The following is a 288,358-nucleotide window of genomic DNA, read 5'->3' on the forward strand; positions in this document are numbered from 1 at the left end:
CCAGGGACAAGGGGAGACTAAAGGGGACGAGATATCAAGATCCGATGTCCAGACTTGATCAAGAATATGACCCTTAAAGTGAGTGGGGGTGTGAATGTGTTGAGAAAGGTTCATGCCTTTCAAAAGGTCGGAAAACTCGACCGATAGTTGACTTTCATGAGCATCTGAAGGCCAGTAGTTAAAATCGCCGATCACCACAAGGTTAGCGTGGTCTATAGCTAGTTGGGCGATGGAGTCGCTAAAGAGTTTGGGGAAAAGAGGCATATAGTCAGGCGGTCGATATACAAGAACACAAACGAAAGATGATTTAGAGGAAATAAATTTCAGGACCAGGAGATCTGACTTGGGGATCGAAATTGCCGTAACCTCGGAGAAGGTGTGCGTCGAGCGGATGATAGCCGCCACTCCACCACCAGACTTCCCCGCAGGCCGGTTAGTGTGTATGATATAGTAACCGGAAGGGATAGCTGCCAGAATATCCGGAGCTGAATCTTCAGTGATCCAGGTTTCTGCTAAAAGAAGGATATCTATGTTGCTTTGATGCAGCAATTGGAAAATCTCAAGCTGATGGCGAATGAGGGAGCGGGTATTGAGATAGTAGATCAGCAGAGAGGCAGAAATCTGTGATGGCAAAGGAGAAGAGTCATACACAGAGTCCTGTGCCGAGGGGTCAGAGGAGATGAGTATGCCACATGCTAGGGCCGCTCTGACAGCACGGGCAGGGATAGGACCTGAGGATCGTAATCTCATAAGCTCGGTAGAGGAATAAGAATAGAATTGGGCATTACGGCAGGGCCCTGGGCCTGATCGGCCGCGGACGGGCGCAGACGGGCTTGACTTGTGCGCGACTTCGGCGCGAAGTCGGCGCTCCCGCTGCGCTCGTCCGCTGCGCTTCCTCCACACTGCCATTAAGTACCTGAGGCGAGGGAACACTAGACCGCTAACCTGCAAAGATGGCGTGCAGGGCGGAAGTGGTGTCGCGAGCAGGGAGTAGGAATCCTCGAGCTGACCCTCCGCACAAACGGCACAAAGCCGGGACGGAACGGGGTCACGAGGGAGTGCAAGCAGGTAAGAACAAAGTGCAATACAGTATTTAAAAACGAAGCTTATTTTTAAGCATAATCCTTAAAATCATTCAAGCTGTATGATTCAATAGGCATAGACAGCGTTCGCATCAGCATGCCACACGCAGCCTCAATCGCCGCGTTTGGTCAGTGAACTGAGCTGTTATGAAGATTAAATACCCTTCACGCTCGGCAGCACTAGACCGCTAACCTGCAAAGATGGCGTGCAGGGCGGAAGTGGTGTCGCGAGCAGGGAGTAGGAATCCTCGAGCTGACCCTCCGCACAAACGGCACAAAGCCGGGACGGAACGGGGTCACGAGGGAGTGCAAGCAGGTAAGAACAAAGTGCAATACAGTATTTAAAAACGAAGCTTATTTTTAAGCATAATCCTTAAAATCATTCAAGCTGTATGATTCAATAGGCATAGACAGCGTTCGCATCAGCATGCCACACGCAGCCTCAATCGCCGCGTTTGGTCAGTGAACTGAGCTGTTATGAAGATTAAATACCCTTCACGCTCGGCAGCACTAGACCGCTAACCTGCAAAGATGGCGTGCAGGGTGGAAGTGGTGTCGCGAGCAGGGAGTAGGAATCCTCGAGCTGACCCTCCGCACAAACGGCACAAAGCCGGGACGGAACGGGGTCACGAGGGAGTGCAAGCAGGTAAGAACAAAGTGCAATACAGTATTTAAAAACGAAGCTTATTTTTAAGCATAATCCTTAAAATCATTCAAGCTGTATGATTCAATAGGCATAGACAGCGTTCGCATCAGCATGCCACACGCAGCCTCAATCGCCGCGTTTGGTCCGAGAGGTACACTTTCCACAGCACAAAAAACACTGTGCACTGCTTTGCTTCAAGGCAGTGTTACTCTGCAAGCAGAGACGTTTTAATGCATGGGCAAAGTGGGCTCTGGCCCAGGACCCCAGCCTTTCAGGGGGCCCCATGACAGAGTCAGCTCCATTCTCCAGAGTTTTGCCCTAATGACCTTGAATATTTCTTAAACAGATTGTTTTAAATACTGTTTTCCTTTAATTATTTTTTTTATGTACCTTATTTGTGAGTCTAGTATAGCCATTTTGCAGAGAAATGTTGTTTGTTTCATGCAATATACATTAAAAAGTTTCTTTTAGATCAAAACAAGGCCTTACATATAAGAAATGGGAGGGCGTTACAAAGATTATTTGCAGTAATATTGCTGAGCTGCTGCTGTGTTACAATATTGAAAACACACATAACTATACCTGAATATTGGATGTAAACACATTTAGAGCCTTATTTATGAGAAGTGATGCATGGCTGTGTGAAAACAGGGATGCGTCACTTCTTAGTGCACCCTCCTTGCTACATGATGGATGCGTCATATTTACTGTATGACGCATCATGTCGCATCATGTTACAGATATGTCAGTATTTCTGACGTATCTGTAGGCGCAAAAGTGATGCATTGCTGGGGTGTGTCTGAAAATAGACGCAACTCCAGCAATGTGTCCTTTCACATGGGGCTTGCCTACGTCAGTCTTACGCCTGCTGAGAGGCAGGTGTAAGATATTGACGCAATAGCGTCCTAGAAGTGGCGCACTGAGTTCTCATAGATTTTAATGCTCCACTTCTACAAGGCTTTTTGCGGGGCAACACCCACCCTGCATACATTATACCTGGTGCAGGTATAATGTGGTGCAGGAGTTTCAAAGTGATGCATCAGCCTAGATGTGTCACTTTGCAAATATGGAGCAACATGGCACATTTTTTACGCTGCTGGTGCGTCACAAAAAGTGACGCACTTGCGGCATAAAAGTGAAGCAAGGCCTCATAAATAAGGCCCTTAGAATTTGAACGAGTGTTCCTTTGCACTATCAGGGACCTAATGAAATGAAATAGTGTATTTAATAAAGTGCGCAACTACTCAGACTAGAGTGTCCTGGCGCGTGACAGCAGGAGGAAAACATGCGTAAAAGACCCATCAGTTAGTAAAATCCAGGTTTTTAAGTTCTTCCTGAAAGAGAGTAGGTCTGTGGTTAGTCTCAGAGACTCAGGGAGGCTATATTCCACAATTTTGCGCCTAGAAAGCCGAGGGATCTGCCTCCAGTGCGGGCACAGCATTTTTTAGGCACGAGGGCTAGGTTGGCATTGGAAGATCTTAGGGGTCTAGCTGTTGTATAGCGATTAACGCGCTTATTTAGGTAGACAGCTCCTAAGCCGTGGAAAGCTTTAAAGAAGATGGTCATCGCTTTGAAGTCGATCCGTTCTTTAATGTGGAGCCAGTGTAGAGACTTGAGAATAGGGGTCATACTAGATCTGGGTTTAGGTCTCAGGATGGCTCTGGCCGCCGTGTTTTGTACCACTTGTAGGCGCTGAATAAGGGATTTGGGAAGACCAAGGTACAAGCTGCTGACATAGTCAAGCTTTGATGTCACCAGAGCCTGCATCACGATCTTTCTGCTCTCAAGCAGCAACAGTGGCAGGAATATTTTTTGCATCCGGAGTATGCCAAAGCAAGCGCCAGTTAGATTTTGGATTTGAAAGCGCATGGAGATTGTCTTTTCTATGACAATTCCTAAGTTTTTTACTTTCTCCGTTTCCGCGGGTGGGGATGGCAGATCTTTTGGCCACCAAGAGCTTCAGTCAGAAGTTTCTGGATTACCAAAGAAAACAACTTCACTTTTGTCAGGATTGCTCTTCAGCTGATTGATCTTAAGCCAGTTAAAAACCTTTGTGAGGCAAGACCTAATCATTGCCCCGTCAAAGTTGGTTCCTTTTTCACACGTAAAAATCAGCTGAGTGTCATCAGCATAGGAAACAATTTTGGCGCCCTCTTCCTCTACTAGAAATGCAAGGGGGGATAGATATAGATTAAAAAGGGTAGGACTAAGAATGGAGCCCTGAGGGACACCTACATTCATGGCTGGAACCGGGGATGAGAAAGGGGGAGCCAGATGTGCTGAGATCCATTTGCCAAGAAGGATGACATCCATGTTAAGGCTCCTGGATGTTAGCAAGTCTCTTCAGGAGCCTCTCAATTGGGACCGTATTGAAGGCCGCCGACAGATCGAACAGTATCTGAACAGCCTTGCCTCCCTGGTCTAGCTTACCCTTGAGATATTGAGTCAATTCCAGCAGAGCGGACTCCGTACTGTAGTTAGCCCTAAAACCGGAATGGGACACATGAAGGAGCTTTCCATCTTCAATGTGTTTTTGGAGGGCATTGTTTACATGCTTCTCTAATACTTTGGAGAGGGCCAAAAGAAGGGAGATTGGCCTGTAGTTGGCAGGGTCCGTCGGTTTGGTGTTAGCCTTTTTATCAGTGGAAGAATCTTAGCATTCTTCCATAATTTCGGCATGTTGCCTGAGGAGAGGGTAGCATTAAAGAGCTGGTTTACAGTGGGGTTTATGGTGGAAACTAATAGGTTCAGGATATTCGCTGGACATGGATCGGTAGGAGAGTCAGACTTAATGCTTTGGAGAAGGGTCAGTGACTCTTCAAGCTGAAACTCAGGGAAAGCTAGTAAAGATGGAGGATCCAAGAGGTGAAATTTGCTACTAGAACTAAGGTAGAAGGTCAGTTCTTCCTCTGAGATGTTAGTGAAGGCTTGTTCGATCACGGGGATCTTTTTGTGGAAGAATTGAGCTATTTCCTTAGACCATTTTTGCGTGCATGGCCCTTCCTTTGTGCCAGCTTTCGGGGCGTTAAAGGATTTAACTATGCTAAAGATTACCTTACTCTTATTTTGGGCATTTTCTATCTTGGTTTGAAACAAGTTTTTCTTGGCTGCCTTCACGAGAATCTAATGAGCTTTTAAGTTGTCTTTATACACCTTCCTGTCCACAGGTAGATAGGATTTATGCCATTTACGTTCCATTTTTCTACAATTTCTTTTGCTAGATCTGAGGGAATCGTTAAACCATGGAGCTGGTGGGGGCGAACTCCTTAAGGAGCAGGAAACAACCGGTACAGGTGCATCAATGTTAGTTCGGAGCCATGAATCTATTGAGAGGGAGTCCGAGTCGGGGCAGCCAGACAGCTCCAGTGAGGAACAACCGAGGGCGTCTGCTAACATCGGGATGGATATTTTATGGAACGTCCTGTAATTAGGGACCCTCTTCCCTGCGTTAGCCCGAGGGGCTGTGGCAGAGTTGGGAATGACGAATTTTAATAGGAGGTGGTCAGACCAGATAATGGGAAGAGGTAGGTTTACTGATATGTCAAAGTTGTGAAAGATTTGGCTAGGGTATGGCCCTTCTCATGGGTGGCCGAAGAAATAGATGGAAATGTGTTGCAGGCCTGCAGCGTCTCCAACAAGGAAATTGGTTGAGGGTCTTTTCCATTGTCCATATGTATATTGAAATCTCCCAGAATAAGGCAGTTGTTGTATTTTAAGGCCAGGGAGGTGGTGACTGTATTAAGCGTAGTAATAACATTTCCAATTGCACTGGGTGGTCTGTAAATTAGAAAAACAGCTATGCTATGAGGGGGGAAGAAGGTACAATCGAAGTCTAAGGACTCTGTGCCCTCAATGTTTTCCATTGGGATGGGAGAGCAGTCTAGTAATTGATTAAAATTATGGCGACACCGCCCTCTTCCCACTCGGTCGGTCCCTCCTAAGGATTTTATAACCCGTAGGGATGGCCGAGGTGATAGTAGGGTTGGAGGCTTCAGACAGCCAGGTCTTAGTGAGAAATAAAAGATCAGGCTGTTCGTCTAAAAGTAGACCATAAATGTGTGGTTCATGCTTTTGCATAGAGCGACAATCTAAAAGGGTGGCCTTTAAGTCCTTTGTTTTCTTATTGTTTTTACACTTATTGTTGCATGGGAGGATCTTGGGTGTGGGTTTCCTGGGATGGAGGAGAGACCAGTTGCACTTCTTGCATCGAAAGTCTACCTCCAAGCTCGGATCAGCCGCTGTACACTGACATAATGGTTGCCGCCTAAAGCTAAGCAATGTTTCCCTATTGTAATATAGTGGAAGAAACTCACCGGAGGGGAACTGGGCAGCATGGCCGGTGCCAGACGCCTCCGGGCGCAGACGGGCTTGCCTTTGGTGCGCCTTCGACGCGCCCACTGCGAGCATCCTTTTGCACCAGGAATATATAGACTAATGCCTATGATGCAAACTGGATCGCTAACGCAGCTGAGGAAGTGGAAACTACGTGGGTGGAAGTGAGGAGCCTTATAGTAGCCACAGCCCTCCGCACAATCGGCGAATCAGCCGAGGCGGACCAGGACTGGAGGAAAAACTAGATGCGAATCGTAGTAGCTGAGGAGGTGAGTAGGCAAGCAGAATCAAGTAAAGTGCAAGTGCTCGTAGGTAGGAGAAATTGTTAAAAAGCACAGAGTAATTCAGCCACACATATACATTTTAAAAAGTATTAAAAAAACTACGAGCAGGGCAGGAAACACTAATTCCTACTGCTGTCAGCTACACGCGTTCATTTATATCGGGAATATATAGGCTAATGCCTATGATGCAAACAGGATTGCTAACGCCGCTGAGGAAGCGGAAACTGTGTGGGAAACAGGGGCTCAAATTGGATCATAAATTCAAAGCTGTTCTGAACAGGGGCCCCCAAAATATGTTTGGCCCAGGGCCCCCAAAATCCTTAAGATGTCCCTGTCTGCAAGATCAGTGCAAACGCCATCTTGTTTTGGCACAAAACCTGATTTACCTTAGTATAATACCTACTTTTTTCTTATATTGTTTATTTATTTATTAAGTGAGCCAATCGGTGTTTAAAACACAAATGTACATAGGCCAGCGGGGCATTACAGTTTAGCATCTCAATAAAAGAAAACAATTATTTACTTGAAAAGCAATGGCAAGCCCCCAGCCCAGATATGCACTGGATGTCAATGTCTATCAAGAGCCTTCAGACCACACTGCAGATCTGGGGAGCGAACAGTAAAGTGAGGTGGGGGTATTGCGGAGACAGTCGGGGAGATAAAGGTTTAGTGGAATGAGGAATGGGTAGGTTCTGCTGTGTCAGAATGGATGTCATTCCAAAGGGGCGAGACAATTTTAGAGACGTTGAAGACATCGGAGACCTTGGCGTTGCCTGATCGCTCATCCTACTCCCATTGCAGTGACCAGCGAGTCAGCCTGTGGCTATTTGGGCAGATAAGAAAGGAAGACAATGGGAGCCCCTATACTGATGCGTCATGTAGATTCGAGGAGAGGTCCCCAAACATTGGAGAAGACTGCGAGATTGTTGTTAGGTTTGCATGTGATCTGCTCGTTTTTGACCACTCTGTGGAGCTCAATTAGCCATTCTGAGAAGTTGAGGTTGGAGGCTGTTGCCAGTGTCATAAGATGCAGATTTGTTGCTACTGTAAGTGATGTGGCCTGCCAATGATGCATGTCATGATGCATAAGTCAGTGGTGGTGTGGATGCAACTAGGGAAGGGGTTACCAGAAAGGAGGTAATGCTTGCTTGAAGCTGGTAAAAACAAAGGAAAACATTAATCTCTTAAAATAATGACACACTGCATGGCTGCAGGTCACAGCAGACGAAATGGGTGGGAACCTTCTGAGTTTGTCTATGCCTGTGAATTTGTACAAGAAGGATTTGCGTCCAATATCGATCCAATCAGTGCTTAATTTGAGCCTGTGGTTTCCTCTGCTCAGCACCAGCACTCAATTGTCAACACCTGCACTTATGACAGTCTGCCACATGATGGAGCTGTTTGTCTAATTTAGAGATGAACACAACAGTTGTTTACTAATTAAATATACATAGCAAATTACCAACACCTGCCTCCCAAGCTATTATAGCTTTTTGGGCCTGTAATAGTCTGAATCGTCAGACCTGTAGGAGTGCGATGGTTAGGTGTTGTATTGAAACTGTCATCGGCAGTGCTGGCATGGGCAATAGCTGGTACAAGATGCAGTGGTCACCTGAGGAGGGCCCTGGCAATTATGTTTTTTTTAACACATTAAGCACTGGATCCAATCCTTGACAGCACACACTCACGTCTGCACCATGGTATGGAGCTGTGTATCACACAATGCAGCCTTGTTTGATTGCCAGCACAGGGGATGGATGACACCTTTGAATCTTTTAAATGAAACCGACAATCTATGTAGGTATATTCAAGGTATAAGTGGGCTGGGTCTCCCCGGCAGTTTTTTCAAGGGGGCCTCGAAACTGGTCTCTATCGGGCTCTGTTTCGTGTCCTGGCACAGGCGGTCCGTTTTTTTCAGAACCGCAGTGACAGCAGGCACATCGATGTGCGCATGCTCACACTGCTTACCTCTCACTAGTGGAAAAGTTATGGCATGACATCATGCCAGGTGAGGGTTGTAGGGGAAGGGAAATCCTTTAAGGAGAGTCATGTTCTCTCTGGATTTCCCTTCACTTTTTTAAACTCAGGAGCAGCAACATTGTCGTGGTGTCATTGGGGCTTTAAGTGGAAGCTTTTTCAATGTTATATACAAGCCATAGTTGCAGCTTATTCATCTTATGCAACTAACAACCATTGACAAAGCCAATAGTCTTGACTTGTTGTAGGTATGATGTTACTTGTATCCTATATCTGGACGTAATTACAGAAACAGTAAAATACTAGTTGGGCGGCACACTATGCTAAGCGCAAATTTTTAGCTTATATGTTTCTAAGCTACACCCTTAATTACATTGGCCACGCGCCTTTGAGAGCCCCCCCCCCCCCCCGAGTTTTTTCATCCCACTTAAACACCTGGGTATGTTGCTGCGCTTCGTTCTCTCTACGGCAAAGCAAAACAGCAAATTTAGATGCTGTGATGCACTGCATGAAAATCAAGACAGCTTATCTGGTGTGGGATGCTGGATGCAAAGGCTGCCATAAGTTATAGTTGAGTTTCTTTGGTTGTGAGGACGTAGGGGCTCCATGTACACATTAAAAAGCATTGGAGTGATGATGGTGGAACCAGTGGCGTAAAGAAACTTGAGGTTGCCCCCCTGCAGAGTAAAGGGAGGGGCCCCCTTCATACTCAGTCAAGAGGTCTCAGGCCAGGGTACCCTTCTGAGGGCCCCTCCTGGAGCTCAAACCCCGCGGGGGCTGCGGGGATATTGTTACGCCACTGGGTGGAACATACTTAAGGACGGACGTCACTTAGGCGTCATCAGCGGTGGCATTGGCTGCTACCTGTGTGCTCCCGCTTGCAACCAATGGTCTCCCGTTAGAGCCGAGGCCCAGGGTCTTCTTTATTATTATCTCCTTCAAACATCCTGAACGTTGTACGATTTTGAAGATAATAGTAAGCAAACAGAAAGCGGTAATTCTTTTGTGGCAGGTGGGCTTTTAATTAACGTACCGAACACCGGGCATTCTTTGTACGTAAATGGGAAGCAAACACATAATGGCTCTTGGTTGTTTGCCAGCATTCAGCTGGGACAGTACTGGCACAGTGCACTGAAGTTCAAGACCATGCCACCGTGTTGGGCAAAATAGAATTTAAAGTGCGACTAAGAGTACGTCATCACGTGCAGCCTGCTGCTGAAATGATGTATTTCTTCAGTTAAAATCTCTTCTTGTCCAAAGTGATGTGTGTTGTCTAATAGTTGAATATCTTTTTTGTAAACAGCTTTAAACAGTTAGAAGATTTTTTTCGATGTTTCCCTCTCATCTGTCCCTTAATATTTCTAAAGTAAATTACATTGACATAATTTATAGTTACTCATACAGTTACTACAACCTTTTCCATCTGGGGAAATGTTATGTTTTGCCGCACCAAAAAGCAGGGGACCGAAAACAGGAACGGAAGATTCAAAATGTTAAAGTAATATACTTACAAAAGACCTATTTTAGTGAATTTATATACCCTCTATCTGGGTTAAACGTCTCATTTTAAATGGGGGTCAAGTACAGTTTGCAGAGTGGGCGCACCGCCGTAAACCGCTGGTGCTCTCACCCTTCCAAGCCCACAGCTCCTCGGCTCTGCCATCGGAAAGCGCTGGCCAGAGGGCTCGTCTGCCACGCGGCCTCAAGGTAACACTGACAGTTCCACTCTATTTAAGGCGGAACAATTGACACTAGATTTTGCTGCCAGGTGATCGTCAGGCCTCGCGTGGCAACGCTGGCCCGGGAAGTCGTTCAATGGGCCCTAGAACGGAGAGAAACCTCCCTGTGCGCGTGCGCCAGGGTCAGAGGGGCCACAATGGACATCCATTGAGGGAACAAAGACCTCGCAGTATTGCGGCAGTTTTCTACCAGGAAGGTGGAGGCCATGACCTGACCTGGGGGCCTGTTCGTCATACTATATGGACTAATTTTGTTTATTGAACATTCATAAAACTCGTACAAAACTGTCCCCTACAAGCCGGAGGCTGGTTGGTAGGAAACAATAAACAAGCACTGGCAAGGCCAATAGATCTCTGCAATGACCCAGCTTCCAGCTTTTGGCGTCGTCAATGTCAATGTGTTTTAGCTGTATGTTTCGGAGGATGTGGATGTGTTATCTGTGTTTGTGTTCAAATGTGTGTGTTATTTTGAGGCGTTGCCTGTGGCAGTGTGTCATGTGTGCATGTTTATGTGTGTTTGCACACACACACATGTGGTTGTGTGATATAGCAGTGCTAGTGCACCATTGGGTGTTATTGGGCTGCATGTGCTGTGTGTCTTGTGAGATCCGAGGCTCACTCAGGGATTGGCCACCGGATAGGAACATCCCAGTTTTACATTTTTTTATTTATTGCTTCTATAAAGAATACAATCACAACCACTGTTACAGGGTTAGCCAAGAGTGGATAAATAGTCGTTTACACATTGGTGTCTATATAGCTAGCCCCTATTGTTTGTTTTTTGAGAGTGAAAGAGATGTAAGAGGGAAAGGACAGACAAATTAGTGGTGAAACCGAAGAGGAATAGGACAGACGAGAGAGATACAGTCCCTGTACATCACATTTGTATCAGCTCTATATACTGCATTACAACTGACGGTGGACATTACATTTGCAACAGCTATACATACTGTGTTGTCTCTGACACCCTTTCAAGATGTTTTAAGTCCGCTTGCAGGGCCACAGGTGGAATGTTAGGGAGCAAAGTTTTGGGCGAGGGTCGATATGTTGTTTGTGGATACCAGCTGTTTATGGGGGTTCATACAAGTCAAGGTAAGTGTCTAGAGCTTCCCACATCCCTCTCGAGGACGCTTTCCAGGGTGAGACCTGGAGCGCGATATTGTCTGCTCCTCTGAGATGCGTGACCCAGTTGATCCATCCTTTGTAGCTGGTTTTGCCTGTGTCCTGCCAGATGGTTAGGACCATTTTCATGGCTGCTGTCAGTAAAAGGTCCATTAGATCCTTGTCTTGTTCAGTTCTCAAGTTTGTGCGCATGAATGCTGAGGTGAGGGTAGAGAATTCCGTTGGTAGTTTGCATTTAAACACATCATTAATGAAATCAAATATTTTCCCCCAGAATCCCTAGAGTGCTGGGCATTGGAAGATAAGGTGTGCTAGGTCCACCTTCTCTTTGTTACAGTTCCAGCAGAGTGAGTCTTCCCTGAGACCTAGTGAATGTAGTCTTGCTGGGGTCCAGAATGCCTTATGAAGCAGCCAAAATTTAGTTTGTGCCAGTACTGGGGTAATCTTAGTACACAAGGTCGAGGACCACAGAGTAGTCCATTCCTGTTCGTTGAGAGGTGTGCTAGATTGTTTATCTCAATAGGCTATTGTTTTTCCGTTAAGTTTATTGGTTTTGGGGCGTTAGAGTTTGTAGAGCTGCGAGACTTGATGTCCTAGTTTGTTAATGTTTGAGACATAATGGAAGATTGAGGGTTGGGGGGTATTTAGTTTCCTCTTTGATAAGGCCGCTCTTATTTTCAGAAATGTATAAAGTTCGATGTCTTTAAGGTGGTGTCTTGCTTTGAGGTCTGAGAAGGTAATGGGGTATTCCCCGTTTTTGAGTTGGTGCGGGTAGTAAATACCTTCCTCTATCCATGTATCGAAGGTAAAGCTTTTCCCATTGTATTTAAACTTGCTATTAGCCCAAAGTGATTCTAATCTAGACCCTTTGATGCTAACCTCCATCTTTCTGTCTACTTTTAGAAGCGCCATTTTTGAAGATAGGTTTGGATGAGTGTGGATATGGGTTAGCTGTTAGGAGGGCCAGTGGACACAGATTGTTCAGGATGACCTTCTCTACCTGAAGCCATATTGGTATGTAATCAGTCGCTGGGGAGACCCAGTATGATCCCTGATTCGGGGCTGACCTGGCAGACGGGGCATATGAAATACTTAGGCATATATTTCGGAAGCGACCTAATGAACACTCTACACTACAATGAGAAGACACTAATAGAAAAAATTAAGAAACTTTTGGACTCCTGGTCCCCAAAATTCATAACGTGGTGGGGTAGAGTCCAGACTATCAAAATGATGATCACCCCAATGATTAACTACCTGATAAGCATGCTCCCACTCCTACTCACAGACAATTTCCATCGGAAAGTCGATATCTTGCTCACTAAATTCCTATGGTGCTGAAATAAGGCGAGGATAAGCATTAAGAAACTGAGATTGGAGAAATCCCAAGGAGGGGTAAATCTAGCAGGCTTTAGACTGTTCCAACTTGCCTTTCTATCAAAACAGGGATCATACTGGGTCTCCCCAGCGACTGATTACACCCCAGTTTTTTTAAAGGTATCTGCTACAACCCCAGCTATCTGCTCATGGCTTGCTTTCAACCCTTCCTTTGGCATCTGCTTCATGCTGTGCGCGTTGATAATCAGGAGAAATGAGCAGCATTACTTCTTAATTTGGGATGGAATCTAGAAGCAAGGTACAAGTGCGGAGGCATTGACTGCATGGCCGCTGCAAGCACAAGTGCATCATACACAGGCTCAGCTTTAGGGGATGGGATCAACTACACACACAAACCTGTCTCAAACATCGGGTCGCACATTTGTACATTTATGTTTGGTGAGCTGAAGTCTGCAATTTTGTATAGTTCAAAGGTGAGGTGATTGTTACTACATACAATATATCCGCCCTCTAAGATCCCCTTTTCTCCCCAGTTTATTTCTCTCGTCAGCAGCCCTTAACCGTGCTGGCCTCTGACCCCTTTAACATATTGGCAGGGAGCGTTATGTATGAGAAAAATAGGCAAATTGTGTTCGCATTGCCTCAGAATTAAAACCACAGAGGAAGTTTTACAAGTGCGTTTTTCTGCCTGTTTTCTAGTAGATTCCCACCGTAAAAACGCAAATACAATAAACCCCTTTTCCAGTAGATTCCCACCAAACAAAACGCAAATACAATAAACCCATTTTTGAAGGTTGATATAATAAAACCTCCATAGAATGTCGGGTTTCCCTCCCCTCCCAGCACACACCTGATTACCCCATAAATGCACTAACTGGTTTCCTCTCAAATGGTTCACTTAGGTAAAAGCTTGCAGGAAACTGTCAGCTGTAGAGCACAAGCTCAAATTCTTTCAAGACCAGCTCAACCCTTACATTTTTACGAAGACGGTATAACAGAAGTTTATTTCAAGTGTTTACTGCAACAGCTCTCGACTATTTTGGGAATGTACAAACCATGACACCCAGTATAATTCTTTTTCCTCACATAGTCAAAGTGTGGAAAGCAAGGTCGAAGGAAGGTAAAAATCACAAGGGAGTACAGCTGTGAGAAAAAGTCAGACGTTTGCAAACTTTGAAAGAATAGTATATTTCTGCTTAATTAAATCGCATGCCGTGACCCGCTAGAAAATAGACTTAAAAAAAAAAATTGTATCTACGTGACAGCTGCATGCAGAACACTATTCCGTGGCGTCACATAGGCATTGCTATTTATAAGCTGAAAGGTAATCATTTTAACTGGCCTCGGAATGAGGCAGAGCAAACTCAGCCAGACTGGAAGCAAACCTGTGACCACCAGACTGCATAAGCGTCTGAAACATGTGCATTAACCAACTAATCTATCTTGCACATTAGCGCCATATTCTAACAGGTGAGCAGGGGCTGAAGCAGGCAACGGAAGTGCAGATGCTTGGCAGTACTGAACGGCTGTTGTTTCTTGCGAGGTGACCTTGCAGTGCCCCAAAAGAGGCGCAGCCAGTCCTGGGCGGCTGGTGTCCCGAGATGGGTCCTACGCGAGCTCAGACACGTTCCACCCCTTAAACTCGATGAACGTGTGGGCACACAGTCAGCATGTTAGCACCCTCATTTAATTCTCCAGGGTGCTCTATGAGGAGGGCTTGAATAGGACAAAAGTGGTCAGTGTGCATTTCCATTCCAAGCATGTTTTCCTGCAGAATTATTATCTCTTGGCTATTATAGCGCTTGTATAGTGCCTTGTACCTTTAAGGAGATAGAGCACTCCCAGTCAGTGGGGACGCTGCGCAGCACGTTGAGCTGAGTCGGAAAATGGTGGCGTCTCTTTAAATCGGAAGATGGCGGCAGGTTCTTTAAATCAGGGGCAGTCAGAATGTCCTTACCAGCCACAATAGTGCAGGATCAAAGTGCCTAACCAGGCTTGCACGGCACAGCTGATCCAGTGCCGTGTGGGACGGGACGGTGTCCTAGCCAGGGGAACAGGGGCTGGTGAAAGCCGTGGTCAACACCAGAACAAATCACTGGTTACGGTACAGCATAGCAGTGCAGGTCACAAAGGTGGACCGCAGCAAGCAATGAACGTCGGGCCGGAAGATGCAATGCGTGCCATATAGCGCTCTTACAGAGAAGTCACGTTCGGGCTGGAGATTTCTGCTGCCTCGAGATCTGTTTATAGAGAAGGAGAGCGCTCTTAAAGGAATAAAAAAAGGAGTCCTGAAACAATGCCTTGCAATGGCTACTGTGTATGTATAAAAGTAGTTGGGTGAATCACTTGGGGAGGGCTAAACAGCGGAAGAGGCATGACGTGTGCATGCCCTTGACAAATGGGGAGAACAAAAAAAGGAACGGCGATGGTGCCAGCAAATGGGAAGCCTATGGGTGGGCTGAAGCCCACAATAGTAGGTACAGCATGTCTCGGTTCCAGACAGCGCAAGTGTGCCCTCTAGAGCCGAGCCCTAAAAAAGACACAAGGTAAATCTACCTGCATCACCCACTCCCTCCCCTTTCACTCATCAATACAGAATGCATGTCTGTCCTTTTAACCCCAAACCACTCTCAGATTGATCAGGTTTTACAGCTTGGTACCTTCTTTGTGTTCTTCCCAGCCAGTGCATTAAACCTATGTATAGCTGGCCGAGCCAACAAATTAACAGGGAGAGCTGAGCCATGGGTCTGGCTTGGCTTCTAGAGCCTGTGCATGAGCCGAGCCCTGAAAATATTTGCAATGTAAATTATACAACAAATCACGTAAAAGTTGATAAATTCTCTTCAAAATTAAAAAAAATATATTTCTTTAGCATCTGGAAGCTTTGTCATTAATACATCACATTATAGTACTGCACTGAGAAGTACCTATTAAAAATGATCATCTTTAACCATCCACCATTAGTGAACTAAGAGACAAAAAAGTTGTCATGTAAACGCTGTATGTGGCCCAGATTATTACAGAGCCATATTAGAGTGTATTAAATGAAACACAATTGGTCTAGTATTCTGAGCTGACATATTTGAAAGTGCTTTCATACGTGAAAATGGAGTAAAGGAGTTTTGCTGAAATAAAACATTTGCCTAATATCACACAATTTAAGAAAGTATGCCTCAATTTATCCAGGTATTCTGAATTAACTTTTTAAAAATCAGCAACTAAATGGGTATCGGTTTGTCTTTTTATCTTGACACTTTGTTTTACCTCTATGTACATTTTTCTGCATTTTTAAGTAGTTCGAACTCGATCTGAAGATATTGGAGTGCTTTACGTGAGCACCAGTTACATTAAAGGAGGTCACATGTTTAGGTCTCAGCTAGACAGCACATGCACTGTCTCTTTGAGACATACTGTTTTTAATCAGTAGTCTTATTACCAGCCCGTAGCTTATAATTGGTAAGCTTCAGCGTCACTTTCATTAGCTTTATGTGAGCACCAGTTACATTAAAGGAAGTCATATGTTTTGGTCTCGGCTAGATAGCGCATGCACTGTCTCTTTGAGACATGTATTTCATCGGTGGGCTTATTGCCTGCCCATAGCTTACCATTGGTAAGCTTCAGCGTCGCTCTCATTTGTCACAGCATGCGGTTGTCAAATCCTCTTCTTGTGTTTGTCCCTTCCATACAGCATGCACCAAGTACTTCTCTCCTTCCACCGATCCCTTTTTAGGTTTTGCGTGGCTTTGCAGCACAAAGCGCTGCTCGCCTCGGCGAGATTTATTGTCAACGAGGAGTTTCAGTAGAGGGCTTGAAGCTCCGCCCCTCATTTCCATTGGCTGGCGTCACCATTTATGCTAAAAGGTGGCCTGCCATTGGAAATGAGCTGTTGGAGTTGCCTCCCTTTCGCCTTTTGGTCCAGCCCATCTGGACTGGATCTCCTGCTTCACGGCTGTCGTGAAGCAGTTTCTTATCTCAAGGAGGCGTGTTGTATAAACAGGCCCTGAGATCCAGTCCGGATGGGCCGTCTCAAAAGGAGACAGGGCACCGCATGTTTATTTTTGCATCGCGCTTTCACTTTAAAGTGAAAGCGCGATGCAAAAATAAACAGCGGGAATGGTGAGCGCTTGTCTTGTAATGACTCTAAGCATAGCTCCCCCTCCATCGTTTGACCGGTTAGCTCCGAGGCTAGGGTCTTGCTGCGCCGTTATCAAGAATGTATACGCACATCGAAATACGGCAAATAACTGAAGAGAATGCATGTTGACGATGTCACATGTTGTTCAAGTGTTTCCGTAAAGAACGTTCCTTTTCCCTTAATCTTGTGTTTTGTCATGCTTTCAGCCTGAGCACCGTTCCCTTTCTACTGTGCCTCCTCGTGGAAGGCACTGCTAAGCCTAACTCGCAGTCTCCGGTAAACACACATCACGATTCAGTTACAACCCACAGTGGTTAGCAAGAGCCTATGATGGCGCCGCTCGCCCCTACGTTTTCTCACTCTCTTTTACTTCCAGTTGCGCTCCCTCCCAGCTCTCTCTTTCTGAGAGTAACTTCCGGTTAGCTCGATGTTCTAATTTCTACCACAAAGTACTTCCGGAGCCGGCTGCTCTTTTACCCTGCCTAGTCCAAGTGACTGCACTAATACCAGGCTCGGCGGAAGATTGCCAGCTCTTTGCCGCTTGCAAACTAAGAATGTCGGACTCCTGCGCTCAGGCGGTGGATCAGCAGGAGCTGGCAGCGGTGACGGTTAGGGAGCAGTACTGTCTTGCGAACTAAAGGGGGTTGTGGCAGAAGCTGTTAAGAATCTTCCCCTAACTCTGTTCTTCTCGACCATGTGCATTTCTACCAACCCTGCTATCTGTGTTGCTCTCTCTCGTCTGTGTTCCTCTTTTCCCTCACCAGTGCTTGTGTTGCTCTCTCACCCGTGTGCTTCTCAACCACCCACAGATCTTGTGTGCTTTTTGGACCCAGCTCTCTGTATTCGTCTCTCGCCCATAAGCTTCTCTGCCACCTGCTCTGTGTGTTTTTTTTATTGCCTGTGTGTTTCTCTTCCCACTCCTGTGCTAGTGTTGCTCTCTCTTGTCTGTGTGCTTCTCTTGACCATGTGCTTTTCAAACACCACCTGCGCTTGTGATTCTCTGCCACAGCTCGCCGTGTTCCTCTTCCTTGCCCATGTACATTTCTGCACCCCTCTCTGTATTACTTTCTTGTCTGTGTGCATCTCTCACCTATGTGCTTCTCCCTTTGCTTTGTGTTCTCTTGTGTTGCATCCGCCATCCTCTAACTGACCGGCTCCTCTTTTGAAAGATTTTGAAGTAAAAAGGGTTTGATGTTACACTCCTGTTATTTTTTCCTCAATCCATCTCATATTAGTAAATAAAAAAAGGCACCTGTATCATTTTGTACGCACGCACAAGCATGGTGATGCATGTACATGACTGTCACTGCATTTTTCCCTTTTGCCATGCTGCACAGCATCAGCTATGCTGTATACTATTGCTAAAAAAAAATTGGCAAGGCCAATAGGTATCAAAGGCCAGACGTATTGGCTTTGCTAATGTTTGTTTTGCGACCTTCTTCCAACCTCTGTAAGGCTGAGTTTCTCCATGTGCTGCAGTACTCCCCCCCCCGCCCCCCCCTGTTTCAGGACATAATCTGTCTCTGTGCCACTCTGTCTCCATCTTCCTACTGTCTCCATCCTCCATGTCCCTCAGCAGCCTCATTGAGGAGACCGTCACTCCTGTGCCCATATAACTTCATGAAGGATTTACTTTGTTCATAGGCTGCATTTTCTTTCTTTATCCCTATCACATAATACTTTGTGGAAGACTGCAGTTTAATTTTGCAGTTTCTTCCCGTTCTCGGGTCTTGTTTTTAAAATGTGCTGTAACGTCAACATATAGAAACAGCTTCGGGAAAAAATAGCAACCGCTTTTGTGCTGGTGTGTATGAAGAGTGCCAGAGATTGAGCCCCGTTGGGTGTGCTTGAAGTGTCTCCTCCTTTGTATGTGGCAGAGCATATCTTAGAGATCTAGTGTCACTGCAGCATGATTGTTTTTACCCTTTCTGTGTTTATTGTCCACATAAAGCTGTGTTAGGGCTGGTCATGTTTTTCCCCGATCGTTGTAAATGAGTTTTGCCTTCACTGCTGATAGTCCACCAACCTTCACCCTTGTGTGATGTCCACCTCCCATTTCCTTTTGACCCAGTACTTTAAGAACCCCGGGTTGATAGATGCCAAGTCATGTTCCTGTGAGCGTGTTGTATGGCTAAGTTGTGTGTTTTTGGACATTGCCCCCTCTGTGCAGTTATCGCAATCCCTGAAGCTGACCGTGCTTGTGGACTGATAATGCTGTTCCTATATCGGATGTCCATAATGTAACAGTTTGGTTTCTTGCCCATAGTAACTCTTTAACCAGGGTTTTGGATTAATGTTGTGTTATGGAGTGGCACATTGCTTGTGAAGCTCATGGGTGTTGTGAGCTTGGTAACACCCAACTCTATGGTGCCTCTGACAAGTTGTGAGTGTATATGTATGGGATGCTTGGGTGCTAACGGAAGATGTGTGCAAAGCGACCACCCGCTCATTCTCCCCTCCGCCGTGCTTGTGTGTAACCCCATTCAACCTGCTTTGTTTAATACCAATAATTCTGTTGTGAGCTCATTAATAATCCAAGCCCATGTGGAATATCTGTGCTGTCTTGGGTGGCAGTTATGTTATGTTATGTTATGTTATATGGCTCTTATAGAGCGCTTATCACCACTGGTCTCTAAGCGCTAAACAGGCGCCCCACAAACATCATGCCCCTCCCAACCATCCGCCAATACCCAATTAGGCCGAAGATGTTACCGTGCCAAACAAAAATGTCTTCAATTTTTTTCTGAAGGAAAGAAGGTTGAATTCTTCCTTCAGACTCGGCGGAAGGTCATTCCAGAGTTGAGGAATGAGCACTGAGAAAGCCCTACCTCCTTTGGTTTTTAAATTGAATCTAGGTTGAGCCAAATTTGGGACAGAGCCAGAACGCAGTGACCTACCGGGAACATACTTCCTTAATCGCTGTTTAATATATTCCGGGGCATTACCAAATAGTGCTTTATGAGCCATACAGAGGCCTTTGAAATGGACCCTAAGCTTCACAGGAAGCCAATGCAGTTTGCAAAGGAGAGTGGATGCATGTGTACTTCTAGGGAGAGAAAAGACCAGTCTGGCAGCGTCGTTTTGCACGACTTGCAATTTCCTCATCAGCTTCTGTGACAGGCCCAGATACAGAATGTTGCCGTAATCTAGCCTCGAGATGACGGTAGCGGAGACAACAGTCTGTAGCGTGGAGGCAGAGAGAATGGCAGTAAGTTTACGCAGCTGCCGCATCACGGCCGTGCAGGAGCCTACCACTGCCGACACCTGGGGGGCCATAGAGAGAGCCGCATCGATCTTTAGGCCAAGACTCTTCACTACCGTCCCCGGGCTTGGAGTTTTGCCGAGTTCTGGGGGCCAATACAGATCATCCCAGGGATTGGCCATGTTGGTCACCACCAGAACCTCCGTTTTGTCTGCATTGACTTTAAGGAAGTTGTTAGTCATCCAGTTGACCGTGAATCTCAGAAGATCTCTGACTGCTTCCTGGGCCTCTGATGTGTCACCCAGCTGGACCAGTAACTGTGTGTCGTCTGCGTAGTTAAAGACCTCACAGTTCTTACACGTGAGTTGCTCAATCAGGGGCTGCAGATAGATATTAAAGAGTAGGGGGGAGAGTGCGGATCCTTGAGGGACCCCCCAGGTCACATCACTACTCCCTGATAGCTGGTCCCCCATCTGAACCCTCTGAGTACGACCCGACAGGAAGGACTCCAGCCACTTGTATGCCTGGCCGGCAATCCCCAACTTCGCGATACGGCTCAGCAAGATGGAATGGCTGACCGTATCGAAAGCTGCCGAGAGATCTAACAGAATCAGAGCGCAAGGTTGTTTATTGTCGGCTCTTACTCTTAGCTCGTCGGTGACCGTGGCCATCACCAGTTCCGTACTATGTTGTGGTCGGAATCCCGCCTGCCTGACATGTAGGAGATGGTGTTCCTCTAGGTAGTGGGTGACTACATTCAAGACATGTTTTTCCAAGATCTTGCTTAGGAACGGCAGCTGAGAGATAGGCCTGTAGTTTTTTAGTACTAAAGGGTCAGTACCTGCTTTCTTCAGAAGTGGGGAAACCCTAGCCTCCTTCAGGGATGCTGGGAGGTAGCCCGCATCCAATGAGGCATTGATTAGCTGCAAAAGCTGGGATTGGATACCTGGCAAGGCTAGTTTGAAAATTTTCGGAGGGCAGGGATCACTGGAAGATCCTGATTTTATACGGCTAACCAGTTCTATCAGGTGCTCTCCAATGATGGCGGGAAACCTGACCAAAGATCCTACGGCCTGCAAGCTGTCCATACCAAGTTGTGTTGGCAAACTGTCCGAGAGCCTCGAGATATCCGAGAGGATATCCTGCACCTTTTGGAGGAAGAAACCTTGGAAGGCGTCGCAGTCAGGCTGGGCCAGACTGCTGTTTTTTTCACTCAACTGGGTGAGCTCCCTTAGAATAATAAAGGTTTCCCTTTGCTTATTCGTTGCCTCCCTGATCCGTCCTTCATAAAAGGCGGCTTTCCTAGCCAGGATGGCCCGTTTATAGCTAACCAGCATAGTTTTGTAGGTAAGTGCCTCTGTAGGCCCGTAATCCCGTCTCCAGCTTCGCTCCACCCTCCTGAGAGCCTGCTTCCTTTCCCTAAGGGATGCATCAAACCAAGGAGCTCCTTTCCCTTTTTTCCGGGTGAGCTCTAGTCGTTCCGGGGCTAGTTTATCTAAGGCAGAGCGAATCCAGGTCGTGAAGGTCGATGTCTCTGCATCCAGGTTTCCTAGCGTCCTGTTCGGCGGGAGGGAGGAGAGAAGAGTCGTGACTAAGGAGTCGGCCTCGACCTTTTTCCATGGACGGACCTTCCTCCTAATTTGTGGAGGGGCCGCAGTTAAAGGCTCCCCTGGGACCCAGCCCTTGATCAGATAATGATCCGACCAGATGCAGGGGCTGACCGCAAGGATCTCCATTCGAGGCATGGTAGACCAGACAAGATCTAGGGTATGTCCCTTTACATGGGTGGGCCCGCTAACCAGCTGGTTTAGAGACAAGGTCGCAAGATTGGATCCAAACTCAGCTGCCGAGGGCCCCCTGGGGATCTCGTCCCAATGATAATTGAAGTCTCCCACTACTACTAGGGACTTATATCTGGATGCCAGATCGGTCAACAGCTCAAAAATGGCGTCATTGAATTCCGGCGCACACTGCGGCGGACGATATACTACAATGAGTAGTATACATGAGGATTTTAGTGAGATTTTAATCCCTAGAACTTCTGCCCCAGCACAGCTTTCTGCGGTAATTTGTGTTACCTTAAGATTCCTTCTGAACAAGATGGCCACCCCGCCCCCTCTGCTGTCATTAGGGCGGTTATACCACCGAGCATCGAAGTTGGGAGGTAAGGCCGCTATGATGTCAGGAGTTGAGGAGCTCCCTAGCCAAGTTTCTGAGAGCGCTAAGATGTCTATCTCACCCTCCTCCAGCAGTGTTGCCACCTCTAGATGGTGTTTCTGTAAAGATCGTGTATTGATTGAGGCAATTATCAGGCCCTGTGACTTGATGATGGCTGGTTTGGCCTCTACCTGTAATAGGTCTTCCGACCGAAGACTGGCAAGTGTTCGCTCATCTGGCGTAGTTCTCCCTTGATGAAGAGCTCTAAGGGTTGCAGGGGTGTAAACCCTCGGCCGACCAGGGGGGGAGGCCCTACGGCCCGTCCTGGCCCGGACGGGCACAGACGGGCTTTCCTCTGTGCTGGTGCTGGTTAAGTGTTGTGTTGAATATTTGTGGTGGGGTTGCTTAAAGGGGACGTTTTGTTGGTGCTCTATGTTAGATGCATTAGAACTATTCTGGCTAATGTTTCTTGTTAGATGGAGTAGCTAGAGATGTGTTGATTTTCACTGGATGTCGAATTGTCCTGTGTGCATGTTTCTAGACCGAAAATGGGGGTCAATCCGCTAATTTAGTTGGGAGAATGCACAAGGCAGGGATTCTGATAAATATACTTATGTCAGATGACAAAAAACAGGGGCTATGCGACCCATTAAAGGCGGGGATAGTGTCTACTGCTGAGCTACTCCCACCCACCCCCCCCACACCCAATATCAAGATAACTATTCAAAGACCAATCAAAGTTGGTATCCTGAGCAGAGCCATTGCAACCTTCTAAAAGCCCAGATCTCAATATACTCCTAGATTACATGAAGTGGCATACTCCTGCCCTTTTAACTGTTCCTTCCATACTTTCCACCTTCATTTGGTATAGATTGACACCTCAGTGTTAAAAAGAAACACAGTCAAAGGGCAAGCGGCGATGTTGCAAACTGATTCTTGCCCTGCTTTCATTGGTTCAGATAGGACATCCGCATTGTAGAGATTTGGTAGGTGGCTCGTTTTTCACTCATAATTAAGCTCAAGTCAGAAAGATGTGTACCTCAAGAAAAATCGTCCCGCAGTTGAACCCAGACGCATGTTTTTTTTTCGCAGTCTCCAATTCCCAGACTTCATTAGGGCTCTTCACAATTTTTGTAAGCCACAGAGCCCAGTGTAAAATACTTTGACACCAACTGCTTGACTGCAGCTATAAAGCACACACTAGCCTGGTGAAAGGCTCTTGGCACTATATGACACAAGTTTTAATCGCTGTTAGGAGACAGAAGGGTACATTATATGACCATTGCAGCATCGTAGAAGGGTCATCATGACTCGGTAGCAGTGGCAGCTGGCATCTACCAGGGTGGGAGGAGGGGTCCGCGCGCGCGGGGAAAATATTATTCAAAACAAGCATTAAAAATGCAATAGGTCTCGCCTTTCATTAAGTTAAAGTCATTTGCTTTGCTATAGAATACCATTAGCAAAGCAAATTACTTTAACTTGATCAAAGGCGAGACCTATTGCATTTTCAATGCTTGTTTTTGGAGCTCTTGTTTTATTTGCCTTCACGCACTCCATAGGCGTCCTTGTGTTTTCAGGCCGTCTCCTCCCCTATCCGTGTTGCTGCTCTTCCCTTTCACCCCTCTGCCCCCGCCTGTTTCTTCTCAAATCTGCCACCCCCACCCCCACCCCTGCCCTTGATCGTGTTTATCTTTTCCCCTTCCGTCTGCCTGTTATCACTCTCATTGCTGTGTGATCTTGGTGCTGTTAAGTTGGCACTGCTGCCGTTCCCGCAGTGGCTGTTCTATGCTCCTATTATACTTGCTCTGCCTGAGAGTGAAGCTCGAACTGTGTGGTTGGCGAATGAACGAATATTTTTAAAATGCAACATTTAGCCCGAGGATAGGAAAGATGACTACATTTACCAGCCTGCACCAGAGAGATCCAGTCTAGGCAGCCACTGTGCAACTGCATCTATTCTGAGGCGAGTGACCTTACCTACCTAGCTTGAAAGAGACCGCTGCTAACTCTTTCTTGACTCCAGCCATCCCTCTTCCTTTCTGGTGTTTTTGGCATGCTATCCTTCACTAGGAAAGAGCAAGCTGAGTGTGACCTTCGTATGTGGTGAAAACATCTGCACAGAATTAGTAAAATCCCAAAATCTGAAGGTAGTTCAGAAAATGTGTGCGCATAAAATATATCTCAATTTTCTATAAGGCAGATTTGTACTTTTCCTACGGAACACATTAGAAGGGAACATCCAGTCCAAAATTCCAAAACATGGATCACATATATATCTATCGCCACCAAAAATCAGACAACCAATCAGAAAAAGTTTTGAGGGGTCTGAACGAAAGCTCACAGTTAATCCACCTCTAATACCACATGTATAGTCGATGTAAACCCAGTAGGAATCCCGGGCAGCCTTACATGTCCAAGATGTAAAGGATACTCAAATGATAAACTCGATTAATCTGCACATACCGCATGAAAAAATAAAAACAAATATTAAGAATGTGAATACTTTGAGGCATGTGTACTGGTTAATATAAACACACCTTTCTTCTGACGTAATCTGCAGACCGCAGGTCAAAAAATAACTTCTTAAATGCAAACATATCTGCGACTTCTCTGTGTGTAAATGGCACAGTGTGTACACAGACACGAGTTAGCAGTTGAGTGTTACACAATGCTGGCATAATAAAGCAGGCACCTTGTTCTCTTCTCATAGCGCCTTCATCCCAGCCCAGGCTCACAGTGATAGCGCTCGATGGTGATCTGAAGGACACAGTGTTACCTTAGCACTGCAGTGGTTTTAGCAAGTGTGTCTAATCTCACATTTCACGTGCAGATATATAATGTAGCATGGTACATTTTAAAAAAGATAAAGCGTTTGCTAGATAATTTGCCGGCAGAAATGCAGTAACTCGAGGCGTGAACACGCATGCCTTTGCCTGGTCAGTACTGAGTGTAGCTGCAGAGGAGGAACACATTCCTTGGATGGCCTTCACTGTCCTTCTGCAGCACTGAGGCAGTGGCGCTAAAATGGATGCTGACAATAAGCTGCTCTGCAACAGATCCTCTGGCCAGGGTTCTCCATACAGAAAAATCCCTATATGCAGCTCTCTCATGAGCAGTGACCCATGTCGTGGGCAGCCACAAGAGAAGAGAAGAGGACACACTCAACGTTGCCTCAGAGCACACATTATACTCCAGACATCTGTACATGAGACAAACACAAGCACACCCCCCCCCACAGACATGCAAAGTACAAGCAGTACAGATGCCCATGCAGCACAATTCACAGGGGCTCACACTGCAGACACATTAGCCTGTATTATGTATCACATTCACACTACACACAAGGGCAGCAGGATGACACACAGTGAACACAAGTTAGAAATACATAGAACAGAGACTTGGGAGCATACAGACAGACACAGGCACGTGCGCACTCTATAGATACATGCACAACAAAGATGCAAACACACAATACACAAAAACATACGGTGGCTACAAAGCAAAACAGGTCACACAACACAGAGGTACACATACGAGAAAATTAGCTTGCACCACAGAGACGTGCACACAGACATATACACTATCCAGATTGGATACATAACAAAGATGCTAACACTACAAACACAGCATTGGTGCACATAAAAGGACACATAAACAATGCACAACGTTATACACAACACTGGGCATATCCTATGGCAAACTGTCACAGTGACTCCCTTTGTAGTCCAAGAGGGAGCAGTTGTGATATGTTTAAAATAGCACCTCCTATTTAGGTTCTTTTCGAGTCCAAAAGAAGCCAGTTTAGTCTCCTGGTTTGCTAACGTAGAGAGGGAAGTAAACAGCTATTTCCCATAGGGATTTGTGCTTGATTTCGCAATCGTAGACTAAAGACGTGACAGACCAAATTACTTTTTATTTACCTCAAAATCTACTTTTTCAGGCTAATTTCTTTCCGGAGTGGCAGATGTAGCTTCTTTTTAATCAAACATACATTAGCTCATTGTTTGGCTTTCATGACCATCCAGGTGCTCGAGCTATCTTTGTTTCACTCCAGACTGGTTTGCGACACCAGTTTATTTACAGTTAGTTGATCTATTACATTACTGTTGGCCAAAAGGGTAGTAGCAAAAAGTTGGGGCAGGGGGGCTGTACCTGCAGTAGCCTCCTGGTTCAAGGATATGGTATATTGCAAGGAGTAATTAGATATATATGATGAGGACCTTCCGGTTTCCCCCAGGCCAAAAGATGTTTGGAGCCCGGTAACGTTATATCTGGCGGAGCAACTCGATGTGTTGAAGAAAATTGGTTGTTATGAATATAGATGTGAAATGGGTGGGGATGCACTGGATACACGTGTGGGATGGATATGGAACCTCAGCTGGGTAGCAGACAAGAGTCGGCCTGAATAACATGTACTGTAATACGTGTTAGTGTTATGTACAGTAAAATGTTCTTTTTGAATATGTCACAATGAGATTGTATAAAGAATGCAGATTTTCAATGCAATGATGTAAACCAAAACTCAATAAAAAATATTTTTAAAAGTGTATCACGGTTAAGTAAAATGTAATGTTTTTCAGAAAACTCAAGTTGCGGAGATCCAGTTTGTGTTTACTTTTAGCTCTGTCTATAGTTTTATCCCAGCATTTTTTAGGAGACTCAGGTGTCTGCTTGGCATTATTGGCATCAGATTTGCCTTTAAATTGTGGCTTATTAGGCCTGGTTTCCAAACTATCACGACCTATAGAAGCATAGGTTTCAGAAATTATTTTAGATACCTCACGTTCTTGATCCGCAAGGGGAACTAAAGCAAACTGTTGGTGAATCGCCAAAGGAGCTGCCTCCTCTTTAATAGTACTTACAATTATTGACGATACTGTGGCAAAGTTGCCAGTGAGTTCCATCCCCAAATCTGGGTCAGGGACCCCTCCATATTCAGCTAGAATCTGTTTTAAGGATTTCAGATATATCTACAATAGAAGTAGTACCATAAGTAATGGTGTAAATGACATCAAATACAGCACCCCATGTACTACACTCCTCAACCGGGGGAACTACACCAAGAGGCAAACACATATATTAACTTGAGGTCGCATATGGGGAAACACTGCCTCAAGCTGGTTTGGTTTTTGTGCAATCCAAAACGTAATTTTATCACGTTTGGTAGAGATCTTACCCATAATGGCATTAATGGTAACTGGACTAATTGCAGGCACAACTAACTGCGCCTGTCCAGCTCGAAGAGCCCTTCCTGGGGCAGTAGTTAATGTACACATAATGCATTGCATCAGACGTCGATACAGCCTAACTAAATGGTTTAAGAGAGCAAGCATGTCACTCTGGTTTAATGCATTTGCATGCAAATAAGGAGAATAGCCTGCTAAGTCTGGCCAGGTTGCCCCTTCATTACTGAGAGGGCCCAGTCTTACACTTTGAAGTATTTGTGGGAGGGCGCCTTGAAACCAATTAGGATGTTCCTGGTAAGTTAATAGTATTTCAAAATATTCATAAGGTATAAATGCAGCCAGAACTGCAGCCTCAGTGTATGTGTGAAATGTTTGTGAATTGGCATTGACTCCAGGACAATAAACCCAGGAATAAAAAACTGCACATTTATAAGCTTTGTGTGTCTCAGCCACAGAGGTAACTTCTCCACTGACATTGCAAACCCATATCTTGTTAAATAAATAGTGACAGCTTGCCTGCAATTAACAGAAATACTGGTTATGCCATATTTAATGAATGGAATTCAAAGAAAGGAAACCCTATAGGGGGCAATCATTTAAAAAAATCAAGAACGATCAACCTACAGACATAAATAGGTGCTTCCTATTAAAGCTAAGGAGGATAAATCCTTATCACCATGGACGTCCCCATATAAAGGTGATAAAGGAGCCTTGGGCAAATGCAAAAGACTACTCAGAAGACTCATTAAATAGGCACCAGAACTAGAACCTAGGTGGTGCCATGTTATACGGTTCCTACAAAATTAGAAGGACAGTGAATTAGGTCAACAAGACTTCACAATATAGAGACTGAGTCAGTAAATGTAGGTCTTTGGCTAGTTAACAGTAACGCATCTAAACTCCTAACCTTTCAGAGCTATAGATGCTGTTGGTAAGCTATAACATGATCACTTTGATTCCCAAGAAGTTCGTTGAAACAGAACTAATCCTTTCGTTTGTCACTTTTGCATGCCCAAGGTGTTACAAAGACAAGAAATGATAATGCATTTCCAAATGTTTATTGAAAAGCTCTAATCTTTGTAAATAAAATGGGAACTGCTATTATTAGACAGATAAAACACATCGTTATAAGCATTAGTAGAATGGTGAAAAACACAAACAATTCAACCATGTTAATTGTTCTTAATGTTACTCCTTCCTATCATTGGTACCTTAACACTAACAAGAGCATAGCAAGAGTACCCTTGTGCCAGACCTGTTTGAATGATGTGACCTCATGTCATGGTATAATGTATCTGTAAGCCGGCCTCAGTGCATTAATGAATGCACCAGTCTAAGTGTGCAGGTCTGCACACTTCTCCTGCATGGCTATCTTCCTTTTTAGGATGAAAGTCAGGACCAGCAGGACTGCATCTCAGTCACAGCTCACAGCAGTTTCCATGATAACTTTGGCGTGAAGTGCTCTTGTCGAATACAGCATGGATGCTGTTTCTTTTTTTAACTTTATGTATCATTTTTGTCATACCATATACAGAACAATGTAACCCAGAGCCCGGGGATTGGTATAAATCGTAAAACAGGATTATTCATTACAGGGAAATTTAGAGACATCGAGTGATATGTTAGTGGCAATTAGTTCTGACAAATGGAAGGGGAGTGTATGCATTATTCTAGACATTGAGGCTGATACTGTAGGGTACTGAGAGTGCTTATGCACTGAGGTCCATTGAGCCTTCTAGGAATTTGAAGACACATTTAGAGTCAGGAGTCTAGCTCTGGGGTATTCAAAGTTATCAGATAATTAGTCAGGAGTCTAGCCCCAGGGTATTCAAAGTTAGCAGATAGTCTCTCAGTGGCTACTAAACGTCTTTTAGTCTGGAGATTGGAGGCTGGAGCGTAGAATACATTTCACCGGTCGTATCACAGTGCATGAGATTCTGTAGTCAAGCCTTAGTCATAGGTGAGTTCCAGCCCCCCCAGCGAAGGGCGATCTCGCACTGGGCCAGGAGTAGTGAAGTTGCTGTATATCTATTCACACTTTTAGGTATGTCCTGCACATATCCTAGTAATGCTGGAAGGGATCAGGTTCAAGTGTGAAGTTGATCATCAAGGTTAAGAGACTGAATCATCTCTCCAAAAGGGTGCAACATGACTACATGTCCATGTCACATGGGCAAGGTAAGTCCCTTCTATGTGACATGTTGGGCAGCTAGATGATCCTGTCGGGTTGAGTTGCATCAATGTGTCGCGAGTAACATAAGCTCTGTGTAGAAACTTATAATGTATACTCTTGTGGCGGTGACTGGCGGAGGCAAGGCATGTTTGAGCGTAGCAGGCATACCAAATCTTGTCAGAGAGGGGCCGCCCTAAATCTGTGTCCCAGAGGTCTCTGAGCTTTGCATTGGGCGTCAGCAGAAGGCCTAAGCAGGTGTGGTACAATTTGGAAATGAGTCTCACCCGGGAGAAACAGATCTATGCTAGCAGTAGCCTGATTCTGGCCCTTGTTGTTTCCAGAACGTAATGGTGTTGACAGGGTCATAAAAAAGTAGGTCTTGCGTTTGACGTCCACCCGAAACCAGGCCGGGTATAGCATGTCATAGCGCAGACCCATTTTACGTAGCACTGCCTTGGCATCTTTGAACCTGCAGCAACCCTCCTGGACCGCAATTGTAAAGTTCGGAAAAAGTAGATCATGTTGTGTAAACTTTCTAACATTTTGCTTAATTACACAAAAAGGAAGAGAGAGAGACAGAGACACAGAGAGAGTGTGTGTGTATGTGCACATGCACATATATGTATATATATTTGAGTCCAAATATATTATCAAACTGCAGGGCAAGGGTCCTAAGGGGTTAAACAATGAGGAAGACATGTGGATACACATAGGGTAATTGAGACATCCTTAACTCCTTTATAGATTATCAACCACCTGGCATTGACATATATTGCAAAATCTGAGTGTACATAATGTTGGATTAAACAACTAGGCTGAAGGAATAGCCATTGTCGAATGTGGAAAGGGTAGTGTCCTTGACATGCTGTTTTTAGAAACTGTACATAATATTATTTTTAGGTTGTCGGTGTACATAATCTATGTGTGACGAATTTCTTTTGTTGTAACACCTGCCACTAGAGCCCATACAGGGCAAAATAGGATGCTCCCGTTAAAAAAATGTATAGAATATTATTTGAAGGTGCTCTAGTAGGATATTACATCAATACATAGAATATCAAATGACAGTTGTTGCAACTTGCTACTGCAGCCCATTCAGGGCAGTATCAAAATATGCAGATGAGTTTACGGCAACATCACGTATAATATTGATGTGAAATTTCAGGCAATGGGGAACAGATTTATTGTATATATACTTTGGTTATTTTGGTGCTTTGAGGGTTAAAAGAAAACCAGAAGATTTGCCAGGTTGTTTGAATGTAATGAATATGATTTTGTTGAAAATTTGAAACAGACCAGTACAACTGGTTTGTACTGGCCCAATATGTTTGCCAACTAAAAGATGGCCGCCATAAAAAAATCACAATAATACTGTGATATATCTGGCAGCCAACTCGAGAGTGTACCTGGATATATCGATACAAATTAACTGTTACCATGCTGGACTTTCAAGCACTGAAAATATAAGTAGACTGTGGATTGATTTACAAATGGAGGAATTAATTGACCATTATATAATCACTGTATATATTGTAAATATCACTGCTTGTATTTTCTTTAAATAATGTGGACTTGAAAGCGGTTTTCGTTCATACAGTGCAATGGGACTAAAAACTAAAGATGTCTGCAATAGTTCACCAGTTTACAGCGACACCACTTTGAGTAACCTTTCTATGCCACTGATTTCCGGTTAGCATCCAGATAGTGAAAGCTTTATTGAAAAAGCACACTTCTAAATGTATAATTAACACTGAGGAAGGCGGAAACACCGAAACGCGTGTGTTGTCAGTCCGACATAGGATTAAAATAATTTTCAAAAAGTATTGGCTCCAGAGTGCACTCAATTGTAAAAGCAACCCCAAGGACGGGAGAGGTGCGGTGCAGACATATATATATATATATATTACCGCTCCACCATGCACCAGCCTGGTGCACTCACGGACGGGTGCCGTTCATGCGGGGGTGCTCCCGCATATCCAATACACTCCACACTCATTCGGGCCAAAATCCTCCCAAAGATCACAGCACTCACGGGGGCAGGTTCAAAACTTTAATTATAGAACCTTTGGCACAGACGCGTTTCGGCTAACTGCCTTTGTTGATGTTTGCCGCGAAAAGCCTGCTGTCACCATTTTTAAATATCACACCCGTGTGGCAACATAGTACAAGGACTAATACTTAATACAATTCATCATAGTCTGCCGTAAATATCGTCGCCATATTGGAACATGGGCTGCTCGTGAAACAACGTCCACCACATCACAATTTATAAGCGTTTGACGATAATAAAACAATTATCCATCATCGAATGTGAAAAACTCTCACAATATTCCTGCATCATGCATTTGGTACATATGTAAAATGTATATAAAACATAAAAATATACATAAGACAATTAAGCCCTAGATGGGCACGAATTCACCATTCGGTCAAGCCTAAATAGGCTGGACGCTATTTACTCCCACAGTCCTATGACCAACCCTGATTAAAGGCATAAAGATAGCACTATATAGTTCCACAACAATTAATTATTTTTCCCTTGATCCCATGAACCCTCATGGAAAACATATCAGTTGCCACAAAATCTCAATAAATTCAATAGGTGAAAGGAAGAGCAAAAACTCTCTTACTATGCACTAGGTGCATCAAATACTCTATGTCCTTGGAGCAATTCAATTTCTTCAATTCCAATAATCAAGAAACAGTCAAAGCAAAAGTAGAAGAGATCAAGACCAAGTAAATACATCTTCATTCACAAAATTTACAAAATTTGAAGAGGCGATCACATCCTTTCCATGGGGTAGAGTACAATACAAAAATAATAAATAAAATAACAAACCATACTTCTAATCATAATACTCAAATCCCCTAGAGAAATCCAGCTTCTTCATACATTCATTCCCATATCCTCAGACACGGAAATATCCAGATCACTACCCATATTTAATCTCCTAAATGGATGTCCAGTTCCTCGCTACTATTAAGTCCCAGTGGGGCCTATTCTGGAGATCTATAATATACCATGATTCCAACCGCCTAAGCTTAAGAATCCTATTCCCTCCCCGAGTGTTAGCTGGTATATGGTCAATACAAAAATAGCTCAACAGATCCCTGTTGCGCTGGTGTTCTTCGTTAAAGTGGAGAGCAACTGGGTAGGCCTCATCCCCGTTAGTGATAGCCCTCATATGTGACATCAGGCCACGCCCCCTCCCTGCACCACTGCGCAAACGCACCCCCTGGTGCATTGTAAATTGGGGGATTAAGTCCCCTTGAGTCCTAAGGGTCCCCAGGGGCCAACTAGCCCACCACTTACCTCCAGTAAGTGCCACAGAGCTGCGTTGCAGAGTGGTGTAAAAAGGGGCATGGCCTGGGCCACCTCTCTGCAACGCAGCGCAGTGGCGCTTACTGGAGGTAAGTGGTGGGCTAGTTGGACCGCAGGGACCCTCAGGATTGAAGTGGAATCCTTTTCTTTTATGATTTCCAAACAAATTATGAACACAACTGCCGTTGTTATTTAGCAGTTGTATCTAAACTCTTAAGTAGTCGATCTTGACTTTCAAACAAATTAGCGAATATGGATTTTTTCGATAGACTCCATTTAGTTACAGAGAGGGGCCAAGAAGTTTGGTGTCCCAATTTGAAGCCAGAGAAACGTATAGACGCTCACTTCTCAATCTGAGGTCTCTTTCAGTTTCTTTCAATAGTGCAGTGGTTCCCAAACCTTTTGGCCCCGGGGCTCCCTTGACCCAGTAGCCATTGCCTGTGGGTCCCCACTGTTACTATTTTTGGACGGTGCGGGGGATGTAAGCCAGGCCTCGGGAGTACATGCATTTTTAGGTCTCGCCTGACCCAGCGCATGCGCTGGTCTGGTGACTTATTGAGAGGGCTCCAAAAAGTGCTACCAGGCCAGCCTAGAGCTACAGTGCATGTGCGAAGGCGCGTGCGCCGTGCTTGACCGCAATTACTTTCGCGGCCGCTTTGATGTTTGATCGTGATCGCGATTGCGATCACTTTCACTTTTGCGGCCGCACGGCCGCTTTGCATAGCCAATAGGTCTCGCCTTTGGGACCTTATAAGTATTTAGTTATGCAACTGTTGCATGGTTAAACACTTATAAGGTCCCAAAGGCGAGACCTATTGGCTATGCCAATGCTTGTTCTCCCTGAAAATAATTGGGATGAAGCTGATGGAGGTATTGCAATCTTATGTGCATGTTTCGTGTTACCGAGGTGGTGCCTCGAATAAAATATTTCTAGTTCCACTTCTTTACCCATGGCTTTAGAGTACCCCCTCAAACTTTGTTATCCCACTCACAGTGCTAGAGAGCACCCCTAAGCATGTAGGCTCCATTGTCAAAGTGATTCTGTGGCTTGAAGAACATTTGCATGCACTTCATTTCTACCCATGTCATACGTGCCAACACACCTGTCTCAGCAGGGTAACAAGATTTTTTAAACCACATACAGCGTTAGTTTTGCTGTCTCCTCCCTAAAACTGCCTCCAAATCAATGCAAGTGAAATAAATTCCTTTTTTTTTTTTTTAACTTCCCTCTTTCTTGCTTCCAAATGTTAGCATTATGCCGTATAGCGTGTTTTACTTCCCTGTGCGCAAGAAGAGAGAGGGCCTGTCTGGAAATGTGTGTGTACTGAAAGAAATGTGTACTGGACGTACCCATGATTCAAGTACAAATGTCAATACAGGACAACTGTACTTTCCTGATAACTTGCATTGGTTTAAAATGCATTTGGAAAAAAACGAAACTATTAACAACTATTAACTACGTTTACAGCTTTATGCCTGTCGCTTACAAATCATCGACATCATGTGTTTAAGTCTAATTAGTTTAATGTATTTAATGTGAAGGGGTTGTTGGCTTCAGTTAAAGTGCTTGGTGCACGGCTCCCCTGGCTAGGATTGATGGCTCCCCAGGGAGCCACGGTGCACACTTTGGGAACCACTGCAATAGTGTACGGTCGCATTCATCTCAGTGGTTGTTGTTTACACTATATTTACCAGTACAATAAAGGTGGAAATCTCTGGCAAGTGGTGGTCTTCTTTGGCTACTAATGAGGCTCCCTGGCATTAGGTGGTTATCTACTAGATGTAGGTCTTCCACATAACTCATAGTGTGCATGTGATACACTGGGGTGGGAAGCAGTAGCTATCAATTTTGAGCAATAGTAAACGTGAGCACATGATAAAAAAATATTCAGCTAATATTTTGGGACAAAACTCACATTTACTAAAATGAAAAGCTGGTATTTGTGGGGACAAAAAAGAAGAGTTACGTCCACTAAAAGAGAGGCTGTAGTTTTTGGAGATTGGATTTATTTACTCCAAAAGAAAAACTTATGTTTTGGGAGCGAAATGTGTGTCTTTTCAGAAAACCACAACTGGTGTTTGTGAAAAATTGTTTATTTAGCAAAAGCATAAAGCTAATATTTAACCCCTTCAGTGCCCGCCCCTTTCCCCGCCCAGTGCCGGCCGTTGCATTAGCGGGCGGGGTCTATGACGAGCTGGACTCGTCATGGGCACAGCGCCACCGCGGCCCATGACGAGTCCAGCTCGTCATGGGCACTGAAGGGGTTAAGGCAAAAAGTATGTATTTTCGAGCTCAAAATGTCGTGCTGATATTTGAGGAAAAAGAACTGTATTTTCATAACATATTTAAAATTAGCTAGTTTATGTTATTTGCATGGTGTCAGGGTATATTTGATACAATGGCTATTTTCCCTTCCTGTTGTTTTCAAGTAGATTCTCACGTTATAACATATGTCTGAAAATGTATGTGGAAAGCAGGAGGGAAATGAAGGAAAGCAGAAGGAAGTCATAAAATAAGATACCATAAAAAAATTATAGGTATTGACTGTAAAACATATGGATTTTCAACAGATGTTTTAACTTTTTTGTTATTTTGCGAGATGGCAAATTCCCTCCCCCGATACCAGCACAGAATGGAAGTATTAGAATATTTTGAGAGTGCCTTATCACAACTGCCTGTAAAATGTTGTTTTAGCAAATGTTTTGAAATTTGCCAGTGGTGTAACTTAGTCAGTGAGATTCTGGTGGGGTGTGAAACTCACATTTCCCAACTAAAAAAGCAGTGGGCCACAGAGTAAATGGGTGAGATGACCAAGGTTTGGGATCGCCTGTTCCCATGAGGAGAAGGGTCACAACTGATTTACATTAGATGGGCCTCTGGGGCTGATTTTGAGTTTGGCGTACAGGGTACTTCTTTGCAATGGTGAAAAAGTACTCTGTCCACCAAACTCAAGGTTTGCCTGCTTGGTTTTGAGTTGGACCAACTGCAAGTTTTACGCTGACAGAGTAAAATTTACTCCGTCATGTAAATCTTCCTCTAATAACCCAACGGAATAGGGGCTATGGAGGTAAGCCATCAGACTGACCACCCTTTTTAGAGTGGATGGTGGTATAGCCTTTTTTTTAACTGTCCATATATATCCTGGAGATGAGGGACAAATAAAAAAAGAAAAGAAAAACAAATGACCCCCACACCCTGGGAGATAGATTCCATGGTGTGGGGGTCATTAATTTTCATTTGAATGCTACCTCGAGCGATTGCCAGTGGTTAGACTACTTGCAAGCACTCACCACATCACCTTTTGCATGATTGATTGCTGGTGGTATGCCTGGAAATCTGAGACTAGTGCAGCTCTCCAAGCATACTACTGCCAATATTTGTGAGTTCCAAAAAGTATTATATTTACATCCATTCAAGCAATACTTATATGAGTGCAGACTTACTCTTTTTTGGTAAACCTGTCACTATATCAATCAATCAAATAGCCTTTATTTCAAAAGGGTACATAATCAGTATAAGAACACTTTTCAAAATTCATAATTAATACCATAAAAAAAAGAAAAAATTTACAACTCATTATAAAAATTGGTTAAAACCATCTTATCAAAATCCATTAGTTCCATGAAATTCAATTTGCTACAAGTTAGCATTGAATATCAACTAATTTGCACCGCTTAAGCCACATGGCTAAGAGATATTTGGAAATTGCAAATACTATGGGGGCCGCTGTGTCTGACTTTAGAATTCTATAAGCATGTTGGTATTGCTTAAACCCCAAGTTTATACACAGTGGTACCAGCCAAAATCTCCTGGAATTCTTATATGCAGGGCAGAAAAAAAAGACATGAAGTTCGTCCTCCACGCCACAGATGCAACCCGGGCATGAGATGTCCGGGGATGCTGACCACTTACTAGTGCGGACTTTGAGCGGAAGAGTGCCAAGTCTCCACTGTATGTAGAGTTTCCTGGCAAGAATTGGATATACAGTATCCATAAAATTTTCAAAGGCATAACCATTTTTAAGATCAAGGAAAGAAGTGGTTAGTGAGCCCAGTGTTGCGGCACAGAAAGTGGAACTAAATCTATGGTCCTTGTAAATCCTAGTAAGGTTTTTTCATGAGATCTCACTGCACGCTTTTTCTGGATCTTCCCACATGGCTTCTAGGCCAATTTTTATCAGTTCCTGCTTAATGAATACTAGCCAATGGATCTTTCTTACCCCGTTATAGGTAAGTAATTGTTTTAGTTCCTCCCTATAATTGGATAGTTCAGGCGTTGACCAGAGTCTTTGCCAGAACCTTAGGGGTTTGATCCCTAGTTCATCTTCAATTGGGTTTAATCCCAAGTCCAACCTTAGGGGAAGGGTAGGTGTACTTTGCGGAAGGGACAGCAATTGTCCCATAAATTTAGTTTCAGTTTTGGCAATTGCTGTTATCTTCGTGTGACCCCACAACTACCCGCCATATAGGACTGCTGCTCTTGCTTGCACTTTGTATATCTCAAGGGCGGGACTCACTGGTTTCAGTGGTGAAGTATTTGACACCTTGATTATACCACCCATCAGCTGTGCAAGTTTTAGTTGGGATTTAGCAATTTGGCATGACATATTTTCTTGCAGTAAAACCCCAAGATCGGTGAAGGTAGTTACCCTTTCCAAGTTCCTTCTGCCCAAGGTCGGATTCGAACGTGTGGATGCCGCTGGATTAAATATCATGTATTTAGTTTTATCGACATTAATCTCTAGTCCTCGCAGGCTGCAGAAATCCCGAAAGCCGTCCAATGTCCGTTGAATCCCCATGGGGGACTTGGAGAGCAGGAGGGTATCGTCGGCAAACATGATAGCGGGTACCCTCCTACCCGCCAATAGTGGAGCATCATTATTTGGCACCTCGTTCAGAAACGGGATTAGGTCGTTAACATATAGGCAGAAGAGGGTTGGGGCCAGTACACAGCCCTGCCTCACCCCTCTTCTAACCGGGAACCTAGGGGACAGTGCACCATTCCTCCCACACCTAACCTGGGCAAAATTCTCGTCATGCAGCCTCGTTAGGATGTTCAAAATTTGAGGTGGAACACCCATATCCCGCAGCACAGCCCACAGTTTCCTCCGTGGTACAAGGTCAAAAGCGGACCGAAGGTCCACAAAGACCATATATAAACTGCCTCCCTCCATCTTAACAGTTTTCCAGTATAAAAGGAGCAACCGGAAGATCTGATCCATGGTTGAAGTATTATTTCTGAACCACGCCTGGAAAGGACTCAGGACATCACGGTCCTCCATCCACTCCAGGAGGTGGTTCAGAACAAGTCGAGCAAAGATGTTTTGTGGCACATCGATAAGGCTGATAGGCCTGTACTTGACTGGAAGCAGAGGAGAGCCCTTCTTAAAAATCGGGACTATCTCTGCACCCAGCCAAGTACAGGGAATCTCCATACCGCCCAATATGGCATTAAACAGAACTAGGAAATAGGGACCCCATAGCCCAGGTTGCTGCCTAAAGAGATCACTGGGGAGTTTGTTGAGCCCCGGGGCCTTTCCTGCTGCAAGTTTGCCACTTGCAGTGGTCACCTCACTTAAAGTAAATTCTAGGGCCTCATCCTCACTGGAAATGGCTGCCAGGGGCAGGACAATGTCCATACTCTGCTCGTCCGTATAAAGGCCCTTGAAATGGGCTTCCCACACTGATGGTTCAATATTGGGTTCCACAGCTGATTTCAAATCCCCTATTCCTAAATTAACTAAAGACCAAAATCTTCGTGCATCCCTGGATTCCAGAGCGGCAGTTAGATTGGACCACCTTTCCGTATCACACTCCTTTTTGGCATCGGCCATAACCCCTTTACACTGCGCTCTTAATTCTCTAATTCTCACTCTGTCACTCCCAGATTTTACTGCCATGAGTAGCTCTGCCTTAGCCTTTCTGCACGATGAATTGTACCAGGATGAGGCTGGGGTTATATATTTCCTCCGCCTAGGGATAAGAGGATTAGTAACCTCTGCTAGACTAGACACCAAATCCCGGTGGATGATTCCTAGTTTCCTATTAAAATCATCGTTGGGATACTAAATGATTAGACTTTCAACCTGTAGGAGTCTGGGCAGTACTATATTGTAGAGTTTGGCTATTCCGTCATGGGAATCTATAATTTTGGCCCATTTTACTCTTCGTCTGTTATTAGAGAGCAACAGTCCATCACCCATGTTATCCGACTCAACTGGTAGGGAGCCCTCAGGTCCTGGTAGTAGCATTTCTAGGCAGAGAGCATTATGGTCACTCTCAACTCTAGGAATTACCCTAAAGCGATAACCTTAGACCATAACTTGGTCTCAACCATGATGTAATCTAGGCGAGACTCTTGTTCCCTTTTATTAAAAGTACAGTTTGAAGGAGTGTCGGACGGGGTGCGCCCATTACAGGCTCTCAGGGAATTGTTCAAGGTCAGGGCCAAGATCTGATTTGCCATTGGAGACCATAATTTGGGGGACGGAGATTGGCAAGATGGAATTGCCCAATAGTCGTCTTCGTCCATAAGCGCACCCTCGTTCATTCCCGTGAATGGCTCCAAGTGGCAATTCACGTCACCAGCTATCACAATATTAGAATCACAGGGCATTTCTGTTAGAAAGTGGGATAGCTCCTCTATAGTAGACGATTCACATGCCAACCGTACAGGACGAGAATAGACGTTCACAATTGCCAGTCTAAAGGAACTTGGCCATTCCAAAACTAAGCATTGGAGATCATTGGAATTTGTAGCTACAATCTCTGCCGAACACCCCAGGTTCAGGGCTACCCAAACAGCAAGGCCTCCAGATGGTCGGCCTTTCCCGTCCCATCTTGCTGGTACATAGAAAGTGGCAAACCCCTCTCTAGGATATTCCTCTCTGGCCCACGTTTCTTGGAATATACAGATGTCAATATGGTCCACTAAACAACCCCATTCCGTGCAATTTAATTTGTTAGCTAGGCCTGCAAGGTTCCAAGAGAGTATGGTCATCTGCTTTGAGGTAGTAGCCCCTCTAGGAAGCGAAACACCATCCCTTTTTGCACCACTGGTATCAGGTACGTATAAGAAACTTTCTGAGAGTTCCTTCACTACGCTTACCTCAACATCGTTACCCCTTAGTTGTTTGGGAGCCTTTATCTCAGTGTAGTGTACTGTACTTGCTAATAGGTCCTTCTCTATACTTTCTTGACCTTTACTCCCCTCCGGCTGATAAGGGCTTTTTATCCCACTAAGGGCTACTGGAGTGGGGCAGTAGGAATTGGCACAGGTCGCATTCTTACCACCCTCTAGCACCTTTACAATCCTAGGGTGGGGACAGGACAATTAACTATCATCATCCAACTGCAGTCAATCCACACACTCGATGCCACTGAATCTGTTGTGTGTGGAAAAATATTACTGGGAGACTGTCTGAACATTATAACCCCTCCCCATTCCTCCCCCTGCTGTGGTGTTTCACAAATGACCAATCACTTGCATGGTCCAAACGTTTAACTGGGGGGTAGAAGAATGATAGGGGAAGTGTTTGGATTGTGGACCCATTAAAGTTGTGTTCCCAGTTGCAAATGTAATCTACTGTACATGGGTTCCTAAAATTCACTAGCACACAGTCCCCTTTCAGGGTTTTAGATGTACAACCCACCCAAGAGAGCCTACGCACCATTAGTATCTCACTGGTAATGTGGCTCGGTAAGGGTCTATTGGTATTAAGCCAGTGAGATACTTTATTTTTCAAAGACTGGTACGTGTAACGCCCTGAACGTTTCGGGATCGTTTAACAGACACGATAATGAGGACGCAACCACTTGTGAAGGGTTAGTTATTTTAATGAAGGCAAAAATAATACAAAGAACAAACAAAAGTTATAGTCACTGGAATCCTCCAGGCTAAGTACGTTACCAGCCCACCGCACGGATGGTCCTAACCGTCCTCTGCATATACGCCGATCCCGGCGTATGCCAACAGAGGGCAGAAATGAAATGGCCGACAATGGCAATCGGTAGGCTGTGAGGGGCACGAAGAGTGTTGGGGAGAATCGAGGAGTCAGGGAAACACTCAGCCGGGGTCTCTACCTGAAGGGAGCAGCCGCTCAAGCTCTTCCTCAGACTGCACCGGGACGCGGAGTCACCTCCTGGTGATGCGTCACCGATACCCCAATCAAAAAGCAAGAAGACTGAACCGAGAGCAGCCGCTCGATCGATCCTGTGGACTTCCGAGTCTGTAACGCGGCAAACACCTCCTGGTGTGCGTTACAGCTGGCAGTCCCTGTATCTCTGGTCTGGCTGGGAGTTACGACTCCAACCAGCAAAAGCGCCACTGCGCTTTGACTCAGCCGAGTCAAAAAGCAAAGCTCAATGGTTGACCGGTAGAGCTTCCGGGTCCTTCACAGGTGACGATGGGGCAAGACACGGCCCAGGGAGTAACGACTCGACCTACCTCCGTTCTTGCCTTACTGGAGCACCACTCCGGAACACTGCTCTTCACGAAGCAGGTACGTCGGTGTAAACACAATATCCGACAGCGTTGTACCTCCCGGTTCCTCCCTTTATAGGGCGTGTTTTCCTTGAGTTATGTAACAGCTCTCCTGTTTACATAAGGGCGTGTTTTCCTTGAGTTATGTAACAGCTCTCCTGTTTACATAAGGGCGTGTTTTCCTTGAGTTATGTAACAGCTCTCCTGTTCACATAAGGGCGTGTTTTCCTTGAGTTATGTAACAGCTCTCCTGTTTACATAAGGGCGTGTTTTCCTTGAGTTATGTAACAGCTCTCCTGTTTATATAAGGGCGTGTTTTCCTTGAGTTATGTAACAGCTCTCCTGTTTACCTAACCTCTCAACCGCTAAGCATCCTGGGAGATGTAGTCCGTTTTCGCTGGTTACCGTTTTCTTCCCCTCGCATGACAGGAATTCTTGACAGTACGATTCCTGGGCTGCATTACTAATTTCAGGAATGCCAGTCATAACTACTAAGTACGGGCTAGTTTCCGGTGGAAGATCAATCCTAACTTCCTTCGGCGGGAGCTCGGCCAAGGAGGGCTGAGCGCTGCCTAATAAATGGGGAACTAGGTCAGCCTTCGCCTTGCTCGGGGTGGCCTTGTCTCCAAGAGTGTCAATAGATAAGCTAAGTTGGTGGACATTATTACCCTTTAAACTAGCGGGCCTATAGAGACTGTGATATTTTGATCTGGAATCCCAGTTATGTCACGGTTAGCTTGAGCAGTGGTCTGATTTGACACATGAGGCCTTGCGTTATATAAGTTACCCCCCAAGTACTGCTCAAACCTCAAAAGCTGCTGTTCCATGCGCCCGAGCCTTTCTATTAGCGGTGCTAGCGTGGTTTTTAAAAGAGCATCCATCTTAGTTATTATGGGATCCTCTATCAACCCAATAACATCTCTGTACTGGGCCTTATCAAATTGCCCTCGGTCCATGGTCATTAATTCTGGAGGACAATAACTAGGCGAGTCATTTGGGGTAGTGCACCCCTTAGGATCATTTATAGACACACTACCACTCTGTCCCTTTGCAGATTTAGACTTTCTATTGGTGCCGGAGAGAACTGCACAGTGTTTCTTGGGTTTGGCACCCTCGCGATTTTCTCTGCGGAGGCGAACTTATGATTTTTCTATTGGGTTTGCCTTATTCAGAGCCCGAGCATCAGGGCTTGCCAGAGCGGGTATTATGTGGGGGCTCATTGCAATTGAGGTCTGCACAACCTCCTGAGGTGAGGACAGGATGGATGGGGACACAGTCACATCATTTGTGGTGCTGGGGTCATCACGATTCGGTGTCCGTGCATTGGCCAGGTTGCCCAAAGAAGAACATTTTGCTAAAACCAAGTCTTGTGAAACCCTGCGCTCCATAAGGGTTATCCCTTGGTCAATAACCGAATTTGCCCTTGTGATAAAATTATCTAATGTTCCTGTTAAATGTCCTCTGGACCCCACAACCTTGCTCCTTAGCTCCCTTGTCGCCATGTTCACTTACACGAAGCTACACACAGTTAACACCTACTCGGCTGTAGGGTCCAGTAAGGGGGGGGGACCGGACCGGTCTCTTCCGTTCTCGAACGGGCTCAAAACCCTTAGCCCGGGGCGTTGCGTAAAGTGGGCGTATGAATGTAGGCGTGAGGCAGGAGGCGTGTCCTCGGGAAGAGCCACCAGCTGTTATCATGATCGTGCTGCTGATCCTCGCAGTCCCGGGGTTGTAGTCCGCAAAGAATGAAACAAAGCACCAAAATCAGACTGTACACTGGCAGCACCAATTCGCCAAAGAGGGCCTGAGTTAAAAACCTTAAAGCTGCGAGATTTCCCGCAATCATCCGAAGAGGCTGCACTTTATGGACATAAGTCAGGAGGTGCACCCCTGGGAAGAGGCACCAGCTGTAGTTATGCTGGGGATGCCTCGCAGTCCCAGGGTTGAATCCTTAAGCTGCCAAATTTAAAAAGGCTTTTCAGGCTGTTTATTGGTTGCTATTAGCAGTCAAGCTATGGGTCAATGCTCCAGCAGTCTTTGCTCTGCACAATTCTGCTTTCTGAACCAGTCTCAGCGTGGGCAACAGTCAGCTCAGCTCTCAGTCCCAACAACCAATCACCGATGGAATGCGGCTGGCTGTTATACAAGACAAATAAGACCGATGAAATTGATGAAACTGTTGTATAAAAAAGTGAGGAACTGGGAGATCGATGGAGATCGATGGAGCGAGGGAGGGGGAGGGGGACATATATATATAAAGCATCCTCGATTAAAAACGCTCTCCAAACCAGTTCCATTTTATTGGCAAAACAGCATTTCTTTGTTCGGAGTTCTTTTCCACCTTACGCGTTTCAGGGCAAACAGCCCCTTGTTTTACAAAATTATATGCGGCAGTCCAGCCACGAAAGTGCACCACCCCTCAAGTTCGGGCTTACAGTCACAATACAGTGACCCTGCCGAATCTTCAAATAACTAGGTTATGTAATGGCCCCTACCTATCCAGCAGACGTGCACTGACAGCCACCACGGAGAAACCTGCACCCCCCCAAACCCCATTCTAGGGGGTCGGTCTTTTCTTGTGGTCTGTTTGCTGGAATAAAAAAATCTCAAAAAAGACAAATATTCAGCTATTAAAATCAAGGCATGAGCCAAAAAAGAGCTCTTTTGCCAGCAGGGTTACTGTGTTTGCAGGCGGTTAATTACCAACGGGCACTTCCTTTCTATCCTCGAGGTAATAATATTGAAATGAAGTAAGAAAAACTGACATAAACTCTGCCAGGTTATCTAAGAAAGGGAGGGGTTACAGTCCCCCTCACTGCAGCTTTTGTGGCTACCCACGGCGCACGCAGTGGGCCCTGTAAGAGGGCGGCCCCCTTAGTGCCGCATTAGGCACATCCCTGCGGCCTGTCGCTGGGACCCCCTCTTTGGCAGTTCCTGCTTGGTCCGGCGCCTCTGTAGCATCATTTCTGGTGTGCAGTGGGCTTGGGACAAGTATTTATACCTGCCCCCAACCACTGGCCCTCCTCTTTGTTCCCCGCTGGACACAAGCCATGCCGTGTTCCTGTGTCCAGAGGTACCGCAGGCGTCGTGTTTGTCTTGTGAGTTCGAGCACTTGATAGTGTGATTCAGATGGGGGGGGGGACAATTGAGCAGCACGGTGGGTGGCACAGTGCTCCGCTGGGTACACAGCCCCCCCTACCCCCACCACCACACCACTGGGGTCAGGCGTCCTTGTTTGTGGAGTTCAGGGTCCACAGGTCGACCCGTGGTTTCACGTCTGGTTGTGTTATGTTTTTAGCCAGGAGGCAGCGCCCGTGGGCTACCGCAGTGAGTCTGGGCCCTGTGTGGCCTTATGTCTTGCCCCTGGCGGCATGGGCGTTTGCAGGGGGGCAAGGAGGGGCGCTTGCCCCCCCTGGATCTCTGCTCCGGTGCAGGCCGTATTGGTGCAGCCATCTGAAATGTTGGTTATGTTTGGGCTGGCACTTTACATGATCATATGACGACATTAAGTGTCCTTTGGATGACACAACCTGGGCACTTGATTGCCAGGCTACTCCGCATGATAACCCCGGAGCTCAGGGTGGCACTTCACTGGTATTCTATGCAATTGAACCGATTTATGGTGACTTCCTCCAGGCATATAACGGCACGTGTGCGCTGGTAGTCTGAATTTGAAGGTTATTTTATTGAGGTGCATACAATGGACCACTCTGACGTCACTGCCAAAGATAACTCTTGAGTCGGCCCCATCAGGTAGTTTTCTGAAACGAAGTGGAGGAAGCTCCTGTCGCACGGGCCCTGTTTAGGTTCACTCCCGGCTCGTGTGAATGGAAACATAGTCATCCCTGGCGATTCCTCATTTCCTGAAACAACACAGCCGAATTGTCAGTGAAAAAGAAACTTGTACATTTGAAAAACAAATGTACAGGTGAACTCTGAACGGCTCAAAGTGAGTAGTTTCCGTTTTCATCGTATAGTCTGTTCATTTTTAGAGTGCTAAGAACATTTCTAGAAATTGGCTTGCTCGTTTGTACGTAGTTCGTTTTTTAGGCGAACCTTTCTAGAAAATAGATAGGCTAAGGTGGAAGTGAACAGAGACTAATGGGAACTGAGCTCCATTACTTTAAGTTTTATCTTAAATATTGCCACTAATTTTTACAGCCACTCACACAGCTCCTTCGTGGATTTGCCGTTAAAGCACCCTTCTTCTCTTTCTACAGTCGCACTTGCTACTCGAGGCACCTGTTCGTTTCTCTTGTGCTTACTCAGCCTAACTCTCGCAGCTGACAAATGCGGTGTTTTGGAGTCTGCGAGGTGAAATGTGCCAGGGCGCCTCAACTTTCCTTCCGGGATCTGTAAATTAACGGACATAAAATGTGACATAGTCGCATCTGTTATGTACACCGCTTAGAAACTGCAGAAGTGAAGTATGCAGCACTACATACAAAAAGAAGCGGAGAAGCATCTGAACTGGACTCCGTCTCGACTCCACCGGTAGCACGACCATTAATCTTTTGTTAAACCACTGAAAACATTTTGCGCAGCTAAACAGATTAATAATAACGCAAAGCTTTTATGAATGCAGCTGGGGTAAACAGTACATCAGCTAATCTAGCATCAGCTAATTTACTCGTATTTGTCGCAAGATTTAGGCCAATTGCACTGGGGAATACGCGAGAAGGAGGCCTGCATACCTTGCTAGATTTTCCATTTTGCTAGACTTTCTTGTTGCTAACATGCTTGTCATTTCAGATATTTCGCCCGAGTCTTCCTTGGTTTGAACTTTGTCTGGGAGAAAGCGTCACTCAGTTTCTCGATTACGGACATTTCACCCAGAAAGCATCCGATCTCGGCCGATCTCGGAAGCGAAGCAGGGTCGGGCCTGGTTAGTATTTGGATGGGAGGCCAACTGGGAATCCAGGTGCTGTAGGCATCCTCCCAAGGTTAAGTGTGCTATTCCCGGTGGTGCAGTGCAACCATGTTTAGACAGGCAGTGCCAATTTTTGGGGTGTCCCCCCTTAGTTGTCTTAATTTACACAGGGCAGAATTTTAGGAGCAAAAGAAACAACAACAAAAAAACATCCTGTTTAGGTGGCTTTCAGCACGTTATGGGGTTAAATACTGCCTTTCTCCAGCAGTGCAGGGTCAAGGACATTTTGGGAGGGGAACGATTGTAGAAGGCATGTGCAGGGCACGGGAGCTCGACAGCCCACCCTCCCACCACTGTATTTTCATAGTGGTGGGACGCGTTGGCACCAAATGTACACATGGATTGGGCGTATTAACGTGTCTTCATTTTCAGGCGCTGTGTCATCGATTGGGTCTTCTTCTTCGCGGGGTTTCTGCGACTTCAGTGCCAGCAGCAGTTACTGGGACCAAGGGTCACCAGCGGAGATGCGGGTGGCAAGGGGTTCCAGGACGCAAGCCTCGCCCCGATGTGCATTAAAACTCTCCTTTTTATTCCAGGTCAGAACTGTTTGTTCAGGAAGCAAAGTCGCAGGCGGTCTGACGGCAAGGGATGAACAGCAGGAATTAGGAGCATGTATTGCTCAGGGCTTGCACCTGAGGGTGGGAGCAAGAGAGACAGCACCGGTGGCGAGCGCGTAAGTTTCGCTTATCCCACATCACAGTCCCCGCTAACGTTTTCTTTCTCCCCCCAGCACACCCACGTCATCAGTACACGCAGGGCTTACTTCGAGCAAGCTTTCGGGCGGGTCACGCCCCAGGTCCACTCCCGCTACAGCACAATAAGTAAGTATTGGGAAGGCTGGGGGGCAAGGAGCATCGGGGAAAGCAAGGGGCTTGAGGTGTCGGCCCAATAAAACCTAGCATTATCATGTTTTGATCCCAAAATGTATCTCCTCAGATCAGGGGCCTGTGTGGAGTCGAAGGTCGGCATGGATAGCCAGGGCTCACTCCCCCTTTTCCCGGAGAGATCTCAGGTGGACGACTCGATGCCGGGCAATTCGCAGGACGCACAGTGGGCCAATTTCTTTGAGATGGCCAAGATCAAAGGCCTGGCATGGGCCAATGGCATCCTGAACGCCCCCAATTAGGAGGACTCTGGGATCGTCGGCGATTCTCCTCCTACGGAACAACAGCCCGGTGCAGAGGCAGGCCCATCTAGGCCCAAGCGGGTCCGCAAACCCACGTCCAGGGATTTCCCGGCAGATCCGCTGCCACCACCCAGGAGCAGAGCAGTTCAGGCCCCCAAGGAGGTCGTTTCAGCGCTGGGTGCGCCCACGACCCGGGGCCACTTACCCCATTGGACAGTACCGCGGCCCAAGGTAACTACACCACTAGGGATGAGCTTGCCAAACTCTTGGACACTATGAACAGTTTCATGTCTCAGCTTCAAGCAGGTTCTGTGTCCACCAGCCCCGCACTTTTGTGCCCCAGTGGGGGCACTAAGGAAGGAGCCACATTAGCAGCAACAAGTGTGTGGGCAGGAGGTGTGGGGGAGCCAGTGGGGCAGGTTAGACCTATTTCGGCAGTGGGTTTTCCTCCTACACCTACATCTGGGGTGCTTTCCACAGCGCCAACTCCCGTCTCGCTCCCCACCATAGCGGCCAGGCCGAGTACTATCACAGTCAATACTAGTTTGGGGGCCACAGCTGTTTTGTCTTCCATCATGCCCGCTCCCTTGCCCACCTTGGTACTACAACCTACGACTGCTCTCACAGCCGCTCCCTTGCCCAACTTGGTACAGCTAGTCACGACGGCACCCCTGCTGTCTGGGCATTGTTCTCTAGGCTGGCAAGTGCCCCAGGCAGCCAAAGAAGGAATTTGGAGGAGGGACTTTGTGGACATTTTTACCCTGCTGATGCTGGGACAAGAGGGGCTTGACGCCAGGAAACTGGGGGCGAAGGACGATGATAAAAAAGTGAAGTACCAGCCTTGGCCGGAGAAGAACATAGCTAACTGGCTAGAGGCTTTCTCCATTCTAGCATCTGTCACTATGGAGAAATTCCCGGAACAGGGACCAGGGTTGGTGCAATACTCCAGGACCATACATAACGAGGCTTTGAGGTGGGGCGGAATTGGATGGTTGAACTACGACAGGGAGTTCAGGAGGAAGATGTCCCAATGCCCGGAGATGGGTTGGGACCAAAAAGAGGTCCAGCTTTGTATGGACCATATGGGTTCCCGTTCACATCAAAGTGTAGGCACCCAGGGAAATATGCAGGGGGGACAAGCGTCTACCAAGGGGTCATTTCCAACATACGGAAGGGGCAAACAGTCCTTTTGCGGGGCACGTAGGGGAGGGGGACAGAGGGGAGGTTTCAGTAGGTCCCCCCGGGTACATGCCGCCTTTTTAACAATGGATCTTGCTCCTGGGGTAAGACGTGCAAGTTCCAGCATGCGTGAAGCACGTGTGGCGGGTCCCACACAGCGGTTTCCTGCCATACCAAGCCGGATAAGCAGCCAGCCGACAAAGGCGGGCAACAAAGTTGAGGCAGGAACACAACCGAGTCCAACTTCCCTATGCCCCCCCCTCCCCACTTGTCTTCTCCCCGTAGTCAGTCCAACTTCCCACGGGCTCTTCTCCAAAGGCCCTTCCCCTGTCAGCCTGGCTAACATCACGCCCCTTCTTAGACGATACCCCAACACAACAGATAGCCGCACACTGCTTTTGGGGTTCAATGAAGGTTTTAAAATCCCCTACGTGGGCCCCCTGGGCAGGAGAGAGGCCGATAACCTCAGGTCGGTGAGAGAGCATCCGGAGGTAGTTGGGGCAAAGGTAGAGAAGGAGAGGGTTTTGGGCAGGGTGGCGGGTCCGTTTCTGCAACCCCCGCTCGACAACTTTGTAGTCTCTCCCCTGGGGGTAGTGCCCAAGAAGGACCCAGGGGCTTTTAGACTGATCCACCACCTTTCTTACCCTGAAGGGGCATCAGTTAACCATGGGCTACAGGAGGGCACCTGCTCTGTGTCTTATTGTACTCTGGACGTGGCATTGGACCTAGTCAGGAGGGCAGGCAGAGTGGCCTGGTTAGCAAAGGCGGACATAGAATCTGCATTTCGCTTGCTACCAGTCCACCCGAGCAGCTATCACTTGCTGGGTTTAAGGCTAGACGGCAGGTACTATTTTGACAGATGCATGCTCATGGGCTGCGCGGTGTCATGTGCCTATTTTGAGGCGTTCAGTTGCTTCCGGCAATGGGCCCTCTAGGATACGTACGGGGTGGCAGGGGTGACCCATTATCTAGATGACTTCCTGTTCATTGGGAGTGAGGGCAAGCAGGACTGTAAGCAAGCCCTTGAGGATTTTGAACAGCTGGCCAGGCACTTGGGGGTCCCCCTTGCACCATGTAAAACGGTGGGTCCAGCACAGGTCTTAACCTATTTAGGGATAGAGCTAGACACCATCTCGGGGGAATCCAGATTACCTACAGACAAGGTACGCGACCTCGCACAACACATTCAGTCTGTGGTTGCGCAGGTCAAGGCCACTCTAGAATGCATTCAAGGACTCTTAGGGAAACTGAACTTTGCAGCGAGGGTCATTCCAGCTGGAAGAGTATTTGGCAGAAGGCTGGCCAGGGCCACAGCCAGGGTCTTAAAAAAGCACCACATGGTCAAGCTAAGCAAAGGCATGAGACTTGACCTGGCCATGTGGGCGGATTTTTTGGCCAACTTTAACGGGTCAGTAATTTGGAGGGCTCCCTGGGCAGGCAGCCCGGACCTAGCCTTACACACAGATGCATCAGGCAGGGAAGGATTCTGAGCCATTCTAGACAGGGAATGGTGTGCTGAGAAATGGCCCAGTGCCTGGCACAAGAAAAGGATCACTACCAACATCACAGTGCTGGAGTTATTCCCCATTGTGGTGGCTTTCCATTTATGGCCCACAATTCTGTCTGCCAAAAGGGTGCTTTTCTGGTCTGACAATCTAGCGGTAGTGCAGGCAATCAATTCCCAGTCAGCAAGTTGTCCCCTGGTCCTGTGCCTCTTGAGGGAGTTGGTGCGGGCTTGTCTTTACAACAATGTTGAATGCAGGGCGCGACACATTCAGGGTGTACAGAACACAGCGGCTGATGCTCTCTCTCGTTTTCAGTGGCACCGGTTCCGGTAGGCATGGCCGAGAGCGAGAGAGGAGGGGACACCTTTCCCAGCGCACCTGTGGTTTCTGTTGAAGTGGCGAAACATATGAGGGGCCTGGGCGAGTTATCCCTAGCGCCGGGGACTAACAAGAGATACAAATCCTATATATATCCTGTGTGAATAAATTCTGCTCAGTGACGGGACCATGGGATGGAGGCGTTCTATCTTTAGCAGCCAGAGTGCAGTCCTTCATTTTGTGGGCTAAAGACAATGGGAAGAGTAATTCCTGGATATTGGGCTACCTTGCAGCAATCAGCCACCACGCTAGACTCAAGGGGGAGTCAGACCCAACGAGTTCTTTTGTAATCAGAGCGGCATTGAAAGGGTGGGCCAGGAGCGAACCTAAGGAACCAGACAACAGGTCCCCTATAGACTTTGAGACACTCCAAGGGTTGCTAGATTGGATGCACAAGGCCACCCACTCACAGTTTGAGGCAGCACTGTTTGCTGCCGCGTTCAGCCTGGCTTTCTTTGGGGCACTTCGCATTAGTGAGTTGGTGGCCAGAGCGAGGAATGATAAGTCTGGGGTGGCTCTGAACTGGCAGGATGTGGTTCTCGCTGGGGATTCCCTCAAAGTAACACTACGAAGGTCAAAGACAGATCAGAGCGGCAAGGGCTGGGTGTTCTGGCTGCACAGTTTGGGGGACGGGAGGTTTTGCCCAGTTAGGCTGTTCTCCGTCTATGCGGCCCTACGTCCGGCAGCAGACGCGTATCTTTTCATACATGCAGACTGCTCTCCCCTTACTAAGTACCAGGTGGAACACATCATGCATGCATGTCTGGCGCTATCTGGTAACAAGGACCCTAGCAAACGTTTCTGCAGCCACTCCTTCCGTATAGGGGCAGCAACAACAGCATTTAAGGAAGGCTTGCCAGCAGAGGGCATCAAACAAGTGGGGCGCTGGCAATCCCATTGTTTCAAAAGGTACATACGTCCATGAGCCCACAAACTTTAAGGGCCTTTTTCTGCAGCCCGGTCATGGTATGTGATGGGGGGCTTTGTGTTTTAAATTACTGTTTACAATTTGTATGGCCATGAGCCACATTATTTTGTTTGCCCGCAGGAACCGGTTTTCTGAGTACTGATGGGAGTGTGGTGTTAGTGTATTTTAAATGTTTCATTATGGCGTGCTGTGTTGGTAATAAACGTTTTGCAACATCACATTTCTTTATTTACCAGGAACAAAGGTCTGGGTGATTGGCCATTCTGGCGTCAGCAGATTGGCACAGTGGGCTGCGAGCAGAAAGTGGAGGCATGGCTTTTCAAACACCGAGATAACTTGGCTGGGGTACCAGGGCATGCGATGGAATGGGTTGTTGGACAAACTGCAGCAGAGACTGGGGGGAGTGACGAGTCCCCCAAACGTGCTGGTCATTCACCTGGGGGGCAACGACCTGATGGCACTGGGCAAGAGGACATTGCTTCAGACTATGAAAGCCACTCTTTGCAAATTAAGCAATAAGTTAGGGACATGCAAACTGTGGTGGTCGGAGATCACCCCATGGCTCCTGTGGCAGGGAGCTCGATCTGGGGAAGCAATGGAGGCTGCGCGCAGGAGCGTCAATTGCGCGATGCGTAAATTCTCCGAACAAATGGGGTTCGGATTCATAAGGCATGGTTTGCTTCATGCTAAATCCATAGGGTGTTTCGAGGATGATGGGGAACATCTCTCCAGAATAGGTATGGACTTGTTCCTCCTTGATCTAGGGGAGGCCCTGGAAACAGCGGGATGCAAATAGGAGCGCAGGCCTTGGTGGGGGGCCCTGGCTGCGACGGTCGCCACACCCAGGGCTGTGGCGGAGTTACATGGCGATCCAGAGGTGGAAAGGTACTCAGGGGTACCCTCTTCAGGAGCACAAAGGGTGCTGAGGCCGAATATCCCCAGGAAGTCTGTGCGGTGAACCCTGGGGTGCGACGGCACCCCATCTGTCCTACGGGCGGTTGGAAACCTGTACAACCGGGGGTCGCTTGAACGCTCTGCCCCTCCTAGGGGCGGCGTGAGTTATATGGTGGACCAATGTTTCACCGGAAGGGGGAGGGGCTATTCCCTCACCACAACCGCTAAGCACCGATTGGCTAAGACCACGATGCAAGTTGGCCCATCAGGTGGTAGGCCGCGAGGGGCGGCTTGCCTTTGGATCGCCTGTAAGATAACCCACCATGTTGGCATATTTGGTATGCTAATAAACCTGCAGCAAATTTCTCCACCCAAAAATTGTCTTGTTTCATATTTATGCTACCTGTATGTTGCTGCAAGAGGGCTGGTGAGTGTGGCCGATATTGGCACTATGCGGGCTGACCGACTGTCCCCGCAGGGGACCCTCATAAGAGGGCAGCCCCTTTAGTGCCACAAGATGGCACACTGGGCAGCCTAGTGTTTCACACAGACCCCGTTTGGGGTCCACTGCTCGTCATTTCCGGCCGGTGGGTGGTCAGGGAGAGGTATATAGTCCTCCCCCGCCCCCCTGGCGGCCTCTTTGTTTCCTCGCCCTGACGCCAACTCCCTCCCTACCGCTTACCCGGCGTGTCAGGGTGAGGGGAGGAGGGATGCTCTAATCTCTTTATTTGTGTTGCAGGCAGAGTTACATGGCGATCCAGAGGCGGAAAGGTACTCAGGGTACCCTGTTCAGGAGCACAAAGGGTGCTGAGGCCGAATATACCCAGGCAGTCTGTGTGGTGGACCCTGGGGTGCGACGGCGCCCCATCTGTCCTACGGGCGGTTGGAAACCTGTACAACCGGGGGTCGCTTGAACACTCCGCCCCTCGTAGGGGGGGCGTGAGTTATATGGTGGACCAATGTTTCACCGGAAGGGGGAGGGGCTATGCCCTCACCACAACCGCTAAGCACCAATTGGCTAAGACCACGATGCAAGTTGGCCCATCAGGTGGTAGGCAGCGAGGGGCGGCTTGACTTTGGATCGCCTGTAAGATAACCCACCATGTTGGCATATTTGGTATGCTAATAAACCTGCAGCAAATTTCTCCACCAAAAAATGGTCTTGTCTGCTTATTTATGCTACCTGTATGTTGCTGTAAGAGGGCTGGTGAGTGTGGCCGATATTGGCACTAATGGCTCGTTAGCATATTCAGCCCCCTTCACCGCTTACCATTGCCTCTTTCCTCGCAAGCAACAGGGTTAGGATAAAGCTCCTCCCCTCATTCCTTATCGCGGCACAAACAACAAAAAAAGACCAACAGGCACACGCTTGGGTTCAAGCAGTCACAAACACACACAGGCGCATGCAGTGACAAACATACAAAGACATACAGGCACACACATGATTTCACGCAGTCACAACATAAGCGCATGCAGTCACTAACATACAAAGACGTACAGGCACACGCTTGGGTTCAAGCAGTCACAAACACACACACAGGCGCAAGCAGTCACAAATACATAGAGGCGCACACACACGGGTTCAGGTAGTGACACTCATGTCGATGCTCATACAAAAGCGCACATCCGCGCAAGCAGACACAGATACACACACAACACAGAGGTGCACACAGGCAGACACACCAAAACCCTTGAGAACAAAGGAAGGAGACGGCCTAGTGGCATAGCGAAACTTGAGGGGCCCCTGCAAATTGCACTGAGGGCCCCCCTTGTTCTGGACCAGCCGGCAGCTTTCAGGCCCGCTGCCTGTGCACAGCGAGGGTTATTAAGACACTGAGCCGGCCTCATGTTTAAATTTTGCTGGGCTTTGAACACATCTCCAGTCGGATCCATTTTAGAACGCTTACCTGACTGAGCATAGGCTCACGAATCTTCTATGGTGATCGCCACACACGGACTGCCATGTGAAGGGCCTTAAAGTCTCACACAAAACGCTAGTGCCCCAAGACCCTGCAGACATAGATTCCATTGAGCCTTGTTGTGTACTTAACCGATTTTCCATTAGGCGTCGTATCTGCAGCACCCTTGATTGCACCATTAACTTTCAGTATTTCTACTACTCCTTGCCCCTCCACTCTTCTCTGGTGTCTTCTTCCATCCCGTCCCACCCTTCTCCTACCCTTACTCTTCCGGGGATACGGGTGTACTTAAAAAGAGATTACACCACTTAAAGAGTGATGAATAAATGTTAGAGATTATGCAAATGTCTGTCTCTTGGTTTGAACTACAGTGATAGGCAGTGTTGTGTGGGGCTTTTGGGTGAGCACCTGTATTTACCAATGATTGTTATTTTGTATTGACCTTTTTAGCATGTTTCTGCTGTAAACAAGCTCTGTTGACATTGCCTAACGCAATGGTGCTTACTTTTCTTAGCTCGTAAGGATGGATGGCCGAGTTTGCCCTGTCGGGCTCGAACTTGTGATCTACTTTGTGGGAGACACACAAGCATGCGAGACTTCTCTATACGTCGGTCATATCTCAAGGCAGAGGTTTATACCGCGAGGGTCGGAGCCTCTATTAAAGCTACGACTCTTTTATTGATGAGCTAGGCAATCGCTTATGTTCTACCTGGCCTGTTTATTGCAGGAGGTTAGATTCAGGCCATATTGATGCCGCTTATTGCAGCTGTCCTTTGTACTGGTAGGAAGTGGTAACAAGCTTCATTGTTTTTCTTCTGTTTTAATGGCATTTTTGAAGTTACACATAACGTGCCTGAAGAAGAAATTGTGAGTATATCGTGGAGACCAAATGTATACTGTGAAGAACTTATTTTTATGTATTTATATATGTTTGTAGGAAAAAATATTGTTGCTGAGAATAGTGCCGCTCGAGGATTGTTACCTTGCTGCGGGACTTTGCGGGACTCTGGGGCTCGATTCCCACACCGGACATCGTCACTGTGAAGGACGCCGTGCTGCCTGCTCACATCTGCCATAGGGGAGTGTTTGCCATCTGCCACCAACGCACTCGGGACTGCGAGGACCAGGGAGCTGTGCGCGCTGCACATTGGCTGCACCTGGTCCTCTTCCCGACTCCTCCCCTCCAGTCTCTATTACGACTCGCGGCCCCCGCAACGCGGGTGCCGCTCGAGGATTGTTACCTTGCTGCGGGACTTTGCGGGACTCTGGGGCTCGATTCCCACACCGGACATCGTCACTGTGAAGGACGCCGTGCTGCCTGCTCACATCTGCCATAGGGGAGTGTTTGCCATCTGCCACCAACGCTCTCGGGACTGCGAGGACCAGGGAGCTGTGCGCGCTGCACATTGGCTGCACCTGGTCCTCTTCCCGACACCACCCCTATCTCCGCCCCCTTTCTCTCCCTTATTACCATACCATCGCTCACACGCGCTAGCGGGACGCGTGCGGGACGAAAGCCGGGGCTAAGACCGGGCAAAGAGCGGGCCGTTTGAGGCCGTTCGAGGACAGGAGAGGCAGGGGCAGGGCTTACCCTCTTACGCCCTTATCGCGACTGTATCAATGGCGACTGCGAGAGAAACTCGGAGTAAAACAACTCAGGCTGCTGCCAAGCCCACAGGTACTTTGGACTTATATTTCGCAAAGGCTGGTTCCCTATTGATCGACGACATAACTACCCTAGAGAAGCGCATTTCCCTAGAAATTGATTGGATTAGAAGATCATCTCTAGGCCCCCTCAAACATGCTACCTCCCTGCCACTATTGACAGAACATCTTGACCATGCTACAGGGGGACCGCCTGGACTGCTTGGTTCCTCGACATCACTGAACCCAAGCCATACAATTTCATCTATCACAGACTGTGATATTTCTACCCCAGTTGATTTTATTACACTATCCCTCACCCCCCAAGGCTTTCCACTGCCCTCACTACACGCAAACCAGATATAGCCCCTGAGACACCTACGAACATTAGTACTATCCCTATTTTAGATTCCAACCAGGGGAATTGTGAGGGAGCAATATCCAAGAGGAAGGGAAGGGCTCAAACTGTAGGAGGGCGCAGGCCGAAGAATCTAAAGCATGCTCCTAGGGGAAAAACAAACTCTCCGACAGCGGGACGAAGGGGAGTGGCTGCACCCCTAACTCAGACCAATAGACCTGTGAGTCCAAAAATTGCTATACGGGAGGAGGGCTCCTCATTTGCTGATATAAAATCTCTCATGAGCGAATTGCTCACCCCCCAAATAGATCGCCTTGCAAAATTGGAATCATCTATAAAAAATCTTCATCTTGGAATGGCTCAGTTAGGGGACATACTCAAATCAACCAAAACATCCACAAAGACCATAGACATACCACTACCTAGGGATAGTCCCGGTCCACAACAGCTCCCCAATTCACATCTGCCCAGACTGATTCCTTCTCCAAAACCTGGGCCTATGATCCCTCCACGGAATATTATTCCCAGCCCCCGTGACACTCCACTTCCTTCTCCATCACGGGTGCAGGAACATGATAGCAGACATAGACCAGTTAATTTACCGCCTGAGTCAGCCCCATATACAGTCATCTTAACGGGTATCCCGGAATTAAAACCATCTATCAGCGAACCAGTGGTGGCCTTAAAAAATAAAGTCATACACTGGCTCTCCAAAAACAGGCCTCTACCCGAGGGTACCAACAGCGAGGTTCTCATGGTTAGGAGACTCCCGTGGCTGGGTAACACCAAAAAAACTATTACGGGAGACTGCGTATTGATTAATTTTAGGGATCCCCGAACAGTTTCTCACATATGTAGCTGGCCATCTCCAACTTCGGGATCTCTTATCCAATCGCTTCCACTCTCCTTCTTCTATCCTCCCACAATAACTGCACAAGTTGAGGATGGATGGGACCTAGTACCTAGGAGAAATAGGACAAGGGCTCCATTAGCGGACAGGGAACGCTGGTCGACAGGGTGCCCTAGATACGACCAAGTCCCCACCCATAATCGTTTCTCTATTTTAGATATGGTGGATTGACCGTTTATGTCTATGGGCGGTGGCGCTTTGAATATAATCAAGAATAGACAACCAGTACCTCCCAAGGAGAAGGAACATCCTCCCCGCACTAAAGTTACTGAAGAGGGTAGTTCAGAGGTGGCCCTTCCACTTAGGAGTACCCCACCGCTGAGGGCTACTCAGGAAACTGACTACGGCTCAACCTCCCTCCGGAGGTCGGAGTCGGAAGTGGTTTTATCCCCAAGTATACCCTCTACGGCACCAACTTCCTCCCCCCTTAAAATTCTATCTTGGAATATTGCGGGCCTTTCTAATAAACTTAATAACCCGTCTTGGTGTTCTTTTATTGAGCAGAAAGACATTTGTCTCTTACAAGAGACGTGGGCTAGAGAAAACATCGCTTACAAGGGCTTTGCAACCTTTTCCAAGCACGCAACATGGGGGGGTAGAGGGCGCCCTTCAGGCGGCCTCACAATATGGGTGGCCACCGACTTAGGCTGCAGGGCGGATATATTTCCCACTAATTCAGCAGATATTCTTGCTGTGCTGTTGGAGTGGTCAAATGCCACTAGCCTGTTGCTGATCAACATCTACTCACGGCCTACTAATATCAGCCAGGAGTCATCTACTATAACGGAGCTCGCTCTGGTTCTAAATGACATACCAGAGGGTACCGCCTATCTCATAGGAGGGGATTTCAACTGCCACTACGAGCCCCTCCCTGGCTTTATGGAAGGGCTGGCCACGGAGGAGGATCTCCTTTGGCATATACCTCCCACTCAGGCTCCGGCTCCAAGGACATGGTCCCCCCTGGTTCTGCAAATTAATTCCCTTTCACTGAAATACGGCCTTCGTGCCTGCAATGGCAGGTCCAAGTCTGATATTATGGCAAGATGTACCTTTAATAGAACGGGCAGCGAGTACAGACTGGACTATGTCTTGGTTACTGTGTTTTCTTGGCCCCTTGTCATAGACTTTTGGGTCACATTTAGGAATGATAGCGATCATAACGCCCTCAAACTAAATTATAGTCACCCCGGCTCCCCAGCCAGGGGAATTCAAAGGGGTGAAACTGAGGAATGCCGGGTACTTGAGACTAATAGACGCAGAATAAAGTGGGAGCACATATCTTCCGATCCGGATAAGATACATAATTTATATGCTCAAGCACTGCCCCTATTCGAGAAACTTCAGGTGCTAGCAGAGAAAGATACTAGCGAGGTTACTCATTCCGATTTGGGACAGCTACATGCCGACCTCCTTAAAATAGTTTCTGAATATTTAACGAAACCAATAACTAGGACCAATAGAAAAACTTCTGGTCCATCCTGGTATAACGGCGCTTGCCGTAAAGCGAAAGCCGACCTTCTGGGTGCAATAAAGGAAGGTAGCTGTGCCGTGGACATCAGGGCCAGACGAAGTGTTTACAAGTCCTTGACCTCAAATGCCAAAAGTGAATGGGAACATGACAAATGGATTAAACTCACTAATTTCCTGGCCCGTGCAGACTCGCGCAAATTTTGGCGCTGTGTCAACACTGGTTCCGAGGAATTGACACCTGCCTCAGAACCTAATATTTCAGCTAAGGTATGGCAGGACCATTTCCAGGCTCTTTATAAACTACCTGAGGATGTTGGGGAAAATTCTAACTATCCCCATTGCCCCCTTGAGACCGGTGAACCATTCACTTTTAAGGAGGTACGAGTCGCTCTGACCGGTCTTGCTACAGGAAAGGCACCTGGCTTGGATGGTCTCCCGGGCGACTTGTTTAAGCAGGAGCCAGACGTTTGGACGCCCTACCTCGCGACCCTCTATAATGCCATCTTAGCGGGCATGGCTATTCCGGGTACTTGGCTGGGGGCGGAGATTGTCCCAATTTTTAAAAAGGGTTCGCCTCTGCTCCCAGCCAATTATAGACCCATTAGCCTAATAGATGTACCGCAGAAGATTTTTGGCAGACTCATTTTAAATCGCCTCCATGATTGGATCGAAGAAATGGCGATTATGAGTCCCTACCAAGCAGGATTCCAACGAGGTATCTCCACCACCGACCAAATCTTCCGTTTAAACCTTTTATACTGGAAGACGGTGCTGATTGAGGGCGGCAGTCTTTATACAGTCTTTGTGGACCTCCGTGCCGCCTTCGATCTGGTACCCAGAGATAAGTTATGGTCGGTGCTAACAAAGATGGGGGTACCCGTGGTTATTCTCTCAATTCTGAGAAGGTTGCACCAGGGGAATTATGCCAAAGTAAGATGTGGAAGGGAGGGTACACTGTCCGATGCTTTCCCTGTCGATAGGGGGGTCAGGCAGGGATGTGTCCTCGCCCCGACTCTTTTTTGTCTTTTCGTCAACGGGGTCGTAGATCATCTTTGTACCCTGAATGATATAGATGCCCCTAAGTTGGACGGCAGCAGGGTTCCTGCAATTATGTTTGCGGATGACACCCTGCTGCTTTCCAAATCCCCTATGGGACTCCAACGGGTTTTGGATGGCTTTGTAGGATTCTGTGAGGAACGTGGGTTGGAGATCAATGCCGCTAAAACCAAATTTATGATCTTCAACCCCCCCCCGACCACACGAGCGTCGCCCAGTATAGGGTCCTCCAGGTTGGAGAGGGTCTTTACCTTTGAATATCTGGGTATAGTTATTAACGAGCGCATGACCTGGGAGTCACACAAATTAAGGGCAAATATGAAATTGACCCAGTTGGTGGGAGGCATTGCCAGGATGACAAAAGGCCTCACATACAGGCCCCTAGGCCCACGCATACAAATATATAAGGTCCAGGCCCGGGGGGCCATTATCTATGGTGCAGAAATCTGGGGACATACGTCTGCACAGAAGCTCCAGGTAACGGAGAATACTTTTCTCAGGCAGCTGACAGCGTTACCTGCCAGTACACCTCTTTTGCCACTTAGATTAGATCTGGGCTTAAGACCGCTCTCAGAGGAGTTGGGCTTAAAACCCCTAACCCTTTGGTGTAAAATATGGTCTTCCCCACAACTTTCCAAATACAGAGCAGAGCTGCAAGAGATTTTGCGCCTTCGTAACAACATACAAATACCATGGCTAAGTTACATAAAGCATACTTGTGAGATATTGGGTAGATTTGACTTGTGGCATGATCCTGAGGTTGCTTGTTCCAGGGATTCACGCAAACTTATCACGAAGGCTTTTCGTGAGCATCATTTACAAGATGCCATAAGGAATGCGAGGGAGGGCTCCCACACTGCCCACTTCCTGGCTCTTAAAGACTTCTACCACCTAGAGTCAACTTACAATGATATGGGTCCCACACTCACAAGAAAGCTTTATATGCAATGGCGCTATAACACTCTCCCGCTGAGGGCATATACTGCACTTTGGTCACACTCAGCACACACGGCTCTATGCCCCTTTTGCAAGCAGACACAAGAGACAGACTTGCATGTTTGATTCTTTTGCCCGGTGTACAGCAGAGCAAGGAAGTACTGGCTCTGTCCACTACTCAGAAACATGGGTTTTAAACAATACTCCCCCGCTTTTAGAATACTTAAGTCTGATATCTCGCCCCCAATTGCCTTTGCGGTTGCCAAATTTTTAACGTCTATGTGGTTCACACGTTTACGTCTTCTTAAAACCATATCAAGTAATGATGTTGTATTGAGTTAAAGCTTTTATCACAATTGTGCAATGTTTTTTTTACTGTAATGTCTTTATTGTATTATGACGCACTCTTTTATGGTCTCAATGACCGAAATAAAGATATTTGATGATGATGATGATTAGTTTTAGGGGTTCCTTGGTACGTTTGCTCCCAAAAAGATAATGCTTCCAGTCATTGCTTAAGGTTTGTTTTCCGGATGCATTTAAGAAAACGTTCTCCGGAAAAAAAAATGCAGTGTGTTTTCTAATACATTTAAACTCTATTATACCATAAACAAGATAAGGGTGTTTACCAGTAAATTCACAGTGAACTGGGCATGCCCTTAGAAGTGATCACTGTGTCAACAGTAAGCACTCCTCAGTCGTGAGCACGTGCCAGTCGGGCAAGTATTTGCCAAACGCTTTGCTATATATATGTTAATACCCGTAACACAAGCGCTCGCCATTCCTGCTGTTTATTTTTGCATTGCGCTTTCACTTTAAGTAAAAGCGCGATGCAAAAATAAACACACGGCGCCCTGTCTCCTTTTGGGGCGGCCCATCCGGACTGGATCTCACAGCTTGTTTATATAACAGCCTCATAAAGATAAGAAATTGCTTCACGACAGCTGTGAAGCAGGCGATCCAGTCCGGATGAGCCGGACCAAAAGGCGACCCACCTGCACCCCCCCCGCCCCCCCAAAAAAAACCACCCCTGAATTTTGCATAAGGTGGACCATTGGGCAAGATTATTTTTTTCTTTTCTGGGGGGTGTGGTATCGCGGTGGGTGGGCAGCCTGCCTTACTCAGAGCAAAATGGCTGGGCTGTTTGTGAGCAACCGCTTTCAAGGTTCCTCAGTCGCTAGCGTTTCTGGGAAAGATCTAACGTGTTACAACTCTCAAACCAGGGCATTTTCTTCTTTGACCACACACCCTACAACTTGCTCAAAGCAGCCACGTGTTCCAGTGTCCTGGGAGAAACCTTCAGCCAGTCTGATCTTGTTCCCCAACAGATTTTAAGGCCTTGTTCACAATGCTCAAAGCTATACTACAAGACCCAGAGTGCATCACGCTGCTCCTAAATAGCCACGAGTGGCTGAACTTGTCATATATGACGTGGGAGCCCTTGGTAGATCGAAGCGAATCTGTCTGTTTGTATTGCGCTGTTAATTAGGATAAACCAATCACATAAGAACTCGGTGGTAATTCTGCGAAAAACCGCGGCAGAACTGAACCTGCCGATTCCTCAAATAACTAGTTTATGTAATGGCCCCTCCCTATCCAGCAGACGTGCGCTGACAGCCACCACGGAGAAACCAGCGCCCCCCAACCCCATTCTAGGGGGGTCGGTCTTTTCTTGTGGTCTGTTTGCAGAAATAAAAAAAATCACTAAAAAGACAAATATTCAGCTATTAAAATCAAGCCATGAATCGAAAAAAGAGCTCTTTAGCCGGCAGGGTTACGTGTTTGCAGGCGGTTGTTTACCCAACGGGCACGTCCTTTCTATCCTTGAGGTAATAATATTGAAATGAAATAAGAAGAACTGACATAAACTCTGCCAGGTTACCTAAGAAAAGGAGGGGGTTATATGCCCCCTCGCTGCAGCTTATGAAACCACTGACTGTTGTGTCTTGTTTCACAACAGGAGAGGGCGGGGCTTCGGCTGCTGCCAATGGGAGCCCGCCCCTTAACATCACATGGGTGCAGTTTATGTAATGGAGCATGCAAGGCACACCGAGGAGGGGTGCAGAGGAGCACCTGTGTCTGGGCTTTACAGGGGGTAGAGAGCAGTGGGTGCTGGACACTGATGTGTGAGTGAAATCCGTACAACGGCTGGAACAGGAAGCTCTCCCTGGAGCTTAACTCTCGAGTCTTCCTGCTGGCAGCGGGTCCGAGAGGCAATCTAGGCTCCAGCCTCATTCCTCGAAAGCCAACCGGAGCCCCTCTGTAGACCTTCTTGGTGGGCACGGGGGTCTGTGCCGAGGTAGGAGGGGCGGTGGAAGGATTTCTGACGGAGGCAGAGGAGGGCCTGGGATTGGAGGGAATACGCTGGTGAGGGAATCCCTAACCGGCCACATCAGGCTTGCCTGAGTCTCCGGATCCGGGGTCCCCTGCTCCATCGCCCCTGTCCCACGCCAGACGCCCCACCTTTACCCCGGTGGCGGCTGATCTGTAAATATCCCCTCACCCCTCCCTACCTTTCGCTCACGAAGCAACAACATGAATGATGCCACCTTCTTAGGGTATTCCCCTTGTTAGACCCTGGGGTCTCTAATTCGTCCTTCCAGGTGAGCGCCTAGAGGAGACCGGGTATCCAGCTTGGACCATCTTCGCTGTCACTGGTGTCTAAGGCCGCGTTGAAAGGGCCTGGGGCAGGCACGGCAGATGCCCACAGCGGCCCCTTTGTTCTCTCCTGGACGCATTAGGAGGGAGGGATAACTCGAGTCTGTAAAAAACTGCAAGTGAAGTTGGCGGTAGGATGCATGATTGAGTTAGTGAGTGGAAACAAAGTCGTGGATAGCGCGCCTACAGACTGGGCTTCCTTTTCTAGAGTTTAGTGACCGGACCCAGCCCTCGGAGGGACACGTTGACACAGTAGTAGAGCCCCCTGATGTCACTGGGCAGCGGTGCCTCCCTAGGACAGCTGTGCTCTTCGTTAGGTGACACAGTGCCCTGTGCCTCGACTGACAGCGAGCTCCGATGCCACTGAGGCGGCTCTGACCCTTGTGACGTTCCTCGCGTTGCCAGGGCACGTCCTGCCATGGACCTCCTCCGTTGCCCCTCATGCCGGGGCGTCCTCTGGGACCCAGTGACGCTGTCTTGCGGACACTCCTTCTGCAAAATGTGCCTGGGGCGCTCCGAGGGGCTCTCTCGCTGCCCGTGCTGCCGGGAACGGTTGCGCCATCGGGGCAGCGTGAGGTGCAATGTGTTACTGGGCGGCCTGCTCGACAAGTGCCTAGATGCCGGCTTCAAGGTAGCGCGGCTGAAGGCCGACCTGCGCGAGCTGCTTAAGACCCGGGACTACACAGAGGCGCTGAGAGCTGCACAGAGAGCCGTGGAGATGGGTAAGGCAGCGGACAAGTGTAAAATGCGCGTTACCCCTTAATAAAGAAAAGGAGAAGCGCTATAAGGTGACTGCGCTATTATTGTTTGATTCGTATGTTACTAGTCATTAATTCATGGGAATAATTAAACATGCATACATTCAGGTAAAATGCATGGATACATTGGGTCTGCCTTCAACCTTCTTTTACACTCTCACTGTTGGTGCATGCCTTATTTGATCAATACTTTATCATATGCACTAATGTTCACTCCATTAATGAAGTATACCATTTATTCATTAATTGGCTTATGCGCCTATCTTCTGTAAGCATGATGTCTCCTGGAACTGTAGAACATCTACCGTCCAAGTTATGTACACCGTATACGTCCACTTCATGCTCGTTTTTAGGTCTAGGCTTAGCCCGGTCTGGTTGCGTAAAGATTTCTTGTAGGCATTCTGAAAGCTTCACTGGGAATACATTCCGCACATTGCTTGGCATTGGCTTTGTGGTTTTTAACTCGACTTTTCAGGTTTTCTGTTTGCTGGCTTTATTTGTTTGTCTGTCCAGTCTGTTTTCCTCCCTCCACTAGAGCAATGCTTGTTCACCATCACTTCTTGTATTCTTCCACCAATCCTCGCTTTCTGTAAACATGCTTTTTAATTTTGTTAGCTTGTCAAATTTGCTGTGCTTTCAATAACCAGGGTCAAAAAAGTCAGGCTCTGTCTTCAGAGGGAGATTTGTGTTTACATTTCTTTCTCTGACTTCAAAGAGAGAGGATTTATGTGACAATCTTGCTAGCTATTGGGGAAAATAAGTTAAATATCTGTGAATGCCAAGCGCTGCTGGAGTACAGGGAGGTATAGCAAGTGATGTGTTCTCACTTGCTTTTTATTTTTATTACTGTATTGGATTTTTCCTAGAGCAGTGCATGCCTTTTAATGGTACATCAGGCCGCTCCCTAATTACGAACTGTAGTTTTTAGCAGATTCCTGAGCATGAGCAATTTCTGAGTACGACATAGATCGCCTAGGACTATGGTCCCCTGACAGGCATACAGTGTATGTGATGGAGCGGGGCATGCTGGGATGGCAGAGCCCATTAGGCCTAGGACGTCTCCAAAACATGGATTGGCAATGTGGGAATTACGTAAGGTCTGCTCCTTGAGTTACATCGCCTTGTGTAGGCGACAATAGCAGAGTACTAAGGCGCGCACACTCTGGCTTGGCTCTGCACCCATCATCCTTGAGACCAACTGGTTAATGGTGCTGGATAACACAATTAAGATAGTGTATCTTTCACCAGACCTTATGCTGTATATTAATTGAATGAACAATTCTTTTAATTTTTGGTGAATATCTAAATGTTCTTAAATTGGTGAAAGAATGCCTGTTTCTGTAGGAGAGTAGGATCTGCTTCTTATGGTTACCCCCACTTTTTGCTGATGTATCACTGTTTTTGACTTGGTCTGACTGGGATCCTGCTATTCAGGACCCCAGTCTCTGCTTTCTCCTGTAAATTGATTGCATGTACTGTAGGTACACTCCAGATTGGGTTTTCTGGTACCCTTATCAGTCCCTAATATATGGTACACTATGTACTCAGGGCATGGGTACCCCAGAGGCCTCCCAGGGGCTGAAGCATGTATTGTGCCACCCCTGAGAGGCCATTCAAACTGACACCACAGGTCTGCTACTGCAGCCTGTGTAAGGAGGTGCATGCACCCCTTACTTAGATATTAGCTCCCTATATCTATTCTAAATCTCTACACACATAAACCTATCAGTCACCTCTATGGCAGGCCTTAACAATCCTGAAGGCAGGGTGCTGGGTTTTGTCTGAGAGTGTGCCTCTGCATGAGTAGAGCCCCTCTACAACTTTCGGAACAATTCTCCGGTGTTGTCTGTGATGCAGCCAACGATATATACTTAAGTGCATTATAACCTCGCGGCCAATGCTAACTTTAATACGGCTGCTTAGAAACATGTCATGTTTGGTGTCAAACACCTTGGAATCCTACCTCCCCGCCAGTATAATTCCACCCTCCTAGAGGGAACTATGTGGATCACCCGTCTACCCGGTACCGGCTTTCTCGACCTGGGCATCACAAAATGGATGCTGCCAGCCACAGACACAAGTCTGCCCTCCTGCTGCTGAAACTGTACAAAGGACATGGGTGTAGCCACCCCTCTGTCCTGCCCCTCCGCTAGGAGGGTCCCTGGAGTCAGTCCAACCCCTTCCCTGGGTATAAAGTGGGATACCTGATTACAGGACTTTAGATTTTGCCTGGACTAAACTCTGCAACAGAAACCACATACTTCGACGGTCTAAACTTCGCTGGATGACAGAAGAATCTCCCTTGGAGTAAAGGAGTTACTCCCCTGCAGCAGCAGGCACCTTAGCGCATCTGATCGGTTTGCATCTCCCGAGCTCCTGATGACTCCGAAGATTTCTGCAACACAGGAGGTGGTTTTCCCGAGCGTTCCCGAGGTTGATCTGCTCTCTCAGCAATCCTGAGACCAGCATCCCTCGTGGGGACCGTGCAACCTGAACCCCTGAACACTGTGTACTTTTGCAGCAGCATATGCTTTTTGGCGATCCCTGAGGCTGTGCTTTAGACTACGTGCAGTCCCGACCCCGAGCAGCATTTCCACCTAAGATCTCCGGCCTCCACTCCACGAGTGCTCTCTGGGCTGGTGCTTTGTGAATCCGCTTGAGGTTCCCTCGCGATCCTTGGTCCGTTGGCCTGTGGGTCCTGGCGAGGGTCACTTTGATTTTCCCTGGGCTTCCCTGGTTGCTCTAGATGAGCCCTGACTCCCCATAGCTTGGAGAGTTTCCTGGACCTTACTGGTCCACACCGGAACCTGTTTCTTCTGCCTGTGTGGGTTGCCTTGGCCAAGGCTTGTTGGTGTTCAATCCAGACACTGACCCCTCAGCATTCGACATCCTTCGTGGGACGGCTCACCTCCGAACTTTGGTCGACGTCTCCTGGTCCCCGTGGCTGCAGAGTCAAGCATCCTATCTTCACACCTGAAGCACTCGACATTGGTGGGCATTCGTCTGTCGAGCCCCTGGTCACCCTGAAGTGACCCAGACTCTGTCCCTCTGCTTTCAGGTTCTTCTCACCTCGAATCCAAGCTTGGATTCCACCGGACACTTTTTTCATCTTCTCGGCAGCAGCACTTCTTCGCATCACGCCAGTGAAAACGACAAGGGTTTTCAACACCACTTGACCCCTATGATCCAGGCTCCTCTGGGATAGTTAACATGGGTACCTCGGTACTCACAAGGGTGCTGGCCTTAGAACCTTCTATGTTCCAAAGGCTTTGCTTGAAGTCCTCTCCGAAGTGTCCTTAAACTGTAATTTTCCAACCGCGACTCTCCCATAGTTATAAGGAGCACACTTCTGTGTTCCCACACTGCACCCGTCCTCCGTGGGCTCCCTGTGTCACTCCTTTGGGTGGTTCCTTAGGATCCCAGCGATTCTACGTGCTCTAGGCCCAGTGCCTATTGAAGTTGTTGTTATACCATTTTTTAATATATGGTTCGGTCTTCCCCTTGAGCCCGCTGTGTATTGTGCTATTTACTAAGGTTCTATTGATTAAGTATTGTGTGCTTTATGTTCTAATCTCGTATAGAGATTAGTAGGGAGTGTTTAGTAATAAATACATATTTTTTATAGAAAACTTATGTGGTTCTCCTTTCAGTTGATCACTCGGGAGGTTCTGTTCTGGTAAAACAAGCTGCTTTACATTCCTTTAAGACTTAGCCTGAAGGCTGCTCTCCATAGCTACCACTAGGATAGCTGTCTATAAAGGGTATCTTTGACCTAATCACTATAAGGGTCGCTTGAATTGGTGCAAGGTGCCCACTTTAATTAGCGGACAGCATATACCAGGCCAGCTTCTCACAGTTTCCAGTAGAACTGTAAATGTAATTATTTAGCGTGAAATCTGTGCAGCTTCTGTGCCTTATTAGGTCCGGCGTTAGTCAAAGCCTTTTTATTTTTATTTTACTAAAATCTGTCTGTGTTTGTGTGTGTGTATATATATATATATATATATATATATATATATATATATATATATATATATAGTAATTTTTCAGCTTGGCATAGAAGGCACTATGCTTGAAGAATTTGTTGTAAAAATGGCAAAATACTTTGTCACTTTCTAGCTTGGTGTGGATGGTACTGCTCTAATCCTATGCTTAAAAACTTTGCTAGAAAATCAGACATTTGAGATGAGAAGATTTAGATCGTCGCTGGTGTTGTAGGGTGCTCTGTATAGGAGTTGCTCTCCTCATAAACATGAGGACTACCCTGAGTTCCTTTCTTCCATTATTATTCTTTTGTCATTTATGTGGCATTCTAAGCCTGCAAGAGTATTATTTTGATTTTTGATATACAATATATAAATAACAAAAACAAAGGTCAAAGCTTAGTTAACTCCTTCGCCACGGCGCTAATTCCGCCGCGGCGCTGGGGGGGTGCGGGGTGAGCGGGGCGCCGCCATGCTCGTGACGGAACCACGCCGTCATGAGTCACGGGCGAGCTGTGCTCATGACGGCGTGGTTCCGTCATGACTCCGCCCACTCGTTATTTCGCCCGCACAGGCGGGGAATCAGTGCCGCGTGGGCGCAGCGGCCACAGCATGATGGAACCACGCCGTCATGAGCACACGCCACCCGTGGCTCATGACGGCGTGGTTCCGTCATTCGCATGGAAAGGGTTATAGTTAGGAAAATTTTCCTTTTTTCTTTCTTAATAAACCAAACTTAATCTACATAAAGATTGGAAATTATGAACTTGTAGTAATACCTTCAATTTCTAATTTACGCACCACCTTCGAAGTAGTATAACTTGAGCACATACTTGGTGTTGTCAACTTGCTAACCACACAGTACATGAAATATAACTCATGTCTTCTCCATGTACAGTTTCTACGATTTCACGTTGCATCACTTATACTACGCTAAATCATAACACTCATCACATCTCCAGTTACATATTTTATTAGAACAGTGTGCGTGTTAACAGGGCGAGTTATAGTTCATGTACAGTGTATTTAGCTAGTTGACAACACTGTACGGAGGTTCTCAAGTTATACTAATTTGAAGACGGTGCATGAACTAGAAATCGAAAAGATAACTTTATAGTTTATAATTTTTGTGTAGTTTTAATTTGGTTTCTACAGAAAGAATAAATAACATGTTCCTAAATAGAACTAAACTGTAACCCTTGTTTTTTTTTATTTATTTTTTTAAATTGAATGTGTATGTTTTTTATTTTTAAAAATATTTTGTTGGGCACCAGAAAATACATCCATGATAGTTTTTGTTTTTATGCAGTGGCTTGGAGTTGCATAGAGTACAGTGGTGTACAGTAGAGTGGCGTAGAGTCAAATGGGGTAGAGTGAAGTACGGTACAGTAGAGTGTCTTAGAGTGGAGTAGCGTAGAATGTAGTAGCATACAGTGGAGGAGTGTAGTAGCATACAGTGGAGGAGTGTACAATAGAGTAGTTTACACTGGAGTGACATGTAGTGGCCTAGCGTAGTGCAGAGTGGAGGAGCGTACAGTGGCATACAGTCGAATAGCATGTAGTGGCGTAGAGTAGTGGTGTAGATTGGTGTAGAGTGATGTACAGTGGAATAACGTACAGTGAAGGGCTGTAGAGTAGACTAGCATAGTGTAGTGGCGTATAGTGTAGTTGTGTATATAGTGTCGTGGTGTACAGAGGAGTGGCATAGAGTATACAGTAGAGTGACGTACAGTGGAATAGCATACAGTGAAGTGTTGTCCCGTACAGTAGAATAGCATACAGAGTAGTGCCATAGAGTGGAGAGGAGAGGGCTACAGTGTAATAGCATACAGTGGAGTAGCGTACAGTGGAGGAGAGTACAGTGGAATAGCTTAGCTGTAGCGGCTTTGAGTAGAGTGGTGTACAGTAAAGTGACATAGTGGAGTAGTGTCCAAATGTGTTGTAGAGTGGAGTCGTGTGGAGTGGTGAAGTGTAGTGCTGTAGAGTGAAGGGGACTAGTGTGTTATAGTGTACAGCAGAGCAGCATAGAATGGAGGGACGTACCGTGGAGTGGCATAGAGTGGACTACAGTGGAATAGCCTACTGTAAAGTGGCGTACAGGGGAGTGGGGTAGAATGTAGTAGCATACAGTGGATTAGAACACTGGAACGTTGGAAGCTCCATTGAAAACAATGGAGTGCCCCGGGCTTATAATGGCTGGTATAAGCCCGGAGCTCCAACATTCCAATGTTTCTTTGTTCACAGCTCCGGCTGTGAACAAAGGCTTCAGGGAGCCTGAGCAGATTTCAATCCCCTCGCGCTCCCTGAAGGCTTTGTTTTGTTAGAACATTCTGCCCTCTAGTGGCAGAATGTTCTAATAGCCTTATAGCCCTTCCTAACAGGGCTATACCGGCTTTTAAAGTCCCTCTGCTTTGTTAAAGTCCCTCGCCTTCGGCTCGGGCCTTTAACGGTGCAGCGGGCCTTTAATAGCCGGTATAGCCCGCTACGACGGGCTATAATAGTGTACAATAGAGTACACTGAAATAGCGTAGACTGGAGTGGCGTAGACTGGAATAGCATACAGTAGAGTGGCATACAGTGGAGTTGTATCCAGTGGAGTGGCGTACAGGGGATGGGTTGTGGAGACTCATACAATGGCATAGCGTACAGTGGAGTTGCATAGAGTTGAGTGGCATACAGTGGGATAGGGTACAGTGGACTGGTGTACGGTGGAAAAGCATACAGTAGAATGGAGTGAGGTACAGTGGAGTGGCGTAGATTGGATTAAGGTACAGTGGCATGGTGTAGAATAGAGTAAGGTACAATGTAGTAGCATACAGTGGAGTGGTGTAAAGTGGCGTGCAGTGCAATGGTGTACAGTTACATAGCGTGGAGTAGTGTACAGTGAATACCCTCCTTCAAAATGTATGTTTTTAGGACAGCCACACTATAGACAACCAGAGCACTACACCCAGACAGGACATTGGAGGTATTGAAAACACTGCATGAAGAGGGCAGAAGGAAGATGCCACATGTATCCTGAATCCTACAGAAGTGTTTCGTACAAAAGAGAAGGCGAGGCACTAGAGCTGTATGTCAATATTTGCCAGCCGAGGCACATTCTCAGTTTTTTTTTTGTCCTGCAATTCCTACGAGTTCTCTTACGTGCGTCTTCCAGGTTTGCAATCATTCATGCCTAATTTCTGTGGCCAAGGTGGTAACTGGTCTGAATTGCTCAGAAGGGATTTACATTTGGCACCTACACAAAGAATATATCCATGTTCCCCCTAATTTGGAGCCCAGTAGCAGAGCACAGCGTAAGCAGTATCTGCATGCTGCATAGCGATGGATGTACATTAGTCCTAGCCACCTTTAAACTAAAAACCAAGAGTGAATCAGTCATGCATACAATTTAATGCTGCACCACTGTGAAAATTGACTACTAAGAAAGAATTGTGTACAAATATTTTACCAAACCAGGAAGGGAAGACTAGAGATGCACCTACCTGCCGGAGCATTACTTCAACGGAGCCTTACCGCCAGTGCAGCAAGACTCCGCAAAAGAGTGACGATTGAAGACCACCAGTAGTTGCCATGAAGGTCCCTGAGATAGGTAGAAGAGCTGTGAAATGGCTTTTGTGTGAAACTGCTTAAAACTACAGACCTTGCGTAAGAGAAGGGTCGCAACATTGAAGGAGCTAAAACGAAGCTACAGAGGAAATGCATTTAGATAGCGCTCATCTAACTTGGAGCAATAGTGCTGTGCAGGCTCAGAGTGTGATGGGGGACCCCGGCACAATATTCAGGGGGTTGATAATTTCATGATGTCTAAATGTAGCGTTCTTTGAAGATGCATTTCGAAGTTGTTTTCTGAATTGGAGTAGGTTGTAGTCCCATGTTGACAGGGATGTGGTTCCAGACCCTGGGGGATTAAACACGAAGTCTTGTATGCTCTCTCTTTTTTTGGAACCCTGGCTCGCTATGGGTCTGGTTTAGTCCACCATAAGTGGACACATTTTCAGCTGCATGAGCGGTTGTGCCAGTTCCAATGGTTGGGGTGATGTGACCACATTTCTTCAGATGTTAATTGAGACTGGCTAGAGGCAGTAAGACTTTTCGTGGGGGGCACTGTGTTCTAGGTACTAAAAGCTAAAAACACAGCTGCTACTCCAGACTCTAGACTGTTACCAGACCAGGGCGTTTCAAGGTGACGTTCCTCAGTTTAATGCTGGCGACCTGGTTCCACCTGGTGTTAAACACAAAACAGGTCACCAGCTGGGCGAGAGGCGCAATGTGATGCACTGTGAAGCCACAATTCTTTCTCTGCAAGAAAGCGTGGATCCATATGAATATGGTCTTCTGTCTTGATACGAACCAGCCCAAGCTTTGATGAAAAAACAAAAGTACTGTATCATTTTAAACAGCAGACTGTGCCCTCCAACCGTATGAAGATATTGTATCTGGAATGAAAACAACTTGAAAGGGACCTAGAGGCACCCGATCCTGAAGCTGCCATTATGCAGCAGTAGATGAAGAGCCATGGAGGAGAGAGGGAGACCCTTGGAGAGAAAGAAGACTTCAGTGGCCCCTGGGTCATGTGACGCACCACACGCAAGGCCCTGAAAGAGTGCCAGTGAAGACTTTCATAGTGTTATGTGGAGGCTGGCCTAAGTAACGAAAACAGGCTACTTGAGAAATGATCCTCCCTGGAACCTGTAGGTTTGGGAGGCATTGGGAAAACCTCTCCATTATCGAGAAGGTTCCCTGGGATTTTGTTGTAATTGCATTTATATAGCACTTACTACCCCTTATGAGGCATCAAAGCGCTTTTCGGTGAGCAGCACACTACTCCAGAACCCAAACAGGATTTAGTGGGGAATTTGTATAGGGAAATATGAAATTAATTTGAGCGGCTGACATGTGAGTCTGTTAGTTGGATTGAAGAGGATAATGGAGGGATAGAAGAGGATTTTCTGGAGATAATAGAAGTAGGAGGAGGTTTTGGATGAGTAAAAGGGAGATGTGGGGGGGAAGAGCCTTGGGGAAGGGTTTAGAAAGGCTTGTTTGGGAGATCGAATAGGAAAAGAGGTTTGAGATGATGCTAGGAGGGGTAGAGGAGGGAAGAGTCTAAAAAGGAGGATTATTCTCGGTATTATAGTAGAATGGGGTTTGGGATGAGTCTGGGTGGAGGTAGAGGATATATTGAGAGAGGTATAGGGTGAGACAGGGTAATGCATTGGAGATGCTAAATTAGAAGAAAAGTAATAAACCTAAAGATACATAAGTACTTGGAAGATGTATATCTATAAGGAAGGTATTATATGTAGATTTAAGTTATATTTAATAAACTCACTTTCAAGTGGTGCTATAATTAAATTAATTTATGTGTTTTTATAATTTTTATTATATATATTTTTGTAATTCAATAATGTAACAATTAAAGATAATTATTTATGATATAAATGTACTTATTTTTACAGTGACCTACATACATGTTAAACATAGAATAATATAACATAAGTAATATGTACATTTGTTAACCAAAACTAATGAATATATATTTATAAACCTAATTATTATACACATTTAAACAAAGAATACACATATGTAGGTACACACACATAGTTCAAATAAATGCTTATACACAAAGGGATAGGTTGTATATTTATGTGCGAGTATGGTGGTTATGTGGGAAAGAGCCTACTCTCGAGTAGTCTTCCGAAGATAAGGTAGTTATCCATGGATGTTATGTTTGGGGGTAAAGAGTTCCATAGTTTGCCATCTTTAACAGAGAAGGATATACCACCTATGATTTTTTTTCCTTGTGTGGCCGGATTTTGAGACGAGGTGCCAATCTAGAGCAGAGGTTCCTTTTGAATGTATTTAGTGATTTTATTTCTGATGATGAGTGGTCCTGTTCCATGTATTGCTTTGTGGGTGATACAAAGCAGTGTGAATGTGGGTCTTCTGGCAACCGGTAACCAATATCGGGCCTTCAAGATAGGGAAGTTGTGGGCTTGTGGCTTTTTATGTAAGAGTAGTCTTCCAGCAGAGTTCTGAATCTGTTGTAGTCTTTTCATAGTTGTTTAAGATGATCCGTGGTAGATGCTATTGACTTAATCGGGTTAAGACGGAACAAGAGAGATAATGGCCTGGACCTTGTGTGGAAATCCCAGGTGGGGGGGAAGATGCGTTGTAGAGTTTTTATAGTAATGAAGCTGGATCTTGCTAGATTGTCCACTTGGGTATTCATTGATTGTTTGGAGTTCATGATAATTTTTAAGTTTCTTACTTCCTTAGATACTTTAGAAGGTGTTACCAGATCGTCCGATTTATGAGACAAAATAATACGAAGAACATGGATTTCTTTCTCACAGAGTTTTTCCCATCAAAGAATACTCAAAGCCCAGAAGATGACAATGTGAACGAGATGAACAAAAATGTGGAGTCTTCAGTAGTAAACCAGTGGGTAAAATGAATCGTAGGTTTAAACAACCACTATTAAGACCTATCATTCCATGAATCTACGGCATGGGTAGATCAGCCAATGACATTTCTTTGATCTTACCTCGATCGAACAAATTGTAGCCAAAGTTGAGCATGAATCGCCAATTGCATTACATCTTCATTTGAAATATCTGCTTCAAAGGAAACTTGTACTGTCCAGTCCAGTCTTAGGATCTCGATACTGACAATCCCGAAAAATACAATGCTTTTTGATACATGGCAAAGACGTCAATGCTTTTCCCCCTTAAAATAGCAAAATCTTGTCATTTATCATTAAGTGACTAGACCACAGCAACAGACAGCTCTTTCTGTGATTTCGTACCAGTCTTGGGAGTCCTGGCAGCACCCCACTGGCTTGATTACACCCAGATCAACAATGTCTCGAAACAGCGCTACTAGTAACGCCCTAAGTTCTGAGCCCTTCCCATAGCGACTTTTAGAGAATCAAGTCAATTGTATCTGGTGGTGCACTGTCCCCAGTGCACCATCGCAAAGTCTTCCACTTCTACCATAATTCTAATACCTATACTTATTCCATAGCACAGTGGTTCCTAACTGGTGGTCCGGAGACCCTTTTGGAAGAGGGGCGGGCGTTCTGCAAAGCCTACTCAAGTGGTCTGCGACTGCTATATTAACAGATTAATTAAGTGTATATACATAAAGAAGCAAAATATGAGAGAGACCTTTTTAAAACGTTCTGTAAATGTGAAGATATGTGAAATTGGAGGCTAAAAATTAAGTTAATATTCTCATTGATTTGTGATAGCAAAGCAAATGGATCAAACCGAATGTTGTAGTAAATGAGTGCTCCCAATTGGATTTAGAAAAGATCCAACCTTCCCATTAAATGTATTTTTTTTTTATATCTGTGCATTAAATAAAATATCCAATCATTTTTGTATTTGTTTACTGAATGCTTGTTTCTGTATATTTTGTGTATTAGTTTGCGATTTAAATAATCAAAAATGCTTAGGCTGGGGTCCCCGGGTTCCAGTAATGGCTCAGCGGGCAACCCCGAATTCCAAAAAAGAGTCAGTAGAGGTCCCTGTGTTGAAGTAGTGATTCAGAGTGGGGCCCACAGAAGACCGAAAAGGTTAAGAACCACTGCCATAGTGTGCTTAATGATCTGTGGGGAATTTGGACCAGCGGTATGAGCAAACCGCTCTGAGCAAACCAGTTTTCTTGGAGATCCTCAATGAGCCCTCGGTCATTTGGGGTCTGTTTACCAAAGTAACAGCCCTACATGGATGGGAGCGTTGCCAAATGACCATGTTCACTCGAAGGTCAACCTTCAATCCTAGTTTCAGAAAAAGGCCCCCTTGGCCCAATCGCAGCTGGGAATACTGACGTAACCAGTGCAAGTAACCGTTGCAGTTGTCCCGGTTCTGCATTCCGGGTAGAAGGAAGCTACCTGCATTCCTAACGTTTCCATTTCAAAATGGATGTATTTATTTTCTTTTTGCATGGATGGTTTAGTGTCTGTAGCGCATCATTTCTTAACGGTCTGGATTAGAGATGGCTTTAGCTCCACTCCAGCGTTGTGTATCAAAAATGCATTGAATATATATTACACAGAGAAGGACTTTGAGCTAGCGTCCTGCAGCCACTGGCTTGTTGGAGTTTGTCACAGTGTTGTTCAGTCCACAGGTCCGCATACATAGTGAGCAATAGGTCCGCCATCTTCAACTTTTGGCTTTGCCTTCATTGTCCGTCACAATTTTCCTCGTTACATCTGTGTATGGTTCAGAAGGATCAAGACAAGCAATGTGGCGGACAAGAGTTTCTCTGTCACCACTACCATTTTGCTTCCCATCGATCCAGGGAACACAGTTGTACCTTGTACTGGCAGATGGAGAACTCCCAGCTCATCAACGAGCTGTCGTGTCCTTGCCTGGAACTAATCTGGTCGTGTGGAAGCAGCTTAGGGAACACGCTGGTCGAGTGCTCATTTAATTATTGCCATATCCATGATCACAAATCTGGTCAGATTTATTGAAGCAATATGCTTGTATAACCACTCGGACACAGGGGCTTAGCTTGGCCAGTAAGATTGCGGGGGTGTGAGCTTCAGATTTCCCAACAGTTGCGCTGGCATATCATCGAAAATATATTATCTGAGAAACCGGACATGAGTGGGGCTTAAGGAGCAGTGGAAAGGGAGAGCAGTTTGGATTGTTAGCGATATTTAAAATAACATATTTTCTAAAATAACCAAAAGAATGTAAGGAACTTCAGAACTGAGTGTGTGTGTTAGTTTGTGTGTACATGTAAGAACTCTAGGTTTGATGCTGTGCTGCTGAAAGGACTGCCACTCCCCTAAACTGCTGCTTTGCTAGACTCCTCGTTTGCTGTGCTGCCGTGATGCCTGCTGTTTTTCTGCCCGGGTGAGAAGGACTGGACCTGCATCACTTGAACCCAGAATATCTTCAAGGGTTAGCTGCCTCAGCCTCATGGAGACTTCCAACCACTCTGGATCTGCATCTGGACTCTGCCATCTGTGAGTCTGCCTTGCCAAGTGGTCCCACCCCAGTCCCGGACCCTTGGAAGGGTGCCCTAAGGTGTTTGCCCTAGTAGAACCGCTGCATTGGCGCCACTGCATGGATCAAAACTGCGTAGATTGGCACCTACGCATCACTGCTGCGTCATGGATCGGCACTGACGCATCGCCTTTGGAAAATCCACAGCTTGATGCTCTTCCCGGTGCAAGGTCCTCACATCCCGATCGATGCCAGCTTCGACGATGATGCCAAAACTCCGGATCGCAGCTTTCCCGTTCATCAAATCCGACGCACTGCCTTGGCTTCACAACGCATCCTCGACACTGGCCTTTCCTTCTCAAGCCCCGTTGACAGGATCCTCGACTCATCAGGATCTCGCACTGCAGCCTCGTCGCAGCTTGGAGCCGGCGCGTCGCCTCTGCTGCGCAAGACATCCTCGACCGAACCCATGCAATACTCCACAAACTCTAAATAAGGTACTTTTGTTCAGCGGGCCTAACTTGGGCCCTGTATCGGGCCCACGCTCCATCGCAGTTGGTCTGAACTTTTGACTTTGTCCTGGTCCGGCCCAGCCAGATTTCCCATTTTAGAGCTTTACGCTTCTTAGCGCTATTTGTACTTACACCCTTTGAAAATGAATATCTCCAGTTCTACGTAGTTCGTGTGTGTGTTCGTGTGTGTGTGTATGTGTGTGTGTGTGTGTGTGTGTGTGATCGTGTTCATACCGTCGCCAACCAACATCCCAATTTCTAATATTGACTGTTTTTCTTCCCTTTTCCCACAGCACACCTTAAAACATTTTTATAGTTTTCTTCATGATCTTGTTCTTTCGCATGCCTTTCTCTAGGAGCCGCTCCTTGCATTCTATACATGCCTGTGGTCATGGCTTCCATTTTGCATGCCCTCTGCTAATCATTCTCTTCCCTTGCACTTCCTTTAAACAACTACTGTCTGACTTCTCGCGTGTATCCTCCTCATTGTGAGTCCCAGGAGATTCCGCTGTGATAGTTTCAAACTGCCTTTATTTTTTGACCTTTTGATTCTAAGCATTATATTTCTTAGATCATTACCGTTCTAAGAAACTATATCTTTAGCCTTAAAGCCACATACATGGCCGTTAGACCCTGCATTTTTTGCATGTTGCATTTCTGTTTAGTAGTGTCTGCATTTGTACCATGTCACGATGGTAAACCATCCCCTTTTGTACCTGGGCTACCTCACACCTGGTGCATTGGCCGCTTAACTATTACTTTTACAAATCACATTAGATTCATCTCTAATGTACCATGCATGGATGTCATGTACATATGCTTAGATATTCTGCCAGGGTTGCTCCTGATGCTGGCAGAGTTTGGGATCTTCATGGCACCTTGGGCTGTATTTGACATTCACACATGCACTGGGTGTTTGCCTTGAAGAAGAAGCTCCTTGCCCCATTTGGCGTAGAATGGTTCCTTCTTAAGTAGCTTCTTCTGACCATCCTGATAGGGTTGAAACGTTGATGCCTTTTTTGCAAGCAGATTGCACTATACACCTGAATACCTGTACCTATGTAACTGCCATTGCGTGACATCATTTAGGGCTCTTTTATGTATAGCAGCGGTTCTCGACCTGTTCGTCTGAGGACCAATGTGGGTCAGCGAAGCCTGCTCAAAGGGTCTGTGAATGTTTTACAAAATTAAAATTGATAAGTTAAATTAATAAAGTATCTACAATTAGAGACATGCAATTGAAAATTATTTCTATATTTGACTGTGAATTAAACAAAATATTTCCATCTTTGAGCTTTTGTTTGATGTATACTCGTTTCTATATTTGTGTATTGTTTTGAGGTTCAAGTCACAGAAATTGCTGAGGCTGTGGGACCCCGGATTCCAATTATAGCTCAGTGGGGGTCCCCAGAGTCCGGATTCTGTGGGGGGTGCACAGAAGTCAAAACCCTTATCTTGGGCTGGTCAGTGCATCTTTTTTGTCACAACTCCTCCATCTTAAAACATTGACCAATAAACTAGGCTTTTCTAAATGCATAGATTTCCCGAGCCTCCATGTACTTCATTAAATGATGTACATAGTGATGTTATCCAACATCTGCATTGCAAAAATATGCTTCGAAGAACCAACGAGATTGTGCTATTTCTTGAAATATGCCCATTCATTCAAATAGTAAACCAAGGACACTGATTTCCAGTTATACGCTCATTTGCTAATTTATCACTGCTAACCAATGTTTCATTTGAACCGGTGGTTTCCGGAGCTCAACACCGCCATTTGATTGTCAATACTGGTACTTATTCCAGGCTTTCACAATGCGGCGCTGTTTATCTAATTTACAAATGAGCACGACTACAGTTTATTGCAAAAATTGACTTACTAGCCGCCCAAGCCTTTCTTACAGATTTGGGGGCCTGGGAAAGTCTGAATTGGTGCACGTGTAGGAGTGTGATAGTAATTACTTGTGTTTGTGGTGTCATTGGCAGCGGCAATGTGTGGTACAAACTTCAGTGGCCTTCCTGACGGGGGCACTGTTACTTATTATTTTTTTCAAATTAAGAACTGCTTCTATCCATCCATGCACTTGCTCACCCAGTTATTTGTCCAGGTACTGTCACTATTTCAGCCATGCATGCCCTCACCTATCCATCTATACTTTGATTTATCCAATGTAGGAATCGCTCGCTCATGCATTCCATTCAAGAAGTCATTCACCTATTAATTCGTCTCTCCATTCCATACACTCACTTATCATTCTTCGTCCACACTGTGGCTTGTTGAAGCTAGGGATTTTTTAAGCTCTCGACGGTACTGTTACAGCCCCTTCCTCTGATTGACATTCTGTGCTGTTTTGACCTATCCTTTTGCATGTGTGGGGTGAAGGGTCTGTGGCTAAGTCCTATTTTCACCAGAGCTCGTAGCTGATCGCAAAGCTCAGCAAGTGAAGACTCAATCTAACATGCAGCCATTCGCACACATGCACTTAAAATAGCCCAGACCTATTGGCTTTACTGGTACGTGTTTTCTTTGCATCTTGGCGCTCGTGCTTTTATTGCGTTTAGCTATTCTAAGTCGAGGTCAAGAATTGCAGACAAACAATCCCGGCTGAGCCCTCACTCCTGACGTGCTTTTATTTCATTAGCAACATGGATGGGTGCAAGGATTGTATAGTATTTAAGTTTGTGGCGCACTTGCACACGCATAGTCCTTAACCCTGCAGTACTGTGCCGCCTGTGCACTTCGTTTGATGACCCTGCATTCAATGTCCTGGCCTTGATCGAAAGCTCTACCTTAGATCTCGTTTGTGTTGTTTGCTGGTGGTTCTTTGCCTTTTTTGGATGCATTGGGATTTCAATTGAAGACTTCTATGAAGACGCCCTTAGTAGAAATCCTAATTTGCCCTTTTGCGGAGAAGGTAATGGCTTAGATTAGAATACCCTTCTCCCCTCCCCTCCAGGGCTGCCTTTACATGCCCTGGTTGAGTTCTCACCGTGCAGGTGATGGGCTGCGCGTTCTCGTGTTTTCACAGAGATCCACAGCGTGGGTGGTGAGACTAGTTTGATGGAGTTACTCGGAAACCTCAGACCCGGCCTTTTTTTTTTTTTTTGTAGCTCAAGCCAGGAAGCATGGTATACATGAATGTCTGCGCCTGTCATTCTAAAGTTCGCGGGTTTGCCTTGTGATGGACAGCAATTGAAATTTTAAGATTGAAGCTGTTTCAGATGCAATATGATCCTGGGTCTGACCCATGAGACAGTTTGTTGTGAGTGGGAGGGAAGGAGAGATCTGCCATGTACGACTGTTGCAGGTGTGGCTGCGCCCCTGTTGGGGATGGGGGTTGCATCTGTTTCCGTCTTAGCACTTTATATTTGCATCTGTTTTCATTTCTTGAGGCAAGAGGTGTGCAGGGCCTGTGCTTCTTTCTGACCCGTGGCCCTACTAGGGAGTCTGACCGGTGTTTCTTTGTGAGGTCTTATTTGCCTCCTTGTCGGGGTTCTTACCTGTGGTCTCCTAGGGGGCGGAGGGTGGTAGAGGATTGGGTGAGAGGCAGTCTTCTGTGCTCCTCTCAGGAGTGTCATGTGCTCGTATGAGCTGAGACATTGAGACAGCTCGTCTCTGGTGGTCTCGACTATGCGGCTCACAAGGCGAGTGGGTGGAGCCTGACCAGTGCTCCGCTTGGGTGCAGGTGGTGGTCTGGTCACCTGTGCTACTCTGTGTTGTCGTGGGTGGAGGGGGTTAGGCTGTTCTCCTCCGGGAGGTGGGGTGGAGGCTTCTCTGGGGGCTGGGGGCCCTTCTTGGAATTGAGCGAATATATGGATTCTTGGAAACGACTGTAATGGCGGTGGTGCGTGTTTTCATGTGATTACAGATCATTGCATACTTGTTATACAAGGCCTGCCTGCCTCAGCCTGCTCCTGATTGGTGGCAGCAGGCTGCCCACAGCATTATATAACCAGGCTGCTTCTCTTTATCTTTCTGAGTCACGTATGAACCAGAGCTGCTATCTGTTTACTCGCCTCTATGTACTGTGACATAAATCCGTGTGTGTATGTATGTATAAACGTACTCCCATGGACCTCAGTTGCCATTTCAAGGCCAGTTCACCCGAGTTTGACTTTAATATCTGTATGGCACCAGCTTGCATTCATTAAGTTCCGTGATCCGTTGTCCTTTTGTACCTGGTCTGTGTTACACAGAACCTCATAACATATTGTGCGCCCCTTTAAAACTATATCACATTCATGGAATTTGCACTAGATGAGTTCTATATGTGGGTCTCACGCAAATTTCACGAATCTATCAATCTTGCATTCTCTAAATCGAGGTCGTTGGTGTTGTGTAGTTTAGACAAGAGGATCACAATCGTAGATTAAAATGAAGTGTCGACTACGGGTTCTTCAAACACTCCTCATCCGAGCCTGTGGAGTCCCCTGCACCATACAGGAAAAACCTTCCAGAAACGCCTTTATAGGCTGAAACACCTGTATAATGTAGTCAGTCAGTCCCTTGCAGCTATTCTGAAAATAGGTTTTCATGTATCTGCACAAAAGAATGAAAAAAATAAAGTGGTCTATGGGGACCCGCATGACTCAAGATTGTTGGAATCTGAAGATAACCCTGTGGGCGGGGGCCCTGCTCTCATCTACCCGCGCAGCCATACAAAACAGGCCTGGGGCGGAAAAGTTGTAGGGGCTAATTTACAAGTCCCTTGCGCCACCCTTACGTCACTTTTGCCATGTTAAAAATGACGCAAAAGTGGCGCAAGAGGCTTGTAAATAAGCATAGTATTTACCGCGCTATTTTAATACCTCTGCTTTACGTCACGCATGTATCTCACATTTAGATCATTTACATCGTCTCGGGGAGCTTTTGGAATCTGTGCAGCTGAGTGTTAATCTTTCACTAACCATCTACAGCTTGGAGGTTAGGAATCCTTCAAAATCATGTGACTCTATAAAAGATCCTATGATGAGCACCCCGCGCTATTAGTGCACGAGAAACTGAAGCATGTAACCAGGGGTCCAGTTCCAGCTAGAGCTGACATCATTCCCACTGCCATACAAATGCCAGCCTTTGCCAATTGTGGTCACATTTGCAATAGAAACATCTATGAACTCAGTAAACCGTGATACCCAGTGTCCACACTGTGCAGCCACCTCAGGCCAACATTCACCACCCTACTATAAAGGGGTTTAGAGGTTAGGATATCCTCACACACATATTTGGTCTTTCAAACCACACATGTATTTTTCTTTAATCTGGAATAGGCGTGGGTTAGCATGGATCTTTTTAATTTGTCTAGCGAGTCCTGATTACAGGTATCCCCGCCAGGCTCTTGTGCGGCTTCATTCACTTCAGAAAGAACCTAGTTCGGGTGACGCTTGGACATCAGGATCAGTACTCTGGTGTCCCGGTGTGTGCATCCTCTGAGACATCTCAAACCTTGCTGAGTGGGGCGGGGTGCCCTCTGCTTCCATACCTCAGAGCTCCTGATCCAGGGTGGTCTTCCATCCCCGAGCCTGGCATTTCTAGGTTGTGGCCTATTTGATTTAAAGACTCCTTGATATGTTCTTTTGCCTTTGTTGGCCGACGGAAGGTCGATGAAGGATCTTCGGTGGACAACGGGCATTGTTATACAGCTGGTGTCGATTCCAGTCCTATGTATTAAAAATAAAAAAATAAACATTGGTTGTTGGTGAATAAATGGTTGAATGAGGAACACCGCATGAGCATCAATGGAAGTGGCTGGACGGCACTGGGGAAAAGTGTAAGCACCAAGGAGGCCAGTGCAATGTCCCACGCATAAAACGATCTACGTTCACACCGTTGATTAAGTAATGATCCAAGCCTTCAATCCTTGTAATCCAACCTTTTTGCAAAGTGTTATTTTTCACACTGTAACTCACAGGAGAAGGGATCTGTAAGGCGATCCCTCCTCCACTCGAATGCTGGTACTTGTGTAACTGATTTTTAATGCACAGTTAATGTGTTTCATCTCTGCCTGCATTTGTTTAAGATATTCAACGTTTATTGGCGTTATGTGACATACAGGTGTATACAGAAAATCAAACAATGGCTTATTGCCAGAAGCCGGCCAGTGTTACAGACGCAGCTGTGGCAAGTGTTGACTGTGTACAGTTGATTACAGAAATTAGTATTCATACCCATCATAAGTCGGAAAGAATACAAATATCATCACCCAGTGTTTTGTTCTAAAAAAAAAAAAAAAACAGGGTCTGAGGTTTCCGAGAAAATACATCAAACTAGTCTCACCACCCCCCGCTGTGGATCTCTGTGAAAACACAACAGTAATCGAGTTTTGACCAGTTACTGTCTACTCGAAGTTCAATGACTCTTCTTTTTGTCCCCACAGCACCACAGGATATTTGTCTCAGGTTGACGCGTGCTGAGGTTTACACGTCGTTAACGCAGTATCCGCAGGCTTTGGAGGACTTGGACATGGTGTGCAGAATGGAACCAGACAACCCTGAGGTGATTAATCCGTATTTTAGAGGCACTTGTATCTGGCATGGAGTTTTGACAAATACCTGAGGTCGTGTGCAGCCCAGAGAGCAGCAACAACACACACATGTAAAAAAGTGCAGGGATTTTGTATAGCTCTAGGTATTCTGTCTATGCATCCCTGATATTTAGATCACACGACACAAGGCAGGACCAAGTTCTATGCACTGTGAAGAGGAGACCAACAGTATCGGGTCTGCTGATCTTAATGTTTGGGGTGTGCTTTGAAAACATCCAAGTCTTGCTACTATGTCTAAAGCTTCTGTGTTGGTCATTTGATCTGTGTGTGTGAGTCAGGGGTTCTATGCTCTTGTGTGTTGCACAGTAGGACCTCAGTTTGCTCCTTCTGGTGAAATAGAATTTGATGATGTGTGTCGAAGAGTATATTTTATCTTGAGTTTCTAATGGGACGATGGCATTTTAATGAATAATTGTGGTTTATAGGTCTTATAGCCCAGCATGTGTGGTAGGGGAGGGGATTGTGAGGTGGCTCTCGGTTTCTTACATAGCCACTTAGGTCCTATGTACAGCAGAAACCCTTTAACTATGTCTAATGTGTGTGTCTTCAAGAGTGTAGGCCCATAGAAGGATGTTTTGTTGGAAATATTTTGATGTTATTCTAGGTCTCGAATGTCTGGAAAGATAAAAATTGTGTGCATGATAAATTATGACAGCGGGGAGGTTGGTGTTGTGGTCTAGTGTGACCTGATAATTACCTAGTCTAGGCTGATAAAGAGGTGGTGGTCCTCAGAGTGGGGAGGATCTTCGTGAACTCATGTCACACATGTTCCATATACATTTCAACTTTGTTAGGATCATTTACAGCTGTGTTGTATGATGTCGTACACCAAGACCTTTGGAGCTCAAATGAATCCGGTCAGGGTATTGTGAGTGATAGTGGTCATGGGAGCTGATTGTGTGCACAAATGAAACTGCAAATGTTTGCATTGCAGAATGGCTTTGCCTGGAAGTTCTATACAAGGCATCCAAAGTCTGAAGGGATCTCAAATTAATAATGCACCCCTGTAGTTTGATCACGCACAAACTGGTTTTCTCAGTTGCCCATAGGTGTGGGCCATTTTGTTAAGTCCAGCCAACCTTGAGATTATGTATAACCTGTACCTAGACTCTACATGTGGTTTAATTGCAGTTGTCTGGGAGTTGGTGAACGCTTTGTTATTAGGATTTGTTGGATTTTCTGGTCACCTAGAGGCTTCTTGGTGCTTCCAATACATAAAAAAAGGATTAGGACTGCTAGCATGGTATGGTATAGCAAGGTTTTAAGACCTTCCAAAATTTGAGATGATTGGTTTATTACACAAGTTTATTACTCCGGTTTACTCAGGGCTATTTGTAGGTGTTTTGCCGTTCTTAGCGAGAATTGAAAAATGCTGCACCCCTCCCTTTTACTACCATCACTCTCTCCCCCTGTCATCCAGGCTAGAAGAATTAATGCATTAGATATACTGCCTAACTCGGCTAGTCCCCCTCCTCACTTATTTCTTTAAGTCTTGTGGGCTGCAGAGCACTACAATGAGAAACGAAATGAGACCAACAAGGTGCCTCGGCGGACTAATGCAAAAATAATTATTTGTCACTCCCTCACTAACATCATTTGATCTTGGTCAGACCTAGCCAGGCTCACTCTATAGCAGAGAATAAAAGAAAAATCCCAAAAGGCACATCAGCAGTTGAAAACAATATTCCAGTACACTTCAGTCATGATAGTGGTCATCGACTGCCATAACTGAAGCCAGCTTGGCCTTTGTAATTTACCTTACACAGTTACTCTAGCAATGTAGAATTTTTTTTTTTACTGTTACTTAGCTAATATAGTTACATCGTTTGTGTTGTCATACAGTTACATAGAGTATAATGAGTTGGAGTATAGTGGCATAGTTTTTATCAATATACAGTTAATTATATTGTACATAGACTGTATAGTTACACAGCAATGACCCGTAGTTACCGTAGCTACATCTAGTTACTAATACAATTCCGTAGGTGATGATATACAATTATGTGACATATAGCTAATTAGTATTGTTATACAGTTTCATATGTATTGCATTTCAGGTATTTTCTTAGCTGTGTGTATGCACTAGATCTTTGGTACTCTCTTATAGGTACAAAGCTAGTCTATTAAAATGGTATAATCACCAAGTTACCATTGACCACAAAGTAATTGGGCCAGTGTAGGTTCTTTCTATATTTAATATATTTACAAATATCATAGCTACAGAGTTATGTATGTTGCATAGTTACCATATTAATTATATATGTATACCTGCTATGTATTTTGTCATGTGTTTACTGGCGAGTTTCTAACCTGCTTTGTGTCGTTTTGCAGTTATTTCAGGAGGCTGAAAGTCAGTCACAGTAAATAGTTTCACTGAAAGAAAACGTTTTATAGAGTACATCTTTCTTGAAATAAAATCTGCGCATTTGCCCGTCAGTTGAGACATTAGAGAGTAGTAAAACCAGGAAAACGTGTACAATTACGCATACTTTGACGTCGAATTGTAGAAGGCGCTATAAACTTTTTCCCCCTTTTGCCGCCCCAGCCCTTTTGCCGCCTAGGCATCCACCTAGTCTTGCCTAATGGTAGAAACGGCCCTGGGTTTACTGTTTCTTAGTAGCCCATACAGAAAAAGAATTCCTCCAAAGTCAACTGTCCCGGTAGCTGTAACAGCCAGGCGCATGGTGGTCTAGTCTGGTAAACACAATGTGAAACTGACCCTACTAGGTACTACTCTAAGTGCCTGTAGTTGGATGGAAATAGTGAATCTAGTGTCGGTATTTAGGTCTCCGCTCTAGCCGGCGCATGCACTATTTCGAAAGAGACATGTTGTATGTACTTTGTGGGTTTCAGACCGACCATAGGCTTCCTATTTGCTGGCTCCATCGTCGCTCTCCTAATATTTCTCCCCATCTGTCCATGGCATGCATGGGTCATTCCTCTTCCTGTATTTAGCCCTCCCTGAGATCAGGGACCTATTCCTATCCATCCACTCCTCTCATTCAATGACCATTTTAGGAATTTATTTTTTCTTTGTTTAAGGGCCCAGCTCGGGAGCACCGTGCCGTTTCGGTTAACAGTCCCTTAAATCATTTTCTGATCTTGTTTCTTGTCCCGTCCCCCAGTCTCCCTCCTTCCGCATTCTCCATCCCACGCCCCAGTGTCTGCTTGCCCTGTGCTTCTCCTACTGTCGAGAAATTGCTCTCCCCCCCCCCCCCCTCCGCGTTTTTTCTTATCCTGTCCACAAATCACCCTCCTCCCGCTTGCTCCCTCCCGTGACTTCTTGTCCTGTGTTCCTCTGATTGTAATGGATCAGGCCTATAAATCATGTTATCTTATTTTTCAATTACCAGGAGAGCATTCGCGAGGAGAGAGTGAGAAAGTCAGCAATCCCCTCCATGGTCTCCATTGCCTTACAAGGCCATGTGACTGCTTTGTTTAAGCTGCACTTGAATCACTCATTCTCACTCCCCTCCCCACCCCTGAGATAGTTACAAAAACAAGAACATGTCATAATGGGCTCGCTGGGTACTAATGAAACAGGATGCAGGAAGGTCTTGTTTCAGTTCACTGGATGGTCATTGTAAAGCGCCATATGCCACCAACTGCACTCCTAGGCACTAGAATGCATCTGTATAGTAAGCGTTTTTGTGGTTTATAATGCAGCGCACAGTACATCAGCAATTCCTTCCATGGTCTTCATTGCCTAGCAAGGTCACAGGACCACTTTGTTTCAGCTGCCATTCACTCACTGATTCTCAACCCCCCTCCCCACCCCTTAGATAGTTACTCAAAACGGGAACAAGTCATAACTGGCTCGCTGCTTACTAATAAAACAGGCTGCGGGAAGGGCTTCTTTCAATTCAATGGATGGTCATTGTAAAGCGTCGCATCTCACCAACTTAACTCCTAGGTGCTGTAGTTCATCTGTATAGTAAGCGTTTTTTGGTTTAGAATACAGCGCACAGTACATTAGCAAGCACATGATTTGTTGTATTGCAGGGTAAAAACAAATGATGAGTTAAAGGCTTATTGCAAGATAAAATAAAAAATAATAAAAAGGTCTTTTCAGCAGACAGCACCCCGCCTTTGAGATGTAGGGTCGGTAAATATTGATGCCAGCACCCAGGTAAGTTCACATTACTCAATTTTGAAAACTACAGCCTACTAGGGGCACCAAAGAGGCACTTTGCATATGCACGATCTCTAAGCCCCTTGCGAACCATAATAACAGTGGGAACAAATAATATAATACTGTTACATAAGGCTTTAAGGCTAACATATCGAAGTACTGCAAGAATTTGTTACTGTTCCACAAATTAACAGGATTAACATGATCAACCTCAGAACATCCAAAGTCCGAGATAGTCCTGCCAGGATCCGGCCACGTGAACCAGTGATACCAGTACAGTGGCCTAATAAGCTTGTTTACCGCTTTCTTGCAATGGCGTTGACATCTAGGTGGTCTTTGTAAATCCAATTCACTGACTCGAAGGGAGGTATGGTCAGACTATACCATGTTTATGCCAAACCAGATAGACACAGCAGTGACCCACAAAATCCCATGTAGTAGGAAGAGGGGATAGATTTAATAAAGGATTCCTGAATTTGAATCTACTCATGCAATGATCTCTGCATTTTGATGATTGTTGGCCATGATACTTCTAGCCAGCCGGATAGCTCAGTAGGTTGAGTGCCTGCTGGAGGCATGTGTGTGTAACATGCAAATCACAAGTATGAATTGCACTAAGGGAGACAGTACCTTCTGTTCTTGAGAGGTGAACAAAATAAGTATCCTGATTTTACTAGGTAATTTTGGCAGCACTTATTAAAGGGAATTGAGACAGTTCATATTTTGTTTGGCTCTCTATACAATGGTAAATTTAATTTGGGATGCCTTGTTTATGTCTACCCATAGTTACACAAAGGAGTAATGGGGCATCAGCTGTGGGCGCTTGTGTGCTGCATCTGCCTGGGGAACACTTAGCATCTGGCCATGCAATGCTGAAACATATTGACATTGACAAAGCCAATAGCTCTCGCATTGCTGAGACTGATTGGCTTTGCTAATGCTTGTATTTATTTTTAAAGGGAGGAGAATTCCGTCCAATTACATACACAAGTCAACTATTTAGCAAATAATTCACAGCCCTAAGCGGATCCTCATTCAGAACTCTTGACTTCAATTTCGGAATTCTCTAGTGACTTGTGTGCAGAGCATTCATTTACCATCAAACTAAACTGCTGTTGGTGAAGCTTTGTAAAGGTTAAGCCGCAGACTCCTCTCAGGAGACCGACAGCCCCTATTAAACTGACAAGGTACTTGTGTATCTGTGTCTTCCTAACATGTGGGCCATGTTGTTTGACTTACCCACATACCTGTTGAGTTGCACATAGACCCCCTACAGTGCTACAGATGTTTCAGCCTATCCCAGCCTGCTGTCACTTAATTTGTCCAAAAGCACAACGGCGGACCTTCAAGTCCTGCACCTCAAGCTAGTTCCAATAAGTAAGGTTTCTGCGCAAACACAACCCCAGTGCCAGCCGATGTACGACGCTGCTGTGCTCCAGATCAGACGGATATTTCGTTCAAAGGTGGGGGTGCGTAGATCATAAAGTCCAAAACATAAGGTAGTGAAGTATAAAACGTCTTTATTTTTAAATTTATAAAATTTAGCAAACAGACTTCAGCCAACACGTTTCATTCCCATACCGGCAACTTTATCAGGGCTGAAAGAATAACAGACAACATACATATTACATTAAAATCATGAGACACAGGTCTAGACTTATACAGACAAGCAAAATGATACATATATTGACACATACATAAATATACACATTATCACATGTCATAACAAAGATATAACGACTTTTGTTCTGGATTGATACATATAAACGTTCTTCAATCACAATTGAAAATTGAGTGCCAAAGATGAGCCAAACCAGCAGACGTTAATGTTTTGGTGCATAACCCAAAATATGATTGCCGGTTATATCACAGGACCAGACAGAGCTGCTGTCCCTGAGAAGGGAACTTTAACTTTCAGTGGGCTTTCCTGGTTGCTCCATCGTTTGGGGAGTCCCCAGGACCTTGCTGGCCCCCACGGAAGCATCTTTTCTCTGACCACACTGGTTGCAGTTGCCAAAGCTTGTTGGTCTCCAACCCGGACACTATAACTAGTGGACAGCATATACCAAGCCAACTTCCCACATTGATGTCTTCTTGTAGGAGTTTTGCTTGGATGAGTTGGTCATGCTTGTTAACACGTTGCCAGTGTGTTGCTTTTTTCTTTTCATTTGGCAAGGTTTGTAAATGTTTTTTGATGTATACTCCGTGTTGTGGCGAGGAGGACTGGTTTCCTCTAGGTGTTTTTCTACAGTTTAGGCTCGTACTCCTAATAATAAACGTATTCGTTGTGTAAAATATAGTCCGCTTTGATGCAAGCAAGGTAGGTTCAGTGAAGGACCGTCCCTTTATACTAAACAAAAGCCATCTGTTCCCTCCTAGTACTACAGACTTTGCTTGGCCTTTGGTAGCAGGTGGTATTACCTCTCACAGTGGCTGCTGCAACTGAATGAGGGTGGTGAGGTGGGGGTGTGAATAAATAAATGACACCTCACTCACCTTTGTAAGGCGGCCGACTATCCTCCCTCATCGTAGTCTCTGGCCTTCTCTTCCAGTCTGGAGTCAGGAAGCACACAGGCCCCCCTAAGCCAATCACAATGCTGCAATGCAGCGTTGATTGGTCCGAGTGCCATTGTGAGAAGTTGGCCTGGCATATGCTGGTCACTAGTTATAGTTGCTCCAGTCCAATTCGACTCTTATGGTAGATAGGTTTAAGACAACCTTTTAAAGAAAGCTATCCTAGTGGTAGCTGTGGAGAGCAGTCTTCAGGCTAAGTCTCAGAGGAATGTAAAGCAGCTTGTTTTACCTTATAATCTCTTGAATTACCAAATGAAAGGACACCACACTGGTGTATATATATCAAATATACATGTATTTATTTCTAGACCCACTCTACTAATCTCTTTATGAGATTAGAAGCCAGGAACACATTCAAATATCAACGTTTCACAATAAGTTAAGCACAAATATGGCTGGGGCCCTAGGGGCGTACCAGACCATATACTAAAAAAGAAGTTTAGGAAAGTTGATTCGCAGAGGGACAAGGTCTAGGGCCTGTAGAATCGCTGGGGCTTCACTAATGCAGCAGAAGCAGGTAAGTTAAAGACCCTCGGGAGGTGTGTGCAGTGTGAGAACAGTGGGTTCCCTATTGATTACGATGGGGCAAGTCGCGGTTGGATTTTTAAAGTTTTAGGGTACTTCGGGGAAGTCTACAAGCAAGCCACTTACAAGGTAAGTAATTCGAGGGCCAACACACACTAGGGCACCGGAGTGCACGAGTTACCTCACCCAGGGAAGCCGGGTGCATAGGTGTCTTTTGGTGTCGCGTCGCTGTTTTCTATGGAGACCTAAGAAGATTTGCTGCTTGCGAAGACTAAAAAAGTGTCCAGTGGAATCGAAGGGTGTATTCAGGATGAAGATGACCTGAAAGCAGAAGGGACAGTGTTCAGTCACTTGCCAGTGACCCGGGGCCAGGAAGATGGATGCCCACGGAAGTCGGCTAATTTCAGGTGATCAAGGGTGTTTTGACTCTTCGCCCACGAGGACCTGGAGGCATCGACGATGGCCAGCAGCTGGATTCGGAGTGTCCCACGACATCTGCAGCTTACTATGGTGTCGGCAACCGGATTGGAGCCAACAAGCCTTGGCAACAGCAAGTCTCGTGGAAAGTGAATAAAGTCAGCGGTGTAGACCAGCAAGGTCTGAGGGACTCACCCATCGAGGGTGAGTGAGGGCAGGCCTGGAGCAACCAGGGTAGCCCTTTGGTTCGATCCGAAAGTCTTCGGGGGACCCACAAGCCAACGGGCAAGGGATTGCGAAGACGCCTCGTGAGGAGATGCTTCACAGGAGCCCACAGTCACTCGGGAAGGGGTAGGCCTCTGATTTTTGCTGCAAAACCTGCTTGAGGCTTGGGCCACAAATCGTCCAATGCATAAGTTCGTAGAACGTCGTGAAGGGGTTGCACTCGACAATAGTGCACGGTACCCAGGTATTGCTGTTCCTAGTCACTCGTGGGGTCCACTCGCCTCAGCTCTGCTGGGGACTCACAATGGCTGTCGAAGTCAGGAAAACCACTTCCGAGGCTGCAGGGACTTCGAACTCCGGCAGGAAAATTTGCGACCGTTGATTAGAGTTTTTGGTGCCTGCCAAGCAGGGGAGTCACTCCTTGACTCCAAGGGAGATTCTTCTGTCTTCCAAAGGTAGTGGAACGTCGAAGGACCAGGATTCTTCTTGTAAAACGACGTCCAGGGTTATCTAACTTGCAATGGCAAGGTTTCCCTATCTTATACTGAAGGTAGGGGAGGGACTAGCTCTATGACCACTCCTCTGGGAGGGTCAGGGTAGGGGGTGGTTACACCCACTTCCCTTTGTCCAGTTTCGCGCCAGAGCAGGGACAGGTAGCCCCTGAACTGGTTTGAGCTGGCATATGCACAGAGGAGCCTACTGCTCCCCCAGTGCAGGACTTCAAAGCACTCTAGGAGTGCACCCACCCAGCCCCAATACACTAAATCCTGTCTGGAAGGTGGTGACACCTCCCTGTGACAGGATGCCTATTGTTGGGCCTCCTCCACTGCGAGTTTCAGTCAGCAGCAGGAGGGCAGCCCAGTGTCTGTGCTGGTGGCATCCATTTTGTGATGCCAGGGCTCGTTCAAAATTCTACCGTGTTTCCACAGTGGGTACATGTCGTCCCCTCTAGAAGGGTGGGATCATACTCCCACACCAGTTACTGGTGTGGGGGTATGACTCCAAGTTGTTTGACACCAAACACAACATGTTTTGATGCAGTCATTCCAAAGTTAGCATTTATAGCTAGGTTATAATGCCCTTAAGAGTATATGGTTTAACCACATCCACAAACAGCCACAGAGAATAGACTCTGCCAGCTGGAGAGGGGTCCTGCTCATGCAGAGGCACCCCCTCACATTGTAAACCAAGCACCCTGCCCTCAGTATAGATAGGGCCTGCCATAGGGGTGACTGATAGGTTTATATGTGTGTGTATGGTGAGATATAGGAACCTATACCTTAGTGAGGAGTGCTAACACTACCTCACCCAGGCTGCAGTAGCAGGCCTGTGGTGTCAGATAGTCTGCTTCCCAGGGGTGGCATAATACATGCTTCAGCCCCTGGTAGGCCTGTGAAGTGCCTATGCCCTAGGTACCTAAGGTACCATATACTAGGGGCTCATAAAGTACCACAGTATCCAATCACTAGTGCATCTAATATGCACACCAAGTCGTTTAGAGAGAACAGAGAGACTGGGGCCCTGATTAGCAGGGACCCAGTCAGACTATAGCCAGAAACCAGTGTATACATCAGGAAAAAAAAGTGGGGGCAACATAAGTGCAGATCCTAGTCTCCTACAGCCGTGGTTCGGCACTCAGACGATGACTGGGAGCCTGTGCAAGTTCTTCACCCAGGATGTGTTTTGAAAAACCTGCAAGCGGTGCATAGTTATTGCTTACTAGAAGCAAGCCTGGCAGTAACTGCGCCTCTTTTACTGCCAGCCTGGCTTCTCGTAAGCAATGGCTATAAGTACAAAGTGCTTATTTATGCACCGATTGCAGGTTTTCAAAACACATAAATAAAATGCATTGACATTTACAATGCCAACAGCACAAATTCTGGTGAATGCAAGACCTATTGCATTGCCAATGCTTGTTGTTTAGAGCTAGGGTGTCAGTGGACTATTTACACCGATTGTGAATAAAGGCAGTTTCTCACTAGCCGAATAGTACACGAGTAACTTTAACATTAGTAGGTCTGTCCAAATGTTATAGACCAATGACACTATCTATTCACGCTCCTAACATCATATATTGTGACTTATTTATCTCCACCTTTTCTGCTAAAATTCTAGCACACACACGTTCGACTTAAGTAGTTGTCATTCTTCCATTCCCTGCATCCCAAAAAATCCTCCCGCTCTCTCTCATTACAAACTTCGACTGCTGTCCTCTGCCTCTCACCAGCCCTTCCTTCTCCCGTGGCACTTCTCTTGGATCAGTCCTACGCACTGATACATTTGTTATTCATCACATCAGTTGTTTTTGCATTTCCTTTCCCGCCCCCCAGCCACCGACACGTCCACAGCCCTCCCTGTATAGATCATGCGTACAGACTTTCTTAGCAGCAGCTTCGAATCTCTGCTTGCAGCATGCGCTTTGAAGCAGCCCATGGGAAGGGTATAGCCTTCACTTCTAGCACAACGTAAACAAGCGCGCGGTGGGAGCGTGTGAGCGAGCGGTGGGAGCGTGTGAGGCAGAGAGGAGATGCCATGCGTGTGCACATCGCCTGTCCGTGCGCGCACATGGTTTGTCTCCTTTCGCGCACCAAACCGACAACAATAGTCTCGCCAAGGCGAAGCAGCGCATGCGCTGCGTTCTCTAGGCGGGACCTAAAAAAGGACTTTAACGAAGACAAGGAGGTTTTCGTGCCTTACATGTCTGGCTTTAACATGCAGACGCTGTACTAGCACATTAAACCATGAACAATCTGCTTAGAAAAAGCACGATTCCATTAATGAGCCCTACCACACGTTTCTTGCTGTTGTGCTGTTGACCTGTCAACACAAATGCCCCAGAACGCTTTATGACACTATATAGGCCCATAGAACGAACACAGAATTAGAAAGGTTGTGATATACAGACAGTCCCTGCTAGCTAAGTGTGCTCTGTGCATGTGGTAGGGTAGGTTATGAATTTTTTTTACTGCACAGATATTTTACATTCACAAATATTATTGGTTTGTGTTCAAATCAGTAGCAAGGTTTTGTAAAACTGGCCATAGGACAACAGACTGCTGTACTTTTGCGACAAAACATTTGGCACAGCTATCCAGCAGGTAATGTGAACTGAATCTATGCAACCTTTCAAAACGAAATATGTTGTCTCTTACCAGTAGGTGTGTATTAGTTTATCTTCTGAATCCGATTCATCAGACCTGCTATTCTGCATTCCTTCTTGTTCCGTGGATAGCTTTGCTCTGTGGGTGCAGTTTGAGTCTACAAGGTCTCCTTTTCACACACTTAATTGATTGCAACATAATCTATTCTTATTTAACTTACAGTGCATGATTGCAGTGTGTAGTGATCAGATTGGTAATCTTATTATCTTTTTCATTACTAGTAGGTGCTGACCTTAGTGTCTCGAGTGACTCATAGTGATATTCACTTGAAACTTGCAATAGACCACAGTTTAGACAACATCTTCAAATTGTTTTCTGTCAGAGGTACAAGTGGCATGTCGGGGACTGGAAATAGAACAAACTAGCCTTGGCCTTTGGCAATCGCCTGTACAGATCGAATAAGAATAAATAATACAAAATTCTGCGTTTTCATTTGGTCTTCACTGAAGTTTAAAACAAAAAAAAAGGATTAGGCATCTGCTACATTGCCCTTCAATGTCAGTCAGTTCTGTTGGATAGGTCTGCATCTAGAATCTTTTTGGCTCTTGAACCACGAGGACACCAGTGTCAAGCCTGCACTCATTTTAAGCAGACATTCTTAAAACTGGAGGCAGACGCCCTTTCCATGGTACGGAAGCAGCCAATGTGTCTAGCTCGAGGCTTTGTTTCAGAATCCGTGAAATGCTACCTTGTCACCTGCTCCGGTGCTGAACACTTGGAGATCGAAAGATAACTCTTTCCATAAACTCTTAAATATATCATTTTAAGCAATGAAAGCAGTGGCGGCAGCCACAAACACAAAGTGGTGGGCCAGTGGGGGAGGCGCCGGGAGGGAGGAGCTCGGAGGGGGAGGGAGGGGTTTAATAATAAAACGTACCTAAAGCTGCCGGCCACCTCCCGCGTCGCACCTCTGTGTTCCTCCTTCCTTGTCCCATCAGAGACTGGGACAGCATCACAGACTCCCTGTGCAATCCCAGTGCCGCTCTCATGCTATGAGAGCTGCATAGTGGTTGGCCTGAGTGAGGTTGGAAAAAACCAAAGTGTGCATGTCTTTTTGGGCGGCCGAAGACAGCCGGCCAAACGCACATGTCCACTTAAATGTGCACAAGCAGTCCTCCATTTCCCCCCCCCCCCCCTCCCCCCCCCCCCCCATGGCCCCGGCCCAAACCCTGCCTGCACACACTGGCTCAGAGCCAGCAGGTTAAAATGAAAGCGATGATAGTATGTCGCTTTATTTTCCACCTGCTGACTCTAGCCAGTGGGGTGATGCTCCGCTGCCATTGCAGAGGAGCCACCCCTGAATGCAAGTGAAGACTTTTAGTACTAGTCTCTAGAATTACAAGAAATTGTTCTTCAGATATTTTAAAGCTACCAAGAAATATTAGTCCCACCACTTGTGCCAGGACACCATTAGCTTGTACAACTAGCGAAGGTCACCTGAGAGGATAAAAAAAAAAGAGACCGAAAGCAAACAATTTTTATCTGTGTCCTATTGATGTCAAAGTCGTTGAGGTACAGACCTAATTTGACAAACTTGAAGACTCACAGATGTCGAAGCTGAAGCTGCGACCAGGACGCATGTTGGATTTCAATGCTGAAAAGCCACCATGGGCTTGAAGAGCTGAAAAATGTTACATTGAAAATTTGCAAAAGAAGCAAAAAATAACTTGAAGATGCTTTAAATACTTTACCATCTCCTGTAGTGCAAAATAAGGTGAGACGAAAAAAAAGAATAAAAGAATGAAAGATTTTTCACAGGTACCTGTGACAAAAGCGCCAAAGAGGGAGAAAATATGTCGCTGTAAGTTATCGCCCCATTGACAGAAATGTTTCCATCTGTCTGGAAAGAGTAAGGGCTGACTTCTAAATCAGATATCCTGGATCAAACAAAAAGACCAGGGACCACCACTGCATCTTCTGATGGAGGGAAGATAGCCACTGCTGGCAAAGAGAGCGGGAGACTAATGGCCCCAAGAAACAACTGGTCAAAGAGGTTTCTCCATATATTTTCTTATTCCAAAGAAGATAGTTATTGATAGGCTGATGCTCTTCCTACAACCTCATAATCTCCCTGTCTGTACAAACCATTTCAAGCTGACATTATCCCGCCATCTTCTATCATGAACGATCTAAACATGTTGTTTTGCCATATGATGCAGTGTTTGATAAGGAATAGTATTGACACACCACACTTAAAACTGGTAGGAAGCACGTAACACAAGTGATATGTTTGTTCAATACTGCAGACGATCATCGCACTTTGAAAATGACCAACCCCAACGCGGTTGTTTATCAGGAGCCAGAGACAAGTGACTTCTCTAGAGACTCCGTTCTGAAGTTTTAGCCCTGCTATAGTAATGTATGGATGCTATTCGGGAAGACAAATGGCCTAAAATAAGAAGTTATGCAATGCATAATGGAAAGATTTGTAGCTTGGTGTTTACGATACCACAAGACACCTATCGAAACTCTTATACCTGATACATTATGTATATCATGCACTTGGTAGATGCAAACTAGAGTTACACCTTAGAAAGGGGTGCATTTAGCTGCCTTAATTTCTTATATGCAGTCCTCCGGTATTCCTTTGCCCAGAATACCGGCATTGTATGGCTTTCTAGAGGGCTTCAAGAGACTGGCCCCTCAACGCACAGATGTTTTAAGCCATGGTCAAAGCAGGCATTTGGCCAGGGCCTCCACCTCCCCAAGATCGCCTCTGAAAGTGAACTTTTTCTCAGTTTCACTTCTCTCTATTGCTCTATCTTTGAACTGGGCTAATGTGGACTAATGTATCCACTCAGGGAACCTGTGTTTGACTTCATGGCCGCAGGCTAATTCAAATCCTGATGGGTCCACTCATTTTTATCAACCTCTGAAAGATAAAAAGCTGAGCACCAATGAGTTGGGTAGCAATGAACACCGGTTAGTCAGTGCCAAGATGTCCCAAGGTGTGAACGTGAGCTTTACAAATGCATTCGGTATATTATCTCAACCTTTAATGTACAAGACGACTTTGGCATCACGGGGGCTTGAATTAGTAGGACATTGGTAATGCATTTCAAAGTTGTATGCAACATTTCACTCGAAAGTTTGCTCATTCGATTTATGTCACCAACATTTCTGACTAGTCACGAGTATACCTTTTAAAGCATTTTCATTTAACATGACTTTTTCAGTTGCCATAATAACCATGAAGGATGGTGGAGAGATGCAAACGTTCACCATTAAGGAACCCTTCGTATTAATAGTTACACAGTATAATCTTGGCAACTCATCCTAGGTCTCACCATAGATAATATTTCTCCTCCTTGTTAAACGGTGAAACTCCCCATTTTTTGGAAGTCACTAGTTGAAAGGTATTTTCATGTGCTTATATGGACTTTCATTGCTGACCATCTCTTTATACCTTTGCTTCATCGCATCAGGGTAATACTCTAAAATTGTATGATGGGTTGTTCATTGTCTGCCTACAAGGCCTCAGAAGGCAGAACAAATGTTTTTGATATAAATAAACCTTGGCATTTATAGTGAATACCTGCATTGACAAGGCGTTATTGTGTGATTATTCAGACAGCACAAGGCTGTGGTAGGGTAGACGCACACATACCAGTTTAATATAATGATGTTTACTGATGGCTCAGTTTTATTCCAATCCCGAAGCATACTTTATTCCATTTCAGAATGGAATTCCATTCCACCACGAGAAAAACCAAGCCCTAAAATTCTTTCAGTATCGTTCCAAGAAGCCACCTTTTCAATTCACCGCAAGCCTTCTACTTTCTCTCCACCATCCACTATTTAAGACCAGAGGTTACTGCTATTGAGGCGTTTATACTCGACCAGAACTCCACTCTAAAGACCCAAATAATGCATAGTCAAGAAAATACAAAACACAGAAGAACACATGCCCATCACAAGCTTGCAGAGTAACAAATCCATAGCAGTCAAGCCAGTGGATAATGGTGGGGCTGTTGATGTAAAGGACGTTTCAGAGTACAGGCGGGAGGCACTTTGCCTCTTGGGTGATAGAAAGAACAATAAACCTCTTATTAAAGATCCTGCCCAGTACTACAGAACTCCTAAAAGAGATGGTGGTGCACACTTTCAGCGAAATGGATCAAACGGAAAGAAGCAGACTTTTTGGTAACGGATAATCACCCATAATGACCTTCTATCCTAAATCCTTAAAAGCTTTACTCCGCCACTAGGACATCTCATCTCTCTGGTATTGTGTAATATTGGAATCCTTATCCAGATTTGTAGATTTTTCTCCCCCTGAGGGAATCCGCGGTACAACAAACATTTGACACGAAGGACAGCTCTCATATACTTACTGTTGTGTAACAGCTAGCGTTTGACCTCAGCAGACTGCCAGAACGGTCAATCTCGAAGCTGGGGAACCGGGTTCAAGTCTCGGCAGGGACGCTTAACATCCTGTGATTGTGGGCAAATCACTTACTCTCCCCGTGCCTAACGAACATGAATGTGTCACCCATAAAGCAACTGGTGCTCATGTAAAGCTCTCTGATACCTTCGGGTTGAGTGCATGCTACATAAAACTCCAACCCCACCCCCCACCCCCCCCCTACCTTCCCACGCCCCCCTCCCGAGAAAAAATCCTGGTGTCACTGAACATCAAAAAACTGTACACTAACATCTTCCAGATGGTTACACTGCAAGCTCTAAGAGCATTGGAAATAATGAATGGTTTTATGATACCCAGAGTCGTTTGTACTACAATGTAGTGAATTGTCTTAGGCAGAAAACATTTCTCGTTTGAAGAAAACCATTTTCTTCGGTTTTCTGGAACATCTATGAGGCCAACATTTGCACCAAGTATTACCAGCATATACAATAGTGTGTTTGAAGAAAACCTTGCCTTCCATCCTTTGAACCTGTATAGGTTATCAGACACGGTTCTATGTATTTGGCATTTTTCCCATGACGAATTTCAATAATTTTTGCAGTGGCTAAATGTACAAAGTAGGCAAATGCATCTGGTCCATTAGTTTCTCAGGGTGGCTTTTCTTGATCTGGGTATTTGAACAGTGAGAGTAACATTGATAATGGCAGTACACCAGAAGCTCACTGAAAAACATGTCGTCTTCATTGCAAGTTGCTCCGTTCCCTAGCGCTCCGCGATAGTTTACGTGTGGACTTATTTTTATGGTTCTGCAGAAATTGCAGTGATGGGTCCACATTCACCTCTTACGCCAATGATCCAGAACAACGCCTTCATGATCAAGCTTACAGGTGTTACATTGAGCCTTTAAATGAGCACTCCCTGTATCCGGGACGTAAAGTACGCCGTCATTTCTTTGTTATGTTATGTTAAACAGGGATTTATAGAGCGCACAGCTACTCAAGGGTGTCCCGGCGCTATGACAGTAAAACAGAGGTAAAAGCTATGCACCCAAAACTATTAAAAGAGTGGGGGAGCGGATTAAATTAGTTGTTGGAACATCCAAGTTTTTAATTGTTTTCTAAACTCCAAAAGGGAGGTAGTCTGTCTTAGGGGGAGCGGCAGAGTATTCCAGGCACGAGCCACTTGTACCTGGAAAGACCGTCCTCCACAGCGTGCTCTGCAAAACCTTGGCACTGAGATCAAATATTGTTGGGCTGATCTAAGAGATCTACACGGGGTATAGTAGAGAACTCTTTTATGCAGGTAATGAGCCCCCAACCCTTTGCAACATAAGATCCCCTGGTATCAAGGATTCAGATGATCAACATACCGAACCATCATATGTTTAGATGCAGGAGGTGGTGCCTTCCTACCCCCATGCATTCTTAAAAAAGAAACCGCAGTCTGAGGCATCGACTGGTTCACTCCAGATCTGGAAAGAAACCCCAAAAACAAGCAGACCTTATGAAATGTACCTCCTGCTCGAGGTCATGCTCCGTGTGCCAATTGCAACCTATTCCCTTGGACCAGGGCAAATAAGGAGCTGAAGCTTCGTAACGGAGTGATGCGAAAATAATCCATGATGACTACTTGCAATCCCACTCGTGTAATTTATAGAATGCAACGTAAGTGCCAACTGTATTCTGTATGGATGACTACTTGGAAAATCAAAATACACATTCAGGAACACAAGAATACCACAGGGAATTGGAACCGGGCCATGAAAAAAAGCTACTCCTTTATCTGAACCTGGCCGGGTGGGCTTTGATTTACGTGGACAATATTAGAACACGTGATGATGACCCATGCCAACATATTAAAGAAGGAAACTGAATTAGTTGCCGAATGGCACAATCTGGGCACGGGATGCTGGACACCGAGGTGATTTGGCTAATGCAGCCTTGTAGCTTGTATGTTTTACAGCCCCAGCGAGACCCCCACCACCTCCACCCACCTCCGAGTTTCTATCCCCGTGAAGCTCGGCTTCTTTACATAAGTTTATTAGTAAGTCTCCCACTATAGTTATACAGTATAGCCAAGCTGCATGTAATAGGCATTCGAAAGGAAACCCAAGCATCCTTAATATATGAACAGCACTGAATCTAGCATGATACTGTCACTAGATACCAGAGACACCATGCAGGCAGTTTATTGGAAACTTGTATGTTAATAGGCTCTGGTATTCCACAAATAGTATACCCCATTGTATAAACGTCGGGATTAAACTCTCTCAATATGGCACCCACACTTTACATTGCTTATCTCATTAGTTAGGCGTAATTGTTTTGAATAATCTTCTAGCGGTGCCACATTTTCTGTAGAGCCATTAGCTAAAGTGTCCATCACCGTGCAAGTACTATGGATGTTGCTTATTCAGTAATAGCTAGTCCAGGTGCCAGCAGGTGGGCGGCTCATCCCATCATAACTCGACATATACAATTGACCGAGAGCTGCAGTCTGCAGCAGTAAGTGTCCTAAGAAGCGGACAGGCGGAACTGGAGGCCACCCTATTTCCTACGTTGGAATAGACTGCGTCTCACTTCCACCCCGTAGGGCTGTGAGAAGCGCTCCACGAGGAAAGATCCCGCCGGGGGCTCTCAGACCCCTTTGTCTCTTGTAGTAGGAATTCTATTGTTTTTGTATAACTTGCACATCACAAAGTGACAGGAGACTCCCATGCATTAGGGTGCACTAACCTTGGGCATGACCGATAATTTCTTTAATTATGATTCTGCGCTATTTTTCGATGTGAAATAATCATAATACTAATTAATATCTCTATATTGCTTACAGACCACGTGTTCCCACTGAGATAGCCCCGCCCAAGGGGCGTGTTACGTTCCACCAAATCCACACAATTATTAATTAATCGAAGTGCATGTGTTCATCATTTACAGTACTCTGGTTGCACTTTTTGTGGCAGGTGTAGCAAGTAAATACGGGTAGAGTGGCTCTTAGTGGGCATACACTTCGCACAAGTGCGCTCCAGACATGGTCCTAATGATCCTGCCTAAATACGTTGTAAGGTAGTAAAACCTATTGACTCTGTACTTGAAACACTGCCAATGTGATATGTTGTTGTTTTGTAATCCGTGCTTACTTACACCCAGTATAGGTTACGCTTGGATTTGACACATTTTATACATCCACCACTTTGACCACTGGTTTTTACTTTGGAGGACACATGCGTTCGCATCCAGAATGATCCCTTTGCCAAACACCAAATGTGGGAAAGGGTTGTAGGGCATTCGAGCAGAAATGAGGGCCCAACCAAGGACTTCTAATCTGTGCATAGATAGCTTTCAATAGGCCTACTAGGTCACCCACTGCCAGTCCCAGTGTTGTTCCTGTGTCTACTCACCACAGGAGCACTGACTGCCACAGCGTTGTTCCCTGTGTGTCTACTCACCATGGGAGCACTGACTGCCACAGCGTTCTTCATTGTGTATCTACCCACCTCAGGAGCACTGCCTGCCACACGGTTGTTACCTGTGTTTCTGCCCACCACAGGAGCACTGCCTGCCACAGCGTTGTTACCTGTGTTTCTGCCCACCACAGGAGCACGCCCATGTTGAGAAGCTCTGTTAGGGTGGACATCTTCATGGAGGCAGTTTCTGGGCAGTGACTGTAAAAATTCAAAACAAAGGGTCAAAAACCAGGTCAAGCATTCGGGCAAAAGGTCCTTTTGTTTACAGTCCCATCAGAGAAGGTCAAGCCGTAATATCAAGGAAATGAGACAGCAAGTGCACGTCAAACAGGTTTACGATGGTCTTTGGTTTGTGTGATCCTCTGCAGTACTGGGAAGCATTTGTGGAGAGGTGTGGCTCACTAGTTAGAGGCGGCAGACCCGTAAGCAGAGAATCGGCCAGGGACCAGGGTTCAATTCCCGACGCGGCAGGGTCGTGGACCAGGGTCAAAACGGACTCGATAATTCTCGCCTCGGTACCTACTCTAACCAGGAACACACTCGGCAACTCTGGGCATTAAGCTTGCCTCATCTCTACAACGGCCCCCCACAGACGCCGGGGATGCCTGGTTTCACCTTGGAGATACCAAGAAAGGGACCATCTCACAGTGATAGCCAGGACGGGTTCCCCAGCGGTCTACAGCGCCGGGACGCCCCGTTGCTGGGGTAGCTGTGCGCTTTACAAGTCAACAACATTTAACATTAACCGAGCAGGGCTGGGGTCTTGCAAGATCAGCAAAGCTGCCAGGCGGACATCCGCTCTCCTCTCCGGAGAGTTCCACCACAATGAAAGTGTTTGCAATGTTTTCCACGTGATACCGTACCCAAACCCTCCCCACGGCCTGAGCAGGTGACCACTGAAAGACAAAAATGAAACCAGCATTGGCATAGCCAATAGGTCTCGCCTTTGGGACCTTATAAGTGTTTAGCCATGCAACAGTTGCATAACTAAATACTTATAAGGTCCCAAAAGCGAGACCTATTAGCTATGCCAAGCGGCCGCGAAAGTGAAAGTGATCACGATCAAACGTGCGGTCGCAAAAGTGAAAGTAATCGCAGTGAAGCGCAGCGCGCGCGCCCGCGCACATGCACTGTAGCTCTAGGCTGGCCTGGTAGCACTTTTTAGAGCCCTCTCAATAAGTCTCGCCAGACCAGCGCATGCGCTGGGTCAGGCGAGACCTAAAATACGGCCTCTGTTGCGACTTGATGACCAGTCTGTGCTGTAGGAGACGGGAGACGAGAGGGCCTGCACGCAATGCAGCGCTGCAGTGAGGCGAGTGTAATGAGTGCTGAACTGAGGGATGGCCTCCATGTATTGTTGCGGGTGCACTGCTGCACGGGTTCACTGGCTGCAGCACTCTAGTCAGGGTGTGCATTCATTTTTTGTACAACGGAGGGATGTTCAAGTTAAACTACAAGTCCCAGAGTGAAAGTACGCGTTGAAAAACGTTAGTTGTAGGCATCGCACATGAGTGAGGCTATTTGAGTCCCTTTCCAGGGCATGTTTGGTCACTGTGACTCCTCTTCAGTTCTAGGGCATATAGCTGCAAATCTGTCAGTGTGCAGTACACAAGAAACCGTGGACCATGTTGACATGTTCCCTCAGAGTAGGGTGCACTGTACGAGATCATCTCTGTTACATAATCTAGGGTATAAACTAGAATGCTGGCTGGCTGAGTATAACCACCCCCTGCATAGGTTAGGGGCCTGGCATATGCACTTCATTTGTTTGTTAAATTGGGCAAAAGGGAACATTTCTGAAACCGAGCTCACTGAGTGTACATAATCACTTTGTTCTACTTATAATAAAATGCTACTCAAAATGGCACACCTGAGTTTCTTAACTCATTCTTGCTTTTCTCTTATTCCTAAGAATTTAAGAGCATAATTTGTTAACTGCTGCTGCAAAAAAAAGAATTTGCGCAAGCAGATTGGGGACACGCGGGACAGAAAACTAACTAATGGAGTCACCAGCATTTTCAAAGTTCCAAATTTGCCCCGCCATGAACTATTTTTGGGAGATTAAGCCGCTTAACAGTCTTTAATGATAACGATTATTTTATGTTCATTCAGGGATATAGATTAATCCAAAGTATGAGATATATTTAGAATGCCATTGGAACAGTGGGTTCCCCCAGACAGGAAGGGTTACAATGAACATTGAACAGGGACAAACAGAGGTTTTCCCCTTAGAGTAGCCTGAAAAAATGAAAATGTATTAATGATATCCAGACTAGCAGGTATATCTGTGTCCGGTTTTTCCATAAAGATTAAAATATCATCTGCATAAACGGTCATTTTAAAAACCATAATACCAAATTTCAGTCCAGCAATGTAGGAAGATGTATTCAACATCCCTATCAAGGGGTCAGTGGCCAGTAAAGACGGTGGTGAGAGAGGGCAGCCTAGACTGGTACCTTGTTGTAAGGATACCGGAGATGATGGACCTCCATCGACTCTAATTCTTACAAAAAGGCTTGGCATACAAAGCCATGATCGTTTGTATGCATTATTCCCCATGGGTGTATCTATTTAGGGCTTCCTCCAGAAATGGTCATGACACAACATCTGATAGCTGTGTTGGGGAAGCTTTTGGAAGGGATGATATTTCGATAATATGGCAGTACAGCTGACTATTATTGCTTGCTAATCTTCCTTTGATGAAACTGGTCTGGGTGGGATGGACTAACTTTGCAATCATAGTGGCGAGTCGAGATGCTAGGGTTTTAACATACATTTTGGCCTCCATATTTATTAATGAGATTGATCCAAAGAATTTCAGACTAGAAGGATGCTTCCCCTCTTTTGGGATCACTGCAATAGTGGCCTCTGGTGGTGCCATACACCGCTCATAAGGAGGCAAAGTACAGGCAGGGAATCTCATTAACACCCGGCCCCGGTACCTCCACTACTAGTTGTGGGAGTACGGGCTGTGAATGTCACTCTGAGGGTGGGGGGGAAAACTCGGCAGCGGAAGATCACCACAATCCAACCCCCCCCACCCCCCCCCCCCCCCAGCAGGCCCTGGTAACCAGGCTCGGGGCCACTCCCTGACTCACCCGCTCAAGGTAACGCCTCGTGCAGCTGGCGGGTCAGCGTGTTACCTGGAGCGCTGTCTTGGGTTGCGGTCCGCGTCCGGGAGTCTCTCCTTCCAAGGCACTTCACGGGGGAACTCCCAAGTACCCCTCTCCGGGACTGGAGCAGTTCTGGAGAGGATACTCCTTTCTCCGCGGCCGGTCGATTTGCTGGGTAGGGCACGACTGCGCCGGCTTCCCTTAGTTGCTAGGTGACGCCCCTCCACCTCCGATCACAGCGCAGCTGCCTCCTGTGATGAGCCCCTTGTTGCTACGCAGCGCCTTGCAACTTCTCACCCTCGGCGTGGCTCTCCCTCTCAGCTTGGGGAAAAAGCAGGCACGCAGCACTTTTGTAGATCGGGGGCCGGCGGTGGTGAACTACCAGCCCTCCGTGCTTGTCACGGGCCGGCGGCGGTGACACACACAGCGCTTACGGTTATTTTGAGAGCAGATAGACGTGCAGGCAAGGCGTGCTTCACGGCGGGCACCAGCGGTGTCTTGGAGCACACAACTATACCCAGAGGCAGTATAGGAAGCGGAGCACGGCTCAGGAGGTGCGAGCTTCAGGATCTTGAGAAACTTTGTATCCCTGAGTTTCTTATAACAGGAGGCCAGCTCTTCTCAGGCCCTTGGAGACAGTTTCACTTCAGAGGGACACAGCACCGTTCCTCTTCAAGTAGGGGGACACAGCACACAGCAGAAAGTCACTTAGTCCTCTTCCTTAGCAGAAACAGCAGGTCAGCCCCCAGACACACAGCAATGGCAGCACTTTTCCTCCGTCGTCTTCTTCAGCTGTTCTCTTTGGCAGGGATTCCTTCTTGATCACAAAGTTTCTTAGCCTAAAGTTTAGGGGTTTCAGCTCTGATAGTTATACCCCAAAAGTCTTTGTTATTCATGTGTGAGGGGTCCTGGACCCAGTCCAAACTAGTTCTGGGTGCACTCTGCCAGTGCACATCTTCTTCCTTTGTGAATGTGGGCCAGGTCCATCAGACGCACCGCAGGAGGTGGAGCCAGCATTGTGGAAGGCAGGCACAGCCCTATTCAGGCCCATGTGCTACTCCTCCCACCACTCCAAATGCAGATAGGTCTATTCAGCTTAGTGCTAACTCACCCAGTCTCCTGGAACCACCCCAGCCCCTGTCACTCAAACCAGACCGTCAATTCACAAACCGAGGCACACAAAGGTTGAACGAGAAAATAGCCACTTTCTAAAAGTGCTATTTCCAAACACTGAATTTAAAAAACATCCTCCCTAAAAGATGTGTTATTAAATTCTGAGTTCAGGGATACCAGATTCCAATTTTCTATCTTGCTGCTATGGGAAGATATTCAGGTACACATGTTACACAGCATTCCCCATTCTGTCCTATGGGCAAGATAGCCTTTCAATAGTAACAAGCATTTGCAATGCAATAGGTCTCGCATTTACGAGAGTTTGAGCTATTGACATTGTAAATTACACTGTCTTATTTATGTGTTTTGAAAACCTGCATGCAGTGTGTAAACGTGCACTTTGTACTTGTAGTCCTTGCTTACGAGAAGCAAGGCTGGCAGTAAAACAGGCGCAAATGCGAGATCTATTGCATTGCAAATGCTTGTCCTTATTGCATGTGAGAGCACTTTGAAATATGTGAGGTCTGGTGTGTGCTATTGACGCGCGTTTCTTGTGTCTGACTTAGACTATAATGTTGCTCCATGTAAGCATCTAGGCCACATACAGGGCGCACAACTGACTTGTCTCTTAACTCACTGATGGCATTGTGATCATGGGGGCACGAATATTTTTTGGTTCATGCTTAAAAACTTTTAATACTTGCTTCCCAATGCAGTGATATGATCTGATGTACTAAGATAAAAAAACGCTCACTTTTAAAAATTCAGGTCTTCATTATATTTTTATATGTTGTTGGCTACACAGTTCATGTGCAAACATTTTCATGGCTCGGCTCGTAGACAGACTGTTAGAGCCAAGCCAGTCCCTCAGCTCGGCTCTCCCTAATTTGTTGGCTTGCCCACCTCTTGAATCCAAAGCACCCTATGCTTGACATGTGCGTAGAACTATGGATGATGTGGTTGCATGCAAGTGTACGTGCCCACTGTTAGCATTACCACAGTACCACCCCCTTGCCTCCCCCAGTTTTACCACTCGCCTCCCACCCCTCAATATCCTTGTGGGTGTGTTTCCTCAGCCTGCTGACTTAACTCAATAAAACCGGCAATCGCTTAACTGAAAGCAGTGGCAAAATATCATATGATTCTTTTCCAATGGGTTCTACAAGATAAATCCGAAGAAAATATTTGTAACTGGTGAACTGAAATGTACGTAAGGGGTAAAAACATTGCATAGTTCTTGCGAAGATAATGGTGAACGCCATGAAAGAGACAAATAAAGGCTAACTAACTGTTACAGACAAAAACTAAAGCATTTAGACATTCATATTGAAACGCTATCCTGTGTCTTACATCCTTGGATGAGGAAATAGTGCTGTTTTGAAATATTTGCCGCAGGAGGGAGACATGTTGGGGTAAAGGTATGACAACTGCTGTGGGAGTTAAGCAGTAGTCCCAGAGCACAGTAACAAGAGATTTGCGTATTTTATCCTGTCAATAAAATGTTCTTCACATTTTGCAGTTTCTTCTATGCAAAGTAGCATTTTAAAAGGAAAAGAACACTCGCTGTTTTATGCAAAGTCTGCTTCGCCTTAAGCATATGTTCGATGTAAATCGTCCTAAAAGTCGTGATTTTTAGTGTGCGCATGGCAAAGCGAAAAACTTCACTATTTCGGTGAAATTGTAATTTCTTGGCTTTTAACTTTTAGAAGAAAAAAAAATTGCTCACTTCTATGAGCAACAGCTTTTTCACACTTACTTTTTGTGTGCCTTTAGTTTGTTGAACAGAAAAAGATGCAGTCAATGAGCCTGCTTTAAGCTATAGAAACTACACTTAGCCTGTCTGTGGTGTGGTCGAGTGCACAGTGCTGGCTTCAACTTGTTACAGCTGACTAAGTTTATACAAATGAAATCAGCAGGGGGGGGAGGCAATGGTGATTAGAATAGGAGAGACCTTTTCCTGGAATTCCAGGCTATAATGAGCAGCTATTTAAGGATATTAGATAGAGGCTAGCGTTTCAAGTAATACTTAATGAATATAACAGCAGAAATCCCATACACACATGCATAGAAAGGGGAGGAGTGAGGAGAATGAAAAAGTACCTTTGTCTATGTTAACAGCAAGGCTGGCTGCTTTCAAGAGGTCCTATGCATGGTGCCCCCTCGCCTTGCATGCCTCCTGCTGTGAATGCCCCCAGAGCTGTTATGCTCTAAGTTGCTGCCCCCGCTCTGGGTTCAGCTGCCTCGCGCATCTACATCCTGATGCTACATTAGCATGACAAATGTTTCAGATGAAGTGAGAAGGATCAAATAAAGTAAATAAACCTGCAGCTGCTGTCTGCGCTGGTTAAAAAAAAAAAACAGTTGTGGGAGAGCATGTCCTGTCAGCAACGGCAGGCAGTAGAAGTCATTTAAGAAAATAGTGCCAACAGACTGTAAATAAAACATACTGAGGTACAACATTAGTAAAAGGGCAGTTGGAAGGGTAGGATTGAGGAGAAGGGGCTTGTATCTATGTCGATACAAATGGTACTAATATAAAGATCTTCTGTCCAGCGACACGAGACGTATGAGGTGTAGACTGGCAAGCTAGGGTGGACTCTCCGTGTAGCGGGTCCGGGGCGGGGCTACAGCCTCTTCCACAACAAGCTTCCCGAGGCGTGGCTCAGAGTATGGCTGCCGGGAGCATGCACGCTCAGGGGCGGCAGATAGTAAATACCTCACAGCAAACCGAGTTTTCATTTACGATGCTATTATGGTACTATACAACGAAATTCAAATATGACGCAATACGATGATGCCGATTATATTAAGTCGTTTCTTTAGGAAAGCAGGTATTCAATGTATTTTTCCACGCAAGTGAAGTCGAAGCTTTATCGAACAAGCGCTGGCCACAACGTATTTGCTCGGCTTTTTCTGCCGACGGCCTCGCATGCTAAAAGGTTTCTTGTCTTTATGGGGCCATGTGTTTGGCCCCCATAAAGATAAGAAACCTTTTGCGACCAACGCAAAGCAAGCGAGTCCGTCCAAATGGGACGGCTCGGAGAGCCAAGCAAATATGTCACCGACACCTCTTTTCCAATGGCTGGTCACCGTTTAGCATAAACGGTGACGCCAGTCAATGGAAACGAGGGGCGAGGCTTAAAGCCCCTTACAGAAAATAACTATTAACATTAAATCTCGCCAGCGAGACTGCGTATGCGCGCAGCCTTACGCTAGCGAGACCTAAAAAACAAAATTGGCAGTATTTCAGGACATGTTACCCACACTAGTACATGTCCTACCTTTCACATACACTTCACCCTGCCCAGGGGGTACCTTGGGCCTATCATAGGGGTGTCCTATGTGTAAGAACAATGGAAGGGTCAGGCCTGGCTAGTGTGCACACTGGCCAGGTCAACATGGCAGTTAATAAACTGTGAACAAGCACTGTGGTGGCAGTCCTGAGACCATCTTAAGGCTACTCCTGTGGGTGGCACAATCAGTGCTGCTGGCCCACTAGTAGCATTTGAATCACCAGCCCTGGCACACTCAGTGCACTTTACTAGGGACCTACTGGTAAAACAAACCTGCCAATCGTGGATAACCAATCACAATAACAATTTAACCAGGTAGTACTTGCACTTTGGCACTGATCAGCAGTGGCAAAGTGCCCAAAGTATCTAAACCAGCAAAAATGAATTCCAGCGCAGTGTCAAAAATATAGGAGGTAGAGGCAAAAAGTCTGGGGAAACCACGCCAAGGATGCCTGGTCTAACAGGTATTTTCAAAGGGTCCATAATTGTGGATTCAAAGGTTTTATAAAATGTTATGGGAAGGTGACCTGGGCCCTTCCTGGATTAAATAAGCTTAATCCCCTTCAGTATCTCGGTACCCTCTTGGTTAATTTAGTTTCATATGGTCCTCGGCAAAAAGGGACATTATTGGCCAAGCCTAGAGAAAATCGAGATAAATATTTTTTGTATTGGAAACTGAGGGGAGTAGAAGTGTATAGAATTTCTGAAAAACTTCCAGAATATGGCCCATCTTGGTTTTAGTTGAACCTTGGAGGTCTTTAATGTTGAAGCTTAAGATGGAATTTCTGTAAATTTTAAGTAGGCTGCTAAACATTTTCCTGCTTTGTTTAGCTACAATTATGGGGTTTTTTGTGCTCGAAGCCGTAGGTGAGCGGGATTACTAATTCTTTTGTTGTATTCATATTTAGGTTTTGTTAGTATCGTTGGTGCTGAGGGATGTTTTAATTGTATGAATATTACTTCCTGGGGTTTGATACCAGCTGTCAATTTGTCAACTGCATTTTTGATATCTTCGTTTTTCTTGGACATAGGACGTATCATTTGGCCTCTAAAAAAAACATTTCAATGTGTCCCACTGAGTGACCGGAGAGGAAACCGAGGAGGTGTTGGGCTGTAGAAACTGGAAACTCTTTGCACTATTAGATCATTCTCCAAAACTTCAGTGTTCATGAGCCAAGATGGGTTTTTGGACTGAGGAGGCCAAATCTTAAGAGAATTTAAACGCCAGCATAGTAAGAAATGGTGTTGGGCTCAAAGGGGTACAATAAGGTGTCTTGTAGGAGTGCATGGTCAACTAAATTGAAGCCAATTCTTGAAAAATAACTGTATGTGGGAGAAAAGGTGAAGTCATTACAGAGGGAGGGGGGTTATGTAGCCTCCACACGCCCACAAGGGTATGAGAAGTACTTAGTGATCATATTGGCCTATGAGCTTTAGGCGTTCTATATTTAAAGGCCACGTTTCTATCTAGGATTGTATCCATTAGTAAATTAAATTGGTATATATTTTTTTTTTAAATAATAGTGTTCGCTGGTATCCAATCCAACTTGCCCGACAATTTGGACTAGAATAGAGGGACATCAATGTTGGGTGCTTATATGTTAACTGCAAATAATTCTGTGTCCCCAGATTTGAGTCTGGTTATCAGTCATCTGCCACTGCCATCCTGCTCCGATGCCTCCTTGTACCCTATCTTTGTTAATTGAAGAAACACCAGGTCACCTCTGTGTGTGGTAATAATCGGAGACTTTTTTTGCGCTTCAGTGGGTGGTTAAGCCCTTTAAAATTCAGAGAAATTAATTTCAGTGTAGACCTACTTCAGTCATGCAAGGCTTTAATGTACTGTTTCGAGTAAGGTTTGGTCGAACCTACCTATCGACTGGAAAACTGAGTGCAGCAGAGAGAGATACATGGCTCTGAGGAAGAAAAGAATAAGAGAAGTGATGGAGTGAGAGGGAGGGAGGAGAGAACCAACTTAAATCAAAATTCAGTAATCTGCCTCAAATCCAGAAGTGCCTCAAGGAGGCGAGATAAGGTGATCCGAGCAGTGGAGCTCACATGCAGGGGCCGTGGGAGCCCTCCACACCTATATATGTGGAACAGAGGTAATTAGACAACCAAATGTATGTGAGTACGAGTGAATAATTGGGTTATTGCTTCATGTCCATACCCTGACCTCCTAAGTAAATGAGCATGCTTGACACACACTGCCTGGTGTGCATACAGAAATAAAATAACCCTTTGGTCTCTGAAGGGCAAACACCTTCATACATCAATCAGGGCAGTACACACTTAGCGTAGATTGAACTCCAACCTCAGAACAGTAGGTAGTAGGGGCCAAGAGATCTACCAGTAAACGTTTGAGAAGGGAACGATCGTCCATACTGTCAGGGATCGTACATTCCAGCATACATTCTGCTCGGGTCGGCCTTTGTCACAGGGTAAGGCATGTAGACTGAGGTTAGTTACCATATTAAAACTATAGAACACTAGGCAACTTCCATAGGAAATGGTTAAAATATATAGTGATCTTTGGAGGACCCTATTGATTCAGGAAACCGGTCTAGCTGAGCAAGAATGCACAAATGTAACTCAGTGGTCCCCAATAAAATCCCCCACCTGACAGATACTGTAGAAACTGTCTAACTACCCACAGCAACCCACATTCCAATATAGCATTAACAATATTATTAATGAGATGGAATACAGCGATTGAATGCATCGGCTAGTATATCTCGCTTAACGAACAGTTTCACCTGTGCAATCTGGCCTGCAACAGAAGACATGTTAACAACTTTAGCAGTTAGAACTGATCCCATTTGCCAGCCCCCATGGTCATCTTTGCTTCACAAGGGTTTTAGTTTAGCTGGGCAATTGAGATTACAATATGACAAGACTTTAAAACACTCTGCGGCATGAGAATGTACACTGGGACAGGATAAACGTCGTATTGCCAGGTCTCAAGTCCGAGTTAGAAAATACTAGTGAAGATGTACCTCGTTATCGATGTCAACCAGGCTGATCACTGTCATTCATTTGAACTGTAAGGGCTGGCTAATTAGCCACGACACCCCAAATTCCAATATAACATTAACAAAGTTATTAGAGAGAGAATACAGCAACTGAATGTATTGGGCTAGTATACCTTGCATAACGAACTGTCTCTCCCACACAATCCGGACTGGCATCAAAAGACATGTTAACACTATGTTAGTAGTGAGAACTGGTCTAAATTGCCAAGCCCAATGGATACCTTTGCTTTACAAGGTATTAGTGTAGTTGGGTCATGAAGAGTACTGTAAGTCATGACTTTGAAACATTCTAAGGAATGAGAATGAACCTCAGGACAGATCAATCGTCGTATTGCCAGAGCCCCAAGTCCAAGCTAGAGGATGATGGTGAAGAAGCCCTTTCATCACTATCTCATTATAAATGTCAACCAGGCTCATCATTGCTGTGATGCATGCGAGATTAGAAGGTGTTATCAAGGAAAGTTTTTAGCTCTGTCTCTTACGAGGTGATGTTGGTTGGACCTTTTGAAGATGATCCTGAACTTAGATGAACCAACAAAGGAGTATTGAATCACTCTTTCTGCAAGAGCTTTTCCGAAGTTCCAACAGAATCTCCAGCGAAATCTTGAGAAATAGAGATCCTAGAGCCTCGCCACTGGAAATACTTGATTTTCCTCATGTGCTCTGGGATAAGTTCAGTATGTTCATGTTTAAGTGGTTTGAAGATAAACACTCGAAAGTATGGCATTCTTGGGTTTATGGGTGGGTATCTGGTGTGCACGCTCCAGTTCAAAGTCTTTTTCAAACAAGATGCCGAGGACTGACAGGAGCCAGCTTTCAAGGAAAATAATCACTGAAGAAAGCTTCATCCTTGGAGACCTCAGGGATGCCAAACATTCTCAAGTTGCTCCATCGGTTTCAATCCTTCAATTAGTAAATTTCAAGTTTGAGCTAGTTTATCACAGTATTGGTTTTGGTTAGATATGCGTGTTGTGCAGAGAAGTAGTCTTCAGCAAATCCAAACCTGCCCTCTGCTTTTGACATCCTGAGGCTGAGGTCTTTAAGGTTCTTCCTGATCTCCAAAACTTCAACTTGTAAGGGATAAGTATTTATTTTTGAGCTATACTGTGTACATTGTTTCTTTTTTTTTTAAGAATAGCTTCAAGCGTAATAGAATTGTCCTGCCCTTTCTTTAATTGGGGAGTTGGGAAACGGGGTTCTTGTTTTGATCTTTTAAGATTGCCTTTCTCTTCTTTCCCCTTCTTAGTATCCACCATTTTGATAGCACTCTTAATGTCAGGGTATGGGTTAACACTCCCAACAGGTTGGACCAAAGAAGTTTGAAATCGCAGCTGTCATTTTAAGGCTGTGTGAGCCAATTGCTTTCCAAGAGCTGTGGGATCGGGAACATCGTTATGTAGCAAGCTGATAAGTGTCGCCGACAAGGACCCAAATTGGAGCAAAACCAATCATGGCCTGGATGCACAGATGTCACTAGCCATTATGCAGGTGTGAAAAGCAAGGCTCACAAGCCCAGCAATTGAGCTTAGTTCGGTAGGCGACCAAGACTCTGAGCCTGTACATGTGCAGGCCCACATACCTTGTGCAGGATGATAGTTGGCTTGTAAAGAAGGGTGGGGCGGCTGAGGAGAGACCGGTTGGTACAATGTAAGTCGCTTGGCCTCGGACCCAATGCTCCTAGTGAGCGATGGTAAAGCTCTTCGGAAGCTACAGTGATGGGAAACACGCAAGGGTCCTGGCGGTGATGGTGTGATCCTTCAGCGTGGCCCACTCGGCCTGCCCTCTGGATTCAAAAGCCGAAACAGTGTGAGCACGACACCACCTCATCTCTGGAGGAGCTGTGCATCTCCTGCAAGGAACTAATGCGTCCCTCCAGGCCATCCATCCGCACTTCGATGGCAAACCATGCATCCCTTAAGGTCACATACACAGCTAAGATCTGTTCTGACTCAGCGTGGTGCTGTCATCTTGTCTTCTGCGTTGCACGGTCAGGAGAGCTGCAAGCCAGGGGGCAAAAGCTTGTGCCAGAGGGACACGCTTGCTCATTTGAAGCCATCTCTGGGGTCAGGAAGACCTGCACCACATGCAGCCATGCAATCTGGGGCAGTCAGGTTGTCCTTGGAACAGCGTGGTGTAGAGGGTTTTCAGAATCTCGAGGAGGAGCCACCATCTCTTCCAGATGCTGGGCCACTCGCCATCTGAAAGAGTATTTTACTGTATTTTGCTTGACCTTTGAATCATCCGGTACATGCAGAATCTTTTGTTAACGTGACTGCACATATTCCTTGGCTCATTCAGTCAGGCCAGTGACTTGCTCACCCTCTACATAAATTTTCAGTTTTTTCCCCCCTCACAAAAAAGGCCTGTCACTTACCAAAGAACATACATGCAAGGTGCCAAGCACAGTTGGACTCTTCAGTGCAAAGCAAACACAAGGAGATGATGGTCGGAGCGCTGAAACTTTTCAGACACTCACCCCCAGTCACAGTTCTGGGTTGAATCCATCATCTTTCTTTAGCTCACTATGCCACCTCAGTTCAGACCCAGCTATATGCAAATCAGTCTTGACCCTGGGCTTCATTGGAACAGTCTAGCCCGAACTGCCAAGCTAGGTGTTCCCTGAACTGGAAACCAGCATCCTGGCACCGGTTTCTGGGTAACACCCTTCATTAGCCAGGCTATCTTGAATCCAGTGGCAAAGTGAGCATTTGTCACCCCGAGTTGGACGGGTATGCACAGATGTTGGTCCTGTGCTTTCCATGCCATTGAAGTCAAGCTATCCTGGCTGGTAAGGGGTAAAACCCCGAAACTGGTCCTATGATGCTTGTTTCCAGTCCAGGGAGGACCTGGCCTAGCAGTTCGGGCTGGACTGTTCCCATGAGGCACAGGGTGAAGACTGATTTGCATATGGCTGGGTCCAAACTGGAATGGGCTGGTGAGAAAAAAACGATGGATTTAGGCCCAGATCTCTATACTGAGGTGAATGTAAGACATTGTTCTGCATTCTGTCCATCGTTTGTTCTTTTTGGACTCTCGTGCAACCTGACCTCGCTGCTCCGATTTAACAAGAGGTGCGTGCTGCCGCCATCAACAGGTTCTCGCCGCAATAGATTTTCTGCAGCTTGCCATCCGAGATAAGCAGCCCGACAAAAGAAACATGGCACTGCAGTTTTCACATTGTGCTGCTATCTTTCTAAGTATCCCAAGCTAGCTTAAGTTACTAAATACTTCTTCAAAATAACGGACAATCACCATGCAAAATGCACTAAATAACAGACCACTGACTGCCACCCAAAATTACAGACTGTCCATGTAAATAGCAGACAGGTGGTCACCCTAAGCCTGGGGCATACTTATTCTCTAACTGTGCTCTCTTCAGTGCCCCTGTGAGATGTTGCTCTAATTATCCTGTTGAAGTCCACACTCCTAGGCAGCAATCAACAAACAGACCAGCCATACCCTTGATGGACGCAGTGTGCACCCCTCATTCTGTCACTGAGACCTACAGAGGCCACTAACCAGCCAGGACCCTGATTTTTTTTCAAAGTAGGTTTGGTGAAGGTGGCCCTGGATGATTCCATCATACCTTTTTTTTTTTTTTTTTTTTTTTTTTTTTTTTTTTTTTTAATAACAACTGGTGGAAAAGAAACCAGTTACTTACATGTAACACTAGTTCTGCAGCTGGCTCCAGTTATAGTCATATCCACCCCACCCTACCTCTAAGTTCAGGCAAAATACAGTCTCAAGATGGCATTCATGGTGAGGGGAATTGCGAGTTTCTCATTGACACCGTGAGCCATTCGAGACACCTTGATGTCACTTGACACTTTTGAGCACACCCAGTAGGTGGCTGAATTCTTCACTGCATGCCAATCTATTGAAAAATTACGTTGCAAAACTACTCTTAAAGCGAACTAACTTGTTTTTTCATGTTAGTCCCTTGTGATTTGCTTTGTGCTTGCAGGTGGGGCTAGGGCCTAGCTCTAATAGGACTGTTGCTCACCTCTTGTTTCTCAAAGCTGATATCCCCGGTTTTCTCCTCTTTCTTTAATCAATCAGTTTGCCATTTGGTGAGATGTATTTCTGAGTTCTAATTTATGATCTCCCCTTTTGCCACTCCGGAGTTTCTACCTGTTTGTGGGCTTGCCTTTCCTGGTAGCATTTGGAGTATTTAGTGCTCTGCCAGGCTCCAATGTGAATGGTTCTTTTTGCTTGTAACTTCAACCTACCCTACTTGATGGTCCCTTCTGTCTCTTACTAGTGTGTTAACTGGCCTCTCATCCTGCAAGACGGTGCCCTGCCAATCTGAGCACGACTGCTTGTGGTGGTGAATTATCATGCCATGTTCAAACGCACCCTCCCTACACCATTCTGCCCAACCTGTCTGCACTAAATATGATGGGAAACCCCCTGACTGCACTTTTCCAGACATGATTGTGACCCAATGACAGGCTGAGTCGTTGAATAGACCAGGACACTGAAGGGAACACATGAGCATATGACTTTGGCAGACATGGACGCAAGGAAACATTGGAGAGACCTGAACGGGGGAGGCACTGCAGCTACACAGACATGGATGGTACTGTTAACTTGTGGGTGTGTCTTTGCTTCCCAATGACGTTGACTCGTATGCTTTGTACTTTCCAGGGTTTCTGCAAGAAAGGCGAGGTCCTGGGTCTGATGGGGCAGAGGATGGAAGCCCTGCGCTATTTCCAGCACAGTTTGACGCTCAACCCCGACTTTGTTGATGCTCAGAAAGAAGTCAAGAAGGTAACATTTTCCAGGCATAAGCACAGGGTAACATTCTCCTGGGATCAACACAGTGAAAGGTGTTTGAAGCATCCCTATACTTGTTTCCTAATTAAGTTCCCTTCTCACTTGTCGGATTCTTGAGGCTTTCTTCATATGATTTCCACAGTTTTTGTGCCCCACTTAAACCTCCCCATTACATTTCAGATTCCCCTTGCCTCGTCGCTTTTGCTCATCACCCACCATTATGCCACTCTCTTGTTTTGATGCGTAAAAATTGGCTTTCTTTGTCTTTCACTGGCGCAATTTTTGTATTTTATTTCCCCTGCCTTTTCCCTTTGATTTCTCATGCCTTGTCCCACATGTTCAGAACTTCCCTTTTCACTCCCCCCCCCCCCCCCCCCCCAACTATGTCTCACGTCCGCTTTGCCCAGTTTTTCAGAATTCTCCCAGGTCAGTGTTTCATTTCACCTGACCCATTTGCATCTCGAAGATGCCATTCCTATGTTCTTCTGTCTTCCCCTTGTCTCATTTTTATTGATAATGTTATCTGCACTTGTGAATTGTGGGGTTATTTTCTACCTCGTCTTGCATGTTTGATTGTCGCAGCCAAAATCCTGGTTTTGCATTTCATCTCCCCTGTTCGTGTCATCATTTCCTATCCTTTGTCTGTTTTCTTTCTTTTTTCCCCCCCACATTCACTCCCCGTCCCATGTGTGTGATTTCCTCAGGGCTGTGTCATATTTGCCTGCTCATCTTATCCCATTTCTATTCTATATCCACAATTTACCACCATATCTGTCACACATCTGTGGGTTTTCTCCTGCGTCATTTATGTGACTTGGTTTATCTTGGCCCTGTTTTCTAAATTCTGCTCCCTCACACTAAACTATTTCTCCTCATTTGTCCTCTGTATCTGATGAAGGCATCTCCATGTCACGGATTTCTTCAAAGCTTCCCTTACTCCACACTAGTAACTGTGCTCGCTGTTCCTCTTTGCACCACGTTCTCCCTACACCCCTGCCTGTGATCATGTATCGCCACCAGATCCTTTATTGGAGCTGAGGGTTGTGGTGACCTGTACTGATAAGAGGCTTGAGGAATCTGAAGTGTAACACATGTTCTTATTTATACAGCAATACTGCCTGCAAGATGAATGAATGAAGCAATTTATAAAACGCACAGCTACTCCAAGGGTGTCCTGGCGTTGTTCTGAGTCAGCCGGCAGAAACCTATAGGCTTAACCTAAAGAGATGTGTTTTAATTCCCTACTGAGCTGTCTCTCACAGTTCAAGGCTCTCAGATAGTGCAGAACTTTATTCCTTTCCTACTTTATTCCTTCCCTGCCCGCTAGAACGGAGAAGGAGTGAACACGAACGAGATTTGGGAATCTGAACAAGTGAAGATGAAGCAGACCTCAAAACTCTTGAAAGGGTATAGTGGGAAATTTGCTTTATCAAGTAGGAACAGCCGCCATGCATGATAAAAACATTGAATAATATCCTTTTTTTAAAATGTTTTTTTTTTTACAGTAGCCAGTGCAGTTCACGCAGCACTGCAGAGGCGGAGACCCTTCTCGACAGGCCTTTTCTAATTCAGGTGGCTGTATTTTGAACAGTTTGCACTTTTTGAGTCTAATAGTCTGGCACACCAATGTAAAGTGAGTTAGAATAGTCCAACCTGGAAGGAATTCAAAGCGTGGACCCCAGTCAACCATGTTTCGACTGGGAGGAAGTCCAAGAATTTCCTTATGGATTGCAAGAGACCATAAAAGATAAACTGAAGTGTGGGAGAAACAAGTGCCGGGTGGTCCACGACATCGGTAACATTGCTTGTGTCTGGCATGTGTTGGATATTTCAGTCTGGAACTGTGTGCATAAGACCTATTTTGCAGGTGGATTATAAATAAGTGCTGTTAGACTGCAGCTTTATCTCTGAAGTTGGGGGGCGTGGCTTGGACTCCACCGAGCATGGCCGCGTGAGCTCTGTGTCGGCCGTGCGAGTTATCCTGATCTACATCTTCCTGGCGGCATCGAAGTCTCAGAGGGGGTCCTCCCTGACGGAGAGGTGCCTGCCGGTGGATTGAGCTTCGCGCCGAGGCCCGGGGTGCCGCCCTGTTCGGCAACTGCTGTGGATCTGCTTGGAGGGGCCCGGCCATCTTGCCTGCGGCCTGTGGAGGGCCTACCATCCCCGGTGTTGCGTGCATAGAGGCCCCGCCGGAGGTGGGCGGTGACCCGGCTGGGGCGGAACATCGGCAGCGCTGCGGCCCTCTGGCCCGGAGGTGAGCGGTGTCTGCCCGGGTGGGGCATGGAGGACTTCAGACGGCTGGCGGCACTGGCGGAGCCTGCAAAGACCGGGGAGGTGCAGTTGTAGCTGCTGCGCCGGTAGTGGTTGGAGCCGAGCTGGGCCTGGCATCGATGCCCCGGGGAGCGGTTAGGAGGGCGGACTGAGGCCCGCGGCAGGAGCGGCGGAGGAGAAGCTGTGCGGGCGCTGCGGGGATTTTGCAGCGCTGGACACCCCCTGTAGCGCTGTCGCGCTCCCGCCCCCGCGTCTTGGAGTGGGAGAGCGCCAGCCCCCGGGAGGACTAGAGGGGACCGCGACCTTTGTGGTTTCAATGAACAGTGGAATTGCAGGTGACATGGCACCTTCTTCGTGGGCTCCTGCTGCAGTTGGAGCTGTATGGGGAAATTAAAGAGACTGGTGCACCCCGTAGCTTGAGTCCCTTGGGCCTTTCCGGCGACAGCAGAGACCCCCTGCCAGTGTTGGCGCCATGCCAGACGAGCCCGCACAGTCTAAGCCGACAAGGGAGCCATCGACCCACAACAACGGTCGCGTGCATCACTGTCTCACAGTGGGCTGAGTCAGGAGCTGTACCAGAATCGACAGCACATGACATAATCACGGAGCAGCCACAGTCACAACATACGAGCACGCTCCCATCGATACACGGCTTTGAAGCCCTGTGGCCTGGGCTTGCTGAAGGGGCTGGGTCTTGGAGGGCAACTCGGTGTGCCGGGGCTGGTGGAGGCACGGATCCGCTGGCGCCTTGGGGCCGGCTGCTCCCCCCGTTGCTGCTGAGCCGTTATCCTGCAGATTGCACAGGCCTGGACGTGTTGGAGTGGTTGGCTTCCTATGGCGGCAGCGGGCGACCCTGATGAATAGGTCACGGAGCGCTTGATTAAGTAGCTGGGGATATTGTAGCTACACCTGCGAATCCCTCGCCCTGGTTGCGATGAAGGGCGATTGGGGTGGACAGCTTGCTGGCGGAACAGGGTGCGGTTCCCCTTCCTGGTGGGCCGGGCGGGAGGCTCGGTTGGAGCGATGCCCCCCTGACTTGCGGTGGTCGATGCTTTTCCCCCTTGAGCTGTGTCTGACGGATTGGGGGAGACCTCTGTGGATATACAGGCCACCTGGAACTATTGCTGCTGAGCGGGGAGATCGGTGCGCATTTCTCGCTTTCTGGAGATCACTGTGCGGGCTCATCGTCCTTTGAGCTGGGTTGCTGTGGTCGAGGTCCGGCCATGGGGAAACCGCGGCGCGGTCCGGGGGCGACACAGGCTGAGCACATGGAGGACCCGCCTGACTCTCAGGTTCAGGACCCGGCTGGAGCCCTGGTGGCAGGACTACGGCAGCAGCAGCTGGATCAAATCCTCAAGGCCATATCGGACACGAGGGAGGCACTGTGCCGCGACATAGCGCAGGTGTCCACGAGCCTTGGATTTTTGCGTGCTGATCATGGCAAACTCGTTGACCGCGTCAAAAGCATGGAACTCAAGCTTGAGACGCTGGAACCTGCCCAGAAGGCGACGGAGGCATCAATGGGTGACTTATTGCGTAGAGTGCAGCTGCTGGAGAAGAGGGCCGAAGAGGCGGAAGGGCGCAACAGGCGCAATAATGTGCGGGTGGTAGGCCTGCCCGAGGGAATTGAAGGGGAAAATATGGTTGGTTATCTGGAGCAGTGGCTGCGAGAGGTGGTGGCACCGGAAGGATTATCGCAGTTCTACACCCTTGAGAGGGCCCACCGAGTGCCACCTCGCCTGCTGGCTTTGGGCCGTCCCCCTAGGCCGGTGGCGGAACGCCTGCTGCATTTCAGGGACCGCGACCTTATACTGCGGAATGCCCGGACATCTGGCCCGTACAGAGTGGATAATGCCTCGGTCTCCCTCTACCCTGATTACTCACAGGAGGTCCAGCGGAGCCGCTTTTCCTTTATGGCAATTAAGAAGGCCCTTCGGGCGGAGGGGGTCCAGTACGCTCTGTTCCTTCCGGCACGTCTGAAGGTGATGGTGGACGGGGCTTCTACATTCTTTGACGCGCCAGACGACGCATGGCACTGGCTGGAGCAGTATCGCGCAGGTGGGGGCGGCACTGGACAGCGAGAACCGGCGGTTGGGGCCCAGCCAAGGCCTCGTCAGGGCCGCCGCCATAGGAAACGTGTGGCGAATGGACAGTCGCGGTCGGCCTCTCAGACGGAGCTGGAGAGGCAAGCGGCTCTGCAGGCAGTTTCCGTCATTTCTGGAGCGGCAGCTGTGGCTTCGCTGGCGGATTCAGGATCTCGACGGACATCTGAAGGGGTGGAGTCAGAGGGGTCTGAGAGTTCTGGGGAGGACGTCGAACGCCTGCCAGAGGTTACACCAGGCACTGCCGATGGCCTGTTGGACGAGTGTCGATGCCTGTCTTCTATTGGCCTGCAATAGGGGGAGATGCGCCAGGGGCTGCTTTGTGGCTCAGTGGGGAGTGGATATGGTTCTGCTGAAAATAGTGGGAGACCTGGTTCCTGGCTCGGACGGGGGGGGGGGGGGCGAGTTGGGAGCAGGGGGGTCTCTTAACCGGGGGGGCCACCGGAGACAGGACGCTGCCAGGAAGAGGGGAATATGACGATTGAGGCCTGACACGCAGGCTGGGCTGGTGGGATCGCTGTCCGGCTTGTGTTGGTGCTGGGTCACCCCCTCTACCTCACATCTACTGTGAGACTCTGGTAGCTACCAGGGTATTTTCCTTCGTTGGGTCTGTGTTTGGATGGGTAACTATGGTTTAGAGCCTGTTCTGGGGAAGGGAGGGACGGGGGTTTGTTGGGGCTGTTTTGCAAAGGAGGGGTTTGTCAGTGTGCCCGCTAGGCCGTATTGGATTGTGCTCTGTTGTATCCTTCTATATGGCGACCCGACTTGAATTAAGATGTGTCACTTGGAATGTGCGAGGGCTGAACTCCATGAGAAAACGTTATAAAGTGCATGCATATTTGGTCCGTAGGGGATCCAGGTGGCCTTCTTGCAGGAAACCCACGTTGATCAGGCGGAGGGGCGGGCGTTGCAGAGGAGATGGAGGGGACAGTTGTTTTAAACTACCTTTTCAGCCTTTGCTAGAGGGACTTTAATTTGGGTGAGGGCCGGGGTTCCTTTCCAACCTTTGAACACACTAGGAGATCCGGAGGGGAGGTTTTGTGTTGGTGTTTAGCCGCTTAGACGGCAGAGATGTGACATTCTGCAGTGTATATGCCCCGAACTCCGACCACGCCTCATTCTTTGCGTGGCTTTCTGGGAAGCTGGCGCCGTATTTCGCTGGCACGGTGTTCCTCGGGGGGGGGGGGGGAGGGGGGGGACTTTAATTCTGTTACTGATGTGGAGTTGGACTGTTCTCACCCCCTGCTGGCTCAGTCAGCGGTACGTAGAGTGGCCAAGGTGAGAAGGGACTGGCAGGAAGATTGGGGCCTTATGGATGCCTGGCGGGTACAGCATCCGTTAGACAGGGACTACTCTTTTTACTCAGTGCCGCATGACTTACATGTCCGGCTTGATTGCTTTTTGTGTACCCCGGGAGCCCTGGAGCTTATGCGCCATAGTGAGTACCTGGCAAGGACACTCTCGGACCACAACCCCTGCTTGATAACGCTACTCTGGTCGCAGCAGCGGCAAGCGATCCTGACGTGGCGTTTGCATCCGATGACGCTGGAGGATCCCGTGTTTAATGCAGAGTTAGGGGAGGGCGTGGAGCGCTACTTTCTAGACCACTCGGGGACGGCGATGAGTAGAGCTCAGGAATGGGACGCGCTTAAAGCGGTGGTGAGTGGGATTTGCATCTCGTTCGTCACCGGGACACGCAAGGTGCTGCTGCGAGATATTCACCGGGCTGAGGCGCGGCTGCGACAGGCAGAACTAGATGGCCACGCGACTGGGGGCGCTCGGGAGGAGGTGTTGGCGGCGCAAGAGGAGCTGGCCTCTCAGGCTGAGCGGCTTCGCTGCTATGACTATAAAGAATACATGGTGCGGGCGCATGCTAAACGGGACAAAGTGGGGTCGCTATTGGCCTGGCTGGCTAATCCGGCTGTTCGGGGATCCCCTATGGTGTCGCTGGCTACGCCGGCGGGGCACCTGGTTCACTTGCAAAAGGAGATCAATGACCAGTTCCTGGGTTATTACTCGTTGCTGTATCAGAGTAGGATGAGGGACCTGCCCGACGGTCTGGACGCTTATTTAGAGGCTGCGGGGTTGCCCCACTTGGATCCGGAACAGGGCTCTGCATTGGGAGTAGCTATCTCCCTGGGAGAAATCAGGGCAGCGGTTAAACTTATGACCCGGAGAAAGACTCCAGGGGCTGATGGCCTCCCGGTGGAGTTCTATGCAGCGTATTTGGATATTCTGGCACCGCAGTTAGTCGGTATATAGAGGGGCGTGGGATCTGGGCAGGCTGGCGCTCACTATGAGAGAGGCGATCATAGTGCCGTTGCTGAAGAAGGGCGGGTCCCCACCTCCAAGACGGCATACCGGCCGCTCTCCATGCTCTCGGTTGACTATAAGATCCTTAGCAAGATCTTGGCCACGCGACTCTTGGGTCACATGCGCTCCCTGGTACACCCGGATCAATCGGGTTTCATTCCCACTAGGAATACTGCGACGTGTATTCGGCGGTTGGTGCGGATCCTGGGGGAGAGATGGGGAGGTACGTCGGAGGCCGTGGTGCTGTCCGTGGACATCGAAAAGGCATTCAACAGTGTGGAGTGGCCGTATCTGTTCCGGGTGCTGAAGGAGTTTGGCCTGGGCGATGATTTTGTTCGTTGGACCAGTCTGTTATATAGCTCCGCCACAGCTAGGGTTCGTACGGGACGTACCATCTCAGCGGCTTGCCAGGTGGAGAGAGGCACTCGTCAGGGTTGTTCTCTATCCCCACTTTTGTTTGCGCTGGCAATTGAACCTCTTGCGGCTCATGCCCGGCAAGGGCGGTACTACGAGGGCGTTCGGCTGCGTGGGGAGCTCCATCACATATCGCTGTATGTGGATGACCTCCTGTTGTATCTGGCTGATGCGGGGGGTTCCTTACGGGGCACCAAAACCCTGCTCAGGGAGTTTGGTCGCTTGTCGGGGTTGCAGGCGAATTGGACTAAGACCTGCCTGTTTCCTTTGTCCCCTGGAGTTCAGATGCCCTCGGAGTTTGCAGACCTGAGGTGGGAGCCTACTTGCTTACCGTATCTGGGCGTCCGCATATTTCACACCCCCACTGACCTTTTTGAGGGGAATGTGGGTGGCGCGCTGAGGGGGCTCAAGGGTAGTATGGTGTTCTGGCGCACTCTTCCTCTCTCGGTAGCGGGGCGGGTAGCGCTGCTGAAGATGATAGCGTTGCCACGGCTGCTCTACTTTTTCCGTACCTTGCCGATATGGATCCCGGTCACCTTTTTTAAGACGCTTCGGACATTGATGACCGGGTTTATTTGGGGAGCTGGAAGACGGCGGGTGGCACTGTCCACTCTGATGAGGCCAAGGGAGGAGGGGGGGGGCTGGCGGCCCCGGATTTTGAATGGTACTACTTGGCGCCACAGCTGCAGTGGCTGACACAGGCCGTGGCGCGTGTGTTTCGAGGCCCTGAGTGCCCGCAGGGTAGGGTTATCCCGCGCCACGTGTTGTCATTCATTGTGCTTCGGCAGAGGCTCAGGCTGGACCAGCTTACCCTCGGAGCGCACACTCCGGCTATGCTGGATTCGTAGTCAGAAACGGGCAGGCTTCGTGGTCCCATATGCCCCGGAAATTCCTTTGGGCATGTGCACGGCCCTCCCACATGGCGGGGATTGGTCGGCGTTGGCTGGCTGGGAAGAGTGCGGGGTCCACATGATTGGGGACTTGTACAGAGATGGCGTTTTGTTGTCATTCCAGGATTTGCAGGGGGCGTATGATCTGCCGAGGGGGGGGGGGGGGAGAGATTATCTTTTGCACGCCGCCTTGGTGTCAGGGATTCAGAAACCGTGGAAGATGGGGCTGTCGGAACCCCCGACTTCTTTGAGGTGTCAATACGTCACTATGGTGGCGGGTACTTTCAGGGCCATCACTTGTCTCTATAGGCGGCTGTCCACGGAGAGGTTGCCACCTATGGATGCCTTGCGGGGTAAATGGGAGGGAGATCTTGGTAGGCCCATTCCTGAGACGACGTGGTCGCAGCGGATACGGCGGGCCTGGAAGGGCACGTGCAACGCTAGTTTTCAATTGGTCCAATTTTATACTCTCCACAGGGCTTACTTAACTCCGGTCAAAATTTTGCGGTACTTCGGAGGCTCCCAATCGCCATGCCCCCGGTGCAGAGTGGAAGGTGCTGATTTTGATCATATGTTTTGGTCCTGCCTGGAACTGGGCTCTTATTGGGCGGATGTGGTGGCGTGTCTGAATCAAGTGACTGAGCGCGAGCTGGAGGTGGAGATGGGGACTTGCCTTTTGTTATGGTTTCCGCACACCCCCAGTACCAAAATTACGAGCAAGTTTTACGATTTGGGGTCTGATAATGGCCAAGAGGGAGCTCACTATGCATTGGGAGGCACGGGCCGGTCCGAGCTTTCGGAGATGGAAGGCGAGTTTCTTGTCCTGGGCGGGGAGCGAAGGGACGCTTCGTCTACAGCTGGCCAGGCGAGCATCTAATGACAAGGCGCTGGACGCTGCACGGGCGTGGGGGGGCTCTGGTAGAGGGGCTTCGTTCTTTGGAGGAGTTGAATGAGGGGAATAGGGATCCTGTAGACATGGACCGGAGTGTGGAGCCTGGGGTGGGGCCCTCTGAGGCTACTGGGGAGACCGCGCAGGACGGGGCCACTTAGGTACACTCAGGGAGGAACCAGCGTCTGCACTCTATATTGAGAGCTGTCGGGTAGTCACGGTGGGAGCGTGGGGCGCAGTTGGGTGGCAATGCGGGGCCTCCTGTGTCTGGAGAACAATGAAAGTGTTCTTTTGATTGTTTTTGAGTTAGGATTTCTTGGACCACGGGGTTCTAAATGCAGACGTTGAAGAGGGGTTGACGCGGGCACACTGACAGGGGGGGGGGGGGTGGGGGTAGAGAGGGTGATGGGTGGAGGAACTAGGGAGACCACTTGGAAGAACCGGTTTCTCCTGACATGTACATCGATGGTTGGGTCTTATATAAGATGCTATTGCATGTAGTATTGGTTTTGGTGCACTGATTTGAAAACTCAATAAAATTCTTTAAAAAAAAAAATTTAAAAAAGCTTTATCTCTGAAGTTGCACAGATGTTTTAATATTGCAAGTTCACAACACACTTTAGGCAGTCTTTTTTTTATATATATTTGTTTTTATCACAATATTACAGAAATGTGTAGTTTGTTCCACACTGTGGAATAAAAGTATTCCAGTTGCATAAACCATCAATAAAGTTGCTAGGCGTTCTATCGACTACAATTAAGTGCAATTTAAACAAATGAACTTTTTTGAGTCTATTAGAATGATCTAGAAACCACACAGAGTTATTTATTTGTGAATTATATTTAGCATTGGCCAGACCCGAAGGTATCTGAGTGCTTTACATGAGGTTCCACATTGTTACAAAGTTACATCAGTTACAAGTTAGAATCATTGCTAGAAAACATTTAAAGAGCATGGAATACAAGATAAAATGAGCAAAGAAGGGCAAGGAAAAAGGGCAGCGGGAGAAACTGCAGAGAGACGAAGGAATGTTTGCCCAAAGTCTGGCTGGGCAGGCGACGGCCGAGGGGGTGAAAGTCCACAGCCCACCTTCTCTATAGCTATCAAGGTAGCTCCACCGGGCATTGGCCAAAATGTAAGGTCTCAACGGTCAGGTGGCAAGAACACATAATCTTTGTTTTGATGAGTGAGCCAGATGAGGGATAAATTCAAGGTCTGGTCGAAGTCCAATTTTAGACCAAGAGTAGTAGCTCATCGAGGAGAAAATAAATGGGGAAAAGTCTTCACAGGGAGGAAACAACAGCGGAGAAAAAGCGACGAGGCTTATGTCCAAGGTCTGGTTGGGTAGGTGACAGCCAAAGCGTTGTGCCAGAGCCAATCTCCCCTATAGATGTTGATGCAGCTCCACCCGAAATCGGCCATCTTACTCGAGCTCCGCCAGATTATAATGAAGATCCTGATGTAATCGAAGGTCTCTGGACCAGAAACTGGGAGATGGAGGTGACTAGGAAGGTAGTATGGGATAGGAGATGCAGCTTATCGGCCATCTTAAAGTCAGGCAAGTTGAGTCTGTGGATCTCAGACTTTACGGAGGGTCAGGCCTCTAGTACTGCGGTTCTGTTACTCTGTTAAGCCTTATATCATCAACTAAAGGGAACATCCTCCCTCTTCAGTGGTATTACCCTGGGGGGGCGCCATTTTCGGGACCGGCTTGTCGAATCCGTAATAGCAGAGTTTTTATGAAGGTATGATTCAGGCGCCATGCGATCATGTAAACTCCCATTGGGGTCGCCGGAGGATATTCTCCACTCCCCCACTGACCGCCTATTAAGCGCATCAGATGTGGCATGCGGGACCCACGCGCCACCATGGCAGTCTCCCTCGGACTCCCGAGAAGCTCGTTAGAGCGGTTGCCATCTTAAGGTCAGGCAGGGTTTGGGAGCTGGATCGAGCTTCTAAACAAATAGGGCTCACCGAGACCGGGATTAATGAGTCACCGCGCACCTCTCCTGATACCCGCTACCTTGAGAGAGCGTCGACCGTCCGGGGCCCGGAAGGCAGAGAGAAGATCAGGAGGGGAGGCTCCCACTAGGTCCGCTCTGGTCGGGGAGATCCCCCAAGATGGCAGCACACGATCTTCCGTGCCGCAGGACCCCCAGCAGATCAAGGGGAGATTTTCAGACGCCACTCTGCTATGCATATAGCGATCGTCACAAGTGGCAATATGGTTGAGAGGATACTGGCACCTCCGGTAGCCACGGAGAAGAAGTCCCTGCTCGCGGTCTGCTCGGACTCAGAGCACCGCAAGATGGTGGCTCATGAGAGCGACTCCGGTCCCTGCTACTCGGATCACAGCCACCAAACCTCAGTGAAACCGCTCCAAAGAGGCTGGAAGTTCCGGAGCACTCCAGGAGTAAAGGTCCCCTCCGGTGAACTGCAGAAGAATCCCCGGTGCCGCGGAAAAAGCTTCGAAAGGCAGCGGTCCACCGGAGCTCCCAAAGCAAGCGTCTCACTCGAGAGGCCACGGCTCCAATCACCAAGGTAGTAAGTTCATCGTAAATATTTCAAGGTTGATACTATGGTTATGTTACACTTTATACAGAGCTGCTGTTAAGCAGGTTTTGCTGATTGAGACCTTGTACAGTAAAGCCCATGAAAACTTTAATGTTGGTCACATACCAAAGAAAATGGAGCTATTGTCGATCAGTTCGAACCACTCTGATGCCTTCTGCTCAATACCCAATTCGCTACAAATATGCCACCGAAGTCTGGGACACCATCTCCACCCTCCTCCCCAACATGATCTTCATTAGAGAGTTGGCTCAACCCATCCTCCGCCCTAGACCTCTCCACCGCAACTCCCAACGGCTACAAGATGACCTACCTGGACCGCACCAACAAACATAGAGTAGGATTCACCATCCGCCACAAAGCAACAATCCGCTGCACCACCACTTAAGATTACACCACACTGATAATGGAACACCTCAACTTCCAACTCCACATGGACAACAGAACGACCGTCGGAGTAACGCTTGACTTCAGACCCTCGGGACCACAACACCGGCTTCTGCGACACCTTCACTAACTTCATCCCCCCCCCCCCCCCCCCCACCCCTAGCTACTGAGACCAAGCACTAAATCTTCCTCGGAGACCTCAACGTCCACTTGGATGACCCCACATACACAAACTCCACCAAATTCCAGGAGCGATGGGGCAAAATCGGCCTCACCCAGCTGGTCACTGACCCCACACACAGAGCAGAACACACACTGGACCCGATTCTCACAGCCGGCAACAAAGTCTAATACAGCCACCATGCCACAGAACTGACCTGAAACCGACCACTCCATCCACTTCACCATCACAGGATCACCGTGCACCGCCATCAGCCCCACCAACGCCTCCTTCTGCATCTGGAACAAAGTGACACAGGCTCAGTAAATGGAGGCCCTCAACATCACGCAGCCCTAAATACAACCAACCTGGAACAAGCAGTCCAGAACTTCTCCACCTTGATCATTAATCCTGACGACCTAGTCACCCCCATCAAACCAGCCAAGACCCGCAGATCCACCAAACAAGCCAGCAGGTACACACCAGAACTCAGGACAATGAAACACAGCTGCAAACAACTGGAGAGAAGATGGCACACCAGCAGAGAGACCCCAGACCGACCAGCCTTCAAGTCAGCTCTCATCAAATACAACTAACGACTAGTGGTAAAAAAGATGCTTTAGTAAACCGCTTCGAAGCAAGCGCCAACTGCACCATGAAACTCTTCAGCATCGTCAGATAGTTCTCCTGCCCAATGGGTACTGAGTGCATGTTCCCTTCCGAACAGGAACTCAGCGCCGCTCTAGCCAACCATTTCCATAACAAGATATCCACCATCTGCAGGAACTTCAGGCCCCAACCCACCAATCTCCACTGTCTTCCCCGACCAGCCCCTCACTGCATGGGAACAGCTCACCACACCACATAGGACACCACAGCTATCATTAATTCCGGTCATGAACTCCATCCACTCTAGAGCACCCACAGACCAATGCCCCCACTTCCTCTTCCACCTAGGAAGCAAGGATATCCGCCACCAACTTACGACCATCCTCAATGCATTAATCTTCATAGCCACCTTTACCGGTGCATGGAAACACGCAGAAGTCAGAAGTCTCCTCTAGGAACCCTCCGCTGACCCCCAGCGAAGTCTATATCTCCCGCCCCATCTATCTGCTCCCTTTACCCGTCAAAGTCCTTGAGAAGGCCATCAACCAGTAGCTCACCAAACAACTGGAAGGAAAAACCTTCTTGACGCCTCCCAATACGGTTTCTGCACCAACCACGGCACCAAGAATGCCTGATCGCCACCACTGACTACATCTGCACCCTCCTCGACAGGGAAGAATCTGCGGCCCTGATCCTCCTCAACCTCTCTGCGGTGTTCAACACCGTATCTCACCATGCACTCATCAAGAGACTGCACCACATCGGGATCCAGGGAAACTCCTTCAGATAGATCACATTGTTCCTCACGTGATAACCTCTGAGAATCCACCTAGCTCCCTTCGCCTTGGAACCCAAGAGTACCATCTGCGTCATCACTTGGCCCCACCCTCTTAAACACCTACATGACGGCTCTAGCCGACATCGTCAGAACCCACAATCTCAAACTCATATCCTACGCCGACGACACCAAACTCATCCTCTCAGCAGACCCCACCACCACGAAGACCAACTTTCAAAACCACATGAAGAATGTCGCTGATTGGATGACTGCCAACTGTCTGAAGCTCAACACTGACCAGACTGAAGCGCTGATCTTCGGTAACAATACCTCCCCTTGAAAGGACACCTGCTGGTCTGCCAAACTCGAACCCACTCCCGCACCGACCGAGCCAGCCAGCAGCCTCAGCGTCATCCTGGACAGTAAACTCGCCATGAAACGACAGATCAATGCAGTCTCCTCCTCCTGCTTCCACTCTCTCTCCGAATGCTCTGAAAAATCTTTAAATGGCTCCCCATCTGCAAGAGAAAAACCGTCACACAAGCCCTTATCACAAACCAGATGGACTACGGCTACAAACTGTATGCAGGAACCACCACTGAACTCATGAGGAGACTTAAGACGATACAGAACTCAGCGGCCAGTCTCATCCTAACCAGCCCAAATGGACCCTGGGAGAAGTTGGCCTGGCATATGCTGTCCACTAGTTATAGGGGACACCTTGCACCAGTCCAATTCGACTCTTATGGTGATAGGTTAAAAGACAACCTTTAAAGAAAGCTATCCTAGTGGTAGCTGTGGAGAGCAGCCTTCAGGCTAAGTCTTGAAGGAGTGTTAAGGTTATTGTTTTACCATAGATAACCTCTTGAATAACCATATGAAAGAGTAGTCCACACAGGTGTGTGTATATATATATATATATATATAAAATATATGTATTTATTCTAAGAATAATCCCACTAGTCTCTTTATGAGGCTGGAGGTAAAGATACAATTCAAACAAGCATTGATAGTTACAATAAATAGCACTGGAATCATAGGGTCCCGGGGGGGGGGGACCAAACCATATATCAAAAAAGTGGTATAAGAACCACGACAATTCTACAGACAATGCCTAGGGCATTTAGAGTCGCTGGCCCCTTGTGAGACCATCCAAGGTAGTGAGGAAGGGAACCCACGGGAGACGCTTGCAGTGGTATAAGTTACTGTCGGGATCTCTATTAAAGCCTATGGAGAATGTCGCGGTTGAATTTTACAAGATTAAAAACACTTCTAGCAGGAGTTCAAGTTCAAGAGTTTAGAGCTAAGCTTTTGAAGGGCCCACACCCACGAGAGTACCGAGGTACCACTGTTACCTGCCCCAGGGAAGCTGGGTGCATAGGTCGTTTTCGATGTCGGGTCGCGGGCTGATTTTCAATGGCAAAACGTGAAGAACTGCTGCTAGCAAGAAGCGTCGTCTATGTCATGAAGATTGAAGATGTAGATCTTGAATTGAAGGACCTGAAAGCAGAGGGGACCGAGTCTGGGTCACGGCACAGTGACCAGGGGCTCAGGAGAAAGAGCCCTTCAATGTCGGGTGCTTCCAGGTGGAAGATGGGTAGCTTGGATCGTCAGCCACGGGGTCGAGAAGGCTTCAAGGAAGGCCAGCTTCTGGAGGGCGACTGTCCCACGAAGGATGATGGTCGCTGCGGTGTTAGTGTCCGGATTGGATCCACTAAGCCTCGGCAACCGCAACCCACGCAAGAATCACAAAACAGCTACTGGTGCAGACCCACAAGGTCTGAGCGAGGTCTCCAGCGAGGAGACTGAAGAGCAGCCCTGGAGCAACCAGGGGAACTCTTGGAAGTGAAGATTGACCTCCGCCAGGGCCCACCAGTCGAGAGACAAGGGACCGCGGGAGGCAGCAATTTGGCGTGCGTAAAGATACGCCCACGGGTCGCCGGAGCGGGCTAGGGCGTCGATCTTTGGTACAGATGATGCTGAGAGGTTGGCTCAATAATGGGCCAAAGCACAACTGCAAGAGGTGGCCGGTGTCCTGGGGTATTGGGTATCTCGGCACCCACGGGGTCCACGGTGCTGAGCTTTGCTGTGCACACTCACTGGCCTCTGCGATGCTTGGAAACTCACCTCAAGGTAGGTAAGAGTCGTCTATGTTCGTAGGAGCAGAGAAGTTCCAACCGGGTCACTTGCAGTGTTTCAGGTGCCTGCCAAGCAGGGGGGGGTAACTCCTTTACCCCAAGGGAGATTTCTTCATTCAGCTGTGCGGCAGCAAATCGAAGTTCAAGTCTGCAAAGTCCAAGAATAATCTGAGGCTCTGGGAACCCTGTATTCACCTTTATCCACGGATTAGTGGAGTGTCCAGATCAGAGCCCACCAATGAGAGTTCAGGCAGGAAAGGGTGGCTACACCCTCTCCCCTTTGTGTGTTTTCCCACCTGGGCAGGGGACAGGATGCCCCTGAACCGGTTTGAGGCGATGTATGCAGAAGTAGGCACTGGAGAAGCCTACGTGCAAGTCTGAAAGACATCCTATGGTGCACCCTCCCAGTTCCAATCCACATAGTCTGTCTGGGGAGGTGGGAGCACCTCCCTGCAACAAGATCCCTATTGTCCAGCTGCCGTGGCTGGAGTTCTGCCCAGCAACAGGCAGCCAGAGTTGTGTGGGTGGCATCCATTTTGTACTACTTGTGCACTTTTAAATTGGTGTCTAAAATCTGCGCTTTTACCCTATCGCCCCTCTAGCAGGGGGAATCATGCCCTGACTCCCATGGTTGGATTGGGGGTATGATTCCTACTTGTTTGACACCAAACACAACATGGTTCTGTGCAGCCACTCAAGTTATCACGCTATCGCGATTACTTATAATGCGGTTAAGAGTATATGGTATGGCTGCACTACAAACAACCCAGCAATAGTTTTACGAAGGTTGCAGAGGGGCCCTACCTAGGTAGGGGTTCCCCCTCCCACATATCTCAGCACCCTGCCTTGTAGGATTAGCAAGGCCTGCCTTAGGGGTGATCTATGAGGATATGTGTTGTATTAAGTGGAATACAGGATACCTATATCCCTATAAGGGGTGCAAGCACCACCTTACCCAGACTACAGTAGTGGTCTGGTGGTGTCAGTTTGTATGGCTGTCCCAGGGGTGGCACAATAAGGGCTGCAGCCCCTGGTAGGCCTCTGAGGGACCCATGCCCTGGGTACCTAAGGTACCATCTACAAGGGGCTGACAGGGTGTCCTCAGTATCCAATTGGGATGTACCTAGGGTACTCACATCAGTTTAGAGAGGAAGCAGATAGACTGGGGTCCTGGATAGCAGTATCCCAGCCAGACTAGTCAAAAACCATTCAAATACCAGGCAAAAAGTTGGGGACAACCATATAGTCCGATTCCACCTTCCTACAGACTCGCATCATCCCACACCTTAGGAACCTCCACTGGCTCCCTATCCAGAAAAGATGTCAATTGAAGATACTGACACACGCCTACAAAGTCCTCCACAACCTAGGACCAGCTTACATTAACCACCATCTGACCCTCCACCAATCATCCAGAGACCTTCACTCCTCCACCCTCACACGGACAGCACACATCCACCGAAGCCACCGCAGAGGCCAGTCCTTCTCCTACCTTGCTGCCAAGTCCTGGAACAGCCTTCCCCTCCACCTCCAGACATCACCCTCGCTGGAGGAATTCAGGAAAACACTCCAGACTTTCAATTGAACCCAGCACCTGGATACACCTGGGTGATTAGCAGCGCTTTAAAAATACCAATGGATTGATTTATTGACCCTCCACAGTGTGCATATCTGCTGGCTAAGCCCAGTTACATTGATGTTACAAGTAGACCTAGAATTTAAGTAGCAGTTTACGTGCCTTTGTAGGTCTTACTTGGGTTCTAGTGGTGGAAAGGAGGAGATGCTGCACTTTGGAACCAATCCAGATTCGTTTGCACCATCTATTGTGGGTTTGAGAACCGGAATCGGTGTGAATGGTATGTGTTTGCAGGTTGAATTCATATGCATAAGAGCTGGTTTAAGTGTACTGAGTAGGTCCCTTTGACATAAGTGAGGACTGGTGTTGCATAGCTTTTCACTGTTGCTGACCAAGACCGTGGACATTCAGTTGCTTCGGCATGAGTACGGTTGTCTGAACTATGCACCTTGTTGTTTTTCTCTGAATCTCAGCTTCTCCACCCTGATGTGTCACCGCTTCCGGAAGCTGCTGAAGCTCTTCTACTGTTGCTCACACAGTACCTTGACCATTGGAGTCCAGAGACAAAAGCATTGATTGTGCCATTAAGTGCTACTTCGGTGGAAGAGGCAGGGGGTCCTCTGGACGGCAAGGTACTGTAGCTGTGTCAGCATGTCTTGCATTTTGCTGCAGCACACCATGTGTGGCATATCTTTGAATCTTTCACTGCCTGATTGTGTGTCTGATTGCCAATGTTGTGTGTGTTTGTTTTGTAGCTAAATCTGTAATTGGAATATATCTAATTTCATATTTTCAATGTGTCACTGCAGTCCATCTGACAACATTCATTGTCAACTGTTTGCATTTGTGTGTGTGTGTGTGTGTGTGTGTGTCTGTGTGTCTCAGAGGCTTGTTTCGATATTACGTTTATATCAGCTGTGTGTATGTATTTGTACGCACACCAGTGAAGTGTGCCTTGCAAGTGTGTGGGTGGGTGGGTGCATCAGCAGTCTTGGCGCTGGTCAGCCATGTCGATGCGCAGTTTGGTTCGTGGTTGTATGCTGACAGTGCTGGTGTCTGGGGAGACACATTGGTTTCAACCATGTTGGTAGGTGTCCGCCATTTGTGCGATTGTTTGTTCTTTTGGCTGTGTTGTCCTGTCTAGCACAATTAACGTGGGCAGTTCGGTAGCTCTGTATCTTAACATGTGGCTCAAGCTGTTGAGCGTGACAGTAAAGAGTGTGTGTAGTGATGTCTAGGTTCTGCTCTTGTTCTGCCAGCCTGATCAACGACTGCAAGGAGCTCTGAGTGGTGAGCCTACTAAACACAAGGAGCGTGAACGCAGCGAAGACCCTGGGGAACAAAGAATAAGTAAGCATTTTAAGACTGAAGGTTAGTAATGACACTCATCGTGAAGCATTTTGTAAATGGGTACACTGCAAATTGTGTTTAAGGAGTTAGCCCATGACCAACATACTCATTTATGAAACTGATTTTAGATAGCAGAACTTTACCCAAGCTATAGAATAGAAAGTGATTGGTAGTGTACAGGGCAGAAGCAGTATTCAGAAATCGGTGGACCTTCCTCACTTGCATCACTAGGGCACTTCATATCCTTCAAGACACAACATACAAGAGATGTGAGTGACCAAAGCAAGTAAAATCCCCTCGGCTTGCTCTTGATTTCACTGACAAAATCCAGGAAGACAGACACGCCTTTGCACTTCCTGAGGGTGTATCACTAATCGTGTCTGGATGGAGTGGGAGGCGGGGAAACCTAATCACTGCCACTAAAGGGAGGTGGAGCCTGGTACGATCAATTTACAGAGCAATTCTGAATCGGTGAAAAGTGAAATACTTATATAAAAAATAACTTTGCGACATTAATATCACAAATGTAAGTTCAGAGATGCATGAGATTTTTAGCACAGAGTAGAATGCTGTGCATTAAAAAGTTTTAGCTCGTCCTTAGGCTACGATAGGTGCTGAACTTGCATGATCTGCAACACATACCAGGCAACGAAGAGCTGTGATTGCCTCTTCATGTTTGAGCTGTACTATCTACTGCTAGTACAGTACACTAACTCAACATTTTCGTTAACGGATGCTCTAAAAGCAGCACAGTTTTATCAAAACCAGAGCATGGCACTATTTGCATTGTGCATGGCCACTGAAGATGCTTGTTATGACTCCTGATCCTTTTGTACGAAGGATGCAGCTCCCACGGTCCTGCTTTTCAGATCATGAGTGTAAACCTAAGGCGAGGAGGGCTGGGAGTGGTGTTTTAAGCGAGGGCGTTAATTCTGAAGACCTCTATATGCAATGATCTTTGTTGCCACATTCCTGATACCTTAGCTTTCAGAAAGTGGGCTGCCTCCCTCTGTGATTTGAGAGAAATGGCATCATGAAGGTGCAGTTTGCCTTGCACTGTGAAACTGCTCAGAGTTCAGCTGCGAACTTGCTGGCTTCTATTGGGGAACATGCAACGAACAGTGAGCTGAAGTCATATGAGCTGAGCTATGCCCCCAAAATGCGAGTAGAACTAGGTCCTGGTGGTCAAGTGGATTCACAAATGGCTGTAAGGGCATATTAAGTGTCTTACCATGGTCTGAGTCGGACACAGAGGGGCTATCCATCACAGAAAAGTGCTTTGTGGCACTGGAGGATTATAGAGCAGTTTGTGGCAAAAAGTTTTATACCCTTCGATGGACATTTATTGATTACAATTGTTTTAAAATAAAAACTGGAAACCCTAATAATGATTACGATTGCTTGATCAATGTTGTACACAATAAACTTATTTGGCATCCACCTGTGAGCGGATTATGTGGTTAAAGATCATTTTTAATGAACTCATGCCATTAACTTCAATCGGGGATTTAGTGCAGATAGTAGTGAATTAAAGGTAACTGGTTGAGGTGTAGAGGCTAAGTGGCCTGAGTACAGAATTTACAAGAGTCACAAATGAGACGAAGCAATCCGAGCCTTTCACTTTAAAGAATTGCAAAAAATACAGAAATCCCAGACGTAATGGAAAGTATAGTATTCTCTATCTTACCCCCCAAAGGTCTACCTGCAAGTTCAAGGCCTAGTTTTCAACCTTGTGTTGCCGTCAGCACACCAACGCCACCTTTATTCAGCACTATTAAGCTTCAGAATACAAGTGCTTGCAACATAAAAAGTAACATAGGCTCTCCTGAAGTCCTCTTAGGCTAACTGTAACCATACAATCCTGGCACACATTTTAACTTCCTCTCTCCTAAAGCCAAGTTCATGCTATAAAAAATGTCCCATATAAAATTACAAGAAATTATAGACCCAAGACTAATCCCACAAACCCAAAGTGCTGTAGAAACACCACATTCATCTACCTGCGGAGGAAGTGAAAATGCTGGTAGACTAAGAGGAATTAAAGTAGAACCGAGGGAAGAAATGAGACCGCTAATATACCTACTGGATGGTTCCTCATTCCAAAGAAAGGGTTGTCTAATGCCAGTATCAGACTGCAGCCAATTGAATACATGGGTATGAATGCAGAAGTGCAGGAGGCTCTCAATGCAGTTTTCAGTACCACTGAACCATGGGTGTGTAGCAATAATGGACTGAAGGATGCTTATGCCCCATCACAACTCCTCTTGTGCACAAGAAGTAGTGCTGGGTTCTCAAAGACCTTGAAGAAATACTCCTTACACAGAGCGTAGAATGAATTTCCTGGGGTGACGTTAGATCCCAAACTATGTGCACCCTGGATGAAAGGGTACAATCATGAATGTAAGTTGAAAGATCAAATTCTTAGTTAGAAAACCTACACTTTTTAAGGAAAAAGCTTGTAATCCGAAAACAGTTAGAAATTGTCAAACAACAAAATCAAACCGATTAAACTTGAGTTTATCACAAAACGTTGTTACTATTTTTTTTTTTAACAACTTAGATCTGTCCTTAAGATTGTCATGTTGTCAAAGCAGAAGTGTTTAAAAAAAATAAGCCGGTCTCAGCCAGTTTAAACGCTAGAGCCAAGTTATTGAATGTTAAGCTGTATCGATCAGATGTTCATCAAATATTTTCTAAACTATAATTTTCAAACTAACTGCATGTCATACTAAATGTTTCAAGCTCTCTCCCTAAACACAAGTGTTCGAGAAAATACTCTTCCCAACACACAGATTTGTGCAGGCTTCGAAGGCTGTGCATTAAGATATCCTGCAGTTGGTGCAAAACGTTTTGGGCAACTCTGTAATAATAAACTTATGCTCAATTGAAGGATCGTTGGGAAACTCAAAATATCCAACTTCCAAGGTTCCTGTAATCGCACATAGATGGCAACTCGCATAGTGGGCCTGACCACGTAAATGAAGTGAAACCAGGCCCATTGGTACTTGTACATCAATGCGTTTGAGTTCGGGTACTGATGGTAACTCTATCTTCATTGGAGACGGGGTAGTTTGCATCATTACACAACACATCCACATTCCTCTCTTGTGAAATGAGGAAACCTCAGAATTCAGTGATCTGGCACAGTGATGAGGGAGCTGGGTTTTACAAAGCGTTTTATCCTTCGGAGAAGAACTCGTCCCAGTTACCAGATGCCTTTACTTTCTATCTAAAGCAAACCTTTGAGCTGACGGCATTATTTGAAGAGTCGCAGTCCTCCGCACAATGACGTCTGCACGCGTTACGTGCAAGGAGCGTGTTTGTGCTACATTGCCATTGTGGCAGTTCGGTCAGTCTCCCAGCAGAGTGTCTTTACAGACCTGCCCAGAACTGACAAGACTATCTTTTCTAATTAAAGCCTATATTATTTGTTTCTGGATCAAACTACTCTGTGGCCTGATAATGCACAGACGTTGAACCTTTTACAGACCCCAAACCTCCAAACTATTGTCACAAATATTTAATATCGACATGTACCACGCAGCGGTCAGCCTATTGCGATAAGTCTCGAGGGGCCTTTGCCATTTTAAGCTGGAACGATGCTTTAATAAAATGTTAATTACAAGGTTTCTGTAATGTGGCGTGAATGGGAGGACACTGCTATGTGGCAACAGAGCGCAAAGTGATCACTAATGCACCCATGATGTCGTCACTCCCTCCTGGTGCTACTTTCCCCAATGTTACAACCTCGGTAATCATAATGCAATTACCCCAGATCTATCTGCTGGAGAGAGTTCCTTCACAATTTCAGAATGAATAGAATGTTCTGCTGATCAGGCATCTCTTAACAATAATGCCTAGAGGATATTCCTATTGCCCTGCTCAATTTCGTGTTCATAGCCTCCCCCTCTTCCTTTTAAGCTAATCGAAGCACCATAGCCTATTCGAGAAACTAATAATTTCCTATCAAGTGCCTCAAAGTCTGGAAGAGATGGGAAACAGTCACATATTGGACTACTTGCTGAACTTTTCTGAGCCCAGCTGTACTTTTAGCGTCTCTCGTCCAGATGCCTGTGGCTGAAAAGCGGACTCCTCTTTTTAGATGCACAGGGCCCGATCGAGACCTTAAACTGGCCGAATATCGGTCCACCCATACAGTTCCTTGACCTCCTTCTCGAAGGCGACAGCAGCTGAAAACCTGTCCTCCACCAGGCAGTGGAAGCTTTTCACTAATGTGGCCGAATCCACCATCACCAGAATCATTTGGAGGCACAGATCTGTTGTAAAATCTGCTAATGCTGGTCTCTGCAAATTTGCTGAAGAAAAGTCTTCCAGCAAAGGGTTAATGTAACCGTAGAAGGGGAGTACATTGTCATCGCTCACATATCTAATTGACTTATTGTGCTAGGGTAGTGTTCATACCCTGCAAATTAACGGCACTATATTTTCCTTACCATAAAAGTCTGCATCATTTAAATTGCGGCCTTCAGCAAGATACCTCCAGCACATATGGTCGCGCCGCAGCCCCTGTAGATCAAGCAGCTGATCCACCACACTCTGGGGCGGATTTACCTCCAAAGCAGACCTGGCGATTTGTTATAGTAATTCAACAGTTATTCACAGACAGGTTGCAACCACACCACCTCCCTTTTCAGCAAACTAACCATTACTTCCTCCCTGTAAATCCCCTATATAGACCTTAATGTGAGGCCCTTGAGGACTTTACCCAATCCATTCTAGCTTTTTATGTTTTATAAGCACCATTCTGGATCCCCAATAAGTGACTGACTCAATGCTGCAGTTGTAGTAGGCTTTTAGGGTTCCCTGTGTGAATGCTGGACCTGTGACTAGTTGTACCCCGGCTGGATGGTTCTTTCAAAGGCACCTTCCTTTTGTCAAGTCTCTCCGTTCATCTTTCAGAACAGGAATTCAAAGTCTCTCCCAGTGTGAGGATAGTATGAATCAAAAGTGCAGCGGCGCGTGCATAGACCAAGACACCACCCTGCGGAGTGATGATTATGAAGCTGCATGAGGGGGAGGGTTTGTCGTTGCTAAGCTGCATCCTCACGCTTTCTCTGGAACTCTCTGCCCTTAGATACCCATCAGGAAGAACTTGTGGGATCCACCAACCTCAGCCACGTGGTCCTCCGAGACCTGCTGTCCTCTGCGGATTTTGAATGCTCTCTGTGTGTGAGGTGAGCTGGGAAGGAGGAGCTGGTGGGGTACAAAGCGACAACTGTGTATAGGGATTCTGATCTCCCAGAAGCTAGAAGGGAACACAGGATAGTAGTTAGGTTGCATGATGAGGGCCTGTGGCCACAGATCATTGGCAGACCTAATGAAGCCACTAGCGTTATCTTGTGAAATTTGTTCAACAAGCATTGGAAAGCTGAGGTGATAGGAAGGGGGGGGGAGATGACCCAAACTCTGCAGTATGAATGACTTGATGGTATTCTTTGAATTAAACTGCAGTTTTTGGCCTGGCAACTGTTCCAAAGATATTGTAACCGGCTCCCTTCGGCACTTGACTCGAAGTGCTGTCTGAATTCAAACATAGCCACTCAGTTCAGCCTCCTTTCAGATTTCCTTTTCTGAATTGCTGTTCAGTCTGAAGCATACGTCATTTTCATAGCACATCCCAAAGCTTTCTTCCAGATACATGTTTCTTCCTAATGTCACAATGGCCGCACTGGGGCTGAAGATACTGAAGTTGCTGGCACCCTGGTTGAAGCTCACCACAGATTGGTGTCAAGATGTGCAGTTGCCTTTTGCCACTGATGACTGGTTATATGAAACTTTGTAATTGGAATCTTTCCAATGTTTTGGTGTGACTTGGAGAATAAATGTTTTTGGAGGCTGACCGCTCGGAAGTCTGTAACCTCTGCATGAAAAGTCTTGCCAAGAGTTCCTTCTTAAAGCCGCCAGCCTCCAATCAAAGGGTAGAAGTGGGATAACTCTTTCGCAAGGGGTTTGCTAATTGTGTCCAGGGGCAAGGATGATGTTGAAACAAGTGATTACTTCAGGAGCGACTTTTATATTAAACTTGACTCTTTCCAAAGAGCCATAAAAGAAGACTGCCACTTCGTGGTTGGAGCACAGCACTTTACCATGGCGTCACAATGCACTTAACTGCAGAGTTATCTCCAAAGCTCAATATTCCAGACCGCGCCATCCATACCCTTCCTCTAGAGCCGCTTCTTAGGACCGAAACCTTTAATGTCTTTGATGCTGAAAACCTCTTGTTTGCGCATAAAGCCTCTGGATAAATGGTAGATGCCAACCGATTCCAAAGGTGGCGTCATGGCTCGATGCAGAAAGCTGTACTGGCCGAAGGGCAACCACCATTCGTGCTGAAAACTCGGTAAACATACAAGACACCTTTATTGAAACTGTCATCTACTTCAAAGGCAGCCTTTACATGGAAACAGCCTGTGCCAGTCATACAAATATTGACACTCTGAGAAGAGCCTGCAGCCTCGTCCCTATTGGTATAGCCTTGTTTGCAGTGGAAGATGTTGCGCACACTTCAGGATGTGAACACAAACCAGTAGAACTAAATGTGGTAATGTTAACATGGCCCTGACATGGACAGTTTTGATTCCTCCTTGTATGTAGTAAGAGTAGAGGGAATGTAAGCTGAACCTTACCCCCTCACCCTCTCCCTTCAAAGGTGGTATTTCAGCATGTTACACCCTTCAGAAAGTGGCTGCCACATGAATATTTACTGTTACCAGTGCTTATGCGACATGCAGGTTTTCACTGTGTTGCATTTAGTTACATTCTATATCTGGTGTATTTTCTTTGTTTTCGTCTCCTTGTGTGTTTACACTGCTGAATTTCTGCACAGGAAAATGTGCAGGGTATTTCCTTCAACTGGATAAAGTGGCTTACAAGTCACGTGCTCGGACAGAGAATTTGAAATTGTATTTTAATTGCATTTATATATCGCTTACTACCCCAGATGAGGCGTGAAAGCACTTTTTCAGTGAGTAGCAATCTTACTTCAGAACCCATAAAGGATTAGTGATGAATTAGTATAGTGAAATAAGAAATTAATTTGAGCTGTGGATATGTTAGGCTGTTATTTGGATTGAGAAGGATAGTGGAAGGAAAGGATTTGCATTTATATAGCGCTTGCTACCACTGATGAGGTTTTAAGTGAGTAGCACGCTACTCCGGAACCCCCAAAAAATGAGTGATGAATTAGTCTGGGGAAATATTAAATGAATTTGATCCATGGACATGTTGGTCTGATAGTTGGATTGAAAAGGATAGTGGAGGGATAGAAGAGAGAAGGGTCTAGAAAGGTTTTTTTTCATTTTTCTTTACATCTAACCACACCTTTACTACTTTAACAAAATTTACTGATAATGAATGCTGCATTGAAATCTGGGCTTGACCCCCATCAGTGTCATACCCCTGGGGATAGCCTTCTTTCCATCTCGCTATCAGAACAACCCCCACATCAGTACTCTCGTGGGAGTTTTGGAAACTGAGGTTTTTAATCCTGGTCTCTGAATGGGACTAAGTTGTGTAATCTTAGACATTCATTTTCTGTCTTTGGTTATCTCTGACAAGATTGGACAAATTTAGAATTTGGCTTCGAGTTTGTATAAGTGTGTGATAATAAAACTGGATTGGATGCGCATTGGATATTATGTCTTTGAAGACTGAACCCAGTCTTTTGGTTCACTCATCAAAATGTAGTGGGAAAGCTAAGATCCGAGGAACAAGTAACAATTGTATTTTTGTTCTTCAGCTTCACCAAACTGTCTGATGTGCAGATACGAAGCAAGCTTCATATAAAGATGTTAGTTTGATGAATTGGTGTGGATCTCCTTATTGAGTCGTATGCACCATTTATTGACTGTGTATTTTGCAGATGTCTAACACTCCTCTCTGATAAGCCTAGGGCTGCTTGACTACACTACACCCTGAGGAAGCACCTTAGGGGGAGAACGCGCTGTAGGAGAACCCAGAGTAATATTAAAATATACATGAAACAGTCTTTTTGGAAGTCTGTACACTCCGTATTAAATTTAAACATAAACATTTTCTCTAGAACACTGCCAAGGTGTGGAGAGAAACAAAACCAAGAGGGAAAAGAACACAAACAGATCATGAAAACGAGCACTAACTTATACGGTATACTATGACCTTCAAGGCCATGGCTGTGCATAAGTAAAGACATTGCAAAGATTAATTTAAGTAAGGCTCACCATCCAAATCAACAGGATCTTCCACCTCTCCTGTGTAGTTTACTTCTGTTCGCTCATAAAAGGCATCTCTTTAACTTTAACCTACACCAGTTATCACTGAACGCCGAACATGAAGCGAATAACCACATTGAGTCTGCCATGTCTGCACTCTCACCCCTATGACCAACCCTTGCATACTTCATGGAGACAACCAAGGATCTGTTCTTCACGCTTGCTTCAGAAAAGCCAGCGACCGCAAAGTCGGAGTTAAATTATGATGCGCCTCGTGACCGTCACAGCTGCAGACCTCTTTTACAGATGTACCGATTCAGCGTGTCACCTTGTCTAGGACATAATCTGATATGAAAATGGAGTACCTATGGAGGAAAATCTAGATCTCCCTCTCTATCTCACTCCGCGTGCTCGATGCAATGATTCTGTAGTCCCTTTACAGACAGAGCAACAGGTCAGATTAGAAAAATGCAGTTTCCCCCCAAAAAAAATAAAGCCGTAGAGGCAACGTCGTCACAAACAGAGAGGTGTCATAAGATAACTCCCAGGAGATGTTTAATTGTGAAGTTGCCGCCCTTGCAAGGGGTTTCAGTGGATGACCCAAAAATAATGTGGTTTTGGGCATGGCTCTTGATTTTCTTTTGCCGCATACCTTACTGATGTGCAGCATTCTGTTAAAAAATAATACATTTAGCCTGTATTAATAGGGGATTGAATGTCTGTGACTTTTGCTATGAGATAACTGCAGACAAAAGATTTCCATTGCCACCATACCCTGTTACAAGTGTTTAGGGTTCAGGCCGCCCTAATGTTCACTTCCTATGCAGAACATGCCTTTCCCTGGAGCACCTTGTTTGGCCCCCATGAGCACAAGTCTCTGGAAACAGTCCACACAGTGTGGGGTGGAGCAGCTCCTAATGTTTGTCCAGGCTCCCAGTATTCCTGCACAGAGAGAAGGCAGGCTGCTCAAAAAGAGCAGTACAAGGGGTATCCCAAAGTCCGTACACTTCGGGCAATTTGACCTTCGCAGAGTGGACTTTTCTGTGGGACCGCAGGCAAATGTAAAAGAGCGAACTGTTGTGATGGGTGGAGTGCCACAAACGTCTGACCAAACTCATGAACCCAAGCCTTCCAACCATGACCTCTCAGCCAGGGAAGGTTGTGCGTTTTTCCTTACTAGTGGTATGCTATTGCTGTAAAGAGCTGGATTAAGTAACTAGCAGTTGTAACCAATCCAAGCTGTGAAATGCAACCCTCCAAGTGCAGAAGGATGCATCTTGAATTCATATCTGTCCTGCAAGAAAAGGTTACAGTCTGGAAGAGGGGGCTGTATAACCTGTACCTTAGCACAAGATGGAGAACAACCCTATGACCTGTGCTTCCTGCTGCTAAATCCGAACAGCACAATTAGGCTTATCTCAAATCTATGACCGCTAAACAAGGCGAAAAAGAGGACAACGCTTAGTGGTAACATTGAAAAAATATTAGTACATGTTTAAGAAAGTCCTTATTGATGTAGTCCTTTTCCCGGATCTAGTCCATCATTTCTCCTGACTTTCAAAGCACTTCCTGTATCGGCACTTTAATATTGCTTCGCACATTAACGATTCAGTGAACTGCAATCTGCCTTCAGAGGGGCTTTATTTCCAGACCTCTGGTGGTAGTAATGGCCACCTTGTAGAGACAGAGTGTGCAACACTTGTTCCTAGTTCTCTGCGTGATGAAACCATACACACTAAAACCCTGTGTGCAGGTGCCTACACCACACTCGCAGCCCAGCCTCAGATTCGCAGTCCATTGAAATGATAACAGGATACCTTCTAACCAGTCTGACCGGTATCTACTGGAATGAAGGAGGAGTTGTGGCGTGTTCACAGCAAGAAATGAAAGCAAAAGGAATGGGGATCTGTTTAGATAGTTCAGCTGCCCCTGATCATTTTGTCTGGATCAGCAGTTTTTAGCCTTTTGACTTCTGTGGACCCCCACTTAATTATTACTGGAACCCGGGGACCCCCGCTAAGTCTTTAATGGAAGGCGGGAACCCAGGGTGAGCTTTTTCGATGATTTGAACCGCAAAACAATACCGAAAAAATGAAGGAACAAGCAATCATCAAACAAATAAACAAATTATGCAATACTTGATTTAATTCACAAATAAATATATTTAAAAAAACTACATTTTATTGGGAATGTTGGAGCTTTTCTAATGTAATTACATTACGTTTATAGCCTTCTGAGATTGATTTGTGGCAGCAGCGTCCATACTACATGCTATTTGATGCGTGTGCGCTGCTGCCACAAATCAATCTCAGAAGGCTATAAACGTAATTTTTGCCTTTGATTTCAAATTCCTTCACATTTGAAAAAGTTTTGAAATGTTTAATTTGACATTTTGCTTGCTTATTTAAATACACTTTATTAATCTGTTGATACTATTTAATTTTTTAAGCAGCCGTGTATCCCAGGGAGAAGGCCCTCCGGGGTCTCCGGAACGCAGTTTTTTTTTTTAACAGAGTTTTATAAAGCACGAACTTGACCCGAATCGGGTATCTGAGTGCTTTACATAGCACCAGTTGCGTTACAGAGGGGCACATTCATTTATTTCTGTTAGGCACAGGGAGATTAAGTGATTTGCCCAGAATCACAGGATGTTCAGCGTCATTGCCGAGACTCGAACCCAGTTCCCCAGGTTCGAGGTCGAGCGCCCTAGCCGTTAGGCCAACTCCTCTCTCTAAGAACCACTGGTCAATATCATTTGATACATACAGTCTGCACTTTATTCTGTTGCTGGATGCTCCTCAGGGCCGATTGCCTGGTGTCCCAATGCTTTTGAATGTCGAGTTGGCTTGCTGGGGGCTCGTGCAAATACCTCTTAATGGAATGTTAGATCACCGGCTACACGTTAATTGTTGCCTTTCTTTGCCAGGATGTTTTTTGAGCCAGTCACCACACCCTGCGGCCACACTTTCTGCAAAGAGTGCTTGGAACGATGTCTGGACCACAGGCCCTGCTGCCCCCTGTGCAAGCAGAGCTTACGAGAGGTAAGAGGGCTCATTTCATTGTATCATGTCACATGGCCTAACCCTATCCTTGCTGTTCTGAAGGGCTCCATGAAATATCCCAGGGTTTCTTGGTGTGCTAAGCCAGGCCAGGCCTTTCATGTGTGCACCTTCACCTCTCCACGCATAGCTTCTCAGTCCTACAGAATGCCCAAGAGTCTTACTTTGAAGTGGCAGGATCCGCCAGGGAATGTTACACAGCTCATGGGACCTTCAGCCACTAGTAAGGGAGAGTGTCTTGGGTTAGACAGATCGTACAGACTTATAAACCAGAGGATTCACACTGGGTACAGGCAATACAAGTCCAGACAATGTGCTCATGCCCTAGTTGACAGTCTTACAGGCTCAGGAATCGCACAGCTTTAGGGATTATAATGATTTTAAAAACTATCCTTTTTGGTATCCAATTGGCTACACAAGTCTGAGAGAGACAGTAGTAACCTATAGGCACCAAGGGGAACCTATCCACAAGTGTTCCCAAGGCAGCTTGAATTATCACTCGTAGTCTAGCTTTGAAGGAGTTTTGGAAATTCGCTTTTTGTGCCACTAATGTAAGCCTATCAGTCCCCGAGACTGTACACATTTTTCCAGCAAAGGCATTTTTAAATTCTTATGATACACAGCCTTGCATACTCATTTATGTAAGTAATTTTATGTTCCTGGTATATGTGGCAGTAAATACACATGCTCTGCATACTACTGCCATCTAGTGTTGGGCTATGGTGTTTGCAAGTTGTTTTTCCTTCATAGAAGCCTTCTATCACAAGATGTACAGTGTCTCCTAAACTACCGTAGTAGGCCCGAAATTGTCTTTTTGTACCACCGTCAGAAATAGTTTGCGCAAATGTGTATTTGGTTATGATTTTGTGTAATACGGTATTTAAGGTTTTAAACACTTTGAATAGTATAAAATAGAATTATTTTATTCATTTTTTTTTTGAATGAAGGATGTAATGCACAAATAGAAGTACTGTATTAGTGTTGCACTGTAAAACATTACCACTACTTGTTTTTTTGTATTTAATAAGTTTCTTTAGTACTGCGTTATAATGTTTAATTGATTGAATTGCGCATTTGCACTCTTTTGTCCATGGGGCATATTTTAACTAACCCTGGGCGTAGTTCGCGAAGTAGCGCTACGCAAAGTGCTCTTCGCACTACGCGAGCTACGCGTAGCACATCGCAAATGGCGTAGTACCCTGTTCGCACTGTGCAAGATGCCGTTTTCAATGATTGCACAGTGCGGACAAGCATACGGCACTGTGCAATCATTGAAAACGGCATCTTGCACAGTGCGAGCTGTAGTTTTCTGCCACTCGAGTAGATTTTTACTCGCGCAGCAGCTTTCTCAACGCGGACTGGTAGTTTCTCATCGCGAGCATACGCGACCACTCGTAATGAGAAACCTGACCTCCCCGCGTTGAGAATCTCGCCGGGAGGTTTATTTTCCACACTCGAGCGATCGCCAACTTGATGTTGCTCATCGCGAACGAGGAAAAAGTCTCGCCGGGATGTCATTTTGCTTGCTCGCGGTCGTCAACTTGATGTTGAGGACCGCGAGCAAACAAGTTAGAAAGAGACTGCAAGCTGGGATTGGGGGACCAGTCTGGGGGAACCCATGCCCCCACCTACCACAGGGGTCTTGACCCTTGAGATGCTTGGGCACATAGGGACACTGTTGGTCCACTTCGGGTGCAGTTGTGTCTTTAAGCATCCGGTTCGGTGATGGAGTCTCTCACGTTTGGAGGAGGCCTCCAGAAAGAGGCTACTGGTGTCCAGTCTGATGACCCAAGGATGGGCTCGGCTCTTGTGGGTCTCAGTACACAGCGGGCACCATTACCTTCCTCCAACTTGGGCTTTGGGGCGCGGGTGCAGAGACACTTTGAGGTGTCTGGTGGCGGTGATCGGGGACTCACTCTTTGTCTTTGGGTTTGCAGAAGGGGGGCAAACAGGACAGCTGGACCATTCCTCATGTGGGTCTCACTGCCCCTGAAGTCCCTCAACGTGCAGGTTGCTTTTCCTCAGCATTAGTGTCTGGACTGGACACAACAAGCCTTGGATGCAGCAAGGGGTCCGGATTCCCAGGTGTTGGTACTGCGCAGCTCCAGTCAGTCCTGGCTTCCCCACACTTTGAGGGAGGACGGATCTGACCTGTAGGAGCACAGTGATCTCTTCCTGGGTAGCTTCAGAGTTGGTAGTCCAGGTAGGTGGCAGGATGGTAAACCGGACCCTGCTTCTTTGCTGCCTGCGGCTGCAGGGGAGTAGTTCCTTTACTATAAGGAATTTTCTTTGGCAATTGGCGTAGCACTGGCAGCCCTCTGGCTTTCTAGGAGTCTGCACAGTGGAAGGATGAGTTGGTTGCTCCCCAAGTGAGGGGGTGCAGCAGACAGGCAGGCTGGCATGCTTGAAACCAAGTTAGTTTTGACCCTTGTCAGCAGTCTTCTTGGTCCACTCCTTCTTTGTGCCTATCGAAATCTGAGGTTCTGGTATCAGGGGGTCCCCTAAATACTCAATTCAGGGGTGTTAAGGGGAGAGAGGGTAAGTAGCCAGCGGGGTCCTTATCCCTGGGCCCCCTAGATGGCCATTTCCTTTGGGGAGTGGGCATCACTCTGTCCCAGAATTCCTCATTCCACCACACACAAGATTGTGGAATTCCTAACTTCGTGTTCACTTCAGGCTGTTCACCCTAGAGGTGTGTCCAGCCTGGCAGTGCAACACGCCTCCTGCATAGGTAATTTTCTTGCCTGTCCTGTTGCCCGATGTGACCAGGGCAGGGGGTGGCATTTTACCTGTCTGGGGAAGCCTTGGGTCACATATCAAAGGTGGCCGAGGCCTTTGAAGCCTCCTGACTTGATATTCAGATCACCACTCATCCTGCTTGGAGGAGGTGTAAACACCTCCTGAGAGCAGGCATTGTTTCTGTCCTCCGAGAGTGGGGCTCTCACCTCCTAGGGGGTCAGAAACTAGTCTGTGGCAACAGTCTGAACTGTACCAGTCAGCCAGCACACTAGAGGACTGGTTTGGTTCAGATAATATCTCTTAAGCTACCCTCTGGATGTCTGTATTAATAAATCCATAACTGGAATCAGCGTAGGTTTATTAATGAGGTGCTTGATACCAAACTCCATAGGCTTCAGTAACGCCATAATGTAGCAGGGAACTCGTTTTAACCAGTGGCCTGTACATACCTTTAAGATGGCTTCCCTGTTCACTTGTCCTGTCAGTAATTGAACTGGCCAGCACAGAGGCATATCTGCTAATTCAGATATGTCCTCACATGTGATATAATGCACCATGCCTTAAGGCTGTAAGCCCTGCTGTAAGGGGGACTTACACATATTGCATGCCGTGTTAGGGGGAATAGCACACAGGGTGTGTGCTGTCGTTTTATCACTTTTTACAGCACCTTGTCATGCAGCCTTCAGTGACAGTCTGCATGGGTGTGGTGCTGGGTCCCTTAGAGTTCCACAATATATGCTGCAGCTCTCAGGGACCCTCTTTAGTACCTATGCCCTTGGTACCACAGGTACCCCTACTAGGGACATGCAGAGGTGCTAAAGGCCGGGCCAATTAGGGATCAATTGACCAGTTATCTTGTTTTGGGAAAAGAGCACCAGGGACCTGGTTAGAAGGAACCAGGTGCACTCCAGTCAAAGTCGCAAGAAATAACAGGCAAAAGGTGTGGGGACCACTGCAACAAAGGCCCAGTTTCCTATACAAATGTCCAAACTCCATACTAGATGGTAAGAGTATGCAAAGCATAAGAATCAACAGTACTACACGCTATGTACAGATGCTAACGGGGTAAGTAATGTTTTCCTTCCAGAAGAAACGCTTCTCATTGCCTGAAAAAGAACATTGTCTCACTAAATACTTGCTTTTCATGACCAACTAATACAATAATCTGGTTCCCCATTTGTATGTATAATATTCTTAGGATTTCCAGAAACATCCCAGGGATGGGTAGCACTATTTCAGAGATAGCAACCAGTATGCAGGAGATGCCAAACATTATGCCAGGATGGCTACTGTTATACCAGGGAGGGCTTGACATATGCCTGAAGAGACCACAAATATTGAAAGATTACTTAACATTTTTTTTATTTATTTTTATTGATGAACAAATCGGGGTATATCATTAGCATTACAGTACGTTTGCTTTGAAGGGACAGCCTCCAAAGACGAGGAGTTATAGAGCACAACAATCCGTATTTTCATATTAAACCCACCTCTGTTGATCATTGACCATTTAATTCCTAGCGGGGGTTGGGAGTTAAATATTGGTGGCGCACATATGTTTCCTCTAAAAGAGTTCCATTTACCCCATATTTGTGCCCACCTTCTCGGGCAGCCCCTGCTTTCATATGTTGTCTTTTCTGATATCATACACCAGACCATATCTTCCTTCCATGTGTTTCGGGGGGCCCCCATAGTTTTGCAATGCTCCGTTTGGCAATTGTCATTTCCAAAGTAACCCCTGACTTTTCTTTATTATTCAAGTCCGTGGCTCCCCATAAATTTAGGAAACTCCAGTTGGGCTTAGGCTCCAGTCTAGTCCCCTGTGTCTCGCCCATGCAGCGTATAACTAATTCCCAGTATTTCTTATGTAGATGCAATCCCAGATTAGATAGTAGAAAGACTACTTTTAGAATCACTAGTTTTTTTTTTTTGATGTATTGGAACAAAAATGTTTAAAAAAGGTTGCTTGCACGATTGTGCTATTTCAAAAGATTCATTTCATATTGGTCAAGGAGAGGGTGCTGCTTTGGGAATTTTAAATTTGCACTCTACATTAAAATTCTAAAAGATATTTTTACTCGCACAATCTCACTCTGCAGTGGACTATTCATGAATGAATGAATGAATGAAGAAAGTATTTGATTAAGCGCACTGTGGCCAAGCGGCTTCCTGGCGCTGGTGTTGAGACCAACTATCACTGAGGCATCCCGAAGGGATTAGCAAGAGTACGCCTGGGAGAACAGAAAAGTTTTCAAGGCTATACGAAAATGGGAGTAAATGGGGATGGATCGCATGGAAAGGGGAAGACTATTCCAGAAGCGGGGGGCCAGAACTGAAAAGCGTGTGCCTCCAGTTCTGGATTTACGGAAGCGGGGGACGTTGAGAAGGGCCAAAGTAGAGGAGCGGAGAGTGCGGGCAGGAATATGAGAAGAAATGAGGGAACATATGAAAGCAGGGGCTGAACGGGCAAGAGCCAAAAAAACAAGACAACCCATTTTAAAGAGAGAACGCTGAAAAACAGGGAGCCAGTGAAGAGACTTGAGCACGGGAGTGATGTGATGAGTTTTCATGTAATATGTGTTTGGTTCATACAACCGTCTGCAGACCGAAAGGGCAAGTTTAACCACATTGCCTCATGGTATTTTTTCCCAGTAATATGGCGCATTCCCAGTTCCTGCTAGGTAAAGGGACTGTGCATGGATGAACGCTGTGGCTCATAATGGTGCATCCGCAGGTGCAAGGTGTGGTCCGACGCGGTCTCATAAGTACATGAATACATCAGCCGTGTACTTTCATTAAAACAACAAATCAGTGTGCGATACAAAACACAACATTGCACTGTATATTGTGCTGTGGGCTGCTGATTGTGAATTTGTTTTTGCTTTGTAGATGACCATGATGACCAATGTAGATGGCTATTTGTCTTTTATTGTGAACCTGTTTGGTAACTTTACTACTGCTAAATCGAATATTTACAAAATGAAATGTCAATTTTAGTTCACAAGTTAATTTAACATATGTTTTACCATCATAGAGCTGCCAACCTAGAAAACGTATTCACTCTGTGAGAGGAGCAGGACCTGAAGAGGGGTGGGGGATATTTAACTTGTAACTGCCTAAAGAGCCCTGAAACAGCATTGGTGCCTTTCCTGTCCTCTTTGTAAAAATAAAAAAAAAGTCTTCCGAAACCTGTCTCCTGTATCCACTGGAGGATGCCAAAGCCATAATAGACTTCGAATGTGCAGAGCCTCCAACTTACAAGCTGGAAAACAACCAGCTCACGAGGGGATATCGGCTTGCACCACGTGAAATGCGGATATTTGAAACACAATGGCACCACATGATATGGCAGGCCTGCCATTATTAATGGAATTGAAGCACAGCCAAAAGTTCAGGTAGCTTGATGCCTCGATCTTGAGATAATACCTGGGAGGATAGGGAAGTAGTGAGGGGTGACAGAGGAGAAGGGCTGGAAGCTGAGAACGTCTCTTAAGTCTGCTTCTTGAATGCTTGGGGAAAAGGCGAGAAGCGTGCTCTAAGAAATTGGCAAATGCTGCCTTGAAATGTTTAAAACTGTGAACTACTTGACAACTTGAAAATAATTACACATGTAAGCTCAAGAAATGCCAGAGCTACATGACAAATTTGGCTTTTAGAACCTCTGAGGGAAAGGAAGTTCATTCCTAACTGTGATGCTACAGTTGTGTTATGTCAAAGACCTACAAATATAGTAGTGCCTTCTGAAAATGCGCATACTGTGCACATCCTGCAGTCTTTTATAAAAGTGCACCTATTTTTCTAAAACTTCTCCGTCCATTATTTAGTCCATTGGATTTGTTAGGATTGCTGTGACTTTACCTGTGCTCCACAATGCCATATGTGTCGCACCATCCGGTTTGGCTGCAGTGAAGAAACCAACCGATTATTTACACTGAAAAACAGAAGTCGCTACCGTATGTTTCACAATGCAGACTGCTTGTTTCAGTGTCCTAAGTTTTCATTGTCCTTCTACGTGGCAGTCTCATCTGTTCATTGTGAGACATTACAGTGCCTCATTTGTGACACTGCGTTTACGTAGAGTATATAGAATTAAAGATGGGTATTGGTGAATTGGGGATGTTTTCACCGAGGGTTTTCTGAGTGACCTCAAATAGACAAACCCCGAAGTGAAAAACGTCCCAGTAATTCACTTTTTATCCATCTATAATTTTATATTATGCATGGCCCTCAAAATCTGCCTCGGCTTTCAACTGCTATGAAGAGGCAGAGGGGTAAAGGGGAGCCATACAACACATGACCTCCTGTTAAGTGTCCCTGTACCAAAGGTACAAAAAATCCTTACCCGCCGTCCTTGATGAATGCCCACCACCTTACCTTTCCCCCCCCCCTCCCCCCGCAGCTGTGCTTACTGCTTCCCATGAAAGCAGACGAGCAAAGCTGCCCTGACAGCCTGGCCTGAAAGGCCTTTATGACCCAGCAACAGTGGGTAATAAGTTTTGATATCAACTGTTGCAATGTCACAGCAGTGAGTTATAATGTTTGGAAAGTGAAATAAACGATAGAGGCTCTCTGAGAGTCGTACATAAGGATGCAGTTCCATGTAATGAGATAAATATCAGAATCTTTCCATTGTGTGCAATGTTATAGTCTAGAAGCAGTGTTGTGACGTCACTTTATACTGTGCAGTCTCTCCCTGAGGTGTGATCTCGCACTATATTGTGCGATATTTTTGTTTTGTTATAAATGGGTGCTGCAGAGGAGCTTCTTGACTTGTTCAGAGAACATTCCCTTCTTGTGATCGCACTCTACCCTGTAGTTTTTGATACAGTTTTGGAAAGCAGTCTCTCTTTGAGCTGTAAATCATCTTAGTCGATGTCGAAGAGCCTCTCGGGTGTATGACGGAACAACTAACACTTGAACAACTACAGTCTAAACAACTACTCCTTAACCACTACTTAGTCTAAACCACTACAGTGTTAACAATTTTTTTTACAGCTACTATGCCTTTACCACGATTGCCGTTACCCATTAATATATCTATTTTACAGGGAAGTATAAACCTATATATATGTGTATATATAATATGCATGTATGTATGTGCAACTGCACGTAACTCAGTCTGCTCATGTGGGCCTCTGAAGAAAGGGAAAGACTTCTCTGAAACGCGTCAAGCCGGGGGGACAATATGAAGGAAAGGGAAGCTGGCTGTGTCTTTAACAAAATGGGTTGTAACTCACCTGTGACGGAGTGCGGCTGTGTATGTGTGTGTGTGGGGGTGTGTGTGTGTCTGGGTGTGGGGGTGTGTGTGTCTGGGTGTGTACGTACAGGACGTCCGGGAACTGACTTACTTTCACCCGAGGTATCGGATCTGCACAGCCCGCCTGCCTGCCTGTGTTCTTCAAGTAGCTGTTGGCGGTCTGAGATTCCTCGGAGAGGCGCATGCACTTTTACTGCACCTCCAGTCTTGGAGACTCAGGGCAAGGAGGCTGGGAAGTAGGGGACCCAAGGACATTTGTTCCCAGTATTTTCGCAAGACTTTTCCCACTGCAGCGCATTGAATACCAGCAAGGTGCATGATGGAATCAGCAGTCCGTGGCAGTGGCTGCTGAGGAATCAGCACTATAATGAGCTGCAGCTGGGCCTTTCACCACTGTGTAGGAGGAGCCCTATATAGACCGGATGGGAAAATCTTGGGCGAACTGTGGCATTTGAAGAAGGCTTAACGCCGAAACCGGTCATGCCGATCGCTTTTCAAATAAATGTCTTGACGAGCCCCGCTGTGTCCCTCTCTTCTTTTTGATGGAAGGAAGTTCTGTGGCATATATATATATATATATATATATATATATATATATATATATATATATATATATATATATATATATCTTGAGCCCAGTTCCTTTAGCGTGATTATTTATTCAGAAATAGCAAACATACACCTGACGCGTTTCGGTGCCACTGCACCTTGGTCACGGGTAATCAGCAGTTTGTGCAAAGTGCTACATATAGTGTTTGAACAAAACATAAACATAAAGGTAGGACTACCTGTCCCAACTCAACAAAAAAGACTTTCAAATTTGGCATCCATTTTGTAATGGTCACATCGTCACAAGTTACTGTTCCAAACATTTTGTAATTGCCACTGATTACAATGTTTTATAGAAGCAACATAAACATAATTGCGCAAATTGGATGCGTGGTAATTTCAAAACAAAAGTAGTGATAAATCCAGCTCAAGTGAGCATACTACTACAAACAAATGATTTTATCAATCACCACGCGGTTAACCAATCTCATTGTGTGCTACATTTGATTAACGGCCAAGTGGGCTGTCTCGTGAGTTTGATTTCTATTCTTTTCAAATACTGCCCCAGTGGGCCCAAAATCATCAGTCGCTTTTAAATTTCATTATCTCACTTTGTGCGAACCAAATCATAATTTCATACTGCCTTTGAAAGTTGATCTTCTTAATGGTATGCTGACAGTTTGGTCTCCTACAAAACATAAACAAATTTTTGCAATCACTATACTAATATAGATAATTAAAAACAAACTTATGGCTTCATATTTACATCTGTAATATCTTTTGATTAAAGTGTCAAATGTACAGCACGTTGATGTTAACCCAAATGAACCGACATCTCTTCATCTTTGTTCAAACCTGATGGGTGTACGGTGTCATATTTAATAATCATTTTAGACTCCAGTTTCCGTAGCTCTCTCACTCTGTCACCTCCCCTTTCCGATTTTGGAATTCTATCTAGGGCACAGAATTGTAGGACGTTGATGTTTTTTCCATGTATTTCTTTAAAATGTCTAGCAATGGGATATTGCTTGTCTTCATTTATAATGGCCCTCGTATGTTCCAAGATTCTTTTTTTCACCTGGTGAATGGTGCTCCCAATGTATACTAGAGGGCAGGGACAACACAAAGCATACACACAAAAGTCCGATTTGCATGTTAAATGTTTTTGAATTGTGTATGGTTTTTGGTTTTTTGATAAAATTAGTTCTTTCCGATTTACACTATTTTTACACGCCTTGCATGAATTACATGTGTAGAATCCCTTTATCTCTCTCCATTTTTGCTCTTTAATATTCACAGTGCTACTGCACAGAAGATCTTTAAGAGCTGGACATTTCCTGAATGTGACTTTTGGCTGACTTCCCACTGCTTTTTTCAACTCAGGATCAATGTTTAAGATATGCCAGAATTTTTTCAGACATTTTCTGACCTGCCACGACTGGCTAGAGTATGCAGTTATGAACCTTATTGGCTCGTCTTGGTCATCTTTGGGGATTTTTGAGTTTAAAAGGTCATCCCTCAAAACTGTTCTAACTTTAGCACATGCTTGTTTGATTATTTTGTTTGAGTATCCTCTTTCCCCAAATCTCTCTTTCATGTTTGTCATCTCAGATTCAAAGTCTGATTGTGTGCTGCAATTTCTTTTGGCCCTTAAAAGTTCCCCATATGGGATACTTCGAATCAGATTCTTTGGGTGGCAGCTGTCCGCATGTAGCAGGCTGTTGCCTGCTGTTGGCTTTCGGAACAGCTTGCTTTCCATTTTGCCATTTCTGACATTGACAATCACATCAAGAAATTCGATGGTTTCTTTTTCTATTGTACACGTGAATGTCAAATTGCTCTCATTTGCATTTAAGCTGGCCACAAATTCCAAAGCACTATCTTTTTCTCCCTTCCAGAGACAAAATACGTCATCTATATATCTTGCCCAGAGGCAGACGTTCTGGGTAAAGGCTAAGATCTTACTGGCCACCTGCTCCTCCCACCAGCCCAGGTAAAGACCCGCGTAGCTGGGGGCGAAGCAGGTTCCCATCGCCGTACCCCGGGCCTGGCAATAGATCACGTGGTCAAACAGAAAAAAGTTATTTGAAAGACATCTTTGCATCATACAAACTAGCATTTCAGTGTGTAAAAGGTACTTGATGTCTCTCTGCTTCAAAAAAAGCAAGGAAATTCTCGGATCGTGAATTTCGGAACACATGAGAAATGAATTTAGCAAACAGGGAGGCTTCACGACGGGAAGCGGCAGAATCGCTGTTTATCCCTTTAAACATGGAAAGATCGGATTTGAGTGGATCGGGCAATGGTACAGCGCGAGACCCTAAAAATAAGAAAGAACTGTGGGACAAACTCTGGAAATGCGCAAAGATGGAACAAGTTAAGTGGTGGGAAGCCACCACTCTGCAAAAATATGTTGATTGTGAATGCGTGCCACGCGGTCTGCGCATTTTCCTGACCCCAACATTCAGTGACCCAGACCCCGAACTGATTGAGTAATGGGTACATAACAACCATCAATGTTCAACGACAATGCTGAAACTGCTGATTAAATATGCACTAAAGGACACTGAAAGATTGGCAAGAGAAATTGATCAAATTACATCTCAACTGAAAAGCCAATATTCCGAAAATGAATTTGAGATAGAAATGAAAAAACTCACCTCAAGGTTGGAAAAGGCTGAGGAAGAAATTAAAATGAAAAAACAAAGCAAATTTTATCGCGATCAACTAGACTATGAAAGGGGCCAAATTTTCACGTTTGGCAAAAAATTTGACTATTTGAGAGAACTTAACCAAAAAGTATTGGGAACCTCAGATAGAGATCAAATCAACCCAATTGTGGAAATACCTGAAACAAGTGGAACCAGCAGATCGCATGATACAACTGTCAACTCAGTAAGGTTGGATGAACCAACTGGAAAGCAACCAAACAGTGAGGGAGTAAAATCCAACATTTTGAAGGAATTCTCGCTTTTGGCACAAGGCCGACAAGGGATGGGAAGCCCAGGGCCACAAGAATCGCCAAGTCGAGGTCGCGGTCGAGGCGCCAGAGGAGGAAGCAGAAGAGGCGCAAAGAAACAAGGAGTATTGGATGCCTACGTGGGAATGACGACAAGAGGCAAGACGGACAGAAAATGAAAGATAACCGCACTGTGGTAAATTTATCGAACTTCCAGTTAACATGTGATCAGATTGAAGTATTGTCATTAGGTCTTACATTTTGTCCCACAAGTAATTTTAATTATACAGAGGGAAGAATAGATCTTTTTCATTTTGTAAGAAAGCTAAAATTACGTAAATGGTTTCAAAATAGGAAATTGTCTACCATCAGTAATTCGGTAGAACCTACCATTTTAACCATTGCTGATATAGATTTACTACAGACAATGAAGGGGCTAGAAATTGATGATGACAATCTTGTAGATGCGCGAACTTGTTTAACTGAGGAAAATGTAATTTTTGATTGCAGTAGCGACAGTAACTTTAAACCAAAATCCAGATTTTTGCCTCAAATCCACAATGAGATTATTGATGTGTTTGACAAAGGTGTAACTCAAGAATTTAAAAAATTGAGCAAATCCAGTAAATTGAAATATACCAATTTGAGTAACAAACAAACCACAGCAATCAGAGAATTACAGAACAACAAAGAGGTTGTAATTAAAAAATCAGATAAGGGTGGTAATGTTGTGGTATGGCCTTCCGAGATGTATTTGAATGAAGGTAGACGACAACTGGATGATGTTAACAGCTACACAATCAGTAATAGGAGTTGTTACGAAAATAGTAACATTGAATACCAACTGCAATTAGTTGAGTGGAAACGTCAAAAATTGATATCAGACGAGGAGTACAGATTTCTCAAATGTGATCATCCCAAACTACCGGCACTCTATTTACTGCCAAAATTACATAAAGATAGGGTCAATCCTCCAGGACGACCCATTGTGTCCTCCATAGGTAGCACCTATGAAAACACCTCCAAATACATTGACCATTTTTTACGCCCCTATGTCCAAAAACTCCCCTCTTACCTACAGGACACTCGAGATTTTTTAAAAGTTATTGAAAAGGTCCAGTGGGAAGATGACATGTGGCTAATGACACTTGATGTCAATAGCTTATATACGTGTATACCACACGATTTGGGAGTACAAGCCAATCAGCATTTTTTGAAGCAGAGAGACATCAAGTACCTTTTACACACTGAAATGCTAGTTTGTATGATGCAAAGATGTCTTTCAAATAACTTTTTTCTGTTTGACCACGTGATCTATTGCCAGGCCCGGGGTACGGCGATGGGAACCTGCTTCGCCCCCAGCTACGCGGGTCTTTACCTGGGCTGGTGGGAGGAGCAGGTGGCCAGTAAGATCTTAGCCTTTACCCAGAACGTCTGCCTCTGGGCAAGATATATAGATGACGTATTTTGTCTCTGGAAGGGAGAAAAAGATAGTGCTTTGGAATTTGTGGCCAGCTTAAATGCAAATGAGAGCAATTTGACATTCACGTGTACAATAGAAAAAGAAACCATCGAATTTCTTGATGTGATTGTCAATGTCAGAAATGGCAAAATGGAAAGCAAGCTGTTCCGAAAGCCAACAGCAGGCAACAGCCTGCTACATGCGGACAGCTGCCACCCAAAGAATCTGATTCGAAGTATCCCATATGGGGAACTTTTAAGGGCCAAAAGAAATTGCAGCACACAATCAGACTTTGAATCTGAGATGACAAACATGAAAGAGAGATTTGGGGAAAGAGGATACTCAAACAAAATAATCAAACAAGCATGTGCTAAAGTTAGAACAGTTTTGAGGGATGACCTTTTAAACTCAAAAATCCCCAAAGATGACCAAGACGAGCCAATAAGGTTCATAACTGCATACTCTAGCCAGTCGTGGCAGGTCAGAAAATGTCTGAAAAAATTCTGGCATATCTTAAACATTGATCCTGAGTTGAAAAAAGCAGTGGGAAGTCAGCCAAAAGTCACATTCAGGAAATGTCCAGCTCTTAAAGATCTTCTGTGCAGTAGCACTGTGAATATTAAAGAGCAAAAATGGAGAGAGATAAAGGGATTCTACACATGTAATTCATGCAAGGCGTGTAAAAATAGTGTAAATCGGAAAGAACTAATTTTATCAAAAAACCAAAAACCATACACAATTCAAAAACATTTAACATGCAAATCGGACTTTTGTGTGTATGCTTTGTGTTGTCCCTGCCCTCTAGTATACATTGGGAGCACCATTCACCAGGTGAAAAAAAGAATCTTGGAACATACGAGGGCCATTATAAATGAAGACAAGCAATATCCCATTGCTAGACATTTTAAAGAAATACATGGAAAAAACATCAACGTCCTACAATTCTGTGCCCTAGATAGAATTTCAAAATCGGAAAGGGGAGGTGACAGAGTGAGAGAGCTACGGAAACTGGAGTCTAAAATGATTATTAAATATGACACCGTACACCCATCAGGTTTGAACAAAGATGAAGAGATGTCGGTTCATTTGGGTTAACATCAACGTGCTGTACATTTGACACTTTAATCAAAAGATATTACAGATGTAAATATGAAGCCATAAGTTTGTTTTTAATTATCTATATTAGTATAGTGATTGCAAAAATGTGTTTGTTTTGTAGGAGACCAAACTGTCAGCATACCATTAAGAAGATCAACTTTCAAAGGCAGTATGAAATTATGATTTGGTTCGCACAAAGTGAGATAATGAAATTTAAAAGCGACTGATGATTTTGGGCCCACTGGGGCAGTATTTGAAAAGAATAGAAATCAAACTCACGAGACAGCCCACTTGGGCGTTAATCAAATGTAGCACACAATGAGATTGGTTAACCGCGTGGTGATTGATAAAATCATTTGTTTGTAGTAGTATGCTCACTTGAGCTGGATTTATCACTACTTTTGTTTTGAAATTACCACGCATCCAATTTGCGCAATTATGTTTATGTTGCTTCTATAAAACATTGTAATCAGTGGCAATTACAAAATGTTTGGAACAGTAACTTGTGACGATGTGACCATTACAAAATGGATGCCAAATTTGAAAGTCTTTTTTGTTGAGTTGGGACAGGTAGTCCTACCTTTATGTTTATGTTTTGTTCAAACACTATATGTAGCACTTTGCACAAACTGCTGATTACCCGTGACCAAGGTGCAGTGGCACCGAAACGCGTCGGGTGTTTGTTTGCTATTTCTGAATATATATATATATATATTCCACGATCCCAATAAAGCTGAAGGCTGTCTGGTAGGGCGGTCCGTGCAGGGGTAATCGGCAGCCCCTAAATAGAACACAGCAAACGATTTCCAATATGAAATCACACGGACACCCAGGAGATTTGCAGTTCAGAATGATTTATTGACTGCAAACACAACGCGTTTCGGCTTTCGCCTTGTTCACGCTCATGGCGAAATGTTTGCATAAAGTTAAATACACTTCAAAGTATGTAAACACAAACAACAGACTGCTGACTTCAGCAGTATTGAAACTTATTGTCAAAGTGGCGGCCATTTTAACAGTGTAAAGCTAATAAATGACCCAACTAAATGAAAATATTTACGATGTCATTCCATTATTAGTCAACAAAAAATGTTCTTGACATAATATAAATATAAAGCTAAAGCAAATAGAAGGTTTTAAGACTTAAGTTACATTATAAATCATTTGTTGATGGTACCATACTCATTTTAGGAATTGTGGTATGTTCTAAGGTGATTTAACCATGTGAAAAAGCCTTCTGCTGGGATATCCTGAATGAGAGAAAAATATTTTCTCATGCTTTTCCCACAGAGTTTTGGAAGGTGATCTATAAGCTAAACTGAGAGCTTATTTTCTGTAAATTCACATTATCTTTCTCAGTCATGTGAGAATGAAGTCTGACATTCTCAGTAAAACATGTACATCCAACAAGGGCAGAGACTGTCATTTGATTCCTATGTGTTCTACTGCAGCTTCCCAGAGTGTTCCAAAGAACAACTAGAGCGCTAACAGTCCTACTTATGATAAACGTATGGCACACCTGAAGCCATCTTGCTTGGATTAAAGTGGTAACTCTTAAAACATTTAATTTAAAAAGGAACAAAATGAGGGGGTTCATTTTTCCATAAAAAGTATGATTAGTGCTGCAGAAAGAAAAATTAGGGCACATTTTGAGTGACTTCACAAATCCTCTTCTATTTCATTAAAAAATTCTGACATGCAGACTGAAACATGCACTTTCAATACCAGCAGCAGTTTTCCCTGGTGAGCAGTAGCTTTACTACAGTGATCTAATGCAAAAAGAGTGCTAACATTCTGAATTTTAGGCAAATGTGTGACACATCTGAATGCCTTCTTGATGGAATCAAAGTAAAAAACTGAAAGTATTTCCTACTGAGGAGACTGCAGTAAATGAGGAAATTAGGAAACTTCATAACAAATAAGTCTCCCAAGATTGCCACCAGAGACAAAAGAGCCCAAATGTAGCCCAAATATCACCCAGATGTAGCCCAAGTATAGCCCAATGACAGAATGTCCCAGAGTGTTCTTAAAAACAACTAGAGCGCTTACTGTCTTCATTATGACAAAAGTATGGCACACCTGAAGCCATCTTGATTGGAATAAACTGGTAACACTTAAAACATTTAATTTAAAAAGGAACACAATGAGGGGGTTCATTTTGCCATAGAAATTATGATTAATGCTGAAGAAAGAAAATGAGGGCACATTTTGAGTGACTTCTCAAATCCTATTCTATTTCATTAAAAAATTCTGACATGCAGACTGAAACATGCACTTTTAATACCAGGAGCAGACTTCCATGGTGAACAATAGTTTTACTACAGTGATCTAATGAGCAACTAGAGTGCTAACATTCAGAATTTATGGCAAATGTGTGACATATCTGAATACCTTCATGATGGAATCAAAGTAAAAAACTGAAAGCATTTCCTACTGAGGAGACTGCAGTACATGAGGAAATTAGGAAACTTCATAACAAATAAATCTCCCAAGATGGCCACCGGAGACAAAAGAGCCCAAATGTAGCCCAAAAGTAGCCCAAAATCACCCAGATATAGCCCAAATATAGCCCAATGACAGAAGTGCGCAAAACACTTATTATTTTGTGTTTTTGCAGTGTTATATAGTGCAGACTTGTCAGGTATTGGAGTGCTTTACATGAGCATTGGTTACATCACACAAGAGCAAATTCATTTTGGTTGCAGACATGGGGAGACTAAGTGATTTGACCAGAATCACAGAATGTCGAGCTGAAGCAGAAACTCCAACCTGGTTCCCCAGTTGCAAAGTCTGCAGTTCTGGAAGTAACACCACATCCTCTCCCCCAAGTGCAACATTTAATCAAGTGGTCAACTGGATAAAAAAACATAAAGATAACAAAGCATTTAAAAGTGCTTTGTCGCTATTTGAAAACTCAGAAAATATGTCCTTATTTTAGTCTTTTAGAGCAGTAACCATAATTTTGATGCCAATAAGACCCTCTCATATATGTAATTTCTAAAGGAAATGCTCTAGGTATTACAGTTTTGATTACATCAAGATGATGTCAGGCGTTCCACACTTTTGTAATAAATATAGAATGTTAGCAATCTAGTTGTTCATTAGGATACTGTTGAGAGGCAGAGGCCAGGGGCACGGACTCTGAAAATTGAAGGCAGGTAGGAGGGTGCAAAGGCAACAATTTAACCACACTGAGCAGGCAGGAAGGGCCGTGGCAGCACAACAGACTATGGAGGGCAGTGGAAAGGGGGGCAGGGGCAACAAACCAACAATACAGGACTTGCAAGAGAGGCTGTGGCAATGTAATAGACCATTGTGGGCAGAAAGAAGAGGCAATGGTAGTACAACAATTCATGCCAACAGACCCGATTAAGCCAGGAAACGTCCAATGTTTTTAAGCTCAAATGGGCTTTATTTGATCTGTCTCCTGTCTACAATCTCCTCTTTTTCAATGTAACTCAAAGGGGAAAATCAATACCCCAGTTTTTTTTCAAAATCTCCCTCTTACCAAGTTCAAAATGTTCGCAAGTATGGTACATTGGATCATGGAAGGAAATGGGGTAGGGACATGGACTTGGATAACAGAGGACAGGAAGGACATGGAGAGGTGCACCAAACTGACCCTGCAGGGCAGGCATCAGGGTTTGCAGCAGCACAATACACCACACAGGGCATGCGGGACGGGAGTGCAGCACAACAATCCATAGAAAGCAAGAGGGAGGGGACAGGACCATGCACATGGACAACAGAGAACAGAGGGGCAAGAGGCAATGGTAGCTAGCTGACCATAATGGACAGACAGGAGAGAAAGCTGCAGCGTAACAGACCATAAAGGGCAGGAGGGACGGATCAGGGGGCATTACAATGGAACAGACAAGCCAGGAGGGAGGGAGTAGGGGTCTGCACATGTAAACAGAGGACTGGGGGCAAGGGGGCAGGGCAGGAGCAGCAAGATAGCCATGGAGGTCAGGCAGGATGGGCACTAGAAGCAAGACACACCATGAAGAGCAACACTGAGACTGTGATGGCATAGACACAGACCATGGAGGGAAGGTGGGAGGGGGTCAGGGGCAGCTAACTGACCACACAGGGAAGGTGGGAGGGGCCATGGCAGCACAGAAGAACATGCATGGCAAGTGGGAGGGTTAGTGGCAGCACAATGGCTATGATGGGCAAGAAGGAGGGTGCAGGGGCATGCACAAAGGACGATGGAGGATAGAAGGGAGGGTCAGGACCTGTGCACAGACAAAGTTCAGGAGAAGGGGCCTCACAACAGACCGCATGGGGCAGGCAGGAGGAGCAGTTGCAGCACAACAGACCAGGGAAGGCAGAAGGGTGTGGCAGTACAATGGACCATGTAGGACAGGAGGAAGAGGATAGGGGCATGGCATGTGGACAGGCAGGGTGGAGGTGGCAGGGACAGGTTACAGTCATCTGACAATGCTAGGCAGGTGGGAGGGGAGTGGCAGCTCAACAGAACACTGAGTAGATAGGAGTGGCAGGTCCATGGAACATGGTGGGCAAAAAGGATGGAGCAGGGGCATGCACAAAGACATCGGAGGGCAGGGGGAAGGAGAATAGGGGCAGCAAGCTAAGCACAGAGTTTAAGCAGGAGGTCAATGATGGGGCATATAATTGGGCAATGGAGGGCAGGAGGAGTGGACTGGTACATCATACTAAATTGAGGGCAGTGGCAGCACAGTCAGACCATGCATGGCAGGAGGGAGGAGGCTAGTCCATGGATTCACACAACAGAGGATAGGGAGGAGGGGGATGGGGCAGCAAGCTAACTGTTCAGAGAAGGCGGGTATTAGGAACTTTATTGTTTTTAAAACGTGTGTCTGCGAACTACTTAAAATATGAACATGTATGCAGCATAATCTCACTTTTATTCAGGAAGAAGAGGACGTTTGTGACTGTGACTCCGGGCTCACTTGGCAGAAACACCCCCTGACCCTCCACCCCCTATCGCAAAATGTAATGCCTGTGAAAAGGGTAGGTGAACACCGTGTTATATAGAACATAGTCCTGAGAGCACGATTGAAAATGAAAACTAGATATAGTGTATGGTATAAACTATGCACCAAAAAGTGTGATACAAGATGAACCGGGTGTGAAATATAATATGCAATACATTGTGCGCAATTACAGATTCATTGGAGAGCGCGAGATAGCACAGGCACTAGCGCGTGCTATGCGTTATGCGCCTTGGAGTGTAATATGCACAGGGCAGTGTTGTGTAACGTAACTAGTCTCTAAAGTTGTAATATAAAATATGTGCTGGGGAGTGTAACGTTGCATATGCACTGTGACAAAGATATGGATCCCAGATTGTAATATGTATGGCATAGCACTGTGCGTTATAACATAGGCATCGAGGAAGGCACGTTAGATGGGGCAATATAACCCGTGCGAAGACAAGTGTGGCATGACATATTCACGGGGTGGTGTTACAGTGCACATGGGCTAGAGAGTGTCATAGCATATGCACTAGCTAGTGGAATACAACACAGAGGTGTGTGGCACTCAGCAGGCAATGGTGGGTGTAGCACAGCATTGGGCTCTGCCAGGAGCGCGCTGTGACTCTCAAGTGATGTTCGTCCCCTTTCCAGAGAGTAAAATAAAAAGTATTACACATCCGGCAGTGGATGTGTGTTTTATTAACCGTGAGGGGGGTTTCTTGCATAGTTTTGGTCTAATTTTTGTCGAATCCCCTTTGAATGGCTTGGTGTGCATGTGTATTAAATGTGCCCGTCAATAGCTACCCATGTTTGTATAAATAAACTACAAGGGTGTCTACCGGGATTAGGCACGGTCGGGCATCGGACATGTCAGAGCTTCACTAGTGGTGTAAATACATTCCACGTGGATTCTTTGTATGCATAGTCGCCTTTTAATGAATATCACGCAAATCGTCATGGTGATAGGTACGTACGGTTTGTCCAGCATGTCCTAGGTGTGTCTATAAATATATATTTTTTAAAAATAATAAAAAACAGTGGCCGGCCCTGGGGATTGGGGTCAAAAAAATATAATTAGGAGACAGGCCCTGGGGGATGGGGTCATCAGGGCCAATAAATTAGAATGAGAAGGGGAACCACACAGCCCCCCTTCTTAAAAAATTAAAATAAATAAAAGACTGGCATCGTGCCGGAGGCCACGCCCCCTCCTTGCAGCACTCTGCAAACGCGCCCCCTGGCGAATTGTAAGTTGGGGAATTAATTCCTCTTCAATACTGAGGGTCCCTGAGGGCCAACTAGCCCAACAGGCATCTCCAGTATGCGCCAGGGAGCTGCACTGCAGACAGGTGTTCTGAGGCCAAGCCCCTTTTTACACCTCTCTGCAACGCAGCTCTGTGGCGCTTACTGGAGGTACCTAGTGGTCTAGTTTGACCCTAGGGACCCTTAGGATTCAAGGGGACTTAATCTCTCAACTTAGAACAGCCACAGGGCGCGTTTACACAGTGGTGAAGGGAGGGGACGGGGCCTGAGGTGACGTGTGCAAACACGCACTATGGCACGTTTTAAATTGGGGATATAATTTCCCTTCAATACTGAGGGCCCCTGGGGTTTAACTAGCCCAACAAGTGCTTCCAGTAAGCGCCATTGAGCTGCATTGCAGAGAGGTGGTCCAGGCCGTGCCACTTTTTACACCTCTCTGCAACACAGCTCTGTGACACTTACTGGAGGTACCTAGGGGGCTAGTTGGACCCTAGGGACCCTCAGGATTCAAATGAACTTAATCTCCCAACTAAAAACGGACACAGGGCGTGTTTACACAGTGGTGAAGGGAGGGGACGGGGCCTGAGTTAACGTGTGCAAAAATGCCCTGTGGCCTGTTTTAAGAGGTAGTTTTAATCCCCCTGCCCTATTATATACTAGGGGCTTACAGAGGAGGTCATGCTAATCACAGGGGGACCCCAACGCATAATGTTCCCTAGTGTATGTAGGTGTTTTCACTGTATTCTAAGTGTCTTTTAACATAGCACTGGCTCTAGGACTGGTTAGTCAGACTCAGTTACCACCAGTATCCGTCTGAAAAAGTTGAGGGTACAGGATGATTTTGCAACAAGGCTTCTTTCTGCTCATCTTATTGTTCTTTCTGCACGTTATCCTTCTTCCTGCACTTTTCTTCGTCTTTGAGGACTTCTGTTGCTTCTTTCTGCACTTCTTTTTTTTTCTTTCTGTGCATTTTTTCTTCTTTCTTCACATGTTCTATCTCTGTAGGCATAGTTAGAAATTAGCATTTAAAAAACCTTTGAAATTCATAGAAAAAACCATAGGTTTCAGGCACGTTATAGTTAGGAATTAGCATTTAAAAAACCTCAGAAATTCACAGAAAAAAACATAGGTTTCAGGGGTGTTATAGTTAGCTGGACTTTTCACTTGTACAAAACCATTGAAATTCCCCCGTTATAGTTAGGTCAGCTAACTATAACTCGCGCGCCCGCAATGCACTGCTGATGACGTCACATATTACATCACTCATGACATGGTCAGTGACAATCACTCATGACATCACTGATGACATCTCAAATGACATCACTGATGACATCATCCTTGTGATAGAGTGGCAGACCTCCTCTCACCCTAATATAACCTTTGATACACACATTCAAAAATAGACTAAAATTTTCAAAACAATGGACATACCAATACCAGTTTCCTCAACCTCTTCAGTAATTCTAAGATCCACATACACATCCACTCATTCACCAACAGTCCTATACAGTCACTCATATATGTACTCACTCATCATATGTACTCGTACACCTATACATCCTGTTACACAATGCCACTCATCCATAGAGTTACTCACACACACAGTCACTCATGCTAATAAAGAATCAAACATACATTTACTTGCATATACAGTTATACACACACCACCACACTTACTTCTACGGAAACTTACACATACTTAGTCTTTTAAACAATCACTTATAGAAACACATACTTATTCATACAGGAACTCTTTCAATCTCTCACGCTCACATATGCTCACTTATATACACCAATAGTCACATATACTAGTTTAAAACATATGTAGTTACTCATAAAGACACTATTGAGTCAGTCATTCACTCACTAACACACCCATACACACACTCATCCACCCATACAGTCCTGCACACATGCTGTCTTTAACACATACAAACAGTGAGTCACTCATTCATGCACCTATGCACTACGTAATACCCCCCACCGAACCATGCAGACACTCAGACTGATACTCAAAAAACCAACTAATAACCTATATAGACACCCATGTAGCTACTCACCAACCCATGCAGCCACTTATACACAAAGTGAGAGACTGATACAGATATTTACATATTTAAACATTACTCACGAAGCCATGTATTCACTATGATACACTTAATCAGTCAGTTACACAATCAATTTTTCAAAAACAAATCATCCATTTAGACACTTATATACCCATTTATTCTTCCATCGACCTTGAGATATACATATATAAAACATATTTAATTTTCAGAAAAACACACATTCACTGGATGATGTCATCAGTGATGTCATCAGTGATGTCATTTGAGATGTCATCAGTGATGTCATGAGTGATGTCACTGACCATGTCATGAGTGATGTAATATGTGACGTCATTAGCAGTGCATTGCGGGCGTGCGAGTTATAGTTAGCTGAACTAACTATAACGGGGGAATTTCAATTGTTTTGTACAAGTGAAAAGTCCAGCTAACTATAACACCCCTGAAACCTATGGTTTTTTCAGTGAATTTCTGAGGTTTTTTAAATGCTAATTCCTAACTATAACGTGCCTGAAACCTATGTTTTTTTCTGTGAATATATATATATATTATCTACTAGCGGTCGCCAGTAGATAGTTATAGTTAGGACCGTGTTTCCATAGGAAATCTCAAAATTCTATTTTGAATAACTTTGGCGCCGGTTGACGAATCCTCGCGAAATTTTCAAAACTAATGGGGCGCTCCGTTCAGCTCCTACCCTGAAAGTCTCGGGGTGATTCGTCAAGCGGGGGCCGAGAAAAAAGGGGGGTCCCAAAACGCGTTTTCCCCATGCATTTTTCCATAGGACCTTTAGACGCAGCTACAGCCCGAATGGCTGAACAGAATTACTTGAAATTTGGCAGAGAGGTAGCCATAAGGTCAAGGAAGTGCCTTTTGCAGGTCTGGTGTAAATCTGTTCAGTATTTCCTGAGGAAATAGCATTTAAAAGCATATCAATATCTATACGCGCGCAGGGTGCGCGCACCGTGCGAGCACCTTAACGTGCACGAGCGTAATTCTGATTGGTGGTTACATGTTAGTCAACGTTCGAATCGGTTGAAATCAGGAAGTGTCGTCCGCCATTTTGTTTGTTTTCAGTGCGAGAGTGAAAAAGGAAGGTGGCGAACGTGAAAAGGGGGCAGGGTAGAGAGTTCCTGACCCCCTAGCCTTTGTCAGGGGGTCCCTGAAGGACCCCGAAGGCAGAAAAAAAATGTCTTTTGTTCGAGGCATATGAGCTGCAGATTATACACTTAGCATAGATCGCCATCTGGTGTTGGGCCCGGATGTTTGCAGTTTGTTTTTGTTCTTTGGACAGTCTTTGGAAGTCACGAGTTCGGTGACTCCTCCTTCGGTCCGTACTGCGCATGGGCTTCGGCTCCATCCTCAGATTGTTTTTTTCCGCCATCGGGCTCGGATGTGATACTTCGTGCTCCGGCTTCGAACTTCTATGGTTCCAGCCTCGACGGAAAATCCTCGTTCTTCGAGTTTCTTCATCATATCTTCATCTCTCGAAGCGGCACTTTTCTCCATTCCGTACATCGGCACCGGCCTTCGGGCCCTCCTCGACTCCGGTCCCGGCCGATGGAAAGGACTCCGTTCAAAAAGTGCCCAAAATGTGGGTCTAAATTTCCCCACACCGACCTCCATCAGGTGTGTAACCTTTGCCTCTCTCCAGAACACGAGGCCAGAGACTGCCCCGCCTGTAAGTCTTTTCGATCAAAAAAGACCATCCGGGATCGAAGAGCTCGACGCACCATGGCGCACTCATCGACCGCAGCTCCACCGGACATCTTCGGAGACGACGCTGAAGCTTCGGGGCAACTACACACCGAGCAGGAGGACGACGTCGTCAGCGCTTCCGAGGCCGACGACTCCGACGTGGAGGACATCACACCGGCGCAGCGGGTCGTGAGTACTGTACCCCCTCCCACCCCCGCGCCCAAAACCAAAGAGACTCAGGTTACACCCTCGCCTGCAGGCCTGGGTAAAACCAAGCACACAGCTTCTATCATCCCACCTTCGGGCCCGGTGTCGAAGCCTCAAAAGTCTCACGGCAGCTCGGGCTCGAGCCAGCCGACGCTTGGTGCCGAAAAACACCATCCGGCACCGAATAAAGTGATACCCAGCTCGACTCCGAAGCCACCGGTGCCGAAGCCTGGACTCTCGGTGCCGACCAAACACAAACACAAATCTGTCGGCACCGACGCTCCGGCGCCGAAAACTCCTTCGACGCCGAAAAAACCGGAGGTTCCAAAAAAGCATGGCGCACAGAAACCATCGAAGCCCTCGGCTCCGAAACCATCGGCGCCAGCGGACGATTCGGCGCCACTGGATCTGTCTACACCAGACCCTTTGCAAAAGACCCTATTTAAAGATCCAAAGACTGGGCTATTGACTTTAGTTATCAAAAAAAGACGTCTTGACACTCCGGCTCCTCCTCCACCACCCAAGCGGAAGGACTCTGCTACTTCTCCTCTCAGAGTGCCTTCTCCTCCGCCTCCTCCACCTCCTCCACCCCCTCCCCCTCCCAGGTCTCCGCCACCCTTACCCCATCACTCCCCGACCCCGTCCCCAGATCCGGATTACGGGGATCCAGATTATGACCCAGCGGACGCCCCAATGGACCCCACTCCACCGGGGACCCCAGACCCATGGGAAGACTACCAAAACCCTGACATACCGGATGTGCCTCAGGACGACCTATACCCATCCAGGCCGTCTCCTCCAGAGGACTCCTTAGGGTTTCACCACTTAGTGCAGAGAGCAGCACACTACCATGGGGTGGAAATGCATAGTGAACCAGTGGAAGACGACTTCCTACTGGATACATTTGACATTCAGGACAAGTCCACATCTATCTTGCCCATGCTTAAAGGTGTCACCAAGCATGCTGCAGAGGTGTTCAAAGACCCTGTCAGGGCCAGGGTATTGAACCCTAGAATAGAAAAAAAGTACAAGGCGGCACCCACAGACCCTGCATACATTAAGGGCCCTGCTCCCTTAGATTCCCTAGTTGTGTCCACAGCTAGAAAGCGGGCTAACTCCCAGTCCTCAGGAGAAGCCCCACCGCCAGATAAAGAATCCAAACTTCTAGACGCGTCTGGCAAACGCACCGCCTCCCAAGCTGCAAACATGTGGCGCATTGCAAATACACAAGCGCTACTTGCGCGCTATGACAGAGCACACTACGACGAGCTTGAGGCTCTTATGCAGCACCTCGCCGAAAAACACAAACGCAAAGCTCATGAACTAATACAGGAGGGTAAACTAATTACTAACACCTCCATTAAGTGTGCCCTCGATGCAGCTGACACTGCTTCTAGAGCCATAAATACTAGTGTCCTGCTTCGTCGTCATGCCTGGCTCAGGATCTCAGGGTTCAAGCCTGAAGTCCAGGCGTCCATACTAAATCACCCCTTTGACCAACAAACTCTCTTTGGGCCAAAGGTGGACGAAGCGTTAGAAAAGATGAAAAAGGACACAGACACAGCAAAGTCTATGGGGGCACTACAATCACAGGCCCCTAAACGCTCCTTTCGACGCTCATCCTTTCGTAGCACAGGCAGAGGCTACTCCACCGATAGCTCCTCTACCTCCTACAAGTCCCCTCCTCAAAATACCTTTTCAAAGGGCTACCAAAGGGGTGGTTAAGAGGCAACAACAATGAGGGCAGGGGCAAAACTAACACCACCCGTTCTGCCACCCCGCCCGCACAATGACTCCCCTTCCCTCCCCCCAGACCATCCCACTCCGGTCGGGGGCAGACTGCAAAACTTTATCCACGCATGGGAGTCCATAACATCGGACAAATGGGTGACCCAAATTATTCAGTCAGGGTACTGTCTCGAGCTAACATCTACCCCACCCAATATCCCACCAAGGCACCGTCCAATGTCTCAAGAACATTCCACACTACTCAAACAGGAGGTGCTCTCCCTCCTCCAAAAACACGCTATAGAGCAGGTCCCCGTCAATCAGCAAAATCTAGGGGTCTACTCTCTGTATTTCTTAATACCAAAGAAAGACGGGACCCTGAGGCCTATTCTAGACCTCCGGCCTCTAAATGCCTACATACATTCAGACCACTTTCACATGGTCACCCTACAAAAAGTCCTCCCGCTCCTCTTGTCAGGGAGACTTTCTCACTACCTTGGATCTGAAAGACGCATACTTTCACATTCCAATACACCCTTCTCACAGGAAGTACCTCAGGTTCGTGGTGGACGGTCAGCATTACCAATTCACGGTTCTCCCCTTCGGGGTCACCACCGCACCACGGGTGTTTACCAAATGCCTAGCGGTAGTAGCAGCACACCTCAGACGTCAGATTCACGTCTTCCCCTACTTAGACGACTGGCTCATAAAAGCCGCGTCCTACCACCAATGTGTGCAACATACAAACAGCACCATCCAACTGCTCCACCAGCTAGGCTTCACGGTGAACTACCAAAAGTCCCACCTCATACCATCTCACACAAAGCAATATCTCGGGGCCACTATAGACACCTCCAAAGGTATTGCCTATCCAAACTCAGCCAGAATCGCAAGCATACAAGCCTTGCGCAAAACATTCCTTCCTCAACACTCTCTTCCAGCAAGAGTGTTTATGAAGCTCATAGGAATGATGGCGTCTTGCATTTTCATAGTGCCCCATGCAAGACTCCACATGCGTCCACTTCAAGAGTGCCTAGCACAACAGTGGAACCAGGCCCAGGGTCAGCTGATGGATCTGGTGTTGGTGGACGGCCGCACCCATCACTCTCTGCAGTGGTGGAACACCACAAACCTTTCCAAAGGGCGGCCGTTCCTGAACCCGGTTCCTCAGGTGATTCTAACAGCGGACGCATCGCTCTCCGGCTGGGGGGCGCACCTCTTACACCTCACAATGCAAGGTCTATGGACGCCACAGCAAAAGTCGCTCCACATCAACCATCTGGAGCTCTTGGCGATCTTTCTAGCCCTAAAATCTTTTCAAAAACAGATTTCGGGCAAAGCAGTCCTCATTCGCACAGACAACATGACTGCAATGTATTATATCCAAAAACAGGGGGGGACACACTCTCCCCAGCTCTCCCGCTTAGCCCAGAGCATATGGAGATGGGCAATTCCCCAAAACATCTTTCTCCTGGCACAGCACATTCCAGGCGTACAAAACACCATGGAAGATCTGCTCAGCAGACAAACACAACAACTACACGAATGGGAACTGCATCCACAAGTTCTTCACCCATTCTTCCAAAAGTGGGGGCATCCTCAGATAGACCTCTTCGCCACCCACGAAAACAAAAAATGCCCAAGCTTCGCCGCCAGATACCCACACCCATTGTCCAAGGGCAATGCGATATGGATGAACTGGTCAGGCAGATTTGCATACGCCTTGCCACCTCTCCCACTAATTCCGTTAGTGGTAAGGAAGCTACAACAGCACTCCCTCACACTCATTCTGGTAGCCCCAACATGGGCCAGGTAGCCGTGGTACACCACACTACTACAGCTATCGGTGGTACCACATCAAAAACTGCACCTGTCCCCATGCCTCCTAACCCAGAACCATGGAGAAATCAGGCACCCGGACCCAGCTCAGCTCAACCTTGCGATCTGGCTCCTGAAATCTTAGAATTTGGATACCTTAACCTTCCCCCTGATTGCATGAACATTATCATGGAAGCCAGACGTCCTACCACTAGAGCATGCTATGCCGCAAAGTGGAAAAGATTTGTAATTTACTGCCGTAACAATACAATCAACCCTTTAGATGCTTCCATACAGCACATCATATGCTATCTGCTCCATCTTCACAGGTGTAACCTGGCATATTCATCCATACGTCTACACCTAGCAGCGATTGCTGCTTATCTACAAAACAGACAGCATTTATCACTGTTCAGAGTTCCCACTATTAAAGCCTTTATGGAAGGCCTTAAACGAGTAATTCCTCCCAGGGCACCACCTTCCCCTGTGTGGAATCTAAATGTAGTTCTTACACGGCTAATGGGTCCACCCTTCGAACCAATGCATAAATCTGAGCTACAGTTCCTCACCTGGAAAACCGCTTTCCTCGTAGCTATCACTTCCCTTAGAAGGGTTGGTGAAATACAAGCGTTCACTATACAGGAACCCTTCCTACAAATACATCACAGCAAGGTCATACTTCGTACAAATACGAAGTTTCTGCCCAAGGTCATTTCCCCCTTCCATCTCAATCAATCGGTGGAATTACCTGTCTTTTTCTCGCAACCTCAATCTGTTGCGGCAAGGGCCTTACACACACTGGATGTTAAGAGGGCTTTGCTGTACTACATACAAAGAACGCAACCTTTCAGGAAGACTAAACAATTGTTCGTTTCCTTCTCTCCACCACATAAAGGCAACCCCATCTCTAAATCAGGGTTAGCTAGGTGGATTGTAAAGTGCATACAAATTTGCTATCAAAAGGCAAAAAGAACATTCTCTGTTCCACCTAAAGCCCACTCTACTAGAAAGTTAGGGGCTTCTATGGCTTTTCTAGGGAACATACCCTTAGATGACATCTGCAAAGCAGCCACATGGTCAACACCGCACACCTTCACAAAACATTACTGTGTAGATGTGCATTCCAAGCAGCAAGCTAGTGTGGGCCAGGCTGTACTAAAGACACTTTTTCAAACCGCTGCAACGGATACCGGTGGTCGCCGCTAAGGTTGGCTACTGCTATATAATCTATGCTAAGTGTACAATCTGCAGCTCATATGCCTCGAACGGAATATGCTACTTACCAGTATGCATCTGTTCTTGGCATGTAGAGCTGCAGAGTTGTACACGCTCACCCGCCTCCCCGGCTACCTGTATCCGTTCCAGTCCATCTTATTTAGATACAACACACATGGGTTTCTCACTGTTATTACTACGCTCCATCATTTCCCTGTTGGCGAAAAACAATCTGAGGATGGAGCCGAAGCCCATGCGCAGTACGGACCGAAGGAGGAGTCACCGAACTCGTGACTTCCAAAGACTGTCCAAAGAACAAAAACAAACTGCAAACATCCGGGCCCAACACCAGATGGCGATCTATGCTAAGTGTACAACTCTGCAGCTCTACATGCCAAGAACAGATGCATACTGGTAAGTAGCATATTCCTTTTTTTAAATCGCGGGGGTGCGCGAACGGTGAAAACCAAAAAAAATGTTAATACGTAGTTTATTGTAAAATAAATATATAAAAAAATAATACATAAATAAATTAGAATTTAAAAAACCGTACAAATTCACTGAAAAAACCATAGGTTTCACACACGTTATAGTTAGGAATTAGCATTTAAAAAACCTTGCAAATTCACTTAAAAAACCATAGGTTTCACACATGTTATAGTTAGGTGGATATTTCACTCGTAAAAAACCAATGAAATTCCCCCGTTATAGTTAGTTCAGATAACTATAACTCGCGCGACCGCCACTCTATCACATGGATGATGTTATCAGTGATGTCATGAGTGATGCCACTGACAATGTCATGAGTGATTTAATATGTGACGTCATGAGCAGTGGATTGCGGGCGCGCGAGTTATAGTTATCTGAACTAACTATAATGGGGAATTTCATTGGTTTTTTACGAGTGAAATATCCACCTAACTATAACATGTGTGAAACCTATGGTTTTTTAAGTGAAAAAAAAAAAAAAAAAAATATATATATATATATATATATATATATATATATACACACACACAACCCTATACTCACTATTAATGTTATAAAATCCCTTTCCACCTAAAACTCCCACACCCACCCTAAGAATACCCTTGCAATCCCAAAAACCCATACCAACCCTAAAATTACCCTTGCCACCCTAAAATTACCCTTGCCACCCAAAAACCCATACCCACCCTAAATCCTAAAATTACCCTTGCCACCCAAAAACCATACCCACCTTAAACCCTAAAAATACCCTTGCCACCCAAAACCCATATCCACCCAAATCCCTAAAATTACCCTTGCCACCCAAAAATGCATACTCACCCTAAACCCTTGAAAATACACTTGCAAAAAAAAAATATAAATATATATATATAATGTTACACACAATACTTGCTTGCCAACATATTTACATATTAAAGTACTTTTTTTATTACTGCGAGTATGCCTTTACCATTAATGCATTTACAACAAGATTCAAACACGTTTTCACATAATAAACACTATTTTCCTAAACTTATTTTGTTAAAAAAAAAGTCCACTCTACAAACTCATATAAAATACGCCCATCCACCGTTTATCAATAGTAATATATCTGTCATATACAATCCAAGAGTGCCATCTACTGGCCAGAGGTAGTTGTAAGTGCATTACTGGTTAAACGACTCGTGATTCAGGTTGAGATCGTTGTTAAGGAGTCGTGGTTCAGGTCCTTCGTTGTCAATGAGTCGTTGTAAAGCCTGTTTCCTGTCCTGGAGAACAGTTCTCCTTGTGATCGCACTGTAGCTGGTCAGCCTTTGAGTCCTTTCTAGGGAGAAGTTGCTCCTCAAGCTGAATGTAATCTATGGACTGTTCTAGGCATTAGTCATTGGCGGCATCACTAGATGTTGCATTCGCTGCTGACTTTTTGGCTTTTCCAATGTTTTTTGTGTGTGGATTGATTTTGTCAGCAGGCACACATTGTATGAAAGCGGTACAAAAGGGTGTGAGTGTTTGATTGGTTCTGATGCTCCGTCCATCACCACCCCCTTTTGTACCGCTTTGTTCGCCATAAGTTGGCAGGGTATGCTCAGACGTGAGTCCCTTGCTCACTTTGCCACTGGATTCAAGCAAGCCTGGCTGAAGACAGCTGAAATGCCAGAAGCCGGTCCTAGGAAGCTTGTTTCCGGTCCAGGGAAGGCATGGCTTGGCAGTTCGGGCTGGACTGTTCCCATGAGGCACGGGGTCAGACTGATTTGCATATGGCCATGTCTGAACTGGGGTGGCAAAGTGGGCTAAAGAACGGTGATGGATCAAACCCAGATCTGTTGACTGGGTGTGAGTGTTTGATTGGTTCTGATGCTCCGTCCATCACCACCCTGTTTTGTAACACATTGTATGAAAACCAGACCTGCCTAAAAGCCAATATTTATATTTATATGTAAAAAACATTTTGCACAAGTGGTCCCAGGCACTGAATGGTCCTACTTATTGTGCAGATGTGCACATTGTACCAGAGCAGAATGCTGTCAATCACAGTCAGGTAAGCCTATGGCAGAGGTAGACAGACCCTGTGCTGTGCCCCATTTGGTATCGCAAAAAATCACAGGGGATGGTGGCCTGCTGTGTTCAGCAGACCACCAGGTCAGAACTTCAACACCTGGATCATCAACGCCGCAAGCTGAGTCGCACCCACCAAACCATCCAAAACTCAGACCCACCAAACAAGCCAGCTGGTACACCCTGGAAGTCAGCACGTCGAAGCTCTGGTACAAACAACTGGAAAGAAGATGGCGCACCAGCAGGAATCAAATCGACAAAGCCACCTACAAATCAGTCCTCAACAACTACCACCGTTGGCTCAAAGCTGCAAAAAAAGGAGGCCTGATCCACTGGATCGAAACCAGCGACAACAAACCAAGGAACTCTTCACCATCCTCAGAGTTTACCTGCCTGTCACCACCGAGAACTCAATCCCCTCCTCACAAGAACTCTGTAATGCCCTAGCTGACCACTTCCACAACAAGATAGCAATCATCTACAAAAATTTCAATCCCCAACCCTCTTCAGCAACCCATCAACCTCCACCACCTCCGCCGACTACCCGCTTACGCATAGGAACAACTCAGTACACCAAACACAGCCACTCTTATGAAATCAATCCACTTGCGAGCAACCAATGACCCATGCCACCACCAACTCTTCAGCCTCGAAAGAGATGAGATCAGCCACCAGCTCACCACCATCCTCAATGACTCCATAACCACAGCTACCTTCCCCGATGCATGGAAACATGCAGAGATCAGACCCTTCCTCAAGAAACCTTCGGCAGGTCCCAGCGAGCTCAAGAACTACCGTCCCATCTCCCTACTCCCATTTCCTGCCAAAGTCCTGGAGGCGGCCAACAACCTCCAACTCACTGAACCCCTGCAGAGAAACAACCTACTGGACCCTTCCCAATTAGGCTTCAGAACCAACCACAGCACTGAGACAGTTCTGATCGCTGCAACAGATGACATCCGCACCATACCCGCCAGAGGAGAATCTGCCACCCTTATCCTCCTGGACCTCTCTATAGCCTGCGACACGGTCTCCAACCACACACTCATCAATCAAATCAACTATGCTGTACGGGAATCGCAGACGATGCGCTCATACAGATGGCATTCTTTCTCATAGGGCGCACCTAGAAAGTCTGCCCCCCCCCTTCACCTTGCAACCCAACACTCCATCTGTGGTGTACCCCAAGGATCATCACTCAGTTCAACCTTCTTCAACATCTTCAGGACCCCACTTGCAGACCTCACCAGATAACATAACATCATCTCCTATGCCGACGATACCCAGCTTGTCCTTTCACTCGGAGGACCCCACCTCGACAAAGACCAACTTCCACAACTATATGAAGAATGTCACCGCCTGGATGATGGACAACTGCTTGAAGCTCAACACGGACAAAACAAGTTCTGATCTTCGGCAGTCCCACCACTCTCTTGAACGACTCCTGGTGACCGGCAGAGCTATGACCTACTCCCATACCAACAGACCACTCCTGCAACCTTGGCATCACCTTGGACAGCAAATTCTCCATGAGATGTCAGGTCTCGCCGTGTCCTCGGCTTGCTTCCACACACTCTACATGCTCTTTAAAGTCTTCAGATGGCTCCCCATCAGCAACAGGAAAACTGACACCGGCCCTCATCACCAGCCAACTAGACTACGGCAATGCACTCTGTGCAGAGGCTCCAGACGTTGCAGAACGCAGCTGCTAGACTGATCCTCAACCTGCTCAATAGGACACACATCACCCAGCACCTGAAGGGCCTTCACTTGCTCCCTGTCCAGAAGAGATGCTAGCTAAAGCTTCTGACCCACGCCTACAAAGCACTACATGACCAAGGACCCGCATAAATGAACCACCGGCTGCACTTCCACTGACCGACCAGGAATCTCGAATCCACCCACCTCGCCCTCGCGCAGATAGCACGCTCCAGAGAACAATCCTTCTCCCACCTTGCAGGCAAAGCCTGGAACGCCCTCCCCCTTTACCTCCGCACCGCGTTCTCGCTGACGCTCTTCAGGAAGGGACTCAAGATCTGCCTCTTTGACGGATTCCTGCAGCACAGTACCTGGATACCTTTTAGGGTGATGAGCAGTGCTGTAGAAGTACTACTTGATTGAAAGAAAATTGAAAAGGTTTCTCTTCATTTTATTTTTTAAGAGTAGGAAGTGGTCTGTGGGACCACTGCCTGCTCCTAAAAAATGCTTTTACAAACATGGGGACCCCTTCCTGTTTACAAACGAGTTATCACCTACTTTAAGTAGGTGGTAATATGCAAATGTTTTTGCAACCAGTTACAAAACATTCATATGCTGCGAGTTTCTATTAGGAAGGGAGGCCCTTAACAAGGCTCTTCCTAATATCGACTCGCAAACCCATTTTGCGTTTTAGTAACAGGTTACCGAATCCCAAAATAGGGCTTTGCACATAGAAAAATATTTTTTTCGGTCGCAAACGTTCAACCTAAAAAAAGCGTTAAACATCCAGCCCCTAGTAGACATGTGCTAATACGAACGGTTGTTTATACCTGTGTTTCCCTTCCCTTCGATCGTGTGTTCCTGTGTTATAGGTAGGTTGCACAAATTTTGACCTAGAGGGTCACTAGTTTACATGTCCTAATATCTTCCGGTATCCTTTATATTTTTGCATTTGTGCCATTTGAGAACAAAGATGTCTTTATGGATTTCTGAGATCTGTACCATCCTGCAATTCCAAGGTTCTCAGAAAGCTGAGTTCCTCACTCCCGTCTGACCCCCGTCAGCTCGACACTTTAGACGCCCTTTTTAACAGCTAGACTTTGATGTCGTTTTAGTGAGGGCGATTACTGCCCTCTCTGCCCTGACATGTGCCTTCTGGCTCTCCCATATAAAAAGTCCATTTAGTCCCCCGTAACTAGATGCTTAACCAATGTCATGTGTATGAAATGTATGAAGAATGCATGTTGTATGTCGGGGTGTGTTTAACAAGAGGACTGGTGGGTGCAGGGGTTCATTGGTCCCCATATGTTTGTGCTGCATGACATAGCGATTGCTTTTGTGTCAGAATGGTGATGTAAATCTTGGACATCCCAGCACTGATTGTACACACTCTCGGACCCCCTCCCGAACCTGGTATACTCTGCGACTGGGTAAGGTAGTGAGTGAGTTCCCCAAGTATTTCGTGTAGTTGGTCTCTGCTTGACTGATACCCACCCTTTGTCATTTCTTGTGTTGCGGCCAGTGCTCTCAAGATCATACCTGACCAGCTAAAATGGCCTCCGTTTGGCTCTGTACGGAGCCCTCAAACTAGAGGCAAATGCTCCCCAGGACTGGAGCAGCTTTGTAACCCTTCTTTTTGGTTGTGGATTGCCACCTTGGCTACCCAAGCCATTATTTGACCCGTTTTTGTTTCATCTTCAATGGCCGGACATTGAGAAGACTTACACACCTGTATAAGGAATGAAGTGGACACTGGTCTATTTTGGTCTCTGGTAGCCTCACCTGAATGTCGAGGGGAGATCGAGGGACAGCGAGACATCCCATATTAGGATGCCATATAGCTGTGCCCAGAACACATCAGCTTCCTTTCTTACTTTGTTAGTTTGTCGGCCTTGCTGGACTGTTGGGTCCAGCCCTGAGCAGCAGCCAGGCATGCTGAGCTACCATCGCCTTTGTCAGACTGTTCAGACAAAGTGAGATTTTCATTGACTGTGAAGAGTTGAGTCTTTTGAGGTTATTAGGAGTTATACCCCAAAGACTTGTAAGGGGTGGGTATGTCCTCAATGAATAACAGCTAATAGAAGTGCTAGGTGCTTAGAGTTTTTGTTTCGGCTCTATTTTACTGGCTTCTGTTATATGTTTAATTATTCCTTTTCAGTCAACATTGCTGACCATACATGTATCTTTTAGTGTGGCTGTTATGGTCAATCTCAAACCTAAACAGTAGCCTTGATCTACGTGGAGGAAAATGCTCTCACAAGCCACCCTCGCCACAGAAGCTAATAGCATGTGTTGGGTTAAATCAGAAAGGTGTGGATTTAAAAAAAACTTTATTTAGATTTTCAGTAAGAAAAACTAACTGAACGCCTCACTGTGACAATAGATAAAAACAAATAGCAAAGCAAAGAAGCGCTCATGAAGCATTGATAACCACAGAGGGCACTGTCCATTCACTTTGGGTAAGATGCAATTACCAAGAAGTACAGTTTATGGTGCTTTCACTAGTATTGGGCTTTATATGCAAAATGTAAGTTTGTGTATCCAAGAAAAAGATTCTGTAACATATTAGTCTGATGCTTAGGAAGCAAAAGGTTGTCATAACAGTGGCATATCACAGATTTTTTAAAAAAATATCTTTTATTGGCATTTATGATATTGTCTTTGATACAATTCATGTAAGTTCAAAACCACAGTAGTAATACAATTCCTAAAAAAACATGTCATATGTCAGTCTCTGGTATATAGTACACAAGTACAAATTAAACAGTAGTGATTTCAACATCATGTTTCCCTGTGGTTCTCTCCAATGTGGTTAGTTATCCTCCAGGTTTATACTAATGCGTATTCATTCCCTGCTGTAGCTGGGTGCACTGTATGGAGTAACTAAGTCTGCTGTCAGTTTTTATTGTTCCGTATTCACATGCTCTGAACAATGTTTGTATAACTGCCTTACAATAACTCAATAAAAATTGGAAAGAAAAGGAAGAAAAAACAAACTCCGTGCATCTAAAGTACAATTTAGACACTCCACTAAAACTTCTGTAAATCCACCAGGGGTCCTCTGTCAATCGGTATGTCTGAAACTGCTCGACTGATTATTTTATCAGGCCGGGGGCCCCAATGGGGGAGAGAAGAGGGGGGGGGGGGAAACAATGAGGGCCCACACAGAATCCTGGGGCAAGGACCAGTACCAAATAAACCGAAGAAAATGACGGGTGTCATCCAGGTGTTGTGGCTCCTGGGGGCTAAGCTTACCCTCCTCCCAGGATCCCAGAGTGTCACAAGGGTTCTGCAATAACCGTTATGTATTTAGTGGGCAGGTGTCTCTTCTATTCCCTCAGACTTCGATGAGCTCCACTGTGAGCCTCGGTCGGGTATATCACATGTGTCCCAAGCCCTCAATATGTTAGCCCTTGGTTCCGCCAGGGGTTTGTTCATTTTGGTGATCTTATCCTCCTGGATCAGAGCTTTTTCCCCTGCCCTGGCCCAACCTGAAACCTAATTTTCCCAGTCTACTATTAAAGGGTTCGTGTTTGCCTTCCATCTGAGCGCTATTCACCTTTTAGCCAGGAGGAAAGACAGGTCTACAAACCCATGACCCATTCTTTTGGATTTAGGTCTCGGGAAAAGGCCCAGCAGGCACAGCTCCGGGGAGCATGTCAGTTTTCGAGCCAAAACCTCATTTACGGTATCGACAATTTTGGTCCAGTAATTTCAGAGCCCCTGACAAGCCCATATCATGTGATCAAAGTCAGTGTCTAGTTGCGAGCATCTGGCGCAGGCGTGGTCTTCTCTACCGTATACTCAGTGGCATATCACAGATGAGTTGCATTTTCCCCGGACATAAAAAAACTATGACATTGTCCCCCACGTGTCACTAGGTCTTGAGGTATGTGGGAGGAGAATTAAATGGGTATTAGTCTTGTTGCAGGAAACCAGATCTCTTCCTCATTCCACATTGGCCCCTTCTCCCAGCTCAAAGCTAACCTTCTATTACCCTGAAGTATACAAGAAAGTAATAAATAGAATTCATTGAATTAATCTCAGCCAGGGTAATCCCAGTCCATCGTTATTTTGCACATTTTGCCACCCAGGTTTGGGCCTGGACCTGTGCAAGTCAGTCTTGACCCTGCTTCAATAGGAACAGTCCAGCCCAAACTGCCAGACCAACCTCCTATTAGCCATCATTAATTATACTGCTGCCACCTTATGTGCAGAAGATTGCACCTCCTTGACATAGCGGATTAATGTCAGTAAAGGGGAGAGAAGATGGTGGTATCCAAACATAAGGACTGTTCTTTAAAATGACTTTATCAGTACATTTCCAGAGTCGGACACCGGCGTAGCTAGCATACCTCATGAACCTCCAAGCATTGATGCTTCTTAAATATGGAGTCTACATCAAGACCACTTGATCGCTTTCCCACTGGCATATAATATACCCTGTGGGGAATGTTATAAGTGAGTAGCATGTGCTTACTGTTTACAAACATTTCTTTTAGTTGTCCCCACCGTACATCAGATAATGTAGTATATCGGCCGCTATGCTAGTGCTTTCTAGCCTGGTGGTCGTCCACCACTGCTCTGGCAACCATTGTGTTATTGTACATCTGGGACGCTAAGCGATGTGGGTCAGGGTTGCTAGTAGTAGTGCCCGAGGTGGGCTCTACACTCTGATGTTGCCATTTAGAAATCTCCGCCCTGCAGACTTCTCATCAGCTGGTTCATGTTCGTTGTTCTTTTATAATGCAAACAGAGCCCGAATGGATATTGTCAGGGTCTGCAAGCCAGCACCAGAGCAAGCCAGCACCAGAGCTTGTTTTTTTCCCAGTGTTGCTGATGAATCACATTTTCTCTTTGCTCTTCCAGTATCTGAAAGATGGGAAGTACACACCCACTGCAGTGCTGCAGGACATTATGGCCACCACCTTCCCCGTTGAACTATCTGAAAGAAAACAAGTTCATGACCTGGAAATGGTGGAGTTGTCTAAGTAAGTATTGAACCTGCATGGGGGCAGTCAATATTTATGTAGCTGTTTGTTTATTAAGTAGTTTTATAAAGTGTTGCATGCTGCCTTTTATGTGCAAGTGCTCCATGGTTGAACCATAAAATCCCATTTTGGGAGCAGAAAAAAGAGTCCATTTGGTGAACATGACTTCCCACTCTGATATGTTTCAATCGCTACCTTGTTCTGGTTGTAGATCAATTATTTGGAAGCCAGAACAGACATTGTGAGTGTGGTTTGGAGTAGACTTGGATTAATGGTATTCCACAGCCTAGGACCTAGGACACCCAAGAGTCTGTGGATGATCAGGTGTGCGTTTTTTTCAATGTAGTGTCCCGCTTAGTTTATTGTTGGGGTGATAGCCTTTCAGGTGTCCAGAGCTCAACAGACTTTGTGCATAGTACAAATAATCCTGAACTTGAGCCTTGCATTTACAGTGAGTAAGTGGATTCGTTTCAGGGCTGGTTTTGCATGGTCTTCTTCCTGCAGAATCAGCCTGATTATGAAGCCTGGTATTGGAGCCTTTGCATCATATCCATGATTTTTCTCCACAGCAGTTTAGACGGAGTTCCTGTAGTCCAAACATGCTCCAGCTAGAGCTTTCCTTAACTTACTCTAGTGGTTAGTTTGGAAGAGTGGTAACATATTTTGTGGATCAGAGAAAGCTGTATTTTGATGCCCTTGACCATGGCATTCACTTGAGAAACAGAAGAGTTCAGAGTCAAACAGTGTTGCAAAGTCATCCTGTGCCCTGGCCAACCCCCAACTTTTTGCTGAATGGTACTGGTGGTAACTGACTCTGAGTGACCCTGGGCTCTGCCTAACCAGGCCCAGTGCTATGCTGAAAGACACATTTAGAATACAGTGGAAACACCTACATATACTAGGGTAAACTAAGGGATGGGCTACCCCTGTGGTTGGCATGACCTACCCTATCAGCTCCTATTAAATATTAGGGTAGGGGGGATTAAAACTACCTAGATGTCCCTAGCCCGCAATAGGGCATGGCAGTTTGGAGGCCAGCAGCTTTTCTGCATTTGCAGGTGTGTACTGCTGAAGCCTGAGGTCAGTTTTAAAAGTAGCCCTGGGTGGCAGGACTGCTTTTAAAAAGTAAATTGTGCTCAAACTCGACTTTGAGGTTTGGGGCACTTAAAAATGGATAACCTACACTGTTTTGGCATATTAGGAACCCCCAAGGTCTCCCCTAGGTGTCCCAGGAGTGGGGGGTCAGGTATTTATAAGGTAGACCCTTATAAAATGGGTTTTATATGCCCTGGGTAAGTGAAATTTTACTTTTCACACACCACATTGTGATAAAGTGCTGCCCAAATTCGACTTTGATGCTAGGAGCCCCATGGAGGGAGGATCTGCAATATTTAGACAGATTCAGAACCCCTAAAGTCTCCCCTAGTTGTCCCATTGGGTGGGGGTTCTGTAGATATAAGCTAAGTACTTATAAAATATGTTTTTGTAAGTCCAGGTGCTGGAAAAATGACCCAAGTAATTTTTCCCATTGCAAATCCCCTGCCACATAGGTTAACATAGCAGGAAGTTTTTAACTAATAATTCTTGATAGGAGATGGCTAGAAGTGCCATTCAAAGACTTCCCCGAATGGTATTAATAAACCCAACAATATGATATAGTTGAATTTCTCCTAAAGTGTACCCACAAGAAGTTATAAGACTTTTTTGTTTGTAAGTCCAGTTTCAGCCTTCTAGTGGTCTGTCCTGATTGGTCAGAGTTAAGTGGATTAGCCAGGCTGTCTTGATGAGGTGATAAAGAGCCCCTGGGGTTAACTTGCTCTGCTGGGAGGGCAGTGTGCTGCTACACAGGAATGCCAGAGCAGGGGGAGGGGTCGTAAACCATGGTCTTCAAAGAGAAGAGGAGGCCTTAGTGTCATTTACAACTCTAAACTTTTCACCTCAGCCAGAGCTAGGCTTATGGAAGGAATGCACAGATGCAAGGGGAAATGTTTATGGGAAGTAAGCCATCATAGGGGTGTGTTTAGCCAGCTCTTAGCTCCCTGCTGGAAAATCAACCATTATGAATTTAGAGGATTTGGCGCACTCTGGGACAAAATAATGCCACACTCTACAGGATGTGGTCATATTCTTGGGGAGTTGCCCTGCTCCCATTGGTCCGCAGTGACCTCCTGCTAGACCCAGGGAACTTGGAATAAGTATCTGAGAGGGGCAGGGCCTCTCGGGTCTGCTGCTTGAAAGTTAAGAAAGCAAGACGTTGCCATGCTGAGAAGTTGGGGTGCAAAATTCTAAGGGCTGCCCTCTGAAGACTGCAGCAGCTGAAACTACAGCACTGTGGATTACCTTGCTGCAAAAGAACCGAAGAGTGGACTCCCTGCAAGCTACAGGTTAGCAGAGCTCACCTGGGCCATCACCACCAAGGATCCTCAACCTAGAGAACACCAGTGGATTTGTAAGGGTTTTGTCCAAGTGGATTGTGGGAACTGAAGTCCTCAACTTTCAAGGACCATCTTGTAGCTTCCAGACCCTTGGAGTGAGTTTGAGACTCTTTGGGACCCCTCGAGGAACTTCAGGAAGAAGTACAAGAAGTTTGGAGAACTTTGGAACAACTTTGGTAAAAAGCTCTATAGAGGGACCGACTCAACCTGGCCAGCCAAGCCGCCTGCCTTCATCCGCAAGCCGGCCAAGCAATCCAGGTTCGTTCCTCTAAAAGCTTCGTAGGTCCCACTTCCAGAGTTTGACCGGGAGTAGAAGAAATGCGAGGCCGGCGAACCCTCACCGAATCCGGCCTGGTGAAGAGCATAGAGGGACCCAGCGAGAAAAAGCTCTGTAAAGTTTCTAAGTCCGAACAAAGAAAAGGTGACTGGGAGCAACCGCGGAAGCCAAGCCGCCTGCCTTCAACCGTGTGTCGGCCTGGCTCCTGGGTTTGCCCCGCTGGAATGCTTCGGATGTCAGAATTCCATAAGTTTGACCAGGACCTCATCGCAAGGCAATCTGGCGAACCCTCATCGAATCCGGACTCGCTGAGAGCTTTGAGGGACCCTGGGAAGAAAAGCTCCAGAACAGTTTCTAAGTCTGAAGGTAAAAATTGTGACTGGGACCTACCGCGAGTGGTAGCCGCTTAGGGCTCCATCGCGGTCGGCCTGCAACTTTGACTTTGAGCCGGTCAATCACGACCAGATATCCCAATAAGGCGCTATATGGTTCGAAGTGCTATATAATGCTAAATCTATGAAAATTCATATCTCCGATTCCCTACATTGGATTTGTGTTGTTTTGATGTCATTTTAAAGATAAAAATATTTCCTATATTTATACATTGGTGTTGGATTTTTATTATGTTTTATGTCTTAATTATTTACTGAATTGGTGTTTTTAAATTCTGTACATACCTGTCTTTTGAAGTTAAGTCTGTCTGCTTGCAGCCACGTTACCAAGGGTTGAGCATGGGAATAATTTTCTAAGACCTATGCTGAATCCTATCATGTGTTAGTGGCCTTGTTGCCAGTGGCAAACCTACATTTGCCCCTACCAATAACCCACTTTCCAACAAAAAGAATTTGCAAACTCTTTACTTTTACGTATAGTAGAAGGATGTGAGCCTACCTTGGGAGGCATGTGGGAGGGTAAAGGGTCACATTATAATCTTCCTAGTGCCATGATCTCAATCCTGGCTCTGTTGATTAATGGGTGAACAAATACACTGGAAACACAAGGTTCAGTCATCTGGTAATAGTACCCGTTCTGTGGGAGGGAGAGAAGTAGTGCATAATGTTTTACATCACTGCCTGCCGAATAACTTATGATTATCTTCTAATGTAACATCAGCGATCTTGGCCTATGGCTGTTTGTCTTGAGAATCATTGCGTAACCCTGAATTACTAAATATCCAAGTAACTGGGCTCTACTTTGGGGTTTTATTAGAAAATAAAGTGTAGGACGCCCATCTGAAAAACATATCCAACTGCATCCAATATGTTGCACGTAATCTCTACATTTGTGTGTTCATTTTAGATGTCAGCAGACCCAATGCAATGAATTGCATAGCTGCTTCTGAGCTGTTCGAATTATTTTAATAAAGGTTGACTATATAAAACGAACCAAAAGCTCAATGGCCTCCGGGTGTGTAAATCACAGGTGTCCTTTGACTCTTATGGTGTCGTCACCCTAGTGTTGAGGAACCATTAAGGGCAACACTATCCATGAGAACAGGGATACATCTTTTTGGGATGAGGAGAGTCTTCTTACCTGTTTCTGGATCTAGGCCTTGTGACATGCAACTCCTTCAACCAGTTAATAATTCTCTACAATTTTCATTTCTTCATAACTTTCAAATCGCAATAAATATGTTGTGAATGATTTGCAGTTACAGTTGCCTGATAGCTGCTCTTCACCTCTGTGCACTCGTACTTTTGCTGACCCTGGTGTGCATCTGAAAGTTACTTTTTTTTAGTTGTGGTTTCTAAGCCTAGCTTCTGCTTGGCTTCTTTCAAAGTAGTGCAGATAGTGATGCCCATTAGTGACTCCTGCTTATCTTTGTGCACTGCTGTGCGAGTTAATTGTATAGCTATGTAACTTGAGTTGTTCTATAAATTGTCCCCTTTTGGGTTTTGGGTACAGTTGTTGAACAGAGACATGTGACTGGTTCTTTTTTTATTTTTATGAAGGAATGGAATGGTGCACCCGAAAATGTTGTAGTCCACGTTTCCAAAATGAAAACGAGTATCCCTTCTGGAACCGGAATGGTTCTTTCAAGAACAAAGGGAAGGGGGGGTAGGGGTTTTCTCTTGAGTAGACACGACACCAAGAGTTCCTACGTCAACCTATAGCCAACCCGCTATTGTGGGTGGGAAGGGAAAGAGACCCTTTTCTTAATATAGCCCTCACTCACTCTAATAGTGACATGCTTCATCATCGGGCTCACCCCAACTTCTAAAGGTCTGGTTGGGCTCAACCATGTTTCAGGGAGCACTTGTGAGAAAAAGGTGTATGGGGTCGTATCGTTACAGGAGTGGGGGAGGAATTTTACCTTTAACGTTACGACCCCATTCACCTTTTTCTCACCAGTGTTCCCTGAAACATGGTTGAGCCCAACCAGACCTTTAGAAGTTGGGGTGAGCCCGATGATGAAGCATGTCACTATTAGAGTGAGTGAGGGCTATATTAACAAAATGGTCTCTTTCCCTTCCCTCCCACAATAGTGGATTGGTTATAGGCTGACGTAGGAACTCTTGGTGTTGTCTACTCAAGAGAAACACCCCCCCCCCCCCCCTCTTCCTTTTGTTCTAGAAGGAACCATTCCGGTTCCAGAAGGGATACTTACTTTCATTTTGGATATACTGAACAGGGAGGATGTGTCCCTTCCTACCTCTTTTGTGATGACCTCTCTACCCTTCCAGGGCCCTTTTGTGGTCCCTAACCTTATGAAACAGTAGTCCACAAATCCTCAGTTGTTACAAAATATTTTTTATTCTTCCTTCAATTCATACTTCTATAATTTTTATATAAATGGACATCCAGTCACCTTGTTTCATACGGAGATTACTGGAAGCAATCCACAAAATGATTAGATCAGATGAAAACTATAATCGAAAAGTCCGCCAAAAACATATTCCACTGATCCGATAATATGTGGGGTAATGCTGTCACCCGTATGATATCTGTATCTGCATTGCACTTCACCCTCCATGCATGTTACTGGAGCGATTGTCCGGGGTCTTGGCGCCCTTCTATTCAAATACTTTTTTGTGGATTGCTTCCAGTAATCGCCATACCAAAGTATAAAGGATATTAATATATTTAAGCCCTGACGAAGTTCAAAATAATTTTTGAACAAAACTTGTTGGCTGGATGTCCATTTATATGCAAATGTTATGAATATGAATTGAAGGAAGAATAAAAAATATTTTTAACACAACTGAGGCTATGTGGACTACTAAATTTTCGGGTGCACCATTCCATTCTTTCATAAATTCAATTTATGCTTGGCAGTGGTACCTAACGACCGCAGGTACCAAAAAGAAGTGCACCGATTCATGATTGGCTGGAACTTTAGTGAGGTGCGGTTATTCGAGTCGACGTTGGTGTTTGGTTGTTCAAACTTTTGGTTCTTCTTTTATGTAGTGTCTAGTACAATGGGCTGGCGGCTTGAGGTCCCGGTTGGCTGTGCTGCTGGACCACTGGATGATTTAAGTACCCATCCGTATGAGAAATATCTATGGCACTTCCTTCAAGATATAGATTGCAACATAAACTCCATGAATTGGCAAATTATATTATTCAAATGAAGGGCTCCAGTTGATGATGAAGCCTATTCACCCACAATGTGACCCCCTTTCAGCTTGGGATGTAGATCTTGGGTGGGTGGCAATTGCCTCATGATAATGCACCCAAGAATGCTTATAAACACTATATTATCACCCATAATCGTGATCATTTCCCTCCTCATAGTCCTCAAGAAGACTCTGTGCATACTTGGGAAAATAACAAAACTGAAGCCCTACATGATGACATTTAGTCATGTATTACGAATTTCCTCCCTTAAGATTATTTGGGGTCTTGTAATCTGCTGATGTAAGGTATATTGAAAATGCAGTGTGTTTAGCTATGCTTTCCAGTGGGGACTTTTCCAATATTGTTAAGACTCTTTCCAATATTGTTGAGACTCTTTCCAGCACTCATACATACTGAAAGAATCTTAAGGAAGAGAAGGCAATTTTTTCCTTATCCTTATTCTGTTTGTTGAATCACTTAAAGAGCAGAAGTGAAATGCAAGTCTGGGCCACAGACCTCTGTGTTCTTCATTGTACCCCCTGAGCCAGGTCTGGTAATTGCCATGCGAGCTATGAAAAAGACCAGTCCATCTCACTACTACAACTGGCTCACTGCCTCATATTCACAATAAGCAGTTGGACGTTATTGGAGCAGAATATTGACATTCCAGGCCCCTTTTTGAGGATTTCTAACTCAATTCTATATAAACGGGGCCATCAGCAGGGAGACAACATGGAAGATTTTTTTCATTATCTTCTTGATTAGCATAAGTAAAATAAATCCTGTAAGTACAAATTGTGGCTAATATCTGCATTAAAGCTTGGCTAAAGGCCCCAGAAACAGCATGTTGGGGATTAGCAACCACGTCTTACACTTTGTCATTCTTGGTTATGTGTCTTTGGAGTCAGTCTACATGATCAAACTCGGTTGTCTATTGTGGCATTTGATAGGGCTCATCTTCAGACATGGAACGGACCATGATTTCGAGAGGAACAAGATGGACACAAGTATCCTTTTGGGCAACCCAAGACCCAGAGGGTCACAACCCTGGAGGCAGCGAGGAAGGGGTTTTGGAAGGGTAAACAGTGTTCATTCATATAAACCCTCTGATGCGCACACTCTTGTCTTTTTCATATGTTGGGGAAACTAAGTTCAGAGAAGTGGTTGCTGCAAACAAATGGTCATTGTTACTTCTAAAGGCATCAAGGAATTCTAAGACTAAACAAAACTCATGCAGAAGGGTTTCAGTACTTGGAAAGGAGGCATTTGAAGAAGCACCACAAATGTAGAAATTGCAGACTCTATTTTCCACATGTTTACTAATTAAAAAGAAAGACAGTACTTTATGCCACATATGAGACTTGGAGAACTGAATTGTTGCTTATGGACTACATGTTTGCCAGTGCCATCTATGTTACAGAAAGGGTGGCCCATCTGCGATAGCATAGAGACCCAAGAAGTGGGCGTAAGTGTTCATTGTGCCTCTCTGCACTGTCATAATATGACCCCATAAGTGTATTAGAGTTTCTCATGATGAAAAAGGCTCTGACATATCTCTAGATTGATATTGACCCACCCAATCTATTCTTGATGTGAAACAAATGAAGTACTACTGCCTCACTCAGTCAAGATGTTGAAGGTACACATAGAATCAGGACACAGTCCACAGAGTGAGATATTGTGGCATTCAGGGTAGTATCCTAATGATTCATTGTAAGAAGCACCTTTGCTCAACTCTATTTATACCAGAACAAGACTCCATTCCAAGGACAAAATCTGGATAGTGAAATGTGCACACTTGTGTATCTATAATAAATAAAAATCCTTAACTTATGTAAGTAAATCTTTTCTGACGTAACTAAATAAGCATGTTAACTGGTTCTGATTTTTCCAGTGGATTCTGGCTGGTGCAGGAAACGTTGGATGGGCAAATATACCTACTTGCCAATGGCAGTTTTAATGCATTTATGCTCTTTAAATGCCAGCACTGCTTTCTCTTTGGATGTGCCAAATCGCTTGTGCTCATCTGTAGACTCTGGTTGTGTCTGGATGCTGGGACAGGTTTGTTGCTGGCAATGCCTCTCATATGCTTCAGATCTCTAGGTGCTGCTTTTACTGGTTGCTTTACAGATATGTAGCTTGATGTGCATGTTGGATGGTTCTAGGCCTTTTGCATTGATCCTTCCTTGATCACAAACTCCCTCTGGCCCTTCATTCTTGACCCAAACAGCCTTACCACAGATGTCCCAATTTTCGTCTGCACCTTGGCCTACCCTGGAATAGCGTGCCCTCTGCACATCTTTGAGCCCCGCTATCGACTGATGATGCGTCGCTGTCAGGAGACTGGCACCAAACGGTTCGGTATGTGCATCTACGAACGTGGAAAAAGGTGAGTGGTCTCCATTTTCCCACCTTTCTCTTCTAGCCTGCTCCCGCCCTTGGCTTTCATCTTTGTGTATACAGTCTTTGTGCCCTGTTCATGGTATTTTCAGGAGTTGAGACATTCTCCCTGTCATGACCAAATGTATCCAACCGCTTCACCTTCGCAAAAAAGACACTCTATGTGGCTGCTGTCCTGATCCAGTACCCTCCTTTGTTGCAAAAAATGTCTTCTCTGAGCTAATTGAACAGCTTTTTTAAAATCAAGTTTGGGTATCTATTTTCATTCATCGTCTTTAAATCTTCCTGTCTTTCTCCAAACTCTTTCCTCGTCTAGTCTATTCTACACTTCTTTATCTCAGCACCACTTTGTCAGCATCTTCCTGGGCCTTTCCATCTATTGTTGGCTTTTGTTGTTGTTTTTTCAAGGTTTTTCTTTTGTTTCTTGCTAGATCTGTTCTTTTATTTGTGAAATGCGATGTCCTTTGCCTATGTCCCCTCACTCTTTTCCTCACTCCTTTTATGTTTGTACAAAGTCATTTATTTGAGACCTGAGATGTAAACTGATATTTGCCAGTATATTTGGTGGGTTAGGTATTTTGCTGCGAGTATCCAAGGGCCCTGGTGCCCTCCATTAAGATAAGCTGTATTACTGCCTTGGGGCATTTATCTGAGCAAGCGCTATGACATTAAACAATCGAGGTTTGCTGTAGGATCTGGTAATGGGTTAGAAATTCAGAACTAGTTTGGCACAGCAAATAAACCACAGTAAACTCAAGAGCCAGTAATCTCTATCACATTTTAGAATAGAAGCTATTTATTTACGTGCGATAAACATAGAAGACCAGCAGGTACTACCACTTTCAGAGACTGAGCTAACAGCCCATGTTCTTTAACAATGTTTATGCACAAGACATTCGATTTATGTAATCTGATGTATTATGACCAAATTTATTTTTTCCACAGATACCTTTGAGTAAATCTAATTTTATTGTAGTGCATGTCCAGCCAGTCAATGGGGCAGAGGTGACTTGGAAAAGAATTATATTGTATTACTTGGTCAGTTTCTCTGCTTTCTAGGCATCCCTTAGCACAACAAAGTGTAATGGGGCCATAGTGGACTTAGGAAGATGTACATCTATCCATTGCTAACTCCACAGGACACCTACCGTTATAGGGCAGGTATTCATGAATGAAGGACTTGCGGTCATCCACAGTATGAAGGTAATTGCTAAGGAAGTATCATGTTATGCCGGCCAATAGACATTGTCTTATATGGGCAACATTTACTCTGCACATGGGCTCCTGGTTTTATACTGAAAATACATGCAACACCACACATTGTAAACCACACATTGTCCAGGTACTGCTAAGCCCATGCTTTTGGAGGCATAGCCAAATGTGACTCAATAAGCAACAGTAGGCATGCTCCCCTGCAAAGGTGCAGGTACAATGGACTGGACACCTATCATTCAGCTACCATCAACTGATGGTCATCTCATAGCCTGGCACAAGGGGCATATGCCACCCTCCACTTTGAATGCAGTAGACTTTGTCTAGGCTTTACTATCAAACGTCAAGGAGTACCTCCAGTGGAGCTGTACACTGTCAAGTCCACTGGGGATAGATATAAAGCAGCACAACTTTTCATGGAAGCACCAGGAGTACTCTTGAGTACCCACACACCTTCCCTTATTTATCAGCCCCTTTAAGGTTTGATTTTTTTTCTCTATTTGATGCTCCATCGGTACTCTTTACTCTTTGTCACAGTTTTTCAATCCCCTGATAATTCCTCCATACCACCCATAGCCGTTTCTTTAGTCTCTCTCTTCATTTTTCCTCTCCTGACCCTCTCCTCATTATATCCCAGCCTTGTCAGCCATGTCTCACTATTCCATACTCATTCCGATCTCTACTTCCTTTACTCCCAACCACTCCCCACCGCCCTCTTTTCTAACACTCAAGCCCTTCCTATTATTAACTTTACCTACTCTGTATTTCTTGCTTCCACTTCACTATTACTTAGTCCCTTCCCCTATTTTTACTCTTATTTCTCACTCCTATATCTCCTGCCCACCTCTGTATTCCTTAATTCTTTCTTACCTCCTCTCTAACCCTCGCTCAACTCCTCACTTGGTCAGTCTCCTTCTCTCTAAACCTTGAACCCCGCCAATTCCGCCACAATTGAGGTCCTCCCTTTTTCTCCTCTTCTCATCTCTTCTTCGGTTATCCTCATTTCCCTTCCTCCTCCCTCCCTTTCTCTCCCCTCCCTCCCTTTCTCTCCCCTCCCTCCCTTTCTCTCCCCTCCCTCCCTTCCTCTCCCCTCCCTCCCTTCCTCTCCCCTCCCTCCCTTCCTCTCTCATCCTTTCCTCCCTAATCCTCATTAGGTTCCTCTCTAATCCTTTCCCCTTCCCCAGTATTCTCCATTCAACTTTTTTTTATTTTATTTTTTTATTCATTTTTCTTTACCCCTCATTCTCCCGTTGCTCCCTTATTCTTACACCCCATCTCATTAATTTCAAGTCGTCTTCTTTCTATTCCCCTTTTCTTTAATGCTCTGCTTTCTGCCCTGTAGCCTTGGTTTCCCTGCCCCTGCTCTTACATCACTATTTGTTGGTTATCACCCACCTACTCTCAATCCATATTCGCCATCTGCTCCATTCTTCACCTACTTCTTCTTTCCACTACTCGCTTGACTTGTGCTACCAGCTTTCTTTGCTTTCTCGCGCTTATCTCCTTCTCAATCTTTTCCAGTCCTCCTCTTTTCTCAGAACCATCTTGTGCTCCTGAGTCCCCTCCCTGCTTCTTTCTCTCTTTCTCAGTTCCCCCCCTCTCTTTATTCCACCAGTTTTGCAGACTTTGGCTGTATGTTGGAGATTCTTCGGTTGGAGTATTTGGCCGATGGTCGTTCCCTCGTTGATACGGTGGGAAAGCGACGTTTTAGAGTGCTGAAACGAGGACAGCGAGATGGGTACCATACGGCGGATGTCGAATACTTGGAGGATAAAAAGGTCTGAACTGCTGTTTTTATTATCATATGGGGAAAAGGCACCATGGAAAATACATCAGAAGGAAACATTTCCACTGGGAAAATGGGTCTAGCCTTGCCCAGTGACTAGTTTAAATTGGAGGAGGTGGGGGCTAAGGGACAGCCTTTAAAGTAGTAAATAAAAAAATAAAGTAATTTGGAGGTAGGATGCTTTCCTCAGTAGTCTGGCTCTCTGACTGTTGTAATATTGATGTTTTCTATCCGTGTCTTCACTATGGTGCCTCACAGCCTTACACAGAAATGGAGCACAGATTTCTGTTAAGTAGAAATTACCTGGTTAAATTGCTGCATTAATTTATAATTTGCCTTCTTCCTCACTTCACTCGATTTATTTTTTCTCTGTTTCACTGTTCCCTCTCCTTTCTCTTTGACTGAGCTGCCCCTGCCACTTCCTCCAGGTAGTTCGCTGGTCTTTGGCACTGTTCGCTTTCTGACAGTGCAATGTTGACATCCATTCTGTTAATTCTGAACTCTTTTCTCTGTTATGGTTGCCGTCCTAATTCTCTCCCACTTTAGTGCTATGCTACTAATTTCCCTCTTTTAACTTCCTGGATTTTTCATTTTTTTTTTTTTTTTAACCTTTCCCGACTACACCCTCCAACCCTACCCCCATGTTATTATCCACCATCGGTTTTACCTGTATACTAATTTCTCTGTCTTCTGCCCCGCTTCTCTCTTCTTCAACTGGCTGTTACTTTATTTGCACTTTTGTATTTTCATCTATTCTCTAAAACTAATACCAATTTCATTCCCACTCTCACTTTCTTTATCTTCCTTTGTTCCTTGATGTCTCACCTTTTTCCCCAAGACTACCACCTTCTGGCTGATGCACCTGTTTTTTCATTCATTTATCCACTGTGTCCTGAACTCTCCCTTTCCACACTTTTACCCCTTTAGGTACAAGGGGATGAACTGGTGGAGCTGCAGAGGTTACATGACCTGACCTACCAGCAGGTGGAAAGCTGGATATCTGAGGACCGTGCCGACCTATCCAGGCCAAGCTTTCTGCAGAGTGGACCTCTGCCCAAGAAGGAGGATGATATCCAGGTACACGCTTGAAACTTTTTTGTTTTTGTAAAAAGATGCTTGTGTGTGTTTGTTTCCCCACTTCCTCCAGTAGTTATTAGAAGCAGTCAGATTGGCAGAAAGTAAGCAATCCTTTTTGATAATGCGGGGAAAGGAGTTTCCTTCAGATATACACTGGGGGTCTCTAGTAGGCAGAGGTAGGTACCTGTGTCCAAATAGGGACCTTTGCTTCTAGTCCGGGCAAGGGAGCTACACGCTTTAGATAACCCCTGCTCAGCCCCTGGGTAGCTTGGCATGATCAGACAGACTTATCCCAAAGGCAGTGTGTAAACTGTTTGTATTCCAAACACGCAGTAATACAGTGATAACACCACAAATGGACACCACACCAGTTTAGAAAAATAATGTATCTTTACCTAACCTCAATAAGACCAAAATGACAAAAATCCAACATACATGTAATAAGAATAGGACTTTTAAAAGGTTACAAGCAACTGTGTCGATAGAAAACTATGGATGCATGATTCTGCACTAAGTACCTGTAAATCCGTCTAAATTCACAAGGCCAAACGGCTGCAGAGAAGGGAAGCATCAAGGAACAGAGATGCGTCCGATTCTGAGTCCTCGGGGAGGCGATGCAACAGTTCTGCTGCATGCAGTAGAAGTGATGCGTCTAATTCGGACTGTCGGGGGAAGGGATGCGTCGACTCCAAGACAGTTCTGGTCTGCTGGTGATGCATTTAGAACTTGCCGCACAGGTGCGATGCGTGGAAATCGAAGCACCGGCAAGCGGCGCTGCGTCTGTAAGCTGCCATCCCATGATGCGTCCGTTCCTCCAGATGCGACAGCAGCGACTGACGCTTTGTTGTCTCTGGCGCGGTGGTGCGTGGAGATTCTTCTCGCACGGCGGTGCTGCATCTGGAAAATAGCCGCAAGACGGACGATGCGTCGATTTCTTCAGTTCGTCGGGTTTCTTCCACCTCGCAACAGCAGGAACAACCTCCAGAGACCCAGAACTGGAACAGGAACCTCCTGGCAGGTCTGAACTCTAAGCATCAGAGTTGAGGGGAGCTGAGGGTGAAGTCTTTGTGTCCCTGAGACTTCAGAACAGGAGGCCAGCACACACAGGCCCTTGGAGACTCTGCTTCAAGTAGGTTCACAGCCAAGTTCCAGTCTTTGTCCTTTCCTTGGCAGAAACAGCAACTGCAGGCCAACCCCACACAGCAAAGGGGCAGTACTCCGCCTCCCAGCACTCCTCCTTGGCCAAGGTTACTCTTCGATCCAGAAGTGATCGAAAGTTCTGGGGATTAAGGACCTCTACGTATACCCCATTTTGTCTGTTTTCTCTGTAAGAGTCCCCGAGCCCAGTCTAAACCAGTTCTGTCCTCACTGGTGCAGTATGACCACAGGGGGTGGAGACGGCATTGTGCAAGGGAGACGGGCCCTATTTAGGTGCAAGGAAATCTCCTCCCACTACTCTAAATGCGGCCAAGTCCCATTCCGCTCGGCTCTGCAGCTCTGAGTCATCCAGGAAGGGTCAGGCACACCGTAAACCCCCCCCCCCCCCCCCTCTCCCTCCCCCCCGGTGGCTGTCTACAGTGAATGCTGACACTCAAAAACCAGACAGTCAATCCGCGCACAAGCAGGGTCCCACAGAATGGTTAAGCAAGAAAATGCCTACTTTCTAGAAGGGGCATTTTCAAACACATACTTAAAAAAAACATTGCTACTAAAAGATGTTATTAAATTCTGAGTTCAGAGAGTTATACTTGTAAGATGTTACAGGGTATTTCCTATTCTATCCTACGGGACAGATAGCCGTTCAATAGTGAACAATGTAATTGGCAGTATTTCACTATCATGGCATGTCTCACACACACACATACACCAGGTCATGTCCTGCCTTTTACAGACACTGAACCCTGCCTGTGGGGTACCTTGGGCCCACCAAAGGAGTGCCTTACATGTAAGAAAAGGTAAGGTTAGGGCCTGACAGTTTAACACATCGCACAGAGACTGCAGTGGTAGATCTGGGATATCTTTTCAGGGCTACTGGCACGATCAGTGCTGCAGACCCACTAGTAGCATTTGATTTACAGGCCCTGGCACGCTTAGTGCACTTAGTGCACTTTACTTGGGACTTATCAGTAAATCAAATATGCCAATCAGGGAGAACCAATTGTAATACCAGTTTACAAATGGAGCACTTTGACACTGAACAGCAGTGGTTAAGTGCCCAAATCATCTAAGCCAGCAAAAACGAAATCCCGCACAGCATCAAAAATACAGGAGGTAGAGACAAAAAGTCAGGGGAAACCACGCCAAAGAGGCCAAGTCTAAGACCGGGCAAGTGGTGGCAGATGACTGCTAGCTCAGCAGTATGAACTAAGTTGCTACCCTAAATGAGCCATATAACATGGAAGTAAAGACACAAGCCAAGTCTTTCACCCTCTGTTACTAGGTGGCACCCTCGGTGGAATGTTGGGTGCTGGTCCCTTTTGGGTCAATGACAATTGTTAGTGGTCTGCAATGGAAGTATTGTGCTCTGCCAGTTCCAAATCCCCTCCAGTGTGCTGTGACCCTTGGGGAGGGATGTGAGAGCTGTAGTGGTCTTTTGAAAGATCAGTTGAAAAAGAATGTCTCTATTCTTCCTTGGCAGTCCCTCGGCCTCTGCTGAAGCAGCTTGTCAGCCATCGGGAAATAGACAAATCATTAATGAAAGGATGCAGTGAGGATGTCCCACTAGAAGGCACACAACCTATATTTCTTATGCCAAAAAAGGGACATGTGATGCTTTCTAGACCCTAGGACACTAAATTGCTTTATGTTTGGCCCAAATTTCAAGAATTCAAGACCGTATTTACTGTGCCCGACAACAATACCGGATATTTTTTTTCCTTGGTCATTTGAAGAGGAGTGATGTCTGGCAGGTTGCAATTAAAAGAGTTGTTAAATTTCTTGAGGCCTGGAAAGGAAGAGGGGGAAATTCCATCACATTCGGTAGTCTGTGTACTGATGATAAAGTTCCAGCAGGCATCATTAATGCTGCTCTGCTCCCTGATCAGAGAGCTGCAGACCCAGTAAACAGTCAATTGTTCCGTATTTTTCTAACAGCAGCAAGTAGGCAACACTTTTGTGAGCTGAGCTGCGGTTTCATACCAAGTGAGTCTTGGCACAGCTTGGCCTAAGAATAACTCCCCATTCTGCTGCTAGAATGTGTCCAACTACCAGCCAGACTCACAACTGGATCCAGCATCTGGGGGAAGAAGGTAACGTTGAGAGGCTGTCAGGATACTATCCTGTGACAAAGAAGCAGGCAGACAATCGAGGGCCCGAGGGATCTCGCCCCACTGGTTGTTAAAAAGGCTCTAGCACAAAGGGCATTTTCAGGTGCTTCAGGGGCTGTTTGAGACTCTGGGTCCATTGTAGAAGCACCGCTACCCTTTGGAGGGCTAACTCCCTTCCAGTGATGGGAATGGATGTACATTGCCGTGAGTTACGTCAGTGAACATACTGTGAAGATGCAATCTCTTTTGAATGCATCATTCAGCCTTAGTCTTTTTGTTGTTTTATTTTGGTCAAGCCTATGGGCATTGCACATGCACTGCTCACTCTGCGAGGCATGCTGCATTGGAGTATGCTCTTGAAGGCCTCACTCACTCTTCACCCATATTTGTCATTGGCTTATGCCATTGCCCTGCGCAAATACTGGCTTCTGATTCGTACATAGGCGTGTTAGTCCCTCCTTAGTACAGCCTTGTCTTCACTTGTAATCTCCAACGAGGACTGGCCCTTTTACTTTGGTTGTTACACGTCTGTTTTATAAATTGGTGAGCACCATTTTCTTAAATGCTCTTCCTCTATTCCACCCACGGCATCGTAGCACCCGTTTTGGTTTAAATAGTAATATATTTTTATTCAAATTACAACGCAGTCCGCTTTGTAGCAGCCGGGCTTATTTAATATACAGCGCGGTTTGCATTCACTTTAGCAGCTGCGCCTATTTAATTACCAGCGTGTGACGCTTTCACTTTAGTGGCCGCACTACAGAGCTTTTGAAATTACTTTCTTTTTTATTTTTTTTAAACTATGGGTGAAAGCACCATATGCGCGTTCACTATAATGGTTGCCACACCCCTTTGTTTAGACACTGCTCACGGTAACCTGAATATGCGAGCAGCGTCTAAAAATGGGGCGTGGCCACCATTATAGTGGTCTCTGCATCGTCATTTTCAGTGCAAATAGCTGAAAAGGTCACAAATGCGAGACCTATTGCAATTAAAAATGCTCGTTTCCTTTTATTGCAGTTTGACCACAGTTGGCAGTCAGTGGTCCTCAAGCACTACAGACACTTTGTTGTGCTAATTACACAGCATAACTTCCTGTCTGTGGGGCGCCTATGGCCCATGAACCTCACCCTTAGCGCAGTGGTGTATGTCTTGGCTCATGTCACGTCAGTGGTGTGGATTTGCTTTGCTTTGCCTGGGCTCCTTCACAGTCCTATACTGTACAGGTACACTCATAAAAAGTAGTGTGCACTTGGTGTGATCCTCTGACCACAGAACCCTGTTCTGGGTCTCGCATCATATCACGCAAAGCACACATGCATGATTGTTGTGTGGGCTGAGGTGGGGGCCAAAAAAAGCTACCGCTTGCTATAGGGAATTTAAAGCACCGGAACGTGCTCTCGAGTTCCATGCAGAGGACCTAGTCAAAGATCTTGGATGTGAGTGATAGGATAGGATGCCAACCCTTTTGAAATTAGACTCCTTGAAAATGATCAGAAACGTTGTCTTGGGTTGACTATACAGCACAAGTTGAATGTCTTGGTTAAATGACATAGAGACTAGAAAACTGATGCATGAAACTTGATGCATGAAGTTAATGAAAAAATAAAGGAAAAATGTTCTTCTATGCCCCAAAAACACTCAGTCTTTTGTAAACCGATTTCAAAATATTGCAACTGGAATTTATCCCAGTGATTGCTCAAATGTTGTCTATTGCCTGATCACGCAAGAAAAAAAAACAGTTTCGTAGCTGCTGCTGTCAACTTTGGATGTGCAAAGCCGAACAGGACAGCGGCCCAGGGTAGAACTGGCCCAGTGGCAAGTATGGAGATTGCTTTATTTTAATGGTCTCTGAGGGTTCGGACGGACAGCTGTGGAATAGTGAATGATGTCACAAGTGACTGCCTAAGATCTGTGTATGGCTGGAATGATGTAAGGCCGTACCTCAATGTAAGGCCGTATCGCCTTCATCTCAGTTCACTTCTAAATTGCTGCAGTCATAGAAGATCCTCTTTTTGTTGATGGTTAGAAGGACCTTCCTGGCTTAAAGTTCTGTTTTGAAATCTCGTTGTCTCCAACCCAAGTGCCTTCTGGTAAGTGCGGTAACTTCTGTTGCCACACATCAGAAATCTGAGTTTTGTGGTTAAATCTGAACCCTCGCAATTTTCCCCACGTAAATTTCGGCTCGTCAAACCGGCTGATACTAAAGTAAAATGGTGGGTACATTTCTTAGACATGCAGATTTTGATGTGATAAGCACCGAAATGGCATGTTCTGCCCTATATTTCGTGCAAAACTCCGAGTCGGAAATAATTATCGCACCTAAACGCCTCAGTGTTGCATTTTATTGTGTGTGGTAAACTGGCAGCGGGACACTGGTAATGGAGGCCATATAAAGCCATGTACGTGGCTGATCCCGGTGTGTGCAAAAAGTATTACCTCAGTAGTTTGAAACTAACAGCTCTAAAAATGACTTCTAAATTATTCCTTCCAAAAATAGCTGCTTCAAATGCGAAATGCTGCTTGAAGTGATGGCCTTTTGCGCATGAAGCATATTAGGATAGCGTACATGTATTTAATTAACAAGTTGTCAAATAAAAAGGAACAGTATGGCTGTGGAAAATTTGATTAGAAATGGTGTATGGTTTAGTAATATTTACGTTGCTCTTAATGAAATATACACCTGCGTTTTTTCTGTGAAGTTATTTACTGTGAGTCTATTTTTCACAGCACTTTTTTTAACCACTACGGGGGTTAATGAAGAGTTTGGCAAAGCAGTAGAACCCCATTAAACTGGGGGGCTCCCACCATGCCAGTCTCCCTGTTCCTCTACCCTTTTTAGAGGTGGGAAGGTGCTGAGTGTATTGACCTCTGTGGGCTTGAAGTCTCATTTGCCATAAACCCTTAACTGGAAAGCCCCTCCACCTTAGTTCATCAGTTCATTGTGATGTACCCTGCTTCTTTAGGGCAGGGTAGCTTTTTCTTGTTTTCTGTTTCCAGGAATCTGTGAGGCATGGTGAACCCGGGATGTAAAGACGCATAATGTCCCCATTACGGAGGGAGAAAACTTCCCTTCAAATCTGGCTATTGTTTTTTGTTTTCTGAAAACAAACTCCCACTTTAGGCTTTTGTCTTGAGAAAACAAACAACTTTGCTGCGAGTGGAAATCAAACATGGTGCCCATTCGGCACAGCTTCAGTGCGCTCAATGGAGATTCTGCAGCAGCAGGTCTGCTGACTGCGCACATGCAAGGAACTCTAAATATGGCAGGCTGCTGTCCGCCTGGAGGGCGGAGGCCAGAGCCTCACTGATCTGATTGGCCAATGGGAAGCCGGCCATACTCGAAATCAAAAATATATACTATAACATACCTCTCCAGTGTTTTAAATGTAATATCTGCACCCTGGTATTTTTAGGTGGAGCCTGGGCAGCAGCTCTGTGGCATGATGTATTGGAGTATGGAATAGAAGCCCTGCCCACTCTCCGCCCCTATTTTTCATTTGCTTGTGTCCTTGCCCTTTGTGAATACTGGCTTCTGATTCGATGTTAGGCTTGCTAGTCCCTCCTTAGTACCGCCTTGTCTTCATTTGTAACCTCCCATGAGGACTGACCCTTTTACTTCGGTTGTTTTACAGTACCTCTTTTTTTTAGTCTGTAAGCACTATTTTCTATAATGAGTTTCTTATACTTAAGGCACGACATGCTTTCCTGCAAATTCAGCGCGCCATACGTGCTTTCACTTTCCGAGCAGCCTGGGATTATGGCGGCTGCTTCTTTGAATCGGTCTCACATTTACAAGAGTTTGAGATATTGGCATTGTAAATGACCATGCTTTTTATTTGTGTTAATTAGCAAAACAAATAAATAAAAGGCATTGTCATCTGCACTGCTAATAGCTTAAACTTTCGCAAATGCGAGACCATTTGCATTGCAAATGCTTGTTTGTGTATATCTTCAGATAGTACTTTATTAGGAGGGTACATTTTAATTGTAACTGTCATTCAGGGATGCTGTCACAAACTGCGCAGCACATTAACCAATATGTTTTTCTCTCTTTTATTGAAAACAAATGTTCGAGGCATATGAGCTGCAGATTACACACTTGTGCATAGATCGCCATCTGGTGTTGGGCCCGGATGTTTGCAGTTTGTTTTTCCTCTTGGAAAGTCTTTGGAAGTCATGAGTTCGGTGACTCCTCCCTTGGATCGTATTGCGCATGGGCTTCGGCTCCATCCTCATATTGTTTTTTTACGCCATCGGGCTCGGATGTAATCTTCGCGCTCCGCTTCCGAACAGCTTCCAGTTCGACGATCGACGCGCAATCCTCACCCCAATTCGCGGTATTGTTTTCGATCACGATCTCCCCACTCGACGCGCCTCTCATCGGCAAGACCTTCGGTTCCAGTCGTCGACGGCGGCCTTCGGGTCTACCCAAGCTCCGGTCCTGGCTAATGGAAAGGACTCCATTTAAAAAGTGTCCTCGATGTGGGTCAAAATTCCCCCACACCGATCTCCATGAGGTGTGCAACCTCTGCCTCTCCCCTGAACACGAGGCTCGAGACTGTCCGGCGTGTAAATCCTTCCGGTCCAACAAAACTATTCGGGACCGAAGAGCCAGAAGAACCATGGCACACTCTTCGACGGCGATCCCGGACGACATCTTCGGGGAAGGCGTCGACGCTCCAGAAGAAGACCACACCGACGAGGGACTCGTCAGTGCCTCTGATGCTGACGATTCAGATGTGGAGGACATCACTCCGGCACAGAGGGTCGCAAGTACTACTCTACCCCCCCCCCCCCAACACCCTCGCCGGCACTGAAAAAGGCTTCAGTCACGCCTTCGCCTTCGGGCCTAAGCAAGACCAAAGACACTGCTTCCCACACCGCACCTTCGGGGCCGGTAAAGAAGCCAATTAAGCCTTCAGGCGGCTCGGGCTCGAGCCAGCCCACCGTCGGAGCCGATAAACACCCTTCGGCACTGAAAAAGAAACCGGCCTCCATCTCTACACCGAGCCCCACGCCGAAACACTCTGGTTCGAGACCCAGCTCCTCGGCACCGACCCCATCCTCGGTACCGACAAAAGCCCGCAAGACCACCGGCACTGACATTTCGAAGCCGAAATCCATCTCGGCGCCTACGAAAGAACCGGAGCTTCCCAAGCATGGTTCCAAACAACGAACCAGCACCGACCAGCCTAAAAAATCAACGGCGCCGACGGACCAACCAACCTCTCCAGAACTATTTACACCGGATCCCTTACAAAAAAACATTAACTAAGGATCCCAAAACTGGACATTTAATGCTCTTGATCAAAAAGAGCCAGTTGGACAAACCTGCTCCGCCTCCACCTCCAAAAAGGAAGGACTCGGCTACCTCCCCTTTCAGACTACCTTCCCCACCTCCACCACCTCCTCCACCTTCCCCTCCTCCACCTTCGCCACCCCCACCTCATCATTCCCTCACTCCATTCCCGGATGATGATGATCAAGGGGATCCATACGACGACATAGGGGATGTACCCCAAGATATACCTACAGGGGACCCCACTCCCACAGGATCCCCAGACCCATGGGACGATTAGAATATCCCTGATGTCCCCAACGTCCCACAAGACGATCTTTACCCTTCCAGACCTTCTCCACCAGAAGACTCCTTGAGGTTTAATCATTTATTGCAAAGGGCGGCACACTACCACGGGGTAGATTTACATACCGACCCAGTGGAGGAGGTTTTCCTCCTAGATACATTTGACACCACACATAGGACCACCTCCATATTGCCTATGCTAAAAGGTGTTATAAAACATGTGCCAGAGGTCTTTAAGGACCCAGTCAGGGCCAGGGTCATTAACCCGCGCATTGAGAAAAAATATAAAGCTGCCCCAACAGACCCCTCCTACATCAGAGGGCCAGCTCCACTAGATTCCTTGGGGGTATCCACAGCACGAAAAAGGGCCAACTCCCAGGGGTCAGGTGACGCACCACCACCTGACAAAGAGTCTAAACTCTTGGACGCATCAGGCAAACGTACTGCGTCTCAAGCGGCCGATATATGGCGTATCGCCAATACACAAGCACTGCTAGCAAGGTATGACAGGGCCCATTATGACGAGCTAGAAGCCATAATGCACCATCTCCCTGATAAATACAACGCGAGGGCCAATGAGCTAATTCTGGAGGGCAAAACAATTACCAATACCTCCTTACGTTGTGCCTTAGATGCAGCAGACACAGCCTCTAGGGCTATCAATACTAGTGTCCTCCTCCGTCGCCATGCCTGGCTAAGGATATCGGGTTTTAAACTGGAGGTACAAGCATCCATCCTCAACCATCCCTTTGACCAGGAACATCGGTTTGGCCCCAAAGTGGATGACGCCCTAGAGAAAATGAAAAAGGACACTGACTCGGCAAAATCCATGGGAGCCTTACAATCTCACCCTCCCAGACGCTCCTTTCGCCGTTCTTCCTTTCGGAGCACATCCAGAGGCTACTCCTCAGACACCGCTTCCACTGCATACAAATCCCCTACTCAGTCCACCTTTACAAGGGGTTACCAAAGAGGCAGCTACAGGGGCAACAATAACAATAACAAAGGCAGAGGCAAAACAAACACCGCTCGCTCTGCCAACGCGCCTCCCCAATGACTCCCCTCCACTTCCCCCAGACCATCACACTCCGGTCGGGGACAGACTCCAACATTTTCTTCCTGTCTGGACTACCATCACCTCAGACAAATGGGTAACACAAATAATTTGGTCAGGCTACTGCCTAGAACTAACATCTACCCCCCCCCCCCCCCCCACATTCCACCCAGATAACGCCCGATGTCACCAGAACATCGGCGGCTACTCAAGCAGGAGGTAATCTCCCTCCTAGACAAAGAGGCAATAGAACACGTTCCAACCAACCAACAAAATATAGGGGTCTACTCCCTGTATTTTCTCCTACCAAAAAGGGATGAGACTCTACGGCCCAGCCTAGACCTTCGGCCCCTAAACACATACATACACTCAGACCATTTTCATATGGTGACGCTTCAGCAGGTACTTCCGCTACTTTCCCAAAACGACTTCCTCACCACTTTGGACCTAAAAGACGCTTACTTTCACATTCCAGTGCACAAGCCCACAGGAAGTACCTCAGATTTGTAGTGGATGGCCAACTACAACCAATTCAAAGTGCTCCCGTTCAGTGTCACAACCGCACCACGAGTATTCACCAAGTGCCTAGCAGTGGTGGCAGCACATCTGCGAAGACAACACATTCATGTCTTCCCATACCTAGACGACTGGTTGATAAAAGCCAGTTCATACAATCAGTGTGTACAACACACACACACACACACACACCACCATCCTGCTACTTAATCAGCTGGGCTTCACGGTAAACCACGGAAAGTCCCATCTCCAACCATCCCACGTAAAACAATATCTAGGTGTCACTATAGACACCTCAAAAGCGCTCGCCTACCCCAATCCTGCCAGGATTGCAAGCATTCAGGCTCTACGCGCAAAATTCATAGCACAACACTTCCTTCCAGCTCGGGTGTTCATGCAACTAATAGGGATGATGGCCTCTTGCATCTTCATAGTACCTCACGCAAGACTCTAGATGCGTCCTCTCCAAGAGTGCTTACTGCACCAATGGAACCAGGCCCAGGGTCAATTAACAGATCTGGTGTTGGTAGACGGTCATACCCATCGCTCTCTGCAGTGGTGGACCACCACAAACCTTTCCAAAGGTCGACCGTTCCTGGACCCGGTTCCACAGATAGTACTAACAACAGACGAATTGCTCTCCGGCTGGGGAGCTCATCTATTACATCTCACCATGCAAGGCAAATGGACACCTCAACAGAAGCTACTCCATATCAACCATCTGGAGTTACTAGCGATCTTCCTAGCCCTAAAATCCTTTCAGACACAAATTTTGGGCAAAGCAGTCCTGATCCGCACAGACAACATGACAGCCATGTATTATATTCAAAAAAAGGCGGCACACACTCTCCACAGCTCTCTCAATTAGCACAGAGCATATTGAGATGGGCCATACCCCGGAAAATCTTTCTCCTAGCCCAACATGTCCCAGGAGTACAAAACACTATACCAGATCTACTCAGCAGACAAACACAACAACTCCACGAGTGGGGAACTTCACCCGCAAGTTCTTCACCCATACTTTCAATTGTGGGGGCATCCACAGATAGACCTCTTCGCCACCCATGAAAACAAAACATGCCCAAGCTTCGCCGCCAGATACCCACACCCATTGTCCAAAGGCAATGCGATATGGATGAACTGGTCATGCAGATTTGCGTACGCTTTTCCGCCTCTCCCACTCATTCCACTAGTAGTGTGCAAACTCAAACAGCACTCCCTCATACTAATATTAGTAGCGCCAACTTGGGCCAGACAACCGTGGTACACCACACTGCTGGAACTATCGGTAGTACCGCATCAAAAATTACACCTCTCTCCACACCTCTTAACCCAGAACCATGGAGAGATCAGACACCCGGACCCAGCTCAGCTCAACCTTGCGATCTGGCTCCTGAAATCCTAGAATTCGGGTACCTAAATCTTCCCCCTGACTGTATGAACGTCATCAAAGAAGCTAGGCGCCCTACCACTAGAGCGTGCTACGCCGCCAAGTGGAAACTTTTTGTTATCTACTGTCATAACACAATCAATCCACTAGATGTGTCCATTCAACACATCATAGGCTACTTACTCCACCTACAAAGGTGCAACCTAGCCTATACGTCCATTCGACTACACCTAGCAGCCATAGCAGCTTATCTACAAAACAGGCAAAATCTATCACTTTTTAGAGTACCTGCCATTAAAGCCTTCATGGAAGGCCTTAAAAGGATAATTCCCCCCAGAGTGCCACCCTCTCCTGTGTGGAACCTAAATATCATTCTCACCAGACTAATGGGACCTCCTTTTGAACCCCACACAAATGTGAACTTCAATTCTTAACATGGAAAACCGCTTTTCTTGTAGCCATCACTTCCCTCAGAAGGGTCAGTGAGATACAAGCATTTACTATTCAAGAACCTTTTCTACAAATGCACCATAATAAGGTGGTTCTCCGTACCAACCCAAAATACCTCCCCAAAGTCATTTCTCCTAAACCAATCTGTAGAACTACCAGTATTCTTCTCGCAATCACAGACCGTTGCAGAAAGAGCTCTTCACACACTAGATGTCAAACGAGCCTTACTCTACTACATCGAGAGAACACAAACTTTCCGTAAGACCAAACAACTGTTCGTCTCTTTCTCTCCACCACACAAGGGCAACCCCATCTCCAAGTCGGGGATAGCTAGGTGGATTGTTAAATGTATTCAAATTTGCTACCATAAAGCAAAACAAATGCTATCCGTTCCCCCTAAAGCCCATTCTACACGTAAAATAGGGGCTTCAATGGCTTTTCTAGGGAACATCCCATTAGATGATATCTGCAAAGCAGCTACGTGGTCAACACCGCACACTTTCACCAAACACTATTGTGTAGATGTGGAAACTAAGCAACAAGCTAGTGTGGGCCAGGCTGTACTCAAAACATTATTTCAAACCACTGCAACAGATACCGGTGGTCGCCGCTAACGGTGGGTACTGCTATATAATCTATGCACAAGTGTGTAATCTGCAGCTCATATGCCTCGAACGGAATATGCTACTTACCAGTATGCATCTGTTCTTGGCATGTAGAGCTGCAGATGTACACACGCCCACCCGCCTCCCTGGCTACCTGTATCTGTTCCAGCTTATCTTGGTTAGATAACACACACATGGGCATCTTCACTGTTATTACTACGCTCCATCTTTCCCTGCTGGCGAAAAACAATCTGAGGATGGAGCCGAAGCCCATGTGCAATACGATCCAAGTGAGGAGTCTCCGAACTCGTGACTTCCAAAGACTTTCCAAGAGGAAAAACAAACTGCAAACATCCGGGCCCAACACCAGATGGCGATCTATGCACAAGTGTGTAGATCTGCAGCTCTACATGCCAAGAACAGATGCATACTGGTAAGTAGCATATTCCGTTCAAAGCATATTAATCTTATTCCTTTGAGTGGACACATTTTGAGTGATGCACTTCAGTGTAACTTTCCATGTAGTGCATTTCAACACACCACTCCACACCCTTGATTTCACACTAGTAAAAGTGTTTAAACTGAAGAGATGTTGGGGTCCGTCTGCGCATGTGCACAGGCTGCACCAGTGAATAAAGTCTGCACATTTTAAACCTCACACGTGCCACACTCTGGGCTGACGCTCTTATTGCTTCAGTACTGAAAGTCTCTCCCCTGCTGCCAGAACAGCTCTTCTCCTGACCTCCAGGATCCTTAAATCTCCACAAAAGGATCCATGAAGATCTCTGGAGATGCACCTCAGTCTTGACTTGCAGCACCCCTATTATTTCACTGTTTCCACATACAGTTCTGCCAGTCACCTACTTGTTGGAAGGAACCACCTCTTGCTGCTGATGCAGTCAGCCTGTTTTGCAGCATCCATTGCTCTTTGTGCCCTGAGACCCACAGACTGCTTTGCCTGTATGCGCCTGTGTGTGCTCTGTTATTGCTTCTTTCTCTGTCTTGTAATGTAAAGCTGCTGTTCCTCTCTTCCAGGCTTCCCCTGATGGACCTGCCTGGTGTTGGTGGTTGCTCGCCATCCTTCCACTTGATCCCACATATCAGATGATGATTCTTTCAATGACTTCCTTGAAGGACCGGCTGACGCACATGAAGCACATCCTGTCTGTCTTTACCCAGAGCCAGACCTAGGCTTCAGCAGCTCCTAACTCCGCCTGGAAGGGATTCAAGGCCTAAGCACTGCTACCTGGAACCTCATCAGCTGAAGCCTTGCATTTACTTTTGTTTGTTTATCAATGTGATTCTCTAATTCATGAATGTCAGGCCATTGACCTTAAAGGCCTCGGGATGCACAGTAGAGGTGATGGAGATGTTGTACCGTCCAGCCTGTTGTTATGGGGAGAGCCAAGTCAAAGCTCTCTTGGGCACTGAACATAAGCTCCCCTATGGATTTGAATCTAAAGCCACTTTTGAAATCTCAATGAAAATCATAGGCGGGTGGGAAGAGAAAGGAAAAAGCATCACTGCACAGGAAGTGAGGAGGCTGCATAAGGCAATGATGCAGCACCACACAGGAAGTGAGGTGGTACCTAGCAGTGAATGAAACACTGCTATGGAGGAAGTGAGGGGGCGTCACATGGCATGTGGTCCAGTACCACACAAGAAGTACATTGTGAGAGCTGGCAAAAATAGAAAACCAAGATGTCTTAAAATCTGGCAGACTGGAACGCTTACTAATCTGCTTTTTTTTCATTTTATTTTCTCTCTGAATGGGCTCTGTTTGTACGCCCATTTTCACAGTTTGAGTACAGAAGCGTGCCCTTCCTGCCCCTCCACGTTCAAAGAAGGCAGTGTTGCCAGTCTGAGATTAGTGCAATGGACTGATGGTCACTGGTGTATAAAAAAGGGAATATTGACGTACCCTCACTCTGGGCAATGACTGCTGCCAGTACTCTCGATTCTTGGGTGTACTTGAGGGATGTTTGTTTATTTCGGATAATGAAAGTTCCGCGTTCGTTGGCACTTTGAGGGGTGAGTGGCTTTAGGACTACCCACAAAAAATAAATCATGTGCCAAAGTGCTTGCACCTCAAGCTTTCTGCTGGGATTTGGGTAACTGTCTTTGATTTATTAAAATATTGTTGACCTCCACTCTGACTTTTGTGAGAAAATATTCCTCCCGCAAACATGGATTGGTTTTCTGTTGCAGGATTACTGTGATGCTGACCAAGATCCCAGGCCTGGCAGGAAGGGCTCCTCTGTGCACCCAGAAGCAATATTTCTATAGTATAAATTAGAAAAACAAACCGATGATTTCTAATTTGGTGCTAACCTGATCCATGTGAGTTGCATTTCTAATGATACAGCTTCATAATCGGAGAGAATTTTTACTGTTCAATTTCTAAAAGCAAAATTTAAATTCTGTGTGAAATTTACTCGAATTACTACCCTCTTACTTCAAGTTGATCCCTGAGCTTTTGAATTGTCACCTGCTTCAGTAGGCGGGAGATTTCAACCAAATGGTGCTTGTAATTTGTTTCCATTATGGGTTTAAGGCTGCATTTACTAGAATGCAAAGTGAGGTCTGCCAATAAGCGCGGATTACCAAACCACCTCACGCTTGGCACATTGATGCGCGAGCTCAGCTCAAGCACCCCTCCCCTCCCGGTGCTCTAGCACCACTCACTAAGAAATTGTATCTTCATTCACATGTGGAGGTTACAACTACATCCTTACCTGGGTTTGGCAAGTACGAAGACTTCCCTTGTATAGAGACTTCTGGAGGAGACACACCACACCTTCTGAATTAAAATAATTTTTTGTTTCATAGAATTAGTTGTTTTTTTAATTTATTTAAAGTAAAACAAACAAGTATGTAATGCTGGTCTTGAATGTTATGTTGGGTTCATGGACTCACTCTAGTGAGTACCTCTCTAAATGGTGGCTTAACCAGAGAAACCTATGTCTGCATCCGAGATTCTGCTGCCTGCATTACTCTGAGGCCCCGAGTCAGGAGCAAAGTAAGCGTTTGGAGACACATTGATAAGAGGACACATGAGCCAATTAATCTGGGGCCTTTCAAAGGACGTGCAGACTCCGAAGTGCCCTCGGATAAAAAAAACAAGCAAACAAAACATTCATGGTACATTACAATGGAGGTATGTTGTAACAATTTCATTAAATAGAATAAAGGTAAAAGCCCTCAAAGTAGATGTTTTTTTGTAGAAGGGAGATGAATCTGTAATATCGTTTTAGAAAACCTGGTTTCCGGAGCCAGGATACTGGAGATCAATGAATTTAGGAGCCTGATAAGCCGTTGCTGGAGATGACCATTTGCAGATCAATAACCGTACCGTGGAGGTGATCATATGCTTGCGGTCTCATTCGCACTGTTGCAGTGTGCTGAGGGCACCTCTACAACATTGAAGCACTCCACTGTGAAATGCAGCATTTGTGATTGGCTGAGTTGTTTGGTGTTGGAGGTAGTGACCTGTCAGTTGTTTTCTGGGAGTTAATGTTTTGTGTTGCTTGTTAGAAACGTGGAAGATGGAAGCTTCCCAATTCACTTCTCTTGAAACCTGCAGAATGTGACTGCATGGTAAGTGGGCTACTTTGAAAATTGTAGCTAGCCATCTGCAGGTAAATTACAAGTGGCAGCAGCCAGAACCCCAGATTAGCATGCTATTCGTTATCTCCAACAAGTTGGGTTTGGAAATATTATTGGAAAAAAATATTACAAGTTTTACTTTTTTTTCTTCGACCACAAACAGTCAGTAAGTGACTTTTATCTCAGAATCTTTTTTTCTGCTGATAAGTTTTGAAAGTGAGTAAAAGACCTGCTGATATTCTTTTCCAGAATGTTTTTTTTTTTTTTGCTGGAGATTTCATTAATGCTTTGGAAGTGTAATCTAGCTGGACGGCGACAGACTGCATTGACAGAAAGGTGTTTTTCCACAATGTCATAAACCATATGAGGTCCAGGTCTGAAAAGGACTTTTTATAGTAGTTTTTTCTCTGTATTTTTCTTTACCCTTCCCTTCTAAATTTTGATAGTGGAGGAAACCATGTAGCCTAAACTGAGAGAAATCCCATTTGGCCAACAGTTTCCAGCTCTGTGTGTGTCTTGGAGATATGCAGACTACCGCTCAACATCTATTTGTTGTCACTCAAGATAAGAAAGCAAGGGTGGGCGATGGAGCTTTTTCCTACCTAGGACCTCGTTTGTAGATTGACCTCTCAATGCGTATTAGGGTTTCTGTAGAGCTTTGACGACCTAGTGCCAAGATGCCTTTGGGTGAATGATGTGCTTAAAGTTCTTATCTTATGGAAATCTGCATAAAACAAAAAGCAATTGATATGTTATTTAAGATGTCCAGGAGGCAGACGTGTGTGGTCCGCATTTTAAATTGAAACAGAGTACCCTGGGCTCACAGCACAATGAGGTAAAGATCCAGCTCCAGCATGGAGGGAACCATGTGGGAGGGCTCAGGCAGGAAACCTGTGTGGCTCAGGGTACGTGGAAAGAAACAAATATTTCAGACCAACATAATTTAGGCCCCAATGAATGTGGACAGTTCAACAAAGTAGTGCATGCATCTTTGGAAAGAATGATGAAAGATGACCAAACTGCATGACCCATGTGCACATTTCAAAGCAAAGTTTCATACCCTAGGGAAGCGTGCTTTTTGGGGAATTATGCTATAATGTATCCACTTAATACCTCATGCATGTTTCGCATGAGGCCAGTTTAGGGGTGACTTACAAATAAGTGGTCACAACATTCAGGAAGTGGAAGTATGTTGTGGTTGACACCAAGAAAGTGGAGATCTCGAAAATGGTGGATGGAACATGGTAAGGGGAAGGACATTCACACAATCCGTTGCCATTGTAACAATACAATTGGAAAGGTGTGGAGGTGCATGTGCATAGCGTGGAAGCAATAGGTCATTGGGGGACAGGCTGATCTCCCTACCATTCCTGCCATGGTCTTAGAGAAAATCATGAACAGGTAACTCACTTAATACCTCCATGACCACCAACTCCTGTACACCATTCAGTCTGGTTGCAAACCCAACCACAGCACAGAAACTGCCCTTATCCCTGCCAGGGATGATAACTGCATGGTTCTGAATGGAGGGTATATCTATGGTAGCCCTTACCCTCCTGGACCTTTCTGCAGCATTTGACACGGTCTCTCACCCCATTGTCATCCAATTACTACGCGACATTGGATTCCATGGACACACACTGATGGATCTCTTCCTTCCTGGATGGAAGGACCCAGTTAGTGAGCCTGTCACCGTACACCTTGGACACCCATGACCTAATCTTAGGAGTACCCCCAAGGGTCCACCTTGAGCCTGACTCTTCAAGGCATACATGATCCTCTAGCCAGCATCAGCAGCACTCATCATAGGCTTCTCCTACGCCACACAACTCACTTGCCCTCCCTCATGGACAAGACGCCCAGTAGCTGGATCAAGTTCAGGGCCTGCATGACTGAAATCGCCCAGTGGATGAAGACTCACTGTCTGAAGCCGATCACAGAAAATACCAAAATTTTTATATTTGGGAGGAGCATTTCATTATGGGAATCCACCTAGTGGCCAACAGAGCTAGGATCAATAACCACCACCCATGCCAAGAAACTCCGTATAGTCATCTACAGCAAACTCTACATGTACTGCTAAGTCAACACCATCACCATCACCGCCTCATGCTTCCGTATCCTGAAGATACTGAGGAAGGTTTTCAAATGGCTCTCAATCAGCACCCAGAAAACCATCATGTATGCGTTCGTCACAAGCAACCTGGACTACGGGAATACCCTCAATGCTAGAATTAAAAAAAACTCACCAGAAGGCTGCAGACCATTCAGAACTCAGTGGCCAGAATCGCTCTCAATCTCACACACCGCACTCGCATAACATCACACCTGAAGGAGCTTCACTGGCTCCCCATACACAAATGAGCACAATTCAAACTCCTCATCCACACTTTCTAGAAACTACATAACTCTGGTCCAGCACACCCCAGCAATCACATCTACTTTCATAAACCTTCCAGGCACCTGCTTGTCTGGTCTACTTGCACACATTCCACACATACAGAAAACCGGGTGCAGTGGTCGAGCCTTCTCCTACATCACTCCTAAAGTGTCAACTGGCCTGCCACTTCACACGAGCCGTCTCCTCACTGCTTGAATTCCACAAGAAGCTGAAGACCTGGCTTTTCAAGTAGGCCCCCTAGGCCCTGGGTTTGACTTGACTCTCGCCTGCTCAGCGCCAGGATGCCCTCCTGGGTGAAGGTGCGCTGTACACATCTGCATAACAACAATTAGCACTTTTCAATGACAGATGCTGGCACCTCTGGTACAGGCAGAAATGAACAATACTGCAAGTGTTTAACTCAACAAGGTGGAGATCGCCTTATTCTCTATCAAAATTGGAAAAGGAGATTTGAGCAATTCCAGTCTAGGCTCATTTGTTTGGACTTCATTGGCAAAGGAATCAAAAGCATTAAAACTGGAATAAGCAGACTGTCATGAGTTTTCTCACGAGTGAGAACTAGCTCAGGACGTTGTAAAACATCTGTAATGTGGAGAATGCACAATATAGACTTACTCTCATCAAGTGTAAATGCAAACTGTAAAAACGTTGCGTCAAGGGAATGCACTGTTCCTGAATTGGTATGTGGCAGGGGCTTGGTTTACCCCATCCCCCCCATACCCCTCATTCCTCTGTTATCCACGACTGCATAACATCATGCATGACCTTAGTTCTAACAGCACTACGGTGGGTAAGACCGTTGTAGTACTCGCATGTAATATGTTGCGATAGAGGCAGTGATAGATTTCAACATTCCCATGCTTGCCAACTATGCAGAGGACCAGCAGCCAGAGAACAACTGCCTGCGGCCACTTATTCTTAATTCATTCAATTTGGACATTTAAATATACATTTAAATGTACAGATAAATGACTTGTGATTTTAAAAGAAGCAAAAAGACCTGCAACATGGCTGTTATGTGACAGAATGGAAAATATTTGTATGATGGTCCAGCCTCCTCACTGGCAGACTTCAGAAAGAGACTCAAAACCTGGCTCTTCGATGGAGAAACAGCGCCCAGATACCCCCAGGGTGACACTGATGCGCTTTACAAATGCTGATTGATTGTTTGGTTGATTGGTGGTGCCATTGTAGAAGCTGTCGCACACAAGACTCAGAAGAGGGAAGGATTGTCACATACCGAATGCATTTCCTAGAACTTACTAAAACTTCACTTAAGGTACATTTATCAACTAATTTAGCGTAGTTCAAGGTACCTAATGGTAAATACACAATGTATCCCAGTGATACAATCATTCATTCAAGGAACAAATGCTACTTATTTTCCCACACCAACTAACTACTCCATCATGTACCCTAAATTCAGACACACACAAACATCCCCCCCCCCTCCCTTAAAATGCAAGATGAATTGCATCGATAATGAAGGTATGTTACATTTTGGCAAGCAAACCATAAATTATGAGGTTTGAAGCACACAAAATAAGAAAGCTTTCATTGGAGATGTGTTAGTTAATGACATTTGCATAGCTGCAATATAAAGTAAGGTATACAAATTTATAAACCATTCTTGTGAGCCTTTTCAAGCTAGAATTGGAGTTCGGGGCTGTATTACAGCATTTTTTCTACTTCTCAGCATTCTCTCCCTTCACATTAAAGGGGATATGCTGCTATACAGTTCATGCACAGCATGTGAATATAAAATCTGTTAAGGCGGCAAAAAATGTTCATTACTTCAAACCATAGTTTTGCCGATTGAAACTGTTCTGAATTTCCATATGACCATCCCGCCTCCCTTGTTGCAGGGGACGAGTGCATGTTAGACAAAGGAAACTGAAAATGGAAACTGTGCAATGTAAACTTACGAGGGGAAAAAGGAATGGTTAGGGTTACCCTCTGTAATTCAACCTTGTGACCTGCATGTCATACCAGATATCAGAAAAGAGCACTCGGCTTGGTGACCCATCTTGATATCTATCAACAGAGCGAGCTCCATCTTGGAAGGGTGTGAGTGGCTCATTGTAATACTGATCCAAGATGGATGACTGATTGCTTATAAATGAGGCAGCCCTCTTGCTACAGTGAAACAAAGAATTATGGTGAATACCATTCTAAGGTGGCCACACAGTGTACAATTAGTGGTCATGTGGAATGTATCACTCTCCAGATGAAAGATATTGTAAACAAACCGCTCAGAAGCAACGTCTTAGAGCGGCTGTGAGAAAGAAGAAATAAAAGAGGACCTAGAAAATGGGAAACTAAACAACTGGCCTGCCACCTCTGGCACGAAAGGACACTTAACTTCAGGTGGATGTTCACATGTGAGTAGACAAACTGTTGTCACTCACGGAGCCAGTGGTTAAACTGGGCTGCCCTACGTTGTATGCTGACGTTGACAAAAACCGAATGTGCGCGACACATGAACAGGCTTATGGGGGATGACGTAAATCAAGCTCCTCCATGTTTGTAAATGTGTCTATACATTTTTAAGTTTTCTTTATTACAAGAGCCTGCTTGACAGAAAAGGCTGAGAAGCCTTTTTGAAAAAGTATTTTAGTACAAAACACTGCGTAAAATTACAAATATGCCCAGATTTATAGTTGACGAAACATTGCACGACCCCTACTAATAGGCCAGCTAGTATTATCACAGAGCGTATCCTCTACCTGCATGGTTTGCCAGAGTGGGCATTCATGTCCAAGACCGTTTCCTAGAACAGTAATATTGAGATTCCATGTAATAAAATATTTGTCTACATAATGTAGTAACAATTCACCCATAAAACTATATTGACATTAAAAAAAGTTTCTCTCTGTAAGTCAGACAAATGGCCTTTGACATCATGTTTCATAATAACCGTGTTGTAATTAACCAATGAGACATAATGGGGCCCCTTTGCATCACTCTTCCACCTCTCAACATGGTGCAAGAGCAACGCAACTTGAAAATAACATTAATGAAGCCATGCGAGGCCACCTTACATGGTCCGGAGTGGCTCCATAAATCTCGAGTAATGCAACTCAGTGCAAATCACTGCGTTGCATTACTCTCTGCCTGGGAGGTGTTCCCACGGGCGTTGCGTAGGTGTTCCCACGCAATATCCATGGATTTTGACGCATTCCCAGATGTACCAAAAGTGGTAGACCTGGGAATGGGCCAATAACCTACGCCTCAGGTGACGCATAACAAGGAGAAATATTTTTATTCCTCATTGTTTTCTTCTTTCTATGTGTGCAGCACACATAGAAAGAGGAGAAGCCTCAGGGGATTGTTTCTGTGCAGGAAGGTGCCCCTTACAATGCTGGCACCCCTGCACCATGGTGCAAAGGTGCATGCGTTGCCAGTGCAGAGGAAAAAAGTAGGAAAGCGCCCTATTGACTTAAATATGGCACATTCCTGTCCTTTATCTGTCGCACAGTAGAGCTCAGCCAGGTGACTCACTGCGTGGCTTGGCCATACATGTGGCCTAAAGTCTTTTTGAGTCATGACCCCGCCCAACGCTCAACAATGGTATTAAACACATTGTATACACTTCACAGCTGCATATACATACATTTATTAAATAGCAGGGATGCCAGGAGCCATCCCTATGGGCTCCTGTTGAGAGGTGATGCCATGCTGAGCTGTCCTATAAAGCCGTATATGGTGGAGAAGAGGTCTTGGATTAGACCTCGGAGTGGAAGTTAAAGTAGCAGTAATGATTAGTCTGCAGAGGGTACAGTATCTCTTCCTACTGTTTTGTGACTGGGCGATGAACAATGAAGGCCTGGTTAGTAGTGGGGGTTGAAAAGAGGGGCTTGAATACCCACTTTTACAGTTTTAATACATTTTCTTCGTCCAGCCACCTTAGTACCTTTTTCTGAATTATCTCAGAAGTTTTCCGCTTCTCTGTCGAATTTGTACAGCTTATGTAACCGGCTATTCCTTGGGCGTTCGCTAGGTGTCACCAAAGCACCACTTCTGGAAGATGTTCTGTGACCTTTATTTTTCATCGTGCCACTCGGATGTGCTTGGCTGTATTTATTTCGTAAGTATCTCGAGCAGAAATTCTGTCCATAGGTGAGAACAGTCGGTGCACCAAGACGTAAAAGGGCAGACCGCTACAGGAATCATTAAGTGGGAGTGCATGGAAAGGCACGGTACATAAAAAATATTCATGTTTAGATACGTGGCCATTGCCAGGTTTGAATGAGACTTGTCTCTCTATGAGCGGCTTCCGGAGAGTAAGAAAGGCGGTGGATGTTTTAGAGCTCAGGGAGATGCAGGCTTACAGGCGGCACTTCTCTTCCAAATTAATATATGCTAATTGAGTTTTGACTTCTGCACATTACTGTCAGAGAAGCTGTGCAGAGGCAACTAAAAATGTTACATATGAGCTCGTGCAGATGGCGCAGCGCACACACACACACACACACACACTATGGTTGGGAGGGGGGGGGGGACTGGAATAGCTTGTATGGAGAGCGGTAGCACGATCCGCCGCTGTTTCTTCCTCTGTGCCAGGGCGCGCGCTGATTAATGCCTCCGTCGGGCTGGCTTCAATGCACTGTTGTGTACATTTTGGAGGTCTCCCAGTAAGGTGAGGTGTCTTTGGAAGAAGGCCAACCAGCGGGGTAGATGAATTCATGCTTAGAGGAGCGGTGCCACGGGGGCACGCGCATTCCACAGGAAGTGAAGTAAGGTGGTTTGAAGGAGGAGAGGTGGCAAAGGTAGGGTGACCAGACGTCCCGAATTTCCCCGACACTCCAGGTTTTAAGAGGACTGTCCCAGTGTCCAGACACTTTTCCTAATTTTAGGTAAATGTTCTGTTTTTTGGACTCCGGTCATTCTGCAAAGCATATATGTGCTTCATTAATAGGCGCTTCTAAAGACTAAAATGTGTAGGTAATCTGTCTAGTTTTGTCAGGCAGCATAGGAGTGGGACCAGTGCTTTAAATGGGGAAAAATAAGTGCAGGTACTCACTAAAATAGAGGTGTGGCAAGTGGGCGGGGCTAAGGGCAAAATAGGATCATACATAATTACTTCTGTACCAGATGCAGCACATATTAAAACACATGAGAAATGTGTTTCTTTCAAAAAAACAGTTTAACTCATTACACAAAACGAAAGTCATGATGGCACTTTCACCCGAATGGTTGCTGCGCACCTGATTGACAGTGCAGGGTCTGTCTAGAGACCCTGTCCTGTTAATCAAAGCTGACACAAGCCCTCTCACCCCCCTGCAGTTTGGGGACATTCAAATGGGCGCTGCTTGAATCTTTGCCACCAAATCTCCAAAGGCTGCTTCTGCCGAGTTAATTACTGCCCTGCACTGGAGGAGAAAACTAACCTGAGCCTGCCATGCCGCCGATCAGGGTACCGGTACTCTCCCTGGCTACAGAGAAGAGCCGGTACTGACGTTAAAATAATTCGCAAGTGCCGGTACTCCGTACCGGCGAGTACCGGCCCATATAAAGCACTGAGTGGGACGGCTGCCTACTCCCAGCAGAGAGAGACAGAGGGGCATATTCTCAAGAAAGTGTGATAACTACGGCAAAATTATATTAATGCAACTCTTCACATCACAGTCCATTGCGGGAAAATAATGCTGTGTTAACGTGGTATTCCCAACATGGCGGTACCATGCGATAGTCTCACGATAACGCATCAAATAAACGCATTAAAATCAACGCGACGCCGCAAAAAAGCGAAACACAAGCGCGAAAATAGTAGCGATTAATCCAATTGCGATACAAACATCAGCAAAAACCAGCCACAGGCCTGCCATTCCCACGCGTCATGCTGGAAAATGCACTATGAAAGTAGAAAAAAAACACAAACAACAGCCAAACAACAGCGAAGCACAATGGAGGTAGCAGGAGCAAGTACAGAGGACAACCCGAACCCCACAAGCCCCCCGGAGGACCAGTCTGGGACCTCGGGGTCAGGGAGGGGCAAGGACAAGAAGAGTAGGAAGAAGCAGTTCAATCCGCAGGAAAACAGGATCCTGATAACGGAGGTGGTAGAACACCATCAACTACTGTTCGTCACCTCAACCTAGCCACTGGCAACTAAAAATGGAATATGGCAGACCATCGTGGACAAGGTGAATGCAGTCGGAGTGCTGAAGAGGACAATGGAAGAGGTCAAGAGGCGCTGGAATGATGTGAAGCGCAAAACCAAGCAGAAACTCGCAAACAACCGGAAGGCAGCAATGCAGACCAGCGCCACAGGAGGAGCTGGACAAGATGGAGGAAATGGTGACCACAGTCATCAGTGGGGAGACAGTGGCAGGAGTTGGGGACCCGAACACTGCTCAACATGACCGGACGCAACAACAACAACAGGGTGAGTAACGACCAGGGACTGGGGGGGGGGGCGGGCGGGGAGACATGGGCACAATGTCACACATGCACAATTAAGCATAACACATCTGTGGACAAACCATGCTCCAGACCCCCAACTCCCACCAAGAGACCAATGCACCCAAGTATGCAACATCTCAACACTGTATAAGCACAGAAGTCAGAGGCACACCGCATGTGTAAGGGATAAGGGGCAGCTAAATCAGAGCTGCAGGGGCAACTCCTCCCAAAATGCTGCACACACACATTACATGCAGGGCACATCAACATTGACAACGATGTGGTATAAACCACAACGCGTCCACAACAGAACAGAGGACACAACTGGTGCCGCTTGTGTAGAAACTGGCCGATCACATTTGGCATTGCAGGGAAATGTGAGTTGACAATGTACAGGTACAAACACACATCCGTGAAGTTGTTAGAATGTCCACTGTCCCTCATCAAATAGGCAGCTCCCCCCAAACAGTCACAAGGTACACTGTCATGCAGTCTGAATGTAAACATGTACAATGCGTCAACATACATGTGAGCACAATGTTAAACTGCATCTCCCCTTCACATTGCAGGGGGAAATCCAACACCTCCTGCAGAGCAGGCCGACCCTCTCTTCTCTAATGATGAAGAGGACCACCACACCTTCGACTCTGACACCCTCCAACAGCTCGTGGAGAGCCTCTGCAGCCCACTTCCAGGAGCAAAGGCAGCCCAGCTGCTACGAGGAGAATCCACCCCCTGCACAGAACAAACCGCAGGCAGCACCCACCACCACGGCTGCCTCCCATGACCCCCCCAACGAACACATGGCCTTCCAACGCCGTGTGTTGGGGTGCCAGGAGAAGCTGGCTGAATAGGTGCAGGTGGGGTTTGACTGCATGGCAGCCAAACTAGACGCCATACGTTGATGTCTAAGTCCCATCAGGGACCACTCACAGTCCCTAACGAACACCCACAGTCCACTCCATGCTCTCCAACTAACCATGTCTGACATCACTAGAGTCCTGACTCTGAGACAAGAATGACTGTCTAGTCAGAGTGGCTCCAGCGTTCTCGCCCGGAGTTAGGACACATGTGGAGGATCATGGAGAACATGGAGCAGATGCAGGCGGAAAGAGCGGCTGCCACGGCTGCACACCAGCGAGAGGTAGCTGGGTCCCTCAATGCCCTTAAAACCAGCCCAGCCCACTCCGCTTACAGGGGGGGCGACAACGCTACTTGTCCCAGGTCTTCCCTGTAGGGATCTGCTGCTCACAGGTCTAGTTGTCAGCATGCCACAGCCACTCCCTCATGGCTGGTTTACACCCACACCACACCACACCCATCCAGCACAGCCGTCACAGGACATGTGACCCTGCCAATAAAAAGGGCCTGGCGCACTTGCTGGACACCATTTCCACTCTCTAACTGGGTGTCTCCGTGTGGTTAGCATTTATGCATGAGGGCCTAGGGCCCTGCCACCTCATATTGCCCAGTGTCGGGGGTGACATGATGAAGACACAAAAACAGGAGTAGGCCCATTTTCCCAGGTGAGACCGGGCAATAGTTTGTAACAAACAACGTCTCAGCTGGAAGTCATTTAAAATATGGCAATTTCAGAATTAGTGATATAAATCACACAGGGAGGGGGAAGAAAGGGGAGACCACCAGGGAAAGGGGGGAAAAATTGTATTGTAAGTAGTTATTACAGCACTACAGTACAAGTCAAGGTACAAGTAACCATAACACTCAAGTGAACGCTGGACGTGCTAGTGGTCGTGAACTGCGCAGTGACACAAGGGTGAAGAACAGCGTGAACGGCGACAAATGATAAGGTAACAATGTGGTCAAAGGAAACAAAACATTATATACAGTGTGGTTTGGAAACAATAATTAAATTGACCACAGCAATGCCAAAGTTCTTTGCTGGGACGGGTCAACAGCGTTTCAGCCTGATTGATTCCAGGTCATCATCAGGACAATGGTCACAATTTAAAAGGAGTGCTGAGCAATATGCAACGTAGGAAGCCCAGTGGATGAAGTCAATGGTTATAAATGGAGGAGGGGGGGGGGAGGGGGGAGGGGGGAGGGGGGAGGGAGAGAGAAGAGAGGTCGGACCATCGGACTGTTGAAAACTAAAACAGCGATATGATTAAGCATTCACTAAAGACATGAATTCTCTCTAGTTGAAACATGTTTCTTGTCTTATGTTGACTAAATGTCCGGACTCCATTTTGTATTGTCGTGTCTCCACGTGCTCAGCACGCGAAGAGTCCTACCTCTTTGCTAGTTGTTCTTGTAATCTGCCTAGTAACAGTCTATAAATAGCTCCTTTGTCCGTCTGGCGCATGCCCAGACTTGACCACATCTGTAATCAGTTAGTCCTTGCTTGAACATGTTTTCGCGGGCTCAGGAAATTAGTTACTCCGCCCACATATTGATTCTGTATCGAAAATGCCCATAAAAGGTAATGAATTTCGCTTCATGTTGTATCCACCCACTTATGAACCCCTCTTTTGTGTATAAAAGGGGACCATGTACGCAAGTTCTTTGTGCTACCCTATGCAATACTGAAGAGTGTTGTATAGGTTGTAGGACCACCCTTAAGGGTTAATAAACTCTGTCTTTGTACTTTGCAGTTTCCGTGCCAACTTCCTTCCAGTTTTTGTTACAGGAGAGCGAACCCTTGTACTCTGCGGGCCAAGCTGGGGCCTGTATTCATCAATTGGTGCCCGTCACGTGGGGCTCAACGGCGACTCGGATGCTCGAAGGACTGGTCGTGACGAAGTTGAGGAATTTGGCCGGGGATGTGATCACTGCCAGTGGCGTCTTTTAGCCCTGGCATCCCGAGGTTTTCTTCCTCTCCTTCCGAACTGACCTTCTGGGTGGCGCCGGTCCTCGACTGAGACCTCTTCTGTCGGTTTTGCCGTGACAGCCGTTTGGGCGAATTTTGGAGCTTGGCAGTTGGAATCTGGATACTCTTGATTGGTAAGAACCGTTGTACGGTACTTGCTCCGAGTTTTGAAGCCTGGGTTGGCTATTTGAGTTTGGTTTTGTGATGACCGGTCATGCTTTGTATTGATTACTGTGAGAATATATGCGTTGCAACACATATAGGCAGGTAATGTGGAGATATTTCTCCGGAGCTGTGTAAATTTGAACGGCGCAACGTTTAAGTGCCATTTTTGATAATACTGCATATTTTGCATTATTTTTGAGCATGCCTGCTTTTGGCGCACTCCGTAAGTGGTGCTGCTGTTTTGGAAACCGGTTAAACCTCGAGGGATCTGCTCCAGCCCCCCCAGAGGGGACTCCTAATAGGGATATGTATGTGAAGCATGGTCTTTCTTCTATAATGTACAGCACACTATGGAGGAAATACACCAAAAAGGATCCTGAGTTGCGCGGGCCTTTGTATGGATCGTTTGATATGCGTAAGATTGAGTATGTGGAACAGTGTATGTGTAAACGGCGTGCTCGGCAAGACATGTTTGAATGTGTACGGTTATGGGTGAAGGAAGTGCGTGAGCGAGAGAAACGTGAGAAAGCGCTGTTTGATAAAGAGCAACGGAAGAATGATCATGTGCGAGCACAGGAAGCGAAGCGTCGGGAGGAAAGAGAACTGGCGGAGAGGCAAGAGAAAGAGCGTAGGTTGCAAGTTTCGGGTCAATATGCTGTCTGCCAGCCACTTTATCCTGTCCTTACTAATCTTGAAGATGATTTTTCTTTATTAGATCGTTCTCCGCCCCCTTATGTTGGCGCGTCCGCCCCGAGATCGCAGGAGTCTGGATTGGTTTCGGATAAGGCAAACATGCGATCTATGTTGTCAGTCGAGCGTATGAGTGAGCTTCGCAAAATTTCTCTCCGTGCACTTAAGGGCAAGTTATCCCTCACTGAATTGTTGGACTCTTGGGAAAAGTGGCAGGATAGAGAGAAGTTGTATTTTTTGGGACACTTTTCTGATGAAGTGATTTCTGCCTTTCGGAAATATTCAGAAGTTTTTGAGCCTGATGATGTGGTATTAGATGCTAAAGCATTGCGTAACGGTGTTTTTTCTCCCTCTAAGGCACCTGAGGCGGTTCGACGGCTGTTTGCATTACGGGACGCGGCGAGTGACCTTAAGGAGAGAGCGCGCCAAAGGGCAGGGGAACAGGAGCAGTCGAATCCATGTGTCGGCGACGACCAGTCATCTACCTCCCACTCAGATAAGAGCGAACTAGTGCATGCTAAACCGATGCGAGAGGCAGCACCTTTGTATGTTCCTCCTAAAGGAGCGGGAACTAGTTCGGATATTACTTCCGCTGATGCTAAGGGATATTTTGTGTATAATTGGGTCTATACTCCCTGGCATAGGGCTGATGTTATGGCATTGAAGAATGCTTTACCTGACCCCCGCAAAAACCCAGCGGCCTTTTATGAAGAGGTCGAAGGGGCCTTGAATTCTTGTACTATGACTTTAGCAGATATAGATTTGTTCTTTGGGCTCATATTACCACCGGATATGTGGAGATCTGTGCGGAAGGTGGATGATGTTCCCGCTTTTAAGGCTAAGTGGTCTGAAATTGAGGATGAGGATAGGGAAAGAAAACCCGTGCAAAAACCACCGCAGATTATTTTAGATCTTCCCGTTGCTATCTTGACTAAGTTGAAAACGATTATTCCCCCTAAAAAGATTGACTGGAATATGTTAGCATCGTGTAAACAGAAGGTTGATGAATCAGTCTCAGATTTCTTTACGCGTTTTGAGGAGACATTTCACAATTTTAGTGGTCAGTCACTTACGGATGATACGGGTAGACATCTTTTTGTGGATAAATATGTGGCGAATTTATTACCGGGAATAGCAGTTCGTTTAAAAGCGAGTGAAAGTTCCTGGTCCACTTCGTCTCCGGCATCCCTCCTGACTATGGCTCTGTATTATGAGCGTCAGGAACAAGAAGCGAAGGGGCAGGAGGAGAAGAAATCGAAAGATTTGAAAACAAAGGTGATGTTAGCGCAAGTGTATGGTCCGCCTCGTCGGGGTGTCGATAGAGGTAGGGGAGGATTCTATGGTCCCCCTTCGGGTCGGTCAGATGTAAATAGAAATCAATGTGCGTATTGTAAACAGTCGGGTCATTGGGCCAGAGATTGTCCGGTGTTGTATGCATCTCGTCCGGGACGTGGTCCGGGACCGCCGAGAGGAAGAGGGGGCTTTTCGAATTATAGAGGGAACTCTAATGATCGTGCTCGCTTTGAACCTAACGCGCAGCAGCGAGATAGACCCAATGTATTTGATCGACAACACCAGTACCAAATGTCAGGGATTGACAGCTCTGGGTACCATGATTCGCGGCATGCATAGGAATGCGTTGGATGGGGGTTGGAATCAGTTGAAGTGCCGGTTGATCAGAAGGGTCCTTATGTTTCAGCAAAGGTTTTGGGTTCTACTGATCGGTTCCTAGTTGATACAGGGGCGACCCGCAGTGCGCTATCCAAACAATTGGTTCCGAGGGCTCCCCCATCTGGCTTAATGGTTACATCGGTAGGGTTTGATGGTACACTCTCTCGAAGCCCTCTTTCCCGACCCCTTGCATTCCATGTTGATCCCTTTTCTGCACCCTGTCCATTCCTGCTTGCCCCGAACACGCCTGATAACATTATGGGTCTTGATATGCTCAAGCACTTCAGAGCTACGATCCGCTGCTCCCCCGCTGGAGTACGTGTGATATTAAATGATAATCACCCGATGACAGACCGGATGTGTGTGGTTGCGGAGGAGACTGCATTAGCTTCCGTCCCTCGTTCTTTGTGGGCCACTTCGGATACTGATGTGGGACAGATGGTGATTCCGCCTGTCCACATTAGTGTCCAGGAGGGTGCGGTGCTACCACGCCTCCCTCAGTATCGTATTTCCCAGGAGGGGGAGGAGGCACTCATACAGATTGTGCAGGATTTGATTAAGGCGGGAGTAGTGGAAGAAGTTCCCTATAATGTTTGTAACAGTCCTATCCTACCCATTTTGAAGAAAGATACGGATACCAGGGTTTATCGGTTTATCATTGATTTAAGGGAAGTGAACAAGATTGTGATACCTCAGTATCCAGTGGTTTCTGACATCACGACGTTACTCACTTTGGTCCCGCCAACGGCGACCACGTTTTCAGTTATTGATTTGAAAAATGCCTTCTTTTCGATCCCTATTCACCCTGATAGCCGATACCTTTTCGGTTTTACTCTGAATAATAGGTCTTATAGATTTTGTAGAGTCCCTCAGGGCTATACAGAAAGCCCTAGTATTTACAGTCTAGCATTGAAAAGGCAATTGGATTCCTTCGTTCTGCCCGAGGGTGTCGCCCTTATACAATATGTCGATGACATCTTGTTGGCGGCTGACACTCCTGAGCTGTGTGAGAAGAGTACGTTATCCTTGCTTTCCTTTTTGGCATCTCACAATCACAAGGTGTCGAAGAAGAAATTGCAATTCTGTAGACCAAAGGTGACTTATTTGGGTCACCTTTTGTCTAAGGAGGGGCGTGCACTTACGTCAGATCGTATTCAAGCAATTTTGGACACGCCAGTGCCTTCCACACAGAAGGACGTGCGTGCATTTTTGGGTCTTGTTTCTTTTTGTAGGCAATGGATATTGGGGTTTTCACACATAGCTAAACCATTGTTAGCCCTTTTGACAAAGGACACACCAATTCCTCTTCCCTGGTCGAACGAGTGTGAAATTGCATTTCAGAAATTGCGACAGGCCCTTTGTTCAGCACCAGTGTTAGGGACCCCTGACTATACGAAGCCCTTTTCACTGTATGTGCATGAGAAAGATGGATGTGCATTATCAGTTTTAGTGCAGATGCACGGCGACAAGCAGCGCCCTTGTGCATATTTTTCAGCCGTACTTGATCCTGTTGCCCGAGCATTGCCTGGTTGTTTTCGCTCGGTTGCGGCGACAGCTGTGTCAATACGTCAAAGTGAGGGAATTGTGTTATCTCACAAACTGTTGGTATTAGTCCCCCATGCTGTTGATGCCCTGCTTAATCAGACAAAGACGCAGCATTTGACAAGTGCCCGTTTAACGGGATATGAGTTGACGCTTTTGGCTCCTCATATTACGTTAAAGAGGTGTGTAACGTTAAACCCGGCCACATTGTTGCCGTTCCCGGAAACTCAGTCTGAAGCACGGAAGGCACACGACTGTATTCTTGTGACTGAGGAACAAACAAAGGGTCGTATTGATCTCCAGGATACGCCCTTTACAGATGTAGATGGAGAACTGTGGGTGGACGGATCATGCCTGAAGCTACCAGATGGTACGACTTCAGCAGCGTATGCAATCACCACACTGCAAACAATAGTGGAGACAGCACGCATACCACAGAAATCAGCTCAAGCAGCGGAACTGATAGCATTAACACGAGCATGTGAGCTCAGTGCAGGATTGTGTGTGAATGTTTATACAGATAGCCGCTATGCCTTTGGAGTAGCGCACGATTTCGGCCTACTCTGGAAGGAGAGAGGGTTTCTAACGTCACATGGAGCACAGATAATGTACGGGGAGTTAGTCCACAACCTCTTGACTGCATTAACATATCCAAAGAAGATTGCTATAATTAAATGTAGTGCCCATAAGAAAGTGGTTGATAAAATTGGAGAAGGGAATGCTTTGGCAGCCGGGTGGCACGAGAGACTGCGATGCAGCCTGGTGCTACTGCAATGTATGTTGTGAAGTCACAGGCAGAAAGATGGCACGATGCTAGGAGAGAGGTGCTGGAAATACAGAGGACCGCTTCCGATAAGGAACGGGAGCAATGGTCCAATGATGGAGAATTAGATGACGAAGGATGTTGGAGAAATAAGCAGATGGATAAATGGAAGTTACCCACAGCCTTCGTACAACCTATGGTTCAGATGGCACATGGACTAGCGCATGTCGGAGCTTCCGCAATTGTTAAACTACTCACACGAGTTTGGGAGCATCCGGAGATCGCTAGTACGGCAAAGAGGGTAGTGCAGACTTGCATGATTTGCCTGAGGTATAACCCAGGAAAGGGTACACGAACTCCAGCAGGAGGATTTGCAACACCTACTGCGCCCTTTGAGGTTTTACAGATGGATTACATTCAGCTTGAGCGCTGTAACAATCTGAAGTATGTTCTAGTAGTGGTTTGTGCCTTCAGCAAATGGGTTGAGGCATACCCTACGAAAGACAATACTGCAATGACTACAGCCAAAATGCTATTGAAGGAGTTCTTCCCTCGGTACGGTGTTTGCAGATTGCTATGGAGTGATAACGGACCTCATTTTATAGCATATGTTATAAAGTATATCCTGAAGGGTCTAGGCATTACCCAGAAGTTCCATGCAGTATTTCACCCTCAGTCTGCGGGATTGGTAGAGAAATATAACGGTACTCTGAAGCTTAAGATCGCTAAGATCCAAGCTTCGACTTCTTTGACTTGGCCAGATGCTTTACCGCTGGCATTATTGTCAATTAGATCGATACCGCATTCTCGGACCGGTCTCACACCTTATGAGATCGTCTTTGGACGCCCAATGAATATTTGGGGTCCACCAAAACCTAAGTCACTGCATGATGTACCTTGTGTAATGATGAATGATTATCTGGCACAGTTAACGGATAATTTGGTTTCTATTCATCAACAGGTTCGAGAAGCGCTCCCTGATCGGTCCACAGGTGAAGGTCATAATCTCCGACCTGGGGACCAGGTGATGCTGAAGGTTTTCGAAAGGTCGAACAGTCTGGAGCCGAGATGGGTTGGTCCTGAGCAAGTCTTGCTCGCAACGAGGACAGCTGTGCGAGTTTCCAATCGAAAGAACTGGATCCATTCCTTGCACTGTCGCAAAGTGCCGCCCGGATTGGTGGAGCCTGTTGTATTGACCGACCATCGAGAAATTCTGACTGCGGAGAAAGGCCGTGCTGTGGAACCGAACGACACTGAGGAGCTCTTTCCGGACCAAGCGATTCCTGGAGGAAGAAGATATCACCTCAGACCGAGGAAGTGACTGCTGTATCCAAAGTTGTCAGAACGGCCCTTAGGTTAGTGAAACGGAGAGCCAATGTGGCAAGGGGGGGGGGATCAGCCCTGAATTAGTGTAGCGACACCCGTCTTGGCCCGCTGGTGAAGAAATCAACCGCTGCCTAAGGGGAAGAGTTCTGACAACCTTTTTAGTTTCAGGAAGATATTGACTTTTTACTCTAAGATGGAGAAGAAGAAGATTCTTTGCGCAACAGGTTTTATCATTACAGTAGCTATTGTTGGTATAACCACATGGTTTGTTGAGGATGTGACTCCTGCCCGGGAGTTGCTTGTTTTGACTACTCCAGTGCCTGAGGAGCACTACTTTTATACACTTCCGTATCAAGAACTGAAGCATCGTCAGTCTTATTTGAATAACACTTTCATCCAGATGTTGCATCATACCCACGTTGCCTCGAATGCTACGAACTGTTGGATATGTGGTATGATGCCAGCTCATCAGAAGAAAGGAGGAACGCCATTCATACCTCTTCCTTTTTCTGATAATGGCTCCTGTAGAGCATGGTACACTTTGCTGTTTGCCACACGGAAACCTACAGTGGGACGATTACTTTTTAGACTTAATAGGGAGTGTCATCAAGATAAGGATGGTTATCCACAAGCGAATGGGACAAAATGGGAAGAGTATCGACCGGACAATGAATCAATTCCCTACATCTTCACGAACACCAGAGACACTACAGGACAAGAGCGCTTTGTGATTCAAGTGGCACAAGCTCAAGCGGACCTGTGTGTCCAGAGTGTGGGTTATATTCCTGTTGGTGTTAGTGACTGTATCATTATCCTGAACATTGACGGGTTAAATAACAGTACTTTCTTAGCTTCCCATAACACATACTTCGTATGTGGGAATAAGGGTTACTATCGTTTACCGGCCGGTTGGTCCGGAGTATGCTATGTAGCATTCTTATTACCTCCCGTATTCTTAGCACCTGCATCTTATCATAAAGATTTGAAGTTGTTGAATAATGTGACTGTAAATAGGTATAAACGTACTCTATCTATTGATGACGTTGACCAAACTGATACTAGCTTACAGCAGTATATTGATTTTAATTTAGGATTGTTTTTCTTTGTTGGAGCTGCCCTAAATAGTAGGAAGGTTCGAAGATTAACGAGTTGTAGAGGCTGTGACAAATCAGACCGCTGCTGCTCTTGGGAATCTTACGGAAGAATTGCAAATTACTAGAATTGTTGCATTACAGAATCGTATAGTATTAGATGTTATGTTAGCTGTCCGAGGTGGAGCGTGTAAAATTATCGGAAGTAGTTGTTGTGTGTTTATTCCTGACCATACGCCATCAGTTTATAATGCTATCAATAGGTTACATAAGATTGCAGCTGAAATCCATACAGAAAATGGCACTTGGACGTTGTCTGGATGGTTTTGGGCAATGATCACCACATGGGGTGGAAGGTTTTGACTGGTCTTTGTATTATTGTAGCAATTCTGTTTTCTTGTTGCATTTGTGTCCAATGTGGTCCTTTACTTTGTTCCCTATGTGTATCATTCTGTATTCCTGATAAGAAAGCTATCGCCAATGTCACCTATCAGAAACATTTAACTAAAGAGGTAGAAGAGATGATGAAAATTGACATATATGATGATTATCCTAATAAGCCGAATGTCTTCAGTAAATGCTGAAAGGGTCGTCTGTTGAAAACTAAAACAGCGATATGATTAAGCATTCACTAAAGACATGAATTCTCTCTAGTTGAAACATGTTTCTTGTCGAATGTTGACTAAATGTCCGGACTCCATTTTGTATTGTCGTGTCTCCACGTGCTCAGCACGAGAAGAGTCCTACCTCTTTGCTAGTTGTTCTTGTAATCTGCCTAGTAACAGTCTATAAATATCTCCTTTGTCCGTCTGGCGCATGCCCAGACTTGACCACATCTGTAATCAGTTAGTCCTTGCTTGAACATGTTTTCGCGGGCTCAGGAAATTAGTTACTCCGCCCACATATTGATTCTGTATCGAAAATGCCCATAAAAGGTAATGAATTTCGCTTCATGTTGTATCCACCCACTTATGAACCCCTCTTTTGTGTATAAAAGGGGACCATGTACGCAAGTTCTTTGTGCTACCCTATGCAATACTGAAGAGTGTTGTATAGGTTGTAGGACCACCCTTAAGGGTTAATAAACTCTGTCTTTGTACTTTGCAGTTTCCGTGCCAACTTCCTTCCAGTTTTTGTTACAGGAGAGCGAACCCTTGTACTCTGCGAGCCTAGCTGGGGCCTGTATTCATCAGGACGTCAAGTGAGACCTGGTGACCCGCGGTGCGGGGCTGCATGATGTGGAGGGTGCTGTTAGAAATGGGATTTCTGGTTGGCTAGGGCTTGCGCCAAAGCCAGGCAGAAACCACCACTCTATCAGGGCTGGGGAGTTACACGCCAGAGATAACCCCTGCTCACCCCCTTGGTAGCTTGGCACGAGCAGTCAGGCTTATCCCGGAGGCGATGTGTAAAGCGTTTGCGCGCGCACCCAGCAACAACACCCAAGGACCACCACAAAGGAAACTCCACACAAGGTATTATATAAAAATAGCCTTTGTATTACCAAAACACATTAGATAAAAACACACACTTTACAATGTGCCAACAGGCACGGGCAGAGTTTACAAGGGATTATATGTACAGGGGACAGGGCCACATGGACCACTGTCAGGAATTAGCACTTTGTAGAAATTAGCACTTAGAACATAGGAATAATACTTTAGAACCTAGCACATACAATCACTGTAGCACTAAATAACACCTGTAGCACACGACCAGTAACTACTGGTAACAGGTAAGTACCACCTACGCAACCCTAACCACCTTAGGAAAATGTCACACAGGGAATCAGGACGTCGCTAGCACCACCTGTACTAGGAGAAAACAACCACCTAAGTATCACAATACCTGTAGGGGTAAACGCACATTACACATGATGCATCACATTCAGAGGTGTAGGGAAGGAAAACACATGATGCATAAAATACATTCAGCGGTGTAAAACAAGGCACATGATGCATCAACACACATTCAGAGGTGCAGGAAAGGAAAACACATGATGCATAAAAGCACATTCAGCGGTGTAAGAACAAGGCACATGACGCATAAAAATACATTCAGAGGTGCAGGAAAGGAACAATAGCGCAAAACTCACATTAGCCACTACCTGTGGCAGTCCCTAGGCCAACTGGCCTTGTCGGGGGCTAGGACACCCTATGTCAAAATGTTAGGGCAAGGCTGCGCAAGCCCAAAGTGTGGAGGGGCACAACCTACACGGTGCAGCTGCCCACTAAGTGCTGGGCAGCTGGGGAAATGAGCGTGGGCACCACTGTGCCTCCCAAAACAATATCCAGCCCTGGAGCCACCTAGGCTCTAAAAGAAGGATGCCCCCAAAACAGCGTGGGACCCTCATGGGCTCTAAAACACAATTTTGCCCAGCGTAAGTTTGGAGCCTCTCAGGGGCTCGAGAAATAATGCCCCCAGACGTTGGAGCCTCGATGGGCTCTTGCACAAATGTGGGGGTAACGTTGGAGCGGCCCGCTGCCTTCTGGGGCCGCTCTCACCAGCAAAACAAATGCCCCCTTAATTACAGTGGCCCGCTACGGCAGCGCCACTGCCAACACTGGCCCCCTCATTGGAGTGCCACGCGCTCTTAGGAACCTACTAGGTCCCCCACACCGCTGCCGCTGCACACTGTCAGGCGGGGCAGCGGGAAAGAGAAATGAGCACTGCCCCCGCAGTGCTCGGGACGCGGTAAGGGGCGGGCACCGAAGCTGTGCCCCGACACTCCCCCCACCACCACAACACAGAGCCCCACTCACCGGGACTCCGGCGGCGCTTCCTCCTCTCGGTGTGGGCTTCACACTTCTTGGGGACCTGCAGGGTTCCCTCCACACAAGGGAGCCCTGCGCGAGTAGCCGCCGCCATCCTACTCTCCCGATCTTCTTCCTCTGTGCAGGAGCGCGGGGTAGGCTCCCGTCCGCTTCCCGCTTCCTGGGTCAGGCTCCGCCCACGTCGGCCAGGAACGGGGCAAATGCCGGGTGGGCACCAGCTTTCAGAATTAAAGCGCTCCGAGCGCTAAAGGAAAATAAAAGCGCTTCCAGGCGCTTAGGGATGCCAATAAACACCAAGTCCAGCAAAGGTCTCCCCTGCACACAGCAAGGCAGGGGTGGGGGGCAAGGCTGGACCCAGAGCCAGCTCACTGGGCCTCCAGGCAGGGAGGTAGTCCAAGTGGCGGTCCTCTGGTCCAGCAGCAGCAGCAGCCCCCCTCAGGTAGGATCCTGGAAGAGAACAGATTCTGTGGGGACACAGCCCCATTTTTATACATAGCTTTCCTTTGTCTCAAGGTGCAGGGAAGGGGCAAACCAGTTACAACTGGTTCCTGAGCACTTTTTTTGCTCAGCCCCTCTCCCTATTCAGAGTGCAGGCCAGGGTCATCAGTCGCACCACAGGGGGCGGAGCCAGCATTGTGTGGGGAAAACCCAGCCCTAGTCAGGACCCAGGTGTACTCCTCCCACCCATCTAGCTGCTGATCTCCCTATTCACCACTGGGTGACTCCTCCTGACTCTGGGGATTCCCTAGCCCGTCACATGACCTCAGCCAGCCAATCACACGACAGCCAGTCACTGCACATTTTACACTAATATGCCAACTCCTAGAAGTGGCACTTCCGCACATGACATAATCACGCATTATACATCATTGCGAAGCATTCGATCACACGAGTCCGCACATACCAAACTCGAGCCTGCACACCCCACGCATCAGGAACTACCAGGGACACATACATTCCCCATGCATTCCTATGGGAGGGCAGGCCTATCTCACCACATGCACTCAGAGTGCGCACGCACTTTTCTCTGGGACACAGGGAAAGTGCGCAGAAACCAAAAATCACTATCACCAAGCCACCAATAAAAGCAAAACGTTTAGGGGTGAACCTGCCAGAAGGGCCAAGTCCAACAGGTGCCATGGTCAATGGCCCCAGGCTTGGAGCTCCCACCGGCACATGGTGGGCCCTCTTAGAGACACGCCGGTGGTGGAAGGTGAGCAGTGAGGCCTGGTTGTACAGGGGCTGGCAATCACCGCTGGGTGGCCGGAGGGGCTGGGGTGCAGCAGCCTGTGTGCACAGGGGCGGGCAAGCGATGATGGCGTGTGCAACTGTATGGACTCTGCCATTCAGGTCTCTGGAAACTGTTTCAGATAAGGGACCTGTGGGACTGCAGTGTAAACCGGCACGTGGTTGGAGACACACCGGTGGCAGCAGGTGAGCAGTGAGGCCTGGGTCAGCTGTGTTGGCACTCTCTCTCCCTCTCTCCCTTTCGCTCTCGCTCTTTCTCTCTCTCTCTCTCCCTCTCTTTCTCTCTCCCTCTCTCTCTTTCTCTCTTTCTCTCTTTCTCTCTTTCTCTCTCCCTCTCTTTATCTCTATCTCTCTCTCTCTCTCTCTCTTTCGCTCTCTCTCTCTATACTTTGATGAGCGCATGACACACCTTCTTATCTAGATTTTTGTCTAGCAGGCTGTGACTTACAGAATGTCCTGAGAAGACCTGCCATGACTCTTCAGAATAGTTGTTTTGGGTTTATTCTGTAATAAACAAATGATTTGGATATTCTGAGATGAATGTATGATTTCCCTTTTTCTGACCACACATGTATGTTAGGTGTTGTGATTGTGCGACTTCAGGCAAATTATTTTGCTCATGATTTCGTAGAGTTGATGTGCAATATCTTTGTCCAAGGGAAGGGGGGTGTTTGAGAGGGTCTTGGGGGTGGTGGCGGTGGGTGTTGTTGCCCTATTGGGGCTCCGGGCTGCATGATCAGTTGCTCCAGGGTATCTGTTGTTCTTCATGTGTGGCTATGGGCTGTGCTCCCTTGTCTGGTGCCGGTTGTCGTCTGACTTTGCACCAGGTAAGAGCAGGTGTTAAAATCCTGCTGCTAACGCGCCTTATCGCATGTTTTGTGATCTTACCGCCGATGTGGCTGGTCGTTGAGAATGTTGTGGAGTGGTGTTGTCGCTGCTTTTTGCATGGGAACGCCTACTCTGCATATCATTAGCGTTAGTTGCTGGGGTCATCTGTGGCGATGTTTTTTACGACTGCTATTGCAGGTAAACTGGTGATATGCGCTGTTAGCACCAGTTTATGAATGGGGTGATGAATTTATCGCGACTTTGGCTGTGATAATGTGCCGATAAATCCTTGAGAATATGCCCCAGAGTGTGGAGGAGCTCAGGATGGAGGGGTCTTGATATATATCTCAGGAAACACACTGTTTCAAGCCTAGTGTGTGTGATATATTTGATAGATATATATGAGCTATATGCAGAAGAGAGAAACTGTAACTATGATGTTCATATATATCTATGAAATATATCACATGGCCACCTTTCCTGTGAACTTAAGCATGACCTGTAAATTCACCAAAATGTCCAAATGTCCGAAGATAGCTCCATAGCAACGTCAAGAAACACTCCTGTATGTTCTGCACATGTGACGAAAGGAAACATGTACTCGCGCTCCCCAAAGCCAAGGTTAAGGTATACCTTGAAAAAATCAGTATAATATCTCTAGTAGTGCTCAAGATCTAATATGAGAATCCAGTAAATTTTGGAAAAAGCCTGGGTGGCTGGAAGGGCAGGGCCCCTTGCAGTGTCTATTAGGGCACTTCACTGTACAACCCACTCTCCCAGGGAGCTGTCGTTTACACATCCCCACACACATCACTCACAGATATCACCAGTCAGGCAACCCTGCTAATAAAAGGGAGCTCTGTGCATGACCCCTTATTCCAGTTTACAGCCCTACACATGTCTGTGTTGTTTTTCTGTGTACTGAAGCCTGCGCTGCATGGGACACAATATTAGCGATGAACGTTGAAGGCACCAGAGTCTGTGGCCTTGGCCTTGAGAGAGCCTGGATGCTCCACAATTGTAGTGACTGACTCATCGGTTGGAATATTAACACGCTGTCCACCCTAAAGATGGTACAGCACATGTTCTCCATGTTTTGGTGGGCAGAGCATGTGGTGCCTGCGGGCCTGTGGCTGAAATGCCATTTCATAGGGTGTTGCCCAATATCCCTATCAAAGCTACCAATGCTCTGCCCTGGTCTCGGACATTGTGCCTACCTACTAAAGGCATCTACCTGACTCCACCCCAATGTGGACAGTTAATGCATTGTGATATAGTGTTTTTGAAGAGGTGAGTCTTACGTTCTTTCCAAAAATGGAGCAGCATTGTGGTGGTGCTGATGGATATGAGGATGTTGTTCGAGATCCTGGATGTATAGATGCAAATGGCGTGTTGGCTTGTTTTTTTTTACACACTTCTTATGTGTCTTGGCTGCAGGTCTGGCAAGAACCACCAGAGATGGTGAGCTTGTGTGCAAGATAAGAAGAGGTGCATTGCTGCCAGCATCCTGCCTGATTCCAGCGCCAGGGGCTAGCTCATGCGGATGGGATGCACGATTCCCACAGAGCTGGGAGGTCTGTGATAGTACAGATGGGCGGCTGTGCTGTCCAATCTAAACTTACCTTTAAATAGCTGGCCTGCCAATGTTATTCCATAATATTTTGCGAAATGTAAGTTAGCCATCACTCTATTGAAGTCTATAACCTTTTCCCAATCTAAAATGGACTCTTAAGTATTTCCTGTTATTTTGGTTTAGAGAAGGAAAATTGGTTCATTGCAATGCAATAGCTTAAACTCTCGAAAATGCGAGACCTATTGCATTGCAAATATTTGTTGTTTTTTTTACTAGCGCCCATGCGGCACTTTGTAATTGTAACTGGAATTTCTAAATCACGACTATCACTCCGAAGGAGAATCTTGGAGCTGTGGAGAACTAGTTGAAGACAGGTACCAGGTTGTCGGAGTTGCTTTGAGAAGACTGATAGTGTTAAATGAGAGAAAAGCATAGAGGATCAGGGACTCCGAAAATCCAAGTTTTTAAGGATTTCCTGAAGCAGGTTTCAGATTTGATGAGACGAAGGTGGCTGGGGAGAAGGGCGTATCCTACAGTGAAGTGAAACCGCAGAATGGGGGTTTTCACAAAAAAAAGCATCTGTTTGTCAAGTTAATAAACAGATTTTTTTGGGGTAAAAGCACCCAAACTGCGCTTTCACTCTGTCGGCCGTGTACCTTTCTTTAGATACGGTTTGTGTAAAGAAAGGGGCGCGACCTCTATGAATGTGTAAGCGCCGCATGGGTGTCAGTAAAAAAAAATAATAATAACTGCAGCCGCTAAATATGGACCGCGCTGCTAAAATAAATAAGTAAGTAAGCGCGGCCGCCAAATGCGGACCGCACTGCTTAAATAAATGTTGGACTTGGCCCTTTTTGCAGTGTCATCCCTGAACTTTTTGCCTTTCTCCTTGTCTTTTTTTCTGACCTGGTGTTGGTGGTTTTAGGACTCTGGGCACTTTAGCACTGCTGTCCAGTGTAAAGTGCGTGTGCTCTCTGTGGTAAACATGGTAAGATTGATCTACACCTGTTTGGCGTATTTAATATACCTGTCAGTCCCTTGTAAAGTGGTAGCTCAGATACCCAGGGCCGATAAATTAAATGCTACTGGTGGGCTTGCAGCCCTGCTTGCGCCACCCACCAAAGTAGCCTTTCAACCTGTCTCAGGCCTCTGCCATTGCAGGGCGTGTGGGCGCAGTTTACTGCCGCTGTGATGTGGCAAATAAAGTGGGTGCCACGTCTGTGACTCCCCTTGTACTACATGTCAGTCACCCCTAAGGTAGGCCCTAGCTAGCCCTATGGGCAGGGTGCATTGTAGGTAAAAGGTAGGACACGTGCCTTAACTGTATGGCATGTCCTGGTAGTGACAAACAGCCATTTTGGTTTCTCACTGCTGTGAGGCTGCCCTCTCATAGGAATGCATTGGGGATTCCCTGATAAGTATTTCAGTGGTAATTCCTGATATGAGAGGGGCAGCGTAATCAAGTTTGGTATGTTTGGAAGAGTTTGGTATGCTGTGTTATGGTGTGCGCAGACTTATGGTCACTATTTTTTAAATGCCCCTTTTAGAAGTTGGAAGTTCTGTGTGCTATGTGTCTTTGTGCCTGCCCGATGTGTGTTGCATGTCTGGCTCTGGAGTGACAGGGACTGGGGACGTGCCGTGGCTCCAGAGGGGCTGGGTGAGTCAGCGCTAGGCTGAATAGGCAGATCTGCATTTGGAGTAGTGGGAGGAGTAGCCCCTGACCCTGAATAGGTCTGTGCCTACCCTGTACAATGCTGCCTCCGCCCCCCCTATGGTGTGTCTGGGGCCAGCACCTGCAATGTCAAAGGGCACTGTGCTGCACTGTCAATAAAATATTGAGTGCCCCCCAGAACTGGTTTTGACCGGATCCCCAAGCCCTGTGCCAGGACAGAACAAAGACATGGCTAGTATAAATATTGGGGCTGTGACCCCATGAAAAGTGTACCTGCTTGGGACTGTGTGACTGGAAGGCCTGCTGGGCAAGGAGGAACCACCGTGGGACCCAGCTGCTGCTTCCTGGGGGTCCCTACGTGCTGTCCTGCCCCTCTGCTTTTGGGACCTCGGGTGCTGCAGGAGTCCTGAGGTACTGAGCCCCTGGCGTGAGCTTGACTCGCAGCAGCGTGTGGTGAGTGCTGTGCTCGGTGCACCACCCTGGAGCACGAGGAGCAACTTCCCCTTACTGTGCCCCTAGCGCTGTGCCTGTGTACCAGGAGCATGTGGTGGGCATTCTTGGAGCGAATTGCTTGAGCCCAGGAAGAGGGCTTGTGGGGCATGATTGCACAACAGCCGCAGAACAAGAAGTCACGCTGGTCCGAAGGTCGAGGGACTCCTTGCTCCGTGATTCCCTGCAAGAGCCGGCAGTCAGGCGAAGTCAGGAACAGCCTGACCGTAGGCAAGCCGAGGGGAGAAGACAATCATGCACAATGCAGCCGGAAGTCAGGCAAACTGGTGCCTGAAGGAAGGCGGGGCTCCCGTAGATGTCGGTGAGAGCCCTGCATGCTGCCTACGTGGAAACAGGAGACCGAGCAAGGTCAGAAGAGGTCCTGTGAGCGGGGCCTGCAGGGCACACTATTGGTGCCTGATGCCTGCCACCATTTCGAGATGGTTGCCAGAAGGAAGAGAGACCCCGGAGAGTGAGGCCTGTACAGAGCACTGTGGGGGCAGAGATCTGCTGCCAGCTAAACCGCCAGGTGCCATGCGGGTAGCTGTCACAAAGGAGAAGCCCTAGTCAGCGGGGTTTCCCCAAAACACCCTGTTGGTGCCTGCTGGTACCTGTTAGTTGCCCCCGGAAGAGCCCCGGTGAGTGGGGCTCACAAGGTATTGTTGGTGCCTAGTATTGTGCACATAGCTGTACTGCGAGGTTGCGGGCAGCTGCAACGACTGGGGCATTCCTTTTTGGCCTAAGAGAAACAAGGGTGAGTTGCACCCTCGCCCCCATTAGAACCCTGACTTTTGACAGACATGGGGCACTGCAGGGAAGTCCCAGATGGGCCTCCGAGGAAGGCCAGTTGGCCTGTGAGCACCTGGTGTGCTGGTAGGGTGCAAGGCCCTAATGTGATAATGCATAATGTGGTTTATGCCCAATGTGATGATGCATAATGTGTTTAGGCCCAGTGTTTATGCATAATGTGTTTACGCTGAGTACAGTATTCTACCAGTAGTTACTGGTTGGTTTATCTTTTACTACTGGTTGTAATGGTTCTGACAGTGGCCCGATTGGCCCTGTCATGTATATAATCCCCTGTATAGTATTGCCTAGTGCCAGGTGGCATAGTGTACATTTGTGATTATGCTTTAATGTGTTTCTGAGTAATACAAAGGCTATTTTTACATAACCTAGTGTAGAGTTTCTTTTGTGGTGTGCCTAGTGTGTTGCTGCTGTGTGTGTGTTTTGCGCAAACGCTTTACACATTGCCTCTGGGATAAGCCTGACTGCTCGTACCAAGCTACCAAGGGGGTGAGCAGGGGTTATCCTTGGCGTGTAACTCCCTTGCCTTGACTAGAGTGGTGGTTTCTGCCTGGCTTAGGCGCTTGCCCTAGCCAACCATTAATGCCATTTCTAACTATAAATAAATAAGCAAGGCCGTTATATTTAAAGTGGACCGCCATTAGTAAACATTCAAATAAAAGCGGGCGGTGTACTGCAAGGTAGTGGGTGGAACAGAGTAAGAGCATTAAATAAAATAGTGCTCGCCAACTTATAAAGCAGACCATATAACAACACCAGTAAAAGGTGCAGTAGTTATGGGAGGTAACAAATGCAGACAAGATGGTACCAAGGAGGGACTAACAAGCCTAATAACGACTCGAAAGCCAGCGTTTACGAAGGACAATGACACAAGCCAATAACAAATATGGGCGGAGAGTGGGCAGGGCTTTTATTCCGTATTCAACTACTGCATGTGCTGCCTAGGCTCGACCTAAAAGAGGATCTCCCACATGCTGCAGCCTCTGAAATACGGGTGCCATCAGACCTAATGCGAACAAAGAAAACGAGCCCTCATACATCTTTTGTAAAATAAGAGAGTCATAATTGTGATGCAGTGGGCCATTCACACTTTTGTGCCACAGCACTTCCTTCACTAATGGGAACGTGTCCTTTTACTGGACTTATTAAATTGTTTGCACTAGGTACAGTCTGATTACCCATTACTAAATTCATTCTTTGAAAGTAGAGTTTCAAGACTTCTGCCATAAACGGAGCTGCAGAGCTGCTCAAGGCTGCCAGGTTTCTGAAACCGGTGCACCAGTCCCTCACACTTTTTCATCTTGCACTCTGCTAAATGCTGTGTCCCTTAACATGACGATCGCACCTCGGTGGCCCCCTCACCCACGCACGACATGGGAACACTTCCCACACAGGATCACAACAAAGACAAGACCCTTCTAACCACACACCACAGATGGTGTAGTGTGCTACTCATGATGTTGGCAAGTGCTTCGGAACCCCAAATGCGGGTAGTTAGCACTATATAAATATTGCGATACAATACACATATGTACAGTGCAAGACATGAGCACCACAAGGAAATAACCCGTCAGAAGGATGGAGACAGTCGGCTGTTGGAGTCTAGGCACTGAGACGGCGCTAGCCGCAACACACTTTCAGGTGAAACAGTGATAAATAACACAAGTAAGCAGACGGATAAGTGCAGCAGGCCTCTGGTGGTTTCTGCTGGCCCCTCCACTACTGCTCCCTAGAGCCGCCTCCTGTGACCCCACTCTCCTCCCCATGCCTACTCGATTCTAGCTACCTTCAAGAAGTAACCAGGCCCAACCTGCTCCGATGCACCCCATCTGGAGCCTCAGCCTGTGGCAGGAGGTTGCTGGGAGCAATGAGAGATCAGGCAGAGCCCGCCTCCACAGCCCGAAGCCTGCCCCCACACCCCCAGCCCGGGACATGCCCTCCCAGCCCGGGGCACACCCAGAGGAGCCCGCCTCGCAGAAGAAGGAGCCGGGCCGCCTGCTGGACCGCCCCGCTCCTTCTTGTACGGCATCCGCCTACAGGCCTGGAAACCGGAGATGCTCGTACTCTGTGCACAGACTGTTTACAGTACTGTGCGGTCGAACTTGGAACAAAACATTATCTAATGTTTGTTTGTGGAATACTGTCACGCATACGCCTATCCCCTCCTGTTCACTTGTTTCGTGACTCAGTAGTATGTTGTCACACTTCGAAGTTTGCGCCCGGTTGGATTTACTGCACAAACATTTTGTGTACCAGGCCCTATGTCCTGGTTGTATGCTGCCGGCGGGGCTTCTTGGCACTGCACACGCCCTCCCCTGTCTGTGCTCGCTTAGCTGAACACAAGCATTTACAATGCAATAGGGCTCGCATTTATGCGAGACGTATTGCATTACAAACGCGAGTGCGGGCGGGCGAGAAGGCACGAAGAACGGGAGTGCGGGGGCGAGAAGGCACAGACTGCGGGAGGGGGGAGGCACGGGAAGAAAGTAGTGCTCACAATCTAAAAAAACATACTGTGCAACACTCGAAGTAAAGGGGCCAGTAACCATGACAATATGGCTGTCATAAGGAGGGACTAACAAGCCTAAAACCAATCGGAAGGCATGATTTAAGACACAGGCCAATGAAGAAGATGGGTGGAGAGTGGGCCAAGCTTCCACGGATCTTCTACTCCATACTGAATACTGCATGCCTCGCAAAGCGAGCAGCGCATGCGCGCTGCCGCTATAGGCTCAACCTAAAAAGGGTGTTTAGGCCTGGCAAAAGGTTTATTTTTCCAGACCAAAATGGTAGTTTTAAACTGCCCACACAGGCTGCAATGGCAGGCCTTAGACGTGCTTAAAAGGGCGACTTAAGTGGGAGGCACAATCAGTATTGCAGGCCCATTAGCAGGATTTAATTTACAGTCCCTGGGTACATGTAGTGCCACTTTACTATGTACTTACAAGGAAATTTAATATATCAATTGTGTCTATGCCAATTTTACTATGTTTAACGGAGAGAGCACATGCACTTTAGCACTGGTTAGCAGTATTAAAGTGCAGAGAGCCCTAAGGTCAACAAAAACAAGATCAGCAAAAATGGAGGAGTAAGAAGAAAAGTTTACGGGTTACCCCCCTAAGTCTGACAGGTCTAACACATACTTTATATGTAAGCTATAAATATGTCAAAAATATCATGGGACAGGATATCATCAAAACAATTTACTTCATCAAAACTTTAACATATATATTTAGGGACACGGTGGCGTGTGCCTCTTATGCCAGCTACTAGAAGGCTGAGGCCGTGGGATCTCTTGAGTCACTTAAAAGTAAAAAATTACTGACCTACATAACCAAAACATATACGCAACCTATGTAACTTGATTTAAATATTAACATTAATGAATACTGTCACATATATATATACATACACACCTATATATAATGTAAACAGTTTAAAAAAGTACCTTACTATTCTTAACAAATGTACAACTTCAAGGGAGTCAGAATTAGTAATCTAATTTGAGCTTATTTCGGAAAAATGCTGGAGTTTGTAGGGGTTACGTTAACAAATCCCTTTCAAATGTAAACAAAGCATTGGACTTTTTAAGGATTAGATTTACTATTCCAACTCCAATGAAAGCAACAGTAGTGAAAGTTTTGGTTTTTAAAGGGGTTTGATTTATTATTCCCACGCCAAACTAAACAAGGTTTGACTTTTGTGGGGTTACCTTTACTATTCCCAGTCCAATTTAAGCAAAATAAAGGAAAAGTTGGACTTTGGAAGGTTTAGATTTACTATTGACACTCCAACCTAAACAATAGTAGGAAAAGCCAGGAACTTTGGAGAGGTTAGATTTACTATCCTCACTCCAATGTAAGCACCAATATGAAAGTGTTGGCCTTTGGAGGCGTTATATTTACTATTCCCACTCCAACCTAAATAAGAGTGGGGAAAATGTTGGACTTTCGAGGGGTTCGATTTACTATTCCTACTCCAAATGTACATGAACTCAGTGAAAGTGTTGGACTTCAGCGGGGTTAGATTTACCATTCCCACTCTAATCTAAACAATAGTAGGGACTGTGCTGGTCTTTGGAGGGCTTAGATTTCCTATTCCGACTCTAATCTAGGCAAAATTAGGGAAAGTGTTGAACTTTGCAGGGGATACATTTACTATTGTCACTGTAATGTAAGTGGAAACATGAAAAGTGTTATAATCATTTTGAAACAAACATTTAAGGGACAAATTATGAGTCTGACGGTCTTTGACTGCCAGTCTCGCGGTGGCGGTCCTGTGGTTGCCGTATTCTGATGCGGCCATTCACACCGCCAACACTATACCGGCTGCGCGGTGGCACAGTGGACAGGGTTATGCAATATGCACGGCTGGACCGCTGCGGTCTGCCAAGCATATTTTGAGTTTCCCTACCGCCAGCTTTTTCATGGTAGTGAGCCTGCCATGAAATGGCTGGCGGTAGGAAAAAAAGGGGGGCCCTACAGGGCCTAGTTTCCGCCGCCATGGGGATGCTTTCAAGGGGGCACAACATCCTCCCCCCCGTTTGCATGTATCCCAAGTTCAAGCACAGCATGGACTTCACAGTCCATGCTGTGCTAGAACTGCTTTTGTGTTCCCATTGCGATGCCTGTTTTTTAGGCAACGCCATAGGAACTGCAAAAGAAAAGCCTGCCAGACACGAGTTAAACTCGTAATTTGGCAGGCTGACCATGCACGGCTTTGGCGGAGCTGTACCGGCACAAAGCTGGCTCAGCACCTCCAAAGTCGTAATCAGGCCCTAAATACTTAAAACATGCAATTATTAAAACATATTTAAAAATATGCAGTATATAAATAAATAAAATAAAATGTAAAAATATTAGAAATACAAAAGTTATTTTACAAAATAAAACATGTTTAAATGAATGCAGTTCCCTCTCTAGTTCCAAAACCAAACAATTCCCAGAAATAAATGATAATAAATTCTAAACAGAACAAGAAAAACATTAAAATAATAATTAAGTAAAACAAATAAAAAGAAAACCAATAGTAAATATAAAAGAAATTCTATTTAGTATACTTATTAAACAATTAACAATTTATTTAAAAACACAAAACATTTGTGACAAATAATTAAAATGTTCATCATTGCCATTCAAATATTTATTTAACATAAGAATATATTGAATTAAAAAACATAATTTAAATAACTCCACATCCTACTCCCCTACAAACCCAACAACCTTGACTAAAATATAAATTACTAAACTATAAATGTACGAAAATAAAATATGCATTAAGAATCACGAACTAACCTTAAAAAATTAAAATAACACTTAATCACTGAATTAATTTACTAAATTAGTCCCCAATTTAATGTTTAATTAGCATAATTAACTGGAAATAAAAAACAATGTATCATTTAAATAACTTTCCACTCTAACCCCCAACATCCCCTACTACATGCTACTAAATTATAAATTACTAATAAAATGGACGAAAATTATAATTACACATGAAAAATTACAAAATGCTTCATTTTTTTTTAGCAACTACACTCATAACACCTTTAACTAATAGACTAACTAATATACAGCACATTGATTAAACAACAATGTTTAATACAACGACATGAACGTAAGCAATTCATACAACAATACTTTTAAAAACGCTATTATATTCATAAAAACAATATTCATACCTTCTATATTCTGCCCCTCAATAGTTTTGTAGTGACAATATTTTTGAACCGATGGTCGTCACACATCTCGCACAGTACTCCCAGTGTGTGTGGGTGGTCCGTTCCTCTTCCCATCCTGAATGGGACATACTCCAGCCCTTTGTAGAGCAAATCTCCAACTATTTCCAGAATAGGAAAGGATCGGAGAGCAGGTTGTAACTGTCCACAAATTCAGGGGTTGAAGGGCTCAGCTTGCATTTGCGTGCATTAGTTGACATGGGGTTTCAGAAATGCATTGCAGGCGAAGAGGAGGGTGTTGACACCAGATGTAGGGGGAAACACCAGACTGCCATGTAGGTAGACAGGTTGCGCCATCGTTCTTGCAAACCGGGAAAGAGATTCTGGGGCTCTCCTAGTTCTGTGGAATGCTTTTCTAGTGCAGTCCCTCACACCCACAGCAACACCTTACTTAGCACTTTCTAGTGTATTTTGTATCTGGCATAGGGTTCAGGCAATACAGTATGGAATATATACCTTATGAGTCGGGAGAGGCATTAACCAATTACCACCACCACTTTAGAGAAACGCATTAGAGCATTTGGATTGATACTTTTGACGTAGATCACAATGACATGTTTGTGTTTACTTATGAATGAAGCACTTAACCCAGAAACGTCGAATATAATAACGTTGTAGCACATTAGATCAGTGGCGGCGAGATTGAGGGCGCATACAGTCACTGTGTATTGCAAGTACTTACAACCTAATGCACATGAAGCCAAAGTCACTGTCACAAATTGAGGTTAAATGCTGGAATGTAAGTGCGGAAACAGGGATTAGAATCCGAAGTGCCACAGTTAGCGGCTAGACCATATCTCCAGGCGGGATTACCAACGGTGAGCTATGGTGAGGGAAGTATTTAGCATATCCATGCACAAAACGTATAAATTCTGATAACTCTAGTGCATTGTTCCAGGAACAATGAGTCACAGGCCAGAGTGGGCAGAAGTGAGGCGAAGCCGGGCAGGAAGGAGTGCGTATAACACACAGTATTACTGTAGGCAGCATTTGTCTAAGGTGTCAACTTCGTAGTTTTACCGTAGGAATTCTACTACATAATAAGAAGGTGCACCGCATTTCTGTAGAAAAACGTGACTCTTGTGTGTATCATGCGGATCCGTAGCAGTAGAGCTCAGTGCCACACCGATAACAATACCACAAGAAAACGGAAGTAGAATGTACCAGATACTCATTCTGTAACAGTAAGACTGCTCTACAATGTGCAAGTCATTTATGTTGTCATGGAAACACTCACAGCATCACTACAGGAGCACAGCACGCGAAATCCACAATGTTCCAACAAGGATGCTGCACTGGTGTGCCAGGGCCACAGGCGCGCACCAGGAACACTCCTGGCTAATTCCCAAAGCAGTGCATGATGGGACCAGGCCGCGGCTCCGTTGCTCGCCCCCGAGCCCGCCCGAACCCCAGCCTGTTCCTTGACACCGCGCAAAAAATACCAGAATGTTAAAAGGCGGCAGATCCTTTGTGGTCAATTAGCGAGCTCGTTTTGCATTAAGTGGAGCATGTTATATCGTACAAGCCGCGCAGCGAGTGGAAAAGTCGCTCCGCCAGGGGAAAAGCAAAGCCTGAATCTCATTAAAGATGGATTGCTGCTTGTTTATTCTTTCGCTTATGTACAGGGCACTGGCTTTCACCGGAGCTGCGCCATGCTTCCTGGCAGCGCGGGCCTGCCAAGCCAGTGCAGGACTGCGGGCAAGAGAGGTCTGTGTGCAAATGCCAGGGGTGCTGGGTGCGTGTGCCAGTGCCGCGCTCGAGCCAGTACTTCAATTAACTTGTGAGAGAGCAGCTCGTCCAATTCTAGGGGGGCTAAATGCTGTGGACTAGACTCTTGCAATACCCCCATACATTTCACGCGCGAGTGAGAAATGAAAAAAAGACTGCATCCAAGAACACCCGGTAATCACGGAGATTATCTTTCCCAAATACAAACCCGAATCTACAAACTGGCATGCAGCATTCAAGCAAAGAGGCAAACGCCAAACTCACGCAAGGACCACACGAGCATCGCTAGAAGACCGCGCGCCCCAGTCCAGTCAATGGCGGCAATGCCAGAGCCCCAAGCACAATCTAAAGAATAACTTACAGACCTGATCGCAACTGCGGGGCTCGATATAGCGGCATTGCCGTACACACAAGACTATTACCAGTCATATAAAGGCACTGCAACAAGCATCAAACTACAAAACGCGGTGCTCAGGCAAACACACAGGTATATACCGTGCACTGAAAGCAATGTGACCAAATTAATACTCCTCCAGCAATGCGACACTCACCCAAGTCACGGTCTCTGCAGCCATGCTTACTTCAGGAATCCCACCAAACAGGAAACGAATTGGAAGCCACGTCATACACATTGCTGAGACATTGAGGCTAAGATGGGTTTAATTTCACACGGCATGCACAGTGCTACACATTCAAGAAGCATGCACCAACCAACAACAGGAAAAGCATGCACAGCATGGTTGGAGGCCAAGGCAGGAAGACTGGACACAAATCACTAAGTGCTACACGAGGGAGGCATCAGCCACGAGGATACACACATATCATGGTGCACATCACAACACCCACACATCCCTCTTTATGGGATGTCCACCATGTGTCTTGTTACAAACTACCATTTACCTGCTGATCATCGTACTGTGCTGTGGGCTACAAGATGACACCCCTGCTAACAACGTCAGCCATGCTCCTCAGCCATACACCTTGAAGACTGTAGAACCTAACACTGAGGCACACATCAAGGGCTACACCGAGGGAAGGCAAGGGCTACTGAACCCCTCGACCCCTGTACTGAGACAACACTTACTCAGGAGGTGTGTGGACTACAACAGGAGAAGGACCCATTTGTACACAACATTAACAGCTTTCCCCTACATAATTCTATTGCCACACAAGCCTGCACCCACAAATCAGCCAGAACCAGTACCATCCGCATTTACGCAACCGGGTAAGTTCCAATAAGGCAGGATACCATCATTGCCACCCATGAAAGCACAATCCACCAGGAAGATAAGTTACTCCTGCATGGATGCCATGGATAGCTAATAGAAGCTCTCTGAGAAAATCAAAACACACAGGAAAGGCTCGCCTTCAGAGAGATCAGTGATTCCAGTAGACAGCCAGCAGCCAAGACATCTTTGGCCTCTATATCCTGAAAGCAGTGCTCAATTTGTAAAATAGGAAGTCCAGGTGCTCACATTTTTAGAGGAAGCCACACCCACTTACCCTGGCTCCACCCACCTCCTTCACTGGCTCCACCCAATTACTCTATTGGTTCCACGCACATCCTCAACTTGCACGGCTGAAAGCCACATTTGATCTGAATTCCTACCTTGGTAATATGATGGTTGACTTGATAGGATATCTTAATAAAATCAAGGCAAAACTGCAATAGAAACTGGATGACATGACTTTTGGAAACGAAAATAATGAACTTTTTCTGACCATTAAAGGCCTGACTCCAAACTAATTCTGATATGACTATCTACTTATGTTGTAGTTTGTTACTCCCCAGGCTTGACCCTAAACTGCCCCAGACCAGTCTATTACTATAAGACAGTAGGATATATGACAAAATATAGCTCAGAGGTACAAGCCCGCTATGAAGGCATCTATCACATGAAGAATATATTGGACTCTGCTACAGGCACAATATGCACCTCCCTGGCACATGCACAACCTTTAACTGATTTATGCACATCATTCGCTCCTGCAATGAATAGGTTTTTCTTTGTGTAGAAAATTTCATCCATCTTTGCCTTATCATTTTTCACTTTTCTGACCATAAGGTGTGACCGTCAGCGATGGTCTGGGTTCAGGTAAAGTGGCCTCGTCCCTTGTATACTCTGGGTAAAATGTAAACTTACCTCCTGTCATGTTACATATTGCAACTACATTTCTTGCCATATTTCGTGAAATTTATTAGGGTCAAAGGTAGTGCATTAACATTAAGGCATATGGGGAAATTTAGAGGTTGACGTCTCTTAAGACCGAGGATACAACTCTGAAATGATTCGCTGTTGGTGAGTTAGTGCATTTTAAAAAGCAAAACCTTCAAAACAGCTCTTTCTTCTGATAATCTCATAACTCAGTGCTGCGCATACCGAATTCCCACGAGCATGGCTGCTTCACTTCTCCAAAAAGCTGCGTTTTATCTCAAAGAATAATGGTGTTTTTGTTGGTATTTCCTTCTTAAAAACGACGCTTGTTTCCTTTGGCAACTGTAGCGATACATTGCAGCTTTCTTGTGAGGTCTTCCTGGGCAAATTTCTCCTGGACAACATGCATGTCCACCTAATGAGTCATCAGGCTGAGAAATAACTTTCTGCCTTAGTAAATAGCATAGTTCGTTAACAAGGAGTCAGCACCGTGCATCATTTGCCCTGCAGTTAGCAAGGTAGGAAAGAACTGATTAATGTAAATGTCTTTTGTTCTATGGCGCGAGCTCGACCCGAATGTATTGGAGCGCTTTACATGAGCTCCAGCTACGTTACACAAGGTTAGGCACGGGAGGACTTAGAGGTTTGCCCCGAATCATGGTGTTGAGCCGACGCCGCGACTCAAACCTGGTTCCCCAACTAGAAGTCGATTATCGGTATCTCTAGCCGTGACGCCACATCTTCTCCCCGTTCGCACGATAGGAGAGCAGAAGCTTCATAATACAATTTTGGAAACATTTGCCAGTAGTTGACTTTGTGTACCTGAGAAACAAAGGTATAAAGCAACAAAAGGAACATAAACAAATGGTTTGTGTGTCCGTTTCTTTTAATGTTTCCTGCTGCACCAACCTTTTATGTAGCAAACAACCATTTTTTCAACTGCAAAAGCAAAACACACATCCTTGGTTTTGCCAGGCTCCAGCCTATTCATGATAGCACGAGTGTAAGATGGGTACGTAACTGCAGCTGGACTATAGACACACATGTGGTGGGAAACAATAACGGGTGCTTTCTGGGCTTCTATTGTGCGTGCAGTACTCTTTCCTCCCTCTTTATCAGAACACTCTCGTCCAGTCACAATGTAGTACCGGGCCTTCCACATATATACATCCAGGGCAGCAGTAATTTGAAAGGAATAACAACTCAACCTGCACCAACAATGACAAATTACTTAAACGTAAGGATGTGGGGAACGCAGACAAAGAGTTGTGTAAAGGCAGCACTGCAGCTCTGCTCGTTTAACTTTGTTACGACTTGCCGGTTCGTTCCTGGTAGGCCGGTCGGCCGGAGCACACAGACTGCACTGCCTTGCTTCGTCTATTAACGGACTAGGCCTGTCCTGCCAGCCTGCCTGCCTCACCTGGTGCTGTTGCCTGTACTGGCGCTACTGCTGCCAGTCCTCACGTCGTCGGATGGTCGGGTGAGGCTGGCACAGGCACTTAGACCTTGAACGGCCGTTAGGGACTCGGTGGTGGGGACGGGTGCTGCTGTGCGGGTATGCTGGGGTGTGGCCGCATGGCAATGCGCAATCTGAAAAAAATCTGCGCATGCTGCCTTCCGCCACACAGCCCCAACCCCGAAAAACCAAAATACAACCCAAAATCAGTGTCCCGCCTACTGGGACTGAAGTTTAACCAAGGGACGTGGCCTCCACGCCATCAACAAGACTGAGATTGAGATTGGCTCAGCTAGGCTCATCACAGCTTCACTGGGAGTGGGACTGAGTCACTCGGGACTCGGGAGACGGACGAGCAGACAGACAGAACTGTGGACGAGAAGATGTTGAAGTTGCACAACACTCTGTGCCGCTGCCAAGTCCAGCAGTGAGGTAAATAATTAATATCAATAATAGACCCAGCCCTGATAATTCAGTGCCGGTGCTAAGCACCGGAAGGCACCGGCACAAATTAAGCACTGCCTGAAAGGTGCATCTTGGTGCCTCCCTGCGCACAGTGGTGTAGCAAGGTGAGGTGGTACCCGGTACAGAAAATTACTTGTCACCCCCGGCTTGACAAAATGGCAAAAATATGTGTTAAAAACACATATTTTTGCCATTTTGTCACCCCCCTCAGTGATGCCCCTTGGGTTGGCCCGCACCTACCGCACCCCCTTCCTACGCCACTACCAGTGCAGTCGATTCTGGAAGATATCTGCCACAGTGCGTTAAGGATTTCAACTGGTGGTCATGACTGTCACCGACAACACCACCAGTGAATTCTGCTGCATAAAGGATTGACCATTAACTCAATGCTCCAGTGAGGAATATACGTGCGGGATAGGTTGCACCGGGCAGGAAACCCACATGGAAATACTCATCCTGCCAGAGGAGTTACATCTCCGTTTGAGACTGTTCTACCGTTCAAGCCAATAGTAAAGGGCCCCCCAGAAACCCCATGGGAATGATCAGCAGGCAATTCTGTGCTACAGTGACACAGCCAAAGATCAAATGCCACGCCATGAGAATCCCTGCCGTGGCGCATCCAGCACAGACACCTGATCACAGGCTGGAGCTTCACCACAAGTGAACAGCGATGAGACAGAATGGGAAGAAGTGTTGGCTTCCATATTCACATGGAAGCACTCTGGAGGAAACATTATGCTTCTCATAGACCAACCGTGCAACTTGTACAAATATCTTCCTTTACAAGATGGGAGTTGAGGTAAAAGGGGAAAGGCACCACGGATGGGGGAGTCTCCACGGACAGGGCACATCATAGTTTACGGCAGCAGAGAAGTAAATGAAGAACCATTGTAAGAGGAAGAATGGCACGACTAGACATGAACTGCATTTCAAGGTGAGTTCAGTAGCTGGAGGCAGGGGTTGCAGGTTCTACAGGTATGAGGCCCTATGCAGGTTGCACATTTATGGTAGTTGCAGCCTCCAGGCCATTGTTGGGTTCTCTGAGGCTTATTAGTGCTTCACACGGTTCCCTGGTTTTGAGGGGGTTACTTTCCAGAATCCATTTATTTTTTGGCTGTAGTTCAGACACAGCCTTTGAGCAGGGTGATGGTTCTTACAACAGGTGGTGATGAAGCTGGCTCCAAGCAAGAGCTTTTAAAACATGGACACAATGTAGTGCAAAGAGTCTGTACCAGGGGGGCATCAGCCTTCCTGAAGTAGCAATTAGGGAACGACAAAAGGGCAGGCCCTGCCTAGAAGCCTCCTCGCCCGTAACAACATAATCACCCCCACTCCCTGCATAAAAACCTCCATACTTTTAACAACAGAATCACCCCTTCTCCCTACCACCCACCATTTCAAATCAGGGGCTATCCAAATTGATCGCGCTGCTCCCAGCAATTATTTTCTCACTACAACATGGAGCCTTGCTACTCTACTTAGCCCACGTACAAACATTCAACACACACACACGCAGGATGTTAGTGCATGTTCTTGGTATCACATATAAGCAGACGTTTTCACAATTGGGGCTGTTTGCACTGGACTTCTGACTCGTATGATTAATCAACAAAGAAAGGTATACTGTCACTACCACTTCATGTCAAAAACCCAGGACATGGACATTAGTTCGATGTCAACACTCCATATCAAAGCACAGATTCTTTAGTGTTCAGCCACATCAGAATTGATGTCATCTGCATAAGGCACAGAAGAGAAACTACAAGAACAAATAAGTTTGGCGAGAAGGAAGATATAAACATTAAAAAGAGTAGGACTAAGTGATGGGCCCTCAGGAACACCCTACTGGACCACTCTGAAGGCAGAGTGAAAAAGTGGAAGATGGATGCCCTGGTAGCAGTCTTCGGGAGACCCAGCAGTCCAGGTTAAGTCTTTGTCTAGGACTCTGGCTTGCTACAGACACAAAAGCAATATGTGTCCTACAAAGTCAAATAAAATCAGGGCTGCGGAACCCCCTTGGTCTAGTGCTAAGCAGAGGTCATGAAGGACAGGGATGACAGCAGTTCACGTGCTATGCAATGGATAGAAGCCGGATCAGTAAAATCAGGCATGTAGTTGGATTCCAAAAAGTGGACAGCTGAGAATTGATTTCTTGTTTTGGAATTTTAATTGAAAAAGGTTAGTAGAGGTATGGGTCCGGAATTACTTGGGATGGCTAGGCCTGCAGAAGGTTCTTTGAAGAGTGGAATGACAAGAACTTGGGGGCATATCATCAAGGGAGATAACTCCGCTTTTTCGGCACATAGCGCCGAAAAAGCGGTGATTTATTTATCGCATAATCATCAAGGCGGCGCTAACATGCATTAGCGCATGTTAGCTGCTGTTTCCATGATGCTTTGCATCTTAGCGATATACATCGCTAATTAGATGCAAAGTAGGCGTTCCTGCCATGAAACAACAAACACAACATCGCAGTATTTACAAGGCATTCCCGGAACCGCGCTACGATTTAAAAGTCCGCGCTAACCGCGGTTATCGCCGGATTCTTACGCCTGCTTGAAAGTTGACTTAGCCATATTTTCTATGGGAGGTGGATCATCTGGTTACGTCCACACTACCCTATTATCAATCTTTTCATTAGCGTGTGAAATCATCGCTGGATTTCACACTCTAATGAGGATTATCGCCGGTTTGTACACCACCTGTTGGCAGAGTGTTGTTAATACGCCACTAACATGGCGATGTAAACCTGCGATAGACGGCGATAATCAAATTTGCGCTGAGCGCGACATGCGATATTTACCGCTAACCGTTGATGATATGCCCCTTGTTTGCAAGCGAAGAACTACAGATGAGAGAGATTGCAGTCATAAGTGAAAACAGGTCTGACTGAAGTAGGGAAAAAATGAAATGTGTGGGCTGGGGACTTGTTTGGCGGCGAGACAGACTTGATTGCAAGCTTGAGCTGGTCGATCTCATTAGGAGAGCAGGGAGAAACGGACAATAGGCAGGGAGGAAAAGCTGTGCGAACAACAGAGGATTTAGGAGAGGAGTATACCACGCCCAGTCGAGGTGGAGGATGAGAGATCACTGCAGATCTAGATGACTTTCTTGTGAAAAGAGGCTGAAAGCGAGTTATTGAGGTCTTAAGATGGTTGAATAGGAGTGTTGCAGCAAGGTGAAACAGTTAAGGTGGAGATGACTTTAAAGATAACTTCAGTAGAATTGGCAACTTTTGCTACCTAGTCTGTGAAGTATTTTGTGAAGCCACGATGGATATATTTTGTGTAACTGTGTACCACTTCTGGACAGTTACTGCCTGCCTCAGAGGGAAAGTTATAATGCTGTGATTTTTATGCATTTTTAAGTAGTAATTTTTCCATTTTACGGTCTTGGGGGAACCAGAGGGCAGGAGGGAGGCAACAGTGCTTCGGAAGCTTTTCACTGGAGTGTTATGGTCAAGTTGGCGGAGAATTCAAGAATTAATATTCCCAACAGCATTAGAAGGAGGCAGAAGAAGCCGGGTGTGTCAGTGGTAAGAATGGAGCTAGGGCTTAACGTGAATAGTGTTTGCTCTGCGTGTTTAGGAGAGGCAATGGGTGTTAAAGGCTTCTAAGAGCTAAGAGGTATAGGCAGTAATCAAATAAACAGACCAGCTGAAGGGGCAGTCCACAAAAGTGGATAAAGCTGTGCGCACTATACCCAATACTTAATGTGAGCTAGTGGTTGCAGGTGGAGCCCACCCCGGTATTCATTTTTGGAAACCGGAACTTGTTTTTTCTTTCCAGGCTTTGATCCAGAGCAAGAAGGAGAAAAACACACAAAGGTGAAAAGGAAAAGAAAAACGGAAAAACCATGACAAAGGGAGAAAGCAGGGTTTATAAAGAATCTGCAATAAAGTGATAATGGGGTACAGAGGGGCATATTCACAAAGAAATGGTGTAGCATGCCGATGCAAGCAATTTAGCAGTGTCGCTTCATTTCAAAAGCGCAGGGATGCGCCATATTCACAAGAATACTGTGCACCACTGTGTTTTCCCTTGTGATTGTTTATGCGCAGGATGGGACACCTTCCTGAATACAAACAATCATTAAAGGAGGTGTGCTCCTTCTACGTGTGCTGCAGAGAGACAAAACGAGGAGAAATACATGTATTTCTCCTTATTGCACCAATCTAACGCCTGCTTTTCAGTGGAGTAAATTTTTGGCGCTGCCTCAGATTTACACATCCTTGTAAATCTGGGGCAGCGTCAAATAGCAATGGGTGATGCAGTGGAATGCCCACAGCAGCACCCATTGCACACCCCTTTCACGCAGATACCTGCATGTAAGGGTAGATATTTACAAAACGGCATTAAGCCACACAAAGTGGCTTAACACCACTTTGTAAATATGGAGCAGGGCATTGTGCCACTGGAGCGTCCTAAAAAGTGACGCTCCAGTGGTGCAATGCTATTGTAAATATTCCTCAGAGTTTCTGGTAGTGGATTAAAGAGTCCAGAGGTGGAATCAAGACCTTGATATTCGGCACACTGACATTCAACAGCACTGGCTGTGGGCCTCTAGGCAAACCTTTAGGCCCTGGAACTAATTCTTTTACAAATAAAAGTACTGATTATATCCAGTCTGGAAAGGCACACAATAGATCTAAAGTGTGACAGTTCTGATGTGTAGGGTAATTCCAAGGTTGTGCAAGAGTCAACCAAGCAGGAAGATTCTGTGCAGACAGAGGTTTGCCCAGATGTTAAAACCCCTTGGGAGAAGGCCGCTGGATGCGCCAGTTAGGAAATGCGAAAGAAACTTCTCTTAGGTGAATACTGACTTTTCAAGTAGAATCTGGAAGATGAAAAATACAGTTCAGCAAGCATGTGGATGAAATGATATCTTTAAGGCCAATCGCCTCGAAATTCATAAGTGACATTAGTGAGTCTTTAAAAATGGCGACTAGACAGCAACCCATTTTGTCATGGCAGGGAAGGTGCATTGCTTTATAGCCTGGTGGAGAGGCAAAGGCACGGTGAGGTGGGGAAGTGTCTTGAGTACAGGCATTAGTAATAAATAGGAGAGCCAGGCTTGCATGCTGGATAACATTATGAATGTCCAAGCTATGCTTATGGTGGGATCATGCCTTGACTAAAGTCAGCTGAGAGGGGTTAGAGGAGCAGGAGGGACCAGGGCTTGGTTTTAGCATGAGCGTATCCTCAAAGTGAAAGCCGGGGTGTCTGGCAGAGACAAGTATGGATTTAAAGCCATGAGCTTTGCACTGAAGTAGGAAAGGCGAGGGCGGCTTACTGTATTACATGGAGAAAACACAACAGCCTTGCTAGCTCTGGGAGTGGAGGCAGGTGGGCAGAGCCGGCCGCATTAAGGCAGGAAAACCATAGAATGGCAAAACAGGTTTGTCCAACAGAAAGAGCAAACTGGATGAACACTCCCTTGAACCTACTAGTATGATATTGCAGCATTTTTCTATCACTTGCTTCCCTGTGAGGGGCACGGAAGCGCTTGCTTAGATGGATAGCAGGCTATGCCATTTAGGGTGTGTGGTTCGGAGGTTGTTAACTTTTGAACCTATGTGGGAAGTGTTTCTGTGTTGTGCATAATGACCACCGAGTGTGGTTATTGTGCTTTGGGTCACAGCTCTTAGCAGTGTGGTGGATGAGAGAGAGAAAGAAAGAGAGGCACACAGTTTGTGATTTTCAGTAAGCTGGTAACTTTGAGAATCCTGCAAGTCCCTTTATATTTCTTATGATTGTATCTTCTTAGCTGGTTATTGCACTGGGTTCTCCAAGCTGATATTTTTTTTAAGTTTTGGGTGCTTAGCAAGCTTAGTTGGACTCGGCAGTGGTGGGGGGAACTACTGGGCTAGGCTTTGCTACTATTATCCCATGTCTAAATGTCACTGTGAGATGTAAAGAAGCGTCATGTAGCTAGTTGGGACATGCAGTGACAAATTAGATGAAAGTCCTCCTGTTTTCCAGCAGTATGTGACAGTTCTCCAAAGTTTTTTCATGCCTGTTCAGTTGGTGATGACTGATTTTGTAGCTGGTGCAGTACTGGGTAACTGACAAGATCTATAGCAGCTATGTTTTATGAAAGTGTAAAAGGATTAAGCTATAGTTAACTGCTGCCAACGAGAGGTATGTTGTTAGCAGATGGGTAATATATGAATTGATATTACTATATAATACCCAGGCTAACCATAGGCCAGTGGTTCTTAGATTACCTGCATACAGAAAGCAGTGTGCTGTTTGGGCTGTTCGATATCTGTGGATTATAAAATACAGATTGAATTTGAAGGTGAGATTATCTTTCTCACTTCTATTCCAGGTGCTGGGATGGAAAAGTCTTCTGCATGGTAAAAGACGTGTACCCCTGCCCTGAGAGCCCAACTGCACTGTTGTCTGGATCCCTAATGCTGATTTATTTTGTCACAGGCAAACATGCATCATGCGTGTGCTCCATTCCATAGGCCATCTCAGGGATTGTGGTCTTGTTGGACCAGAAAGAGGCACCCAAAGTGCTACCTTCATAGTGATGGAAGGCTTCTGCCTTCACCAAAAGTTACGCAGCATACCATGCGGTGATCAGTAGTGGTGAACAGCACCTTTTTACCCTGTGTCACTAGAGTGAGGCCTGCACACACACTCACAATTTTTAAATGTTCCACTGCTGTGTGCTTAACTCACACTTGGCCTACATCAGTTAGACAGGGAGTGCTTTGCAGGAGGAGTGACTGCACTGGATGTATGTGGGCCTCAGAAAGGTACAGTAAAGGGATAGAACAGTGATAGAGCAGTGCTGTGCAGTACATGTATGGTTAGTGCATGCACTTAGTGTATGTATGCCTGCGAAGAACATATTACGTGAGAGATGTAGTACTGTGCAGTGAGTGCGCAGTGAAAAACATGTGATGGGTGTATGTGTGCTTGCGAGAAGTACAATACATGAAAGGTACATAGGGAGTGTGTATGCTGGCAGTATGTCTGTTTGCAAATAGCACACAGTGGTAGTCCTGAACAGTGCAAGCAGATTGAATGTTTGTACTGAATGTATATGTGTCTGTGGTGGCACAAATCATGGAGGTGACAATACTGGACAGTAGATGTGCTGTACATGTACACTGAGTGCAAATGGGCCTGCAATAGTGAACTACATAATGGACCTTGATTCCATTTTTGGGAAGCCCAGACCTGCCTGGTGAAGACATGAGGAATACAGGATTCCCCCCCCCCCCCCCGACAGATTTGTGTATTGCTGCATTCCTGTGAGCTGGGTGGAACACACTGGAGGAAGGGAGGAAGAGACTCCTCATTTACACTTCTAAAGGGTGCTCTTTGATTCAGTGAGAAATCACAAGGAAGGGGCCTGGACACATCCCAGGACACAGATGGGACTGATAGTGAATAATAAAGAGTAGGGCTGGGAGCCCAGGATTAAACTTTTAATGCACATATCACTGTGGCCGACAACCAGGTGTGAACTCCAGTCATGCACATGACCTGTGTTGTAGGCCTATAAGCTTCGAAGTCTCTCCTACTGTGATAGACAGCCTTTCAAGAGGAAAGAAGAGAGAGAAAAGTGTACACTTCAAAAGAAGCAGAACCCCAACATAAAACTTCAAAGACTCAGACCTTATATCAAACTTGGCGGTCTATTAGGATGGCGGTCAGAAAAGCACCCCGACTGCCATGGAAGCAGAAAACAACCGCCCGCCGGTACCGTGGGAAAACTGGCAGCCAAATTAGGATCAACCGCCAAAAAACACCGATCGTGGCGGAACGGGGCCAAGAAAAAACACCCGTAGCGGGCGGAGATGGTCAAAATCCGTCCGCGGCGGTCGGCGTCACGGCGGAAATACACCAACCCGCCGCAAGTATAGCGGAGACACCGCACGGGAAATTAGGACATCCCCGACGGTCCCGCGGTACGTACCGCTGTCTCTGACCTCCGCGGTCGCACAATAGGATGAATGGGAGAGCCAGCGGAAGAGCTGAAGCACAGCCACCGCTGCGGACGATCCATGAATAATATGGCGGACGAAGCAAAAAACCCACAAAAAGGCCAACAAGCATTAGCATAGCCAATAGGTCTCGCCTTTGGGACCTTATAAGTGTTTAGCCATGCAACAGTTGCATAACTAAATACTTATTAGGTCCCAAAAGCGAGACCTATTGGCTATGCAAAGCGAAAAGTGAAAGTGATTGTGATCACAATCAAACATCAAAGCGGCTGCGAAAGTGAAAGTAATCGCGGTAAAGCGCGACGCGCGCGCCCGCGCACATGCACTGTAGCTTTAGGCTGGCCTGGTAGCACTTTTTGGAGCCCTCTCAATAAGTCTCGCCAGACCAGCGCATGCGCTGGGTCAGGCGAGACCTAAAAAGTTCACGCAGAAAACTAGCCATGCCCCCCAAATACACAAAAGACACCCCAATGACACAACCACATGGTAAAAAGAAACCTACAAATCCCAGAACAACACACCTGACAGCAATACCCCAATTGGACACACCCACATAGCTGAGTATAAAAGCAGCCCCTTCCCTGACCACAAACCTTTGCAATACTCCATGAGAGAAGGGACACACACCCCAGCTGACAGGAGAGGCAAAGGACACAACATCACCAGCCACAGCGCACACAGCACCACCACCATTTCCACACCTGCACAACTAACCCCCCTGCACAACACACACCATACACATCACAACCACCACTCACACTCCTGCACCCACAACCACTTTGCACACCACACACCATGGCCACACAGAAAATGCCCAAATTCACAGAGAGTGAGTTGACAGTCATGGTAGATGAGATAGTCAGAGTGGAACCACATCTTTTTGGTAGCCTGGTCCAACAGACACCATCAGCCACAAGAACACAAATGTGGGCAAGAATAGTCCAAAGGGTTAATGCAGTAGGGACCACCCCAAGATCAAAAAAGGAGATCATGAAGCGGTGGCATGATCTGAAGAGGGTGGTCAAGGAGAGGAGGAGCAAAACTTTGAGCTGGCTCAGAGGACTGGCGGTGGCCCTCCCATTCCACAAAAACCATTCACACCATGGGAGGAGAAGGAGAGTCTCACTGAAGTAGCCGGGGGAGTGGAGGCTGGTAAGTACAAACAAATGACTATCACCACTCTGCTATGTACTGTCTTGCACAACTACAAAGCTACACCACCTAGGACAAATTCCATCCATCTGCACCACACACTCACAAAAACATGGCTCACAGATTCAACATTCACCCACTCCCATTCACCCCAAACGTAGCTACCAACATTACCATGGGGGCATGTGTACAGGCAGACAGCACTAGAGCAACCACCAGGCCCCCTTGTCCCACTGCATCAGCAAGATGGAACCCTCCACCCACCCTACCCAGAAGCATGTGTTAGCCATTACACAACCCACATCAAACTTACAGGTAGGTAGCCATCTTCCCTGGGAGGGTGTTTGTGGGTGGGAGGCCTGCACCACTACTCCTACCATGCCCCCTGGCCCACAGCCTAGCAAGATGGATCCCTCCCCCCACCCCACCCAGAAGCATGTGTCAGCCATTACACAACCCACATCAAACTTACAGGTAGGTAGCCATCTTCCCTGGGAGGGTGTTTGTGGGAGGGAGGCCTGCACCACTACTCCCACCATGCACCCTGCTCCCCCTCAGCAGGATGGAGCCCTCCCCCCACCTCACCCAGAGGCAGTTGGAAGCCTTTACATCATCCTCATCAAACTAACGGGTAGGTAGCCATCTTCACAGTGAGGGTGTCTGGGAGGCCTGCTCTACTACTCCCAACATTCCCTATGTCCCACACCTGGGCAGGATGGAGCCCTCCCCCCATCCCCAGAAGCAGTTGGAAGCCATTGCAGTACACCAAACAAACTTACAGGTAGGTAGACATCTTCCCTGGGAGGGTGTCTGGGGTTGGGAGGCCTGCACTACTACTCCCACCAGGCCCCCTGTCCCACAGCCTAGCAAGATGGATCCCTCCCCCACCCCACCCAGAAGCATGTATCAGCCATTACACAACCCACATCAACCTTACAGGTAGGTGGCCATCTTCCCTGGAAGGGTGTTTGTGGGTGGGAGGCCTGCACTACTACTCCCACCATTCCCTCTGTCCCACACCTGAGCAGGATGGAGCACTCCCCCACCCAGAAGCAGTTGGAAGCCATTGCAGTACACCAAACAAACTTACAGGTAGGTAGCCATCTTCACAGTGAGGGGGTTTGGGGATGGGAGGCCTGCACTACCACTCCCACCATGCCCCCTGCCCCCCACCCCAGCAGGATGGAACCCTCCCCCCACCCCACCCAGAAGCAGTTGGAAGCCATTACATCACCCTCATCAAACTAACAGGTAGGTAGCCATTGCCACAGGGAGGGTGTCTGTGTCAAACAAGTACCTGACCCTCCACAGGAGCTGAACGGCTGAAGTCTACTCTTGCAGAATATTTCCCAACTCCCCTGCAATCCTAGAACCAGAAGACTCTCTGACTCCAGAATCACGGGGGAAAGGGGAATGGGAATAATAGAGAGACTGCCACACTGGTGTCGCCACAGGAAGGCCTGCACCTGTAAAAATAAGCAAATGGTTATAACAGTTCTGAAACCTTCTAAGTCTAAATGTACTCTCCCTGAATTACCCTATTTACCTTCATGTGTGTGTGGAATTTGCCTCTCTCTAGCTGACCTTGTAGGGTTAATAATTCTTTCCTTTCTTTTCTTTTGTTGCAGGAAGGAAACGCTCGACTGTTAGGAGTACCAACTTGAATCTGACACCCCCAACAGAAATGAGGATGCTGCTGGTAAAGATGGTAAGTAAAAATATATATATATATTAGTATTTACTTGAAGGAATTATTGCAGGTTTATGCTGGTCTGAATAATGGGCTGAGGGCGTAAAGAGAAGGCTTGTAATTGTTGATTGAAGAACCTGGTAGATAGGGTCAGAAGCGTCTAGTTATAAGTTCCAAGTCAAGCGCCTCTGAAGAAGGAGTTAGAGTCTGTGCGCTTCAAAAGAGGGAGTTCATAGTCAAGCGCTTTAAAAAACACTGCTGACTGGATGCAGGACATGTAAATAACTATGCGACAATGCGAGAGTTACTTCTGCCTCTTGCTGCTGGAACTAACTGGAATCAAAAATAAGCAAAGACTGTACCTGAATGGCAGCAATAGCGAGTAATATTCTCACGCAATTAAAACCTGAAGATAGCGAGTGAGAGGACACTCGCTAACCAAAACGCTGGAATTGCTTGAAGCGCTGAGGAGAAAGTCAACTCTTCTCAGGAAAATGACAGTTGAAGTGCGCGAAGCACACAGTGCGCGCGCGTGATACTCCAGAACACAACACTACAGAAAACTGAGAGAAACACTAGAACGCTGACCTGAAATCAGCGTACGCCATGTAGAAGTATCTTTCTGGGGAAAAGCGGGCAAGCTCACGCCTGAGCGTAAGCAGCAAACCCCTTAGCAACCCTGTGACTCCAATAAAGGGGTGAATACCAAAAGGTGTAACCCTGCCTAATTTTGAAGGTGGGGACTGTGTGTCTTGTAATAGAATCAGTGAGGCCTATCCTGACAGTCTGGGTGTGGGAGGCCTGCACTACTACTACCAATATTCCCTCTGTCCCACACCTGAGCAGGATGGAACCCTCCCCCCACCCCCCCAGAAGCAGATGGAAGCCATTGCAGTACACCAAACAAACTTACAGGTAGGTAGACATATGATTCTGGACCGTGACCCCACTGAGCAGAATGTAAGCCACCACCACGCACACACACATGTGTGACATAAACCCAAATGTGAGCACATTACAGGTAAGTAGCCAGGACGTGCACCCACCCATTCGTCACAAATTAAATGGTGCCATATGTCAACACTAGCCCTTTCATTGCACAAAGAGGCATACCTACCCCATTGCCAATCACAGTGTGCACACAGGTAAGCTAAGGAAACTGTCACAGCTACTAAAGTGTGACACACCAATGCACAAGTAGAAGAAAGTCAGGGCACAATCATGCACATCACCTATTTACATGTGCATCGCCGTGGGGCAAGTGCAACAAGGACCATTCGAAAAATAGGAAAGTGTGTGTGGTGGTACAAATCAAGATAGACACATGACAGGACAAAGGTATGCAGGAGATGACAATGGCCAGTCCATGGCCAGATGTGACGTCTGCCAGGTCAGAAAAATCAACAATGAGTTCTCAATTGAACACATGTTGTGCCAGGCCCTAGATGGCAACAAGTCCCTGTAATCCTTAATTGTACACGGGTCGTATGGTATGCCTTGACACCTCACACCATGGACAAGTAATGCCTGTACCACTGTATCATGTCAGGGAGCACAGTAGTGCACATAGTAAAAAATGTGATGATCTGTTAATTGTGCAGTGTACAAAAAGTGAATGACACACAGCTAACACAAAGCTTGCCGGGTGCACTACAATGACCTTATGGTGTCAGTGTTTTATAATTGTTGCTTAAGATAAGATAAGATAAGATGACCATTTCCCATCTGACCCACAGGTGATCAAGAACTCACTGCAGAGAACAATACCAGCAACCTGCAAAGCCAGTCTCCTCCCCATTTACATGGACTCTCGGATGTTGGCTCCCAGGATTCCATGGACGATGAGCTTGAAACCGGCCCATCTGGTGTGCCAGGGAGCAACAGGTCCCAGGACCCCATCGTCCCCCCCACCACATTTGCGCCAACAACAACTTCACAGCAGACCCCTGCTGTCACGGCCTGTGCGGCCACCGCCACCACCATCACCAGTGCTGCCTGCAACACCCTCCCTGTCCCAGAGGATGACCAGCACACACCACTGACGTAGGAGGGCAGGGAGAGGATACAGGTGCCCACAGTGGTGAGGCAACAGGTCTGTGGCAGCAGGGCAGGTGGTAGAGGCAGGGTCACCCACGGACACCAGGAGGCGGCGACCCAATCCCTGGAACACATCACCAGAGTCCTGGGCGCATACGAACAGGCCCAGGGATGAACGGGCCGGTCGGACGAACTGTTGCACAAGCTCATTCTGCTGATGAGGTCCATCGACACCCACATGGGACAAATCGTGGACCTCTTGGGCCAGCAAGTGGCGGTACTGAGGGACAGGCATGCACCACAGACATCACCTCCACCTCCCTCTGGTGGGCCGCAGGATGACAGTTCACCATCGTCCCCTGCGCCCACAGAGAGGGGTGAGTCCTCAGACCCCACTGGCACTGCAGCAGGGCCCCCCTGCCAAACGACGAAGGGGCCGGCCCAAGAAGACCCTGGGAGTATCTGGAGGCAAAGCACCTGCCAGACGCCAGTCACGGAGCCAGCCATGATGGCAACCCTCTCCACCACTGCATTGACTTTTTGGACTGTCCTTCACCACACTGCCTTGTGAATGGCATCTGTCTGTTGGACTGGGTCACCACATCAATGTGGTGACTACTCGATTATCTCATCTACCACAACTGTCAACTCACTGCTCCACCCCACCCACCAATGGAAATGTACACCCCCCCTCGCATCTCACCATTGCAAATTAAATATCCTTACACACATGTTGTCGTGTCTGCTCCGTCTTTATTGCAGGATGTAAAGTCTTCAACATGATCACAATGTACCAGGAGCGTGGGCTGTATGTAGGCAAGGAGAAGTCGAAGGCACCCAGGGAAACACAACAGAACTACTTTCACTGGTCTGGGTGTGGCATCACAGACATCACACAACCCCTACCATCAGGATAACCCAACATGCACATGTCACAATGGGCAACAAGTGTCAACATAAACGTCCGGTAGATGTTCCCAAATGACCTGTCCCAGAAACATTGCCAAACACCGCTGAGTCTACAACTGGCTGCTGCTACAATTCTCACATGCCCCTTCACGACAACAGCAATATCAGCAGATAAAGGGTATGTTGCACATTGACACCCACCTTCAAGTGAAGTAGCGGGTGATGAGCTGTTCACGCAGGTCAACACCTTCCTCCTCTCCACTGTCCTCATCACTGGACACGGGTTGGTTTGTAGGCTGGGGCCTTGGGTCCTCACCATCATCCAGGAGCAGGGGAATGTCCTTGCAAATGGCCAGGTTGTAGAACATGCAGCATGCCACAACAATCTAACACACCTTCCCGGGCAAGTATGCAAGTGCACCTCCGGTCTTGTCCAGGCAGCAGAAACGTGACTTGAGCAGACCAAAAGTACGCTCCACCACTCGTCGTGTCCTCCCATGGGCCTCATTGTAGCGGACTTCGGCCGGGCTCCTGGGATTCCGCAGTGGGCTCAGCAACCAGGGACGGATGGGATATGCAGAGTCACCTAGGTATGAGAAACACAAATAGACATTACAATGTCGCAGAGGCTGAGGGCAGCAGGTCACACACCCAGCACGCCACACGACTAGGCATACTCACCCACAATCCATGCACCCTCGGGAAGCAGATTAGCCATCAGCTGGGGCACAATGCTGTTCCGCAGGATGTAGGAGTCATGGGCCGAGCCTGGGAATTTGGCGCACACGTGGGAGATGGTCATATCAGCCAGGCACACCACCTGCACATTGATGGAGTGGTAATGCTTTTGATTGCGGTAAATGTGCTCACTTGCCTGTGGTGGTACAAGCCCGACATGGGTGCAATCAATGGCACCAACCACATTAGGGATGTGTCCAAGGGGATAGAAGTCTCCCTTCACAGCTGGCAATTCAGCACCCCCGGGGAATTGGATGTATCTGTCCTTGTAAAGCATCATGGCGGACAGTACATCACGCAGCACCATGTCACCAGTGCTGGCCACTGTCTCTTGGAACGATCCAGTGGCAAAATAATGCAGGACTGCCATCACCTTATAAGTAAGGGTGAAAGCTGTTGGATATGTCCTGCGAGGCTTCAGGTGGTGCTCCAACAGATCACAAAGGGTTTTCAGGGTGGCTCTGTCCAGGCGGCATTTCTGTATGATTGCAACATCCTCCATGTCCTCCAGCACCGTCAAGTGACAAATCAAATTTGACCTCCTCCTATTGGAGATGATAGTGAACACATGTCAATGCAATACATCATGAGATGTGCACAGCACATCACATTCTGGATGACACAACGATAACAATGACTGACATCAATCTTGACTAACAGATCAGCTCACATGTAGGGACACCTTCATGTACACAAAGGTCACACTTGTCAACTTACACAAGACAAGTACCTCAAACACCACCTTGGTCAATGTGAATGCACATAGGGATACGGCCACATTTCAAATGGGCACGCCTGGGAGTGTAGCATCCAGCATATGTGTAACCAATCAAACCCATTGTCTCATACCTAGCTGCTGTACCTGTCACACCTCAATGCGTCATTACAACCTGACACACATCCACCACACAATGACCACAGTCGGTGCTGGAATGACGAATGTGTGCATGAGCAGACATGAGAGGCAATGCAACATAGCACATCATTCATTGAGACGAGCATCGCTGTGATGGTCACTGCACCTCAACACATTGACATGTGTACACATTGTAGAGTCCAGAACAACACTGTCCTGCCTACACCAACATCAAATCCATAAGTGACATGTGAGTGGGTACAGGCCAATCTATGAAACACACACACCAACATGGTATGTGTAGCCATCAGTGGAGTAAATGGAACAATGGCATCATGTGCACTATGATATTCCATTGACCATGTTGGCACTGTGCCCTTTTGATGTTTGACAGATGGCCATTGCGATTGTATGGCACCCAAATTGCGGTAGCTACCGCTTGGCCCCGGTGGTGTGTCACCAGCACCCCCTTCACACAAGTGCGGTACTGATAGGCATGGAGACATGTGGAAATGGCAGTTGGCATGCTCCGCCGCATGAATGGCGGAGCCTCGTGTCAATGTATGACACCCAAATCGCGGTAGCTACCGCCTGGCCCCGGCAGTGTGTCACCAGCATCCCCATTCACACAAGTGCGGTACTGATAGGCATGGAGACGTGGAAATGGCGGTTGGCATGCTCCGCCGCATGAATGGCGGAGCCTCGTGTTAATGTATGGCACCCAAATTGTGGTAGCTACTGCCTGGCCCCGGCGGTGTGTCACCAGCACCCCCATTCATACAAGTGCGGTACTGATAGGCATGGAAACATGTAGAAATGGCAGTTGGCATGCTCCGCCGCAAGAATGGCGGAGCCTCGTGTCAATGTATAACACCCAATTCTCGGTAGCTACCGCCTGGCCCAGGCGGTGTGTCACCAGCACCCCCATTCACACAAGTGCGGTACTGATGGGCATGGAGACATGTGGAAATGGCAGTTGGCATGCTCCGCCGCATGAATGGCGGAGCCTCGTGTCAATGTATGGCACCCAAATCGTGGCAGCTATCGCCTGGCTCCGGCGGTGTGTCACCAGCACCCCCATTCACACAAGTGCGGTACTGATAGGCATGGAGACATGTGGAAATGGCAGTTGGCATGCTCCGCCGCATGAATGGCGGAGCCTCGAGTCAATGTATGGCACCCAAATCGCGGTAGCTACCGTGTCACCAGCACCCCCATTCACACAAGTACGGTACTGATAGGCATGGAGGCATATGGAAATGGCGGATGGCATGCTCCGCCGCTAAAATCGCGGTAGCGCACACCGGGCCCCTGCGGTGTGTCACCGCCATGGAGCTTGCCCTAGAGCCAATGCAAAGTTCGATAGCAGTGGCATGATGCAATTTTGAAGATCGTGATAGGCGTGCTCCGCCACCGCGGAGGCGGACATTGGCTGCATTTGAAAGATGCACCATCGCGGTAGTGCACCCCAGGCCCCAGCGTTGTGTCACCGCCATGGAGCATGCCCTTACAGCCAATGGGAGCCATGATTGCGGTGGCATGATGCAATTTTGAAGACCGCGGTGGGCATGATCCACCACCGCGGAGGCGGTCATTGGATGCATTTGAAAGAAGCAGACCTGGGCCACCAATTGCTGCAGCTTGGCACCTTCGAAACGACCCCAGGGGGCTATATATGTGTGGGAGTGAGCCTCACATTTCCACTGCTCCCAGAACCTGCTGCCAGAGACCCCTCACCTGCTGCTGCCTCCAGGGACTGCTGCCTGAGACCCCTCACCTGCTTCTGCCTCCAGGGACTGCTGCCAGAGACCCCTCAACTGCTTCTGCCTCCAGGGACTGCTGCCAGAGACCCCTCAACTGCTTCTGCCTCCAGGGACTGCTGCCAGAGACCCCTCAACTGCTGCTGCCTCCAGGGACTGCTGCCAGAGACCCCTCACCTGCTTCTGCCTCCAGGGACTGCTGCCTGAGACCCCTCACCTGCTGCTGCCTGCAGGGACTGCTGCCAGAGACCCCTCACCTGCGGCTGCTTCCAGGGACTGCTGCCAGAGACCCCTCACCTGCTGCTGCCTCCAGGGACTGCTGCAAGAGACCCCTCACCTACTGCTGCCTCCAGGGACTGCTGCCTGAGACCCCTCACCTGCTGCTGGCTGCCGGTGACCCCTCACCACCCAATTCCGCCGCTGTTGTCTCATGTCCACAGTGATGGCAAGGACAGAGAAGATCCGTGCCAGTCCCTTCACGAGCGAGGAGCTGTAGGTCCTGGTGGACGAGGTGCTCACACAGTACCCAAGGCTATATGGTGCCCCAAATGTTGTGGTAAGTCTTCAACAGTGGTGGGGTAGGGCAGGGGGGGGTCACACATGTAGTTGGACTGATGCTGTATGTGCCTGGGAGTATGGGGTAGTGTCATGCACTGCCTGACATGCTGTCTCCAGTGGGAGGGTGTGTGTACCCAATGCCACAGCTTTCCCTCCCTGCACATATATGTATGAGTGACCTGTGTTGTGTTGTCAGCCATACAGTGACACAGGAGGTTGTTCATGCTGTAGTCAGGACAGTGATTGCTTGGCTGGATGGCTGTGTGTGCTCCTGTAGTCCATCTCAGTGTGAGCCCAGCTGGCCTGCAAAGACCCGGCCCACAGAGACAAGGACACATCACTTCACTTACAGAGTATTACATCAGTCTTTTCAAATTGCACTCCAGCTATGGGCCATCTCAGCACTGTATTTTGCACACAACTGCCCTTGTGAATGGCATTTTGTATTTGTGAGTTCATGTCCCTCAATGTGACCATCATGACAAATTAATCTATTCACAGGACAGGGACATTGATGGCTGCGCAGTCTTGGACACGGTGAGTCCACCCCCAAACACAGGTTGACATGTGATGTATGCGTTACTCAAGCCAACAATGGACTGGAGATGTGGGCAGGCTACATAGTTTTTTTAGTGCTGGCATCCTGCATGTGCATGAGATGTGCAGGGACTGTGTTCCCCCTCACACCTGCATGCTTTAACATCAGCTTTTCCCATGCAGGTGTCCCATGTGAGCTGTACTCTAGTCTCTGATTGACATATCGTTGGATATGTGATGATTTTGTATCTTGCTGCTATACTGATAGATGTCGGTACATGACACTGTGTCACTGATCATTTCCCCCCTCTTGTCTCCCATGACTGCAGCTCAAGGAACACCAGCGTAAGGCCATGTGGAGGGCCATTGCAGCGAAGGTGCGAGCTCTGGGGGTCTCAAACCGACGGCGCACCCACTGCCACAAGAGATGGGACAACATCAGCCGGCTGGCAAAGAATGTGGTGGAGATGACCTTGGGGCTGCTTCCTCGCACTGGGCGTTTGGCACGGCGCATCATGACATAACTAATGGGCCACATCTTGGCGGTGACACAGCCTGAGCTGGATGCACATTTGAAGAAGCATCAGCAGCAAGCCAGGGGTGAGCATTTGGGGAGTCTGACTTTGGCTGGGAGTGACTGCATGTGTACAGAGCCTGTGCCAACTCTGGTCTATGTGATGTTGGTAGTGTGATGCTGTGGCATGTAAGTGGCTGCTGGCCTGGGTGCCGGTGGCATGCATTTGCCCTACCTGTACTTACAAAGGTGAATTGGATGCTGTGCCTTCACATTACATTCTGAGTTGTGCTCTTGAGGTTTCTTCTCCATTGGGGTAGTCTTGGGAATCCCATGGGAGGGAACGGCAGTGTGCCCGATCTGACTGTGCGTTCATCAATGCGTCCATTGCATGCACCCAGATTGGGGAGGCCTACACATCTGACAACAATGTGAACCATTCTATTGTCCCCAAGGTACGACATGATGGGTGGCATGGGCTAATGTCCGTTGTGGACTGTCATGTTGTAGTCAGGGTCTGTGTTGTCCGCTCCGATCTATCCAGATCTGTCATTGGCAACAAGTAGTGTGCCCCCATCATGTCCCTAGGTGTGCTCAGAGCGAGTTCTGTGTCTGTTTGAACAGAGCCACAAGCAGGGTGTTGTGCTGTGTGGTCATCACATGGCTCACTCATGCCTGAGTTTCCAGTTTCCATGCACTGCTTGAGTCAATATAGTGAGTTGGCACAATGTGATTGCACAGGGTGGTGTGCAACATGTAGATTTGGTCATCCTTTGTGATGCATTGCTTCCATTTGTTTGTTCTGTTGCTGTCACTGATCTGACCCTACATCTCTCTCTCTCATGCAGGACATGCATCCATGTTGGAGGGCACAGGGAACAGGGACTCTGCTTCGACTTCCACCACACAGCGGCCAGTGCCCACCCTCCCAGCCACTTCCTCTGGTGCTGCCCGTGTCTGCCTCAGTAAGAGGGGAAGAGTGTCCTTCACCCCTGACACCACTGCCCCTGCCCCTGTCCCCCTGCTGCCATCAGTGCTGAGTCTGTGGACCTTTTGCACCAGCTGTGTGTAGGCCAGACAGCTCTCCTCAATGCCTTCTTTGACCACGACAAGAAATTGGCCCAGGTGGTTGCTTTCATGGAGGGCATACATTCAGACGTGTGTGGGCTGCACCGGACTGTCCAGGCTTTGTCATCAACAGTGACGGTGACGTCTACCCTGCAACAGACACATACTCACAGTCCAGCTCCGGTCCCTTTGTCCACCCCCCTGGCAGTGGCCACGTCTGACGATAGTGACCACGGTCCACACACGTCAAAGTCACGATACAGCACATGAACCACACAGCAGCAGCAACCCAAGCGGTCCCAGGCGCAGACACCATCCCCACAGAAGACCAAAGCCACCCCAGAGCGCAGGGAGAAAAGCCCGTCAGGCAACACCAGTGGACAAAAAGCAAAGCAGCAGACCTCAGGCACACATGCCTCAGTGGCATCCCCATCCAAGGACTCTCCTGCCCCTAAAGCATCGCGCAAAGAGAAGCCTACAGTGTCTGTGCCAACCAAGGAGGTGGTGCATGCCAAGAGTACACCTAGGAAGGGCTCCAAGGCAGATTCACCCACCACCTCAACTCCCATTCCAAGCCCAGTGAAGCAGGGGAAGGAGGGCACTGTAGGGGTAACACCTAGTAAACAGGAGAAGGGGGGGCAGAGGCAAAGCCAGGCAAATCGTTCCACTGGGTCCAGCACATCTCCAGAGGGGCTGCCAGCGCCTGCTGCAGCTGTGGTGGTGAGTGTGCCTGTTGTGCCCACACCACTTCCCATTGATCCAGAGTCAGTCAAGCCATTTAGGATCCCCAAGAAGTGGAAGGGCACGCCTCCACAATCTCCCAGCCACACCGTGTCTCCCATCTGCATGACTTCACCTCCACACCACCTGGTCCAAGCAGCCCTCCAGCTTGCCAAGCCACTGATAGCTCTACCTCAGCTGTTCTGCTCTCTCCCCGGTCAAGTGCCCCGACAGTCCCCGAGACACAGCCAGCTCCCAGTCCGCCTGACAGCCAAGTCTGAGTGGTAGTCACCCTCACACACCTGTCTCTCACACAGGTGGGCCTGTGCTGCACATTGTTGCCCCATGACTGTGTTGCTGACCATGGAATGGTACAGTCGCACACATTCCCTGTGCAGCTTCTCATGGACTCACTCTGCACTTTGTCCTGCCCACTGGCCTTGTCGTTCACTGCTGTGTGCCCCCTGCCTGTGCAGCTAATCATGGACTCACTGTGCACCTCGGACTGGCCACTGGCCTTGCTGTTTTGCCCCTGCCTGTGCAGCTTCTCATGCACTCACTCTGCACTTTGTCCTGCCCACTGGCCTTGTCGTTCACTGATGTGTGCCCCCTACCTGTGCAGCTTCTCATGGACTCACTGTGCCCCTCGGACTGGCCTCTGGCCTTGCTGTTTTGCCACTGCCTGTACAGCTTCACATGGACTCACTCTGCACTTTGTCCTGCCCACTGGCCTTGTCGTTCACTGCTGTGTGCCCCATGTCTGTGCAGCTTCTCATGGACATGCTCTGCATCTTGTGCCTTGCTCTTCTCTTCTCATGGTACCTATCTGTGCAATATGTGAATAAAGACAGTTGCTCCTGTTGTCTATTTTGTAAGTGTCCTTACTGAATGAAGTTCTTTTGCTGTGTGTAAATGGTTTATTGTGCCACATGGTTTGTGTGCCACTTCAACATAGTCAATTTGTGGGCTCACTTACTCTCTTTTGTTTTAGGGGTGACAGGGTCTTCAGTTCTTCTTAACCCAGATACTTGTGTGGGCAATGGTGTCAATTTACAATGGATAGCAGTAGTCATTTACTTAATTAGTTCATGTTGGCTATATTGTACACATGTCAGGTTGGGGGGCACTGCCAGCACAGAGTGGGTTTCTGCACACAGTATTGCAGGCAGGCTGTCCAGGCTCATCATGTATGTGTGTTCTTCCTTTATGTGTGCCCAGTGGTGTATGTGTGTGGTCATCTTGTGATGGCCAGTCATCCTAGTCCCATGGCTTACTTTCCATTTGTGCTCTTGGATGGCCAGGTAGTGTGCAGTGTGAAGGGGGTGAGTTTGTGGGGAGTGTTGAGGTGTACATGCCTCTGCACTGTCAAATGCACACGTATCACCCAGGAGTTGTGTGTCTATAGGTTTGATTGTTCATCCCTGTGGATGTGGAAGTATGCCCATGTGTGAGTTGTATGTTGTGTACTGTGCAGTGCGTTGGTGTGTCCTTGCAGTTCTGTCTGACTCCTACTTGTTGTTTTTGTCACTTGTGAGTATGCAGAGAGTGTTACTGGCAAGTCAGTGTTGTGTTTTGTTGCACATCCATGTGTCTTGTTGCTGTTTGTGGAGACTGTGCAGACCTGCTGCTCCACACTGCCATTGTGGTTGTGTTTTCTCATGCATTGCTGTCACATGGTGCCTTCTTGCCTCCAGTGTGGCATGTTGTGTGTGTTGTCATTCCATCCCCTAGCTGTGCTTCAGCTGCCTACCCATTGTGGGTCTGCACAACCTCTCTTTGTGTATGATACACTCCTGCCATGTCCCCTACTGACATGCAGTACACTTCACTTTGGTGTCAGCTGTCTCCTTGGTTTATATGTGTGTGTGCCTCCCCATGACCATTTGTGACACTGTGCTTTGTGGTGCAATTCTTTGGCCAGGGTCAATGTGTCACTCAGGGCATTTCCCCAATGGGTCATGTGTGATGTTCTGGTGCTGTTTGTCAGTCGTGGTTGCTCCTATGCAGTTCATCTGTGTGTGCTGCCCAGTCCTCTCGTCAAGTTGGTTCGACCTTTGTGTCCCAGACTTGTGCATCTGTTGGGTGTTGTGTTGGATGTATGTGTGTTGGCTGTGTTATTGCTTCACTTCCTGGGTGTGCTGTTGTCTTTGTGCTGTGCTGTATGGTGTTGTGTGGGTTGCTGATCTGTCACTGATGTCTGTGTAAGGCTGGTATGCTTGCTGTGCACACACAGCTTGTTGTGCATGCAGTGCTGTGTGTGTATGTTACCTTGCGATTGACTGGTGTGCATCCCCTGATGTCCTGCTGTGTTTGCTATGTGATTATTCTGCCCGTGCATCTGTTGTTTGTTTGCTGTGGCTGTATTGTTCTGTGATGGTGCACTTCTTGTGTGTGTTGTGGTATGTTGTCTGTGCATTGTTCCTGAGTGTGCACTCCTGTTGTGTCTGTGCTCGCATTGCCTTTCCCCAGTTTAGCTGCACAGGGCATGTCTGTTGTTGTTGTGGCTCTGTGTGTGTTTCTGTTGGGTTATGTGTTTGTCTGTTGTATTTGGTTCCACATTTGTGGTGGCTTTCCTGAGTGTGTGTGTGATGTTTGTGGCTGACCCCAGGGTGTGTGGTTGTTTATGTGTGTATTGACTGGCATGTATTGCCAGCCTTCAGTGTGTTTGGCACTGGTGTTGTGTGCTGCTGGTGTGAGGGGGGTATGTGTGTAGATTCCTACTCGTGTTTGTCAGTCCTGAGGTGTGTAGATGGGCCCTGTGTGTAGTGCTGCTGGTGTACTCCTGTGAAGTAGTTGTATGGATGTGTGGCTGTTCACAGTTTGACTTCAGGGCCTTCCTTTCATCCTTGTGCCTATACGTGGTTTGCCTTGCTGTTTCCCTGTGTTGTTGCACTGAACTGTCTGTGGTTTGAGTTCACTCACTGTGCCAGCCATGTGTGCTTTGATGGTGTGAGGGTGTTGTTCTCCGTTCCTTGTGTTGATGTGATTTACACATGCTTGTTGTCTCCATGGCCTTCCATTTGTGTGTATCCCCCTTTATTTATTTATGTATACAATTTGTAAAGCGTGCAAATACCCGTGGATGTCTCGGCGCTAAGGACAGCGAGCAAGAACCGGAGACTGTAGACTATTGTCTGAATAGCCATGTTTTTGTCATTTTTCTGAAGGCAAGAACGGTCGGGCTAGATTTGATGTGGATTGGAAGAGAGCTTCATAGGTTGGCTGTGGCAACAGTGAATCGTTTGTCACCCCATGAGGCTGTCTTTGTGCGGGGAACCCTTAGCAAGTTTGCTGTGGATGACCGTAGAGACCTGTTAGGGATGTAAGCACCCAGGGCCTCCTTCAGGAACAACGGTCCAGAATTGCGCGATGCTTTATAAGCAATGCAGAGGGCCTTGATGCGTTTTTTTATCGGGAGCCAGTGATACTGTCTGAGTATGTTTGCGATGGATTTATACTTGCGGGTTCCTGATAAGATTCTGGCTGCTGAATTCTGGACCAGCTGAAATTTATTGATAATTTTGCTCTGTTCCTTTAATGAAGAGACCATTACAGTAGTCGATGGTAGACATGACCAAAGTACTCACTAGGGTCTTTCCAGCACTGAGTGGGAGGAAAGGTAAGAGCTTTTTTATCATTCTAAGTTTGTGGAATGAGGATGAGACCACAGAGTTGACATGGGGTACGAAGGACAGCTTGTCGTCAAATATGACACCCAGATTCCTGACCTTAGAAACCGGGAGTGGAGGGGGTCCCAAATTGGAAGGCCACCAGGAGGGGGACCAGCCTGGCCGCAATTTGCCAAAGATCATTACCTCTGTTTTTTCAGAGTTAAGTTTTAAGCAATTATTGGCCATCCATGTGCTGATAGCCAACATGCCTTCCTGGAAATTGGCTGCTACTGCCCCTCCATCATTGTGCACCGCAAGCACCAATTGTGTGTCATCAGCGTAAGAGGTAAGGCACATCCCGTGTGCTTTGATGACTCTGGCCAGGTCCGACACAGAGATATTAAATAGTGTCCGACTCAGTGAGGATCCTTGTGGCACGCCACACGGGAGGGCGAGTTGTGGGGAGTTGAAAGTGCCAAGACTCACTGATTGGGTGCGGTTGGTGAGGAAGGAGGTCAGGAGGGCTCTGGCTCTGTGTCTTATACCTATGTTTGTGACATGGTCGATCAGGGTGACATGGTCGACAGTGTCAAATGCCGCTGAGAGGTCCAATAGTATAAGGACCGTGGCACCTCCTTGATCCAGTATCGTCCTGATCTCCTCTGATGCCTTAATAAGTGCTATTTCGGTTTCATGGCCCTTGTGGAAACCAAATTGCGTATCATCTAGGAGGTTATTATCTTCAATTTATGTGGATAGTTGAGAATTCATGACCTTTTCGAAAAATTTTGCTGGGAACGGAAGGCTAGCTATGGGTCTGTAATTCTTTGTATCGGTAGGGTCAAGATTATGTTTTTTTAGCAAAGGCTTGATAATGGCTTTTTTCCATATCTCCGGGTAGATGCCTGTTTTAAACATCGTGTTACAGATGTCTGAGAGGCTAGGAGCTATGAGATCAGAGATCGGTTTTAGAATAGCAGGTGGGCAGGGGTCAGTGGCGGATCCTGATTTAACAATGGAGATTAGGTTTGCGATCTGGTCTGGTGAGATGCTATGAAATTCTGAGAAGGAGGGGGAGGATCAGAAATGCCATGATTTGGAAGCTGATCATCTGTCTTAGGTTGAGAGGAAAAGTTGGAATAAATGTTGACCTTTTCAAAGAAGGAGCTAGCAAGTGATTCGCATAGAGCTTGTGAAGGAGCTATGGTGGGATTTGATGTTTGCCCTGATAGTTTGGCTACTACCTGATATAATTGTTGTTGGAATCTTGAGCAGTTTGTATCTGTCCAATGTAGTATTTACTTTTCTCCTACACAATAAGCAGTTTATATTTAATGAGTGCCTTTGTAGAGGATTTTTTCATTATTACCTTAGTTTTTCCGCCAGTGTCTCTCAAGGTTTCTACATAGTTTTTCATTAGTCTGAGAGCCTCTGAGGAGCAGAAGGGGTGAGTCGGTTTTTGGAAGCTTTTTTCAGTGGGACCAGGGTATTCAATGCATTGTGAAGCCAATCGGAGTAATTCGATGATGCGAGATTAGGGTCCGATGTAGGGTCTGGTTGCGTGGAAAGCAAGTGTGACTTAAGGAGCTGCGGATCTAAGCTGTTCCAAGCCTTAGAGTGTGGGTGGTGTAATATTTACGTTGGCTTTTCTAATAAGTTGGATATTAAATAGGACCGCACAATGGTCGGTCCAAACCAAAGGTAGGATGTTCTTCAAGGAGATGCATTGATTGCTGGAAAACAGGCCATCTAGTGTGTGGCCAGCTGAGTGCGTGGGTCTAGTAGTCACCAGTTGTGTGAGGCATACTGCCTCTAGTTCTGGGATCAGCGAGTTGGTGTCGTTATCTGAGTGGTTTTCTAGGTGAAAGTTAAAGTCACCTAGAATAGTGAAAGTAGGTTTGCCTGCTAAGGGCTCTAACATGTTGCCCAAAGTGGTGAGAAAGTCTGCCCGGGGGCCCGTTATGGGCGGTAAATCAGAATGCCCTTAAAGGGTTGGGAGTGGGTAAGCATAATGGAAGGGCTTCACAGGCCAGAGAAGGAATGGTCTCTTCTCTATCCTAGCTATGTATTTATTGCGATAGATTATCGCTAATCCACCTCCTCTTTTGATGGGTTGGTCTTGTCTGTGGGCTAAGTAACCGTTAGGGGTAGCAGAGCTAAGGTCGGGTCCGGACTAGCAGTCAGTCAAGGTTTCCTTGATGAAAAGTATATCGAGGTCGTGGTCTGTTAGGAGATCTGATATTTCATATTTATGCTTAGCTAGTGATCTTGCGTTTATGAGCACTTTCCTATTTGTTGTGCTCCATTGCTGTTGGCATGTGGGGTGTGTATGTGTCTGTGTGTCAGTCTGTGGTATGTATGTGTGACTGTGCAGGCTGTGTGTCCATTTGGATGTTAATTCCTTGTATGTGTTCATTTGGTGCTTGTCCTCATTTTTATTTCCCTGAGTGTGGTGTTGTGGTGGTCTGTGTGTTTCGCTGGCCATGTGCTAATGTGCTGTGTGTTGTGTGTTCCTGTGCAGCCACTCCTGCAGTGTCTGTCTCCATGATTGTTTGTTGTGTGGTGCAGGGTGTGTATTGACCTGGCATGTTGTTGTGCATGGGGTGCACAGGAGGGGCACATGGCATGTGCCTTCAAGGGGTGTGCTAGTGTGTGGTGGGTGGAGGTGTGGCCCTGTGGTCTTTGTGCCCTGCCCATGCCTGGCGCTGGCCCTACGTTCTGCATTGTGTGCATGTATTCCCTTGTGTTCGCTGCTGCGGTGACGTGACCGGGACATTGCTTTATGGTGGCGGTAATTGTGTGTCCAGGATGCAGAGGGGTGACTTTGTGGCAGGTAGGTGATGTGTGGGTGCCCTTGTGGATGTGTCCCTGCCCCCCCTAGGGTGTCTGATGTGGATTTGGACCCTGTGTCTGCACGTGTGTTGTGTGTTGTGTTTGTGTTGTTGCGTACCTGCGGGGGCGTCCGCAGCGGTCCATGAGTTCCTGGTGATGTAGCAGGTACAGCACCGGAAAGACGTGTAGAGCTGGGTCCATGGCGGTCATGACCGGTACTCTGGTTTCGTGCTCCGCTGTTGAGCTTCCGCTGTCACTGGTTGGGCGGTATCTCCGCTGTGGTGCGTCTGCTTGTTTGAGTCATCCTAATTTGTGGAGCGGGGCGGACATCATTCTGCACGGCGGTGAGTCTCCATTGGCACCCACCGCCGCGGTGGCGGGCACACCTTGATGGCGGTGCGCATCGCACCACGGCGGTCGGGAAATGGGCTATGTTTGGCCACACTAATATGGCGGACGTGAGGGCCGCTGCTCGCGGGCGGAAATAGCTTTTTTCACACCGCCAGCACCGCAGTGGTGCCACCGCCCGACATCCTAATGGACCCCTTGGTGTCTGGAAATGGACCATATCAAAGTGAGGTTGAGACCCCAAATTTGTCATCTGCCAAGCAGCCAGACAGTCTGTGTGAGGAGAGGAAGCTCAGCAAGAGTTCTGCTCATGACAAGGAATGTGGGCAAGGCCTGCTAGCCTCCCTGCCTGGTGAGGTGACATCACCCAAGGAAACCAAGTCCACCCGCCCTGCAGCACCAGCGCCTGCCTGCTTGCCAAGACCAGTGTACCCTGTTAGGAAGAGGAGAGCGCTGAAGGGAGCGAGGTCCAGAGGGGAGCTCTACCGAGAGGACTCCCTGTGCGAGGTGTAAAGATACTGCTGTGCACCAATCGGGTCATTGCCCGTATGCAGAATTGTTTGGACAACACCCATTTGCCAGGAGAGAGCTGCCATGGACTGAGCTGTGCATCGAGTGCCGTGCAGGGAGCGCCATACCCGTACTGCCTCGTTGCGGTGAACTCGTATGCAATAGGGGGCCAACAATGAAGTGATAGTGCGACAAGCATGCCAAAGACCTGTGAGCACTTTAGCGGCGACACCAGTATACTGGGAGGGTCCGCCGTAGTGTGGGTGATTGCTCCAGAGGAGTCTGTGCCATGTCCTTAAATGCCACACAACCCTGTATGCCAGGAGGGACTACTGGTAGTAACATTGCCAAGAGTTCAGGCCGTTGCCCAGGTAAAGATGGAGGCTGCAACCAGTGGGTCGAGCCTGTGCTTTCATCTGCCCCTTACTAACCCCCAAGGACTGTGGAGGATGCCAAGGAAGTAGGAGTTTGCGGTGAACTCTGATACTCCATGCTCCGCTACTCCGCCAACCGTTGGCAAAGCAGAGTTTACCGGCACTTGCGTTGCTCACCCCACAAAACCGCAAAGCAATGACCAACGTAAAATGTTCAAACGTGATCACATGCTCACAAAGCTAAGCATGGAATGAGTGGGACAGTTAGGCAAATGAGACAATTGTGTGTTCAATATAATTTTACTATCCATTTTCAGAACCATTACAGCTGCCACAGCCTCGTATGACTTCAGTGAGTATCGTCGGAATAGTTATAGGTGAAAGTACCAGTGACGTCCACACAGGCCGAATATCAATGTAAAGTAGTGTGTGACACCCAGTGGAGCATTTACTGGTAGGAGGGAGCATTACTCGATGTGTCTGTACCAAGGAGTTGGCTGAATGCATGTAAAATACAGCATTAAACATGTTTACTTTGGTGCTCCAGCTAATCAGCTTTGTGGAATGATGACTCACGCTCAAAATGGGCTTATTATTATACCAGCCATAATTTAAAATTCATCAGTAAAATGCACATGTGGGTGGTTATTTTACAGAGAGATAAAAATATTCCTGCTCTTGAACAAGTATTTCGCTGTACACGTGTGCTATAAACAAACCAGTTTTAAAGGCTATTTCTACTACCAGAAGCATTACCTGCTTATCAGCAAACCTACATTTCCACATATAAAAGTGAAGTGCACTCGATTTATTTCATCTAGCAGCTTGGCGCCCAGTGCCGGTACATTTAATGAAGAGGTTCGCTATGTTGAACTGTGTAATGTCAAAAACCACAAATCAAGGCAGGGCCTGAAGCCAGGGAGAGGTTTGGAATGCAAACTAAGCTCCCAGACACGTGTGAGAATAGCTGCCGCGCTCTGTGGTACTTGCAGACGTGTGCTGTCTTTGCGTAATTTTCATCCTTGTGTTTTGGGTGAGCGCGGTGCTTTGGGATACATGGACACCCTCGCCCCATCTGCTGATGTGATTTCCAAGTGGAGGGGTCGTCGACGGGTATTCCATGACAGGGACGGCTGCCCCAATTAGAAAGATGACATGAAGTGGAGGGCAACTGCCTGAGGTAAGGACCATTTCTGTCATTAGGGGTGGCCGAGCAAAACTCAATTCCTTGGAATTCGGCAGAGTTCTTAGGCAATTCCGTGGAGTACAGCAGAGTGAAACTGCGTGAGCTCTGCCCAGACATACAAGGAAGACATTGCACCATTGTTGGACTCTGGTTGGGAGCTGGAAGACAGAATTCCACCCCCCCCTTATGGGGACGAATAACTTACTGTGCCTTTGCCAGGTTAGGAGCATCTCACATCACTAGGAATAACTGGCAGCATGGCTCGGGAGATACCCTGTACTTGCCTGGTGCTGCCACGTGTAACACAAGAAGCCTGACTTCTCCGAACAGGACAGCTCGCGATTGCCTGTGGTCAGGGCACCTGCTGAAATGCTGAATGCTTCCATACTGCAGAAGTGGGTATGACCAGTGCTTAATTTGTAAAATATGAAGTGCAGGTGCTCAAATGTTTGTCGGAGACCACACCTACTTATCTCTGGCTCCACCCACTTCTCCTACTGGCTCCACCCACTTACTGTATTACCTCTACCAACTTCCTCAACTGGCACTGCTAAAAGTCAGATGTAAGCATGATGAAAGCATGGAAGTGTCACACATAAGCGCCAGGTACGCAACGCCCATTGGGCTCAACGGGCTTCAGCCCCCCCCCATTGTGTGTGTCAGCCAGGGCTGAGACAGCTTTCCGGGCACACACACAGACAGTTGTTGAGCTGCCAGCCACACCAGAGTACTTCACAGGTCTTTAAAAGACCATTCACTTGCTAACAAGGCTTTGTTGTTTTTTCACCCCTTCTTAGAACCCATGCATCTCCACTGAGGCCCCCCACCCGAAATTTTCATCAGTCCCATCCCCTGAAATTTAGCTCTAGATGCGCCTCTGATAAGCACCCAGGCTAGAAAGCATGGACATCTCACACTGTGCTAAGACCAGGAAGTATGGAAATGTCACACAAAGGACCCACGCCAGAAAACATGGAAACGTCACACAAAAGCACCCAGGTCAGAAATCATGGAAATGTCACACAGAGGCACCCAGGCCAGAAAGCATGAAAACGTCACACAAAGGCACCCAGGTCAGAAATCATGGAAATGTCACACAGAGGCACCCAGGCCAGAAAGCATGAAAACGTCACACAAAGGCACCTAGGCCAGAAAGCATGAAAATGTTACACAAAGGGACCCATCGAGAAAGCTTGGAAATCTCACACTGTGCTCAGTCCAGGAAGCATGGAAACATCACACGAAGGCACCCAGGACAAAGCATGGAAATGTCACACAAAGGCACCGAAGCCAGTGGCGCTGGCCCAAGTTTCAGAGTGTTGGTGCTGCCCTCAATGTTACATCACTGAAGAAGTTATAAGATTGTGAAAAATCCAAATATCACACTAAGGACAAACATAGTAAACACGTGATCAGCAATATAAACACGGTGTGTGAAACGGTCATGTATAATACGTGTGCTCTTTAAAAACTGAATTTTGCTCCTATTCAATTTATGAACTTAAAACTGAAAGTAATTCGGAAAACTGTTAACTGGAATATTACAGCAATACATTATGGTTTAAGTTGGCTCGAGTTAGGATAACTTGTTGGTAATGTAAGCTACTCGACCGTTCCTTAATATACTTTGAGAGCCACCAAAATGTGCTCTGTACTGAGCAAACACTGCTTGAGTGACAAGATAATTTTTTGGGAATCGCCAGGGATCCCAGGCAGCAGTCCTTAATCCTGCCCCATGACAGCTAATCCTAAATCACCGTGTGTCACAACTACATGAAAGGCAAACTGTGCAGCACCTTTTGCGCCCCATCTCATAGTCTGCAATGCAATGCGATTCACATACTTTAGGTCATGGTCGGTGGGGCTCCATGCACCACAGGGGCTGCAGAGCCAGAGGTTTCCATCGTGCCCCTGTAACACAGATCACACTGCAATAAAGCAGCATACTGTAGCACAATAAAACAGTAGCCATCATCAGCACAACAAATATGCAACATATTATACACACTGCGTCCAGAATCTTGTTTCCATAAGAAGGTGGTAAAAGATGTGCACATGCACTAAACGCAGCCCCAGTAATCATGCAGTATCACGCAGTTATAGCAGTGCATCCCAATCCTGCCCTACAGCAAAGGGAGCACTGCCAGTCCTGGGGCATTGAAAAGCACTGCCAGTGCACCTCAGTTCTGTTCTAGAGCAGCAACGCCTCTGCCATTTCTTTAGTGGGACCCACATGCTGCCGTGCAGTTACTTTCTAATACAAGCCTGTCCCAGTCCTTCGACACCCACTGACCCACACATCTCTACACGTGCACCCCTGGCCTGCAAGAGCTTAGAACTCCACACGGACAGGCTAACATTTTCTTTTTCATCCACACCGCCTTTCATTATTTGACGAATGTAAACCCAGGCATGGCTCTGCTAATGTACCGCCGTCACAACCTGTAACTGTGCTGTTCTGACCCTAGACAGGCCACTCTGCTCCATCTGGCTTCTCAAACTACAGCCCATCTTCTGCGTCACATTCATGATTGAGTCACTGAGAAACGTGTGTCCGCCCTGCTCCAGAACCATCTAAATAAGGCCCTTTCAGGCTGATTCTGTGCTTAAGTGTCAAGGAGACTTTTGGGCAGGGCTGGCTTTAGCGCCAATCTGCCCAAAATCAACAAATATTTCTCAGATATGGGAGACTTATGGACTCCTCATCCCATTCTGTGGGGGAAAGTGGGGACATTATTTTGAGTTATGCACTGGCATGGGATACTTGTGCGCACCCTCATGAGCAGTAGGAAACAGAATGCCAAAGGTAAAGATTCACAATCCTCCTTTTGGCCGGGGCCCAGGATGTGCGTGATGCATGCGCCCATCTCCCTGGCCTTCCAGCGGTTTGTGGAGTGAATGGGTGGAAGTCCCAGTTCGCCAAGTTCAGCCCTGGTGATGGAGTTTTACTGAAGTAGTGCAAGGATAAAAAAAATTGGAATACGGTCCCCATGACAGGCAGCTAATCCTAAATCACCGCGTAACAAAACTTTATGAAAGGCAAACTGCGCAGCACCTAAAAGATGTGCGCACCAAACACGAAACACAGCCTCCGTAATCATGAAGTACATGAAATAGCACCAGCAAATAATCTTAGTGCACCGAGCCGCAGTCAAAAAAATTGTAATTTAATTTAAACACAGACACTGGTGCAGTGTCACACCAAAGAGCCTCGTTTGGCGGCCCAAGCAAGCTACGCCACAGGCTGGGGAGCGGCGGGCGGACAGTAATGATCAGTTTATGGCTACCGCCATTAAGCACTTACTTGCGGTCAGTAACTTGCGTCGCTGGGCACACTCTGCCTTCATTAACATCTACCCCCGATATAATTAAACTCCTGATGCTGCTGCCATCCCTCAACGTCGTCGTCTGGCTGCCTTGCGGGACTGCGGGTCAAGGTGTTCCGGTGCGTGACAATATGAATTAAATGTGCACACGCTCCCACTCAGCCCCTTCCCCGCAGAAGCAAATCCAGCCGAATGATCGGTATACCGCCCGCCCACCCCACTGGCAATACTGGACTTAGGACCGCCAAAGGAACCAATGCCACAATATCTAAATCTTCAGTCTCTCTTGGCTCAGGCTCTCACAGCCAGCGGCAACAGTCTGCAAGAGACGTTGAGAACACACTCTGCGCCGTCAGTTTGACGTATATTATGAGAATTAAATAATCATAATGTGACGCGGAGCAGCAGACAAGTAGACCCGGCCCTGATAAATAAGTGCCGGTGCTAAGCACCGGAAACCACCGGCACAAATTAAGCACTGGGTATGACTGGAATCAGACTTGAATCTGGCATGTGGGGCCCCGGGGTACTCGCTGCTGAAGGTGCTGCGGCACCATAGACACTTTTGACTAATTCCGAGAGTCACAGGGGAGCTCTTGAGTATGGCATACTAGTGAGCATTCCCTGGATGAGGCCACAAGTGAATGGGGAATAACCCCGACCACATTGC

The 288,358-nt window shown here is 46.6% G+C and overlaps 1 protein-coding gene and 1 pseudogene across 4 annotated transcripts; both read left to right on the plus strand.

Moving 5' to 3' along the window:
• The first annotated feature begins 45,992 nt into the window (after positions 1 to 45,992).
• Positions 45,993 to 46,110, plus strand: LOC146810598 (5S ribosomal RNA; annotated as a pseudogene).
• Positions 46,111 to 62,420: 16,310 nt separating this feature from the next.
• LOC146810599 (LON peptidase N-terminal domain and RING finger protein 1-like) lies at positions 62,421 to 213,729 on the plus strand. 4 transcript variants are annotated; one of them, XM_085617649.1, is made up of 12 exons: positions 62,421 to 63,790; positions 83,659 to 83,777; positions 117,891 to 118,013; positions 135,592 to 135,750; positions 136,378 to 136,489; positions 141,564 to 141,663; positions 147,605 to 147,719; positions 185,845 to 185,966; positions 194,467 to 194,625; positions 197,464 to 197,626; positions 198,562 to 198,711; positions 212,615 to 213,729. In XM_085617649.1, exons 1-12 carry the CDS (start codon positions 63,487 to 63,489, stop codon positions 212,768 to 212,770), a joined length of 1,782 nt encoding a protein of 593 aa, XP_085473775.1. In that variant the 5' UTR covers positions 62,421 to 63,486; the 3' UTR covers positions 212,771 to 213,729. The 4 variants fall into 4 exon arrangements, with proteins under 4 accessions (XP_085473775.1, XP_085473776.1, XP_085473778.1 ...); XM_085617650.1 differs by having other exon boundaries at positions 136,378 to 136,468; XM_085617652.1 differs by having other exon boundaries at positions 62,444 to 62,536; positions 136,378 to 136,468.
• Positions 213,730 to 288,358: the final 74,629 nt, after the last annotated feature.

Source organism: Triturus cristatus, chromosome 7, assembly GCF_964204655.1.
Source record: "Triturus cristatus chromosome 7, aTriCri1.1, whole genome shotgun sequence".
Classification (NCBI taxonomy): Eukaryota; Metazoa; Chordata; class Amphibia; order Caudata; family Salamandridae; genus Triturus; species Triturus cristatus.

What these genes read in the sequence shown, in the direction of transcription:
- LOC146810599 (XM_085617649.1), top strand. Translation starts at nt 63,487, where the DNA reads ATGGACCTCCTCCGTTGCCCCTCATGCCGGGGCGTCCTCTGGGACCCA. An exon ending in GGGGTCCTCTGGACGGCAAG is followed by an intron (nt 135,751 to 136,377) that starts GTACTGTAGCTG and finishes TTGTTCTGCCAG; the next exon opens with CCTGATCAACGACTGCAAGG. An exon ending in ATCTACGAACGTGGAAAAAG is followed by an intron (nt 194,626 to 197,463) that starts GTGAGTGGTCTC and finishes TTATTCCACCAG; the next exon opens with TTTTGCAGACTTTGGCTGTA.